We start from the raw sequence: 288,358 nt of genomic DNA on the forward strand, positions 1-288,358 counted from the left end.
TTATAGTGGCCCCACTTATGCTTCAACTTTAAAAGTTGTATAGCCTATAAAGTCGTGAGTGGATTTACTCTTTATGTTCAAAGTTACTATAATTTCATGTAATTCATATCAAATGCTTAATGTTCAGGATGTTTTTTTTGACATAACAATAATTTTACCACTCCACCACGGAGCTTCGTGATACAATTAAAATGGATATCATAATAACACGTTTGTATCTCATAAAAATAACGAGAAACAAACAAGTGGACCACTCAATGGGCGGACGGTTGCGTCACCCAGCTCCGCGCACGCGCACTCCTCTCCCGCTACTGATGCAGCCTCCCGCCACGGCCGGTGACGTCACAGCACCAGGGTGACCAGGCTTTCTAGCCGCTGAGATACGAGTGATCCACTTGTGTCAGACTATATTGCATCATGTTGAGTCTCAGACATTCGTAGATATCATCTGTGCATCCTGTTATATATAGTAATTAGAGAAATGAAATATTGCTACGGAAATGGGTATTTTCACTTTTATTTTTATTGCCATATGAATCACTAACAAACGTTGTATTATGCGTACATGTTCGAATGGTGATATAAGGATAGAATGGAAGGCTAAGATATGCATTATCGATAAAATTAGGAAAGGTGTGTTGATATGTTTTTCATAAGTAAGCTTATATTACATTAAGTATATAAACTAAAAATTACACGTAATTGAACATCATACGTATTTAGATATTCTTACAATAAACATGACTTTTTTTTAATTCATACAAATGAAAGAGTTTCTGCTCAATAAAAGCTTCTTTCATCTCACCATAGATCGGCTGTCCAAACTCAAAACACAGTAAGGGAAATTTTTGTAGTACATTTTTTTGTATTTTTGGACTAAGTAGATTCTACTTAGTCCAAAAATGCCGCCTCGCATTTTGAAAAATGAGCTCGCCTACCGTACCGGAGGTCCCGGGTTCGATTCCCAGGGGGGGTCTCATAAGAATGAAGTGATTTTTTCACTTTAATATTTGTTCAATATTACCCTGGACTGGTACCTGAAGCGGAGGGCTGATCACCTTTCCTTCATGTGTTAACGATCAAGATAAATTTGCATTTATATGATGCAGTGCCCTATGCACCATTGAGGTGCGGATAAGGGTTTGAAGAATATACTGTATATATGTATTATGTTGAAGGCATCAGCCGTTCAATAAATAAATAAAAAAATAATAAAACTCATTATGTGGTTTATTACAAGTCGCTCACTCCTTTCAAGAACGTCATAAATTAAAAAACTTGATTTTTCAGGAGAACGTTTTTAATGTTTAAAAATATAACACAATGTATTAAAAATAAACATCAAGCCACTTATTGAACTTTTTACTGTGCAACAGATCTTTTTAGGTTAAACCTGAAGGTTTTTTCTCCATTTGAAAAATATTCAATACATTAAAAAAATAATTAAACAATACTTTTTCTTCAAAATGCAAAAACAACATTTTCTGCCCTGTAGCTGATAAATATTAAATTATAAATATACCTCTTTTGCTGGGATATAGTACCTGGGCATTCCGAAAACATGCACAACTGAAAATTGACGATTTTTGATTTATGACGTTCTTGAAAGGAGTGAACGAAGTGTTCAATTTTTTTTACAATAATTAATATGTCATTCCAGAAAATGAATGCCGAATGAATAAATAATATGAACATAAAATATTTAGGGATAATTTATGATTAGTGATGCTCTTACTTCAATAGATTCTAATCATACATATGGTACATCAAGTATAGCCCGCGGTCAGGCGAAGCCAGATGAATATTTTCAGCTCTTTTAATGTGACCTTCTTTGTGCTTAGAGATGGAATCAATCATCGGAAGAACGTGAATCAATCACTTGATGATGGCTGCTGGAACCGAGATGAGTTCCGAATCATTACAATCATTTGTCATTGAAGAAGACATATCGCTCACTCCTTTCAACAACGTCATAAATCGAAAATCGTCAATTTTCAGTTGTGCATATTTTCGGAATGTCCAGAAAATGTACTATATCCCAGCAAAAGCGCCATATTTTTAACTTAATATTTACCCGCTACAGAGCAGAAAGTGTTGTTGTTGCATTTTGAAGAAAAGGTATTATTCAATTATTTTTTTTAATGTACCAAATATTTTTCAAGCGGAGAAAAAACATTCAGATATTACCTAAAAAGATCTGTTACACGGTAAACAGTTCAATAAGTGGCTTGATATTAGTTTTAAATACATTTTATTATATTTTTAAACTTTAAAAACAATCTTCATACAAATTCAGTTTTTTGATATATGACGTTGTTGAAAGGGGTTAGTGAAATGTGGAGGTCCTCACAAAAACGGTACATTTCCATTATAAATGATTTTAAGTAATCAGGAATTTTAGCTTGTAAAATTGTTACTTTTTGGTGCAATTTAATGATTTCACATTGGTTTAACACAGGATTGGTCACGATTTGTTGCAACTTTAATTAAGATTTCAAAAGAATACAGTAAACAGAACAGATTTGTATTTAAAGAATTACTCGTGCAATATTGGAAATGTAACTTTTTGGTTAGGACCTCCACATATGCGTTTATTTTTTTATAGTATAATAGGTGAATCATTTTCCGTCACATCCCTTTTTCTCGGACTTGGAAAAACGACGTGATTTGGATTCTTTGAACCGATTCACTAAAAGAGCTACATAGTGAATTATTGAGTGATAACGAACAAAAAGCAAATTAATAGGTGTTTTTTTCACAACGTTTTGAGCGTGTACAAATACCTGTTGACAAATTCGGATCTTGCATACAAATAAAAGAGTCTCTTCTAAATAAAATCTTTTTAAATAAATCATAGATGACTGTTGTGAACTCAAATCATGGAACGTCAAAAGATTGATCATATCTGTTCGACTTCCAAAATTTGAGTAGTATGGTTGTCAATCATGGGTAGAATAGTAAACGGTACACTTGTGTAAAGTGATTAATTAAACTACTCTTTGACAGGTTTTAAGCCCTGTTAATACCCAGAATTCCAAATTCTTCTTCATCTATGTTGAAAACAATAATATAAAACTAACTAACTATCTAACTATCACGCCGCTTCCCCGCAGGGGTAGGCAGAGATAATAGAGCCCCACACCAATCTGTCTTTGCAATCACTCAACAAAGATGAAGAAGAATATGGAAATTCTGGATATTTACAGGGCTTAAAACCTGTCATAGGGTGGTTGAAGTGATAACTTTGTACACTTCTAAAATTTGATACCCATGATTCACAACCCCACCGGTCAAATTTTTCGTCTCGTATCTTTCTTCATCTATGTTAAAATGCCAAAATGTATAGTAAAATACCTTTCTGAGACGCTTGTAGAGATTCATATATTTTTAATGTCACAGAATTCACTTATTACAGTGATATATGTATTTTAAAAAATAAATGCTGTATTCCATATATATAAATAGAGTCTGAACTCCTATATTGACCAATAGAAAAAGCATGCTGGTTTATAATTTATTTTATTAATTGTTGAAAGTTAATGTACCCCTGCTGTTTTATTGCGTAAACCGCGGACATGTTAACTCACTGGTGATATACTTAAACAATGATATATGTTACTTTTATCATAGGGTACTCAATTAATTATCATGAAGTATACCACACACGTAGCAAAGATAAATTCGTCAAATATATGAAAGCTAGATACAGATTTTTGTGAATTGAATTGAAAGAGTAATGGAAATGAAAATAGTTCCATACGCATACTCGTTACAAGCGTTAAAAAGCTACCACGAAGACAATTACCTAAAAGTAAACTTATTACTCTCAGTGTTGTCTCAGTCTTGTTACACTCAATGTTGCATACGCATACTCGTTACAAGCGTTAAAAAGCTACTACGAAGATAATTACCTAAAAAGTAAACATATTAATCATCACCCCGCTTTCCCGCAGGGGTAGGCAGAGAGAATTGAACGTCAAACCAATCTGACTTTGCAAACATCTTTCGTCTCTTCCACATTCACGCATCTCCTCATACGTAATCGCTAATAATTTCGACTCCTAGCCTGAGCACTTTCAAGTATTTAAAATACTTGATCATGCCAAGTTTTCTGTGGTCTTTCTCTGCTTCTATTACAAACCACATTCACATCAAAAAAACATTTTGCTATTCTTTCATTACTCACTCGATTTACGTGCAAAACTATATCAACACACCTTTCTAAATTTTCTCGATAATGCTTATCTCAGCCCTGCATTATTTCATTACATCACTATTCAAATATCTATTATACATCGTTTTGCCAAACATTTGTCTAAAATAACGCATTTCGATTGCGTCCACATTTTACATTCATCCTTCTTTTACAACTCAATTATGTACTTCCATACATTAGGGTTGGAACTAGGGCTACATTGATTGTTTACTGCCAGTTTAGCTTTCGATGATAGGGTTTTATTTAACATTGCTAAATTCAGTGCATTATTCACTCTGTCCCTAGCATTCACTGTTCTTTCTTTGTCATATTATTTCCTATATGTGTCGGGTTGTGGTCCCGTGGGTAGTGTCGCGGACTCTTGAGTCAAAGTTTCTCGGTTCGAACCACAATTTGATACCTTTTTCTAATAATGCGCCGCTTAGCCCCACAGAAATAGTATAAAATTGAAGAATTTTCGTTTATAATAAAAAATACAAATACTTATACATTAAAAAAAAATATTATCAATCTTTATATCCCTAGAAAGCATACTTCTCAAATATACAAAATTTCCCCATTTTCTACTATTTTACATCCAGATCTTCACTTTGCTTATCTGCTCTTCAGAATAATATTAAATTAATAATTAATTACATTATTCAAACAAGAGACTTCTGGCACGGCAGCCAAATGCACTTACTACTGCACTACAGAGGCAGCCAAAATTATCTAATCTAAACATAGGAAATTAAAAATAAAACACGTTTCAAAAGTACATTGAAAAAATAGTATTATGTTCTACTAAATAGTGTACCTCATTAAAAAATTAATAATCACAATACTAAATATTTAATTTTAAAACAGATCATTACCGTCGTGGAAACCACATAAAAACTCGTTTATTTTCAGGATTCGTCACGGTTTAAATCGAAATCACATAATGTTAGGCGATATTAATTTTCTTACAGTAAGTAACCTTTTGACATTTATCACTACAAAGTAATATATCGCGCATGTCAGTCAGTATATTTATTTACTTATTTATTCCTTATTTATTCCTTAAACTTCCTGTATACAATATATCGCTCACTCCTTTCAACGGCGTCATATAATCCACCAAAAATCGTCAATTTTCAGAAGTGCATGTTTTCGGAATGCCCAAAGAATGTACTACATCCCAGCAAAAGCGGCATATCTTAAACTTAACATTTACCCGCTACAGGGCAGAAAGTGTTGTTTTTGCATTTTGAAGAAAAGGTACTGTTCAATTATTTTTTTAATAAACTAAATATTTTTCAAATGAAGCAAAAACCTTCAGGTTTTACCTAAAAAGATCTCGACAGTCCAAACTTAAAACACAGTAAGGGACATTTTTTTGTCGTACTTTTTTTGCATTTTTGGAATAAGTAGAATCTTCTTAGTCCAAAAATGCAAAAAAACGTTTGTCAAAAAAAATGTCCCTTACTGTGTTTTAAGTTTGGACAGCCGATCTGTTGCACAGTAAAAAATTCAATAAGTGGCTTGATATTCTTAACCTTTTAAAACGATCTCCTGAAAAATCAAGTTTTTTTTTATATATATGACGTTGTTGAAACGAGTGAGCGATATGTCATGATGGGTCGCACACAAAATTTATCAATTAAACTGGAAAATGACATGTCGTAAGCCATGTAAAAATCTAAACTATCATATTCTTAGTTGAACAACTTCACCCATTTCAGTATTTATGCACAGACATATTTATAAATAAACAGTATTTAAAAATGAATATCTTCCAACCAACCAAAAAAGCTGACTTGTGATACTAGTAAAACTTTACACTCCATACAGCCGTATAAAGTTAGAATTACTTTTCAATTAAATATTCATTTATTTTTAGAAGAAAATGTTTAAAAAATAAACTTATAAAACTTACGTTAAGTTATAACTTCCAATATTAATTTTTAAAATTGAATTATTATTAAAACTTTGCAACCCGTACAACCGTACAATGTTAGAGGGCAGAAATTGCTTGAAAATAAATCTGGTGGTGTCAAAAGTCTTCATAATCGGAGGCCCGACTATGACTAAATATGGATGTGAAGGAAACTTGGAGTCTATGTCAGAATAGACGAGAGTGGCGTTCCATCCTCTATTCCTACACCCGCAGAGGAACGGCTTGATGGTAGTGGTAGCAGCAGTTATAATAAATATATAATATCATCATACGAATACATATATGTTTGTCGGTAAAAAAAAGTTAACTGAGTGATTTCGCAGTAACAAGGATCTACACAGAATTTAATAATTTAGCACTTAATAATAGATTTGTTACTCAATGAAGATTCTTCCATCTTTATCTCAACGTATCATTTTTGTAGACTATTGGGATCAGCTCTCCTCGTCCTCAAGTTGTAGGTACTTCTATCATATACAATGTCACCTACCATGCCTTCGAATCATGTTACCTTTCTGTAGTCTCCATGAATTTTTAGTCTTCCTTTTAGATGTCTTTTGAGAAAAATACATACATGGCAATCGCCAGATTTACAATCTGTTCAGTTTACAGATTATAGTTTGTTACTCGACGCAGGAGGTGATGAAATTTTAAATTTGAGCTTGACGTCCAAGATAATGTGGGGAAATGTAATGTCATTATAATTACCGGCAACGCGTTAGTCGTCACGGATAGCCATAACACAGCTACGGGCCATTTCAGGAGTGGTTACCGCGTTATCCAAATTCGATAATTGTTTTTTTATTGTAAATTAACGTTGTAATTGCGTGGCTCTAATTAATTGGAAAGGTATAGGCCAGGATTACATAATACAAGAGATAATTGCTCGTTATCGAATGTTATAAATCGAGAAGGGAGTCCCAATTACATATTATTTCCAACATACGTTAAATTGCAATTGAATTTTCTTTTAACCCGAGTGCCGCATCTCCGCAGGGGTAGGCAGAGAGAATAGAACGCCACTCCGCTCTGTATTTGCAAACATTCTTCGCCTCATCCACGTTCATGCATCTCCTCATACATACCCGCCGATTGTTACGACTCTTAACCTGACCACTTTCAAGTATTTGGCATACCTAATCGTGCCATGTTTTACTCTGTCTTCCTCTGCTTCTTTTTCCAATTACATTCGCCTCATAAATTTGTTTTACCGTTCTTTCCTCACTCATTCGTTCTACATGTCCCAACCATCTCAACACTCCCGGGTAACATTTGATTAATTGCTTTTTTAACTTAAAACAACAATAAAACATTTTTAAACAATAAAATACAACTTGGTAGACTCAAAAAATCTGTGTTTGAAAAAATTATAAATATATAATTGTCATATTATTTTTTGACATCTCATCAAAGATGAAGAAGAATATGGAAGACATTTACGGGGCTGACGACCGTCATAGGCTGGTTTAAGAGATCACTTTACACACGTGTAACATTCACCAATTCTACCCAATATTGACAACCGCACTACTCAAAAAGTTGGATATATATGAACCAATTTGATGTCAAAAAGATGTCAAAAATAATAATTTGAAAATAACTCATTTAATTGGAGATAATCCAGATTTTGTGAACAAGTATTTGGACACACTCAAAATGTATTATATGATTTTCAGATACATTTATGAATTTGATCATTACGACAGTTAGTTATATGAATTATGTTTTTGAAAACGAATCAAAATTCCGACATTGACTTCTACCGCTTGCTGTTCACCAGAAATGTTAATTGACCACCGAAATATGGCGTTATAAAAAGTAATGACCAAATCGCGTGAAGAAGTAGGTACTAGTCAATATTCAAGTAATATTTTCTAGGCGTAATGCGATCTTTCATCGAGTTCAATAATCTCATCAAATGAAGACATTAAGTTGCGAGGAGTTTTTTTCGTGGCTAATATATTTTGGTATAATTATACACATGCATACGTAATGTTACGTAACGTGTCATTGAAGTTAAGGAATATATATACATTTATATATATATATATATATATATATATATATATATATATATATATATATATATATATATATATATATATATATATATATATATATATATATATATATATATATATATATATATATATATATATATATATATATATATATATATATATATATATATATATATATATATTTATATTGAAAGCATTAAATTAGTGGATCATCGTGATATTCTATTTTCAGTAATAAAAAGACTTTGTTTTTTGATCCACTCACATTTTTATTAAAAACCAAATAGTTTCGGCAACAACCTGTTGCCCTCTTAAAGGTTTATTTTGACTATTTATGACTATTTATGGTCATAAAATAAACTCTGAATAAAGTCTTTTTATTTCTCAAAATAATATAGAAAATATATACAGCTATTACGATCTATATTTTATCTATTAAAAGCATTGTTAACTTTCTGGTAAACCTGTAAATTAACCTGGGTTTAAAGATAATTAAGTTATTATTATGTTGCGATTTATCGAATACTGGGCTTTAAAGGAAAAGCGTAAGCTTAAAAAAATTTAGTTAAATCAAATTTTACATAAATAATATTTATTTTATCATGACAAAAATGGTCTGCTAAAGTCATGAATAATATTTAAATTTTACTTTAAAAATGTTAACCTTAAAAAATTAAAACCCTCCCTTACTCATCTCTTAAATCATGCCATCTGTCTTTTCCTATTCGAATTTAAATATGTATTGAGCTTTGATAATTCGTCGCTAGGGTCATCCCTTATTTTTGACAATCAGGGTTGTTATGGTTTGAATATATGCTAAAATTTATTTGATTTAAATTTAATATTTTACTTTTTTCTTTCATTCAGCTCTTTGAGAAAACTAACCACATAATATTTAAAATAAATAATTTCGTTAAAATATACAGGAACATATTTGAAATCAATTAATTTTTTACACACAACATTTTTGGGTGTTTCTAAGACCTTGTTTACAAATTTGTGTTTTTCCAATTCCTGGAGCGATTTTTAGTTTAAGATGAAACATCTATCCTTTTTTATTAATATGAAAGATATAGAAGTCTGAGAATTCCAGGGCATATGGCATATTTGGATACCTTAATGATCACTTTATACACATTTTAACCATGGCTATCATTCTGACACTTCAATATCGATACATCATCCATTGGGTGAATAATCCAGCGTCTGATAAAAATTTAAAAAAAAAATTAATATGTTTTAAGTGACACATCCTATGTGGCGATTCAAATATCGATATTTGGATGAGACGAATGGGTCACATTTTCAAGGACGCGTCACGTTTTTAGGTAAATTTCGTTACATTCGAGAGAAGAAAGATATAACTTACATATGAAGCTATTCATTCTGACGCTTTATACATAAGGATGCTTTTTCGATGATTGTATGAATACAAAAATTCTGACGCATATTAGAAGGTGCTTTATAACCTGCCTATTCAAAGAGATTTTTAATGCTTCATTTATTTTCTAAGCGCCAACAATAATGATCCTTTTTGATTGATTCAAACGATCGTCAATCAGTTTCACTCAATTTTGAACAATGAAAATTAACCTTTCCTAACGAAAGAATATTCGCTTTTTTGATAGCGTTTAGCATTAATCATTAAGGTTCAATACATTTTTCCATATAAGCTATAACAAAAGTATTTTTCTTACGTATCCACTTTCATTCTCTTCTCGTACATCTATTCTAGGAATATTAATTGATTCCTTAATCCCATTGTTAATCATTTGTGGATTTCCACAATAAAAACATCTTATTATTATTATTATTATTAAAAGCTATACCCCGCCACGCGTCGCTGTGCCTCAGTCTGATTAAATAAAAAATAAAAATAAAAAAGCACACTTTCTTTTATAATAAGTTTCAAAGCATTTTGAATCTTTAAAACAAAAATTCACCCGAATATTTATAATTATATTTAAAAGTAACAGTAGATGTCATGAAATATACTATTCGCCTTGAAAATATTTAGTGTTGCGGAGTTGCTGATACGTTCAACAGATGACCATTTTAGTAAAAAAAATATACTTTTTCAAAGTATATTTTTTTTCTGTCACCGTTATATGGTATTAAAATACGCGCTTCAAAATTTCAACGGAATCGATGAATAACAATGTAAACATGTTGATATCTTTGTGTGTTTGTCCACCTCTATAGTGTTATTTGTGACACGTGTTTCGGTAAATTCCATATAATTTTCCTAATACTATATGAAAATAATGCGGAACGCATTGAAACACGACAACAGATTTTTAGAAATGGCGGTATTAACCAAGTGAAATTCAAATAAAAACAATGATAAATATTTACATCACCTTGCCTTCATACAATTAACTACAGCTAGTTTTTAAAAGATATGTTTTTTAATGCCATTTTCTTGTGGTCGTTCTCTCGAGATGACCATTGAACTAATGACCTAATTATTATCGAACAACAATAATATTGCACAACAATGGCCGGAGAGTTCAAGCAGTTACGTTTTCAATTTGCCGACATGATCCGCACGTCTTTTATTGATCTCATATAGTCTAGTCTTGCACAACTGATTGACCCAAATACTTATCTACCCGTTTTAATGGCCATCAAGTATGTATATATAAATATATATATATATATATATATATATATATATATATATATATATATATATATATATATATATATATATATATATATATATATATATATATATATATATATATATATATATATATATATATATATATATATATATATATATATATATATATATATATATATATATATGTATATATATATATATATATATATATATATATATATATATATATATATATATATATATATATATATATATATATATATATATATATATATATATATATATATATTTGTATATATATATATATATATATATATATATATATATATATATATATATATATATATATATATATATATACATATATATATATCTGGTGGTGTCAAAAGTCTGCGTAATCGGAGGGTATGTCTAAATGTATGGATGTGAAGAAAGGGAGGAATGTATGTCAGGACAGAAGAGTGTAGCGTTTCATCCTCTCTAAGCAAAGAGAATTGATCACCCCATAATGTCTTATAAAACGAACCTTAAATTGGCGTATTTTAGTATGATCTATTGGTATCTTAATGGCCCATTGTAGCGCCATCAGTTGAGGAATTTCTGGAGTAATTGTTAAATTTGAGCCGTCTCATCCATAGGGTGAAAAATCCGTTTTTTTTAAATAAATAATGGCATTGCATATGTGTAGAATATATTGCTTTTGCCAATATCAAGTTAATTTCAAAATATTATTTAATTGTCAATTATGATAAACTTATTATTCAACTAAAAAAATTATTCTGTTCATTTTTTAAACAAATACTAAAACATTGTTTATAATAGGGTTCCTGCTCGCTAGGGTTGGGTATTTGTAGGGAGGGGAATGAGCGGGGCCAGAGTTTTAAAAATTCTTGGCATTTTGTCATTTATTGGGCAATCATAGAATATATAGTTAAGGTCTTCTTCCAAACGACATTCGCGAAAGGGGAGTCAGAAGACACCAATCTTCGCAAAGTGCTTTCTCGTACAGAAGGGTCCCATCCTCATTCGACAAATGGTGGATGTATCTTTCTTGTTCATCGAAATTTTCGTAAACCAAAGACGGGATGGGACATTAGGGAATAATCCAGTGTCTGATATAATATTAATATTGTTATTTATTTGATTTGCAGCGTACTTATGTCGATTTATATTTACTAAGAAAAGTTAGTATAATTTTGAATATTTTTTGTAAAATAATTTAATAATTTGGAAGATAAATAAAAACATACTTTAGAATGCATATATTAATTTATTTTTTGATATTTTTCACATAAATTACCAAGTGTTTTGTGATTTAATGGCTATGATATAATGACAACCTTACTGATTATATACGAATAGTAACAACATGATATTAATATAATAGTACATCTTAGCTTACCTTACAAATACATTTCAGAAGAAAAAATATCCTATGCAATAATTATTAAATACATTTATTGTGAAAGTTATTATAAATTTTACAATTATTTTAATTGAATCATTTCTTGACGTACATAATTCATTAAAAATACAAATTGTCTAATATAATAAGTACCATATTTGCTTTTTGGAATAAAGTGACAGAAAAATTTCTTATGGAAATGTTTTTTACAGGCCAAAATATCTACATTCGTAAGATTTTTTATAACAACGATGTTTTGATTTAGTTTGATATTTATCTACTTATGTTAAGATCGAAAAAAAGTGATTTATTTACAAAAAAGATCTAATGCTTACACTTTACTGAACCAGACAGTTACATCCCATTTATAAATCTGATGACAGTAAAAATATAATATATTTTTGAATAATTATTGTTCAAATAACACAGATAAACAAATCAATTTTCCAAAACTGATATCTAATTGTACTAACAATTTTTTCAATGTAAGAATCATAAAAATAAGTAATTATCTTACATACGAACATATAAATAATACAGGCCAACAAAATGAAAGAAACTATGGAAGATCTATATCAAGGATGATGGGATATCCATATGATGGCCGACTACTGTTGGAGCCTTCAGCAAAACTAGCCTACTAAACTCTATGCTAGAAAATCATATAAAAGGAAATTTTTAAATGATATGTGATTTATGTATGTAAACTTTGTAATTAATACTGAAATCCATGTGTTTTTTTTTAATTAGCAATAGTTATAATTATAACATGAAATTTACAAAAATTGATTTTTTTATTATTTTAAATTAGCATAATATCTCAAAAAATACGTCTGATCAAATTCTGAGGGATTTTGCACCCAAACATTAACAAGAAACAGTTAAAAAAAACCGTAGGCACCAAAATGTGTGTTGGCCTGTGTAATCATTAAAAAAAAGTAATTTGACATTTTTTATTTCAACATCAAAATAAGTATCTAATTAAATAAATATAATATTAATCAAAACACTAAAATTGTAGGATTTTTTATCATTACTTTAACAGTTATCACAACACGTTAATCCTAAATTTATATGGTACATATATTTCAAAAAAACTGTATTATTTGTTTCTTATATTTAAACAAAATTTCACAAACAATCGAAATGAGATACATTTTATAAAGTTTCAACGACAAAAAAATTTACAATAATTTTACATAACTTTGGTTATAATTGACTATCACAAAAATAATAAAAATCCATCTTATGGTGTTGTTTTCCTTGCTCTTAGAAATAAAATGACTTAATAATTGAATTTACAAATTTATCAGCTAAAATAATAAGTCGTTATCTAAGTGCGATTAGTACACAATTATTCTAATTAAGTACAGTTAAAAAGATACAGATTGAAATAACCATAAATTTTAGTTAAAAACGACTTATCCTAGTCACATTCCATGATTTTTGCTGTCTGCTAACATATACGTCGTACAATTCATTAAGATAACGATTTAGGAACTTTTTTACTTAAACCAAAATCTACCACTTCCCGAAAAATCAGCGGTGTCGAATACTCATTTGTGATTTTATCTTGATCATTTTACATTTATTTCCTAATCACTTTTATCGGATTTAATTTATCTTACAAAGTATTTTTACAAATTTTGCAGAACCCTCTTTTCGAGTTCCGTGGGCTAAGTCGAAACTTCGATAATGGCGTCGTTGTTATTCAAAAGCTCTTCCTTCTCTTGTTTGACTTTAATGCTTTCAAAGCGATTGAGAGATAGATTTCCGCTTCTCCCTAGCACATCTGGATTCAAATCTTCGCTGGCGAAGCTTTCCGAATCTTCGTCGTTATCTTTCTGAGAAAGTTCGTTAACCTGCTGAGGATTGTATAAATGCAGCGGAATCGTGGAGGACAGATAAGGATCTTGGCCGCTGTAAGTTACTTTACCCATGAACGTCCGTATATCGTCGAAATATGCATCTTCTCTTTCGGTTTCATTCGAACTACCTGGAGAATCGGCTATTGGTCCCATTCCTGATTCATCAGCTTCGTGCTTCTTTAGATGGCGATCTAAGTTGGTTTGCTGGCCAAAACACCTGTCGCATAAAGTGCATTTGAAGGGCTTTTCCTTATTATGAATATTCCTTACGTGGCGTTGCAAGTTACTGGAGATAGAAAAAGATCTCTCGCAGTACTTGCACTTGTATGGCTGTTCGCCGGTATGTGTGCGCAGATGTCTGGTAAGATTAGCGCTTCTCGGGAATACTTTACCGCAGAACTTACAAGCGTATCGATCTTTCAATTTCCCGCCGTGATTACCTCCCAATAGTACGTCTTGATACTTATTGGCCCCAAAGTTTGGTAGTGGAGCACGGAGCAAATCAAAGTTATTTCTGTTTGCTCCGTTTGCTCCGAGAAGTGGTCCTAAAAAAGGAAACGATCTTGGAGGTCCGAAGGGGGACGGAGGTGGACCGAGTAACCTGTCTCCTGGTCCTGCATATCCCGCGAAACCCCCAGGTCTATACATTGCCTCCAAAAACATGGGATGAATCGGTCTCGGGTACGCCATCGGAGGAGTTGCTGAAATCTTTTCCAATATCGTGGATTTAGGCGATGCAGGTTGCTTTTCTTCTTCGACATCAATGTCGATCGTCTCGTTTTCTGGACTCTGGACATTGTTAATGTCTTCGTGGCTATGTTTCGGGCTCTCAGGCGTTTCGCACGATCTTATTGAAGGGCTTTTCTCACCATAATTATCGTCAACAGAAAATTCAGATCTCTGGCGTTTACGAGTAACACTCAAATCCAAAGGCTGTTCCCCGTTTGTTTCGGGCCTTTTTTTCAAGTCGATCGACTTTATATTAACAGAGTCGTCTACTTCTTCGTTGATTATCTTTGATTTTGGGGATCTTTTAGCGGTTCTTGAAAAATCTTTTGGAGTGGCTGTAACATCAGTATCACCTTCAATTTGGGTAATTTCGTTTATTGATAATCTGTTTTTTAACTGATTTGATTGAGATCCAATAATTTCCCGAGGGTTTGCAAAAATACTGATGGAACTATTTCGTAGAGGTGGTCGAGCAGGTGACGGACGCAACTGGGAGCTGGCCTCCTCGGCTGTAGGAGGGGATACTTTAGCTAAATAGCTTTGTTGCCTCGGCGGAGTAAAACGATCTGATTTAGGATTGAAAAGTTTTTCTAAATGATTTCGAATGTTCCTATCCTTATTTTCAGAGTTATGCGAAATAATGTCAATGGCATCAGATTGACGTTTCTGGCTCTCGACAGATTCAGACCTTTCACTCATTACGTTATTATGATGAGCTTCCATCTCCAGCTGGCTTCTATTCAAATGAGAGTTGAACAGTAACGGATTAGCGAGGAAACCCGGTGGAGCTGAAGGATGGAAAAGTCCAGGGTATGGGCCAAAGTTTGGTGGAAAGGGAAATGGCAACCCCGCTGGCGGTCGGTACATTGAGAAGGGGTTTTGTCCAGATGGATTATTCACTGGCATGTTTGAGATCTGGGGAAGCTGAGGCAGCGAATTGCCTTGATTGGGGTGACTCTGGGCTTGGCTCGGTCCAGTTGAGTCGCAGAATCTCTTGTGCTTTGAGAGCGAAGTCACTGTAGAGAATGATTGTCCACACTTGCCGCACTTGATCTGCATACGGCAATCAGCATGCATACGCTTGTGACGGCATAGATTCGAGAACTGCGTGTAAGCCTGTAATGAAAAAAATAGAGTTCTTTAATATAGAAAGAGATTTTTGGTAGACTCGTATATGAGATATGGGTATCTACTTTTTTTATTTTGTTTTTTATTTAAAAGTGTTCCGCTGATAAAACAACGTGCGACAGAGAAAAACCAAGACGGTGACGTTACGTCAGTTTTAAAGAGCAACACGAGTTATAAAACCATTTTTTAATATATTTTTAACTTGAAATAAAAGTAATGTTTTCTCTGCTAGTTTGAAACGACTTTCGTTACTGTTTCATAAATATTTTCACTGTTCTTCTTTAGCTCATTTATTCCACACGCCCGAACAATCTCAACGCACCTTTCTTAATCTCAGCCTTGCATTCTTTCCTTATACTATTCTAACATCGACAATGCTTATCTCAGTCTTGCGTTCTTTCTTTGAATCGTCTCTTTTTCTTAGTAAATCTGATTTTTCCTTACTTTAAAGCAGACTTCACACTGGAAGGGCTTGACGCTGGAATGGATGTGCGTGTGTTGCTTCAAGCCACTCGATGTGGCGAAGGTTTTCCCACACTCTGGACAAGCATGTGAACGAGCCCCTACGTGGTGGGTACGTATATGGCGCTGGAGATTGGATGGATCCGTGAAAACCTGTAACGTATAAAAGAAAAATTGTAAAATAAATTTATATTTGAAGCAATAAATTTGCGATTTTCCATTTTATAATTAAAATTTTACTTTGTTTTAAAATCACTGTAAATATTTTATTGTAACTAAATTATAATATTTACCAGTTTAAAAGCTAACGAAGCGAAAAAGATGCGGCTAGCTTCGAAACCAGTAGATATAATAATTAAGTTTTAATAAAATATTTATTGTGATTTTAAAACAATGTTATATTTTAATTATGAATATTTGTAACTTCGTTAGTTTTTTAGAAAGCTTTTGTATAGCAGAGACCCTTTTTATTTAGATGTATGCAAGATCCTAGCTGGATTATTTTTAAAATATCTCTTAAGTGGATGAATCCAAATTTGTGAACAACGGTTTGGTAGCACACAAAATGTTGTGAATTAAATTTTTATTCATCTGGTTGTAATATAAGAACTGTCCGCCTCCGTAGTGTAATGGTCAGCACGCTTAGTTACCGTACTGGAAGTCCCGGATTCGATTCCTAAGATGGGGTCAAATAAGTGATTTTTTCACTCTAACATTTATTCAATATTACCCTGGACTGGTACCTGAAGCAGAGGGCTGATCACATTTCTTTCATGTGTTAACGATCAAGATAACTGCGCTTAAATGATGCAGTGCATTTGAGGGTTTAAAGAATATAAGTGATAACGGAACTATGTTTATTTATCAAACCATACGTCAGAAAGAAGGTTCATAGAAAAATCTTTTAATACCCTGGATTACTGACAAACGCAATATTTTAAAATAATAAACTTATTTTTAATTTTTTTACTATGTTGCGAATTCATTATGCATTCAATAAATAAATAAACAATGTGTATTATAAAAATAAATAAATAAATAAACAATGTACTCGAACGTACCTACCAGAGTAGACGAAAGAGATCATAATATCCAACGAAAGAGAGACATGGTTAAAGATAAACTTATGATTATTCAAACAAAACTTACTTTGTTTTTTTATTGAATATTTACTTGGTAAATACCGCTAATTGTTAAATTATTTTGTGTCACGTGTTTCAATGATCTCAACATCATTATCAAACTGATGGTGTTATTTTTTGACATCTCATCAAAGACAAAGAAGAATATGGAAGTCAGGGCATTTACGGGGCTGACGACCGTCATAGGCTGGTTTAAGTGATCACTTTACACACGTGTAACATTCAACTATTCTACCCATCATTGACAACCAAACTACTCAAATTCTTGGAATATATATAAATGAACCAATTTTGAAACATTGTTCTTGAATCACTAGAACTTTACTAGAGACATCTATTGGTGACATGAAAATGTAAAATGTAATTGGAGATAATCCAGATTTTGTTAACAAGTATTTGGACACGCTCAAAATGTTGTAAACTGATGGTGAGTGCATCGAAACACGATACAAGAAAAATTTTAATAATATAAAGAATTTACTTAGTATATTTAAATCGCACGGAATTTACCAAGCCACCTTGTGTGTCTTTTCAGTGGAGATCTTTTTGTATGCTTTTTTAGTATTTTTTTATATTTTGACATAATATATACACTAAAATAAAATATATTAATTTTTCTAAATATTATCTTTTGATCGTACGTTTTTCCATTTCCTTATTTAGCCTCTTTGGTCCATATTTTTATATACCCTCCTACCTCCGCCGGCAACAAATTAAAAATGCTCGTATTGAAGTGTTATATATACTTCCATAATTGTTATTTACTCTTGGGACCATCAACCCTAGTTGTGTGTGAAGCGTCTATCATAGTCGCGCACTAGAGGATTTATATACTTTTTACTAGTTTGATGCTAAACTATGATATCCATCTAAAATATCCCCGGAAGTATCCAATTGTTTTATTATGGAATATTGCAGATATATTTTTTTTAAATATAACTATAAAAATGCGTATAAATACACATACTGTATAAATTAATTTAAAATTGTATAAACATAACAAACATTTTTTTTGCACGAACCCACCAAGCCACCTTGTGTGTCTTGTCGGTGTAGTTCTTTTTACATACGTTTTTTTTTATCTATTTAACCTAATATACACACAAGAAAATATTTAAAAAATATAAACTATTTTAAAATTTTCATAGAATTAACTCTTGTTCATTTACCCATATCTTTATTTCGCCTTTGTTTTTGGCAGGTAATATAAAGGAAATATGTCAAAAGGAACATACCTTGGAACAATTCTCGCAAGGGTATCTCCTGAGATCTGGGTGCACTGTTGTGCGGTGCCTTATGAGACCCGGCCTGAAGGAGAAAGATCGCGGGCAAGCTTCACAGCGGTGTTGGCCAGCTTGATACCGGTGTGTTGTCACCAAATGGTCATCCAACCTGAAACGAAAAATAATTTGATTAATTATTATCTACAGTATTTGAGACAAAAATATGCGAGATCCAAAACGTCGTTAGGTGGGGAAGACAACGAAGAAGACAGTGGTATACAGATGTGAGGAGAATGGAATCACCCAGACTTCCCCTACATCGCACTGCACGGCCAAACCCAAGGTAAGGTGATTCCCGCGCAGACCACCAAAGAGATAAATTGACAGCTGGAAATTAACATTGCAGGTGACACCCTCTAAAAAACAGGCCTAAAGTCTTACACCAAAAAGAAAAAACGTATTCAATTTCAGAATTAAAGAACATCTGAAGTGCCTTAATAACAATATTTTTTTCCGAATTTGCTAATCACCTTATATCTGAAGACCATTATATTAATAAATCAACGGGTATAGAAATTTTACATGTAAATAAAACTGTTCATTGTTTGGATAGTCTAGAAAAATTCGAAATAAGTAAATAATTTAATAAATAAAAATAAAATATAATTTTAATTAAAAAGGAAATAACTTTAAATTTAGTGATTTTAAAACAAAGGAAAATCACAAAGTAAGTGCTTCAAATTTAAATTATATTAATTATGATTATAATTCATATTATTTTTTTGACATGTCACCAAAAATAATGAAGAATATGGAAGCCTGGGCATTTACGGGGCTGACGACCGTCATAGGCTGGTTTAAGTGATTACTTTACACACGTGTAACATTCACCAATTCTACCCATGATTGACAAACACACTAGTCAAATTCTTGGAACTTCTAGATATATTGATCAATCTCGAAACAGAGTATTTGACTTCACTAGAACTTCACTTGAGACATATATTGGTGAGATGCAGAGGAGCTTTTTATGAAGCAGAATCTCTTATATTAATAATATGAAAAATAACTTCTGTAATTGGAGATAATCCAGATTTGTGAACAAGTATTTGGAGACACTCAGAATGTTGGGATTATAATTAATTCGAAGGCATGGAATAGGTACTGTTGTATATGATAGAAGGTCCCATAACCTGAGAATAAAGAGAGCTGACTCCAACAGTCTACGAAGACGATAAATTTACATGAAGCCAGGAAAAAGAAGAAGAAAAATTATTTTAATTGTCATTAAGTGCTAGAATACGGCCATACAATACATCAACGAAACTCGAAACCAAGTCCTAACAACACTATAACTCATCAAATAGCTTCAAGGCATCGGTCGCAGCAAAACAGATAAACATAATTCAATCATTACTTGATCTTCTTTTTAATTATAATACTAGATTTAATATTAGCCAGTTTGTTGTAAATAACGCCTACGTACAGTCGGGGCCATCGATAACTCGACGCTGAATTCGGTGTACAAAGTAGACAAGTTTAGTTTAGATTCTTTCTACAGCCCGTATTCTTTCGAGCTGGATCCATTAAATTACAAATGTGCACTGGCCATTTGTTGACTTGTATTTAGTAGTTTTAGAATCATTGATACAGTATTCGAGAAGTGATGTCACGCGAGGATATTATGCACTCTAGTAAATATATATCAACATATATGTAAACTTACTAACTTACTCACTCCGATTCCCCCGTAGGGATAGGGAGAGAGAATAAAAACCGCACAAATCTGTCTTTGCAGACAATCTTCCCCTATTCCACATTCATACATCTCTTCAGACATACCCGCGCATTATTTTGACTCCTAACCTAACCAATTCACGATTCACAACTATCTTAAAACACCTTAATTTTATAGATATTTATTTTCTTAATCTTGCATTATTTCCTCTTTTCACCATTCAAATATCTATATACATCGTTTTACCTCACACTAATCTGATAAATCGCATTTCAACAGCATCCAGTCTACGTTCGTTATTTTAATTTGCCAAACATGTAAGCTGTAATTCCATGTAGGAAAAATAGACAAAATCTTAATGATATTACATTTTACTAGTAAAAGACAGTAAAATTACTTGGCATTTTCAAATATTTAAAGTATTTGAAGGTTTAAGGCCAGGGAATCGGAATTATCGGGGGGTATGTATGAGGAGATGCATGAATGTGGAAAAGGTTGATTTGGAGATTGTTTGCAAAGGCAGAGTGGTGTATGGTTTTATTCTCTATCCTTAACCCTGCGGAGAGGCATCTTGATGATCATATTGTGAGTTATATTTGTCTTTTATTAATTTACAAGCGCATGACTTTCGGTGTAACTGTGTATATTATTTGTAAATCTTGTTTCAAATAAATCAAGCAAGTTCTCTTTGAATACAACACGGAAGCGATACTATTCGGTCGCTTCATCTGTCTTCAGTTGTGATGAGGTGGGCTAAATAAATTAGCATTTCGAATAAATTTATTATCACACGAAACAAGACTCCATGTGATTTTCCACACGAACTTCGTACGTTTTAGGTTCCCGTCACTTAAAAAACAGGTTTGTAGAAATTAATGTAGAATTAAGGGGATAGCCCACGCTTGCATCTGTTCTTCTATTTTTTTTTTGACATCTCATCAAAGATGAAGAAGAATATGGAAGTCTGGGCATTTACGGGGCTGACGACCGTCATAGGCTGGTTTAAGTGATCACTTTACACACGTGTAACATTCACCAATTCTACCCATTATTGACAACCACACTACTCAAATCTTGGAAGTTCTATATATATGAACCAATTTAGAAACTTTGTTCTTGAATCACTAGAACTTCACTAGAGACATACTTCCATATTCTTCTTCATCTTTGATGAGATGTCAAAAAATAATATGAAAATAACTCCTGTAATTGGAGGTAATCCAGATTTTGTGAACAAGTGATTTTTTCACTGTCATATTTATTCAATATTACCCTGGACTGGTACCTGAAGCGGAGGGCTGATCACCTTTCCTTCATGTGTAAACGATCAAGATAACACTGTGTTTATATGACGCAATGCCCTATGCACCATTGGGGTGCGGATAAGGGTTTTTTTTATTAATATTATAAAAATAAAAACAAAAAATTGAAAGAGAGAAAGACGACAAATGAATCACATATGGATCCGTACATAGCCACACTTAAGGAGAGATGTTCTTAAACTCTCCTCTTAAATAAATGTCGTTTTCAAATACCATCACGCTGTGCTCCTTAAATGGGTAGCCAAGATCAAGAGTTAATCCATTAATGATCAAACTAATTGATTCCACTGATTATTATTAATTGGCTACATTATATCACATATCTTAGTTTTTGACCGAACATCTATTTCATATCAAACATCGGTTTCCGTACAAAATTCTTTGATAATGAAAAAACAGCTTGTGAAATATTTGATATTTAAAAAGATGAATTCTATTATAAGCTTTTATTTTTATTACAATTTTTTATTTTGTATTGTTTTATTCCATTTATACTAGCTTTAGTCGGCCACGTGTTGCTGTGGTCAATTGTATAAGAAAGAAAAGAAAAATACATATTTCTAATATCGCTCACTCCTTTCAAGAACGTCATAAATCAAAATACTTGATTTTTCAGTAAAAGGTTTTTTAAAACAACACTCTCTGACCTGCAGCGGGTAAATATTTAGTTAAAAATATGCCTCTTTTGCTGGGATATAGTATATTTTCTGGACATTCCGAAAACATGCACAACTGAAAATTGACGATTTTTGATTTATGACGTTCTTGAAAGGAGTGAGCGATATGTTTTCTTTCACAATGCTTTCACAGTTTTCATAATATTATACAATATTTTAGCAGCTTGCAGATGTAGATATTACAACAGATGGCACTACCATTGCATTCAGAAAAACTCATAAATAAAATTACTTCTCAGAGGTATATAAAACGCAATTGGTGAATAAATTTAGAAGATTTAAGATTTTAAACAACAAAAAAACATTACTTTTACAACTCTCCAAAAAACTTGCTTATTAAAATCTACCATAGATGCTGCCGTGAACTCACACATGAGAATTGTATGACTATGTTTGAGTTTCTAAAATTGAGAACTGTGATTGTCAATAATGGGTAGAATTGTAAATGTTATTACACTTTTATAAAGTTATCACTTAAACCAGCCTGTGATGGGTCGCTAGCTCTGTAAATACGCAGACTTTCATATTCTTAATCATCTAAGTAATAAATCATTGAGTATTCGTATTGAGGTATCACTTTATTTCTTACCATTTGATCACGCATTATCTGATCAATCAATTTCCTGTTCACAAGGTCAGTGCTGAATTTGACCTTATTGATGATAGGGTTTGAAAAAAATTAAAAAATCAGTACTAAATCTTGACAGGACTCAGTTATGTCACCTTGAAAACTCTGTAACTGGATCGATGTCAAAATTTAATACATTATTATTTAAATAATTCATGTATATTACGCGTACATTAATATATTAAAATTATGTATCTATTTTCGAGTAAAATATTCAATTAGTGTGGACCTAATGTTACCTCGATTGATTTAAGAGTACAGTCTTCTTTAGCGTAATATGAAACCTCCTCTTACGTTATTTGTGTTTTCGACAGTCGCTTTTATAGCATGACATGGTTAAATTATAAGTAAAACATTTGTTGACATGTCAACATAAATGAATAAGATTATAAAAATCTGTATAAGAACAGTGCTTATGACCTGTAATAGGCTATTAAAGTGATCACTTTATACACGTGCAACATGCACCAACCATTCTACCCATGATTAACCACCACACTACTGAAATTTTTGAAACGCCTAGATATATAATCAATCTCGTGATACAGAATATATATGTTCACAACAGCCATCTTTATTAGATTGAGAAACCGTTATTCAACAGAGACCGTTTTATTTGAATGTATGCAAGTTCCGAACCCCGGATCATTTTTAATTACTGTAAAACGCCTGAAAACATGGTTTTCTATCTACAGGTCCAAATAAAAAATGTTTTACTAGTCCAAATACTTGAACAAATATTTAGACACAAAATGGTGTTAATAAAAATAACGGGTCAAATTACAAGCTTTAAAAAAATTTTAATCATGTTTTCTGAAATTTGAAAAAAATTAAAATGTTTTCAAAAAAACGCTGGCAAAATACTCTTTAAATGTGTTCATTGAATCAAAATGATAAAAATGAAAGATTATAAAAATAAATAAAATTCACAACAACAACATATAAAAACAGAAATGCACTATTTCGGTCATTTATAAGATTTTATCAATCAACAAAAAATACTTAAATTCTTTGAAAAAACTCAATTTATCGTAGTGGTAGTCAATTTAGAAAATTATACTTTAGCAAACTGGCTTCTTAAATCTTTTCATAAATATTCATTGAATTGTCAATTTATCTACACTCATCAAATTTTGTTACCTGTCATACACAAAAGGCTGTTGAAGTAATATATTCACCATGAAAAAGTAAAAGTCCTCAACTACGTTATATAAAAATTAAAATTAAATAAGAGCAGACATATTACAATTTGATAGATAAATATATTATTTCGATAAATAAAAATACTTTGTGTTCTGATCCACTCACATGTGAGTGGATCAGGACACAAAGTATTTTTATTTCTTGAAATAATATATCAATATTATTCACAAAGTTAATGCTTTCAATATTCAAAACATGTTAGATAAATCACCTTTTTTAAGACGTTGTTTATATTGAGAGCGATAAAAACATTTGTCCTAATATATTTTAATAAGGGTGAATAACTTACACACAGGATTATTCGTGATTCGATAGACTTTAAGGATGATGAAGAAGAATTAATGGGGCCACATAATTTTATTCATTAAAAAAAAGGTAAATATTAGTGTTTTATTGTTTTTAAAAAATACTTAAAATTTCATACTATTTATGCAAGCCTAAGCGGCTCATTATTAAAAATAGTTATCAAATAGGTAGAGTGGTTTTGAACCCAGAAACTCTGACTCAAGAGTCCTCGGCACTTACCACAAGACTACAACCAGACACACTTCAATAAATTTAATCCTGTCATATTTGTTTTTTTTTACGAATAAAAGTATTTTTAACTGTTTATGTAATTTTCCATTTTACACTGAATATATTATTTAAATACGAATGATGGATCTACCCAACTCAAGAGAAATTTCTTTATCAAACCCTATCAGCACCCGGTGGTGCATAGGGCACTGCAGAGTATTAAACGCGTGTTATCTCGATCATTACACATAAAGGAAATGTGATCAGCCCTCCACTTCAGGTACCAGTCCAAGGTAATATTGAATAAATATTAGAGTGAAAAAAATCATTCATGTTTATTTGACCCCCCCCCCCCGAGAATCGAACCCGGGACCTCCACTACAGTAGCCGAGCGTGCTGACCATTACACTACAAAGGCGGAGAAAACAAATTTTTATTGACATCTCAACATCGAAGACCGTCTTGAATAAGTCTTTCGAGACAGATCAATTATGAGCGGACAATTTTGAATATCACATATATTATATGTAGATATATAGAGTATAAAGTGATCACTAAATTCATTATCCTTACTTCGAACATCTATTGTACATCGTTTCACCGCACTGCAAAATTAATACTTATAAGTTGAATAATTTGAGAACCTTGCACTATTTAGAGAGTGATGAAAATACTAATCGTGCCCTAGAGACTTCCCACTTGTATTTCATCACCTCAAATTGAATTTCTGGGCTATTTGCCTAACCTCCGGTGGTCAGCGATGTAAATACCTTTATAATGTACGAGTACGTCCATTCTACAGTATGTAAATCGCAAGGCATCATTAGAAATCTTTAATAAAATAACCTCAAGCCGCAATGGAAGATTAATGAGTTTTTAAATTGTTTTGTCCAATGCAGTCCATCAAAGAAATTTTTTTAACGAACCCATTATTTAAAAGTTTCAATGAAAATATTGAAAAAAAATTGAAGCTTTAAATATAGCTAATACTAGCATAAACCTTCTCGCACTGAAATAAAATGGCTTCACAGAATTTTAAGGTGTGTCCAAATATTCGTTCATAAATTTAGGTTTCTCCACATGGGAGTTTTTTATTTATTTATTTAAAATGGTTGCATTTTTGTACAGTTTAATGTAATTTCTATACATTTGTACTTAATATAATCTTATAATTCTGTCATTAATTGATTTGGCAGTCACTTTGTGGTAAAATCTATCGATTTTTAATTAAGGTTTTACTTTGTAAATCCCACTATTTCTTAAAATCTACTGTGACACGTGTTTCGATGCATTCCGCATCATTTTCAAAAATGATGCGGAATGCATCGAAACACGTGTCACAGTAGATTTTAAGAAAAAGTGGTATTTACTAAGTAAAACATTAATTGAAAACTTATAATTATAGTTTCGCTGAGCCTTTCCAAGAAAGAGACTAAACTCTTGTACTTGGAAAGGGACTTTTTTGTACAAATAACTCCACTTCCCCGCAAGGGTAGGTAGAGAGGAAAAAACACCATATCACTCTGTCTTTACAAACATTCTTCGCCTCTTCCACATTTATGCATCTCCTCATACATACCCACCGATTATTTCGACTCCTGACCCGGCCGCTTTCAAGTATTTGACAAACCTGATCCTGCCAAGTTTTTCTCGATTATCTTATGCATTACCGTTGTATTTCTAAGTCGTATTTTTTTTAAATGTTTAGTAACAACGTAACTCGTAGGATAGTTTAGTAAATTAGGGTAAAAGACACAGCAGGAGATCCATTCCGCCATCTTCTGCTTGTCAAAACAAAGTTATTTAAATTACGAAACTATAAACCATTCCCCTTCAGAAGGATTTCCTGTTCTAAATAACAAATGATTTTAATTATCTGCGTTTTTTTACACCGACCAGTACATCATTAACATTTGTTTTCAACACCCATCTTTTTTTTAGAATTTTTGATTCATACCGTTCTATATTCGCCCACTCAGCTTCCATTAGGTCCGAATCAATCAACCCAAATTAGCGTCCAGCGTCTATCAGGCTCATGGTCACCCTACAGCCGAAGATGGATGGTTCGCCATTAAGGAAAGTTAGCCTAGGGCGACCACGGGTTAAACGACCATTTGGTACCGGGTCCGGGATTCTGACTTGAGCGGTATTTTCAAGGTGTTATTATAACAATAGGACCAAGAAACGTAATGTTTTATTTGTTACTAGGTGTAATCTCACGTTGCTGTGACTCAGTCTTATAAAATGTATAAAAAAATGGAAAGGACCTTTAATGTTTCATATCACAATGCTTGTGAAATGATGAAAATATTTCAATCTTACGAAACAACAGTGCAATCGAAAACATTGTTATGTGAGAGCTGCTATCAAGAAGCACGCTGTCCGCCATGTTAGGGCGAGTAGCTGTTACGTTCAACAGATAGGGCTACCGTTGCGGTCGAAAGATATGTTTTTATCTATTACAAACACCTATCCAGGTGTTTTATTGTTGAACAACTTTAGGAGATTTATGATTTTGAACAAACGAACAATTACATTTTTATTTAAATATATGGATACAAATACAATACACTTCTTGAAATTGCAAATTCTCTAATTAATATGGAGCTTACAATACGCGTATTTCGAAGCATTCAGCTCATTGTCAAATTTCGTTGTTTGAAATAATACATGACTAACTAACTAACCATCACGCCGCTTCCCCGCAGGGGTAGGCAGAGAGAATCGAACGCCACACCACTCTGTCTTTGCAAACATTCCTTGCCTCATCTACATTCATGCATCTCCTCATACATACCCGACGATTAGACTCCTGACCTTTTAAAATTACCTATTTTCTTTTTTCTTGTTTAAAATTATTTTGTATCTAAATGCATCGAAACACGTTTTACAATAAATTTTAAGGAACATTGTACATAATAATAATAAATAATAAAACCCTAATCCGCACCCCGATGGTGCATAGGGCACTGCTTCATATGAACACAGTGTTATCTTGATCGTTTACACACGAAGGAAAGGTGATCAGCCCTCCGCTTCAGGTACCAGTCCAGGGTAATATTGAATAAATATTACGGTGAAAAAATCACTTATATTTATTTGACCCCCCTGGGAATCGAACCTGGGACCTCCAGAACGGTAGCCGAGCGTGCTGACCATTACACTAGGGAGGCGGTACATAATAAGCAAGGTAAATAATAAATGTAACTCCCAGTTAAAATAAAATAGATTTTAAGTAATTGTGGTATTTACCGAGTAAAATTTACATTATTACCACAAAGACTGCCGAATGAATTAATAAAATTAATAAAATTAATAAGTTTACTTTTAAAATTAATAAGTTCTCTTCATGTAGGTATCTCTACATGAGAGAGTACGGCTTTTATCCTTGGCTCTACCCGACCCAGTTTTTCCAGGGTATGCTTGGCTACAATAGTTTAGAGACTAGAAGGATGTGTATTTGATTACGCATTTTTATCGATTGTTGCGCGGTATGATCGATAATCCTGAAATTATCCGGAGCGTCGGTCTGTATGTTCCCGATAGTTACCTAAGACAGCGTCGGCGTAGATTGTTTCACATTCCTACACACAGGACCAACCTGCCGATGGTTATGCCCGTAGGAAGAGCTACCGCTATGTTGAACAATATCACATTGGATATTGATCTGTTCCATGTGTCCGAAGGAGTTTTCCGAAGCGGGATTCTTCTACACCCTTAAGTCTTCTTGCTTACTTTTACTTTTAATATATACGCCTTGAATATTGTTTGTTTTGGATATATTATTTTTTTATTGAATAAATTGAATTGAATTGAATTGAAATTGAAATTTTATAATAGATTTATACTATCCACTGACACTTCGTGATGGAATTGCATTTTTAATTTATTATTAGATTAATACCAATATTTTTAGCTTTTCCGCTTTTTTTTTTTATTTGACCAGCGACCGGGTTTCGTCGTTACCGACATCATCAGACTGGTGAGAGGCTATACAAATTGTTATGTTATACATATATAAAAGAATTATATCAAATCATGGTTATCAACTCCTGCCTTCTTTTATATATAACATAACAATTTGTATAGCCTCTCACCAGTCTGATGATGTCGGTAACGACGAAACCCGGTCGCTGGTCAAATAAAAAAAAGTGTAAAAGCTAAAAATATTGGTTTTAATCTAATAATAAATTAAAAATGAAATTTTATAGTGTGTACATATATCGTTATCCGTTTTGTTAAACGCAACATCCCATGTATTGACAGTGATGGAAAGTTTATGTTAATGAGTCACATTAATTAACCTCTCTGAAGTCATTAATTCGTTTTTTGTATATATTTATATTTAATTCCCATCTCTACGCGAACATTAATCAAACAGCTAACACAGAAGCGAGCTCCGAGTCTCAAAACCTGACGCGTTGTTCGTACGCTGAGGAAATAAATCCTTATTCACGTGTTGGAATCAATTTAATGCTTTTCTAATTGGAAACGATGCATCTAATTGTTCTCGATGTACAAGGAGAGGTCAAAAAATCAATCAGTTATTTTAACATGCAGCAGGATCGAGAACACATCAAGGTATTCATGAGGTCACGGGTTCTATTCTCGTCAACACAATAAATTAACCGTAATAGTTTAAAATAATTGGAAACTAGTTTTTTTATTATATTTATATGTAGATTTTGCGTTCAACTTGTAGAACTCCATTTTAATTTATATAAAAATGTTGAAATAAAACACAGTTTTTTGGAGTTTACGTGATTGTTTTTATATTATAATGTCAATTACGTACACTCAAAAAATCAGTGTTTGATTTCAACATTTTTTTAAAAAAAATATTGAAATTATTTATTTTACAAAATTCGTATTTAAATATACAAAATATTTAAAACATAACGTTTCTACCTCTCTAATAAAGTAGATACTTGTGTTTAGAGAGGGAGTTCGTTTTACAATTATTATTTTTTTATAAACAAAGCAAATTATAACAAACTTCAGTATGGAGTTTAGGTATATTTAATATTTAAATTGTTATTTTATTAAGATTATTATTCTTTTTTCCCTAATATCTAATATATATTGACGATAGTAGAGAAGATCTACAGGAGCTGGTGTCAAAGGTGTAAATAATGTCAAGGAAAGAAATTTGATGAAAATTGTCAAATAAAACAAATCCAAAGTCATGGTTTTTGAAAGAGATGAATGCATAGTTGCTTTTGTGTGTAATTTAAATGTGGTTTTTGAATGTATAGATCTGGATGTAAACTAGTACAAAATGGAGAAATTTTAGAGCAGGTTGGTGATTTTCAATATTTGAGATGTTTGTTTTCTAAGGGTTGCAAATCTTTCAACCCTTACTTGATCATTATCAATCTGATAATGATATAGAAAGAAATATAAATACTGGGAAGAAGAATAAATAATGCACTGAATTCAGTTAAAACAAATGAAAATGATCATAAGATTAATCATTTAAGGATTAAAATCCATCTTCTTTCGTATAAAAACAACAGATGTTTCATCTCAAGTTAAGACACTTATAATATTGATATATCATCCGTAGGATGAAAAATCCAGTGCCTGAATATATTTTGTTTAATTAATACATCTTTTTAGTAAGAAAATCACCAACGGATTAAAAAATTAAACACCTTTTGGATAATTTATGTTCATTTTATAAGAGGCGATATTTTAGCGAGAATCACTGTTGAAAAATTACCACTTTTTTTAATACCAACCTTTCGCTATATTTATCATCGACTGAAAATAATTAAGCCATTTATCGCACAGTGGATGTCCTGATTAAGATTTCGGCTAGAAGATCGCAGATCGGATAGTGTTCAAGAAAAAGACAAAGACCAGTAGCGTAAAAAAATATAAAAATACAAATACAAAAGAATGGTTGAATTAAAATAATGGATATTTGTATATTTATAAAGTACATTTTTTTCATACTTTAATGCCGATAGATTACATTCAATTATTAGCAATATCGATTAAAATTAATGCTACTTTTTCTGAATAACTAATGCTACTAAATTTGCTCAATTATCTCAGAATACCCATAGTATTATATTTTTTTTTACACAATTTAGAATAAAGTATTCGCATCGTTCCCACATGATATGAACGATTATTATTATTTTAATAATAATTAAATAAATTTCCCAGCTTGGTGGTCATACGTGCTAATCGCTGCGCTACGATGGCAGGTTTTTTTCAATTCAGGGAAGTATTTAATTTTATTTATCTTTTATAAATTCAAGGAGAACAAGCAAACGAATAAAAATGTATTGTAAATACGATTGAATAGGAATAATACTCCGTTGAGGTATTATTTAAAAGCATCTTATGTAGTGAATAAATTATACCCTGGACTGGTACCTGAAAACAATATTACCCTGGATTGGTACCTGAAGCGGAGGGCTGATCACCTTTCCTTCATGTGTAAACGATCAAGATAACACTACATTCATATGAAGCAGTGCCCTATGCACCATTGGGGTGCGGATAAGGGTTTTATTATTTATTATTATTAAATGTAGTGTATGTTTACAACATTTTTGTCACCATCACGCCGCTTTCCCACAGAATCAGGCAGAGGGAATAGAACGCCACACCTGTTTTTATAAACAATCTCTACATGTATGCATCTCCTCATATATGCCCGCCGATTATTCCAACTTCTGACATGACTACATTCAAATATTTGAAATAATTTATCATGCTAAGTTTTTCTCAAGCTTTCTCTGCTTCTACTCTTGTCTACATTTGCCTCAAAAAAATATTTTACTATTATTCCTCCACTCATTCCTTCCAAAGGCCCAAACCATCCCAACACGCCTTTCTTAATTGTATCGAAAGTACTTATCTTTGCATTCTTACCTTATACCATCATTCGAACATCTATCATGCATTATTTTGCCACACATTTATCTGAGATATTGAATTTTGACTGCATTCAGCCTATTTTCATCCTTCATTTGCCAACTTCATGCTTCAGTTCCTATACATTGAAGTTGATAAATGTAGAAAAATTCAACGTTAGGCAGGCAGGAGGTATACGGGGCAAAAATATTTGGGAATCAGTGGATTAAATAGGCATAAAGTTTATACAAATGTTACAGTTTTGTCGGAAGTTTTAGATTTTAATTAATAAAAAAAACAATTAAAACAGGAAGATGAATTTACGTTTTCTTATTACGATTATAATATTGTTCACTTTGTTGAGAAATACGTTATTTTTCATGAAAATTTAAAAATAAATAGATTTTTTTTAATGACGGCACTGTGATAACAAAGGTGTGAATAATGAATATACTTTAAGTAAGGCAATTTTATTTTTTTTGCAAAGCCTGTGAATTTTTTTAATTAACCAAAAATACCAGTTACTTACTGGTGGTAGATATTACGTAGGTAGGCACAAAAAGGTCTCAAAACCCGTAATCGTGATCTGGTTGCAATCAAGATTAAGGATCTTTTTTTTTCAATTAAAACCCAATCACGCTTGCACGTTCGCTGGTCAATTATATGCTGTTTAAATTTTACAGACAGGGCGATAAAGTTACACCAGACCATCGATTCTTAAAGAAGTAAACTTTAAGTAAATGATCTTTCAAACGAATATGAGACAAAACGATGTACAAAAGGTGTTAAAGATTATGTATGTAAAGAATCCATATAAATTAATCTCGGACTGTGAAAGTTCGTACATTGGTATGACTTCAAAAAATTCAAAACAAGAATCAAAATATAAGCTTAAATAATAAAAATGAAAATGACATTTTTTGGCGTTTCTCACGTGTGTGATTATAACCCAGGATTTGGACCTCACATACTAATAAAGGGTTTCTGATCAATAAAAAGCTTCTTTTCATCTTACAAATAGATGTCTCTGGTGAAGTTCTAGTGATCCAAGAATAAGGTTTCAAAATTGGTTCATATACCATATATATATAGAACTTCCAAGAATTTGAGTGGTGTGGTTGTCAATAATGGGAAGAATTGGTGAATGTTACACGTGTGTAAAGTGATCACTTAAACCAGCCTATGACGGTCTTCAGCCCCGTAAATGCCCAGACTTCCATATTCTTCTTCATATTTGATGAGATGTCAAAAACTAATAGAATTAGGGAACATGAATTATGTTTGAGAAATAATAATTTTTATTTAATATATAATGATCACAAATTTAACCACAATAACGTAGAGATCATAAAAATAATTGATACGAAAAGCCATAAACTGCAACATTTTCAAACAAAAGAAATTCAAAAATAAAAATAAAACCATAATTAACCATATGGCAATGACTAAAGCCTCCCCCCTATTATCTATGTTCCCACTGATAAGAAATTAAAATAAAAAATAATATAAATAAATAAAATATAATAAATAAATAAAAATAAGAAACAGCTCCTACCCCCTCTCCAACCTTCAACGTCCCAACGACCCAACTCAAAATTTTAAAATTATCTTCACATACGTTTGAAAAAGATGTGGAATGCATCAAAACACAAGTCACAGTAGATTTTAAGAAATAGTGGTATTTACTAAGTAATTCTTTAGTTATAAGGAATGCAAGGCTGAGATAAGCATAATCGATAGAAATAAGAAAGGTGTGTTTAGATGGTTTGGGCATATTTTTTTTTTATAAGATGGGAGTTTCATGTCTTATTTACCTGGCTTATTATGTACGAAGTTTATATATAGATCGATATTAATAGAAAGAAAATATAGCTTAACAAATTAATGAGATGAATATAGTTGGTAACAGAGGCAAAAAAAGAGAAAAATTTGGCATGATCAAGTATTTCAAATACTTAAAAGTGGTCAGATTAGGAGTCGGAATAATCGGTGAGTTTTTATGAGATGGCGCATAAAAACTCACCGATTTATATATAAAAAGTATAGAATGTAGAAAGGCGAAGAATGTTTGCAATGACAGATTGGTGTGGGGCTCTATTTTCTCTACCCATATGAAGAAGCGGAAAATGTTTAGTCAGTTTAGTTCCTTTTTTTAAACTATCAGTATCAGGTGAATTGCGTTTATTATTGTAAAACAAAAACTTTTTTTTATAATATACTTTTTATATTATTTATTTTTTATTCAACATTATAAAATATTTGACGATATTCAAGTGTTTGATATACTCGATCGTGCCATGTTTTTCTCGGTTTCCTCTGCTATGTTACCAAACCACATTTACCTCATAAATTTTTTGAACTACTTTCTTCTCTCATTCATTTTTTTTTCAACTCATTATTTAAAAATATCTACGTATTCATACACCATGCGGATGGGTACTAAACTTGATAAAAACGATCCAATGCCTGTATTTATCACGTACCTCATCCTTCCGTGCTTTCTGCAATTATATTTCAAAATCCCTTTCAGCCTCATTATTTCATGCATGTTTAATAAATCAGGTCAAAAAAGCACTCTACTTGCGTGCAGTACTCCACTCTTCATTATCTGTCAATGTGTTTTTTTTTTATCGTAAAAAAATCGATCATAAAATAGATAGGTTTTTCAGAATTCCGGACACAATTTTTCCTTGTAACAACAAGTTCAAATTTGGGTAGTGCGGCTACCAATCATGGGTAAAATGGTGAATATTACACGTGTATAAAGTGATCACTTATGGTAAACTAGCCTATGATAAGTCGTAAAACATACAAGTACACAGTTGCTTAAATAATACAGCAGTAATTTGTAATTTTTGTTTTTTTTTTAATGTTCAAGCACTATCTACCTTCTGATTGCAAACAGCTATATAAGGTATCAAATGTTTTGACAAATATCACTGGTCTGTTTTTGTTTGTTGGGAAGATATAGCTTTTTAGCAATAAGCCCGCCAATGTACATATTTCTTTTCTGTACATGAAGTTTCAATAATTACGTCTTAAATCCTGTAAATATCCTGATTTCTATATTCTTCTTCAACTATGTTTATATCGCTCACTCCTTACAACAACGTCATATGTATATCAAAAACTTGATTTTTCAGGAGATCGTTTTTAAAGTTTAAAAATACAATATAATGTATTAAAAATAAATATCAAGCCACTAATTAAACTTTTTATTTTGCAACAGATCTTTATAGGTAAAACCTGAACTTTTTTCTCCATTTGAAAAATATTAAGTATATTTAAAAAAATAATTAAACAATACCATTTCTTCAAAATGCAAAAATAACACTTTCTGCCCTGTAGTGGGTAAATATTAAGTTAAAATAATGCCGCTTTTGTTAGGATATAGTACATTTTTGGGCATTCCGAAAATATACACAAATGATAATTGACGATTTTTGATATATGACGGTGTTGAAAGGAGTGAGCAATATGTCAAAATGCAAAACTTTTTCTTCCACATCACTCGTTGAATCAAATGGAGCATCATAAACGAGACACGAATTCTTGTACTGAAAGTTGTCTGTTATCAGAAAGTAATCAATTAAGTGATTTATGTATTCCGTATAACGTGCGCTATACATTTTATCGATGTCATCGAAGAACGCTTCCGTTCTTAGAAACAGCGTCTCACTCACTGATAATTATTCATGTTTATTGTCAAATAAATTTTATATCGAATACATCAGAGGTTCTCAACAATTTCTTCTCGCGTACCACTTCGACAAAGACCTCAAACTTAAGGGAATGATAAACAAAACAAAATTTTGACATCTCGACCTAGATGACGTTCATTGTAAGGAATACTAGGATAAGAGCGTGATCCTTTTATTTAGATGTATGGAAGATCCTGACCGGATTATTTTAAATACTAGGAGACAGGATATATATGTACAATGGAACCTATTATAACGAGTAATTCGTATAACGAGCAAAAAAAATGCTCCCTTAACGAGCGACATTTCGCATGAGTTACGGAGAAAGGGCAAGTTTTTTTTTTCACATTAACATGTGAGCTGGAACTTCAGTCACGCCAATCAAAAAATGTTTCGTTCAACGAGAATTTCGCTCAACGAGTAAGATTCTGGAACAAATTATCCTCGTTATGAGAGGTTCCACTAACCGCGTCACGCGTTCGATTCCTGCCAATATCAAAATGAAATTCAATATCAGAACGATTTATTTTCAGTTGATCTGGGTGTTTGTGGTGTATATTTCACATTTACCTTCCCTACCCTTACTATCCTACCTGTAGGACAAACCTCTAAAAGTAGAGACTTAGGCGGATTATTTCTTTAGAAAAAACAACATTTTAATCTCTTGAAAAATAATATAAATTTTAGGCGATCGTCGTTAAAATAAGGAACGTGTCCGAATACTAATTAATTCAATTCAGGATAAGATTTATTACCCGTCTTTTTAAAAGAAGACAAGTTTGACTTTTTGATTGCTATTTTTTTATGATTTTTTGCAGAACAATAAATGTTTTATTTAACGACAGTGATCTGTAAATATGACAATAGTTTCGAGAACTACAGATGCTCTTATCCAGGAGAAAACAATAACTTATTTTGTACTTTAAGTTTGTATTTTCACCTGCTGAAAACATCATCATCTATTTCTCAAAACTAGTCGTGGTTGTTTTAATAAACTCAAAAAATGCTATTATACAAGTGATTTATTTTGATATATTCGAATCATGTTATTTTACAAAGTAAATGCCAAATCCATAAATAATAGTAGCAATCGTACAGCTAGTAGCACAGTTCTATTTTTTTTAAATAAAAACTTTGATATATGGTCTTATGAACAAGAAAATACGGTTTTTCAAAATTTGACCATAGAATTTTGTCGTATTAACTTAAAAATCTTTGTCTTTTAATAAGAATATAAAAATATGGTCTTATTAAATTGAAAAATGTTTTTTTCAATAAGCAAATAAAAATATTCTTCGAACCCTTATCTGCACCCCGATGGTGCATAGGGCACTGCATCATATACACGCAGCGTTATCTTGATCGTTAACACTTGAAGGATAGGTGGTCAGGCCTCAGGCTTCAGGTACCAGTCCAGTAATATTAAATAAATATTAGAGTGAAAAAATCAATTATTTTTATTTGACACCGCCCCTCCCTCGGAATCGAACACGGGTTATTTAAAACGGTAGCCGAGCATGCTGACCATTACACTAGAGAGGCGGACAAAATATATGGTCTTATAAAATTGAAAATGTGGTGTTTCAAAATAAAAATATAAAAATGTGGTTTTATGAACTCAAAAATATGGTTTTTCATAATGAGAACATAAAAATATGGTATTTTGAACTTAATAATATCGTTTTCAAAATAAAAATCTTAAAATATGGTCGGATTTCTTTTGATTTCAGGCGCGTTTATTAAATAAGGTTGTGACAAGGTGAAAAAGTACTTAATTTTATATCTCATTACACCAAATATGTCCAAACAACATTTACTGATGAGAGAAATTCATAAAATTGATGATATTTTAATCCACATAATATCTGACTCCATTTTCGGAACTGGTTTAATAGGTTTGCAAAAAATGAATCAATATAAATCAATGTTTGCAGAATTATTTGCGTTAATCGAGTATAATTTGTTATTATGGATTCCAATTAAATCGTTCCGTAAATGCTACGAATATCTCGTCCGGACGGAATTTGTGCAATACATTACAACTCGTATAAATTGCAATTATCTATGCAAATTTGAAATGTCACAAGTTAGATAATCATAGTGCGTTTCTAAGAAGGTGAACTACTCGCAATTTAACCGGAACATCATTAAAAATAAAATAAAATAAATATCAGTGACTTTTCACTGTAATATTTATTTCAATATGCAACATTTTGAGTGTGCCTAAATACTTATTCACATATCTGGATTATCTCCAATTAAAAGATTTAATTTTTTTTAAATATTTTTTTGACATCTTATCAAAAATAAAGAAGAATATGGATTCGGACCTCACATGCTAATAAAAGAGTTTCTACTCAATAAAAAAGCTTCTTTTCATCTCACCAATAGATGTCTCTAGTGAAGTTCTAGTGATTCAAGAACAGTGTTTCAAAATTGGATCATACATATAGAACTCCCAAGAATTTGAGTATTGTGGTTGTCAATAATGGGTAGTATTGGTGAATGTTACATGTGTGTAAAGCGATCATTTATACCAGCCTATGACGGTCGTCAGTCCCGTAAATGCTTGCACTTCCATATTCTTCTACATCTTTGATGAGATTTAAAAAAAAAAAATGTTTTAATATAAATTAATCATTATTTATTATATATTTATCCTGGACTGGTACTCAAAGCAAAGGATTGAACACCTTGCCTTCGTTAAGTAACGAACAATACATTATCATTTCGATTAAGTGCCGTATGCACCATTGGATGCGGATAAAATTTATTTAAAAAAAAACACTTTCATCCATCTGTTTGAGACGAACCTTTCAGATATTTCCAGAAGAAACGATAAGTCTTGAAAAGCTTATGGTCGTGGAAGTGGTCGAAGAAAGAAGAAGAAGAGGAAGATTCCTACTAGATGAACTGACTAAATCTGGGCTGCCACAAAATCATCAGTGGTTGGAGAAATGCGGATGACTGTTTTTCGGAAGAGATGGAGGACAACTACATGTGTAGAATGTTTTGAGGTCATGTGAGAGGAATATTATGACCCTTAGCAATAAAGACAACAACCCAGAAGAATTTTTAGTCATAGGTACATGGTTGTTTGGTGTTCCTCCTCAAGACTTTGGGTTTGGGGGTGGGTATAGAGTGTGGAAGGTTGGCCAGTCGGTGCAGATGGTTACCTTATGTGTTTGGGGTCCCCTAGTAGGGTTTTTAACTTTCCTGATATAAGAATATGGTGGTGGATTGTACACACTAGTAAGTATTAACTTACATGCCCCGCTGACAGCGATAGGGACTTTGAAATCATAAGTAATCACTTTTGTATCTTTAACCGCGAAAACCATTTCATGATTGATTATGTACCGATATTAGAATGAAAAAGAAAAGAAAGCTTTTTCAATGGATAATAAAAATTATAAAAATATTTTTAATTAATAATAAAAACCAAGAGTTTCTTTACAGGACCTGGGAATATAGTGGGAGCTTTCTGAGTCATAGGTACAAATCTTAAGAAAGCTTACGCATTATACAATGCGAAGGCAATAAATCTCGTCCTGTATAATATCATCGTCCATAAGAAACTAGGATTGGATCAGATTCGATATTGTGTGAATGTTGGCGTTGCCGCTTTCACTCAACAGTATGAACACAGCATAGATCTAACTGTTAATAGATTAATACAATAAATTCGAAATATATATCACATCCCAATTTGATATCAGATTAAAAGGAATCACATGTAATCCGGAAGGAATTAAATGAAAACATCCTACAACAAAAAACAATTGGTATTGTAGGTGTCGGCATAACGTTAGTGTTTATATACAACATACATGCATTATTGGACTTTATGTTTATTCGTTCATACGTTATTTTGTTCGGCTTTATTACCAGGGGCGTGCATTCCATATAGGCAGAAAAGCAGTGCCTATCTTAACTTACCCGCGTGATATACAAAAACGTAACCAGTACCTACCCTACCTTACTAAGTAGTACCTAGCTTCCTTTACTATTTACCTCTACTCCCTACTCTAGTTAGTAGTACCAGCTTACCTTACCTCTAATGTCTACCCTAATTTATTCTCTGTGCACTGTTTATTACATATATATTTTTGTAAGATTTACAAAATGTCGTTTTCTAATGAATATCTTCATTCATCATTGTAAACCCGTCAAAGCTTTTTATCGCGATAATTACTACAACTATGGATTTATATTTTTAAAAAATCACAATTTAAAGCATTTTATAATAAAAGCCGAGTCCATAAAGAGCGTTTTATATATGTTTTCATATTTATTTGACGCTTTTTCACGTCGTGTCTTCAAGTAAGAAAGTTGAGTAAAAATGAGTTGAATCCACAAATAACGCAAGGGAAAAATCGCAGGTGTCACTAATGTGAAAACCGGCACTATGGTAGAACTGTCAATACGCGGATATTGTGTTTCTAAAACATTTATAAATAACATTAAAAATACTCAATAATCCTCTATGTATTATAATTCTTGCTTTTAAATAATGTATGAATATTAATAATAGTCTGGGCATTCATAGATCTTTTCTTACTGAAAAGTGATCCCTTTACATACCGTAAACATTAACCATGCTTCTAACTAAGTAACTAACAAACTAACCATAACACCGCTTTGCCGCAAGGGTAATCAGAGAGAATTGAACACCATATTCACCATGCTTCTTCTAACCTTTATCCGCACTAAATGGTGCATAAGGCTCATAGAATCAGTTAAAGTCGTAGACTTACAAGCCTAAGGTATATGGTTCAGCCTGATTCTGCTACAATTTGAAGTCATTTTATATCACCTGACTATTAAGAACTGTGTAAACAGTACATTTTTTTAATCATCAAAGCGTGTATGAATTTAAAAAAATTCTAAACTAAAAAGTCGAAAACACCTTCGAAATTTATTTCATATTTCTTATTCTAATCCTTATCCGCACCCAGTAGTGCATATGGTACCGCATCGTATTGACGCAGCATTATCTTGATCGTTACTTACATGAAGGCAAGGTGATCAATCCTGTGTCCCGGGTAAAATTAAATATATATTAGAGTGTAAAATCACTAACATTTATTTTTAATCTCCCTGTGAATCGAATCCGGGATCTCCAGCACGGTAGAGAGCACGCTAACCATAACACCACGGAGGCGGATATATTGATAGTTATTTTAAGTGGTTTTTTTATGTGCGGTTTGAGAAGCTTTGGAAATAGATGTTACATTTCGATGATACCATTTTCCGCCCCACAAATAAAATAGTACTAACATTATTGGAAAACAAAACTGATTATCTTTAGTGATGGGTCCGATCAACTTGATAGTTGTAGATTATAGGGTGAATCGTTAAACTTTTCCACCCTTAAGTATTCCTCTTGACGCCACAAAGGCCATTAACAGATAATACAAAAGCTTTTTTTAATGAAAATTCATAACAAACAATATTTAATTTTAAATATTTATATGTAAATATTTATTATGTAAATAAAACAGTAACCGATTCAATACTTAATAAAAATATAATATAAATCTACTAATCCAATTAAAGTATCTTTAAAATTATCCACACCCCGATGGTGCATAGGGCACTGCATCATATAAACGCAGTGTTATCTTGATCGTTAACACATGAAGGAAGAGTAATCAGCCCTCCGCATCAGGTACCAGACCAGGGTAATATTGAATAAATATTAGAGTAAAAAAATCACTAATATTTATTTTCACCCCCCCTGGGAATCGAACACGGGACCTCCAGCACGGTAGCCGAGCGTGCTGACCATTGCACTACGGAAGCGGACAAAGGAATTTAGATATTTTAATAAATCAGTTGATTATGTTAATGTAATTCATAACGTAAAATAATTAAGAAGCATTTTAAAAACATGAAAAGATCACTAGTTTTGTGCAAAGTTAGTTTTTTTTTTTAAAAACTTGTTATATGTTCAAGTCTTTTAGGTCTCGTGTGAAAAAAATAGATTTATGCTAGAATTGAAAATTAATGCAACAGATAAAATAATTAACTGACGACGAGTTCAATCTATGAGTAACCGAAATGAATTAAAGTATATACAAAGGTAAACGCTTCAAGAGTAGTAATTTTGTAAAGATCCTTTGATTTGATAAGGGGTTGTTAATAAATAATGTCATCACTTTGAATAATAAGGGATGTCGCTGATTTTTTAAATGATAGTCATCGGGGTGAGATATCGTGAGGCCAATGTAAGTACCATGACACGAACGCTTTCATTTCAAATATTATGAATACCACTATGAACATAACATGTCTTTATACATACACGTAAGAGTAAGTATGCCATGAAACATAAATATATATATATATATATATATATATATATATATATATATATATATATATATATATATATATATATATATATATATATATATATATATATATATATATATATATATATATATATATATATATATATATATATATATATATATATATATATATATATATATATAATTAAGAAAGGTGTGTTGAGATGGTTTGGACAAGTAGAACGAATGAGTGAGGAAAGAACGATAAAACAAATTTGTGAGGCGAATGTTAGCGGGAAAAGAAGCAGAGGAAGACCGAAAAAAACATGGCACGATCAGTAATGCCAAATACTTGAAAGTGGTCAGGTTAGGAGTCGTAACAATCGGCGGGTATGTATGAGGAGATGCATGAACGTGGAAGAGGCGAAGAATGTTTGCAAGGACAGAGTGATGTGGCGCTCTATTCTCTCCGCCTACCCCTGTGGGGAAGCAGCGTGATGGTTAGTTAGTTAGTTAGGTTTATAAATATAAACATATATATAAATATATATATATTTATATATATATATATATATATATATATATATATATATATATATATATATATATATATATATATATATATATATATATATATATAAATATATATATATGTATATACATATATATATATATATATATATATATATATATATATATATATATATATATATATATATATATATATATATATATATATATATATATATATATATATATATATATATATATATATATATATAAATATATATATAGGTCCATTTCTCCGTACAACGTAGGACGACACCACGTGATATTTGTGGAACAATATTAATATGGATATAGTTTTCGCAATATTTTTTTAAAATTGTTATTAATTAGTTTATTTTTGTACTCGGTTCTTTGAAATAAACTACTTTTTTACTGTCTGACATTTAATTAACAATGTACCAGTGATTTATGGTAATATTTTATTTTTAAATTATTAAACTAATTTAGGCCAGATATGATCAACCTTTTTTAATATATTTTTAAAAAACATTTCTTCGCGTTTATTAATGTATCATGCGAAATATCTGTATTTTACGCTTGTTTTATGTGATTTTGTTATGTTTTTATCGTCGAATCTAAAGATTTATTGTGCGAGAAGGGATTAAGTATTTCTTAAAACGCAAATTAGTTATTAAAATCCTTAACATTGAACGCATGAATTATAAAAGAGGTGTTCTTTCATGACGTTAATTGCACCCTTTCCAAAGGGGAAGAAACTTTGGTATAATTCTTATGAGATGATTAAAGACTGGTGTAATAGTCAAAGGAATACGTTTTTTGACATCTCAACATAGACGAAGAAGAATATGGAAGTCTGGGCATTTACGAGGCTTACGACCGTCATAGGCAATTCTACACATGATTGACAAATAACACTACTCAAATACTATATATATATATGTAAATATATATATATATATACATATATATATATATATATATATATATATATATATATATATATATATATATATATATATATATATATATATATATATATATATATATATATATATATATATATATATATATATATATATATATATATATATATATATATATATATATATATATATATATATATATATATATATATATATATATATATATATATATATATATATATATATATATACATATAACTCAATCTCGAAACGTATTGGTTGAATCACTAGAATTTCACTACAGACATCTACTGGTGAGATGAAAGTATTTTTTTAAGCAGAAATTTTAAGTATTTTTCAATAAATTTTAAATAATAAGCTTTTATTTGTATAAATAATATAAAAAATACCGTCATAGGCTGGTTTACTAGCTTATGACGGTCGTAAGCCCCGTAAATGCCCAGACCTCCATATAGACCTTCATCTATGTTAAGATGTCAAAAATAATGTCATTTTTGATGTTATAATAACTAACAAGAATTTATCACATCACATATATTTTTTAAATCAAATATATACCATGTTTACATAAAAAAAAATAATTTATAGTATTATAACTTACAATAAATGGTCATTTTCATAAGCGAAATGATTGTCTTAAAAAAACTGAAGTTGTTTATATTAGAAAATAAAGTTCCTGATATTGAGATGATTAATTCTTGTTGGCATCAAAATTTCTAAACCAGTTTTTTTTAAATTAATTGCTTCATTTAATAAAAATGATAGATGCTTCATCTCACGTCGAAAAACTTATATATATAAATATGTATTATATATAACACGAAAGAATATTAGTGAACACAATAATATTTTTAATTTTAAATTTCACTTGGTAAATACAACTTTTGATTAATTTATATTGTGACACGTGTTTCGGTGCATCCCTCCCATTTTCAACGTCCAAAGGACATAAATTTATATTTATCTTCACATACGGTGTTTGAAAATGATACGTAATGCGTAGAAACTTGTATCACAATACATTTTAAAAATAGTACTATTTACCAAATGAAATTTTAATATCAAAATATTTTTCAATAAAACTCTTATGAATGCTACGCCTTAAAAATTAAACAGAATAAATCTCAATAAAACGAATACTCTATTGGTTTTTAAATGTATTTGTCACAAAAATACACCGTGATACATCATCATTCGCCATAATTAAAAGCTGAATCACTGTTTTCCTTTTTCCATCGCTAATACGAGGTACCAACGAAAACCTAAAATATTTTGTAATTAAAAGCATTTTTAACTTTGTGTTGTGGTAATATAACACTCTCATTATCATCCATCGTTCACTTTGTGTAATATCACTATTTTAAGGTGGTAGATATTACACGAAGTGTACGATGAATGATAAATAGAGTGTTAGAAAACCTAAGATTCCACACATGTAACCCAATGTCCTTTCCATAAATTTGTTTCCTTAATCATAAAGTGATATATGTGCATATGAATATCAATCGAAGTATGTTGGTACGTGGATATTTGATTGCGCAGTTATCACACAAACATGTCAGGCAATATTTACCATCACGCTCCCATACAAAATGCATCGCATGGCTGACAAATCACAAGTGGACATCACATCCAAGGGAGGCTCTCAGGGAAAATTGCAAACTAACATGTCGCATGACATGACATGACACTATGGTATATATTATTGAATATATATATATATATATATATATATATATATATATATATATATATATATATATATATATATATATATATATATATATATATATATATATATATATATAAATATATATATATATATATATATATATATATATATATATATATATATATATATATATATATACATATATATATATATATACAATATATATATATATATATATATATATATATATATATATATATATATATATATATATATATATATATATATATATTCAATTCAATTCTAACCCTTATCTGCACCCCAATGGTGCTTAGGGCACTGCATTATACAAATACAGTGTTATCTTGATTGTTAGCACACAAAAGAAAAGGTGATCAGTCCTCCGCTGCAGGTGCAGGTCCAGGGTAATATTAAATAAATAATAGAGTGTAAAATCACTACAATACTACAATATTTATTTTCCCCCAACTCCCTGGGAATCGAAACGGTGACCTCCAGCACGATAGCTGCTCACGCTAACCTGCTAAGCTGCTCCACGGAGGCGGACAATTTTTTTGTTCAATAAAAATGGAAAATAAAATAACATATATAAATATGGTGCAATGATGTATGTGAAATTCGGCATTATCGTACGCTCACTCCTCCATGATTTTCAAAAATAAATCTAATTCGCATTATATTTTTATCATCGAATACATCAAACGCGTACCTAAGTTGTTACCCTTCGCCCATGGCTTCAGATTTTGAAATCAAGCACGCAAAGGATTTTTCAAGATTAATTTAATTATTACTTTCACTGGACATGCAAACTTGGGAGGTTTTATGTTATATTTATTATCAAATCGCTCATCGCTCCTACTAGCTAATACAATGCATAAATTCAAAATTCACACACTAGGAGAAAAAATCTAAGCTTTTTGAAAGACACTTTTTCGTTTTGTACCCTCATCTGAACCAAATGGTGAATAATAATAATAATAATAATAAAACCCTGACGTCGCCCACCTTATCAAGCTGATATACCTTGGGAGTATTAGAAGGAGGGGTAGGGAGATGAAAGAAAATTCTGCACAAAAAATATACTTAAATTAATTTAATTAAAAATATCAAAACTATATGAAAGCGACTTTAACTTAAACTAATCTTAAATTGCTATCTTAAATTAGCTTAAAATTAATTAATCCTATCTTAAATTAAACTTATTCTAACCTTTGGTGAAAAAGATGCGCCGTGATGCTGGGGTGAAAAAGCTGCGCCGTTGGATGCTGGGATGAGGTTCTTCTTATGACGGGTCTGCCGTGCGATGATTCTTGCTTCTTATTTTCTTCTTCTCCTAGTAGAGTTTCAGCTCTTAATTTGAAGGCTTATGACCCGGCGTGGGTCTGCTTTTGATACTCCGGATGAGTAACTCCCTTTTTTTTCTACCTTCATCTCTCCCTGCGTAGAGCTCCCGCTCTTCTCCTCACTTAAGTCTTAAAACCTGGTGTAGGTATGCTTCTTCTAACTGTCTTCTCCCGACTGCTCGATCCCCCCTGATCTCTCCCGACTGCTGCTTACAACTCCTCGATCCCACTGATTTCCCGAATGCTCCTTCCAACTCTTCTTCTTCTCTGTGTCTTCTGACTGACCAGCCGTCCGACTGGTCGATCTCCTCTTACGACTTACTCCCTCCAACTGATCCTTCCAATTGTTGGCTTCCAAGAGATGCGATCCCACTGATTTCTTCCCGTTATATTCGGTTTCTCTCCTTGAAGATCACGCCCTCGAAACCATTTTTCATTGGCTGACGGTGCGCTTGTATCCACCCCCAAAATTTTCAACGTCTAGACATCAATTAGCAATAATTTTATTTGCGCTATATCGTAAACAAATGCTTTTACTATAATCATAAAAACCGCCGGCAAATAATCCCTTTACAGGCCAGCGGGTTGGCGACAGTTTTTTTATGATTCAAACCTTTTAAATACATTTTAGTTTTACGACAGGTAAATTATAAAAGGTCGGAGCCATAAAAAATATTTGAGCGCACAGAAAAAAAAAATTTACCTAAGACTAATTAAATTAAACGATTGATAATTGATTATTTTTGCCAGGCTAGAGGAGAAACGTGGTTTCACCACGTCAACCCTTATCCGCACCCCAATGGTGCATAGGGCACTGTGTCTTATAAACGCAGTGTTATCGTGATCGTTTTACACATGAAGGAAAGGTGATCAGCCCTCCGCTTCAGGTACCAGTCCATGGTAATATTGAATAAATATTACAGTGAAAAAATCACTTATATTTATTTTTATCCCCCTTGGGAATCGAACCCGGGACCTCCAGAACGGTAGCCGAGCGTGCTGACCATTACACTACGGAGGCGGACAATGGTGAATAGGAGGGGGGCACAGAATCAATTTGATGCATTTTTTAGTTGATCGTTAGTAAGGATATCAGTATTTCGCTTCTGGTACCTATCTAGGGTAATGTGTAACAAATATAAGAGTTATGTTCTTCTTCTTCCTACCCTTATCTGCACCTTATTCATTATACAGCACCGCTTCAAATTGATTTAATATTAAAAAGATCGTTAATTCTATATACGTAAGGTGATCATTCTAACACGTAAGTTACCAGTCCAGAGTGATATAAATAAATGTTCATATTATTTTTTATGGAAGTCTGGGCATTAATGCCCAGACTTCCATATTTTTCTTCATCTTTGATGAGATGTCAAAAAATAATATGAAAAAAACTCCTGTAATTGGAGATAACCCAGATTTTGTGAACAAGTATTTGGACACACTCAAAATGTTGTAAATAAATGTTAGAGTGAGAAAAGACTCAAAATATTTATTTCGACCCCACTGGGAAATTAACCCGGAACATCCAGCATATTAGCCACATGTGCTATGCAGGCACTATGCAAGCAGACAGATAAAATATTGTTTAACAAAAGTATAATTGTTAGGCTTTCAAAAAAACAGAAAATCTTTATATTAAAAACCCAATTTCTTTTTAAATCATTGTCAAACCCTATTATTTTTTTTTGATCAAATATAAATAGTTGTGGGTAACGTTAGGATGTAATAAGCTTTGAGATTTTATTTTAAAACCATCTTATATATCCCTTAATTAATTTAAAATGTTTGTATCAATTTTGTATTCGTGAGTCAAGGATAGTTAGAATATTTTTTATTATTTTTTATCTAACGTCGACAAGAATTCATTACTTTGGCTAGTCAACGTGATATAGATCCAAAATTATTCATTAGCAATACGTCATTAAATTAATGAGAAAATCCAACATGAAATAAAATAATAAACAATAAATCTGACACGTTATTTTATATACCCGTATATTTACTCTTATAAATCAATCAGTGACTACAATTTACCATAGTTAATGTATAGATATACATAAATAAAGAAATTCTATTTATTTAATATTTAAAAAAATTGTTGTTGATTTATTTAGATATGTACAAGTACCTACTAGTTTTTTTTTTTTTTTTAAATTACTTATAATAATGTTATTCACTCGCAACCATCTTCTTTTTTACTAAGTATTTCCTTGTTTTTCTATTATTCTTATTATTTCCAACAATAACTAACGTTATGTTGATCGTTAATTGTATAATACATTCCGGGGTGAAATAAATATTATTAACATAAATATTGCAATGAAAAAATAATTGTATTTAAAATATAATGCTTAACAAATCGCTCATTCCTTTCAAGAACGTCATAAATAAAAAAAACCTGGTTTTTTCTCCATTTGAAAAATATTTAATATATTTTAAAAAATAATTAAACAATACCTTTTCTTCAAAATGCAAAAACAACACTTTCTGACCTGAAGCGGGTAATATTAGGTTAAAAATATCCCTTTTTTGCCAGGATAAAGTACATTTGCACAACTGAAAATTGACGATTTTTTGATTTATGACGTTCTTGAAAGGAGTGAGCGAAATACGTAAAATATTTATGTTTTGTTAAAATGCTATAAAAATGAAATTAATATGCCTAGTTTACTTCTCACAATACCAGGAGTACATGAACACTAAGAGAGAGTGTGATTAAATCAAAGAAAATATATGAACTTACTGGTCTATGTCTTGGAAGAGGTGATCGCACACAGAACAACGTAGGTCACTGGAATCTTCTGGCTCATCCTCTTCGCGGTCGTCTTCAACAGTACCACTGTGCTGAGATCCTGTTACATGAATAAAAAAATCCATATATAATAATTATTAAAGTAAAATCATAAAAAAATATCAATTATTTTACTAGGTGTAGATAATAAAAAAATTATAAAAAATAAACAAAAAAACGTCCACAAATTTCTTCATAAACATTTTATTCTAACAATATTTTGAGTGTGTCTAATCTCTGTTCACAAATCGGGGTTTTATCCACTTAGAAATTATATTTTTTATAACATTGATGTCACAACGTCACAAGGGAATTATTATGTCAATTAAAGGATACATTTATTTATATATACACTTTAGAAATATGGGCAGTGTGGTGGTTATTCATAGGTTGAATAATAATGTTACACTTTACAAAGTTATCACTAAAACTTTCCTATGACAGGTTGTTAGCCCTGTAAATACCCAGACTAACATATAATAATCTTCTTCATCTGATTTGAGATACCAACATATATAAAAATATTTCACGCATTAAATGGTACGGTTTGCACACAACACAAAAAACATCATAATTTTTTTTTTAAATAATAATAATATCATCAATTTAAATCAACTCTATGCCTTTTCATTTTTTTAATACAACCAAAAAAATAATTTAAAGTAAAATTGATAAAATCATTAATATAAATTAACTTTGTGGCCAATCAAAATGTTTAAAAAAAGGAAAATTATTAAAATTATCAATAAAAATCAACTTAATCCCCAATTTTTCTTTGAAATATATCGCCATGGTTTTTTTATGTTTTTCTCTTAAAATTCAGTATTAAAAAAAATAAATTAAATATTAACCTTAACGTACATTTGAAAGAATATTTTTAAATATTTTTAATTTGAAAATATAAAATGTCAAAAATAGATATTCTTACATTTTTATGATTGATGTAATATGTTATCTGCTCGCGATTGTAAAAAAAATCACTGACACAAAAAAATGACAACAAAAATTCTGATCCACTAAAGAAGTCTTCCTTCCGTCCAACACAAAACTTCAGTGTTTCATAGAGCACAAGTGGCACTCAAAACAAAAGGCGTGTCAAATTGGCATTAACCCCCCACCCTTAACACACACACACGTGTAAAAATCAACCACTACATGTACAGTAAGGTAATGATGACTTACCACCGTGAGCTATTACCGATGATAAAAAACGAGGGAAAATAATATTGGCTTTAAACACCCTCACAGGTGTTCTAGGGTAGTTCAAATGCAGTATTTAAAAAAAAAAACTCTAAAATATTACTGACTTATATTTTTACATAGATTTTTATTATCCACTGACACTTCGTGATGGAATTGCATTTTCAATATATTATTAGATTAAAACCAATATTTTTAGCTTTTCCACTTTATTTTAATTTTAACATAACCAGTCTGATGATGTCGGTAACGACGAAACCCGGTCGCTGGTCAAATTAAAATAAAGTGGAAAAGGTAAAAATATTGGTTTTAATCTAATAATATATTTTTACATAGTTTGGTATTAACATTGTGTAATAACGAGATAATTTAAATTTGAGAATTAAACACTAGTATGAGACAATTTTTTAAATTTATTAATGTTAATAATAAAATACTAATAAGTTTGGGTAATTTATGTAGCGCATTTTTCGTTAAATACTACCTTAAGGGCGCTTCTGACACGACTATGTATATATACTGATATCTACTGATGTTCAGTCAGTATTTTAACATGTTGATGAGAACATCTATAGTTCTTTAAACTATTCATGTTTACATTAATAATCTTGTAATCTTTGACAAGTATTGCATTTTTATAATTAAAATATTAAATAAAGTTCGTTTTAAAAAAATCTATACATAAGTATATATGGTTGGTTTATACGTGTTTCATTGCATTTTTTAAAATCATTATTGTTATCGTTATAATTTTAATATCTGTTATAATTATTTTCTGATATATTATGAAAAGAATATGGAATTTAACAGAGATAACTTAAAAGGACAACCTTAGCAATCAAGATAAAAGAAATCAAAATTTTTTTTTTTAAATGTTTTTTTTTTAACTGAATGAATTGCGTTGAACTACCCCATTTATATTTAATTTACCAAGGGGTGAACCTGACTCAATACCACTATCAATTTGTTAGTGAGTTTTTAATGAATGTAAACTAATCATAAGAATAAACTTATAAACTAAGCATAAGTAAACATTAATTGCCCATTTGCTTATCTTAAATGTTAAAGGTTAACGTTAAGACATTATACGTCATGATAAAATAAGTAATATATTATTGTTGACATGCAATAAAACTACTTAAACTAAATTTAAATTAAATACTAGAAGAAAATATAAATATTATAAACTTTATCATTTTTACACTGTATATGTAAAGGATGAAACTTTTTTCGTATATTTTTTAAATTTAAAAACCAATATTCCATGTCAATTTGATGTTTTAAGTTTTACGTAAACTTTTTCATAAATACCTAATTTAAAACAAATGCTTGCGAAGTTTTTCCACAATTCTTAAATTGTATAAATTACCTGTTTACCCTAACTTTGAGATTTTTTTACCACCCTTATATTTAACCCCAATGTTTGACGTCATTTTTGAGCAGACCTTTGATATACAGAATGATTATTACACCGTTCAAACAAGAACAGATTTGAACTTAAATTTATTTATTTATAAATATTTGGTATAAATATTTGTGTATGTGATAACGTGAGAATAGAATGAGTTGCGAGTAAATATTTTAAGAGCTAGAGATAATTAAAAAGATTAGGAAGAGTTCTTTTAGGTAGTATGGATATGTGGTGCGAATGAATAATGAGAGAATGACTAAGAAAGTAAACTTGGCAAATGTAAGACTTGCGTGATCAGATCAATAAAAAATTAAAATTTGGTGGTGTTAAAAGTCTGCGTAATCGAAGGGCATGTATGACTGTGAAGAGAATTAGGTGTGTACGTAAGGACAGAAGAGTGTGGTGTTCCATCCTCTCTGCCATCTCCCGCGGGGAAACAGCGCGGCGTGATGGTAGAAGTAGTTTTAGTAATAACAAGTACTTTGCATTCGTATTTTTATACATACTCAATTGTTGTCGTATTGTGTTATTTTTGTTTTTTTTTCAATCTTGATTATAATACCTAAAGTGTTACGAAAAAAACAGTTTTAGTCATAGATTTGAAACAGTACGGCTATCCAAACTTAAAACACAGTAAGGGACATTTTTTTAGTACGTTTTTTTGCATTTTTGGACTAAGTAGAATCTACTTAGTCCAAAAATACAAAAAAACGTACTACAAAAAAATGTCCCTTATTGTGTTTTGAGTTTGGACAGCCGAGTAGTTCGACAAGAAATAAGCAATGAAAAATAAAAATATTTGAATTTATTCACGTCAGATAAAATTGATTCAGACCGATTAACAACACTCTGTATATTGTATGTCTAATAAATACCAGTAAGAATATGCAGCGGATTTTAAAGTGCTCCCAAACGGTTATCAACGGTCATATACAGGGTAGCAACCATTTAAATCAATTCAAAATGCTACGATTTTAGTCAGGTCAGACGACAGGTGGTCTAGACGTTACGGTGCATACTTACTGGCCAATATTTCGAGTTCGGTTCGCGGCTCGGACAGGAAGCGATGCGATGGCATGACCTCAGTGCTGTCGCATATAATGGGGGTGAATCTAATCAAAGTTAATATTTAAAAAAAAATACAACGTTTTCACAGTATGGGGTGCTTTTGGTGGTGTATGGTAACTTGCAACATTAATTAACCTTTTTTTTCATTGATCAATCTGAATAATCTAGTTCAGTCTTTATTCTATTTCAGATTTTTTATTTTATTAAATTAACGAGATAATATAATTCAACCAGGTTCATTTTTTCCTCATAGCTCAATCAAGAGTAGAGTATTTTCATTAAAAATTTTATTAAAAAAGACATTTCTCTGTTTTTTTTAACCTACTCTTTTTTCAAATTTCATTAAATTAACGAAATACTACATTGTAGCGAGATAAATTTGTTTATTATCGATTTCAAAAGCTGTGAAAGATAATTTAAAATTCGTACCATCTGACTTTAAATTGGTATTAAGACCTCTTATCCGCACCAAATGGTGCATAGGGCACTGCATCCAATCGACCAGCAGCGTTATATTGTTAATAAGATGCAGGCAATGTGATCAGTGCAGCGCTTCAGGTAACATCGCCCGTATCAAATTGTCGGGTTGTGGTCCCGTGGTTAGTGTCGCGGACTCTTGAGTCAGAGTTTCTCGGTTCGAACTACCTAACTACCATAATTGGATACCTTTTTGCGAATAATGAGCCGCTTAAGTTCACAGAAACAGTTTGAAATTGGAGTATTTGTGTAAATAATAAAAACAATTATATTCTTTCTTTAAAAAAATTAATTTCTTAAACAAACTTCACCAGTACTAATGTTTTAAGATTGTCGGAGACAAACTTTTGTTTTTATTAAAGTGACGTCAGTCTGAGTAAATAATTATTTAAGTTTATTTCTTCTTGCTAACCAAATCAAATATCTAAGCAAATCGCGCTTACCACTGCTATGCGCTAGCGGACAAAATCAATAAATAAGAATAAATTATTATTTACGCAATTTTAATGTTTTTTTTTCCTAAATCGATCCATTAATCCAGGCGTGCCCACATTGCGCGACACGCGCCCATCTCGCACGTCACTAATGATAAGAGAACGAGATGATGGATGACCTCAACCCTTTTCGTCATCCCTTGTGCCATTGCAACCCTTATTGAAAGCCTGGCGACTATTATTGCTAATGGATGGGTGTAAATAATATTTTTGTTGCATCATAAGTCTTTGGCAGAATTTATCGCAAAGGTCCTGACTGAATTCATTAGTCGATCAATAACAATTTTTTTTTATCATTAATTGATTTGGCAGTCACTTTGTGGTAATATCTACACAGTACGGTATTTGAAAATGATTCACAATGCATCGAAACACGTGTCTTAATAGATTATAAGAAATAGTAATATTTACCAACTAAAACTTAAATTAAACATGCTAATATATTTTTTTTTTATTTTAAATGGCCGAATAATAAAAGTTTTTAATAAATATTCGAACATTTTACATTTGATGGACATTATTTTTTACAAAACATTTTGAGTGCGTCCTAATCCTTATTCACAAATCTGGATTTTTTTGGAAGTCTGGCTATTTACAAGGCTTACGTCTTAGCTTTTAGCCTGGTTTAAGTGATCACTTTGCACACGTGTAACATTACAATTCTACCCATAGTTGACAACCACTATGCCGCAATATATAAAATACCATTTTTTGGTATTTTATATATTGCGACATGTGTTTCGATACATTCCGCATAATTTCAATGACCGTATGTGAAGTTTAGTCCTAATTTAAGACTTGTGTCCTTGGGACGTTGAAGAATGAAGATGGGGTAGGAGCCGTTTCTTATTTTTATTTATTTACTAATTTTAATTTTTTATCTGTGAGGACATAGACAATAGGGAAGAGGGTTTAGTCATTGTCATATTGTTAATTATTTATTAATTATTATACATATTTTAATGTATTTCTTAATGAAACTACGATTTTATTATTTATTTTAAGTACTTAATATATTTTTGATAATTATTTAGTTTGTAAGTAAAAATAAGACTTACCACTGGTAGGAATATCTTTTTAGTGAATGACTGCCAAATAAGATTTTTTTTAATAAAAAAAAAATCATTTAAAATTATTTAGATAATTTTTCTTAACCCTACCACACCACGTGACAAACCAAATATTATCCAAGGGTGGCGTAACTAATTACACAATAGAATTAAACATCACCAATAATGTAACAATACGATTCCAATAATAAATTCATCTGTCAACCCCGCCTCTATACGGATGAAAAAAAATACAAATAAATATCTCATTTATTACGAATTATTCACGGTAATATGTGTATATCACATTAGGCAATTATTTGCATAAGAACTAAAATTCTGTATTATTGTAACTTCACTTACGTCGTTTTGTCAGTGAAATATTTCCAGACAGGGTTGGAGCAATGCTGTATTTTTTCATATGTAACTACTAACCGTTGCGCGCGTCGAAGGGTTATGGTATTTACGGTTGTGTTTATTTATCGTACTTTGAAATAGGGGGAGCTTTATTAACACATTCTTGTCGATTATGCAATTTTTCTACGTCAGTAAATGTATGTTACTTATGTGTAAAATAAAACACGTATTTAAGGAATATTGCACTAAAATAGCTTTAAAATAAATAAATTAAAAACATATACAATATTAAATATTTAGGTAAAAGTATTCTGGTAGATGTCATATTTAAAAAAATTAAAACCAAACTTATTTTATATTTTTTTATGTATCTTCTTCTTTTTAAGCTTTATTCGCACCCAGTGGTGCATAGGGCACTATATCTTATCGACGCAGTGTTATTTAGATCGCTTATAGCATGAAGGCAAGACGATCAGTTCTGCGCTTCTTGTACCAGTCCTTGGTGGTTTTAAATAAATATAAGAATAAAAATGGCTTATATTTATTTTGAATCGAACCCAGGATACCCAAGATGGTAGCCAAATGTGCTACTACTACCCAACGGAGGTAAGTAACAATTATTATATCATATCTATTTTATACAACAATTTTTGTGTGTCCAAATCCGTGTTCACGAATCTGTCCACTTAAAAGTAATTTTTATATTTTGACATGTCAACACACATGAAGAAGAATATTGTAGTCTTGATATTTACAGGGCTTATGATCTGTCATTATTACAGATCATAAGCCATATAGATCATACCCAGACTTCCTTATTCTTCTTCATCTTTGTTGAGATGTCAAAACGTATATAAATTGTATTTAAAATCCATTTTTTGCTTTGCGGATATGTACAATATAATGCAGTGCTCCATACAATACCTTAAACACATTGTACGCCATAGGAAAAACATAAGTGTATGTAGGTTTATACTTACATGTGAATAAAAAATATTTAAATTCACAATCAAATTAGATTTTTATCATGAACAAGTCAATTGAAGGGCGAACTATTTGATTAGTTATAAAGACATAATAAATGCAAATCCGATCCTCCTTCGTTCTATGCACGTACACGCTGCACATGAATAAAAATATGGTTCTTACTGCCGGCAAAAAGGGGTCTAAATGGTATAACCATAAAAATTGTGTTACCCAAAAATGAGTACACACCCCTAACGATATGTCATATTTTCTGTTGACAAGTTCTAAAACTTTGCTAGGATTTTTCACCGCGACGTTTCAATAGTTTAAAATTTAATATATTTTTAAAAATATAAATGTTTATATATATATATATATATATATATATATATATATATATATATATATATATATATATATATATATATATATATATATATATATATATATATATATATATAAACATATATATGTAAATAAACATATATATATATATATATATATATATATATATATATATATATATATATATATATATATATACATATATATATTTATATATATAAAATATCTAAGAACATATTTAATTGAATATTGCCGACCATCACAATTGTGACAGTCGGTAAGGCAGATTGCGCAAATCTACCACCAGATGAAAAAAGATGGTGTTTGGTGAGAGTGTAATATTATATGTGAATTATAAAAGACTGTTGTTGTTTTATTACCTTCAGCTGACAATAACTTACTATTCAAAGATAATAAAGAAAATTCCAGAGCTAGATATATTTATAAATAATTTTGACAAAATGACAAATAAAACTATCCATTTTCAGATTGTTTTCAACTAAATTCCACAGTCGGAACTAGAATTTTTGGATTTAAAGGTAGGAAATGGAATATATGTATTTTCTGAAATAACGAAATGCTTTCGGTGCTAGGCCTGGAAGACTTACATAAGACTTACGAAGGCCCAAACACCTTCATGACTTTCTTAAGATTGTGGGCACTTGGTGAAACATCTTTATGGTGTTTTATAACCTTTTTTTACATATTTAATTTATTATTTTGACGTTGGACTATCACCCTATGGATGATAAATGAATATTTTACATGTCTCACCTCAAGATGGGACATTTATTGTTTAATATGGTAGATGTTTCATCTCAAGTTAAGGCACCTATATTAAATGATGTTAAGAAGCTATTTTATTTACTGTTTCAGCATTCACATTGTGGTAAGACATGATGAAATTTTAAAAGAAAAACACTGTAGTACTATTAACTTTATGGAACAGGTGATTATTCAATATGTTTTAGTTTACAATGATTAAAGAAAACACTTGCTTTTTACCACTTGAGTTTTATTATAGACTACATGTTTCAGAAGTTAAACTTCCATCATTCAGGTCTGTATAATAACTGAATGATGGAAGTTTAACTTCTGAAACATGTAGTCTATAATAAAACTCAAGTGGTAAAAAACAAGTGTTTTCTTTAATCATTGTAACATGTCTTACCACAAAGTCAATGCCGAAACAATAAATAAAATGTTTTAGTTTACATTTAGACCTGAAGATGAAAGCTCATAAAATAAAATCATAAAAAATAAAGTGGTAAAAAAACAAGTGTTTTTCATTTATAATGTTTAGAAGCGTTGATTTAATGTTTTTTAAAAAAGCAATATGTCGTCGCTCCTGTCATAATCCTCATATTATTGCGACAAAGCCGTTATTGTGATTTCGGGGTGGGGGGGGTCGCGTGCGGCGTGCGTGGCCCCACGGTGGCGCGCTGCAACAAAGGCTCGGTGTTCGCGTTCACATCCCGGAGAGAAATTTATCACACAACAATATGCATTTTCATATCTCTGACGCGTGAAATGGATTTATCGTTTTGTTGATTCAAATGATGTGCTGATAGCCAAATGCTGGGCGTTGAAATTTGCGGATGATGGAGCTGAATAATATTCACGCTTGTTTCAAAAAATAAAAATAAATATTTTTAAGTAAAAAAAATTCTTACGTTTTGAAAAAAATGTTGTATGTATTTGAGAAATATAATATTATTACTCTTCAATAATAATTATTTGATTTTAACAGGGCTCACTCCAAACAAGTATTTCATAAATATTATAGCTATCCCAACTGAATCCAAGCATAATTTTTTGGTATATAATTAAATTTCTTTTAAAAATTAAAAGTAGTAAAAAATTTATTTTGATATTTCAACATAGATGAAGAATATCGGAGTCTGCGTATTTACTGAGATTACGACCTGTCTAGAGCTGGTTTAAGTGATCACTTTATACACGAGTAACATTTGCTATACTATCACGATTGATAACAACAATACATTTTTTTTAAATATACATATATTTATATATATAAATATATATATATATATGTATATATATATATATATATATATATATATATATATATATATATATATATATATATATATATATATATATATATATATATAAATATATATATATATATATATATATATATATATATATATATATATATATATATATAAATATATATATATATATATATATATATATATATATATATATATATATATATATATATATATATATATATATATATATATATATATTATATATATATATATATATATATATATATATATATATATATATAATTATAATGCCTTGTAAATATCAAGACTTTCATATTCTTCTTCATCTTTGTCGAGATGTCAAAATGTTAAAATAACTCCTGAGTGGAGAAACTTTTATACTTATTATTATTTGTGATCAAGGATCGAGACACACACCCAAAACGTTCAAAATAAATAAATTCATCATAATGTCTTTTGAGTAATCAAAACTTTCTTATTTCTTCTTTATAAGGATTTTACATTCATAATTAATATTTGAACTTTGTGATTTTCTATTTTATAATAAAAATGTAATATTTTTTTTAATCACTACAAATATAGTTATTTTAAAACAAAGTTACATTTTAATTATAATTTACATTCACTTTATTACTAATCCTAAAACCTAATCACTGCACTCTCTGAATATAATGCACCGCCATATTTATTCAAAGTATCTATTTGGGGCATTCATTCGGAACGATGCTAATCATTCGAAATAATTTTTATAATTCTCCGTGATTGACAAATCCTCTTCATCCGAACATGACCGCCATTTTCAATAATTAAAAATATTATAATACTGTACTGTAAAATAATCCCCTGCATTGACGCTTTATGATGTTTCAAATGACAATTGAAAAGGGTTCGGAACTGAGATGGTGGGTTTATAAAACTGTACTGCATTATATCCGTTATTGTATTAATCTTCATATACCATATACGTCCGCCTTCGTAGTGTAATGGTCAGCACGCTTGGCTACCGATCTGGAGGTCCCGGGTTCGATTCCCAAGGGGGGTAAAATAAATATAAGTGATTGTTTCACTGTCATATTTATTCAATATTACCCTGGACTGGTACCTGAAGCAGAGGGCTGATCACCTTTCCTTCATGTGTAAACGATCAAGATAACACTGCGTTTATATGACGCAGTGCCCTATGCACCATTGGGGTGCGGATAAGGGTTTTATTATTATTAACATAAAAGAATACAATTTGTATGTGGGTTAGACTGGCGTTAAATTTTGTACTTTAATTTTAAACATATCACTCACTCCTTTCAACAACGTCATATATCAAAAAACTTGATTTTTTAGGAGATCGTTTTTAAAGTTTAAAAATATAATACAATGTATCAAAAATAAATATCAAGTTACTTATTGAACTTTTTGCTGTGCAACAGATCTTTTTCGGTAAAACCTAAATGTTTTGTCTCCATTTGAAAAATATTTAGTATATTTAAAAAAATAATTGAACAATACCATTTCTTCAAAATGCAAAAAACAACACTTTCTGCCCTGTAGCGGGTAAATATTAAGTTAAAAATATGCCACTTTTGCTGGGATATGGTACATTTTCTGGGCATTCCGAAAACATGCTCAACTGAATATTTTAGATTTTTTTATATATGACGTTGTTGAAAGGAGTGAGCGATATCACGTTAAACATATAAAATAAAGTTAATCTCTTGATATACTATATGTCTTACAAATATCGACTCGGAAATATTGTGAAATTAAAAAATCTTCAATAATTAATTAAATGAATTGCATTTATTTACTTCTAATCAAGTCAAACTTATAAAATCAAAGTACAACTGTTGATATGATATTTTTCATCAAGTAATAAAATGAAAATCGTACTTACGAGGAGAAATTAGTGTACTATCTATTTTTTTTTCATTTGGCCATGAGTACAGCAACGCACGGCCAGGGTACAGCTAATAAAATATGTAATTTAGAAATTTTGCTGAATTATTTAAATTCATTGTGATGTTTTGTCTGTATTACTTAACGAATAATAAAAGTTTTTAATAAATATTCGAACATTTTACATTTGATGGACATTATTTTTTACAAAACATTTTGAGTGCGTCCTAATCCTTATTCACAAATCTGGATTTTTTTGGAAGTCTGGCTATTTACAAGGCTTACGTCTTAGCTTTTAGCCTGGTTTAAGTGATCACTTTGCACACGTGTAACATTACAATTCTACCCATAGTTGACAACCACTATGCCGCAATATATAAAATACCATTTTTTGGTATTTTATATATTGCGACATGTGTTTCGATACATTCCGCATAATTTCAATGACCGTATGTGAAGTTTAGTCCTAATTTAAGACTTGTGTCCTTGGGACGTTGAAGAATGAAGATGGGGTAGGAGCCGTTTCTTATTTTTATTTATTTACTAATTTTAATTTTTTATCTGTGAGGACATAGACAATAGGGAAGAGGGTTTAGTCATTGTCATATTGTTAATTATTTATTAATTATTATACATATTTTAATGTATTTCTTAATGAAACTACGATTTTATTATTTATTTTAAGTACTTAATATATTTTTGATAATTATTTAGTTTGTAAGTAAAAATAAGACTTACCACTGGTAGGAATATCTTTTTAGTGAATGACTGCCAAATAAGATTTTTTTTAATAAAAAAAAAATCATTTAAAATTATTTAGATAATTTTTCTTAACCCTACCACACCACGTGACAAACCAAATATTATCCAAGGGTGGCGTAACTAATTACACAATAGAATTAAACATCACCAATAATGTAACAATACGATTCCAATAATAAATTCATCTGTCAACCCCGCCTCTATACGGATGAAAAAAAATACAAATAAATATCTCATTTATTACGAATTATTCACGGTAATATGTGTATATCACATTAGGCAATTATTTCTATAAGATCTAAAATCCTGTATCATTGTAACTTCACTTACGTCGTTTTGTCAGTGAAATATTTCCAGACAGGGTTGGAGCAATGCTGTATTTTTTCATATGTAACTACTAACCGTTGCGCGCGTCGAAGGGTTATGGTATTTACGGTTGTGTTTATTTATCGTACTTTGAAATAGGGGGAGCTTTATTAACACATTCTTGTCGATTACGCAATTTTTCTACGTCAGTAAATATATGTTACTTATATGTAAAATAAAACTCGTGTTTATGGAATATTTCACTGAAATAGCTTTAAAATAAAGAAATTAAAAACAATTACAATATAAACTTTTAGATAAAAGCACTAAGTATTCTGGTAGATGTCAAATTTTTTAATTTAAATCCAAACATATTTTAAATTTGTTGATGTATCTTCTTCTTTTTAAGCCTTATTCGCACCCAGTGGTGCATAGGGCACTATATCTTATCGACGCAGTGTTATTTAGATCGCTTATAGCATGAAGGCAAGGCGATCAGTTCTGCGCTTCTTGTACCAGTCCTTGGTGGTTTTAAATAAATATAGGAATAAAAATGGCTTATATTTATTTTGAATCAAACCCAGGATACCCAAAATGGTAGCCAAACATGCTACTACTACTCAATGGAGGCAACAATTATTATATCATATCTACATATTTTATACAACAATTTTTGTGTGTCCACATCCGTGATCACGAATCTGTCCACTTAAAAGTTATTTTTACATATCAACACATATGAAGAAGAATATTGTAGTCTTGATATTTACAGGGCTTATGTTCTGTCATAATTACAGATCATAAGCCATATAGATCATACCCAGACTTCCTTATTCTTCTTCATCTTTGTTGAGATGTCAAAACGTATAAAAATTGTATTTAAAATCCATTTTTTGCTCTGCAGATATGTACAGTATAATGCAGTGCTCCATACAATACCTTAAACACATTGTACGCTATAGGAAAAACATAAGTGTGTATAAATACCTACATGTGTATAAAAAATATTAAAATTCATAATCAAATTAGATTTTTATCATGAACAAGTCAATTGAAGGGCGAACTATTTGATCAGTTATAAAGACATAATAAATGCAAATCCGATCCTCCTTCGTTCTATGCACGTACACGCTGCACATGAATAAAAATATGGTTCTTACTGCCGGCAAAAAGGGGTCTAAATGGTATAACCATAAAAATTGTGTTACCCAAAAATGAGTACACACCCCTAACGATATGTCATATTTTCTGTTGACAAGTTCTAAAACTTTGCTAGGATTTTTCACCGCGACGTTTCAATAGTTTAAAATTTATTATATTTTTAAAAATATATGTGTTTATATATATATATATATATATATATATATATATATATATATATATATATATATATATATATATATATATATATATATATATATATATGTATATATATACATATATATATATATTTATATATATATATATATATATATATATATATATATATATATATATATATATATGTATATATATATATATATATATATATATATATATATATACCTAAGAACATATTTAATTGAATATTGCCGACCATCACAATTGTGACAGTCGGTAAGGCAGATCGCGCAAATCTACCACCAGATGAAAAAAGATGGTGTTTGGTGAGAGTGTAATATTATATGTGAATTATAAAAGACTGTTGTTGTTTTATTACCTTCAGCTGACAATAACTTATATATATTTAATAATTTTGACAAAATGACAAATAAAACTATCCATTTTCAGATTGATTTCAACTAAATTCCACAGTCGGAACTAGAATTTATGGATTTTAAGGTAGGAAATGAAATATTTGTATTTTTTAAAATAACGAAATGCTTTCGGTGCTGGGCCTGGAAGACTTACATAAGACTTACGAAGGCCCAAACACCTTCATGACTTTCTTAAGATTGTGGGCACTTGGTGAAACATCTTTATGGTGTTTTATTAACCTTTTTTTTTAAATATATAATTTATTATTTTGACGTTGAACTACCACCCTATGGATGATAAATGAATATTTTACATACAACATTTTGAGTGTGTCCAAATACTTGTTCACAAAATCTGGATTATCTCCAAAATGATATTTGGAGATAATCCAGATTTTGTGAACAAGTATAATTTATTTATAACACTCAAAATGTTGTAAATAAATTATCTGGTCAAATTATAAGCTTAATAATAAAAATGAAAATGGTATTTTCTGGCGTTTCTCATGTGTGTGATTATAATCCGGGATTCGGATCTCACATACTAATATAAGAGTTTCTGCTTAATAAAAAAGCTTCTTTACATCTCACCAATAGATGTCTCTAGTGAAGTTCTAGTGATTCAAGAACAAAGTTTCTAAATTGGTTCATATATATAGAACTTCGAAGAATTTGAGTAGTGTGGTTGTCAATAATGGGTAGAATTGGTGAATGTTACACGTGTGTAAAGTGATCACTCAAACCAGCCTATGACGGTCGTAAGCCCCGTAAATGCCCAGACTTCCATATTCTTCTTCATCTTTGATGAAATGTCAAAAAATAATATTTTACATGTCTTACCTCAAGATGGGACATTTATTGTTTAATATGGTAGATGTTTCATCTCAAGTTAAGGCATCTATATTAAATGATGTTTAGAAGCTATTTTATTTATTGTTTCACCATTCACATTGTGGTAAGACATGATGAAATTATAAAATAAAAACATTATTGAACTATTAACTTTATGGAACAAGTAATTATTTAATATGTTTTAGTTTACATTTAGACCTGAAGATGAAAGCCCAGCTTCCGAAACTAGGCGTCATAAAATAAACTCATAAAATTAAAGTGGTAATAAAACAAGTGTTTTTCATTTATAATGTTTAGAAGCGTTGATTTAATGTTTTTAAAAAAAGCAATATGTCGTCGCTCCTGTCATAATCCTCATATTATTGCGACAAAGCCGTTATTGTGATTTCGGGGTGGGGGGGTCGCGTGCGGCGTGCGTGGCCCCACGGTAGCGCGCTGCAACAAAGGCTCGGTGTTCGCGTTCACATCCCGGAGAGAAATTTATCACACAACAATATGCATTTTCATATCTCTGACGCGTGAAATGGATTTATCGTTTTGTTGATTCAAATGATGTGCTGATAGCCAAATGCTGGGCGTTGAAATTTGCGGGTGATGGAGCTGAAAAATATTCACGCTCGTTTAGAAAAATAAAAAAAATAACTCTTTAAATTTTTTTAAGTAAAAATTTTTCATACGTTTTGAAAAAAATGTACGTATTTGACAAATATAATTACTCTTCAATTACAATTATTTGATTTTAACAGGGCTCACTCCAAACAAGTATTTCATAAATATTATAGCTATCCCAACAGAATCCAAGGATATTATATATATATATATATATATATATATATATATATATATATATATATATATATATATATATATATATATATATATATATATATATATATATATATATATATATATATATATATATATATATATATATATATATATATAATTATAATGCCTTGTAAATATCAAGACTTTCATATTCTTCTTCATCTTTGTCGAGATGTCAAAATGTTAAAATAACTCCTAAGTGGAGAAACTTTTATACTTAATTTGTGATCAAGGATTTAGACACACACCCAAAACGTTCAAAATAAATAAATTCTTCATAATGTCTTTTGAGTAATCAAAACTTTATTATTTCTTCTTTACCTATAAGGATTTTACATTCATAATTTATATTTGAACTTTGTGATTTTCTATTTTATAATAAAAATGTAACTTTTTTTTTAATCACTATAAATATAGTGATTTTAAAACAAAGTTACATTTTAATTATAATTTACATTCACTTTATTACTAATCCTAAAACCTAATCACTGCACTCTCTGAATATAATGCACCGCCATATTTATTCAAAGTATCTGTTTGGGGCATTCATTCGGAACGATGCTAATCATTCGAACTAATTTTTATAATTCTCCGTGATTGACAAATCCTCTTCATCCGAACATGACCGCCATTTTCAATAATTAAAAATATTATAATACTGTACTGTAAAATAATCCCCGGCATTGACGCTTTATGATGTTTCAAATGACAATTGAAAAGGGTTCGGAACTGAGATGGTGGGTTTATAAAACTGTACTGCATTTCATCCGTTATTGTATTAATCTTCATATACCATATACGAGATCTAACATAAAAGAATACAATTTGTATGTGGGTTGGGCTGACGTTAAATTGTGTACTTTAATTTTAAACATATCGCTCACTCCTTTCAACAACGTCATGTATAAAAAAACTTGATTTTTCAGGAGATCGTTTTTAAAGTTTAAAAATATAATACAATGTATCAAAAATAAATATCAAGTTACTTATTGAACTTTTTACTGTGTAACAGATCTTTTTAGGTAAAACCTGAATGTTTTTTCTCCATTTGAAAAATATTAAGTACATTTAAAAAAATAATTAAACAATACCTTTTCTTCAAAACGCAAAAACAACACTTTCTGCCCTGTAGCGGGTAAATATTAACTTAAAAATATGCCACTTTTGCTGGGATATAGAACATTTTCTGGACATTCCGAAAACATGCACAACTGAAAATTGACGATTTTTTAAATATGACGTTGTTGAAAGGAATGAACGATATCACGTTAAACATATAAAATTAAAGTTAATCTCTTGATATACTATATGTCTTACAAATATCGACTCGGAAATATTTTGAAATTAAAAAATCTTCAATAATTAATTAAATGAATTGCATTTATATACTTCTAATCAAGTCAAACTAATAAAATCAAAGTACAACTATTGATATGATATTTTTCATCAAGTAATAAAATGAAAATCGTACTTACGAGGAGAAATTAGTGTACTATCTATTTTTTTTAATTTAGCCATGAGTACAGCAACGCACGGCCAGGGTACAGCTAATAAAATATGTAATTTACAAAATTATGTTGAATCATTTAAATTCATTGTGATGTTTTGTTTGCATTATTTAACACTGTATTACTAGTAATAAATTTTCCAATAAACCCTTTTGTTAATCTTATGTTATTAGCATAAAACGGGGAGGTGTTTCATACATTATTTAATACATCTTTGAAAGAGAAATTAAATGTAAGAAAATCGTTACCAATTCTATTCCTTCGAAATGAAACTGTGATACAATAAAAAGCATCTGTGCTACATCCGAAGTGTGAAACATTCAACCCTTGAAGCGCAGTTACAGCTTTCTTCCCCCGCTAGACCTCCCTCTTTTGGCGATAAACCCGATGGGGTGACAAGTCGCTTCAACGAATGGCCGAAGCAAACTCGAAACGGTTCAAGCAAGATTCGTTAATTAAATTGTAATTACTTGGATTGTGACGTGAAGGAAGGCTATCAACTTGATAGTAGACTCTGTAGATGGAGTCTGTCTGCAGATGTTTGTGATTTGTATAATAGTATCTGTGCTGACTTACGACCTGGCTCCAAGAAATTATCCGGAGCGCAGCGTGTGACGAAGATTAAAATGAGTATTATTAGCCAAGTACGAAAACTTACAACATTAGGAAGTACCTACTACATATTTGAGATCACTTTATTCTGTAATACTCGTATTTACACACGAATTTCGAGCACAATGAATAAATACATTTTATATATATTAAATTCAAAGATAAATATATTGTGATATTGAATATTGGATAACACATTTGACAAACATGCTGGAGCTTCCCGGTTCAATTCCCAGGGCAGTCAAAATAAATATTAGTGACTTTTCACTCTAATATTTACTTTAATGCAATATTATCCTGGACTGGTACCCGTAGCGCAGGATTGATCACCTAGCTTTCATGTAAGCAACAGTCAAGACGATACTGCATCAATACGATGCAGTGCCCTATGCACCATTAAATACGAATAAGAGTTAGAAGAAGAAGAATTTCTTTCGTCAATTTGAGTCGAGTCCTTCAGTTTTTCAGACACATTGCCGAAAGAAACGGTATGAGCGAATTTAAAGCACAATAAAAAAATGCATTTTGAATTGAGGGATTCCATATTATGTTGGATGGCACTATGGTTTTATGCCGGAGGTATCTGGTTCAATTCCCATTATTTTTAATTTAATATTTATTTCTTACTACCCTGAACAACTCAAAACTGAGCTCGCCTTCATATGATAAACGATTAAATTAACATTGAATTAATTCGATGCAGTGACCTATGCACCATTTGGTGCGGATGAGAGTCAGTAGTAGTATACTAAGTTTATTTTGTTTATTATTAATCTTCATTCAAATCGTAACTATATGGTGGGGAAAGAATCATGGAGTTGGAAAAATAAAGATGAAAGTCGACTAAATGCACTGAAAATGCAATAACTCAGATCAATAGGCGAAAAACATTATGATATTGAAGATTTTGAACAAAAGAACATTTATATATGTATATATGCAATATAATTTGATACAACAGCAAGGTTAGGTTAGATTCAATTATTATTTCAGAAGCATAATACGTTCAATAAAGATAATAAAATAAAAACTCATATCCGGATACAATACGAATTGTAAAACCTAATATAAAATTGGATACCGGATCGTAAAAAAGATATGACGGAACTTGAAACTAACCGCATTTGGCTTCTTACTGTACCTATAAATAATTATCCAATAAATGACTTGATAAGACACGAAAAAAATGTCTTTCACTATTTGTCTGCGAAATTGTAAAAGGCTAAAAGGCACGGAGATAACAGGAATAATCTTATAGTTTATTTCTTGAATGTTTTTCGCAGATACTTTGTGGCACATTTTAAAAACTTTATAAAACAAAACTTCTTTGTTTTAACCATTTAAGCTCAATGAAAGCAACATTTAGGAGTTTTTTCCCGTTTTTTTAAACGACATTTTTTTAAATCACATTTTCATATGGTGTACGGAGTGCGTGGAAGTTTTTGGTATCGTAAGGGAAAGGTAATTAACTATAACCTAACCATGAGTATTTCAATGTTTTAGAATTAGTACATAAACCCTGACGATGAGGATGACAAGATGAGGGGGTTTATGTACTAATTCTAAAACATCGAAATACTCATAGTTAGGTTATAGTTAATTACCCTTTCCTTACGATGCCAAAAACTTCCAAATATGGTGTACGGAGTGCGTATAATCTAATTACGATTATTTCAATGTTTTAGAATTAGTACATAAACCCTGATGATGGCAAGATTCTTGTCAAAACCGGTTGGAAAAAGTGTATCAATAAAAAGTGGGTAAAACAAAGTTGTTTTATTTTATAAAGTTTCTAATAGTTTATGAGTCAGTCTGCATCATCATTTCTTTTAATTCCTTTTGCAGTAGTGTCTGCATTAGTATACCAAAGTATCACCTAGTTAAAATATCATTTTATCGCTTATATATGGTCTCACACACACAATGGAAAATGTTTATTGCGTAAATGCATTTTTATATTAACGGGGAACGTGAGTGAAAGTGAAGAATTCTCGACAGTACCTGCTTTGCTTTTCTATGTCAATTTAGATTGTGTACTGTTGGTCAACTGCTACCTACATGGTCGGTATCCAATATACGAATCGTATCGTTATTACATATCATTTGGTCGATTGCACGGTTTAAATTTTGGTCAGAAGCGTTGAAGATTGCCTATACGAGATTCCGTTCCAAATTATACAACATGATTGCTGCAATGAATACATGTTTAGTATTTTGGCATCCCAACATATAAAGATGAAGAAGAATAAGAAAGTCTGAGTATTTACAGGGTTTTTGATATACCATAGGCTGATTAAGTGATCATTTTACCCATGATTGACCCATGATTGACAACCACACCATCATTTTATTGGAGTATTACTCCTACATACGAGAACATCATAAATCTATTTACGTGAGTGTTCACTGGAGGTTTCCATGGTTTATTTCAGACCCTTTTATTTGGATCTTTCTTCAAACCGACATCTTCTTAAAACCCTCATCCACAGCCGATGGTGCATAGGGCACTGCATCATTTAAACGCAGAGTTATCTTGATCTTTAACACATCAAGGATGAGTGATCAGCTCTCCGATTCAGGTACCAGTCCCAGATAATATTGAATAAATATTAGAGTGAAAAAACAGTCGTATGAACCGACATATGTACGAAAATTCGAGATGATATTTAATTGCCTAGACATTCGCTCTACCAATTTTTAATACCTAACCCCTTTGTTTAAATAGCTTCAAACGCAATATTACTTAGGAATACTGTCCGTTATTGTAATGCATTATTTTTAATTTTATACAGCAGGACATTGGCCACCAGATGACGTCGTCACGCTTTGATTGCCTCATATTATTTGATCGGTATCTCATCGACGCCATTCCACCCATCTACGCGAGGGAGTAATAGGGTTGCTATACATCGAAAAAAAAACTTAAAAAAATATAAAAACTCATATTTAAAGACAATCAAACAGTCTTCAATGCCCATCAATAATTTTGAATGCCTGAATTAATTATAGATCACATTTCATTGTTTCATTAATTGATTCGGGAATCACTTTGTGGTTAAATCTTTCCATTTTTAATTTTAGTTTTACTTAGTAAACACCACTATTTCTTAAAATCTATTATGACACTTCGATGTATTTCGCATCATTTTCAAACATCAAATTTGAAGCTAATTCTAAATTTTAGAGTTGGGTCCTTCGAATATTGAATGTTGAAGAGGGGTAGGAACTATTTCTTATTATTATTTTACTTTTTAAAACTTGAATAAAAATGGAATTATTTTACCACAAAGTGACCACCGAATCAATTTATTAAATTATTATAATTAAGTTTACAGTCCCTTTTTTAAATTACGTTTTTCGTAGTTTTTTTTACTATAATCATAATAATTATTTATTAAAGTTTTAAACAAAAATTTTCATGAACATAGTGCTAGAAATAAGGATAAAATAAGACTACTATTAAAAACCAAGTCGCAAAATTGTATTTTGTACAAAGGTTTGAAAATATATACATATTTTGATAAGATGCCAGAATCTATGAAAAATGAGTCTGAAAGAATTTAAAAATAAATATTTTGTATGCTGTAATAAGATGTAAATATACATATATCTATTTGATATGTGATATAAATTAAGTGTAAAAAATAGTTTGTATTAAATTTAATATAAACTAACCAAAGAAATAAATAAAAACAAATTAAAAAATTAAAAAATACAATTATCATAAGTAATATCAAATATATTGTTTCATTTTCATCCCTTAGTTCATTTATATCAATCATTTCCATCAGCAGTGCTTTATGGAATAGGGCAAAAGCCAAACGGTTCCTTCAACCCTCCGATGACTCCCTCGCCCCCGTATTACCATGTTATGTGTGTTATTATTGGGGCAGGCATGCTATAATAACATCTAAGGGATGTGATTGTTCAAATGTAACCTGAGCTGGAAGATTTCATAATATTGTAATTACTTGAAGCATTCCATGGTTTTCTATTTCAAAACTTTTCATGTAATTATTTATTTTGTTATGGATTTTAAAAAGAAATTGATTAAACTTACACAAAAACCAGAAATGAATATTAAAAAGTAAACTGGATTCAACTTAAATACAAAATAGATTTTTAGATTTATTTTAAATGCACTCGTTTTGACTTAAACTAGATTTGAACCAGATATATTAAATAAATGTAGATATATATATTTCTTGAAATAACTCGTTTCTTATAAACATGAATAAGGAAGACTTCAGATTTTAATATGCTTCTTCATCTATGTTGAGATGTCAAAATGTAAAAATAACTCCTGAGTGAAGAAAATTAGATTTGTGAACAAGGATTTTAAAATACTCAAAAATGCTGTGAATACTTTTTGCTGATACTTTGTGACACATTTTATAAATTTTACAAAATAAACCTAAAACATTGTTTTCAACCAAACTTATTTTTGTTACTTCTCTCCAACCAGTTTCGACAAGCAACTTGTCATTTTCAGGGATGGATATATGCATATCCATTTCTAAAGATGACGAAGTGCTTTTCGAAACCGAAAACTTTTTTTTTAAATAAAAATAAAAGCGATTTAAAACAAAGTAGGAGTTTATTTGCATATGATATAAAAATAACTAAATTTACATGCATATTTGAAAGCGAATATACCAATAATTTCTAATGAATATACATAACTCTTCAAACATTGTTCATGGCCGACAGGATGCTTCTTGACAGCAGCTGTCACATAAGCAATATTTTTTAGTGCATTATTGTTTCATAGATTTTTTTATATTTCCTTTGCTTCACAAGCAGTGTGAAGTCAAACTTATGCTTTTTGTGAAATGTGTAATTTTTATTTTGCATTTAACAAATAGTAAATATACGCAAATATACTTGCGCGTATGCTGATTTAGATAAATTGCATAAGTCCAAATGCAAAACCGGATAACTCCATTTGATTAATCTTTTGTTATTTCATCTACCGCAATAAGCACCTATAATATTTACATTCAGGTTTGACTTACCTACTCACTTGAAAAATAATCCCCATTCGCCCAATTTAATAATAATAACCCTTTATAGCGCGTGACTCGCTGTACCTACTGTTATTGCGATTTTCTTATCTTCGTCGAATCTAAAGGGTTAACTGAATGGCCTACTACCCTTATCACACATGATATTTTATATTAAATGATTTACATCGCTCTTGTAAACCGCTTATTAACCAAAACCCGCTGAGACAGATGCTTGATTTGAGTAATACAATGACGCAAGTTTTTTTTAAATAATTATTATTATTTAATAAAATTTACTTGAGGAAAAAATATTGTTATTCAAATGAATTTACATACAAACGCATTATTGTTATTTTTTTGTAAAGATCATCTCACTTACACGGTTTCTGCTTTAACATTTTGGTTGTGTCAAAATTTTCAAATATACAAATATGGGTTTGAATTATTTTGACATTTTTAATTTAAGTTTTACTAGATAAATACCACTTTTTGCTTAAAATCTAGTGTGACACGTATTTCAATGCATTCCGCATCATGCATTGAAACATTATTATCCATTTCGCATCATTTTCAAACACCCTACGATATTTGAAAATTATGCGAAATGCATCGAGCCGTGTGTCACAATCGATATTTAAAAAAAAAACAAATGTACCATGTAAAACTTTAATTAAAAATAGATGGATTACCACAAAGTGACTGCCGAAAAAAATATTAAAATTATTTTAACATTTTGTCATCTTCACATAGGCGAGTAAAAATGTGGATGTTTGGGTATTTACAGGGCTTACGACCTATTGGAGGTTGGATAAAGTGATCACTTCGTATAACATTCACCATTCTACCCATGATTGACTTCCAAACTACTCAAATTTTTGGAACTCATACATACTGGGAGAGGCATAAAACATGAATTTCAATTTGTGTAACGCTTATTATTTGACCAGTTATTTTAATCACACACTTTGTGTTTTTGCAAATCCAATAGACATCTAGGTAGGTACAAATGAAATACATTTTACCACTCTACCTATGACTGACAACCACACAACTCAATTTTTTGGAATTCATTTATACTGGGAGAGGCCTGAAAACATGAATTAATTTTGTTATGACGTATTTTATTTAACCAGTTATTTTATTCACACATTTTGGGTGTATGCAAATCCAAAAGACATCTAGGTAGGTAAAAATGATATACATTTTACCATTCTACCTATGACTGACAACCACAAAACTCAATTTTTTGGAACTCATGCATACTGGGAGAGGCCTGAAAACATTAATTAATTTTTTTATGACGGTTTTTATTTAACCAGTTATTTTATTCACACATTTTGGGTGTATGCAAATCCAATAGACATCTGGGTAGGTACGAATGATATTCAAGAAATAACGAATAATAATTTTGAATTTTAAATCAGGGTTCAAATGCCAGGTGACTGTCCCAATTATGAACTCATTCCACCCTCACCTTTGCTCCCCCCCGTGACTTTTGAATTTGATTTTCGACATCCAAAATCAAAACGACAAAACAACAAAATCCCTCTTTAAACGGTCACGTAATGTTTCGGCCGGCGCACAAGTTTCGCGGGCCGGCTTCGCGCGATCGCACGTGAACTCGGGCAAAACTTGTGCGCGTCAGGAAAAGGCGCACGCGTCGACCGGAAGTGGAACGGCCGACGCTGCGGAAGTTGCCATCGGATGGATAAAAATCCCCTTTTTTATTTTTAAGTACCTACCTACTTAGCTAAGGGTTGAAACCATACGGTTTGCATTATTTCGCGTTACTTTATATATCTATATGTGTATATTATAATAATTCAAATTTATTTTTTAAGTGAACGACTTGAGTAAATCACCGTATGAAAGGATTAATAATATAAAATAAAAAATTGTTTTTAATTTCCATGGATGTAAATGAGGAATGTATCCACCAAAGCATTTTTATTAAAAATAATTATAGATGTCTCACAGAGACGAAGTAATTTCTAGAGATATATTAAGAAAATGATAATCGTATAATTCATATTTTTGTTTGGTCTAAATAAATGTAGAAAATTTTTACTATAATATTTATTTCTTATATCTCTAAACTTTGGTACCTAAAGCGGAGAGCTGATCACCTTACCTTCACGTATTTAACGATAGCGATAGTGCCCTTTGCACCATTCCTTGAGGACATGGGTTAGAAGAAGAAAAATATATATGTATCTTAATTTTTTTGTATTTTAAATACTTTTTCCTATGTATTTTAGGTTACCATGGCTATTTATAACATTTAAAATCGAGTTTTGATTATTGATATTTAATAATGTTTTTTTTATGTATTAATTTTAAATCAAACACAGATTTTTTGAGTCTACTAAGTTGACAACTTAGTAGACTCAATAAACCTGCATTTGATTTAAAATTAATACATTAAATTAAACGGAGTTCTACAAATTAAACGCCAAATCAATAAATAATGTTTTATGTTATATGAAAATATCCGTCTTCGTGATATTCTGTGGATCGTTCTTATTTTATTTTAATATATTTAGTCTATACCTGCAGTTTTTTTAACACCCTGTAATACTTGTAAAATAATTCTAGCAGATGGGGAATCGGATCACCCCTGTACAGTCACATTATAACGATCTCATGCGGTGGGAACAGCTTATTATCACTGAGTTGTCCAAAGGTGACTTGACACACTGCCCACCCGATACTACGTATACGCGACCCACCCTAACGACTAGAAAAGTTGTATGAACAACTGTATGAATATATAATTTATTCAAATGCAGAGCGGACACCGCAGTAACAAAAAATACGCTAGGAGTGTCAGAAATGAAGACTATAAGGGGCAGATCTGGCAAGAGTCTACGAGATAGAATAAGGAACACCAGGCACGAGATATATGCGAGATCAAAGATGTCATTAGGTGGAATGGCAACGAAGAAGACAATGGTATGCGCAAGTGAGGAGAATAGAACCATCCAGACAACCCCACATTGCACCGCATGACCAACCAAAGGTAGACCACCAAAAAAAAGGATTAACAGATGGGAATCGACATCGCAGGAGGCTAATATCTCTTAAAAACAGGCCACAAGGCCTACACCAAGAAGATGAAGATAATTCATTCTACGTTATTTTTCGACATCTCAACATAGACGAAGGAGAATATGGAAGTCTGAGCATTTACAGAGCGTACGACCGTCATAGGCATGGTTAAGTGATCACTTTACACACGTGTAACATTCACCAATTCTATCCACGATTGACAACTGATCTATGTGCACAACAAATATTCATAAACAAATATCCATTCTTCTGCCTTTTTACAACATTCATACTGTTAATCAACTACTAAATTAATGAATTGATTCGAGAACAAGCAAAAAACCAAATTAACAGATTTAACGCGATAAGTTAGAGTAAGAGTTACATTTTTTACAATAATTTGTATGTGTCCAAATCCTCGTTCACACATCTGGGTTTCTACACTTGGGAGTCATTTTTACATGTTGACATCTCAACATAGATGAACAAGAATATGGAAGAAATATACAGAATTTTGAAGTTGATGTGTTGACTTACCAGCATCTCTATCCTGGCGATCGTCCTGGGTAGCTTGGAGTAACTCCTGCAGCAGCAGAGGATCCCTGGGACCCAGCACCAGCTCAGTTCCAACCGGAATATCCCGAGAAACGGAATACCATAACTGTGAATGAAAAATCGATTTATTCATTTACCAAGAATTTTTAAAAAATATATGCATACATATATTAAATCTATCTCTAAAATCCTAACTGCTCATCATTTCATCTCTTCCTTGGGTTCCCTCTACATCTACCCACCAACTCCTTACCTGATTTACAGATTTATAAATAAACCATTTTTTTCAAAAATAAATAATTGACATAACCATCGATAAATAAAGGTAAGTTGATCCTTTTATTTTTAAATTATTAAAAAAGGAGAAAATAAGATTTTTTTAAATAAAAAAAAATTAAGAATTTAAAAAAAGAAAACAAGTCAGTAGTAAGCTAATATTTTGTAAATAAGAAAATAAAGAAGTATAAAAAATGTCAATGAGGTATCTGCGATTGTATCATTTATTTTTAAACTGTAATGAGTTGGTTGTGAAATTTCCAAGCTACCTATATATTATCGTACTAAGCGCATTTATTCATTACATCTTTTTTTTTTAAACCCTTATCCGCACCCCAATGGTGCATAGGGCACTGCGTCATATAAACCCAGTGTTATCTTGATCGTTTACACATGAAGGAAAGGTGATCAGCCCTCCGCTTCAGGTACCAGTCCAGGGTAATATTGAATAAATATGACAGTGAAAAAATCACTTATAATTATTTTACCCCCCTTGGGAATCGAACCCGGGACCTCCAGAACGGTAGCCGAGCGTGCTGACCATTACACTACGGAGGCGGACATTACATCTTTAGAACATTAAAACTTTTTTAAATCTTAAAATCCATTTTTGAAGGTAAGATATTATGAAAAGTTTTTTTTTTCATTTCGTAAACAAACATGAAACAGTTAATTCATTGATAAGTCCTTTTTAATATGTGGTTGAAAATTGTTCGTTTTAGATTTTTTGATTCGGACGTCGTATTCTAAACACTGTTTTTTTATAATATGCTTTTTGAAATTGCTTGTGTTAGATTATTTGACTCGGACGCCGCATTCTGAATTCTGAATACAATTTTCTAATTTATGTCCTCATTTAATATGTATTTTAAAATTGCTTGTGTTGGATTATTTGATTCGGACGCCGTATTCTGAATACAATTTTCTAATTTCGCTCACTCCTTTCAAGAACGTCATAAATCAAAAATCGTCAACTTTCAGTTGTGCATGTTTTCGGAATGCCCAGAAAATGTACTATATCCCAGCAAAAGAGGCATATTTTTAACTTTATATTTACCCACTACAGGGCAAAAAGTGTTGTTTTTGCATTTTGAAGAAAAGGTTTGTTTCATTATTTTTTTAATATATTAAATATTTTTCAAATGGAGAAAAAACCTTCAGGTTTTACCTAAAAAGATCTGCTGCACAGTAAAAACTTCAATAAGTGGCTTGGTATTTATTTTTAATACATTGTATTATATTTTCAAACTTTAAAAACGTTCTCCTGAAAAATCAAGTTTTTTGATTTATGACGTTCTTGAAAGGAGTGAGCGATTTATGTCCTTACTTAATATGTGTTTAAAATTGCTTATGTTAGATTATTTGATTCGGATGCCGTGTTCTAAATTCTGAATTCTAATTTTAAATATCTCTCCTTTTTTAATATGTTGTTTGAAATTACTCGCGTAAGATTATTTGATTCGGACGCCGTATTCTGAATTCTAAATTCAAATTTCTAATTTATGTTCTTATTTCAAATGTGGTTTGAAATTGCTTGTGTTAAATTGTTTGATTCGGACGCCGTATTCCAATTTTTGAATTCTAATTTCAAATATCTCACCTGTCCGGCCAATAAGATGTGCTGAAGATTGACCTCGTGGTTGTGATTGGATGAGCGGACGAACTTCAGCCAATTAGATGGCTCGTGCGATGCGTCCAGCCAACCACGAACTCCCGTTCCGGCAATTACCTGTCAACATAATGATGATTCAATTAATAAAATTAATGACCGTTTTCTTATTCATTATTCTGCAGACTTGCAACTTGACGCAGAGAGATGAGAGGGATTTATCAAACACATCAAATATATGTGTCGCCTACTTTCAAAATCCGCCAGATCCAATTTCATAAGATTTCAAAATTAATACTCTATCGGAATGCCAATTGTGGGTTTTATTATTTTAAATATTAATTTAGTTGAAAACTTAAAAATAGCGTTGTATTTCAAATTCCGCTTTATGCATGGAACTTGCCTTCTGACCCATATCGGCCAATCACAGAGCTGGGAAAGGTCAATCATTATGATGACGTCATTATCGGTTTGTCAAAATCTAAAAATCGACGTACATGGATCTGGCGGATTTTGAAAGTAGGCGACACATATAAGGATACTAACTTGAACACGTATGTTTAAAAACTCCGTATAAAAGTTTTTGATGCGTCTGTCAGTATGTTCATTACAAATTTGACTTCCCCTGGTATACCTACATACAATTGTAACAATTTTAATAAATATTATCCAAACAGTAAAACAAATTTATTAGGCGAATGTAGTTAGAAATAGAAACAGAGGAAAGCCGAGGTAAACTTGGCACAATGAAGTTTTTTTATATGTCCTTGAAAGTGGTCAAGTCAGACGTCGTGTATGAGGAGATACATACATGAACGTGGAAGAGTCAAAAATTGTTGGCAAAGTCTGATTCGTGTGGCGTTATATTCTCTCTGCCTACCCCTTCGGATACTATTATCACTGAAGGAATCATCTGCAAAACTATATATGATTTTAAACACTGTAAGATTAGAACAAATTTATAAAAAAAATACTCTTACTTTTTATAAATATCTTTACATACAATACTCGGCCTGCCATCTGTGTATCGTTGTAGAAACTAAAAGGCTCTACTCAGTTTTTACCTGAGGCGGATATTTAAAAAGTGGTTTGGATCCTAGATATCCCGTATAATAATATTTTTCAACAACAGGTGGCAATACTGTAGAGTTGTTTAATATCAATCTTAGTGTAAATAAAAAAAATGTGTTATAGAATTCTAAAAATATCCCCGAAAAATAATTATTTAACCTTGAATAATCTGAAAACCTGATGCTTACAAAATCACGAGTGTTTACTTCAAGGGTAGGCAGAGAGGAAGGAACCCCACATTCGTGTGTACTGACATACACGCTAAACTTCCTCTACATCCGTATAGATAGTCATACATGCCCCCCGGTTACGCAGATTTTAAATACAACCAGAAATAAGGGCTTATTGATTTGGTCATAATAATTATTTTCTGACCATCCACGTTTTGTTCTCCCATTCACAATAGTCAAATATATTTTAATAATCTTAATTTTTTGTCGTCCATTCGTTCCACATATCCAAACTAACTGAAATACCTTTTTTTATTATTTTCAATAATCAACTCCCGTGTCAGGAGATTTGTAATATATGTATGCGTTCCAAAAAATTAATAGTATGGTTGTCGATCATGGGTAGAATGGTGAATGTTACACCTGTGTGTAAAGTGATCACTTAACCAGTTCATAACATATTCTTCTTCATCTATGTTGAGATGACAAGCGCCGTGGCTTAGTCGGGTAGACGCTCGACTGCGAAACTGGCGTTGTGGGTTCGATTCCCGCCAGTTGCAAAATGAATTCAAGAAATGTTAATTTTCAATAGGTCTGGGTGTTTGTAATGTATTTTTTTACATATACCTTCCCTTTCCTAACTATCGTACCTCTTAAATAGAGGCTTTGCGAATTATACCTTAAAAATCAAAATAAAAAATATTATTTTTGATTCGCATTGTATAAAAAATTATGCTATACGCAGTTGGGACACTATGATATTAATCAAATACTCTTGTTTGGAGTGAGCACTGCTGAAATCAAATAATTGTCACCGAAGAGTAATAGTTAATACTAAAAATAATACGAAAAACATGTTTTGCCCATATGAAGGAGGTGAATTGCAAATAAAGACGAACAGAACATATTTTCCCGAATAAATATTAACAGACAATTTTTAAGTAAAAATTTGAAAAATACCGTATTTTGTAAATATTAGCGAAGATGATCAATATTACCTTTTCGTATGGCTCGTGTAATAATTTGGTAATAAATCAACAAAATATCTAATATGGGTAGATAATAAAACATACATATTGGTAGTTACACGTGCTACATATTTGGAAAATAAGTCGTGGTTTCAAAAAAAAATTTAAAAAGTGTGTTATATTTTTACATCCCAACAAAGATGAAGAAGAAAAAGGAAGCCTGGGTATTTATGCTATGCTGGATATTTATGCTGAGCTTTGCAATATCACGCTGGATATTGATCTCTCCCATGTGTCTGAGGGGGTATTCCGAAGTATTATTCATTATATATTAAAATCTATCGTAAGACGTGTTTAGGTATATACAGCATCAAAATCATCATTGGATAATGACGCAATATGCATCATGACACATGTTACAATAGATTTATATCAATTGCAGTATTTAAAAAGTGAAAAGTCGGGTTGTGGTCCCGTGGTTAGTGTCGTGGACTCTTTAGTCAGAGTTTCTCGGTTCGAGCCCACTCTATTTGATACTTAACTCTAATAATGAGCCGCTTAGGCTCACAGAAATAGTACGAAATTAAAATATTTGTGTGAATAATAAAAACACAAATATTTCTCTTTTTCATAAAAAAAAATTATGTTGGTACCTACACACTTAAAATAATCACCATATAGTTTTTCAAATAAATATTGTGAAAAAAAGATATAAATTGCTATTCTTAAAATGCAGTTCCACCAAGAAATGTCAGTTCAAAATTTAAATCTCAATGAAATTTAAATTAAAACAAAACAAAAAATTGTTTGGTTTTGTTTTTAATCGAAAAAATATTTGTAATATAAGAATATAGTTATTATATAGTAAAAATATCTAATGTAACAACAAAGTTAATGCTTTAAATAGTAATAATGTTCAGAATATTGCATGTAATTTATATTATTTTCTAGTAAATTTTACCACATTATGGTCGTTTATTTAAACATCACTATTGTGCTTAAAATTATAAAAGAACTCTTACAAGTGCAAAGCTTTATATCATATGTCGAAAAAAATACATCAAAGACACCAATTTCCTGCTATCTCAATATCGACCATTCATTCATCGCATTGCAACCTGAGATGTCTTGAACCATCTTTCTATGGGCACCAGGTCAGTGTCTACATACTGAAGTTGTTGAATTACAAATACACTTAACCGACAGATACCACAATGGGTATTCCGATATTTAACTGATAGTTATCTGTTAAACTTGTTTTTTATACAGTGATAAATAGAACACGTTATGCAGAAACCATCCAGCCTACAAATTGACAACCTAAGATTTGTTTTTTTTTTTTAATAAATAAATAAAGCATCACTATGTTGAATTGTAGAAGTTAGGTTTGTTTTAAAATTGCCAAAAAAGAAACAATGTTTTCTTTGTGTCTTGTTCAAAATTTTTATTATTTTGTAAACAAGATCATGGCTCGGTACTTCAATTGGTTGGATGGTTTCAGCAAAATCAAAAAGTTATAATAATAATAATAATAATTTGGATAATTTATATAGCGCCAGTTTCATAAATGACTACTTCAAGGGCGCTTATAAAGACTTAGATAAAGATAATATTAGGACGATAATGCTAATTATGATAATGATAAAATGAATGCATCCAACCATCATGGATAATTTCAGTGAAATTGTTTTTTTTCTTCTACATAGTTCAAAGTCGAACACATCCATACCACATCCATTTTTCTGAAATATTTTTATTTATGTAAATAGTTTTAGCCTGAAAAACGCTATAAACTAGCGACCCACATGGATGTTTCTAACATTTTTATCCATGGATTTATTCGATGGTTAGAAAAAAAATCTCCAAAAAATATTGCGTTGATATTTTGGGATGGGTATCTTCAGCAAAGAAAAATTATACTATTGATGAAGTCAGCTACGTGATGTAATAGGCAGTGTGTTTGGCTACCGTACTGGAGGTCCCGGGTTCGATTCCCAGGGGGGGTGAAAATAAATATTGTTGATTTTGCACTCAATATTCATTTAAAATTACCCTGGACTTGAACCTGAAGCCCAGGAGTGATCCCCTTCAAGTAAGTGACAATCAAGATTGCACTGCGTCAATACGATGCAGTGCCCTATGCACTATTGGGTGCGGATAAGGGTAAGACGAAGAATTGCTGAAGTAGCATTTATCAAAAGTTTTTTTTCCATATTTTGGGTTGGATGTTTTCTGCACAACACGGTCGATATAAATGTTAGGGTAAGAGTAATAGCCGCTCGTACCGGAAGCATTTCGCACCCACACAATGGGACGTGTCCCTTTCGCGGGCACACATCCGAATGCACATTGAATTACGCTAATATAATGGAGGACATCCTTAAACCCAACATTCGATATTTTCGCGAGGCTGAAAGAAACCGGCGAACTGCGAAAATAAAATTGAAAAAAAAACAAACCACGTTGTCAAAAGGCGAAAAAAACGGAAATGTAAATGGTTGCCTAGTTGTATTGATTTTGAACATTTGGTACATTTGCCAAACCAGGTGATTTCTTCTTTTTTGTCTTTGTTATTTAAATGATAATTTATTCTTATAGATATGAAAGTCTCGATAAATGTCATCAGTTTTTTTATTTTATATAAATCAAGGTAACATTTTACGTAATCGATATTTTTCTTAAAACACCGTTTTTGTATTGAAAAAAATAATTACATATATGGTTTTGAAAAGAAAGAAGTTATTGAGATGTTAAGGAGTAGAAGAAAAATTATTAAAATGTTTTTTTCTTTATATTCTTTAAAAAAAATAAATATCCAAAGAAACATTATTTTTAAAAAATCGGGCCTGGAAAGACATGTTACCTCTTCGGATTGGCCGGCGAATGAGTTCACTCTTTGCGAATATCCCCTCAATAAACATAAAAAGCGTCTTGTACAAGTGTTTTATTTTAATTTTTAGGTTATTTAATGTTTAATCAGTTCTAATTTGAATTACAGATAAAAATATATACAGATATATGTTTTTCTTCGTCACCTAATTTTTAAGGATTTGGTGATATTTCAGAAACCACAGAAACACTTTATGCCACCTGTTATATCATGTAAGTTATCTATATCTACATAACATATGTGTTTGCATGTGTGTGTGTGCAATATGGTGAAAGAATTTGAGGCTTCACCGAGTTTTGTTCAACCGAGAAATTTAATATTTCTTGGTAACTTGAAAGGAGGCGACTAGTGGTCTGAGGACCAACAAATACTTGACCAGACTTTAACGGTCGATGACGTCAAAAAAGAGACAGAAAAAATGCGTCCTAGAAAAAATACTGTAAATCTCATCGTTGAATGCAGTAGGAAGTCTGTTTATCATCTAGTGACGTATTGAATTTAAATAATGTTTTTTATTTTATTTTTTGTTTTTGTTTAAAACAAATATAAATCTACTTAGTAGTAAATAAAACATATTTTCAATATTATTTAAAGGCATCCATTTATTGTGTTTCCACGTTAATTTGTTTTTATCGCGTATCAGTGGTTTCTACAATAATTTCATTAATTGATTCAGTAGTCAGTGTGTGGTAATATCTACTCATTAAAATCATTTACTTGGTAAATACCACCATTTCTTAAAATTTACTGTCACACGTGTTTGTTTATTACTATTATTGAAAAAGGTGTCATAATAAATTTTATGAAATAGTGGTATTTACCAAGTAAAACTTTAATGAAAAATGGTTTCTTCAATGATTATTATATCAGTGAACTAATGCACTATTATGCTTTTCCAGATACTTATTAAAATTTATAGGTTAGAAATTTTGTCTTATAAATATAACATCTTATCGTTGAGAGAAAAATTAGGACGGTGATTGATAGCTAACTGTAAAATTTAAAAAGTACAATTTTTTAATACTTTTAATATCCTGATATTGATTTTAAGACTCTTGACCTTAAAAAATCTCACAAAAAGGGTTAGTTTATTTGCCAATTACCTCTGTTAAGTTAAAACGCACAAATTTCTACAAAAAAAATGTCTTAGTCTTCTCATTCTATTTTACAATACGTCATAATAAGTGTTGGTATGTGATTGAGCTTGTGAATGAAGCATTTGAGCTTTAGTAACTTTGTGTTACAATGTGATGTCCCAACAACTGGCGATGTGCGGCTCCCACTACCGCGCTCAGTTGAGCGGAGCTTTGTCGAGCTTTCGGGACTTATCAATGCTCCCAGCGGGGTGCGGCTTTCGCTCAATAGAGGTGTCAAACGATGCCGTGTCAACTGTAGGTACGCTAAATGAAGCCTAGGGCTGTCGAACCATGAAAATTAAACAACTAAATGATAATATTCACTCGTTCTGGTGATTAATAATTATTATAATAATATGATGATTAATCAATTTATACCGCGCACTCTTTTCAAGAACGTCATACATAAAAAAAACTTGATTTTTCAAGAGAACGTTTTTAATGTTTAAAAATATAATACAATTTATCAAAAATAAATATCAAGCCACTTATTGAACTTTTTACTGTGCAACAGATCTTTTTAAGTAAAACCTGAAGGTTTTTTCTCCATTTGAGAAATATTTAGAATGTTTAAAAAAAATAATTAAACAATACCTTTTCTTCAAAATGCAAGAACAACACTTTCTGCCCTGTTGCAGGTAAATATTAAGTTAAAAATATGCCTCTTTTGCTGGGATATAGTACATTTTTTGAGCATTCCGAAAACATGCAGAACTGAAAATTGTCGATTTTTGATTTCTGACGTTCTTGAAAGGAGTGAGCGATATATGAAGCTATTTTTTTGTTAATGCTATCACAAGGTGAAAAAGAGATTGTGGAAATGATTTATAGTTTTTAATATTTTTCTAAAGATCATCTCAGTCTTACTGTTTTTTATTACTGTTGGAAGAGGATTCCACGCTATTGGGTCGCAACAGCAAAGGCACGCTTGCCAAATTTTTATATTTTAATGATATATTTAAAATATATGTAAAAATTGTTTATATGAAAATAAGAATAGTTTTGGATAATTTATGTAGCGCAATTTTCGTAAAATACTACCTCAAAGGGACTTATACAGGATTATGATATGACAATGATAATGAATGGTAAAAAAAGAGGGGAAAGTGGAGCTGCCGTATGATTGCGCCTTCTTCTCGATTTTCTTGAGCATGGCTAAGATGTTTGAAAAAAAATCAACTCCTTACCTTTCAGTAACTCCTTTGTTTTCAAAACCGTATTTTTATTTCGAAGCAAAACTTATTTTTTCATAAATTCTTAATATTATTAATATTTAAAGCATTTACCATAATTTGTGGTTAGTCATTTTTACTTATTATTTTTTTACAAAAATAAATAAGAAACTTATTTCGTGTTTTAAGCAAAAATTAAATTACGTTAAATTAGAGTAAATAAATTGAAACAACGACAAATGAAAAACCAAAATAAGTATTTGGCTAATGCAATTTTATAAATGCTAATACATTCCTATTATGACTTTTATTATTGTACATACTTTCAGAGAGTGTTATTTAAAAATATTGCAGGATAATAAATTACCGCACGGTCTCTTTGAAAGATAATAAATTTGTCACGTCATAGTGACAACAGATCGATCACATCCCTTAACGCCCCCAACCCTTACTTCACCTTATTCACAGTCTTTGTGCTATAATAGGAATCCTAGGGGTCTATTCAATCCCTGAAAGGTATCCATACAATATATGCACACATTACTTTCATGTACGCATGTATCCATACAAAATAGACATGGTTTAAAATTGCAATAAATATTCTTTAAAAAATTCAGCGCCGAGAGACGTCTAGCCCCTAGTGCAACCGAACGCGTTCTAAATTGAACATTTAAGATCTCAGCGTTAAGGTAATATTTTGCGAACGTGGCGCTATACATATACAAGTTTTATTTATATTAATGGTAAATTTGATGTATTAAAAAAAGAAAGCTAATTTCACCAATATTGGATATTAAAGGAAACACATTGTAGGTAAAATGCATTTTAGATTGCATCTCGTAAACAATAGCGCACGTACTCTTAAGAACAATAATAAATATATATACACGAGATTCCATTCGTTCTACGAGAAATTTCTATCAAACATTTTAATGACTAAGATTTCATAGTGCGATGCATAGATTTTAATTCCTATTAAAATTTATATCTTGACTCACACTTCTCCCTCGAAAAACATCTAGAGGAAGACCAAAGAATTCATGTATACTGCAGAAAGAAAACATGATTCCAAGGCATGACCAAGGTGACGTGGTCCACGATAGAGGGACCTACAACCTAAGGAAGAGGAGAGCTAGCCTCATCAGTCTACAAAGACGATAAATTGGGATAGAGCTAGGAAGAAGGTATAAGTTAAAATTACTGTAATTCTTGAAACGCCTTTGACGCGATTTTCCCAAAAATGGTGCTATATTAATTGGTCATTATTGTTGTTTTTATTCAGTGATTAATTAACATTTTATTGATGTAAAGTAAATAATTTCTCCAAGTTTATCATGTTCAAAAGGATAGAAGTTAATATTTCATTGCATAGTATGGACCATAACTTAAACGGATATGAATTTATTTCGATATCATTCATATCTTATTTATCTGCCACCTTTCCAAAAGAAAGCCTTCTACGACGCTCAGTTGTAAATTAACGAGTAACTTAACCTGTCATGGGTGGATGTGAAGGCTGTGATTGGAGGAAGCAGGAAACGGAAATGGAGATAAGATGCGAGGATAGATCCGAACGGATTTGTTAGCACAGCGCCGGAAATCGTGTGTCACGCTTGAGGAAAAATGTAGATAACGACTTACACGGCTTTTCTTTCCGAAACGGGGTAGAAATGATAAGGTTTTTTCCTAAATAAATAACGCAGAAACTAAAAAGTAATTTGTGGCATTATTATATTTGTTTTAATAAATGTTGTCTTGAAGAACATATTTCAACTGCAAAAAATATATTATATTTTAAATAATTCAAAATTTCAGTATAACCTTTTATTTCATATTAAAATTAGTAATTATTTTACAATACCATGCTGTTATTATGAAGCATATGTTTAATTTAGGACTGTATATTTAAAAACACAAGAGATCTTATAAACATGTCTCTGGAGAAAAGCATTGTTCCAAGGGCCATGAAAAAGGCAAACGTTACACCACTAATAAAAAATTCTCAGATGGACTCCGAGGACCTTTCAAGCTACCGCCCAATTTCCAACCTTCCTGTCATATCAAAAATAATAGAGAAAATTGTTGCCCATAGACTGACAACGTATGTTGAAAACAGCAAGTTGTTTTCAGAGAGGCAATCGGCATACAGGCGATACCACTCTACAGAGACAGGCGTAGTGAGAGTACTGTCTGATATAATAACTGCTGTGGATGCTGGTGACCTAGTTTTGGTTTCCTTTTTGGATATGAGTGCTGCTTTCGACACGGTTGATCACAATATTCTGCTGGAACGCTTGAGGAAGACATACGGCATCTGTGATGAAGCACTTGCATGGTTTTGCTCATACCTTCGAGAACGTGAATATTCAGTCATTTTTCAAAAAGTTAAATCCCCTTATCATTCCGTCTCTACTGGTGTACCCCAGGGATCAGTCCTAGGTCCTCTTCTATACCTTCTATATACGAAAGACATAGAAAATATTATAAAGTCACACGGATTGTGGTCTCACTGCTATGCGGATGACACTCAAATTTATTTTTATTGTAGGCCGGAGGAAAAATATAAACTTGTTGACTCTATTAATAAGTGCATTGAGAGAATAGGAGAATGGATGGCTGAAAACAGATTGACGTTAAACCCGTCCAAAACGGAACATCTCTGGATAGCCATACCTAAACGACAGAATTTGATTGATAACACGACACCACTCAATCCAAAGAGTACAACTACACCGGCCGTCAAACTGCTCGGCGTGTTCTTAGATTCTGATCTCTCCCTTGAGACTCAAATTAGCAAAACAACAAGTGCATGTTTTTATCAGCTAAGGCAAATTAAAAGCATTCGCAAGAATCTGCCAGTTGATGCTGCCCGTCAATTAATAAATGCGTTTGTAATATCGAGAGTAGATTATTGTAACGGTATATACACGGGTCTACCAAACAATAAAATGACTCGACTGCAATCAGTGTTAAACGCAGCAGCGAGACTAATTTTTGGAATTTCTAAATTCAGTCACATCACCCCACTACTTCACAAACTCCACTGGTTACGCTTTCCCGAAAGGGTTGAGTATAAACTCTGCCTACTCATGTATAAATCAATACACAATATGGCTCCAGAGTATCTTAAGGAGCTGTGTATTCCAGATGAATTGGTTGATAGACGTCTCACGCTTCGATCGGCTACAACATCTGCAATGGGCAAAGTTATCTTACCAGCTCGCAACCAACGCACTAAATTTGGCGAGCGTGCCTTTGCTGTTGCAGGACCGACGGCGTGGAATGCTCTTCCACCAATGGTTAGAAATAGTGAGAGTGAGATGATCTTTAGAAAAAGACTAAAAACACATTTGTTTGCTAAATCATTTCCACCATAATATTTTCCCCAATTCATTCACAGTGAAGCGCCCTTGAGGTATTTTTTTACGAAAATGGCGCTATATAAGTTATCCAATTTTATTATTATTATTATTATTATATAATTATTATGATATAAATAACCCACTCGAAACTTAAACTAACATATATACATGTGTAATTAGTTGCCGAAATAATGATGCACCAAATATGTGCGGATACGAGGATGACAGAAAAGATCGAGTATTCACATACGTGAAAGAAAATTTTTGGCATTTTATTATTTTAATATCATTATCTGCACCCAATGGTGCATAGGTAACTACATCATTTAGAATATGTCTTATCTTGCTCTTTAAATATTATACAAGGACGGCAATTAGCCCTGCGATTCAGGTACCAGTCCAGGTATATATCAAGTGAATATTAGAGCAAAAATCACTTGCATTATTTTTTACCCTTCTTAGGATCAAACTCGAGGCCTCCAGCAAAGAAACTAATCGTGCTAACCACTACATATGAAGCCAAATAATTTAAATCAATACATAGCAAAAGATAAAATGAAAATTGTAAGTTGTTTAAACATTGTACAATGTACAAGAAAAAAACAACCCTTTTTACAATGAAAATTTATGGTCCAATTAGAGGCACGAAAATACCCTTCAATTGAATTCGAAATAGAATAGAAAACGACAATTTGAGTCATCCACAACACTCACCCCGAAGGAAGTTGTAACGGAAATGATACCTCCAGTCGGAACGCCGCCATCGTGTCTATGATAGCTTCCGGTCAGGAAAACATTCGTTCCTTATGCTAACAATTCAAGCAACGACACAACCCTTTATTTAACAATTTTCACGAGATTTCGATACACAAGTAACTTTATCATATGTTTATGTATATATATATATAACTAAGTTCAGGGGGTTAATGAAAATCATATTTATATGAAGTGGGGTGAAGGAAAATAAAGACATATTTCCTTATTTCACCGTTCTAACATCTATCATGCATCGTTTTGGAACACATTTTTCTGAGGGGTCGCATTTTTTACAGCATTATGTTCCCCATCAATTAGTAAAAATATTAAAATATATATATATATATATATATATATGAATATAATATATATATATAATATATATATATATATATATATATATATATATATATATATATATATATATATATATATATATATATATATATATATATATATATATATTGGCATCTCAACTAAGATGAAGAAGAAAATGGAAGCTTGGGTATTTTCAGGACTTAAGACCTGTCATTGGCAAGTTAAGTGGTCACTTAAAGCACGTGTAACATTCATCATTCTACCCATGATCAACAACCATTGTATAGCTACATAAGGACCGTCAGTCCATTTAATCTTCACATTCGTTTAAAAATGCCATAACTAGGCGAAACAATTGTCACAAGATTAATTTTTATGTGTTTTTTTAAATAAAATACAACTTTGTAGACTCAAAAAATGTGTGTTTGATTTAATAATTAATACGCAAAACAACCACACTACCTGCTCAATTTTAACTTGGTCACTTAACCAGCCTATGACAAGTTATATAAATCCTGTAAATACCCAGACTTCCATATTCTTCTTCATCTTTGTTAAGTTGTCTAAATGTCAAACGTTAAAAGTAACTCCAAGTGGAGAACTCCAAAAAGTGCTGTGAATGCCTTAAATAGGTTTTGAATTAGTTTAATCATATTTATAATCTGTGTAAAAAAAATGCCAAAAAACGAGATAAATCTGTTGAAGGGGCCTTGGTTGTAATTGAGATATAGATCATCCACGCCACAGGCGCAGTGTGATGACATAATGGATTATGCTCGTTATTGTGATGTCACGAGTCTATCTCACTAGGCAGTGACCCCTCGCAGAGTCCATGATACTTCACACCCCAATAATGTACTATCTGTGTTGATACGTCTAGTGGTGGGTGGAGTTGAATAGAGTAGTCACTGAATGTCATGGTGGAACCATACCGTGAATGTTGTTTTATGCAATAATGACCGTAAACTGTATTCCTTTATGATAATTATATATATATATATATATATATATATATATATATATATATATATATATATATATATATATATATATATATATATATGTATGTCAGCTGTCAACTTGTCATGAAAATGTATGTAAACGCTAAATCATTTCATAAAATACGTTCGACCTTTGTACGTACTAATACATACAAATATAGACGTTGCATACGTGTATGGTATATGGTATATACACATACTTTTAGATACATATAGACTTGTACAAATATGCTTTTAGTAAAAATAAAGGTGCGTATGTAGATAGCCACCTAATGAAAACCACGAGATATACCAGGGTTGGAGCGAGAATTTATGTTTTTTAGAAATAATAAGCCATAAAAATTAGTATCAAGATCAAAGTGGCAATGAGCAAGACACGTTGCAAGACAAGACTCCACCATATGGACCCATTTAATTTTAATAGAGAGACTTGAGAGAATATTTATTAAATAATGTTTAATGAAAAAATTACCGAATCCACCCCTACGATGGATGCGATCCTCTAGCGCGGAAAACCATCTCGTTTTCTCTCGCTTGGTAGAAGCGCTCGCAAACTTTTTTCGCTGAGCGAAAGCGCTCCAATATTTACCGCCAGAAAATTTTCCCTGCAATTTTTAGATAGGTACTAAAACGAACAGGGGCGTGCATTCCATATAGGCAGAAAATCAGTGCCTATCCTAACTTTCCTGCGTACCATATAAAAACGTAACCAGTACCTACCCTACCTTACTAAGCAGTACCTAGCTTACCTTACTACCTACCCCTACTGCCAATCCTAATTATTTAACGAGTACCTACCTATCTGCACAGTTAAGGTGAATATCTACTATATATAGAGCTCCCTTTTTTTGGTAAAGCACCCAAAATATATGTAGCATTACCCAGATCGATCCTAAAATTCAATTAATAAAATTAGTTTTTCTATTGAATAATTAATATAAGTTACTTTTTTAACTTAAATTTACTTGGTAAATACCACTATTTCTTAAAATCTATCGGGAAATGTATTTCGATGCATTCCGCATCATTTTCAAACGCCGTATGTGAAGACAAGTCTAAATTATAGAGTTTTGTCTTTGGGACGCATGGAAACACGTGTCACAATTTTTTTTAAAGTGGTATTTACCAAGCAAAACTTCATTTGAAAATTTATGGATATTTTACACCACAAAGTTTGGCCACAAAGTGAGTGCGGAATCAATTAATGAAAATATACTCGTAAATAACGCCTAAGTGGACAAACTCGGATTTGTGTATAAGAATTTGGACACAATCAAAATATTGTGAAATATTTACATGTTTTTTTTTTACTAAAACAAAAAAAAATATTAAAAAAAACAGTTTTTTAATGAAATAAATATATGATTTTGAAAGGAACAGAATCATTGAAAGGTGTGGAGTCAAACAAATGATAAAAATATTTTGCAATAATATATTGTAAAAAAAATGTGCGCAGAGACAAGTTTGGCTCCTCGCGCAGCTGGTCGCTTGCTGAATTGTATGTTTGCGAGTGCCCTCTTAAAGGACCATGACACTCATGACACCTACTAGACGACTAAGAATGGAAAAATAACTTTTTTCTCATAATAAATTCCTTATTTTACTTTCTCATATATTTCGTTTGCTATAAATTATTTTTATTGTATTGACCCAGCTGGAGATTAGGACTTCGTGCACGTCTGAACAACCAACGTGATGATAATGTAACAACTGTTTGATACCTTACATAATATGAAAAATATATTATACATATATATCATATATAAAGTCATATATGAAATCAAAATTGTATCCAGATTTGTGAACAAGCATTCACATACACTCAAATGATATGAATAAAAATAACTGTTCGAAGTATGTATAAGCCGCATAAAAAAAATTATTCATGTTTGCAGGCATTTTCCAGTATGTTAAAATAACCCGGGGTTCGGATATTGCATATATCCAAATGAAAGGGTCTCTGCTCAATAAAAGCTTTCTAAATCCAATCATAGATATTTTGTAACTAACACTCTCTTTATCATTCATCGTTCACTTTCTGTAATAACACTTTGATAAACTCTCATTTATGACTACCGGTTTCGGAATAATCATTCCATCATCAGGTCATTAAAATAAAATTGTTACGGTCTGGTTATATAAAAAATAAATTTTGAAAATAAGAAATAAGACAAAATAAATGCATGTGCACTCGATCATAGAAAGTAATGAGATTGATCATATAATTACATTAAAAACCCTTATCCGCACCCAATGGTGCATAGGGCACTGCGTCATATAAACGCAGTGTTATCTTGATCGTTTACACATGAAGGAAAGGTGATCAGCCTTCCGCTTCAGGTCCAGGGTAATATTGAATAAATATTACAGTGAAAAAAATCACTTATATTTATTTTACCCCCCTTGGGAATCGAACCCGAGACCTCCAGAACGGTAGCCGAGCGTGCTGACCATTACACTACGCAGGCAAACAATCAATCAATCAATATTGATCATATATGTATACCTTTTTCAAAATTTGAGTATTGTGGTTGTCAATCATAGTTAGAATGGTGAAGGTTACGCGTCGGTAACGTGATCACTTAACCAGCCTATGACAGGTCGTAAGCCCTGTAAATATCATGACTTCTATGTTCTTTATAATAAATTAATTCCTAAGTGAAGAAACCCAGACTTGTGAACACGTATTTGATCACACTCAAAATGTTATGAAATCAGAATGTGTTTTAAATTAGCATTTTTATTTTTCATATTATCAATACAAATTGGTATGTTTACCATGTTCTTTAATATCTACCATGAAAGTCACTAAATAACAATTTAGCAGTGAAGAAAGCTACCCTATAACACCCTCTGAACAGAACCCTGTAAACTACCCCTCTTTAAATGGGGAAGATTTTATCGTGCATATTTTTGATGCAATAAAAAATCTAACATTTTTATTAATATAAACTACAATATATTAATACTATTGGTAAATTCAATTAATTTGATACATCTAATTTCATATACTTTTTTCTGAGTGTGTCAAAAATTCTAGTTACAGATGTTTCTGAATGCCCGTGAAAATTTACAAAATTAAAAATAATAATAAAATAAAAATATTTTATTCTACGAAACCAAGAATCAAGCTATGTAAAAAAAATATTGGAGAAACATGGAGTTTAGTGATATTCAGTTGAAAATTTTGTTTTTTACTTTTGGAGAACCCTGTATAAAAATCCATCCCCTTTTACGTAGAGATTATACTCCCCCTTGTAAACGGTATAACAAGTTGTTATATCAGTTTAGTTCAATCATGAGCATGATTCTCTCAAGAAACCACGCGGAATCTAAGATAAATGATTGATGCTCAATTATTAAATACGAAACTAATTGTATGTAAGTGCACCTGACTTAAAAATTCAATAATAATGTTTTTTATGTTTTATCAAGATTTCACTTATGTTATCAATTAGGACTGCGTTAGATTCCGAATATATTTTTGAAATATCGACCTTAAATTCCGTTAAAAACATTTTACATGTCTGAAGATTTTGCAATTTTTTTACATTGTATTTTTTCAATACAAAATCCCGCAGTGCACATACATCTTTTCAAAAATTAATACAATATTTATGTTTAATGATAGTTATGATTATATTGATATATTTATGTTTAATGATTGAGGCAGAATTGTAAACGTAACACAAGTGTATAAAGCATTTTTCAAGTCAGCTAAATGCAAGGTCGTAAGCCATGGAATGCTCAAAATTCCGTATTCTTCCGTATAAACAACCATAGATGCTTCGTCTTAGTACTACATACATATAATATATTTTAAAAAATATGTACACTAATATTTTCATCTCTTTTGCTAATTATAGTAAAAATGTTTATATATTTTTAAAGAAAAGAGATATATTTGTGTTTTTATTATTTACACAACTATTTCAATTTCATACTATTTTTATGAACTTAAGTAACTCATTATAAGAAATAGGTACAAATTGCGGTAGAGGGGTTCGAACCAAAAAAACTCTGACTTCTGAGTCCACGACACTAACCAAGGGACCACAATCCGATACAAACACTATTTAACACACTAGTTAAACCACGTTTTCTACGATTTATGTATAATCTTTTTAAATAATAAATATCTTTGCAAATAAAAGTTTAGGTAGAACGAGAAAAACTGGACATGATCAAACGTTTCAAATACTTCAAAGTGGTCAGGTCAGGAGTCGGAATAATCGACAGGTATGTACAAGGAGATGCATGAACGTGGAAGACGCGAAAATTATTTGCAAAGACAGAGAACTGCGGCTTTCTCTCGGATACCCGTACGTGATGATGGTTAGTTTGTTAGTTAATAAGATAAATAAATAAATATTAAAGATTCGCTGTTACCAGACAGTCGCAGGCATCACTCAAATTGGAATAGAACAAATAAGTGCGATTATTGCGCAATAGAATCATTGTTTGCAAAAGCTTGAATAAATCAAATAGTCGTACGAATAAATGTACACAGCGTTCCGCCAATTCGTCTGTGCAAATGGACCAAGAAATTCATATTTAATTGATTTCCATCACAAAGATGTTTTGAAAAAATAAATGGGTCAGTGTGGCAATGCAACGAAGGCCATCGGGCTATTTTTGTCGTTGCAGCTTGTATTGTAAGATAAAGTGTGTATTTTAAAGATTGCATTTATTTATTTTAAGATATTTAACTTTCAAAGACACAAATATTGAAATGTCAGAGAAAATCGTTCAAAAAGAAAAACACCACTAATTTTCAACTGATGAAGCTACAATCAATTGTTCCTTAATGAATCGAAAATTGTACGGACATGTGAAGGACCTGAGACCATTACATGTATGTACAAAGGTTTCAAGAATTAATGCAATTTGGTGAACGTTACACAAGTGTAATAAGTGATCGCTTAAGCCAGCAAAAAGACAAGTCGTAAGACCTCAGATGCTTAGACATCTATCTTCATTCATATAAAGAGGAACGATAGATGTTTCATATCAAGTTGAGATACCTACAAAAGATAAAAGTATGTTTCAAGATTCTCACATGCATCGCTTTTAGACTTAACCAAAAGAAAAAAAAAAAAAACAACAAATATAACTCTCCACAGTACTATTTTACATCATTTTGGGATCCTCTCTGTCTTCCCTTTTAATTTCTTACCTAATCCTTCTCACTATACTTTCCTTTCTTTCTTTAAGGCTATCAATATTAAAATTCCAGTATCTAAATCCTTTCTTCTTCAATTTCTCATGAGTAAGTAGTTCATATTTTATTAACTTTTATATTTCTGCCCACTAATTTCAAACAGCCCTTTAAGGCCCAATAGAACACCAGGATTAGAAAAATATGCGAGATCAAATATGTCGTCAGGAGGGAAAGACATCGAAGAAGACATCCAGAAGACATCTGAATGGAACCACCCAGACTCCCTCACATTGCACTGTAATTTACACCCAAGGTAGACCATCAAAGTAATGGATTGACACCTAAGAATCGACATCGTAGGAGGCTAATCTCTCTTAAAAACAGGCCACAAGGCCTACCTACACCAAGAAGAAAATGAAGAAAAAGATATTCATATTTGTAGAAACACTGGATATATCCACTGCATTTTCTAAACTTGTTTTTCGTATTATTCAATATTTCCTTAAAATTTCGATTCTTCGACTATTTGAGAAACGCATTTTCGATGCACCAATGTCATAAATATCATATGTCATCAAATGCAAATATGAAGAACACTTTTTTCGCTGACATCATCATAAATTAAACATTCATTTTTATTTTGTGCGCATATGGGTATTATCTACAAACGTCAAGGACAAATACAATATATATAAAAGATAATATCTTGAGTTACATATTTCTTTTACTTGAAAGATGTAACAATCAGTATGTTATTATCTGTTTTTTTTATTATTTTAGTTTTACTTGATAAATACCACTATTTCTTATAATCTAAGTCATAAACTGCAACATTTAAAAAAATATGAATTCATAAAAATATGAATAATAATCTCATAATTAACAATTTGAAAATGACTAAAGCCCCCCACTATTGTCCATGTTCCCATTGATAAATAAGAAACAGCTTCTACCCCATATACAACCTTCAACGTCCCATGGACACAATTCACGTCCCATCTCAAAAATTCAGTCTTAGCTTCACAAACGGTATTTGAAAATGAAGCGGAATACATTGAAACACGTGTCACGTGAGATTTTAAGAAATAGTGGTATTTACCAATTAAAGTCAAATAATTTAAAACTCAACATTCGAGAACTCACATCGCTCACTCCTTTCAAGAACATCAAAAATAAAATAAAAACTTGATTTTTCAGGAAAACGTTTTTAAAGTTTAAAAATATAATACAATATATTAAAAATAAATATCAAGCCACTTTTTGATTTTTTTACAGTGCAACAGATTTTTTTAAAATTAAAACTTGAAGATTTTTTCACCATTTGAAAAATATTTAGTATATCTAACAAAATAATTAAACAATACATTTTCTTCAAAATGCAAAAACAACACTTTCTGCCCCGTAGAGGGTAAATATTAAGTTTAAAATAAGCCTCTTTTGCTGGGATATAGTAGGGTAGACTGGGTACGGTTGAAACAAAGGACGGTTGAAACAGAGCAAATATCTTGCAAACCGTATGCGGTAGGGTGAAGGGTCCAAGGGACGAACAAAGCGGACAACAAGTTCAAACACGAATATCAGTGTTGCATCGCTCACCACACGGTGCAGTTGCTTGTAGGAGGTCTTATTGTATTTTGATTACCAAAAGTAAGTATTTTTGTTCTGAGAATTTTCCTTTATTACGGTTTCTATTGAAACGATATTATTGAGTATGATTTCGTGTTTGAAATGAAGCTTGTAGAACACGATATAGTGATTAGTTTTAATGTGCCATTATTGTTAACATTACTATTTTCTGTTTTCCACCTAAAGGAGGGGTTGGGGACGGTTGAAACATTTTTTGTGGGTACGGTTGAAACAGCATATTTTTTCAGTTTTCCTGTTTTCTAGATGCCGAGAGTACGCGCAAGAAAGACTTCGAGAGGGGAGGTCGACTTGTCGAGGTATACATACGCTTATGAGGAGGTTAAAGAAGGAGATTCACTGCGAAAAGCGGCGGAGAAGCATGGATTAAACCACTGTTCGCTCATTAGATATATACGAAAGCGAGATGCATCTGGTGAAGAAGAAAATGGGATATGAACCCCACAACGAAGTTTTTAATAAAGAGCAGGAGCAGGAGCTTGCAAAATACTTGCTACTAAAAAAAACAGAGAAAGAAGAGATAAGAAAGGAACATGAAATAAGGTTGAAACGGATGAAAACTAAGTAAGTCAAGAAAAGATTGGATGGAGGAAAAAGTAGAAGGATCGTTAAAGGAAAAATAATCATAATACGCAACAGGAATCATCATCAGAAGAGGACGAGTGCTATTGTCTTGTTTGTCTGTCACTGTATTCAGAGAGCAAATCCGGTGAAAAGTGGATACAGTGCTCCACTTGTAAACTGTGGACTCAAGAAGACTGCACAAAAGGTGGTCTTAGCTATGTTTGCCACAATTGCGACTCGGAATGATCCCAAAGCTAGATTTTCGCTTGATTTATGACTAATCAAAATGAAAGAAGTGTTTCCTTTTAGTTTATTCACAGATTATTTTCGTTCAATTTGTTTTTTTTTAAATGCCATTGTTTTTGTTGTTTTCGTTCATTACATATCTATAGACTGATTAATATTGTCATGCGGTGCCATAATTATTTATAAAACAAACATAAATAATGAATAAAACGTCTTACAATATAAAATATTGATTTATTTGCGTGTGCTTCAACTGACCCCAATCACTGTTTCAACTGCCCCTGGTATGGGGACGGTTGAAACAAATCGGATATATTTTTTAAATTTGATCTGCCACTAAAAATAACACACCGGGTACTGAAATAATACTTCCCATTAGTAGACAGAAACACACTCTTGTATTTAATGCATCTTCATCATCGCTTGACTTGTTAAGAACAATTCTATGGACAATATAAGCAAAATTGTTTCAACCGTACCCAGTCTACCCTACATTTTCTAGGCATTCCGAAAACATTTATAACTGAAAATTGACGATTTTTGATTTATGACGTTCATGAAAGGAGTGAGCGATATGTAAATCGAAAAATGAATTCATTCAATAAATAATCGCTGTAATCATAATTTCCCATAAGACGTTGCTGTCCGAAATATTATATAATTTCAATTAATTTAGTTTGAAAGTTTTAACGTTAACCTGTCATAGCCATCTGTCGGATCATCGCTCATCCAATAATTCCATGTTCTCCTAATAGTTCGGGCCTCGCTACTTTACCCTGCATTCTGCAACTTATGTGATGTGCGATGGATCGAATGTAAGGGAAAATAATATGAAAAATGCTTAAAGGAAATTTCACGAGGTCTGAATCATTTTTTTTTAATAAATCGCTAAAACATAACATATTACACTATATATATACAGATATATGTATATTTATATATATATATATGTATATATATATATATATATATATATATATATATATATATATATATATATATATATATATATATATATATATATATATATATATATATATATGTATATATACATATATATATATATATATATATATATATATATATATATATATATGTATGTATATATATATATATATATATATATATATATATATATATATATATATATATATATATATATATATATATATATATGTTTATATATATATATATATATATATATAAATAGATATACATATTTTCCTTACCCTCGTCCGGACCTATAAGTGCATAAAGCACTGCATCAAATTGATGGATTGATACGAAATAATGCATTGTAAAGTTGGTCGTTAATTATACGAAAGCAGGGTGATCACTTTTAAGCTTCAGATACTAGTTCAGAGTAATATTAAATCAATAAACCTATTCTTTTTTAACCCTTGTTTGCAACCAATGGTGCATAGGGCACTGCATCGTTTATAACCGGTGTCATCTTGATCGTTGAATACATGAAGGAAAGGTGATCAGCCAATCACTTTTGGTACCAGTCTTGAGATATTGAATTAATATTATAGTTGAAAAAATTTTTTTTATTTATTTTGACCCCTCTGCGAATCAAACCCGGGACCTTAATCATGGTAGACAAACGCTTTTACTATTTACTATGAAATTAACATGGACTTAAAAGTGTCATACATAAATTTTAAATGTATCTTGAATTTTAAATTATTTATTATTTATTATTATTATTTGATTCAACTTCATACTATTTACGTAAGCCAAAGCGCTTCGTTATAAGAAACAGGTATCGAATTGCGGTAGAGTGGGTTCGAACCGAGAAACCCTGACTCGAGAGTCCTTGACACTAACCATGGGACCACAACACAGAATCTATATTTTATATCTTCAATATTTAGATTGTTTATTACATAGGTACAAATATTACATAGGTATCTCATCTTTTGACGAAGCATCCATAGTTTTTAAATAAAAATTATGAAATCAATATTGTCATATCGTCGATAGGGTGAATAAATTATTTTTAAAATATGAATAGGGTGTTTATGGTAAAATTGATTTATTTTTCTTGTTTTCTGTAATCACGAAGAACGATGCAATATCTGGTTGAAATAATGTTCCTTATAGTTAAAGGTAATGGAGCATGTAGAGCTGCAGTAGACAAGACAAATGGATGGAATAGAAATATGAAAGATGAAGAAAGAAGAAAGTTTCCCTTGTTCACTCCTCGTTACTCCCCCAATTATTAAACCCCTATTGCTTAACTGCTTATTTGTTTAATCACAACCTCAAAGCAATTTCAGTTTAAAAATTGACTGTTAAAAAAATTACAATACCTTAATAATTCTCCTTCCTGCTAAATCTATTATTTTATACCATACCCTTTTTCAATCTCTGAATGTTTTTTAATAGTTTTATAACATAAATGTGGGATTGTTTAATTAGCTTTTTTTAACGTAACTATTTTTGTTAATGTAAAGTAATGTTTATAATTGTTCATGTAACTACTGTTTATTATATAATTTTGCATATCGCTCACTCCTTTCAAGAACGTCATAAATCAAAGATCGTCAATTTTCAGGTTTGCATGTTTTCGGAATGCCCAGAAAATGTACTATATCCCAGCAAAAGCGGCATATTTTAAACTTAACATTTACCCGCTACAGAGCAGAAAGTGTTGTTTTTGCATTTTGAAGAAAAGGTATTGTTTAATTATTTTTTTAAGAATACTAAATATTTTTCAAATGGAGAAAAAACCTTCAGATTGTAACTAAAAAGATCTGTTGCACAGTAAAAAGTTCAATAACTGGCTTGATATTTTTTTTTAATACATTGTATTATATTTTTTAACTTTAAAAACGTTCTCCTGAAAAATCAAGTATTTTGATTTATGACGTTCTTGAAAGGAGCGAGCGATATGTAAACTGTACTATTCCCGAACAAATAAAATAAAATAAAAATCTAATAATATTATAAAACGTAGTTTTAACCAAAATAATTGTACCAGTAAAAAAATTCAATGTCGTTGGAAATTCACATAACGTTATGTGGAATTGATTTGCTAATCAATTAAAGTTGTTCATTTGTTAAACTTTGTTCATCATATTATTACAATAATATACCTTCACTGAGTTTTCCCGTATCAATTTTCCTATTTATAGTTTTTTTTTAAACTATAAGAAATAAAATTGTTTATGACATGCGATCAAATACGACATGGCCGAACGAAACGATCTATTTTAGATCTAACTTCTTCTATTTTCCATTTATGAATAGGTCATTTATATTTAGTTTCTATTCTTAATGATTTTTAGGATACTGGAAACAGGTTGAACAAATTTATTACAAAAAAATTTAAGTTATTTTGACCAGAAGAGGTATGTGTTTTTGTCTATTGAATAAGATCTTTTGGATTTCTTTACTTACTTTTTTACTTGCTGACCCTTTTCTGCGTTCAATGGTGCATAGGACACTGTATCAAAATTGATGTTATGTTAATTTAATCGCTTTTTATGTAGGCAAAATGATCAATTTTGTGCATCAGTTATCAATCCAGGGTAATATTTATTAATACATGAGTTTAAAAACCGCTTATATTTATTGAGCCCAGTAGGAATTGAACCAGGAATCTCCAAAACGGTTAGCAAATGTGCTAACTGCTACACACGGAGCGGGTCAAGTAACTATGATTTAGTAGTGACTTATTTTTAGAAAAATGATCACGTAATTCGGTTTATTAATTCGTCAGTTAGTTAGTCATCTCCAGACCTTTAATGAAAATAATAGGTAAGTATATAAAAAAATTATCTTTAATGTAAAAAAAAAATATAATGATTTGTTATACTGTAATGAATTCCCAAGTAAACATAATGAAAAGTCGAATATTTTAGTGGAGTTCAAAACAGGGTAGCGTTATGCGGTAGACCATGTTATCAATATTTGTCTTGTTGCAACAAAATGCGGCGACTGCAGCGGCAGTGTGTGCCTGACTGGGGATATATTAGTTTAGTGCAATTGTGGAATATGATATTCGCGTCCCTGATAATGTGGTAAAATCACAGCGGTCAAATATTTCAAGCACCAATGCATAAATATAGAATTCATAAATATCCAAAATAAAGAATTTGTATATGGATACCCCTTCACATCTCACTATTTCTGCTATCCTGGTAATATCTTCATTTTATTTATCACACTCCTGTACTTACAGGTACATAATTATTATCATATTAACTTAACTAACTAACTGACCATCACACCGCCCTCCCGCAGGGGTAGGCAGAGAGAACAGAACGCCACATCAATCTGTCTTTGCAAACAATCTTCGCCTCTTTTACACTCATGCATCTCTTCATACATACCCGCCGATTATTCTGACCGCTTTCAAGTAGTTGAAATACTTGATCCTGTCAAGTTTTCATCGGTCTTCCTCTGCTTCTGTTGCCTTTATTGGGTTGGTCTAAAGATCACCTAACCCTCATTGATTTCATCTACTGGTGGAAGAGCATTCCACGCCATCTTACCCGCAACAGCAAAGTCACCCTCGCCCAATTAAGTGCGCTAGTTGCGAGCTGGTAAGATCACTTTATCTATAGCAGTTTTGTAACCGATCTAAGTCTACCAACTAATTCGTCTGGAATGCACAGCTCTTCGATACTTGGGATCATATTATGTATTGATTTACACATGAATGGACCCTGTTTATACTCTACACTTTCGGGAAAGTAGTTATTGTAGCCGAATCGAAGTTTGAGAATATATTTGCAATGTTTTTAGTTTCCTTTCATATGCTAGTTCTTATTTGATAGATTGATAGAATAAATATTAATAATATACTTATCAAGATTCTTTTATCCATATCACAATATGGATGAAGAAGTGTCGTAGAATATAATTTAACCTACTAACCCAAATATTGTTAATTCAAGTACCATAATTAATTTAAATAATGGGTATGAATTACCTAGATGGGATCGTATGACTTCAATTATTTTATATATTATAATATAGTAAAATGTCTTCTCATTGCATAATAACAGTAATGTGAATGTCGCACACGTTTTTTTTAAATATTTTTATGGTCCCCATCGCTTCAGTCTCAAGATACGGTGGCGCCTGAAATATAAGTCCTACAGTCTGAATATAACCATAAAAAAGTCTGGATACATCTCAGCTGATCGTCTGCTAGTCACTTGAATTCTGTAATTGCATTATCTTAACGTTACCATTTAATTAATGTAGAATAAGACAGTAATGTTCAAAGTTACAAGAGGTTTTAATTACTAAAAATAAAAATACAGATAGTAAAATGATAAAAGTTTTGTTATTTATTGCTTCTGTTTTCAATTTGCGGTGTGACATGGTTAAATTATAAATTAAACACTTGTTTTTTTACCACTTGAGTGTTACATTTTTATATTATTTTTTGACATCTCATCAAAGATGAAGAAGAAAATGGAAGTCAGGGGATTTACGGGGCTGACGACCATCATAGGCTGGTTTAAGTGATCACTTTAAACACGTGTAACATTCATCAATTAAAAAAATAATATGAAAAATAAGACCCTATAAATTATGAACCACTTTCGAAACGTTGTTCTTGAATTATTAGAACTTCACTAGAGACATCTATTGGTGAGATGAAAAGAACCTTTTTATTGAGCAGAAACTCTTTTATTAGTATGTGAGATCCGAATCCTGGATTAAAATCACATACATGAGAAACGACAGAAAATATCATTTTCATTTTTATTATTTTAGCTTATAACCACTAAATTTATTTACAACATTTTGTATGTGAACAAGTATTTCCGAATCCTGGATTATAATCACATACATGAGAAACGACAGAAAATATCATTTTCATTTTTATTATTTTAGCTTATAACCACTAAATTTATTTACAACATTTTGTATGTGTCCAAATACTTGTTCACAAAATCTGGATTATCTCCTATTATTTATTATTAATTGGAGATAATCCAGATTTTGTGAACAAGTATTTCGACACACTCAAAATGGTGTTATATTTTTGGTTACGACTAGTTTCAGAAGCTTTAAATGCTTCCATCTACATGTTTTAATATAAACCGTTAAAAAATTATATTTATATCTGTAGATGGAAGCTTCTGTAGCTTGTAAAACTAGTCGTTATAAAATATAATACTGAGGTAGTAAAAAATAAATTTATTTTATTCTATTTATTTTTAATTAATGTTTTACTTAGTAAATACCACTATTTCTTAAAATCTACTGTGACACGTGTTTCGATGCATTCCGCATCATTTTCAAACACCGTATGTGAAGCTAATTCTAAACTTTAGAGTTGGGTCCTTGACCTTTAAGAAATAGTGGTATTTACTAAGTAAAACATTAATTAAAAATGGATAGATTTTACCACAAAGTGACTGCCGAATCAATTAATGAAATTATTCTATTTATTTAAAGCATTTTCAATTTCACTTTTATTCGTACTAGAATGAAATAGAACCCTAGTCGATTATTCATTTACAGGGTAACATACCTTATTATCCAAAATATAAGCCATGAATATAAGTACATGAAGTTTAAGCATATAAATAATCAATAAACTTTTGGATAAAAATTAATTGAACATTTATCTAACGCATTTTCATTTGTTTGAACCAATTTCAATTTCATGAATTGATTCGGCAGTCACTTTGTGGTACCTACAATCCATCGATTTTTTTATCTATAAATCTATTATGGCACGTTTTTCAATGCATTCCGCACCATTTTACGGTGATTTTTTGCTCTCTAAATGTATTATCTTGGTGAAGTCACAAAAGATGCATAGGAACTGCTTACTTTCAAACACCGTATAAGGTTTACAACATTTTGAGTGTGTCCAAATACTTGTTCACAAAATCTTGGTAAGTACCGTATAAGGTGTTTAAAAATGATATGGAATGCATCGAAATACGTGTCACACCAGACTTTAAGAAATAGTGGTATTTAGCAAGTAAAACTTGAATTAAAATTGGTGTTTCCAAATGTGGCGTTAAACACACATTTCAGATTTTTGCCAATCTGATAGTTTGTAATGCGCAGTGTCATAAAACACATCTATCAGATTGATCAGTGTACCCAGAGCACCAGCTTGTGTCTGCAGCCACGTGACTAATGTGATCCCCCCACCACTCCCCCAGTCTCCCCTCCTCCCGACCCTCATGTAGCATCTGATGCCCTTATGATTTTTTCACATGAATTACGATTTCAGCTAAGAATATTAGGGCTAGCACAACTTGCGAAAATATTGCAAGACCTTATTTTTAATTCGCGATCAATATTTCTCTGGTTAATTTTTTCACATCTCAACATAGATGAAGAAGAATACGGAAGTGTGGGCGTTTACGGGGCTTACGACCGTCATAGGCTGGTTGAAGTGATCACTTTAAACACGTGTAACATTCACTAATTCTACCCATGATTGACAACCACACTACTCAAATTCGTGGAACTTCTATATATGGTTCAATTTCAAAACATAGTGCTTGAATCACTAGAATTTCACCAGAGACATCTATTGGTGAGATGAAAAAAGCTTTTTATTGAGCAGAAACTCTCTCATTTGTACATGAGGTCCGAATTCTATATTATAATCACATACATTAAAAACGCTGGAAAATATCCTTTTCATTTGATTATTTTAGCTTATAATTTAACCAGTTAATTTATTTACAACATTTTGAGTGTGTCCACATATCTGGATTATCCCCAATTAAAGGAGCTATTTTTTATATTATTTAAATGCCCAGTCATCCATATTCTTATTCATTTTTGTTGACATGTCAAAAAATAATACAGTTTGAATTGATGAAAATAGAAGATTAGTTTTACTCAAAGAATTAGGATAAAATCAAATTCAATTTAAAGATATTTGAAAATTATTTCTCTTTTAAGGATTATGCTCTTTATATCTTTGATCTAATTAATGTAATTTTTGTAATTTAATTTTAATATATATACATAGTTTTACCTTGCAGTTCATCCCTGGCACTGTCCAACTATCTGTGACAAATATCCAGCAATTACAAACAGTCGCCGTTTCTCTGAGTTATGAATTACCTTCCAACGGCCGAACGGGGTCCCTCCATTCCTCCACCCACTCGGTCAGCAGTGACCATGCCTCGGACAAAACTTGTGACTGATCGGATACATTCTCCCCAAACATGCTGCCCTGGTAATAATTAAAATTGATGTGGGATTGCATAAGAATTAACATATTTTATCTGCCTTTGGCTTCCCAGCAGCTTACCTTTAGCTTACTTTTTGTAGATTAAGATAGAAATGATCGTTTTTGAAGTGAAACTATTTTAGACGCGGTAGGTCTAATTGGTGAAGTGAGTGTTTTGCCCAAAATTTTCACTCGTGAATTACATACATGAAGTATAACTCCATTCACAAGAAGATAAGCTATAAAACTTATAAAGTTGAAGCCTAAGTAGGGCCATGATAAGCGGTGTTGCATAAGCCGAAGTTAGATTGTAGAGTCATATGGATGTTACGTAATTCAAAAAAGCAAATTGACGAAAATCAGACGAAAAAGTCAAACCCTTTTTCTTCTCAGAATTATAATATGGCTAGTAGACGTCTCATCTTCAATCAGTTAGAGCCACTGACATATATATGTTAGATAAAACGAACTGACTCCAACACAACCAAAGCACTAGATTAAGGTAGCGTAACTTTGCCGCTGCGGGCCGTTGGCATGAAAAAAATTGTTTTTTTACTTTTAAGATTATTCTGCAGAGTTCTTTTAAGGCGGTAACATACCATACGAAAATGGCGCTGTGCAAATTATTCTAATTTATAATTATTTCAAAACATCCGTAAAATTATGCAATACCCTCTGCAGAATTTATGATTGAATTTGCAATATCGGCATATCCACTTGACATTTAAAAATGCATTACCGAAACATCATTTAGTCCGGGACCCTTATTAATGCAAAAAAAATGTCCTGAATTATTAACTATCGAATATCGGTTAGTTAGGGTAGTGTCGTATCTGTCTTACAAAGCGATCAATATCATTGAATGTACTCATTCAAATTCAAACTGTCAGATGTCAATCAAAGATCTCCGAAGCAGACCCAATTTAAAAATTATACTAACCCAATCAAAAATTCATTCGTATAAATATTGTATAAATCGATGGGCATTTTTTAATAACTGCTTATGAATAAAGGGGAATTATTATTTACTAAATTATTCGGGGATAGTTGTAATATTAACTGGATGGAATTGCTAGAATGACAAAACAGGCCCCGACGAATTTGTGAGTAACTCGTTTAAACATAAAAGATACATGTTATGATATGGTTACATATAAATTTATGACGATGATCTCATTTTGAATAATTATGTTAATAAATCAATCTATTGAGATGGATTACATACTTCACACGGAAAAAAACGTTAAAAGTAAAGGACCTAAATTTATTTAATCTATTTTTGTTTGATTGGAAGAAAGATGTTGCTTCTTACTAAAAAACACGCAAATTTAAATATATTTTGTTCAATATATTAAATGAATTATGTTAATATTATATATTGAATTATGTTATAAGAAATAAAAACTGTAAATTGACAATTTTTCAAATGACAATCAAATAAATGTATAGTTGTTATTTTTAACTAAAATTTAGACTTAGTAAATACCACTTTTTCTTAAAATCTACTGTGACACGTGTTTCGATGCATTCCGCATCATTTTCAAACACAAACAAATACCCTACTCTAAAATTTAGAATTAACTTCACATATGGTGTTTGAAAATGATGCGGAATGCATCAAAACACGTGTCAAGATAGATGTAGATTTTAAGAAATAATGGTATTTACTAACTAAAAAAAATAATCAAAAATGGATAGGTTTTACCACTAAGCGACTGCCTAAATAATTTATGTAATTATTATAACATAATGAGGTATCTACATATATACCCTCGTATATTTCGAGGATGCTACAATGCGAGTAAAATTAAAGGACAGTGAAATTAAATAAATCATAATTATTGAAATAAAAGAATTTAATGAACTAAGATGTGCCAATATAAACGAAAGTGACCGCAATAAAACGTTTTTAAAGTTATTAAAATCATTTTGAAAATGCACACCTAGATTGACATATCCATAAAACATGAATATTTTCTGACGGGAACAGACATACGTTACATGCTAAAGCACTAAGGAATCAGTTACATATTGTGTCAAATTGAATTGTCTGTCGGCTCGAAAGACACCCTTGTTTGACACCATTGTCCGCGATTCTCAGAGGTCGGTCAAGCTGGGGATACAGAAATAATAAAAATATGATAAACAAGTTGATATGCTCTGACACAATGGTCTTCTGACACTCCTATTATCGTTCCGTGACTCCAAACTGGACGCATTGTTGCTAGGAACAGGTAGTTACGTATAACGATATTATAACGCGTACAAAAGGCATAATAATATGGAAGACCATTGTCGAATTACATCGTATATGATATTATAATACGTGTGATTCGTTATTATTCGAAATTTGATCGAGTTTCTCAATCACAAAATGTTTAAAAATATATATATTTTATTCTTAATATTATTCATATTTAAAGGATTTACTTTGTGGTAAGTTATTTTCACTTATTTATTTTTTTTACACAAATATTAAAAAAAATTAGTATACAATCACTCACCGTTTATACCGTCTCACCGCTCACCATATTTTTTAAAAAAATTATAATTTTTATAAAAAAAATTGACCACTTTTAATTTTTAGTACTTTTTTCAACCGGTTTTCGACAAGCACCTTGTCGTCTTCAGAGATGGATATATACTCCATATCTATCCCTGAAGATGAATAGGTGCTTGTCGAAACCGGTTGGAAAAAAGAATCATCATTAAAAGTGGTTAAAAATTAGGTTTTGTGTCTTATTTTATGAAGTTTAAAAAGTGTGCCACAAGGTATCCATAAAAAAGATTGATGAAATCGAATTATAATTAGTATAGAAACCAATCTAATATTTTTAATTTTATCAATTTTGTGATGATATCTGTGTGTTTTACTTAGTAGTAAAAATAAACTTAGATAATTTATATAGCGCCATTTTCGTACAATACTACCTCAATAGCGCTTAATTCCACATTTTTATTGTTCATTTTTATTTTTAATATGTATTTTAGTATTAATGAGTATTTAGAGACACGGGATTTTACTAACAAATCCGAAATGATGTTTGAATTTATTTATATAATAAAACAACAAAAATTTTATTTTTCTTCACTTTTATCTCACGAGACTGGTGAAGTCGGTAACGACGAAACCCGGTCACAGGTAAAATAAAATTGTTCCACAAAGAAATATCAGTACAAAACATAAATAAAATAATTATTTCGAAAAATAAATAGTAATGTAAAAAGCTGTATCGATTATTTCGTCTTTTCCATAAGAACGCATTTTCAGAATCGTCATGTTTCTGATATAAATATGAAGTCACAGGTCAAATAAAATTGTTCCACAAAGAAATATCAGTACAAAACATAAATAAAGTAATTATTTCGAATGAATAGTAATGTAAAAAGCTGTATCGATTATTTCGTCTTTTCCATAAGAACGCATTTTCAGAATCGTCATGTTTCTGATATAAATATGAAGTGATGTATGTATGTATAATTCTGTTTCCAGGTATGTATGTATGTTTCCTAAGCCGAGATAAATGTGTCTCCTTTTGAATTCAATACAAAATGAAGATTTTACGAAAAGGAGTGTGGTCCCCCAAGGACCAATGTTGGACCCAAAATGGGATTATCGCCTTTTTAGGAGGATTATGTGTTATTTGATGTCCTGCTACCACATTCCGGAAAGATCACCGACAGTAACATTGATATCTCTATTTTTTAGTCAAATAACGGAACGGATTGCCATCTTCATTCATTGATTATGTGTAGATAAAATCATCGAACTTGTATAGAGATCAGACAATTTAAAAATAAATAATTACATTTATTAATTCAGCGGTTACTTTGTGGTAATATTTTTAAATTTTTAGTTTAAATTTTACTTGGTAAATACCACTATTTCTTTAAATATATTGTGACATATCTTTGAAGCATTTTATATCATTTTCAAACACCGTATATGAAGCTAAGTGTAAATTTTAGAGTCATATCCTTTGGATGGTGAAGGATGAAGAGGGCGGTAGGAGCTGTTTCTTATTTTTAAAGTTTATAAAATAAAACTTATAATCCTAAAAAGCTTATTTCCCTTGAAAAATAAATAAATGATAAGCTAAGGAACATTTTATTTAAGGTATCTTTCACACTCTTTGTTCGTACACGATGTAAAAACGGGCAAATCCACTTACAATGTTCAAAATTTCAACATGTCACAAACACCCTCGAGTTGAATGAATTCTGCAATTGAATTCTATTGATTTCAAAAAGGGGTGTGAATTTAACCTGAACCCTGTGAATTATTATACATGACATACCTACCTACCTACGTACCTAGATTATTATAATATTACCTACATACTTATATTAAATTACAAAAAATATATTTCACGTTTCGACCGTTAATTTTTAGTTTTTTAGAGTAAAAACCAGATTTCATATAGGCATCAAGGAATATACATATTATTAATATATTTTTTAAATTAAACACATTATTTTGACGTTAGAAATATGGATAATATTTAAACTACTGCCCTAATTAAATTTTGAATATTTTATTTATTTATTTTAGTTTTACTTGGTAAAAACCACTATCAAATTAGTGCGGAATGCATCGAAACACGTGTCACAATAGATTTAAAGAAGTAGTGGTATTTACCAAGTAAAATATAAATTAAAAATCGATACACATTACCACAAAGCGACTGCCAAATTAACTAATGAAATTGCAAGATTTTCTTGAATTGTTTACTTTAAAAGTTCAAAAATAAAGAACGGTCTAAATGCTTGACAAATTGTGACATCATGTATGTATATGGCATCCATGATAAATGACAATGTTAAAATTTTCATTGAATTATTGCAAAAAAATAACCAGCCACAAAACCTATGTAAAGCAAAAATAATCGTAATATGTTGTTACATTAAAAATTAATATTCTCGTATCTATCCATGTATGAATAATATTTTTATATGTGTATCTCCAAAATCTATCGGCTCGGGACTGATACCAAAGGCAATTGAAAGTCCTGTAAACGTTTAAGGACTAGCCCGATTCCTTACAATAATACGGTGAATGGCTGTCAATCATATCGACACCTGGAAACCAGGACGACTCGTCCTATATCCCTGAGTCCTTTATTTTCCCTTCATAGATGCATTTGTTGTCATATCTATGATTCCTGTATTATGTTTATAGGTAGATATTTTGCTACTGAATGCACATACATACAATATCATGTCACGTAATTTTAATGGTGTTATTTTTTTTATTATTTTACGTCGGATGATTTTGATACTAAAACTAAAATACTTTTTTTGGATAACTCTACATAGATGAAGAAGTCTATTGAAATGACAATATGGAAGACTGAATTTACTATCTTAGAACATATCATAGGCTAATTTTAGTGATTACTTTATTCTCTGTATAATTTTTACCATTCTATCCTTATACCAGAAGGTCCTATGCCCTGTCCAGACTTCCATATTCTTTTCCCAATAGACTTTTTCGTTTATGTAGACTTTTCACTGAAATTATGATTTTAATGGGTAGAGTAAAGTGGGTAGAGTAAAGTGGGTAGAGTAAGGAAATTTGGAAATACTCAAAAATATTCGTAATCCATTTATTGATTTGGCGTTTAATTTTTAGAACTCCATTTTAATTTATGTATTAATTTTAAATCAAACAGAGTCTACTAATATTCGTAATTAATTAATTGTAAATTTTAAACAAACTTCAAACACTTGCAATATAAGTGATATTAATGATAATAATTTTAGATAATTTGTAAAGCGCTATTTTCGTAAATACAACCTCAAGGGCGCTTCAATATGATTTAATTAAGGAAAAGGAGATTTAGCAAACAAATTCGTTTTTTGTTTTGTAAAAATCATTTTACCCTCACTGCTTCTAACTACTAGTGGAAGAGCATTCCACGCCATCGCACTTTCTCTTAATAGGTGCACCGGTAAGATCAATTCACCCATATCAGTTTTAGTCGATCGAAGCGTAAGACGTCTATCAACCAATAAGTCTGGAATACACAGCTCTTTTAGATGCTCCCGAGCCATATTATTTATTCAATTATTTTAAAGTACCGTATCAAAATTTCATGCAAAATTCATGTTTTATCAGTTAATTTAATGATTTGAAAATTTATAGCTACACTTATTTTTATCGTCGTTTTATGGTTGCGAAACTAGGCCATTTATTTCTATAGTACAGTATACATTCACATAATCGAGTTTACAAGTTGTTTTTATGTGATGCTGCACAATGGACCCCTCGTCAAACACTCCTCAAAAAGATAGAGCCAATAATAATATTCCTGTGAAAAATTGACGAAATGTCAGAAAAAAACTGTTGACAATTGTATTCTTGCTCACCGTGTAACCACCTTCGAGTTCATGCCCTAATTCTGCCATTTATGTGACCCCCCGTCTAATTATTTTCAATTATTTGTGCAACGATTTTTATTTGTCACCATTCCTTATTCCGAGAAATCTCTAAAAAGTGGTAAATCCAGTTTTTATACCAGGTTTTTATCGTCATGAAATTGGTAACCGACATTTCAACATTTCTCGATTGTGTTTTTTTTTATTTGAAAAAAAATTGAAGATTTAACTATAAAGATGCTACCTTGGCTCAAGATTCAATGAAAATAATTAATTTATTGTTTCGGCATTAACTTTGTGGTAAGACATGTTACAATGATTAAAGAAAACACTTCGTTTTTTACCACTTGAATTTTATTATAGACTTCATGTTTCAGAAGTTAAACTTCCATCATTCAGGTCTGTATAATAACTGAATGATGGAAGTTTAACTTCTGAAACATGTAGTCTATAATAAAACACAAGTGGTAAAAAACGAAGTGTTTTCTTTAATCATTGAAAATAATTAACATGTTCGGAAGTGAGTTTCTGCAAACAAAACTGTATCTGGGGAGAGAGTTTTTTGTTTTTATTATTTTTTTATTGATTCTACATCGTAGTCAATGGCTATAAGCAACACATTTTCTTGAAAAAAAAATTTTACAACAATCAACAAGATTTATATCAAAATCATCAATGTTTTTTTTTCATGTATTTTCTTTGAAAGCGTCATTACGATTACGTCACACAAACATTGTTTTAAATATTATAGTATGTCGTGAGTAAAACAGAAAAATAATGTGATTTTAGTGTTTCAATATAACCACAAATGGCAGTACACGTGCTATTTTGGAAATAAATGTCACCGATTTAGTTATTATCGTGGACGTTCATGTACGTCCGTACTCCTTTGTAGAAAGTTTTGTTTGGACGACCATGTACTGACATACTCCCGGACAGATTAAAATACCTTCGTACCTGTTCATAGAAGCATAACGATATATAGGAGACTTGATATAGAAAATTATACTCAGCAAATTCTCGGTTTTGATGAAATGACTTTAAAAAAATTCAATAGATTTATTTATTATGAAAAAAACGTGGAATTATTTATTCAAACAAAATGTATCGAATTTCATTATATTTCAATTTCACCCTCACTGCCTTCCCCCGCGGGGAAAGGGTGTGATGGTAGTTATAGCAGTAGTCAATATCCATAGACTAAAACACAGTTATTCCAAACACCAAACTAACAATCTCGCATAAAAGGATTTTCTAGTCGAGTGGATTTTGAGAGTGGCATCATTTAGGAAACGTTTGCTTCCAGCTTTTGATCTTGAGGGTTCGGCAAGTTAACACGATCATCAAAGCCCTCATCCAATTATTTGGGGATCAAACTAATACCGTAAACTCTTGACGAGATTAAAGAGTATGTACAATACTATAGGTGTCCCAACTTGAAACAAGGCATCTATCGTTTTTAGATGATAGATTTAGAGATCAGCACCGATAGCCGAAATTCAACTTGTATCAAAATTACAATTAACATACAACAGTGCATATAGATATCTTTCAAACATTAATGCAATATGGATGTTCAAGAATGGGTGGAATGGTGAAAGTTACACAAGTGTATAAATTGATCATTTGACAGCCAACTGCCAGATCGTAAGTCTTGGAATGCTTAGACTTCCATCTTCTATCGTATGTATAAGAATGATAGATGCGTCGTCTTGAAACATCTAAATACATATTGATATACTATGTCATCGGTAATGCGAATAATCTAATGTCTGATAAAAATTTAAATTGAAAATAATCAATTTGTAATTACTATGTAATTAATTTTGCAAGACAAGTTGGACTCCTAAAATGTTGATATGAAGACCTTAGAAGAATAAAAGAGGCACCGAAAGACCTCCAAAAAGATGGTCCGACGTCATAGCCGCTGTGGGGGTTAAAAACTGGCAGCAAACAGCAACAGACCGAAAAAAATGGAAGGATATGGAAGAGACCTATATCCAGCAGTGGAGATAGAGGTGAAAGAAGAAGAAGAAAGTCGTAATTAATAAATACAAAAAAGCACCAATTTGAACATATTTGTGGTATAAATACTTCACTTACCTCCCAAGCATATCGAGGATCAGCCGGTAAAGAAGCCCACTTCCCAGCATAAGGTCCATATTTGACTCCTCGTACAACTGTTCCTCTCGCCCAAACTCCTTCGATCCCATCTCTACCGCTTCTCACCAGCAACTCTGCTGGAACTGCTAGATCTTGGCTCTTGACTCTAATGTCCTTCAAACTGGCTTCTGCAAAGTTGTCCTGACCACGTAGGAGTGCTTCCGCAGATTTGACCCTCAAATTGTCTACTCTCCTCCTTTTGGTTTCAGCTTCTTCTATCCCTTGTTCGAGAGATCTCTTCCTGAGCGCTTCGTTGAACGAATGATCTCTCGGACTGTACCTAGATTCCTCAGAACTGGAAACTGCCACTCTTGGTGGACTGTATTGTGATCTGATTTGTTTGGCAGTATCTGATTCATCGCTTTCGTGGATGCCAGTTTGGTAGAAAGAGTTTTCTATTATTTGCTGAGGGGTATTCTTTCTCCTGTGGTAATTTTCTTGGTTAAGTAATGGCGGACTGTTTTCCGTGGTGATGTGTATTATTTCTAAAGCACTTTGGTTCCGGGGAGTTTTAGGAGACAGCTCTCCAGAATCCATAGAATCTGGATCTTCTTCTTCGCCTGTTGTCACTCCAGATACTTCCAACTCGTCACCGCTACTCCCTGTAATTAAAATAATCTATATGAATAAAAATGTAAATGTCAATATGTTGAAAATCCCAAATCTCCCCAAGATATTCACCGCTTGCTTTGAAATGAACACAACGTTGCATTCGAATAAGCGCGTGTTTTTATGTAATACACCTTTGAAGGGCGTTTTTACCTGGGACAAATAGAATTGTATTTTTTACTGTAATGGCAGTGCCATCTGTTAAATGAAACAGCAACACACGTAATACTAAACATTGCTTATGCGGACAGCGTGCTTTTTAACAAATTTTGTCATTTAGTATTTTCTATGTTTTGTAACACATTTTTCTTTTACAGACTTTAATATTTTCATTTCTTCACAGCAATGTGAATTTTACATACATAACAAAAATATGTGACTTATTTTCTTTCTTCCTTTTCTTTTTAATCAAACTGAGCCAAAGAAACGCGTGGCTAGGTGTGTTGATAGTTAACTATACTTTTCAATATATTTTTATAAAAGCAAAGATTAATCGATAAACAACGATGTCTGGGGGCTATTTTTTCATCGACCTAGACCCTTTAAGTAATATTGCAAATCAAATATAACAAATTCGTATGCATTGCATGTATATCTACAATATTTACTTAGGAATACAGGAATACAGGATGGTGTTTACTTATTCGACTGTAGATAATCACCTCACGACGAGTGTCCCTGATAATAACAATTCTACATTCACCACCGCGGTCATATACAGGTGTGATGTTCCCCTACCGTTATCCATATTAACTCCTTGTGGATACTTGGATACTATTAAAATGCCATGAAATCAAACACTTGAGTATATTAGGGAAGTATGTTTTCTAGAGATGGAAAGATTGATAATAATATGAAAAGGAGAGTCAATGGTGCACTGAAATCAGTTATGGCAAATAAAAAATTTCAGCGAAAGCTAAACTGGCAGTATACAGTGATGTCCTGGTTGCAACCCTAATGTATGGAAGTGACGCATGAAATAGCAAAAGAGAGATGAAAGTAGATTAAATGCAGTGAACTGCGATCTCTCAGACGAATGTGGGGCAAAAAATTTATGATAGATGCTCGAATGGTGATATATGGAACGAATGCATGGCTGAGATAAAGTGTTTGAGCTTGTAAATCGAATGAGTAAAGAAAGTTTTTTTTTAATGTAAGGCGAATGTGGTAAGTAATATAAGCAGAAGAAGACCGAGGAAAACTTGGCACGATTAAGTATTTCAAATACGTAGAGTGCGTATGAGCATCGTGATGGTTATTTAGTTAAGTATTTTATTTAAAATCAGTTATTATTTACATCAAAATGCTTTTAAAAAATTATATTTTCTGATTTCAATTCAAATATACACGTATTCTTTTTTTCGTATATACAGAATATCCTACCTACCTGGCATTAAAAAAAACCGCTTACACTTCTGACATTTATGATAATAATCAAACAAAGAGGGTACAGGTGAAATGCAGGTGCAATTTTTATCGTTGTTATCAATTATTTCAATTTGCAAATTACCCCAATAATATTTTCACGAGTCAGGCGAAAAAGATAAAAATGTGTGTCAACAATATTATTCAATATTATAATAGTTTCGATCTAGTTAATTTAAAAACTTAAGTATAATTAGAAAACATGAATTTTTGAGAAAAAATATTTTCACATCCAACGATGGTGTAGACTTATGAACAATGAATTTTGCGAAAAGCAAGAAGCAATTTATAAAAAGAGAATATGGAAGTCGAATTATTTAGAGAGATTACGTTAAAAATTCTGCCCATGATCAGAGACAGGACGAAAATAAGGAGTATTTCTGATTAATTCAAATAATGCGGAAAAAAACATTATTATATAAAACACAGTTTCACCAAGAAACGTCAGTTCAAAACAAAAATCTGATTACTTTATTAAAAATCGATCATATATATTTATCCAGAATATACAGAAGAGGGCATGTATGACTAGATATATGGATGTGAAGGAAACTAGGAGTGTATGTCAGGACTGCAGAGTGTGGCGTTCCATCCTCTCTGCCTACCCCTGCAGAAAACGACTTGACGATAGTAGTAATAATAGATGTAATAGTAGTAGTACGGCTGTCCAAATTTAAAACACAGTAAGTAGTAGTTTTTTGTTTTGCATTTTTGGACTAAGTAGAGTCTACTTAGTCCATAAATGCAAAAAAAAACTACTACAAAAAAATGTCCCTTACTGTGTTTTAAATTTGGACAGCCGAGTAGTAGTAGAAGTAATATTACAAAATAAAAATCCTTCTTTGAAATTGTTAGAAATGCCGTAGTTCTTAAAATTTAGAATTTTAAAAATATATTGGACGTATTGAATTGTAATTTTTACACGTTTTACTCGTAGTAGATTCAATACTGGATCTAATGATAACAATAACAAAAATGTTTAATTTTGCAGAAACTGTTGGATTGGATATACTGAATTGTTATTTTAACACGTTAAGGGAGATTCACTACTGAATCCGATTAAAAGCAATGAATCTGAATAAAAGCAATGAAAATAAATACATAATTTTTGTAGATACTGCATTTTTATGAACCTAGAATACATACGAGTATCAAAGCCAGTCAGTAATACGAAATGCCTCTTCTGAGAAGACATTTGTATTTAAATGAATAACCCAAACGTGCCTTCGAGTCCAGACTGTCGGGCGACGATGACCACCGATTCTCCACAGCTCGTACCACCTGTTCTGCACAGATGCAAAACAAAGGGTCTGTTTTCCAAATGCTCCATTCTTGTACCGAATCTGCATCTGAATGGACGTTACTTTCGTATCGCCCTTTGGGATTCAATGAGTCCCGAGATATCTTCGGACCATAACTTGAAGCTTTGTCAAGCCTCACGTGAGCGAGCTAAATTAGCGAGTATGAAAATAAGGATGGATAACAATGATCAAGTGTTGAAGATGCTGTCGTGTTTTTTTAAAGGCCCTATAGACAGGATCAGTCATTTTTCGGTTTTGAAAGATAAGCTTAAACACACACAGCGATACATTTTTATGAAAATTTTATTTCATTATAAAGTTCGGACTTAACCATTAAATGTGAAAAACAATATCATTCAAATGGTACCTCGGGAAGATTTGATGCATGCGATTCTTTTGAGGCAATTTTTAACCACTTTTTCGCACATTTCGGGCGGTATCTCGGCCATAACTTGAGTAATGTTGGTTTCGAATGCGTCTAGAGCTCACACGATCTTTTGTGTAGCCTCACAGAACAAATTCAAACGGTGTCAAATCGCATGATCTTGGTGGCCAATTGACGTCGCCAAAAGTGAAATTACGCGACCAGGAAACTTTTCACGCAATAAAGCCTTAATTGGTCGTGTTGTGTGGCTTGTTGCCCCGTTTTGTTGGAACCACATATCGTCCAAGGCATGATCTTCAATCACCGGCCAAAAAAATCGGTTATCACTCTACCATATTGCTTAATTTAATTATTCCCTTAAAACATCGTTTTCGTATTGACAACATTAGTTTTTCTTCGAAATAAAAGTTGGTTTGGAAAGAAAATAGTTACTGATGGGCAAGCAGTTAAAAAAATATGTAAAATTGTTTTTTCAATGTATAATTGAAAAAACTCATAACGCTAATTTCGCTCGTTAAATAACGAAACTACGTACAAAAGAGTTATTCCTAATTGGATAATGGAGGTGGATAGATTTGAAATACATCGCATTCTTCAACCATGTCTTACTTATGACATATGTATGTAGACAAATTACTATTAATATTCAAAAAATCTAACACATATCTCCTTTGGTCAAAAGAACTTTGATTATTATGTAATAAAGTTTTACAACCTGCTTCCGTTATTTACAAAGTCATTAAACACATATGTACATTAAAAATAAAAGAGCTATTACTTAATGGATACTGAGATCGTGTAGATCTGAAACAGATCGCATCATTCGGCCATGTCGTATTTGATTGCATAAAAAAATCATAATTTTATAAATGAAATTTTATTTTTAAATATGACCTTGGTACCGGAAAACTTAATTAAAATAATAAACCCTTATCCGCACCCCAATGGTGCATAGGGCACTATGTCATATAAACGCAGTGTTATCTTGATCGTTTACACATGAAGGAAAGGTGATCAGCCCTCCGCTTCAGGTACCAGTCCATGGTAATATTGAATAAATATTACAGTGAAAAAATCACTTATATTTATTTTACCCCTTTGGGAATCGAACCCGGGACCTCCAGAACGGTAGCCGAGCGTGCTGACCATTACACTACGGAGGCGTATAAAACCGGAAAACTTAGTGAGGGTTAGTTATTTTAATAAGTATTTATGTATATGATGAAATAAAAATAAATAAGTAAATGAAATAATGTTTTACAATGTACAATTAAAATATATAAAGTGGTTTTATTATAAATATTTCATTATAACTTAATTATAATGTCTACCGGTTTAAAAGCTAACCACTTATTTTTCAAGATTGTCACGTTAGTAGTTGATACGTTAGTTTTTAAAAAGAAGCGGTTAGCATTGAAACCGGTAGATATTATAATTAAGTTATAATAAAATATTTAGAGCCATTTTAAAACAAAGTTATGTATTTTAATTATTAAATGGAAAATCACAAAGTTATTGCTTCAAATTTAAATTACATAATAAATAAGTGCTGTAAAATATGCCCTCGGCACGGGGAAACCCAGTGAGGGCACATTATTTTAAATTTTAATTATGTATATGATGAAAATATAAATATCAGTGGATCTTGATCGTATATCATCACTTTGTTGACTTTATAAAGTTTAGTTAAACGTATGCAGAAATTGTCGTGATGATGACATGATGCATCTTTAAACAGCTGAATAAAATCCATCAGACGAACACGTGTAGACATACATACATTTATTATTTGTTCAACGGTATGAAGCAGACATTAAAAAAATTCAGAATCGTCGCAAATTATGTAATTTAAGCATTCGTTACATATTGCTTGTATACATAAGAGCGAAAATATATTAGTGGCTATAATTAAAATACTCATTTTAAAAGTTTTCAGTTATATTTTAGAGCATTAGTCTACCGCGCTGGAGTTCTCGGGTTCGATTCCTAATAAAGGTCAGAATAAGTTATAGATTTTTCACTGTAATATTTATTTAATATTACCCATGACTAGTAGGTACCCGAAGTGCACATCTTATCACCTTTCCATCGCATAGTAAACGACGATCTAACCATTGCATTAATTTGATGCAGTGCCCTATGTACCATTAGGTGTTTATCCTCAGCCTTGCATTATTTTCTTATATCACCATTCGAACATCTATCGTACAACGTTTTGCCGCACATATGCGCGTATGCAAATATGTGCATGTGCATATGCAAAGACATATAGCATTGAAAAATTGTCTAATTTAAATATCACAAAAACTTGATAGCTGTTTCGCCTGCGATGATATTATCAACAAACCAATTTGGATGATTTTTTTTATATTTTTCTCACAGTCAAGATCTACCGTATTCTGGGAACCTCAATATTGACAGACCATAACGTCTTCCTGATACCGAATGGCGGAGAGAGCCGAAAAGTGACGGGCAAATGCCGAAATGTGCCGGGCAAACAGAAATCTGTTTTATCTCCTCGGGAAGACCGACAATACCGGGAACACGAAATCGCCGGAACAAATCAAATCAGCTTTTTGCGTCAAGAGGGTTAGTCAACACGGCGTAAAACTTAGACCCTAATTTGGAATAATGCCCCTTTCACCAAATGTTCTCAAACTTCTCGATTTATTCTGTCAACATTTTTTTTTATTTAAGATAGTTACAAAAGTTTTTTTAAATAATTTTAATTCATTTTCTAAACATTTCTACTTACAATCATAAAATTAAAAACGCAGGTCTCTGCAATAAAGAGACTGAGCTCTAATGCTTTTATTACTTTTTTTTGTTTTATTCATTATTTCTTAAATTTCTCATTCTTATTCATTCTTTGATAACATATAAGTAATCCATAAATTTTGCTTAAAAAAGGATGAAGGTAGACTGGATGTAGTCGAAACGCGTTCCCACAGACGAATGTGCGGTAAAACGGTGTATGATTGTTATTCGAAAGGTGATATAATATGGCGACACCATTTTCCTCCTCTAGACTCAAATTGACGACGTTTTTCTTAAAAATAATAAATATATTTTTATCTTTCATTATTATTTTCATATCACAGTCCATACCAGTATAAGCGCCCTTGAGGTAGTATTTTACAAAAATGGCGCTATTTAAATTATCCAAAATAATTTTTATTACTATTATTATAAGGATAAATGCAATTTAAGTTTAGTATTGACATTTCTTGGTGGAATTGCATTTTATATAAAAAAAATTGTGTTCAAAATTAGTTTTCACATTTATTTTATTTGACTAGTGACCGGGTTTAGACGTTACGGACATCATCAGAGGTCGAATTAAAATAAAATTTGAAAAATAAAATAAAGTCATTTTACAATATGAAAGAATGAAAGACTGAGATAGGCATTATTATCGATTAAATTAAACATGGTATGTGAATCGTATACTTTTCTAGCGTTCCTAGTACCTAGGAATTCATAAAAGTATTTAATAAAATGAATGAAAGAGAGGCAGGTGAAAGGATGAAAGATATTTTTTAAATTCTTTAAAAAAAAAGTTCATATATATATATATATATACATATATATATATATATATATATATATATATATATATATATATATATATATATATATATATATATATATATATATATATATATATATATATATATATATATATATATATATATATATATATATATATATATATATATATATATATATTTACATATACATATATATATATATATATATATATATATATATATATATATATATATATATATATATATATATATATATATATATATATATATATATATATATATATATATATATATATATATATATATATATATATATATATATATATATATATATATATATATATATATATATATATATATATATATATATATATATATATATATATATATATATATATTTACATATACATATATATATATATATATATATATATATATATATATATATATATATATATATATATATATATATATATATATATATATATATATATATATATATATATATATATATATATATATATATATATCCACATGCTAGCTCTATGTGCATAAATCTTTATAGTTTGGGTACCATAAGTAAACAAAACCTTTTTTCTCGAAACGGGTGCTAACGAGATAGAAAACATAACAGAATGAAGGAGATGTGTTTACTAGAGATAAGACTATTGTAGCGGGGTTCAAATTCGCAGATAAACACGAAGAAGCAATAAAAAATATTGGGTAATAAGGTAACGAATCCAGTTATCGACCCATGTAAAGCTTGCTTCCGAAAAACCCTTAAACATCGTGACTTTCACATACCTAAAATGAAAATAAATCCTTTGAACATAATACTTTTTGACATACAGTGAAACTTCTTAAAAACAATGAATAATAGAGATTTAATGTCAGGGAAAGCGAATGAGAGAGAAAATCTAAAAAGAAATACAATAATATAAATTTTGGATAAAAATATTTTATTTATTAAATATTTACATTGTCATTGATTTAAGTTTCAATTAGTAATACTGATATTGATGGTTCGTGATAGCTAAAATATGAAACATATTTCCATGATTCGAAATATTCGAGATAACGAGAAAAAATTACATACAAATATTGTAGTTCCAGATTTATTTATTGATTTTCTTGAATGTTTTTCGCAGATACTTTGTGGCACATTTTATAAACGTTATAAAATAAAACAACTTTGTTTTAACCAATTTTTATTGGTTCACTTTATCCAACCGGTTTCGACAAGAACCTTGTCATCAACAGGGTTTATGTACTAAATTCTAAAACATTGAAATACTCATAGTTCATTACCTTTCCCTTACCAAAAACTTCCACGCATTCCGTACACCATTTGAAAATATGATTCAAAAAGTTTATTTATCGATTCTTCGGTTAAATTGGGTGAGCGTGCCTTTGCTGTTGCAGGACCGATTGCGTGGAATGCTCTTCCACCAGTAGTTAGAAATAAAGAAAGCGAGACGAACTTTAGAAAAAAAACAAAAACACATTAGTTTGCTAAATCACTTCCACCACCCTCTTTTCCCAAATTAATTCACAGCGAAGCGCTCTTGAGATAGTATTTATTATTAGTACAAATTTATTATTCTTACATAATGTCTGTCTCCGTTGTGTAATGGTCAGCACGCTCGGCTACCGTACTGAATGTCCCGGGTTCGATTTCCAAGGGGGTGGGTCAAATAAATATAGTGATTTTTTTCACTCTAATATTTATTCAATATTATCCTGGACTGGTACCTGAAGCGGAGGGCTGATTACCCTTCCTTCACGTTTTAACGATCAAGATATATGATGCGTTTATATGATGCAGTGCCCTATACGCCATTGGGGCGAGGATAAGGGTTTGAATAAAAAAATATTTGTCCGCCAACGTGGTGTAATGGTCAGCGTGTTTAGCTACCGTGCTGGAGGTCCCGGGTTTGGATTCCCAGGGGGGGAGGTGAAAATAAATATTAGTGATTTAACACTGTAATATTCATTTAATATTACCCTGGACTGGTTCCTGAAGCGCAAGAGTGATCACCTTGCCTTCGTATAAGTAATGATCAAGATAACACTGCGTCAATTTGATGCAGGGCCCTATGCACCATTAGGTGCGGATAAGGGTTATAAATAATAATGAATTACCTATTGTATATACGTACCTACATGATAAATATGTAACACTTTATTAGGATCCCGTACCATATAAAAACATGAAAAAATTCCAGTATAGTATCCATAACGTATTTATTACAATGGAGTAAATAATAAACCCCTAGTTATGGATTTGCGTTAATCTCGAGTTACGATCTGATTTTTTTTCATACGTTTTAAGTGGGGAGAAATATAATAGGGTGTTGAGGTTCTACCAATTGTTTTATTTGTCTACTTCTACATAAATATACGCATATTCCATCCTATGTTGATATCTCTATTGATCAATTAGCTATGGCATTGTAACGATCAAGATAACACTGCGTTTATATGATGCAGTGCCCTATGCACCATGCGGGGTTTAATAATGATGATGAAAAAAATAGGTGAATAATCAATATGCATAACCAATTAGGATTTTAAACTTTAAAAAAATAACCATCACGCATCTTCGCCGCAAGGGTAGGTAGAGACAATAGAACGCCACACCAATCTATTTATGTGAATGAATAAATTGATGAAAATATTCAGTTACTACTTCTACCATCACCCCGTTTCCCCGCAGGGGTAGGCAAAAAGGATGGAACGCCACACTCCTCTGTCCTGACATACACTCGTCGCCTCCTTCACATCCATACATCTAGTCATACATGCCCTCCGATTACGCAGACTTTTGACACCACCTGATTTTAGGTTCTGATTGATCTGATCGTGCCAAGTCCTTTTCGGCCTTCCTCGTTCTATTTTCTCGCTCACATTCGCCACATAGATTTTCTTAGTCATTCTCTCATTAGCCATTTGCTTTGCATATCCATACCGCCTTAAAGAAACTATTCTATTAAATTCCCAAAAAAAACATCTCAACAAAGATGAAGAAAAATATGGAAGTCTGGGCATTTACGATCCTTTATAATCCAGGATTCGGACCTCACATACAAATAATAGAGTTCCTGCTCAGTAAAAAGCTTCTTTTCATCTCACCAATAGATGTCTCTAGTGAAGTACTAGTGATTCAAGAACAACGTTTCAAAATTGGTTCAAATGTATAGAACTTCCAAGATTTTGAGAAGTGTGGTTGTTAATAATGGGTTGAATTTTTGAATGTTACACGTGTGTAAAGTGATCACTTTTACCAGCCTATGACGGTCGTCAGCCCCTAAATGCCCAGACTTCCATATCCTTCTTTATCTTTGGTGAGATTTCAAAAACCTAATGTGAAAATAACTCCTGTAATTGGAGATAATCCAGATTTTGTGAACAAGTATTTGGGCAGACTAAAAATTTATTTTTTTATATATAACTCATTTGATTTTAGTTGATATCTTGCGATAACGTTGCGCATTTTTTAATGTCCTCTAGGTAGGTACCCTAACGGATAAGTGTTACGCGTTCCGCCCATAGGATGCGTACGAGTTCATATCTTTGTACCTATGGGCACACTCACCGCAAATACCGCACAACGTAAAAACGCTCTCTAATTGGACAGAAACGTTCAACTCAAGGCCCCAATAAAATATAAATACCGAAATTAATTACGCGATTAGATTGGTCCGATAAAACCCCAGAAGCCGTTATGTAACGTGAAACTATTTTCCGAAATACATCCGGAATATTATCATTGTTTAATTTACTTGTAAATATATTAAGATTGGGCAATTAACATAAGTAGGGACCTACTCGAATCGTAGCTGAAAACCGCACGTTGTACACCCATTATTCGGTTAAGTTAAGTACCTAATTACGCGGTACCTATCTACTATAGGTTTATGATTGATTGAAAAGTATATTTTTGTCTATGGCGAATAGATGACGTCATTATTTTGAATTTGGAAAAAAGTATGTTTACATCGTTTCGAGTTTGATTTTTCAACACCAACATCAATATACTAATGTGCAAAGGCAAATAGCCGCATGTTAAAAACGATAGTTTTGAGATAAACTAGTTTATAGTTAACGTAAAATTATGATTTTTGCCAAGACATGTCGCTCACTCCTATCAACAACGTCATATATCAAAAATCGTAAATTTTCAGTTGTTTTCGGAATGCCCAGAAAATGTACTATTTCCCAGAAAAAGCGGCATATTTTTGACTTAATATTTACCCGCTGCAGGACAGAATGTGTGGTTTTTGCATTTTGAAGAAAAGGTATTGTTTGATTATGTTTTTAAATATACTAAATATTTTTCAAATAGAAAAAACATTCAGGTTTTACCTAAAAAGATCTATTGCACAGTAAAAATTTCAATAAGTGGCTTGATATTTATTTTAATACATTTCATTATATTTTTAAACTTTAAAAACGATCTCCTGAAAAATCAAGTTTTGACGTTGTTGAAAGAGAGATGTGACATCTTTCGATTGATTACTTAACAATCTAGGCTTTCTGACCAGACCTCTCATGCTTAGCAAATTCATTGTATGAACTTAATTGGGAAAATGATTAGAAAATCTTAAACTAAATTGTATCCTGTGAATTTATATTTAAAAGCTTTCAATGTCCCTGTCACTGCCAATTTAGATAAAAATATGTTTCTAAAACCACCACCAAGTTTCTAGAAGTGCCCCAGTGTAGGCAATGAAAGGGATTAGTAGTCACTTAGTTCAGTTGGTAAGCTAGATCTGATTCTAGTCCGACGCTGGCCGGTATTTTGACGCCTCTCCGAACAGTACACCAAACAGACTAAGGTGAATAATAGGACTACGATGGAATTATTTTATTTATTAAAGTATTTAATGACATATGTTTTGATGCATTCACCATCAAGTTTCTAGAAGTGCAAGAGATAAGCAGTCAGCTAGATCTGATTCGAGCCCGACGCTGGCCGGTATTTCGACGCCGATCGGCACGGCGGACAGACACGGAGCAGTCCTACAATTATTATCGGTTCGTCCTTTGGGACACGGAATTAAAAATTAAATTTCTCTGCGATCAGGATGACCGTTATCGTTTGGCAGATAAGCCCCGCGACCGCCGGCGGCTGTGGTTGGCTAATTAACACTGCTGGCGGTTGTCATACATCTCGCTACTATTACTAAATAAATGGTTGTGACCAAAAAGAGCTTAGTATGTACACAATATATACAAAACTGTACATGGTATTTACCTAACGATTGCGGCTCACGATAGCTTACTTTGTATCTTGCGATGCTTGATCTCCTAAATTTGAAATCCTTCTCGAAATTTAGATGAAATGTGTGCCTTCATTTTTTATAAATTTCATAAGTATTCCGCTGATAAAACAGAGGGCGATAGGGAAAAACCAAGATGACGAAATAACGTCAAATTTGAGAGAGGCCTAATAAACTTAAAATTTCGTTTCAAGGTTTTTCAAAGCAACATGAGCATTTTGAGTCTTATATTATTTTCTTTGAGTTGTATATGTATATATATATATATATATATATATATATATATATATATATATATATATATATATATATATATATATATATATATATATATATATATATATATATATATATATATATATATATATATATATATATATATATATATATATATATATATATATATATATATATATATAAACAATATATCCGAAATATTTCATAAATCCCCGCTGATTATTTCTTCTTTCCACATGTCCAAACCATGTCATGTTAATGTATTTTATATAATATTAGACTCAAAATATATGTTATATTATTTGTTTTGACTCTTATTCGCGCCAAAAGGTTGAAGCTTCATTAATTTTAACCCTATGTACTATTTAATTGAAAAGATAACTTGTAGGTACTTATATGTTGACCACCAAGATATCAAATCAAGGACCTTATGCACGCTAGCCAAGAACGTTTATCACTACACTACAGACCCGCACGATATGAATAATTAAAATCTCTAAATATATTTTGCAACAAAAATAATAGCCACAGCAACCCCGTGTTAAGTTGTCCGTTTTTTTGTGTGATGTCATCTTCATGTTTTTTCCAGATTACCGTTTATATTCATTTTTGTGTCCATGTTTTTAGTCTACGCTTGATAATTCTAATCAAAATACTAATTTAATTAATCTCTAATTTATGTTGTATATTTCAACGAAAAAATTAAATTACCGGTTCTAAAGATCATCGCAAATTTCCCGTTAGTATATTTTCCGTCTAGAATCTCACAAGAATTTTTTTGAAAAGAGGTTTTTGAATTAACTTTAAGACAAATTTATACCTCTATTTATTTAGTATTTCCGTTAAAGAATAATACAAATATTATTATCATATCTTAGTGAATCATTTCATGAATAAATACACCCCGAAAACCCTACAATTCAAAATATTAATAAATGTAATCAAATAAACCGTATGAAAGCTTTTAAAAGTACCTAAACTATAATGTTTTATTAAACTGTTTTATACTGAGGTAGGTAGGTAGGTACTTAAAATATAAATAGTGCATATTATACACCATTTTTACAGGATATGATAAGGAAAAGCATTCCGATAAATTATAATGATAAGACATTATGAATATGTCATAAAAATGCTTTTCTAACTTCAATATTATCATTTATCATAATAATTAATACCTTTATTATATTTTAATTAATTTAATATTATTACATAAATCAGCATATATGTAAAATGAGAGAAAAACCTTTAAATGGTGATCATTTGAACCACATGCTTTTAAATTTTAAATTTTAGTTACAAATTTTAAATATTCAATATTTTGTAAATGATTTATCAGAATATTAGCACTGTATGTACGATTTGTTTTTCTATTTGAATAATACGAATCTCAGTAGTAAATTTGACTTTTAAAACGCCAATCTATTTTTCCGTTCATTATTTTTATTGTGCTTTTTAAAATTAAATTATATAACGTGTAAATATGGTTAATTTTTTATTTGCACCACAACACACCAATTTGCAATACGGACCCCCCTATTAAGGTACATACTAGTTCAAATATGAAATTTTTATAACTTCTTGTTTTATTTTTTAATGGATACCTACTTATAAAACGAACACTTGTATTATTATTTTTAAATCGTTTATACACTGAAATTAATGATAAAAATAAAATAACATACCTGACATCCTATAACGAGCGTCAACCATTGAACCAAAATATTACACTGATACCTATGTTTAAGTCATAACACAGTCTTTGAAAATGTCACAACAATTAGTGGAAAATTGTAAAAACCAAAATTTGAAAAATAACGTAAATTAAACTGATATTTTAAAAGAAAATATTTAAATTATAAATTTGGTGAAGATTTTGTATTTGATTTTAATTGCGTTTAAAAATTGATATCACAGTCTAATCACAATACACTCTGAATTGGATTAAATCGCGGCAGTGTTTGAAATTCGAATTCGATGTCACAGTCTATTCAAAATTCAAATTAAAAATCACAATACACTCTGAATTATATTAGACCGCAGCCGTGTTCGAAATTCGAATTCGATGTCAGTCTATTCAAAATTCAAAATAAAAATCACAATACACTCAATTTATATTAGACCGCAGCCGTGTTTGAAATTCGAATTCGACGTCGCAGTCCGTTTCAAATTCGAATTCACGTCACAGTCCACTCCGAATTTGCATTTGACGGATACGTGACGACCCAGTCAGAGTTCACGTAACGTTCGCTGTTGCAGTGCGCTTCCGACTGTCACCGTGTCACCACTATGCGCCGCATGTACTGCAGAGGTCGCGTGCGGCCTTGTGTTCCGCACACGAATAAACCATCACGCCGCGAGATTTCTCTTCTCTCCCCCCACTGGGTATCCGAACCCTTCCCCCCTCCCGTTTATCCGAGCTCTTCCCCCTCCCCTGCGAGGGATGCTCCCCCCACCCCGCCGCACCCCCCGGCCTGACCACGCCTAGAGCAAAGACAGCAACCCTTAGTACGAAATGATCTGCACAAATGGCATTTTGAGACAATGAGCTTTTGGAAAATATATATAATATCTAAATATATAGGTATTCGGGATCATTTTTCAATTAAATACATACCATTCTGGAAAAAACAATTATTTTCTGTTTTAATGAAGATTTTTAACTACTACTATTACTAGTACCATCACGCCTTTTTCCCACCGGGGTAGGCACAGAGGATGGAACGCCACACTCTTCTCCTTGTCCTGGCGTACACTCCTGGCTTCCTTCTTATTCATACATCTATTCATACATGCCCTCCAATTACGCAGACTTTTGACACCAACAAATTTTAGGTTCTGATTGATCTGATCGTGCCACGTCATTTTTGGTCGTCCTCGTTCGGTTCTCGCGCTCACATTCGCTAAATATACTTTCTTACTCATTCTCTCGTTATCCACGGCTCCACGATTTTTAAAATAGTTCAAAATTAATACACACACTCATAAAAATTACAATACACGAAAAGAGTAATATAAGTGTTTATTTACCTATTTAGCGCTAAAATCTTTAGTAAAAACTTTAAATAAGTACGTTCAAATAAATCGTTCCTGTAAACGTCTTTTTTATTAGTAGAATGTATAATATGATAATACATTACTGAGGATTTACCCTTATATTTATACGAAGGTACCAATTTATATATTTATCCTGCAAAATCAGAAAGTACAGGGTTTACTAAACGAGCTTTTTAAGTTTTAACTGAGATTTTATACACAAAGTAAAAGAGAAAAATCGGAAAAATTTTCCCAAATGGTTTTTTAATAAAATTTACCTGTTGATTATTACCGCCTGGAAAATTCTTTTTCTTTCGTGTAACAGTAATATTATTTACAAAAACAACAAAACTATTTGTTTGTGTTTTTCAAGTTTTTTTACAGTAAATTATTTTAGCCCGTGCATATTTGGTTGGTTGGAAGACATTGCTTTTTAGCAATAAGCCCGCCAACGTACTTATTTATTTTCTGTACATGAAGTTTAAATAAACACATAAATAAATTTACATAGTCATGACCAAGTCTTCTCCTTCCTCTTAATAGAAGTCAAATTAAACAAAGGTCAATATGTAGCGTTATCTTGATGGTTAATAAAATACAGGCTAAATTGTTTGCCTGGAGCTTGAAGTCCTGGATAGCATGTTTAAAAATAAGAATAAAATAAAAAGCATGAAATATTTATAATAACTGTAATATTGTTTTACTCCTTGATTGGGATTTATTTTTTTTACTTTTGCATTTATATATATAAATAAATATGAGCACGTTTTGATTAGGTACCTTGAAATGGAAATTAAAACTGTTAAGTTATTCGATTAATCGAATAATTGACTTATTAGTAGTTAAAAAAACAAGTTAATTATAATAATCGAGATAAATGTCCGAATTAAAAAAATAATCTAATTTCTTAAATCAAAAACCACATCACTAAACTGTAGACTGTTACGTATACAATATTTCGAAAAAATCTGTTTAAATTGTTAGTTGACTGTAAAACCAGCCAATGACAGATCGGAAGTCTAGATATTCATATTATTTACCACCAAGGATATATCTTTAAAATTTTGATTACAATTAAATTTAGATCGATGAATACAATTTTTGTAAAATCTGGGCTTTTAAGCCAATGTTTGACTCGGGACTTCGTGGATTCGTATAACCTAGGAGAGTCCCGTTTTAGAACTGGGATACGTGGCAACCCTCCTGGATACATTAAAATTAATTAAAAATGTATCTTTAAAACTGAAACCCTGATCATGTTTCGAGAAAAATATTCATCGTCCATACTTGCACGTTATTCATATTACATATATGGATGTACAATTTTTTTCAATTTTTGGAACTCCTTGATATATTTATCAAACTCGTGACACAGAACATGCGAGTTCCCAGCAGCCATCTATGTTGGAATAGGGAAAGCTTTTATTAAGCAAAGACTCTTTCTATGTGTATGCAAGGTACGAATCTGGGATTATATTCACATAATTGAGACACACATGAAAACATGATTTTCTATTTTTTTTGTGTAGCTTATAATTTCACCGGTTATTTTATTTTCAATTTATTTTGAGTGTGTCCAAATACTTGTATACAAATCTGGATTAGTTTGATTGAAGAAATAGTAAAAGTCTATACTTTATCAGAAATATAAAAATATCCCTTAACCTTAACAGGATGTACGTTATAAGAACTCACAACTATGTAAGAGCGAATTCTCTCCAAAGCTTTATGTTTTCTGCACAACAAGATCTCAAATAGAAGCTTTTTTCTATTCAAATACATTTAATTGCGTACATTTGATCAATAAGTAATGTTATAACATAGAAACCTACATAAAAAGCAAGGAATTCAATGTAATAACCAAACAGCAAAAAAGTCTAATTCATTTAAATGGGTATTTCTACACCACAAGCTGAATAGATCGATTTTATTATGTCGTCGTCTTATTTTACTTCCCGAAATACTACATTAAGACTTCAAAATCGGATTTCTTTCATGGGCAAGTAAATAATAAAGGTACATCGAGACTGTTTTGTATTGTTGCGTTTTTGTATTATTGATTCGAATGGAAATTCGATACTTTGTGTTTTCGTTCATTTAATTTGGACACTGGAAATTCAAACCGATAAAAATATCGTTTGTGGGTATGTACATCGATCGGTTTTAAGCTGAGGACTCAATTAGCACAGCTGTTGAATGGAAATATAATCACAATAGTAGTTAAATAATAAATATGTTTAAAATATCCATGTTGCCATTTATCCATGGTGACAGGAGACATAACTGCTCTATTTATTTTAATTTATATACCTTGTTAAAGAGGAAAAAAATACTCGTATAATACAATATAAAGTGATCTAAATATTGAAATATTTATGTAGTTGCGTTTCAAAACAAATTTTATTAGAAATCACAATTTCTTAAATGTTTTTTTCTCAGATATTTTGTAACGCATTTTATAAAATTTATAAGACAAAATAAGAAATTTGTTTATGACCACTTTTATTTTTCGTGCTTTTCTCCAACCGGTTTCGACAAGAATCTTGTCATCTTCAGGTACTGTAGGTATATATCCGTCCCTAAAGTGAATATATTCCTTTCTTCAATATGTGATATTATTTTATGACAAAAATAATGGAAAAAACTGAAAGACCGAAAGCCCAGATATTCAAATTATATTTTAAAGATTCTTTGTCTCGTAATATCTGAGCTACTTATGCGTATCTTTTAATTAATTAATTTAAATAAGATCCATGGGTACAGTTTTTGAAAAATCTGGATTTTCAAGGGCAATGTTTAACTCAGGATTAGGTCCTAATAGTCCCTAAGAGTCCCGTTCAAAAATTCACACGAAAATATTAAAACATATCTCATAGATATATTTAAATTATAATTTTTTTTATAATGGAGAAAATTATACAATACATTTACTAATAATTTTGTGAATAAATGTAGGTAAATGCAGGTAGGTACCTACCTGAATATATAGAAGAGATGTATTTCGATTTAAAAAAATAAAACAATTCAATTTTTAAACGTGGCAACTTTCTTACGAATTTCAAATACAGAACTCCCGGAAAATTCAAACTCCGGATTCAAAACGCGAACAATACAGTCACAAGACACTCGAGATGTCACTCGAGTCACTGTCTCCTTTGGTGGGCGGGGCGTGAGTGGGCGGGAGCGCGGCGGGGGCGGGGGCGTGGTCTCCGGTGATGACACGAGCGAGATGACGCGCACAGACAGAGCGCGTCCTCGCGGGAGTGGGGGTGAGATGACTATACGTGTCTGTGCGTGAGGGATGAACGAGTGAGGGTGAGAGATTCGCGGTGAGATTTGGTCTGATAGACCAACGAAATGATCTGATTGATCGTCTAAGGCAACGCATATATGAAAATTTTAAGTATTCAAATATCAGAAGAAAGATAATCTAACAGATGATTTAAAGAAAAAAAACTAAATGCTCATTTGTTTGCTAAATTATTTACACTATCTCCTTTTGAACAAATCAATCACAGTGAAGCACTCTTGAGGTACAGTCTGTTCACAGTTATTTTACCTCTATTTTTTTTTATTATTTATACTGCCGAATAAATCATTTAAAAATGTTCACAGTTTTAGTTGTTTGGTAAAAAAATTTCACCTCTAGTTTTTTGTACAGATTGTAGTAGGTAATTTATGAAAATAGTACTATGTAAATTATGAAGAAAAAATAATTTTATTGTAATTATGAAATACTTAGGTACTGGACAATGGTCATTACTTATGGAGTTTAGGTACATAAAAATATGAAAATCTACAATATTTTTAACGTTCATACGTAGGTACATTTGTACCTACCTACTAGATTTGTATAGGTTCATATTTATTTATAATTTATTATTTGATGAATATATTTATATATTTATTGGTAGAAAACGATATCAAAATCAAGTTCGACGTCGAGTAGGTACCTATAGAATAATACCTTAGACATGTTCTCAACTCATAAAACACAAATTCAAAATAAATTTGCAAAATAAAGATATAAATTCAAAAGTGGGTGTGTATACTGAATAATCAAAGCTTAAAGGGTTTTGCCTAGGCCAGTGACGTAGGGTTAATAATATACACTTATTAACAGAATATTTGAGATTTCGCTCACTCCTTTCAACAAATATATCAAAAATCGTCAATTTTCAGTTGTACGTGTTTTCGAAATGCCCAGAAAATGTACTATATCCCACCAAAAGCGGCATATTTTTAACTTAATATGCGGGTAAATATTAAGTTTAAAATATGCCGCTTTTGCTGGAGTATAGTACAATTTCTCAATATTCAAGAACTCATTTCGCTCACTCCTTTCGTCATAAAAGAACGTCATAAATCAAAAATCATCAAATTTCAGTTGTGCATGTTTTAGGAATGCCCAAAAAAAATACGATATCCCAGCAAAAGTGGCATATTTTTAACTTAATATCTACCCGCTACAAGGCAGAAAGTGTTGTTTTTGCATTTTGAAGAAAAGATATTGTTTAATTATTTTTTTAAATATACCTACTAAATATTTTTGACATGGAGAAAAAATATTCAGGTTTTACCTAAAAAGATCTGTTGCATAGTAAAAAGTTCAATAAGTGGCTTGATATTTATTTTTCATACATTTTATTATATTTTTTAACGTTAAAAACGATCTCCTGAAAAACCTAGTTTTTTGAAATATGACGTTGTTGAAAGAAGTGAGCGATTTGTTGATGCAGCTCTTCAGGATTTTTCATTGATTAATAACAAAAGTTCTGTTTACTAACATAACCACCCAGATGAAAATGTACCTCGTCGCTCATCATCATTTTTTTTTAATCTGCACTGCATCGTATATAGCAATTTTATCTTGATCGTTAAATGCATGAAAAAAAACCTTATTGGCCCTGCGTTTCTAAGGTAATATTAAATATTCTTCTTCAAACCCTTATCCGCACCCCAATGGTACATAGGGCACTGCATCATATAAACGCAGTGTCATCTTGATAGTTGTTAACGCACGAAGGAAAGGTGATCAGCCCTCCGCTTTAAGCACCAGTCCAGAGTAATATTGAATAAATATTAGAATAAAAAAAAACACTTATATTTATTTGATCTCCCCTGGGATTCGAACCCGGGACCTCCAGAACGGTAGCCGAGCGTGCATTACACTACGGAGGCGGACTAAATAGACGTGTTAAATATTAGAGTAAGAAATACTAATATTTATATAAACCTCCTCGGCATCGAATCCCAGACTTCCGGCATTGTAGCCAAATACAATTTGATCAGTTCGCCTTTCAAAGCATATTCTTCTTCTTCTTCTTCCTGTGGCGTTCCACGGTAGAAGATAGGCAATCGTCATAACAAAGTCAACAACAAAAAAAAAACAAACAGACGCTCTAAACATTGCCAAGTAAAAAATCAAAATCATTTTATAATACGGATCAGTAAAAATCTACGCCAATGGTCATAAATGAAATAAAAAGTTTTACGCGTTAAAGGGATGAGTCACCCTTATTGAGGAATCCTAATATATTTTAAAGGGTTCTACTATCCTTCCGCGTCAAATCACACCAATGGAAGATGATACTAGCAGCAATTGAATTAGCATAATGTGAAAGGGTGACACTAGTTAAGGAACATTTAAAATCTTAAGTGAAGATCTAATGGCTGATAAATACACCATTTTAATTTAATGGTTTCGTAGGGAAGCTACAATATATATTTTTTTACTTGTAGCTGAGATAAAAATCGGTTGGTACGGAGGTTCCTACCCTACAAACATCTTTGTACTGTACATTTGAATTTATTTATTTTTTTAAAACTTACAGACAACCTTTGACAATATGAATAATACATATCAGATGACAAAAAATTAAACTGCTCGCTAAAAAACCCATGTACATAAATTAGTTAATCAATTTTATACGATGAAATGATTATATTTTAAAATATTTTAAATATAAACAAAAATAAAATATTAAAAATATAAACAGATTAACGATTTTATTTTAAATGTGATATGAGTTATGTATTTGTTGTTTCGGCATTATGTTTGTGATAAGATATGATTATCAGATTTAAAAATTTAAATAAACAAATATGTTTTTATTTACAAAGATACCATAGAGAATATCAAATTAGAAATAAAACACTTGTTTTTTTTTACCATATGTGTGAGTTGAAATATCGTAGTAATACAGGAGAAAGTGACGAAAAACGTGATCATTGACTATTTGATATCTTACTAGCTTAATATGCCCTGAAAAATCCCAAAGGATTTTAAACTTTTCCTTTTGTGAGTTGGTTACTTTCTCCTGTACGACTACGATATAACTGTTTATATTTAAACCCATTGCAGCATCTGTACCTTCCAAAACTAACATATCGTGACAAAATATATTTTTCATGTGGTAAAAACAATTTTTTTACTTATAATTTAATATTCTCTATGGTATCCATGTAAAAAACTTTTTTTTTTTTATTTTTAAATCTCCTAATTATTTTCAATTACTGCTTTTGAATTTAACACAAATGTTAAAATACAACGCAGGTCGTGGTCCCGTGGTTCGTGTCGCGGACTGTTAAGTCAGAGTTTCACGTTTCTAACCCACTCTACCACAATTTGATACATATTTCTAATAATGAGCCGCTTAGGCTCACAGAAATAGTATGAAATAGAAATATTTGTGAAAATAATAAAAACATAAATATTAAAAAAAAACAACAAAAATAAATAAAAAAACATTGTGATTTTCCATTTTATAATTAAAAATTTTTAGTTATAATTTTTTTCAAATCACCACGTTTAAATGAAACGAATACGTTGTTTTAAACTGAACCCAAATAGTTTTCTTATTATCTTATTATTTAAAAAATTGCATTTGAAAATCTGAATAAATTGAAATGTATGAGCTTTCCTCTTTGTATCGCGTTAAAAAAACTGTCGGTTTTTCTTACATTTTTTACTCGTTTTTCCTACAAGCGAATGTCACGATTATTGATATATATTTGTACAAAATCTACGTCATATATAATAAACATAATGCAATCATCCAGTTCCACATATCTGTGCCTAAAGCTGAGAATACATTATTTGATAGGATAAATCTCACCATAAATCTACAAAAATTGTCTCGACAACGAAAGCGTCACGCATATAAAATCCGATCTCCATCAAGAGAAAACTCCCCAAGCATGTACAAAACAAATCAACCCAGTAAAAAAGTCTTGTTTATCCTCGCAGAAATCATTTTTCAGGGTAGAAATATTTCACCCTTTGTATATATGGCCTGGGGACTTCCTTTATTTCTCTTTCGTATTGGATGGAGTCTAATTCAAACACATTGCTCTAATATGAAACGCGATGTATTTCACACCGCAGTACCGAAAGGAAAAAGGCTACCAACAAAAATAATAAAAAAATGTTTGAAATGAAGAAATAATGTCTGACGTCATATTACATTTTCGGAAGAAACAAAAGACAAAATTCGTATTTTATGTAAATGTATAAGTATAGTCACATCACCCCACTACTTTACCAACCGCACTGGTTACACTTTCCCGAAATAGTTGAGTATAAACTACATATCGCTCACTCCTTTCAAGAACGTCATAAATCAAAAATTGTCAATTTTCAGTTGTGCGTGTTTTCGGAATGCCCAGAAAATGTACTATATCGCAGCAAAAGAGGCATATTTTCAACTTAATATTTACCCGCTACAGGGCAGAAAATGTTGTTTTTGCATTTTGAAGAAAAGGTATTGTTTAATTTTTTTTTAAATAAACTAGTTATTTTTGAAATGGAGAAAAAACATAAAACTTGCACAGTAAAAAGTTCAGTAAGAGGCTTGATATTTATTTTTAATACATTCAATTATATTTTTAAACTTTAAAAACGATTTTTTTTATATATATGACGTTGTTGAAAGGAGTGAGCGATATGTAAAAAATTACATACACCCAAACCAATTGAAAATAAATCTTTCTCTAATTGATATTGCAATTGGCGGGAATAAAAACCGCGACGCCAGTTTCGTAGCCAAGCTTCTACGTAACTACACCACATCGCCTGTTACTACTACTGCTACTACTACCACTATTTTTATTTATTTAACAGAATATTTATAAAAAATAAAAATAATAAAATAAAAAATAATAATATTTCCAATTACAGGTTTTCACTTAAAAGTAATCTAAAAAAAACTGTCATGTACATGAGTATAACAATATAATATAATCTTTTACATTTTTTAATCAAATCATCTTTTTAGGTAAAACCTGAATGTTTTTTCTCCATTTGAAAAATATTAAGTATATTTAAAAAAATAATTAAACAATACCTTTTCTTCAATATGCAAAAAGAATACTTTCTGCCTTGTAGTGGGTAAATATTAAGTTAAAAATATGCCGCTTTTGCTGAGATATAGTACATTTTGTGGACATCCCGAAAACACGCACAACTGAGAATTGACGATTGTTTATATATGACGTTGTTGAAAGGAGTGACCGATAAACCTCCCCTATCCTTACTATCCTATAAGCAGAGAAGCCTCTAAAACAGAGGTTCCCAAACTCTTTTATCTCGTAGACCCCTTGCCTTACCTGATATTGATTTTTATCAAATTTAATCAAAATTCATTAACTTCAAATGTATTTTTGACAGCCGGTATATGCAGTGTTACTCACTTTGAACCACACATGTTAGGTTTTATACATTTATATTTTAAATTCAAATTAAAACATAGACCCCTTGCAAGTTGTCATAGACCCCTGGGGGTCGATATAGACCACTTTGGGAACCACTGCTCTAAAAGCAGAGGTTTTGCGGGTTATTCTATGTATTTATAAAAAAAAGGTGGTCACAAACATATCATCTTGAAGTACATAGGTACTTGGTTTGTTACGACCATGAAGGCACGTGATCAATATGTAATTTTGAGGGTTTTTCAATTTTAAAAGTGGGCAGATACCCTCTGGACGTGACATTTGTATCAGAAATGGCTTTGGTAGCCTTTCCTTTATTCCCAAAGGCTGCTGACATTCCGTTTCCGTGCCCGAAGTAGGGGCGGGTCCAGGGGGTAGCTAGGTGTTAGCAGTGGCTTGATAGCCGCAGGGGTTGGGGTGACAAAACCCAACGGTCAGTTGTGCGTGTCAATTTACCACGTTTTTGAAGATTTTTATTCAAAACTGTAACTTTGAAGATGCAAAATACATTTCTTAGTAAGAAAAATAATATGCAGGGAAATAAATAATAAATACTTGAGATGAAACGTCTATAGTTTATATATAAAAGAAGATGAATGTCAGAGCATCAAAATATTGATAACAATTTTAAAAAGTGATAACATTAAAACATTTTGAGTGCGTCCAAATACTTGTTCACAAATCTGGATTATCTCCAATTTTAGAAGTTATTATTTATATAATTTTTTGACATCTCAACACAGATGAAGAAGAATATAAAAGTCTGGGCATTTACAGGGCTTACAACGGTCATAGGCTGGTTTAAGTGACACGTGTAACATGCACCAATTCCACCCATGATGGACAACCACACTATTCAGATTCTTGGAAGACCTATATGTGTATATGATCCAATTTCTAAACATTGTGCTTGAATCACTTGTTTAACTTCTCTAATCGGTTTCAACAAGGACCTTGTAATCTTCAGGGATATACTATTTATATTATACACACATTTATAAACATTCCTGTTGAGGTGTTATCAATGTAATAAATTAAATTCGAATGAAATAAATTGAATGAAAATAACATCTCACCCCAAAGTGTCAGCGAGGAGGCGAGATTTATGTCTCTAGTGAGTGGGGATGTTGTCTTGGAGTGGCGGTTTGTTGGGGAATGTAAGACAAGGGTAATTACACACCCCTCTCTTCTGGAACACCACCCTCTGCTTTCTACTCCTAAAGACCCCCCACAATAGGTGAGAATTGTCAACGACGTCTTTAACCCTTCTGCGACCAGCGTCTTCGTAAAGGGAAAGAATAATCCATCTCCACGAAATTTTCAAAATTTGCAAAAATCTTTCTCAAATAAATACTTTTTTTTACTTTAATGTTTTTTGCAGATACTTTGTGGCATATTTTATAATCTTTATAAAATAAAACGTCTTTGTTTTTAACCACTTTCTTTTATTGGTAGGTACCTACATTTTTTCTCACGTACTGTAACCCTGATGATAACGTTCTTGTCGAAACCGTCTAAAGAAAAAATGTACCAATAAAAAGTGGTTAATAAAAAGCTGTCTTATTTTATAAAAAAATATATAAAAAGCCTATTTAATTTGAATTTCATTATTGTTTCTGCAAATCTAATGTGACACGTGTTCCGATGCATTCTTTGGCCAACTCCATTCTTCACTTCCATACATTACTTTAAATACCTACTTCATATATGTACCTACCTTTAATACATGTGTGCATTTTTTTATAACAAGATGGTTGTAATTTGGTTGAACTAGCAATGAAATCGTACCTATTATCAATTTGAAAATAGCATTAAAAAAAAGAATAAAAATCGTTTACAAGTATGTAAGCACAAGTTTATTTCGTATTTGTATCAACTTTATCAGTTTTATAAATATAAGAAAAACGTATTAAAAAATAATGAATATAAATAGATTATTCGAAAGAAGGAGGTTGGAACACTTGTCACCGTACGGAAACTCAAGATTCCTTCCCTTACCGCTCCTACTCCCAGAGGATTCAAACACACCCAATCTCGTTTCGTGCGCCGAAATTGAAAAACAACCTTTTTAATGTCACGATTAAAAAACGATAATTATTTTGGAAATATATTAATAATCTAACCCTACCTAACCAACACGAATAATTATTAATTTAAAATTAATAGATTTATATTATCCACTGACACTTCGTGATGGAATCGCATTTTTAATATATAAGTTTTTTATATTTTTATAATATATTTTAATATATTTTAAATATATTTTAATAAAAATATTGGTTTTAATCTAATAATATATTAATTTAAAATTTATTACTTGACTAAATTTAGAATCTAACCTAACCTTACCTAGCCTAACAAATACGAAACTTTTTTGATTCGAAACTTAGAACCTAACTAAAACGAAACAACCCTTATTTTAAATTGAGAGCCTTGCCTAACCTAACCTAGCCTAACCAATTTGAAACATTCTTGATTCGAAATAATCTAAATTCTAAATTTAAAACCTAACCTAACCTAACCTACCCTAATCAATACGAATCATTCAAAATTTCGTAAAAAAACATTAAAAAATTTAATAAATAACGGGGATTATATTACAAAAATAAAAATAAAAACTTATGGTACAATAAAACTTATGGTTTAAAGGGTGGAAAATGAACAATTCCATATTATCGAGATATTCAGAAAAATACAACCATATTTTGAATGAAAACGTAGGTTTTGAATGTTGTTGTAATATTAAATGTTTTTAAAGAGTAGGCAAAAAGGTTTTTTACAACATTCTAAGTGTGTCCAAATACTTGTTCACAAATCTGGATTACCTCCAATTATATGAGTCATTTATTATATTATTTTTTGACATCTCAACATAGATGAAGAAGAATATGGAAGTCTGGGCATTCATTCGGTCGTAAGCCCCGTAAATGTTCAGACTTCCATATTCTTTTATTGATTGTTTTTCGCAGATACTTTGTGGCACATTTTATAAACTTTATAAAATAAAACAACTTTGTTTTGACCACTTTGTATTGGTACACCTTATACAACCGGTTTCCACAAGAACCTTGTCATCAACACGGTTTATGTACTAAACTCTAAAACATTGAAATACCCCTTCCCTCGCCAAAAACTTCCACGCACTCCTTACACCATATGAAAATACGATTTAAAAAACATGATTAAAAAATATGATTTCAAAAACATCTAAATGTTGTTTTTTTTATGCATTGCAATAAAAAGTGGTTAAAACAAAGGTGTTTTATTTTATAAAGTCCATAATCTTCTTTATCTTTATTTAAATGTCAAAAAATAATATGGTAAAAAGGTTTTAATTTGCTGCAACTGAATTCAGTGAACCATTCAGTCATGTTCCTAGCATTCATTGCCCTTTCTATATATTTTTCAATCTTTCCATCCCCGGAGAACATAAGCGTAAGTTTGCGAAAAGGTTCGGTATCCCTGAACACAGAACAAACTCTATTGACAGTCCATTCTTATACCGGTGTGTTCCGTACCAACCTTTACAGGCACTCCCTGCGAAAGACTCCTGAACAACGGCAGAAGCCATGTCGTTCACTCCTATCAAGAAAGTCATAAATCAAAAATCGACAATTTTCAGTTGTGCATGTTTTCAGAATGCCCAGAAAATGTACTATATCCCAGCAAAGGCGGCATATTTTTAACTTAATATTTTCCCGCTACAGGGCACAAAGTGTTGTTTTTGCATTTTGAACAAAAAGTATAGTTTAATTATTTTTTTTAAATACTATAAATACTTTTCAAATGGAGAAAAAACCTTCAGGTTTTACCTAAAAAGATCTGTTGCACAGTAAAAAGTTCAATAAAAGGCTTGATATTTATTTTTAAAACATTGTATTATATTTTTAAACTTTAAAAACGTTCTCCTGAAAAATCAAGTTTTTTTATTTATGACGTTCTTGAAAGGAGTGAGCGATTTGAACGCAACAGTAACCTTTTCTCTTCCTCACAATGAAACGCGACGTCACATTTCTTCCATGTTTTGTTATCGGCCAACAAAGGCGCTACAAGTTAAACACTGTTATTATCTTCCCATTTCGTCGAGAAAGGCCCGGGTCAAATATCGCATTGAATTAAAACAGACTTTACCTATTGTTGCTCTATCTCTAATGATATTTTGCTACTTGAATCAGAATTGTCAATAGACGGTGTAATTAGGTGCCCACTGTGATTCCGTTATTATGAAAATTAAAATATCTTTGTAAAAAATGTTTCTTTTCAAACTAACAACGAAGTTTCAGATTTGTTTTTGTGTGTCAGTGAAATATTTTTATTCATAGATTTGGCGTTCAATTTGTAGAACTGCATTTTTATTTTTGTACCATATATTAAAATCAAACACTGATATTTAGAGTCTACTCAATTGTGTTATATTATTAAAAACACATAAAAATAAAATTTGTGACAATTGTTTCGCCTTGTATTGGTATTTTCAAACTACTGTCAGTAACTTGAAAAAGCCATAAAAAGGAGAAACAATTGAGAATTAAGAAAGGATAATTGGTCTGGATCAGACGAAAAAGTGAAACGCTTAAATGTGCGCTTATAGTATTCTGGTATCAGACTCTGATAAATCATATCCTAATGCAATGTTTTATATCTCAACACTTATGTTTTAGTACCTACTATTCTCTCGATATTTAGAAAACCTTCAGTCTAAATAAGGTTGAAATATTAAAAAAAAAAAAAAAAAAAAACAATCTACCATAGATAGTGCCGAGAACTCATATACAAAAGGAGGTGTCAATTCAAGGATATATAAAACTTTTGGAAATTGAGTTGTGTGATCATTTAATCTGGCCTATGGCAGGTCGTAAGCCATGTGAATACCTAAGCTCCCACATTCTTTTCTTGGTAACATCTCCATTTTTAAATTGAGTTTTACTTGTTAAACACTATTTGTTCAAATTCAATGTGACACGTGTTTCGATGCATTCCGCATCATTTTCAAACACCATATGTGAAGTTATGTCTTAATTGTGTAACTATATCGTTGGAACGTTGATTTATTTTATGGTGTTTGAAAATGATGCGGAATTTATCGAATCACGTATGACAATACATTTTAAGAAAAAGCGGTGTTTACTAAGTAAACTAGTTAGTTAGTTTTGGTATTTACCAAGTAAAACTAAAATTAAAAATCCCATATTCTTCTTTATCCATGTTGAGATATCAACATGAATAACTCCTATGTGGATAACTCATAAGTAACAAACTCAGACTTGCGGACAAACATTTGGACACACTCAAAATATTGTAAAAAAAATAAGCGATCGGTAGTGCTTAACAAAATGTGCAGAAAATAATATGTTTGACAATTTTTATCCTTTCAGTAAAACCGTTGAGGTCATATTTATTTATCAAACGTTTGCATTTTCTCACACACCTGCTGTGGTCTGAGAACAATTTCAACCCTCTATACATTTCTTTCTCCTTTTTCATCCCCTTAGTTCTCTCGTACGAACTCCGCTGTGAAGATATTTGTAAGTGAAAGAATTTATTCTTTGAAGAGAAGGAACTCTTATTCATGCTGTTTTACTACCCAACATTGCTCATTATTTGGTTTCTTGAATATTTTACGAAAACAGTGTGAAAAAGAATCATTTTTTGACATCTCAACATAGATGAAGAAGAATAAGGAAAATACGGAGGCATGGTTAAGTTATCACTTTATACACGTGTAACAGCCACCAATTCTACCCATGATTGATAACCACATTAGTCTATATTTTTTTGAATTACCTAACGTCCAAGTGGCTCTTAAATCCAGCTACGGCTTATGCAACACCGCTTATCATGACTCAACTCAGGCTTCAACTTTTTAAGTTTCATAGCCTATGCTTACTCGTGAGTAGATTTACTCTTTATGTTTAAATTTACTATAATTTCATGTAATTCATGGGTTAAAATTCTAGGCAAAAACACTCGCTTTGGAAGTTCTATATATTTATATATATATATATATATATATATATATATATATATATATATATATATATATATATATATATATATATATATATATATATATATATATATATATATATATATATATATATATATGATTCAATTTTCAAACATTGTACTTGAATCACTTTAATTTTCACTAGAGACATCTTTTGGTGAGATATTCCATATTCATCTTCATCTGTGTTGAGATGTCAAAAAATATGAAAAATAACTCCTATTTAATACAGATAATCCAGATTTGTGTTTGGACACACTCAAAATGTTGTATATAATGATCTTAACGGAACAACATAATAGACTTGGTACGACCAGATCAATCAGAAACTAAAATCTGATCGTGTTAAAAGACACATCCATACATTAGGTCATTCAAGTCGACGGCTTATATGGCTAAATGAATGGATGTGAAGGAAGCTAGGAGTGTATCGTTCAGGACAGACGTTCCAGACAGAGTGTGGCGTTCCATTCTCTCTGCCTTCACCTTCAAGAATACAGCGTGAGTGTAATATTTGTAAAAAAAAAACATAGGTACCAATCAATCATCAGATATTTAAAAATCGTTTGAAGAAAATGCAATTTTGGTATTTATCGTATTTAAGACATATGGCTAATTATTATTTTTTTTTTTTTTAATAAACGGTAAGTATGCTTCAATCATATAAAAACGCATATTTTTTTAAATAAAAAATCGTCTTAAATCTCCCACTAACGAACGATATTGATATTATCCACGTTTAAAATAACTGTACAAATAAAAAGGTACAAAGCATATTGTACGATGCATGAAATCGACCTTGGTTTTTATGATTCACTTTCTACAAGTGTTCTTTACTGAACTCTACAACAATGTAAATACAGACAAATATTGTTGTTGACAAAAAGAGAAAGGTATCTAGTCCAATGAGACCATATTGATTAATCGTGACGTCATCGATAAGAACTGGGTCAATTGTAGGTACAGATGGAGATTTTAGTCGCCTTCTCTCACCGGGGGCGTAGCTCAGATGGTAGAGCGCTCGCTTAGCATGTGAGAGGTACCGGGATCGATACCCGGCGCCTCCAATTTCTTTTTATTTTATTTTTGTAAAACCAGTTAATATTTTACATTTCTAATTGTTTCAAATTTATTATCGTCCCAAATTTTCACAGAAAAAAATAAACAAAAATTTACTGACGCATTATATCTATAATAAACTAGCTGTACCAGGCCACGCGTTGCTGTGGCTCAATCTGTTTAAAAAAAAAAATAGCACATATTTCTAATATGTATAATTTCAAATGCTTGTAAGGAAAAAAAAAAATCTTTTAAACAACGATGCAATCGAAAAAATTGAAAATGCTTTGACGACAGCTGTCAATTAGCGAGCTATCCGCTATGAACAATTTTTCAGTATAGAGAGTATTGCTGTTGCATTGAACAGATGGCGCTGCCATTGAGGTAAAAAAATCATGTTAAAAAACTTAATTGTATCTGTCCCAGATAAAAATAATTATCACATGTATACATGTCATGCTTATATAAAAACGTTGTGTCGAAATTTCAAAGCAATTGGTGTATAACTTAAACTTAAGGAGTTTATAGATGATTTAAATTAAATAAAAATTTACATGTTTATTTATACACATTACCACGTTTATTTCGTGGTAATAATATAATTTTGTTTATTTATATTATTACCACGAAATTTAGAATGGAATTGAAAAAGATAACAAAAGATAAAAAGATTCTGTTAAGATTTATATCATTTGAATTTAATAGAACAGTTACTTTAAATTATATATATAATAAATAAAACCCTTATCCGCACCCCAATGGTGCATAGGGCACTGCGTCATATAAATGCAGTGTTATCTTGATCGTTTACACATGAAGGAAAGGTGATCAGCCCTCCGCTTCAGGTACCAGTCCAGGGTAATATTGAATAAATATGACAGTGAAAAAATCACTTATATTTATTTTACCCCCCTTGGGAATCGAACCCGGGACCTCCAGAACGGTAGCCGAGCGTGCTGACCATTACACTACGGAGGCGGACATACTTATACGAGTATTACATAACAAGTGTTTGTACTAATCTCATTTCAATAAGATAAGATAAAAATATTATTGTTTCTATGTATTTTTGTGACGTCCGTCAAAATTAATTTCTACACGTTTTATTAAACTTCATATCAAAGATTTCCCGGAATCCACCAAAACACAACTGCTTTAATCTTGGTCAACAAATTGATAATTTATCTTTTTTTTTATTTGGCATATTTAACGCGGTTGTGAATTCCGACTATTCTTTTCAAAACCATCATTTTATTTTTCTTTGATAGTACATTAAAATATATTCCTCGTATTTTCCCACGGGATTGCCTGGTTTAGCCACAAAAAAATCTAATCAAATTCATAATATGTAACATATCATTTTTATATCGCGACACAAGCTATTTAGGTAGGTACTTAATATTATGTAATAGTACATACAGTGTGTATAATAAAATATCAACCATATAGTTTTTTTTACAAATTTATTGTGGATTATAAGTGGAAAATTTAAAAAGTTGTTATTTTATTGTATAAAAAACAGTACCACCAAGAAATGTCAGTAAAAAACTTTAATCATACAGTGTGTAAGTAAAAAAAAATATCTATAAGTGTAAAAGCACTGTTTCCCGTTTTTTTCTTACTTTCTTAATTATTTCATTAATTGATTCGAAAGTCACTGTGTGGAAATATCGAATCATTTTAATTTAAGATTTACTTGGGAAATACCACTATTTCTTAAAATGTATTGTGACACGAGTTTCGATGCATTCTGCATCATTTTCGAACACCGTATATATGAAATAGAGGTATTTTTCACCTAAAACTTAAATTAAAAATGAAATTAATTAAACTCGTATAAAGGTTTATACCTACAAAGGGTATAAAGGGTTGTAACTAGAGTTTTGTCCGCCTCCGTGGACGTCCCGGGTTCGATTCCCAGAGGGGAGTGTAAATAAATATTAGTGATTTTACACTCTAATGGTTATTTAATATAACCAATGATCACCTTACCTTCACATATGTAACAATCAAGATAACACTGCATCAGTATGAAGCAGTGCTCTATGCACCATTGGGTGCGGATAAGGGTTAGAAGAAGTACCTAGCTTAGGATCATTGCGATGCTTATTATCATAAGGAAATAAGATACCATTTCATTTTTTGACATCTCATCAAAGATGAAGAAGAATATAGAGGTCTGGGCATTTACGGGTCTGACGACCGTCATAGGCAGATTTGAGTGATCACTTTACACACGTGTAACATTCACCAATTCTACCCATTATTGACAACCACACTACTCAAATTCTCGGAAGATCTGTATACATGAACCAATTTTGAAACATTGTTCATGAATCACTAGAACTTCACTACAGACATCTATTGGTGAGATGAAAAAGACTTCCATATTCTTCTTCACCTTTGATGAGATGTCAAAAAATAATATGAAAAATACTCCTTTAATTGGAGATACTCCAGATTTGCGAACAAGTATTTGGACACACTCAAAATGTTGTAAATAAGATAGCCTTTATTATTTCCTAAATTTGAATTGTAGACACTTGTGTGAATCTCGTAGTACCTACTAGTTTTATTATCACGCATTTTGTCGGAAGTCGTATTTATCGCACAATTAATACACGATGTGTGACATAAAAGAGACCTCTGTTTGAGATTTTATCTAAAGTTTTTTATCGTTCCGTTGACATTTTGCGGTTTCACTTACCGACGCTAATAAATTTATCTGGGAATAGATATCACGAATTCCGTTCACATCATTTGGGATTCGCCTCATTATTTCCCAGATATAAAACCCAAAGTTATCTAAATTAGGTAATACACCAGAAGTACATATATCTACATTTGTATATTTCGCTCACTCCTTTCAAGAACGTCATAAATCAAAAATCGTCAATTTTCAGTTGTGCATGTTTTATGAATGATCAGAAAATGTACTATATCCCAGCAAAAGCGGCATATTTTTAACTTAATATTTACCTGCTACAGGGCAGAAAAATTGTGTTTTTGCATTTTGAAGAAAAGGTATTGTTTAATTATTTTTTTGAATACCTATACTAAATATTTTTCAAATGGAGAAAAAACCTTCAGGTTTTACCTAAAAAGATCTGTTGCACAGTAAAAAGTTCAATAAGTGGCTTGATATTTATTTTTAATACATTGTGTTATATTTTTAAACTTTAAAAATGTTCTTCTGAAAAATCAAGTTTTTTGATTTAAGACGTTCTTGAAAGGAGTGAGCGATTTGCTTAATATTGTTACAAAAAATATTACAATTTAATATGTAATATTAACTAGATATTTCTACAATACTTATAAAATACTTCATACTCGTTACGCTGTGCCTCTCCAAAAAAAAAGACTAAGCTCTTGTGCTTGGAGAGGGGCTTACACCTAATATTTATTTTTTGTCCTTAGGTATTTAAGGATACAACAGATACAGTATTTTTTCTTTGTATCTTTTTTTTTTTTTTTTTTTTTTTTTATATGTATAAGAGACATTTTTTATATTATTTTTTGACATTTCATCAAAGATGAAGAAGAATATGGAAGTCTGGGCATTTACGGGGCTTACGACCGTCATAGGCTGGTTTAAGTGATCACTTTACACACGTGTAACATTCACCAATTCTACCCATTATTGACAACCACACTACTCAAATTCTTGGAAGTTCTATATATATGAACCAATTTAGAAACTTTGTTCTTGAATCACTAGAACTTCACTAGAGACATCTATTGGTGAGATGTAAAGAGGCTTTTTTACTAAACAGAAACTCTTATATAAGTATGTGAGATCCGAATCCCGGATTATAATCACACACATGAGAAACGCCAGAAAATACCATTTTCATTTTTATTATTAAGCTTATAATTTGACCAGATAATTTATTTACAACATTTTGAGTGTGTACAAATACTTGTTCACAAAATCTGGATTATCTCCAATTACAGGAGTTATTTTCATATTATTTTTTGACATTTCATCAAAGATGAAGAAGAATATGGAAGTCTGGGCATTTACGGGGCTTACGACCGTCATAGGCTGGTTTAAGTGATCACTTTACACACGTGTAACATTCACCAATTCTACCCATTATTGACAACCACACTACTCAAATTCTTGGAAGTTCTATATATATGAACCAATTTAGAAACTTTGTTCTTGAATCACTAGAACTTCACTAGAGACATCTATTGGTGAGATGTAAAGAAGCTTTTTTACTAAGCAGAAACTCTTATATTAGTATGTGAGATCCGAATCCCGGATTATACATTATCACACACATGAGAAACGCCAATACCATTTTCATTTTTATTATTAAGCTTATAATTTGACCAGATAATTTATTTACAACATTTTGAGTGTGTACAAATACTTGTTCACAAAATCTGGATTATCTCCAATTACAGGAGTTATTTTCATATTATTTTTAATTGGAGATAATCCAGATTTTGTGAACAAGTATTTGTACACACTCAAAATGTTGTAAATAAATTATCTGGTCAAATTATAAGCTTAATAATAAAAATGAAAATGGTATTTTCTGGCGTTTCTCATGTGTGTGATTACAATCCGGGATTCGGATCTCACATACTAATATAAGAGTTTCTGCTTAGTAAAAAAGCTTCTTTACATCTCACCAATAGATGTCTCTAGTGAAGTTCTAGTGATTCAAGAACAAAGTTTCTAAATTGGTTCATATATATAGAACTTCCAAGAATTTGAGTAGTGTGGTTGTCAATAATGGGTAGAATTGGTGAATGTTACACGTGTGTAAAGTGATCACTTAAACCAGCCTATGACGGTCGTAAGCCCCGTAAATGCCCAGACTTCCATATTCTTCTTCATCTTTGATGAAATGTCAAAAAATAATATGAAAATAACTCCTGTAATTGGAGATAATCCAGATTTTGTGAACAAGTATTTGTACACACTCAAAATGTTGTAGACATTTTTTAAACGAATTTATTATCTCTTCTTTTTTTTTATATCAGTAGTGAACTATTTTTTTTAAATAATAGTTATACCACTTGAAAGATTTATTTAAATACACTTTTTTTTCAAACCACCAAAAAAATATTTTACATTTTCTCTGCCTTTTTTTCAGGTTCACCCAGAAGAAAAATATATAGTTATTTAATTCAACTTTGTTTTTTTTTTAGTTTCTTTTAAAATTTACGAGGTCGTTCTTTCCTGCCGATAGAAGACTGGAGCGACAAGACGCCCGTGAAATAAGCTCAGAAATATGTCATATATTTTTCCTTATTCTTTAAAAAAGTGTTCATTAAATATATGTTTACATGCCTCACAATTCAATTGCTTCATTTCTCTCATTAAAAAAATTACAAAAAAGTGCTGTTTTACAACGTTCTGATTCAGGACACTCCCTTCAGTAATAGAGATGAATTAAACCGTACTTTACATTTCGTAGTCGTACAGGAGAAAGTGACCAACTACCAAAAAGTAAAATGTTCAGGAGGGCCATTTAAGTCACTTTTGCTTGGCAAGAAAATAAACACCAATGCAGTTAGTCATTTTTAACTAGGCAATATATTATGCTTCCAAGTTTAAAATCCTTTGGGATTTTTTCAGGGCAATATTAAGCTAGTAAGATATCAAATGATCACGTTTTTGTTAAACAATGCACTTGGTCACTTTCTCCTGTATGACCACGATTTATCAGATGTATCAATGCAGAAAATGGCGCAACGATTTCAAAAATACGTACAATATTGCGAGATTTTTCTCCTGGCAGCTTTTCGCTATCTTTTCCTTTGTAGCTGTAAAGTCAAGCCCTTTCTTCCAGGGCGAGGCAGCAGCAGCACAAATCAACCCGATCCATTTGAGATACCATCCCAAATACACTTTAAATTCACTCGGCGTACATTCCGAAATACTCAAATAAAACTCTATTGGCTCTAGATCCAATACTTTTTGCAAGAACGCTCCTTTGTCCATTGCACGGCATGAGACTTACTACCTACGTACCTATGGTGGGACCACCGTTATAGGCAGGATTCACAAACCGTTTCGGTTTTTAACAAAAAAAAAATAAAAATAAAATTCATTTCTTCTGAGAACATCTCGGCTCTCCAAATTTAAAACACAGTAAGGGACATTTTTTTGTAGTACGTTTTTTTTGCATTTATGGACTAAGACTCTACTTAGTCCATAAATGCAAAAAAACGTACTACAAAAAAAATTGTCCCTTACTGTTTTTTAAATTTGGACAGCCGATCTATTGCATTATTATTATTATTTTATTATATTTTCTATATTTTTTAACAAAATACGTATTTCAATAATACAAAATAGTTGGTAAATATACAATACATTTCAAATATAACGTTTCTACCTCTCTGATAAAGTAGATACTTGTGTTAAGAGGGAGTTCGTTTTACAATTATTATTTTTTTTTATAAACAAAGTAAATTAAAATTAAAATTAAAAATAAACAAACTAAATAAAAAATAAATAAAAATATTCATTGGTATGGAGTCTAGGTAGGGGTGAGTCTTATGTGTTTTTTTTTTATTTTAGTTTTAAAGATTTGATAATTTTGTATGGATTTTAAGTTTTCCGGAAGTTTTTTTTTTTAATTACCTGCGTACGTATAATGGTTTAACCATGAATATATATTTTTATCTATGAATGTGGATATTTGTGTCAGATTGGTGTGGCGTCTTATTCTGTATGCTGAACCCTGTGGAGAAGCGGTGAGATGATTAGGTAGTTAGATGATCACTGACACAATGATAGATGTTTCATCTCAAGTAGAGACGCCTATCTTCTCTTCTGTGCTTGTCATGTCAGACCCCCCTGACGTCAACTAACACTTAAGAGTAATTGTCCTTGTCTTGGGCATCTCTGGACAGCGCCTCGGCGGTCCTGATCCCCGTCCAATCTTGTATATTCCGGAGCCAGGAGATCTGTCTTCTACCCACACCTCGTTGGTCTTATATTTTGCCTTTAATGATTGGGTGCAATAGCTCATACTTCTCTTCTCTACTCTATCACATGCCCCAGATAGGACACCTTCCGGACCTTGATATCAATCAGCAACTGTCTCCCTGCTTTTGCTCTTTGGAGCACATTTGCGTTGTTGACCGTTTCGATCCATAGAATACGATGTAGCCACATTTCGAATGCATTTAATCGGTTCATAGGGCTGAGCTTGAGGGTCCACGATTCAACCCGTATAGAAGCACTGATCACATAACACCTAACCATTCTTTGACGAAGTCTCTATTCTGCGTTTTTACTTTAGACGCCTGATATATCATCCGTGAGTTAATTAAATCTTCAAACCCTTATCCACATCCCAATGGTGCATAGGGCACTGCATCAAATAAACGCAATGTTATCCTGATCGTTAACACATGAAAAAAGGTGATCAACCCTCCGCTTCAGGTACCAGTCCAGGGTAATATTGAATAAATATTAGAGTGGAAAAATCACTTATATTTGCTTGACCTCCCCCCCCTGGGAATCGTTATTCGAATAATTAGTTTTATTTTTTCTTGAATGTTTTTTGCAGATTTTTTGTGGCACATTATTAATATGCTTTATAAAATTAAACTAGAACTTTATTTTTAACCAATTTTATTGGTACTCTTCTTCAACCGGTTTCGACAAGAACCTTATGATCATCAGTAAATGTTTAACCCTGATGATGAAAAAGGTTCTTGTCGAAACCGTTTGAAGAAAAATTACCAGTAAAAAAGTGGTAAAAAAAAACAGTTCTAGTTTTATTTTATACTTATTATTTTTTGACATCTCATCAAATATGAAGATGAATATGAAAGTCTGGTCATTTACGGGGCTGACGACTGTCATAGTCTGTTTTAAGTGATCACTTAAACCAGATTAAGCTTAACTTCTTCTTCATCTTTGATTATATGTCAAAAAATAATTTGAAAAATACTCCTATAATTGGAGATAATCCAGATTTGTGAACAAGTATTTGGACACACTCAAAATGTTGTAAATTATTTTATACAGTTTAATTGGAAAATGTTAAATGTAGTTTTTTTATGTCTTAACCCTTAGAGTGCGAACCGTCGCGACGCGTCGATAGATTGACTCTCTATTAATGAGTATAAAGTGCGGAGCGTCGGAATACCTACTATTGCGCAATTTGATTTAGGTAACGACCTGTACGGACGTAAATTAGCACGCGCATGTATAACGTTTTTAATAAGTTAATAACATTTTTAAATAACCATTTAAAATTATGTTGCTGTGAATTTAACATTGATTTTTGTATTTTTTTAAGTAAAAGTTTTTTTATTTCTACCTACAAAATATCAAATTCGTCAAGTAGTGATGATTAAAGCAATTAGCAATTTATGCAAAATATGTGAAAATAAGCTCAGCACTATAAGGGTTAATATCATCTAAAGTTTTATTATTTCTGTTGTGAAGCAGGCTTAACGTAACGATCGGTGATAGAATGGCCGAGTTACAATACCTTGTAGTTTACAATAGAACTGAAGGGGCTCCTACACTGAATGGGAGGCGATTTAAAAACTAAAGTGGCGCTATCTGACCGGAGTCCGACAATGGAGGCGCTATAAATTTACACCCAACCGGGAATCGAATGGGATTTAAAATTCATTTAAAGTTTCGCTCTGAAATCTTTCAGGACATCTATCCGTGATGGGATTGGAAACGCCAAGGGGACAATGCAAGACGAAATGTGGATGTCGCAACAATGCGAAATATTCGATCTTATCTCGGAATTACCGCTTTCACTGATGGACCAATTTTTCCTTTTATTAGATGCAATCTCTCGGATGAACTTGTACCAAAACTGATGTGTGATCTTGTTAGAATGATGGTGCAAGGAAAAATTGCAAGGCTGAGGTAAGGATTATTGATAAAATTAAGAAAGGTGTGATGAGATGAAAAGAACAACCAAATAAATTTATGAGGCGAAAATGGTGATAGAACCAGTAAAAGACAGAGGAAAACTTGACATGATTTAGTTTTTCAAATACTTGAAAGACTTTAGGTCTGGAGTCCCTGAATAATCAGCGTGTATGTATGAGGAGGTGCATGAACAGGCGAAGATTGTTCCCAAAAACAGATTAGCGTGGCTAAGGAGAAGTGGCGTGATGGTAAGATAGTTTTTTTTTAAATTTCATTTATACTTATATTTCTCATGTTACCTATTTAGGTAATTAGGTAATCCTATTTAGGACTTACATTTTTTTTTACTTACAATATAGTTTCGAATAATTTTTTAATCGATAGATCACATACAACCAGATAAAAAAAGGCTTTCATCTCTTCCTACTATAGATGGCTCCAGTGAACTAACACGTACAGTGTCATGAGATTAATTATATATGTAGGAGTTTAAAAAAATACTAGTGTAATTGTCAATCATAGGTAGATTAGTGAATGTTGCACTATGTAGCCAATGACAGGTCATAAGCCTTGTAAATACGCAGTCTTCAATATTCTTCTTCATCTATATTGACAAGTCAAAAATGGTAAGATTACTTTTATTTTGGATTCAGGAAAAAAACTAGTAAAAAAATAAAAATAATTAACCAACTTACTAACTAACCATCACGCTGCTTCTCCGCAGGGATAGGCAGAGAGAATTGAACGCCATACCACCCTGTTTCTGCAAACATTCTCATCACGCATCTCCTCATACATCATCATATCAGCCCGTTGAGGTCCACTGCTGGACATTCTCATCACGCATCTCCTCATACATCATCATATCAGCCCGTTGAGGTCCACTGCTGGACAAAGGCCTCCCCCTTCCGCCTCCACTCCTCCCGATCCTGCGCCGTCCCCATCCACTGTCGTCCACCCATCTCATCATACATACCCGTCGATTATTTCGACTCCTGTTTGACATACCTGATTGTGCCGAGTTTTCCTCTAAAATAAATATACGATTGAGTAAATAATGTAACGTTGTCCCTACTATCGTTTTATCTGTATCTCATGAGTCGAATCATCAATTATCACGTGTGTCGCTCGTCCCTAGAGACGAAGGACGACAATCAGTTATCCTTCTTGGTATTTATCTTGTCAATGTACATAGATGATTGAATTCTCGAACTGGACACTGGTCGATTTATCTTCTTTACCCCTACCATTGTTGGTGCTGTGAAAAGAAACAGGAATGTGAAAAATGAAGGAATCACAAACGGACGAAAATGTACGAAGATAAATGCATTCAGAATCAAAGTAATTTCATTTCATTTCAGCAATGGATTCTGCAGTCACTTTGTGGTAATCTGTCAATTTATTATTTTTTTTATTTTTTAATTAACGATAAACACTTGTATCTATATATGTATAATACCACTTATTCAGTTTTATTACATTACATATTACATGTTTCACTAATCAACTGTCAATGTAAACAACTGTAGTTTTCGAAACAAGTCGTGTAATGAAATAATACTTAATAAGTGGTATTATACAAGTTTTTTTTTAAATAGTCATGTCACTCCACAAAGTTGATGCCAAATTAAAAAATTATTTAATTTTAATTTTACTCGGTAAACACCACTTTACCTTAAAATCTAATTGTGATACGTTATTCGATGCATTTCGCATCATTTTCATGCATCGACCGTGTCACAATAGGATCTTAAGAAATAGTGGTATTTTTCAAGTAAAATTTCAATTTAAGAAATAATTTACGTACGTAAAAACCGACGGCACCTACGTAAAGTACTCTATCTGCAAATCTGTTACTTAACAGGAGAGAGCTTAGAAGATTTTTTCAACGTATTTTTTTTATTAAGTAATGGTCTTATCTGAAATTCTAAACTAGTACGAAGCATTAAAAAACACGATAAAATAATGAATTAAATCGTTTAAAAACTTTGTGCTTTGTCAAAAGTAGTTAGCGTTTTAAGAGTTCAGTTCATTTCGAAAATTCTATGTAGATAGCGTCTTACACGCCTGAAAACTAGGCGTGATTTATTTTATATATATATATTTTTTATTTATTTATATTTGTAGATAACGGTCTGTTGATAAAGTACACCAAATATTTCAAAATTGACAAAAATGTAGTTAGGGCACTTTGCGTAGGGCACGTCGAACCATAAAGTTTTAGTGGAGAGCTCGATAGTACCTACTGATGGTAATGTCAAAATATATAATTTTTACAATTCGTTACAGGTGTTTCGATGCAGTTTATGATAGTTTAGCTTAAATGAATACTTTGAGGAAAAAATCACCAATATTCCTCCCAGGAATCGAACTTGGAATCTCCAGCACGGTAGCCAAACACAATGACCACTACGTATGCGAAGACAGACAGAGGCACAGAGATCAATTTACATTTACATAATTTGAGAAATTAACAATGTTTTTTTTTATTATTTGTATACATTTATTTAAATCACAATTTATACATATTTAGAACTTTTTTTGCAGAGACCCATCAAGCCACTATGTGTGTCTTGTCGGTGGAGTTCTTTTTTAATACATTTTTTATTGTTTTTAACGATTTTAACGTAATTATAACCTAATCAACAACATTGAATTATAATTTAATGTAGATACAGTCGATTTTACAAGGTGATATAAATTTTATTAAAAATAATACAAAAGTTGTGGTATTTATACACAAAGTGACATTCAAATCGAATATTGTAATTTAATTGAACTCAATTTCATTAATATTGTCTCTTTGATGTTTGTACACCTTTTTCCTCACTCCTTTCATAAATTAACCTTCAAAGCGTCAGCAATAATGGTTTTCATTTATCGCCATCAACAATGACACCTCGCCCTCATCAAATTCCAAACAACACAGCCAAATAATGTTAAATCTCCGAACACGGAATATGTCCGTAGTGTGGAAATCCCGCAAGGGGGGGCGACGCTTCATTTATCAATATAATAGAGTGTAAAATTGTCGTAACATATGTTCGTCGGCCTCGGCTACACCCCTGGCGTGACGTCACAGCTAGTGGGAGTCGAAGGGGAAGAGATCAAAGGGGTGTAACGTGGAAAAGACAAGATGAAAATATAGAGCTGATAATTTTGACGAAACGGGCGTCAAAACAAGGGTGCTGAGGACAAATTAAATTACACACCTACAAAATGTTTGCAAATATATACTAGCGCGAATGCAAATATAAACGAAGAAATAATAAATACATGGGTTATTCATTCAAAACGTATCACTTGTATACATTTGTATACTAGTATACATATGTATATCGGATAATTGTATACGTATACAATTATCCGATGCGCCTGTGTGAGTGCTGTGTTCATTGCTACTCCTATCGCACCTGATATACCTTTATATTATCTATTGACATATTACTTTTACTAGGATTTTCTTTTTACCCTCATCTGCACCAAATGGTGCATATGGCACTGCACCAAACTGTTGCAATTTTAAGATCGTCGTAAATTATAGAAAAGATGATCAGCCCTCCCTTTGGTTTTCAGTGCAATAAATTCATTTTTAATTTTCATATATTTTTAAATATTAATTTAATTTTGTAAGGGCAGTATTTCTTAAAATCTGTTATGACACGGGTTTCGATGCATTTCGAATTAATTGTAATTGTTACTTTTTTGCTACTTTTTTTACAAAAAAATAGTAATGTTAGTATATAAACCACTCACCGAGATTTTTGTCATCCGTTTTCGAGACGTACTCGTCTCTTCGTTAGGACAATCACTACAACAGCATTCAACACGTAACTACCATAGTACTATTTACACACTTACAACTAAACAAAATAATTAATCACATTTTGAGGAAATTATTTTTTAATTAACATTTTTTCATTTCCTGACTAATATACCACGTTTTACTCTTGTAATCTATCTTCCTTTCATATAATTTGAAAAAAATTATTTGAGTTTTACATGTTAATAAATTGTTTAATGTGCTTGTATATATGTTTAGAACAACATTTAATGTTGTGCTTTCAGAAATTCACTGTATTATTGTATTTGAAAATGATGCGGAATGCATCGAAACACGTCCTTTCAACAACTTCATATTTCAAAAAACATGATTTTTCAGAAGATCGTTTTTAAAATTTTAAAATATTATAAAACGTTTTAAAAATAAATATCAAGACAGTTTTGAACTATTTACTGTGCAACAGATCTTTTTAGTTAAAATCTGAATATTTCGTATTAATTTGAAATGTATTTAGCATAAAAAAATTAAACACTACCTTTTATTCAAAATGCAAAAACAACACTTTCTGCCCTGAAGTGGGAATATATTAAGTAAAAATATGCCGCCTTAGCTGGGATATACAATAGAACATTTTCTGGGCATTCCGAAAACATGGACAACTAAAAATTGATGGTTTTTGGGATACGATGTTGTTGAAAGGAGTGAGCGACGTGTGAAAATAGATTTTAAGAAATAGTGGTAAGTAATAAATGAAATTTATTCTATAAAAACATATTATTATTTGCAACTGATGTCTTCTAAAACCATACCTTTCTTAAAAAGAAATAATAATGATAATAATTTGAAGAGTATTTTTAATTCAAATTCAATTCGAAAGCTCGGAGCTCAAAGTTTGAAAGTTTCAAATTCTAAAAACAGAAAGAAAATAAACCATCAAATTGTAAGTCAAGACCCCCTGGCGATTGAACATTGGAACCCCCCCGCTAATATAACCGACAACTTTTCATACAATCGCGACTCGGGAGGGAAGAGGCAACTGTTACTGTCACCTTAATTTACGAGATTCAATTATAAATTTTATATCCCACAGTGTTATTTGGCGCACTCGCCAAGAAAGGCATATGCGCCTCAACCCTCACACTTGCAAAATCACCCCTTTGTCAAAAAAATACCTCGGGCTTCCTTCAGTGAATTTTGTACTTATTTTGATTATTATTTCAAAAGCTTTAAAAATTAAACGCTATTTTTACTCGTATCGTTTAATAATTGACCTTTACTTTAGAGTTAGAGAATGTTTGATATTTACTTTTGTAAGGAATATATGGTCATCAATTGAAAAAAATATATAAAATATTTTGAGTGTTTCCACATGTTCGTTCAGTAAATCTGGGTGTCGTCCACTTAGGAATCATATTTATTTTTATATTAATATCTCAACATAAATGAAGAAGAATATAGAAGTCTGGGGATAATATATACTTGGTATATCTGAGAAGAATCTTACGTACGTACATTTTAAGAGGGTCTCTAATAAATCAAATTTAAAAAAAATTAAAACTCATTCAACTCAACCGAGAACTTGCATATGAAAGGTGTCACTTGAAAGATAAATACAAGTTCCAAAATTTGAGTAGTGTAGTTGTCAATCTTAGGTAGAATGGTGAATGTCACACGTGTATAAAGTGATAGTCGTAAGTCCTGTAAATACCCAGTCTTCTATGTTTCGAAGTCTATGTTGAAATGTCAATATATTTTTTAAATAGGTAAATAAATAAAACAAACTATTATTATTCAATTAAATATTTCAATAAACTACATATCTTAAGAAATTTAAAAAATAGAAGATATAAAAATTCTTAAGAAAAAAATTAATGCCCATTACATATAAATCTTGAAAAAATATATAAAAAATACTATTATACCATTAATTATATAAAACATTAAACCATGAGTGTAAGTCCCTCTCCAAAACAAGAGCTCAGTCTCACACTCTCTGGAGAGGCACCGCGAATCTAAAACTAAAAGTTTGCCATGTGTATAAATGTTTAGAAAATGTATTATGTTGTACTTAAAAAATGTAACTATATTATTCTATTCTACAACATTGAGTGCTTTTTCCAACAAAATACAAAACCAAATTGTATATTTCCCTTTTTTCACAAGCAATTCCTTACAATTCTTCCAATTCACTCCTTCAAACTTCCATTATCACCTCTTAGATCAACGGGATTGATATCAGGCATTTCCCAGCCAATACCAAAGTGCCAGGGAGGCAGATGGGGGAGGAGGTAGCTGGGGTGACTGCCGAAAGCAAAGGGATGTCAGGGCCGCGTGCCGTCATGGGGAATAAGCAGAGACGATGGGAATCGCAATGCGACTGCCAGTCAAGGAAGAATTGATGTCTTAATCCCGGCCGGAGGAAAGAGAGTCACTCCATTTTTCAATGAGACACTTCCTTTATAATTCTGCGCCCCCGATAACCGCATTTTTACGTCCTTCATCTTGATACAATCGCCTTAATGGCATTTGAAACTTGGATTTTATGAAAGCTACTTAGGGGCGTCGTAAGAAATATACATAATATTGATTTCTAAAAAAATAAACACACCTTCATTGACATCTTCATATAAAGTATTGCAAATACCTTAATAATATACTCGTATATTACCAAAAATTTATGCTGAAAAAATTAATTCCAAATAATGTTTTCAACCAGCAAGCAATCATTTATGCTTCTAAAATACCATGTCAAAGAATACCCTGGAATGCTCATACTTCCATCTTTTTTCGTTTAAAAACGATAGATTATTTGATTCATTTGAGATATCGAAAATATAACGAACATACGTATGTTATATTTTTATGTTTAATATGTGTGAAACTGAACTAAAATACTAAAACATAACATTAGTATGCTAAACATCTACAAATTGAATATAATATTCATATTGTAAATAAAAAAAAAAACAAAATTTATGTGTATGAGTACATGTGCATATGTATTATATTCATAGTTGTTTCGTATAGTAACATAAGTATACCCTATTTATTCAATGAACTACGTAACTTACGATATACGAGATATAAACATAAGTATATGCGAGTATATAAACAGCATACTCGATTTGATTATCATTATTACATATTTTAGGTTTACCACCTTTAATACCCTTAGGTTTGACGTAGCTTTACGTATATGATAGTAAATATTTAGCAGTGTGATTAATCTGTCTGAGACAAAAACGAGGGCTCTTTGGGGGAGAGGAGAAGGATTATGGGGATCATTACGATCAAGAAATCCTGACAGATACACAGGGGATTAGCAGGTTAACACTTCATAACGCCAAAGTAAATCAAATTACTTCTAAGTACCTATCTTTATCTAGGAATAAAGGGTAAAGTACTTTTTATTTTGTACAAAGCATTGTTAACTTTGTGGTTTGGTAATATTACACTCTCCTTATCATTCGTCGTTCGTTTTGTGTTTTGACGTCGTCAAAACGTGAAATTACGCGACCAGGAAACTTTTCAAGCAATAAAGCCATAATTGGTTATGTTGTGTGGCTTGGTGCCCCGTTTTTTTGGAATCACATATCGTCTAAGTCATGATCTTCAATCACCGGCCAAAAAAATCGGTTATCATTCGACCATATCGCTCCGAATTGTCTGTAAACGTCTGCCCATTCGCATTTTCGAAAAAATACGGGCCAATGACACCTTTCGACCATAGAGCACACCAAACATCAGTAACGACATTACGACAACCTTACGACATCGGTAACGCTGCCACTCTCTTAAAAAATCTTCATAATTTTACCGATTATTTGCGTAGTTGGTCGATTATGACGACCATAATCAGCGCGTATAATGTGCAAAAAGTGACTAGGTTTAAATCACCACTTTTGCAGAAAGTTTTAATCATTTCAACTCGTTGTTTGTTAGTTGAACGATGCATTATCGTAAATGGCAAACATTTAACTAATATTATGACACTTCAGATGACAGCTGAGTTTGACAAACGTCAAATGCTAGCGCTTTCATCTTAAAATCACGAAACGAATGACCCTGTATATTTAATTTTAGTGGTTAAGTAAAGGAAGATCGAGGAAATATAATAAAAGCATACATAAATGTAATAAAAGGTAATAAATGGCAAAATCAAGTATTTCAAATGCTTGATAGCGATCACGTCAAGAGTCCGAATAATCGGCGAGTATTATGAGAGATGCATAAATGTGGAAGAGGCGAAGATTACTTGCAAAGACAGATTGGTAAGGTATTCTATCCTCTCTGCCTACCCCTGGCGAAGAGGTGTGATGGTTTACTAGTTATTCAAATTCGATATTCATGGAACATATATTATTTATCTAATATCATACTAGTACAAACGATAATTTTTATCCAGGCACCCTTGGGGAGGTCTAATAAAGAGAAAGAAAATTGGCAGACATTAATCAAAGAAAGTTATTTGTAAAGTTCTATCCGAAATCTATACTCGGGGCGTTGCATCCCCTATATTGGGGTTGGTATTGTAGAGATGAGCACACTTGGCGCATCCATAAATCAAGTGACACTTATTTAACAATTTTTATCCAATTTGCCCCTTTGTCTGCTGCGTTTGAAGATGGGGAATTGATTGGGGAGTTTGTAAGCAGCGCAGGGTTAAGAGAAAACCTTATTTTCATCCTGAAATTCAATAACTCGTTGATAAGAACATTGAGAAAAAAATTGCAGAAAATATTATTTAATTAATACAAATTCATAATACATAAAAATATTTCTATATTTTTATTTGTTTACAACATTTTGAGTGTGTCCAAATACTTGTTCACAAAATCTGGATTATCTCCAATTACAGGAGTTATTTTCATATTATTTTTTGACATCTCATCAAAGATGAAGAAGAATATGGAAGTCTGGGCATTTACGGGGCTGACGACCGTCATCGGCTGGTTTAAGTGATCACTTTACACACGTGTAACATTCACCAATTCTACCCATTATTGACAACCACACTACTCAAATTCTTGGAAGTTCTTTATATATGAACCAATTTAGAAACCTTGTTCTTGAATCACTAGAACTTCACCAGAGACATCTATTGGTGAGATGTAAAGAAGCTTTTTATTAAGCTTTTTATTATTTATGACGGTCGTCAGCCCCGTAAATGCCCAGACTTCCATATTCTTCTTCATCTTTGATGAGATGTCAAAAAATAATATTTTTATTTGTAGTATAAATCGTAGGTCATCAAAATACACTTTTTTGGTTAAAATTCATATAAATAATTCGATCGCAATTAGCATGATAATACTTGAATCAATATTGTGCTTGTTGAAAATAAATTATTCTATGACTAAACAAAAAAATATGTATTGATTTTTGAAAAACAAAATATTATTCCACTTATATATTTTTGGGATGTAATTCTTTTTCTAATAATATTTAAACTTCGGCAATGTTTGCAAGTAGGTGCTTAACTAAAAGTTTAGTGAATTTTGATTTTTCAAAATAATGAATGTTACGTGTTTAAAAATTTTTAGTTAAAAATTCTATAACCGCATTGAAAAATAGTGTTTTAATATAGAAAAATATATTTTTAGTGCAATTAAGATAAAAATATAAAAAAATATTCTTTGTTAAAATGCACTATAAGAGAGATTGAAATTTCACTTAAGATTTGTAAAAAAATAATTGTTAACTTCAAAGTGTTAACAACATTTTGAGTGTGTCCAAATACTTGTTCACAAAATCTGGATTATATCCAATTACAGGAGTTATTTTCATTTGAAAATTTATAATAATAATATTTTGAAAATAACTCCTGTAATTGGAGACAATCCAGATTTTTTGAACAAGTATTTGGACACACTCAAAATGTTGTAAATAAATTATCTGGTCAAATTATAAGCTTAAATAATAAAAATGAAAATGGTATTTTCTGGCGTTTCTCATGTGTGTGATAATCCAGGATTTGGACCTCACATACTAATATAAGAGTTTCTGCTTAGTAAAAAGCTTCTTTACATCTCACCAATAGATGTCTCTAGTGAAGTTCTAGTGATTCATGAACAATGTTTCTAAATTGGTTCATATATATAGAACTTCCAAGAATTTGAGTAGCGTGGTTGTCAATAATGGGTAGAATTGGTGAATGTTACACGTGTGTAAAGTGATCACTTAAACCAGCCTATGACGGTCGTAAGCCCCGTAAATGCCCAGACTTCCATATTTTTCTTCATCTTTGATGAGATGTCAAAAAATAATATTTATATTTTACTTTATCAATGTTAAGATATCAATAATATTAAAAAGCTGTATCTATTTATATATTTCTACTTATTTTTATTTAATTAAATAAATAAAACGGATAAAAGCCAAGATCGCAGGTGTAAAAAATCACATGTCTAACATGCATCAACCCGTAATATATTATCTTCATTTGAATTCTTTTAGTAGCACAATACATGCTTCCGCATAAAATAATCAGCGACATATCATCAATGAAAGATAGGGGTTTGCAATAAAATGTGTTTATTATTTATCAAAAAAGTGCCCCACTCACGTAAAATTGAAAATACAATTGCGATTTTTTTTTAATTCAAGCAACGACAGGTAATAGACCCTTTGCGAGTTTTTGGATTTGTTGAAATTAGGCATTTTCGCACGGTTGGCTATTTTTTGTGAAAAGCCACTAATTTCTACCAAAGATAGCTCAACCCTCTTGAATCCCTTTTCACACTTTACCCTTTGACGCGAGGTATCTTTTTAAAAAGATATAACAAAATCAATTGCCTTATTGATTAATTTTGTACAGTGCGCCATAGATTTAACCCCGTGACCTTCGGCGAAGAAGGGTTGGAAGGTTCTAACCTTTTTATTCCTCCCTATTCAAAAATCATTTCGAGTACAAAGGATGCACGACACATTGACACGTTGGCCTCATTTGATGACAATTTAAGGTTTACCTTAAAATGGTGAGAAATTCGTAACGGTATTTGTGGATATATATACCTGTTAAAATTACTCGAGGAACCGTCCTAAAAATACAAAATTGTAAACACATAATATGTACAACTTAACTTGGCATTAACTTTATGAAGTAACATCATGTTTTGAATATAAAATTAAAATACTTGTGTGAGACCACTGTTGAGTTGATTAATGTAAACACGACTAGTTTCGTTAATTATAGATTAAACAAGAACTCAAAAGTGGTCGTAAACTTTTTTTCGTTTACTTAAATCATAAAATATGCGATGTAACCATATTCTTTATGTGCAGATATTGCATGTTAGATACATTTCATAGATTCAACAATTATATTGAAATTTCTAGCCAAATATCATTTTAAGATATCATTTTATCAAAAATATTTTCTCAACATTTTAATTGGTATTCCTAGGCAACCTTACTAACAGATGCGAGATAACATGTATGAGGGCGTTTCAAATATAAAATTGAAACACTTGTATAAGACCGCTTTTGAGTTTAAGTAAACACACCTAGTTTCAAAAACTACAGATGTTCTCATGAATACATGAAATTCAATCTGTTTTCATTTATTACTTGTAAAAAATATAATGAACTCAAATGTGGTCTAAAATAATTGTTTTATTTTTTTTATATTTGAATCATAAAGGAATAACACAAGGCTAATACCAAATCAGTCAATAATACGAAGGTATTTTATACTAACTATATTTTGTACACATAGCATACGTATGTAGTATGAACATATGTATGTACCATGTACCCACGTTTGATGATTTTCACTCTACTTCAATACATTTTTTCTTCTTCTATATATATTAACAATAATAATAATAATAAATTTGGATCATTTATGTAGCGCCATTTTCTCAAAAAGACTACCTCATATGATCCAAGCTAAGCCAATTGTATTTTACCTGTATTATTTACTACTAACATCTTTATACTGGGGAATATTTCTTTGTTCCGTCTTCATTACATATCCCGTTTTATAAGCATTGATAATGGACCATATACTTTTCGAGTATGTAATTGCTTTCATGCGTCTTTTTCAATATCAAGAATTGACTTCAACATCAAGAAGTTTGTAAGTAACCCATTAGCTTAGTACAGGGTACCCGAAAAGTAACTCAACGTTCTCGCAAAATATCAAAGTTGTACAGAAATGTTTTTAAATTTTAAGTAAATTACTAAATTTCAGCCGATATTTGAGTAATTATTCTTTTCCGTTTATCGATTTGATATGTCTCGTCTATAATATATGTTTAGTAATTTTTAATTTATCTTCATTCCAAACCTTGAGGTAAAGAGCGCAAGCTTCTAAAGTTCATATGGAGTATACATTTTATAAAATTAAAATGAAGAAAAAAAAATAAGAAAAAAGAACTATAGAATATATAGAACTTCCAAGAATTTGAGTAGTGTGGTTGTCAATAATGGGTAGAATTGGTGAATGTTACACGTGTGTAAAGTGATCACTCAAACCAGCCTATGACGGTCGTAAGCCCCGTAAATGCCCAGACTTCCATATTCTTCTTCATCTTTGATGAGATGTCAAAATATAATAAGAAAAAAGAACATGATATAAATCATAAAAATAAATAACAGTATACTAAAATTAAAATTATTTATATAAAGAAATATAAATGTAAACACATAAATGAACATACTCGTATACACACGTACATACATCACACAAAATAAATATATACGTTATCTAGAAAAAATCATAGATTTTGAAGTGACCCAGAGAAACTCTAACTTAATCTTCTTAACCTTATGTTTTCCCGTGAAATATATAAATTTTAGTATGACGTGAATGAATAATCATTAATTTTCCAAGCACCTTTATTTATTTATTTTAGATTTCATTAAAGAATTGTATTCACATTCTAATAATTTTCAACAAAAAAAATATAAATAATTTTAAAATAAAATAAAATCGCTGTTATTTTAAGGGCACCCTATGTCAATCCAGTAGCACTCCAAAGATGTCGCTTTATATATTCACTTCCTTCCCGGGGGGCGAGTGTTGTCAGATCTGTATTCAAAATTCAAAAGCTTGGAATATTTTTCAAACGGACCCCGCTGATTGGTTTACAACAATGAGTCTGTTACGCCACAGGGTGTTCCCTCCGTACACTGGAACTTTTGTTGCAGACAGGACATTCGGGACAAATTGTTGAATTGGAATTTTACATTCCAGTTGCCATCGGTATGGAATAATTGGTGCCAATATGAACGGGACTTATATTCAAAGGGTAGATATTTATTTTTAGACACGTTGGCATCCGACAGTTTAAATGGATGTGTATACATTTGTACTCGTAGATACTGTTTTTCTTCTTCTTCTTCTTCTTCTTCTTCTTCTTCTTCTTCTTCCTCTTCGTCTTCTTCTTCTTCTCCTTCTTCTTCTTCTTCTCCTTCTTCTTAGTCTTATTCTTCTTCTTCTTCTTCTCCTTCTTCTTCTTCTTCTCCGCCTTCTTCGTCTTCTTCTTCTTCTTCTCTTTCTTCTTCTTCTCCGCCTTCTTCTTCTTCTTCTTCTTTTTCTTCGTCTTCTTCTTCTTCTCCTTCTTCTTCTTCTTCTTCTTCTCCTTCTTCTTCTTCTTCTTCCTATCGTAGGCTTTGTGGCCTGTTTTGAGGGGGGATTAGCCTCCTGCGATATCGATTTCCAGCTGTCAATAGCTGGAAATTTTCAGCTGTTCTTAGGTGTTCTGCCTGGGAGTCGTCTATCTTAGGGTTGGCCGTGAAATGCAATATGAGGGAGTCTGGATGGTTCCATTATCCTCACATGCGCATACCGTTGCCTTCTTTGTTGCCTTTCCACCTAACGACATCTTCAATCTCGCAATTATCTCTTATCCTGGCGTTCCTTATTCTATCTCGTAGACTCTTGCGAGATATGCTCCCTAGAGTCTTAATTTCTGACACTCTTAGCGTGTTTTTTGTTACTGCGGTATCTGTTTTGCATTACGTAGGTAAAAAAAAAATATGCAATTTAAAATTGGCAAATTATTCTGGTTAACATATAAATCCTTGTCATTTGCAATTTCTAAAAATTGAGTGTTAGTTAAGTATGCGAAAAACGTCTTACTAGCGTATGTACGTGGAGATTTATCTCTGGAAATGTGCAGAACATTACGTCACTTACCTCCTTCTGAAACAGAAAGCATTTTTTAACAATTAGATTTTATTTAAATAATTACTAAATTTTGAAGAAAACAAAGTATTTTTTTCAGTTTCAGCTTGACTGAAAAAAAACAGTTGATTGTTGAAACTGAGTGGTAAGGTAGGAGTCGGAATAATCTGCAGGTGGGAATAAATGTATAAATGAGGAAGAAGCGAAGGTTGTTTGCAAATACAGAGTGGTGTGGCGTTCTATTCTCTCCGCCTACCCCTACAGTAAAGCGGTATAATGGTAAGTTAGTTTAGTCATATTATGAAACTAGTCTGTGTTTGTCCATTTTTGGATAATTTAATAAGTAATCCTACTTTAGCCTTCTTTGGTGGCATCAGAAGGGTAAGACTGGTCAACAATCTTTCTTTTAAACCTTATCTGCACCGGATGATGCATAGGTTACTTCGTTGTATTGCCTTAGAATTATTATATTTGTGTGTGTGTGTGTATATATATATATATATATATGTAATAAAATACCTAGGTACCTACCTATACATTTTATTAAGTACTTACAAATAGTACCTACATAAAACAGTTCTACCACCAGATGTCGCATGCGTCGCACTTAATAAAACAAAAGACAAAAGATAGAAAAAATATAATATTGTTAACTGTCAGAATCAGATAGATAGAAAATTATTGTAAAGATTGATTAAGAATAAACTTTTATTGTCGTTTCTTTAATTACATAGCAACACATTGTTTATTTTATTATTATACACCCACTTTACATATTATTTACACCCAATTTACGAAGGAAAATATTACCACGTTATATATGTATATCCACTTACATAGATTTCTAAAATTCTCGGTGATTTAAATGTTCCGTTAATATTTTTTAAAATAATATATTGTTGTAATTTTTAATATCATGGTTTATCCACTAAGTATTTATTTAAATAAAAAAATAGATTTCCATAATTCTCGGTGATTTAATTTTGAATTCAGAAACCAAGCAAAATACTATTTCTTCCACCCGTTCACTAGTACATATTTCAGTAAGTGATTGAAATCGCAATGAATAATAACTCAAGATCTTAAAGATATGAATTTCAAAACTCGGAATATTCTCGTTGAGTTCTCGTCGAGTCTGAAGTCAATACAATAAACAATAAATAGTGAACGTTCCCCCTGCACACGAGAACGATGATCGTTAAATTATAAATCGAAAACAATAAACATCTTATGCTGCTCGAGACGGCCCTAAAACTGAGAGCTATTGTGAAACAGGGCTGCCTTATTTTTGCTCTTATTTTTAAGTAATCCTACAGCTTAAAGACCTAACTCGCAAACACAGAATTCAAGAGAGAGATCACACGTATCTTCACGTCCGATTTTTTTAAAGAATGTATGTTAGGTATTTTTTGTTATTTAGGATTGATATTGAATAAATATTTTTATATATTTTTCAATTCCTTAACTTTCAATAACCCTTTTTTTTCAAAACCATGTATTTACAATATTTCTAAGAAAAAAATATTTTTTCAATACAATAACGATGTTTTAAAAAAATTAGGTACGTCAAATGTTACTTGGGTTAAGAGAACATTAATTTGCGATTTTACGAATACTGGGCCTTAAGTATTCCTACAACTTTAATCCTTACCGGTCTGACGTCAAATGATTTTTGTCTTTTGAAATCTGTAACTATCTACCTGGATTTTTTTTATCAAATTTTTGATGTCTTGAAAAATTACTAGATCAATCTGTTGCTTAATATTCTCGCTTGCCCTTTATCCGAACAAGAATGATAATGAACAAATCTAAATAACACTTGTTAATTATATTAAAACGAAATTAATGAAACCATTGAATACAATATAGTATACTTATTAAAAAAAGGATTTGTCATTCATTTTTCATGTGCTTTTGTGGAAAACATCGAAAAACTGCAAAATTTAAAGTAATAATATTTTTTTAGCTTTTTCTTCAACATTTACTTTAAATTATTCTTTAAATTTAACTTAAAAACAATTATTATGAATATTGAGGTATGAATTTACAATCATAGTGACTGAAATTTGTATAAATTACTCTTCTACGATTTTTATACGGCACACAACAGTTTTAAATTTTCAACATCACTATGGTACTATATGGAAAAGATTTCCATTTAATTTACATGGAATAATAATAAACATGAGTTCGCTGGATCAATTCAGTATTTCTACAAATAATTGAAAAATCAAATTAATTTACATTTATAAACGTACCAATACAATTTATTGAGTTGTAATAGTAAAAAATCAGGCGCAAGAGACCAATATCACAACGTTCATAAACAACCGACACGTACCAATATATAAAAATATACGTACCATATTGATATTTATTTTTAAAAAAAAATTGTCAATTTGGACAGCCCTGCGTCGAACGGTTTTTAGATCAATTGTTCTGATCTCAGCTCATTATCTGAGCGCTAACATTGAAATCTTTTTGAAATTACTCAGCATGAGTTCCCAACTGCATAGAATTTGCCAACTTCAATTCCAATTGAATTCACTTACACAACTATACACAAATATCTCCGCTTATAAAAACCTTTGTTTGGCTTTTATGTAATACGAATTGAAGAGTACACGAGTAAGATGAAATAATTGACTTGGGAATATGAAAAAAAAGTATATATATACAAGCAAGTAAGCACCTATCGATTTCCTAACTTATCGAGAGTAGGTATTACTAATTTGTACTTGTATGAACTAGAAAAAAATATACTAGAAAGATATTGGTCAGCTAGCGCCCACTAATATACTCGTACTCTACATATGTATATCGTAGTCTTAAAGGAGAATGTGACCAACTAACAAAACGTAGAATGTTCAGGAAGGCCATTTAAGTCGCTTTTGCTTGGCAAGAAAATAAACATCAATGCAGTTAGACATTTTTAAAGTCAATATATTATACTTATATTTTTTCAGGGCAATATTAAGCTAGTAAGATATCAAATAGTCAACGATCACGTTTCTGTTTGAAAATGCGCTTGGTCACTTTCTCCTGTATGACTACGATATATATATATATATATATATATATAAATATATATATATATATATATATATATATATATATATATATATATATATATATATATAAATATATATATAGATATATATATATATATATATATAGATATATATATATATATATATGTATATATATATACATATATATATATATATATATATATATATATATATATATATATATATATATATATATATATATATATATATATATATATATATATATATATAAAGATATTTAAATGTCTTCTTCGTCTTCAAACCTTTATCCGTACCCGATGGTGCATAGGGCGCTGCATCATATAACAGTTTTATTGAATAAATATCAGAGTGAAAAAACACTAATATTTATTTGACCCCCCTCCCCCAGGGAATCGATTCCGGGACCACCAGTACGGTAGCCAAGCGTCCTGACATTACACTACGGAGACGGACCCTATTCTCACACATACCCGCCGATTATTCAGACTCGTTTGAAAATGCGATTTATTTTAAATACTTGATCATAGCAAGTTTTCCTCGGTCTTTCTCCGCTATTACCAACGACATTCGCCTCATAAATTTGTTTTACTATTCTTTATTCACTCATTCAATTTACATGCCGAAACCGTCTCAACATACCTTTCTCAACTTTATATATATATATAAAAAAAAATACATCTAAATATGAACGCGATACGAAGTTAATTTTCTGGTTTCCCTCCATATTTTTTATATAATTTTTTTATTTTTGTGCTGCGGAAAGGGGTTGGTACAAGTAAGGAACACATTCATACATTATGCATCGGTACCATCCTATAGCTGACTGTATTCTCTATAGGCAATGTTGTGAGCATACAAAATTGTTAAATTAATTTCCAATGGCCCACGGCTATCAATTCTACCCTCCCTGCAATGCAGGGGTTTTCAATAACGGATTGGGTAACTTTTACCGTGGTTGGCGTGTTTAGTTACCGTGCTGGACGTCCCGGTTTCGATTCCAAGGGGGTGATGATAAATATAAATGATTTTACACTGTAATATATATTTAATATTACTCTGGACTGTTTCCTGATGCGCATGAGTAATCACCTTGCTTTATGAACATACTGATCAAGATAACATTGCATTAATACGATGCAGTGCCCTGTGCACCATTGGGTGCGGGTAAGGGTAAGAAGAAGTAAGTAGGGATTAGAAAATAAATATGTTACTTACGGAGGCGGACTCTTGTCCGCCTCCTTAGTGTAATGGTCAGCACGTTCGGCTACCGTACTGGAGGTCCCGGGTTCGATTCCCATGAGGGATTAAATAAATATAAGTGATTTTTTCACTATTACACTTATTCAATATTACCCTGGACTGGTACCGGAAGCGGAGGGCTGATCTCCTTTCCTTCATATGTTAATTATCAAGATAAAACTGCGATTATATGATGCAGTGCCCTATGCATCATCGGGTACGAATAAATATATATATATATATATATATATATATATATATATATATATATATATATATGTATATATATATATATATAAATATATAAATATATATATATATATATATATATATATATATATATATATATATATATATATATATATATATATATATATATATATATATATGTATATATAATATATATATATATATATATATATATATATATATATATATATATATATATATATATATATATATATATATATATATATATATGTATATATACATATATATACATATGTAGAGTACGAGTATATAAGTGGGCGCTAGCTGACTAATATCTTCTAGTATAATATATATATATATATATATATATATATATATATATATATATATATATATATATATATTTATATGTATCTATAAATATATATATATATATATATATATATATATACATGTAATAAAATAACTAGGTACCTACCCATACATTTTATTAAGTACCTACAAATAGTACCTACATAAAACAGTTCTACCAACAGATGTCGCATGCGTCACTCAGAAGAAAACAAAAGACTTCCGATAATATTATTAACTGTCAGAATCATATAGATATAAAAATTATTGTAAAGATTAATTAAGAATAAACTTTTATTGTCGTTTCTTTAATTACAAAGCAACACATTGTTTATTTTATTATTATACACCCACTTTACATATTATTTACACTTAATTTTCAAAAGGAAAATATTACCACGTTATAAAACGACAATTTTGTTAATCAAAAATAAAGAAACAAAATAAAAATAAAAATGGATACTGCTCCTCAAACATTACAAAACTTACTAGAAAAATTAATACAAAATGCTCAGGTAAGCAAACATCAAAATTTAAAAGATATTTCAGAGAAGTTCATCATTGAAAAATTTACAAGCAAAAATCCTAATGCAAACCAGTGGATGGATATTTTTGAAAAAGAATGTATACGTTTTGAGGTGACAACGGATGAGAAAAAAATTGAAATATTAAGATTGTTTATGGATAAAAGTTGTGAAGATTGGTACAGTTCGATGATGATAAAATTTTCCATGAACTCAGAATGGATAGTATGGAAAAACAACTTTTGTAAAACATTTACAAACAAGGGATGGAACCATGTAATGTTTGCATTATCTTTTAAATATAACGACGGTTCCTTGTTAGACTATGCCATAAGGAAGGAAAAACTTTTGTTGGAGATGAGAAGAACGATCGACATGGGTACCTTAGTAGATCTTATTGTGGCTGGTTTACCAGAATTTATAATTAATATGATTGATAGAGAAAAATTAGAAGATACAGTCGATTTATTCAATGAAGTAAAAAAACACGAAAACATTGTAAATAAAAAAAGGTTTTCGGATCAAAGAAGATATGGAAATCTAAGAACTAGTGGTAAAATTAAAGATAAAAGTCCATGTAAGATTTGTGAAAAATTAAATAAGGGAACTCGATATCACCCTGAAGTAACGTGCTGGTTTAGAACAAAGGAGGATGATAAGTTTAATAATAAAAATACTATCAGACATGTAAACAATTCAGTTATAGAAGCTAAGTTAAACGAAACCGATCAAAAAAACGAATAGTAACACCATTAATAAATGTCAAACTATTACTAAATGATCAAATTGAAATATTTGGAATTTACGATTCAGGTTCAAATGTTTCTCTAATAAATTCTAAGTTATTAAAACTAAAAGGAAAAGGAAACAATATGAATGAAGCAGATTTAGTAACAATTAATGGTGTTAAAAAGACAAACGGTTTGACGACTTTGAAAATAAAAATATTTGAATTGGAAAAAAACGTTGATGTATATATTATTGATGAAGAAAATTTCAAATATGATTTTTTGATAGGATTAGATATGATAAAAAAATTTAAACTAATCCAAAATGAAGACTTAAAAATAACACAAAGACAATGCTTGAAAAATGAAAATAAAAAGAAAGTAGAAAAAATTTCTACAAAATATAAAATTAAAAATAGTGAATTTAAAAATACAGAAAATAACAACAGCAAGGAATGCAAAATAAATTATAATGAACATGTAAAAGAAGAAGATTTTGAAATAAAAATAAATCATTTAAATCAATTTCAAAAATCTAAAATAAATGAACTGATTTGCAAATATAAATCCGTTTTTGCAAAAGACAAATATGATATTGGCACTGTTAGTGGATACGAAGCGAGGATAGACTTACTAGTAGACAGATATTGCAGTAAGAGGCCTTACAGATGTACTGTAGAAGATAAAAAGGAGATAGAAAAACAAATTGCAAAATTACTGGATAATAAGCTAATAGAAGAATCCTACAGTCCATTTGCTGCACCTGTTACATTGGCATTTAAAAAAGAGGAAAACAAAAAATCCAGACTGTGTATAGATTTCAGAGACTTGAATAAAATAGTAGTGCCTCAAGCTCAACCATTTCCTTTAATTGAAGACCTAATGATAAAGACCAGGAATTGCAAATTTTTTTCAACACTAGATATAAACTCAGCGTTTTGGTCTATTCCTTTACGAATCGAAGACAGAAAAAAGACGGGATTTGTTACACAAGAAGGACATTTCCAATGGACTTGCCTACCATTTGGATTGAAGACCTCACCAGCAATTTTTCAAAGGATACTAGGTAACATATTAAGAAAGTATAAACTTACTGATTTCACCGTTAATTACATAGATGATATTCTTATATTTTCTAAAACTTTTGCTGAGCACATTAAACATCTAACACAGTTGCTGGAAGCGATCGAAACGGAAGGTTTCAGGTTAAAATTTACAAAATGCGCATTTGCGTCAGACTTGGTAAAATATCTAGGTCATATAATTCAAAATAATTCAATAAAACCAGTAAAGGATAATTTGATTTCAATAAAGAATTTTCCTGTTCCAAAAACGATAAAAAATGTAAGACAATTTCTGGGGAAAATAAACTTTTACCACGAATACATACCAAAGAGTGCAATATTACTAGATCCATTGCATAACTTACTAAGGAAAAATCAAAAATTTATTTGGTGTGATAAATGCCAAAAAGCATTTGAAATAACAAAAAGCATGCTTTGCTCACAGCCCGTTCTAGAAATTTTTGATCAGGATTTACCAATCAACATTTATACCGATGCTTCTTTAGAAGGTGTTGGGGCCATTTTGAAACAAAAGCAGCCCGATGGTAGAGAAAAACCAGTGGCATACTTTTCAAAAAAACTAAATGAAGCCCAGAAGAAAAAAAAAGCAATATATTTAGAATGTTTAGCAATTAAGGAAGCAGTAAGATACTGGCAATACTGGTTAATAGGTAAATCATTTACGGTTTATTCAGATCACAAACCTTTGGAAAATATGAATCTGAAATCTAGGACCGATGAAGAGTTAGGTGATTTAACATATTATTTATCGCAATATGAATTTGAAATAAAATATAATCCAGGAAAGAAGAATTTAGAAGCAGATTGTCTAAGCAGGAATCCAGTATTAGAATCGAGTGAAAATGCAGATGAACAATTAAAAGTTGTAAATTTGGTTAAATTAGAAGATATTTTAAGAGATCAGAATAAAAATGAAAGAATTCAACAGAAAAAAAACAAATGGATTGAAAAAAACAATGTCTATTTTAAAAAGGTCAAGAAAAAAGAAAAAATAATTCTTTCAGAACCGTTTAGCATCGAAATCATAAAAGACATACATGAAAACCTATGCCATATTGGAATTGGACAAATGCAAAAGACTATTAGTCCACATTACACAGCCAAAAATTTGACGAAAAACATAAAAACAATTTGTAGAAATTGTGAAATTTGTATTAAAAATAAATCAAGAGGACAAAAGAAATTTGGATTTATGTCTCATCTAGGCCCGGCCACAAAGCCTTTTGAAATAATATCTTTAGACACAATTGGAGGTTTAGGAGGTTCAAGATCAACAAAAAAATATCTACATCTCTTAGTGGATCACTTTACAAGATACGCATTTATTTTAACCTCGAAAACTCAGAATGCAAATGATTTTATAAAACTAATCAAAATAACAGAAACCGAGGATATTGGTATGCTTCTCACCGACCAATACCCAGGAATAAACTCGAAAGAATTCAAGGAATTCTTAAATGACAAGCAGATCCCAATAATCTTCACTGCAGTAAATGCACCATTCTCAAATGGCCTAAATGAAAGGCTGAATCAAACATTGGTGAACAAAATCAGATGCAAAATAAATGAAAAAGGAAAAAGAAGAGCATGGACCACAATAGCTCAAGAATGTGTTAATAAATATAATAATACTAATCACTCAGTCACTGACTTTTCCCCAAGTTATCTTTTATATGGTACAGATGTAAATATTTTACCCAACGAATTAAAACAAGGAAAATCTAATAATGACTGGATTAGAGACAGGAAAATAGCGCTTGAAAATACAATAAAATCACATAATTACAATAAAACATTATTTGACAAAAATAGAATAGGCTGCGAATTCAACGTAGGAGACATGGTGTATGTGGAAAATGGAAACAAGCTAAACAGAAAAAAATTGGATGAACTAAAAATTGGACCTTATAAAATTATTGAAAAAATTTCTAACTCAATATACAGAATTGATACAGGTCACAAAAAAATAAAATCAAACCTTTATCATATCACTAAACTTATACCAGTCCCTTCACTACAAGAAGATGATCCGGAGGACGAGTGAAAATTTTACTATGAATTTTCATCCCCAAGGGGGGAGATGTAATAAAATAACTAGGTACCTACCCATACATTTTATTAAGTACCTACAAATAGTACCTACATAAAACAGTTCTACCAACAGATGTCGCATGCGTCACTCAGAAGAAAACAAAAGACTTCCGATAATATTATTAACTGTCAGAATCATATAGATATAAAAATTATTGTAAAGATTAATTAAGAATAAACTTTTATTGTCGTTTCTTTAATTACAAAGCAACACATTGTTTATTTTATTATTATACACCCACTTTACATATTATTTACACTTAATTTTCAAAAGGAAAATATTACCACGTTATATACATATGTAGAGTACGAGTATATAAGTGGGCGCTAGCTGACTAATATCTTCTAGTATATTTTTTTCCTAGTTCACTACTACTACTACTAAGGGTTTGAATGAAAAAATGAATGTAGACTTAAATTTAAAATGTTATTTTTTTTATTACCTAAATAGGGCGCAGAACTTTTAACCCCTGCCTCTCCCCTCACAGACAAGTGAGGGCCGGTGAAACAATTGGCCGGTATCACAACACCGCTACCGTGTTTGCCTTCCGCGGTCTCGATACAATGTTACTCCGATAACACAAATTACAAAGTTGTAAAGCCCACAGCCAGGAGCCTCCGGCCAGCCCGGATTAATAAATAAGCTGCGTGGCGTTTCAATATTTGACATGATCAATTCTCGCGTGCGCCGCCGCGGGCTTATCCGGGCTACACCCCTGGGTTCTGGAACGACCGGGAAGGGAAATTGGCGAATCCGGGATGTGAATAGACACAGCCGAAACCCAATATAGATTAGCCGCTGTAAGCCTATTCCAATCTCTTTGCGGTTCACGCGATTCGCGGAAAGGTTGGCGATTTGTTTTGTGGGGTGTATTGTGGTAACCCATTCCAAATGCGAAATATTTAGTTTATTTGTAGTAAGTACATGGTAATATTTATTCAATATTACCATGGACTGGTACCTGAAACGGAGGGCTGATCACCTTTCCTTCATGTGTAAACGATCTAGATAACACTGCGTTTATATGACACAGTGCCCTATGCACCATTGGGTTGCGGATAAGGGTTTTATGATTTATTTTATTATGTAGTAAGTTACAAATAAACAAAATAACTGTGATATTTAAACAGAAAATTTAATTCATGACATTTTGGAAGTGTCCAAAACCTTGTTTACAAAAATTTGGGTTTCTCTACTGGGAGTCATGTTTACATTTCGACTTTTATCGAGTTATATGTGATCAAATCCAAAAACCGAGTCAATTGACAACTTATTTTAAAGAAGTCGTTACTTATTGTTTTTCTTTTCATGTTGACATCTCAACATACCTGTAGTTGAAAAAGAATATGGATGTTTGAATATTTACAGGGTTTACATAGACAGTTTTTTTTATCACTTTATGTAGTGTAATATTCACCATCTTGTCCGCCTCCGTAGTGTAATGGTCAGCACGCTCGGCTACCGTTCTGGAGGTCCCGGGTTCGATTCCCAAGGGGGGTAAAATAAATATAAGTGATTTTTTCACTGTAATATTTGGACTGGTACCTGAAGCGGAGGGCTGATCACCTTTCCTTCATGTGTAAACGATCAAGATAACACTGAGTTAATTTGACACAGTGCCCTATGCACCATTGGGGTGCGGATAAGGGTTTTATTATATATTTATAATATTCACCATTCTACATGATTGACAACCACACTACTAAAAATTTTGGAACTTCTACATATATAATAAATCTCATGACGAGATAATAAATCATAAATCACATTGGATTGAGCAAGCTTTTATTAAGCGTAAACCAACCATAGATGGCTCCAGCGAACTCATATATAAAACGTCCTAAGATTTATGATATATAGGAGTTCCGAAAATTTCAGTAAGGCCATGGTAATATGGCTATAAATACCATATTCTTCTTCATCTAAATAACCCCTAAGTGGAGAAACCCAGACTTATGCGCAAGTGTTTGGACACACTCAAAATATTGTAAATAAGATAGACTCAATTTCATCAATTGATTCGGCAGTCACTTTGTGGTAAAATCTATCCATTTTTAATCCATTTTTTTAAATAATGATTTCGTTGGAAAATCTTTAAATTTTCATGCAATCATCTTCGATGTATTTTATAATTATTTCTTTTGATAAATTATTTTATCAAATTAATATCAAATTTAAGTTTTAAATAATGAATAAAGATTGTTCAAAGATATGTATTTTATAAATAAACACAAGTACAAGATGTATAATTATTATATTAACATAACTTGAGTATGAAAAACAGAACAATACGAAATATTTCTAACGCCGAACGCCACATCTTCGAGTAGACTCGTTGCTCAATACCTTCACCCTATTCCCGAGTCATTGGCTTCACATTACCGAGGTGACGAATGCGTTATAAGTGCAAGAAACAAAGGAAGGTTCGCTGCAATAAAGCATCTCGACTAATCTCTACCCACGCCGCGCAAAGCGCACAGCATCCTGGGATGTAAATCATCCGCATTGCTTTTCCCGACCGTGTCGAGAAAGACGTCCAATCGTTCCAGGGATTCATTATGGTATCCAGCGAGACCGACATCGCCCAGCCATCCAATAAAAACACGACTTTACGACCATTTATTAAGATGGCGGCCTGTTCCGGCCGCTGCGCGCGGGAATCGAGTCTCTGGCACGTTCGCTTCGGAATTCAAATATCGAAATTAATTTATTTTCTCGGTGCCGTGTCATCGTTTGGAGATGTTTATTTCGATGCGATTGGTGCGTGAGTCGCGATTCGAATTTAGAACTTAGTTTATTTTCTCGGTGCCATATCATCATTCGGAGATGTTTACTTTGATGCGATTGGTCCGCGATTAGCAATTCGAATTTAGAACATAATTTATTTTCTCGGTGCCATATCATCATTATTTGCACATATTTACTTTGATGCGATTGGTCCGCGATTCGCAATTCGTATTTCGAAATTAATTTATTTTCTTGTTGCCATATCATCATTTGCACATATTTATTTCGATTTTATTGGTGCGTGAGTCGCGAATACTGAGCGAATAATTGGCTGCACGGATTTTCCACTTAAAATGTAATTTCATAATGTAGCAATCGCAAACATAGAGTGAGTACGTATGTAGGTACATAATATTATTTTTACAAATATTTTACGTCATTGCTTGCGTTATAAAAGAATCACTTACAAAAAGTAAAGATTACATGTAGGTATTTATTGCATTGTAAAATTTACAAATACAATTTACAGTTTACAACTACAATTTACAATTTTAAATATTGTGTCTTTAGTAGGTTTTTCCGTCTTGAGGGTACGATTTTGAATATTTTTTTAATAAAATTATTTGATCAGTAATTTGTCTATCATCAGTCATGCAATCATGTATGCCCAAATATTTCAAATACTTGAAAGTGATCCTGATGGTCAGGAATAATCGGCGCGTATGTATGAGGAGATCATGAATGTGGACGAGTTAAAGATTGTTTGCAAAGACAGATTGATGTGCCGTCCTATTTTCTCTGCCCACCACCCCAGCGGAGAAGCGACGTGATGGTCAGTTAAGTTAATATGATAATAAATAATATGTACCTACCTACAAGTGTACAGGGGTGGGAAATTAAATATTACAGTTTAAATGAAATGTAGATTACCAGGAGAGCAGAATTAGTGAGATGTGAAGGGGCTGTCATATACAAATTCTTGTGCAGCAATTAAAATTCAAGCAGACTGTATTTAGCGCGGAGGAATAAAACCTGACACCCCTCTGCACCCACACCGAGACTACATCGCAAAATGATATAGGCCAACATATTTAAGCTCTCATAGTTTACATTTTAATTACATCTGGAAACTGGAACGCGAATTAGAGTTTTTTGTATACAGTACCTACCTACCTGTGACATTACTTTTAATCATTTAACTAGGGGAACAGGACGGCATGAGAGTCGACGGGTAAAAAGAACCACGACAAATTGAGTACTTATAACTCTCAAATCTATTCGAATCAAATTGGACGTCTTTATTTTCGTTTCGTATATAAATTCATTTCTCTCAGAAGAATGTGCTACAAAACGATGTATGATAGATGTGCGAATAGTGAAATAAGGAAGGAATGCAAAGCTGAGATAAGCATTATCAATAAAATTAAGAAAGGTGTGTTGAGATGGTTTGGACATGTAGATCGAATGAGTGAGGAAAGAACGGTAAAACAAATTTATGAGGCGAATGTTATTGGGAAAAAAAGCAGAGGAAGACCGAGAAAAACATGGCACGATCAGGTATGCCAAATACTTGAATGTGGTCAGGTTAGGAGTCGTAACAATCGGCGGGTATGTATGAGGAGATGCATGAACGTGAAATAGGCGAAGAATGTTTGCAAGGACAGAGTGGTGTGGTGCTCTATTCTCTCTGCCTACCCCTGCGGAGAAGCGGCGTAATGGTTAGTTAGTTAGTTTGTTATATGAATTCATTATTTCATTAATTGATTCGGCGGTCACTTTGTGGTAGTTTCATCTATCTATTTTTAATTTAAGTTTTACTTGATAATAACCGCTATTCTAACGTGCAAAGGCAAATAGCCGCAAGTTAAAAATAGTAGTTTTGAGATAAACGAGTTTATACTTGACTTAAAATTATGCTTTTTACCAAAACATGTATCAAATTGATACCATTTTGCAGCTATTTGGATAATGAATATCTCAGTAAAAGTAAGAGACGGAGCAAAATCTGTGATTGTATATGACAGGCGCCAGTTATAAGAATGCTTTAAGCCGCGTTAAGCCAAACAGCCGCTACTTGAGTTACGGCTAGTTGCCTTTACACATTAGTATTTCTTAAAATCTAGTTTGGCACGTGTTTCGAAGCATTTCGCATCATTTTCAAACACCGTATATGAAGAAAAGTCTAAATTCTAGATTTTTTTTCTCGGGATGGTGAAGAATGAAGACGGGATAGGATGATTATTTAAATGCTTTCGAATGTGAAGAGGAAATTGTGTTTTGCGTTCGGTACTAGGAAGTTGAACAAATACGACGATAGAAAGCTCGATAAGAGTATACAAGGTATTATAGATTTCTTCACGTGAGATGACACATCTATTGTTTTGATATATTATACAAAAGATGATGAGAGTCTCAACATTCCAGAGATATTGTGCCATTTAATGAACATCCATATTGCATAATTCTTTAAACTTGTATCCATGCAATTATGGTGAATCCCTTTCATATGCTAGTTCTTGTTTCGTTAATTTAGAAGTATGGCCGATACTGGCGCCATCAGTTGAAAATTTTGTACAGTATTTGTATTTTCATATTATGTTTTGACATCTCATCAACGATAAAGAAAAATATGATAATCAAACACTGATTAATTTTAGTCTACTAAGTTTTATATGACTGTATTTTTTAAACAATAAAATACTTAGTTGACAAAAAAAATCAGCATTATTTTTTTGACATCTCATCAAAGATGAAGAAGAATATGGAAGTCTGGGCATTTACGGGTCTGACGACCGATATAGGCTGGTTTAAGTGACCACTCTGCACACGTGTAACATTCACCAATTCTACCCATTATTGACAACAACACTACTCAAATTCTCGGAAGTTCTATATATATGAACCAATTTTGAAACATTATTCTTGAATCACTAGAACATCACTAGCGACATCTATTAGTGAGATGAAAAGATGCTTTTATATATTTTACTTTAATTAAATATATATGTACCTACATAGGTGAGATTCATTCCGAATTTGTTCACACATATTGTTTCTCTTTTATTAGGATAGAGAGCCTGAAATAAAGTTAAAAATTTTAGATACTACTATTTGACCAGTTAATTACTAAAAAAAAATTTCATGAAGACACTAGATTATTCATTTTACGAATGATATATCAATATTATAGGTTACTAAACTTGAGAGGAAACATCCATTATTTTATAAACGAAAACATCATATTTCACATAACAAAAATTAGTATCTAGTTGGTTTTATTTCTCTCAATATTTCATCTACCAGGCTTCTTTTCCCCCTGTTCCAATTCACTATTTATTCTCCCTATTTTAAATGAGACATTCATAATTTTAACTATACATATATACCCATTTTGAATGTACATGGTCGATGCTGCCGAATAGGTCCACTGGTTAATTGGGAGAGCCGATTATTTGGGTCAAATTTCAAGGAACGGAAACCAAACTAAGGATATAATAGTGATAATATGATCGCTTGATTGGGACAATATCTCTCTACCAATTGAAACAGTAAATTCAATATCACATTGCATACAATTTCAATTACACATATTATAATTTCAATGCTCACCAGTGTTGCATTCTTCATCATTTTCAAACAGAAGCGGTATGTGAAAATGTTGTCACGATAGATTTTAAGAAATATAGGTATTTACTTTTTATGTTTCTCTTTTTTGTCTTAATTATTTTTTTAATTTTCTATATTTATTTAAGGCGTAGAAATTTTTTATTTACTTATATACCACTTGACGCTCTTACACCGATTAACGACGTTTTCTTTATCGATCATTTCCATTATTATATTACCATCCACGTCTCCATAAACGCCTTTGAGGTAGTATTTTAGTAAAATGGCGTCGTATGCATTTTGCAACATTATTATTAATACTGCGTGCATGCCTTTATTATTTTATTATTATTGTAACTTTATTATATTTTGTATTTAAATTATTTTCATATATTTGTAAAAATTTGCCACATTATGAATATTTTTAAAAAAAAAATTAAAAAGAAATTTCATTACTTTTCTAGTATCAAAAACCCAAAGCTCTTTTTATAGAATTATTTTTAAATAAATAAAATTATAGGGATACAATAGTAAAGCGTTTATATGTATTATTTGCGATTATCAAAATTTATGGAAGAAAAAATGGGTCTGTTTTTTTTTTTAAATACCAATTCGTAAGTACCTACATATGTATGAAAATATGTACGTATAAAATCATTCAATCTTTTGTAATATAATTTACACACATACAACGAAGATTTCATCGTTACATTTTCCATATTATTATGATTTATCAGTACATTAAGGAGGATTATAACGCACATAAAAATACATATAAATTAATATCTCTATACTTTGAATTTGAATTTCAAAGCCTAACCTGTGAAATATAACAAAAGCCCTCTAATTTTTCAAGTCTGTGGCCTGAAATTAAATCATCAACATGATAAATCGTAAACGAAAACTCAAACGAAACCCCAACCCCTAAACTGATCGCTTATCAAGATGGCACGATGGAAAAATTGAATACTTAAGTGAGAATAAAACACGACTCGGCTTTTATAGGCTTAGGGGAGGGCAACTCACCCCCTCGCTACCTCACTTAGGGTGCCGAGGACTTCTGGTCACAATTCTATTTTATAAACTAAACGTCAGGGGGTGATTTCGGTGTAAACTACTCAAACCATTTGAGGAGAAAGCTGCAAAGACATTTGAACAGAGAGAAGCTTTAGAAATACGTTTTTGTTTATCTGGTATATGTATTTTTGTTCAGAATTGAATCGCAGAATTAGGGTTGATTTTATGTTTGTTTTGTAAGGTACGAAATATTACATGAAATTAAATTGTAATCAATAAAGTTTCAACAAAATAAAACCATAAATATCAAAAAGCAATGTGAATTAATTTTAACGCACCTGCCTACAAAAAAAACCTAAAGAGTTTCACGATGTTTCGATACAGGGGTAGGCAGAGAATCTTCTGTCCTGACATACACTTCTAGCTTCCTTCACATCCATACATCCCTTCGATTACATAGATTTTTGACACTAAAAGATTTTAAGCTCTGATTGATCTGGTCCTGCCAAGTCTCTTGGGCGTACTCGTTCTGTTCTACCGTTCACATTTGCCAAATATACTATCTTAGTCATACTCTCATTATCCATTCTCTCCACATGTCCATACCAACTGTAGGGTTTTAAATAATGTGTGTAATGGAGAAGTGATCATTTAAGATGAAATAATCAATAGCCCGCACCTTATTTTTTTTAAAACCTAGGTAACATATAACGTAATTGCGTTCCTTACTTTGAACACTTTTTGTATTGAAAAAATAAGTTTTTCTTCGAAAAAATGTATGGATTTGAAAAGAAAGGAGTTATTGAAAGGAGTTAAAAAAATATTCGCTAAATTTCAATATGTATTCTAAAAAAACATTGTACGACGACGGTCGTGTACTGACTTTGCATATATGAGAGTAGACCCTTAAGCCAGGTCTTATTCCATATTTTCGTCTTAAAATTTGTTTCTTTCATGATATTAAATACATCTGTATAATTCAGAATTACCGGCAAGCAGGAATCGACCACACCACTCAAAAAATACAACAAACGTGAACTGTTCATTAGGGATTACCCCCCGATAGTTATTAGGGTAACATGGGACATGGAGAGGCTTCGTACTTCGGCTGTGATGCCCTAATGGCTCTAAACAATAAATCGTTTTGCGATGAGAGGGACACTCGAAAGTATGAATGCGCTTTTCCTCTTCTTTGAGTATTCCCTTCAAGCTCTACTCGCCAGGCACTTGCATTCGGTCGCGTTAGCAATAAATGTTGGTTTTTAATGATTATATTTTTGAGGGAGGATCACTTTCGATTCGGACTCCAAATGTCTTTGTGATCGCAGTTCGAGAGGGGCCAAGGGAGAGCGATATTCACGCATAATGGCAACCGATTCAAAAAGTATAATACTTTAAATAAAACCATTATTTTAGTCTATGCGGATACGACTCGGTTCGACTGTGACGATTCAATAACTCGAGTGGATGTATAGTATAATATATAGGATGAGAATGTGTACAGATTTGTATTGAAACGTTATGTGAATAGCTGAAAAGTATACAATTGTGGGCTTTCAACGTGAGAAATATGAATTCACGCTATATTTTAAGTATAGTTTATGTTTGAAGCACTAACTTTGTGATTTTCCATTTTATAATTAAAATGTTACTTCGTTTTAAAATCACTATAAATATTTTATTATAAATTAATTATAATAACTACCGGTTTCGAATCTAACCGCTTCTTTATCAAGACTGATTAATACTATTATTATATTAATCAGTCTTGATAAAGAAGCGGTTAGCTACGAAACCGGTAGACATTATAATTTAGTTATAATAAAATATTTATAGTAATTTTAAAACAAAGTTAAATTTTAACTATATATTTTAAGTATTTATTTTACTATTGTATACTTCCCGGACTAATTTCTATCAGATTTCTCTAAAATAAAAATGAATGCACACGTAAAATTCTATAAGTTATGAAACTTTACTTTAAACATGATGTATATATGAGTTTAAAAATCCCGAAATGGTTAGGTGCAATTTTTACTTCAGGGAATTTTTGCTTCAAACACAGAATTCATTCCACTGGAGATCAGCGGAGAGGTCACATGTCTGTTCACGCCCGATTTTTTTAAATAATGTATGGAGAATACATATAGGAAAAATATTTTTATAATTCATTTTTTAACTCCTTACTTTCTAATAACTGATTTCTTTTCAAAATCGTGTATGTGATTATTTCGTAGAAAAACTTATTTTGTTTATTGCAAAATCGGTGTTTTAAGAAAAAAATCAATTACTAGTACTACTACTACTACCATCACGCCATTTCCCCGCAGGGGTAGACAGAGAGGATGAAACGCCACACTCTTCTGTCCTGACATACACTCCTCGCCTCCTTCACATCCATACATCTAGTCATACATGCCCTCCGATTACGCAGACTTTTGACACCGCCAGATTTTAGGTTCTGATTGATCTGATCGTGCCAAGTCTTTTTCGGTCGTCCACGTTCTGGTTTCCCTCTCACATTCGCCACATATATTTTCTTAGTCATTCTCTCGCTATCCATTCGCTCCACATGTCCATACCACCGCAAAGAACTCTTCCTAATATTTTCAATTATTCCTCGTTCAGCCTTACATTCCTTTCTTATATCGTCGTTTTTAATTCTGTCATACAATGATTTTCCACACATTCGTCTGAGAGAGCGCATTTCAACAGCATTCACTCTGCTTTCATCCTTCAAAATCAATTACGTAAAAATGTTACCTGGATTTAGAGAAAATTAAGGTGCGATTTGACTAATACTGGACCTACAGTGCACAATTTGAGAGATTTTTTTCAACACAGTTTCATTATTTTATAGAATGTTTATTTTTTATTCGTATAAAATATATAATATATAAAGTAATAAAATAAAATAAAAAGTTATTCAAACAAACCAAATGTTATTAAACGATGAATAATAATATGGAAGACTGGGCATTTACGGGGCTGACGACCGTCATAGGCTAGTTTAAGTGATCACTTTACACACGTGTAACGTGTGTAAAGCGATCACTTAAATGCCTAGACTTCCATATTCTTCTTCATCTTTGATGAGATGTCAAAAATAATATGGAAATAACTCCTGCAATTGGAGATAATCCAGATTTTGTGAACAAGTACTAACAAACATGAAAACAAAACGTTTTTTACAAGTAAACCATTATTTAGTTTTTTATCAATTCAGTATATAAAAACAAACTGGTCAATTTTGAAACTCAATCAGCCAACAAATAAGTTACATAAAACAAATTATTTATAATTTTAAAAAGGGATTTATATCCTGTGAATGTCGTGAATATATTATGAGTATCAACACAGATAAACGCTTTAGGATGAACAAGGATGAGAGAGATATGAAATAATAAACAAAGGAAGTTGATAACTAGGACTCGAATGTCATCATGTCCTGGATCCACTGCTTTGCTGTGCCGCTGATAAAAAAAACAAGGAGACAATAATTAAAAACAGACATCATATCTACATACTCATGTGTATATAACTAAAAAGGAAATTTTTGGTTTGTTCAAAATCTCAATTCTCCTAAAGAAATTCACCGATCGATTTAAAATTTTGACAGACCTTTGCGTTTAAATACAATGATTTTTTCCAATAGGTATTTTACCGCATTGGCAGCGCTATCTGTTGGACGTAACACCAACACACTCAATACGAAACATTACTCATGGCGGACAGTGTGCCTATGGACAGCTGATAGAATATTTCATACCTACATGCATATTTTTACAGGGGGAAATACATGAATGTAAATGAGGCGAAGAGTTTTTTGCAAAGACAGAGTAGTGTAGCTATATTCTCTCTGCATACCCCTACGGGGAAGCGTCGTGGTGGATCGTTAGTGAGATTGGAAGAGAAAAATGGCTGCAATAATCTACATATTTTACATAAAATGTGAATGTTCGGTTGTTCAAAATCTTAATTGTCCTACAGCTATTCACCGATTGCTTTTTTTGTCACAATGTTGCATTTGAATTGGCGCACGTTTTTTTTCCATTATTTTACATTTCATAACGATTAAAAAAAAATAATAATAATAATTACTTACATTATCTTTCAAATGATCAAGAATTATAAGATTAACTTAATGATCATAAAGCTTTCTTACGTGTTTATATATTAATGATAGAAAATGAAAATAAACTGCAAAATAAAAATTTTTAAATTGAAAATACGTCTGCCTCCGTAGTGTAATGGTCAGCACGCTCGGCTACCGTTCTGGAGGTCCCGGGTTCGATTCCCAAGGGGGGTAAAATAAATATAAGTGATTTTTTCACTGTCATATTTATTCAATATTATCCTGGACTGGTACCTGAATCGGAGGGCTGATCACCTTTCCTTCATGTGTAAATGATCAAGATAACACTGCGTTTATATGACGTAGTGCCCTATGCACCATTGGGGTGCGGATAAGGGTTTTATTTATATTTTTTTTTCCACATATGCATTCCACATCATTTATGTGGAGAACATATCCAGTTGTAATTTTATTCTGTAATATGCAGTCCACCGAGAAATATCAATAAAAACGTAAATCTAACAAAATATTTAATATATGACCAAATAAATCTCAAATGAATGGATGTTTGGATGAAAAAAATATTTTAGTATTTCTTTTTTTTCAGACTTGTAACGATGTTCTCATTTGATGACGATATGACAGCTGCTGTGTTATATCATTATCATTATCACAATATTTGAATGATACCGAAGAAGTCAATGTCCTGAGATAAATAGCCACAAACTGACAGTGTCCTATCTTGTTTCCAGGATATGTAGTAATAATGCAATGAAGTATAGGACATTTTTTGTGACCACCTATAAAACAAAAATATATTATTCAGGGTGGCGCAAAATAATTCTCCATATCGGAAGATATGATGATTACTAAAAAGCTTCTTTTCATCTCACCAATAGATGTCTCTAGTGAAATTCTAGTGATTCAAGAACAATGTTTCGAAATTGGATCATATATACCAGTGTTCCGCAAAGTGTGTGCCGCGGTACACTGCTGTACCGTTGTGATTAGTTGGTATGGTGCAGTCGGAAAAAGTAGTTTATTGAAGGTAACATCCTTAAAAACAATTACCCCCCATTTTGATCGCTTCCGCTCAGTTAAACAGGCTCACATTTCGCATTAAACATAATATGTAATATATGTTCTCGCTTTTTATTATTTGTTATAATAAATCAATATTAAATAAACGTTGTTTTTATCTTTGGTGTATCTCAAAAAGTTATTGATTTGGCAGGTGTACCTTGAACAGAAAAAGTTTGCGGAACACTGATATTTACCATATAGAACTTCCAAGAATTTGAGTAGTGTGGTTGTCAATCATGGGTAGAATTGGTGAATATTACACGTGTGTAAAATGATCACTTAAACCAGCTTATTACGGTCGTAAGCCCCGTAAATGCCCTTCTGTATTCTTCTTCATCTATGTTGAGATGTCAAAAAACAGAATAGAAATCATCTTTCTAACATAAATATAATAATTATCCACTTTCCCTCGTCCGTGTTTGCTAACAGGTTTCGTTTCGTGCGGAAAACCGTTTTCCTTGGGGAAGTTACCAAGACTCGGGTACTTCCGCTCTCCGGGGCGGAAGTGAAGGCGGCAGCAGACACCGGAACGCCGGATACGAGCTGCCATCTTGCCGGATGTGACGAAACGTGCGGCGCTTGATCGATTGTCATGTTATCTAGCCTGGCTTTATCGTTCAAGCTTATGGAAACATGAGTTGAAGATACATTCATTATAAAAATATACAGACATATTAATAAATACCCTTCATTCGTGGGATTTTTTGTAAAAATATATTTTTTAAGTTATAATTAAATAATTGTAGTGATTTTAAAATAAAGTCGTATTTTATTTATAAGGTTATTTCTCTTTTGTGTGCGTTAATCCTATGTAGTTAATTTTTGCACAAGTTTGTGTTATATGTTCTAGCTGTACTCGGCCACGCATTCCTGCGGCTGAGTCTGGATAAATAAAAAAGAAAGAAAAGAGAATATGAATACATGAGCGTATTCTAATGCAAAACTGTGTCAAACTATCAAAGTTATCGCTGAATAACATGAGATGTTTAAAATTTAAAATTAAAACGAAAGAATTATATGATTTTGTATGTTTTTTGACATTTCAACGTAGATGAAAAAGAAAGTGGAAATCTGGGTATTTACAAGGCGTATGATCTGTCATAGTCTTGTTAAGTGATCACTTTACACACGTGCAACATTCATTCTACCCATGGTGGACAACCACAAAGTGATAAGTTGTATTATATTATTTGAATAGCACCATATAATTTGACCAGTTATTTTATTCATAACATTTTTGGTGTGTCCAAATCGTCATTGAAAAATCAGGGTTTCCACTCTGGGACCCAGACTTATGTATTCTTCTCCATCTATGCTGAGATATCAAAATGTTAAAATAACTCCTAAGTGGAAAACCCTGATTCTGGGTATTCGTCTTCATCTATGTTGAGTTGAAGACGAATATATAGTTCAAAATGTAAAAATAACTAATGAGTGGATAAACCCTAATTTCTGTATTTGGGCATACTTAAAATAATGAGCGAAATGCGATCCCTCAGACGAATGTGTGGCAAAACGATGTTTGATAGATGTTCGAATGATGAAATAAGGAAAGAATGCAAGGCTGAGATAAGCATTATCGATAAAATTAAGAAAGGTGTGTCGAGATGGTTTGGACGTGTGGAACGTATGAGTGAGAAAAGAACGGTGAAACAAATTTATGAGGCGAATGTATTTGGAAAAAGAAGCAGAAGTACACCGAGTAAAACTTGGCACAATCAGGTATGTCAAATACTTGAAAGCGGCCGGGTCAGGAATCGTAATAATCGTCGGGTATGTATGAGGAGATGCATGAATGTAGAAGAGGCGAAGAATGTTTGCGAAGACAGAGTGGTGTGGCGTTCGATTATCTCTGCCTACCCCTGCGGGGAAGCGGCGTGATGGTTAGTTAGTAAGTTATTTAAAAACCATTACGGAAGTAATGTGGATAGTTTTGGCCATTTTTATTCAGTTAACCAGGTGTAAGAACAACATGTTATATCAACTTCATACAAATATCATTTCCATCACCTGGAGATTGAATACAGCTGAAGGAGCATCGAATGACATGTCATTAGTCAGAGGAAGAGGTGTGTTACGCGCGTGGCATGTATGTACTATTAAGACGCATGCATGAACCACGCGTTTAGACACGCCTACATAATATTAAGATAGCACGCGTGGCCTCGTAAGATGATAAAAGAACATTTGTGATTTTTATTTTACTAAAAATACCCAGACACGTTTTACTGTGGCTTAGTCTAATTACATAGAATAAAATAAAAGAAAAAAACTTACAATTTAATTTATATTTGAAGCACTAACTTTGTGATTTTTTCATTTTATAATTCAAATGTAACTTACAACATTTTGAGTGTGTTCAAATTCTTGTCCACAGATCTGGATTATCTCCAATTATAGGAGTTATTTTTTAATAATAGAGTTTCGGCTCAGTAAAAAGCTTCGTTTCATCTCACCAATAGATGTCTCTAGTGAAGTTCTAGTGATTCAAGAACAATGTTTCGAAATTGGATCATATATATAATATATATATATATATATATATATATATATATATATATATATATATATATATATATATATATATATATATATATATATATATATATATATATATATATATATATATATACTTTCAAGTATTTGAGTAGTGTGGTTGTCAATAATGACAACCACACTACTCAATTCTTCTTCTATTCTTAGAACAATATATATAGAAGTTCTCAAAGAACTTCTTTATTTATTGTTCAAATTCGAAACAAGCGAATGAATTCACTAAAATTTCACTAGAGACATCTATAGTGACATGAAAGAAAAGACTTAATTATGACTAAACTTAATCCCGGTTCAATAAAAAAGGATTAATATTATTATGTAATACGGCATTATTTTTCAATCATCTGTTATTGCATCTTTACATCGACCGTCAAATTCTAAAACTAGGCGATATTGACCTACGATCTATCGCTTTAAAATCAGTTGTTGTAGTATAAAATAATTAGTCTTAATATTTTAATGTATTGCTTTTATTTGTGGTTTGCATACCTAAAAAATGCATGTTTATTTAAATGTGTATATGCCCTTTATAGGATCCTTTAATATACTATTTAAATGTTTCTCACTAAAAAATATAAATTTATGACATGTCGCTCACTCCTTTCAAGAACGTCATAAATCAAAAATCGCAAATTTTCAGTTGAGCATATTTTCGGAATGCCCAGCAAATGTGCTATATCCCAGAAAAAAGGCATATTTTTAACATAATATTTACCCGCTACAGGGCAGAAAGTGTTGTTTTTGCATTTTGAAGAAAAGGTATTGTTCAATTATTTTTTTAAATAAACTAAATATTTTTCAAATGGAGAAAAAATCTTCAGGTTTTACCTAAAAAGATCTGTTGCGTAGTGAAAATTTCAATAAGTGGCTAGATATTTATTTTTAAAACATTGTTTTATATTTTTAAACTTTAAAAACGGTCTCCTGAAAAATCAAATTTTTTGATTTATGAAGTTCTTGAAAGGAGTAGGCGATGTGTCTTATTAAAATGACACAATGTAGTCGCACATTTGTAAGGCAGAGTAATAATATTGCTAGCAAGCTGCATAAAGTAAGATAATACGGCAGCATGACAATTATCCATACAAATAGAGTTCTTCGCGTCTATGGATTGGGATTTGATTCAGCGGCTTCCCCGCCCCGCTAACGGTTTTATTATGAAGTGCTGCGCTTTGTGTCCGTCCATTATTTCAGGAATGGAACTGGTTTCCATTGAGGAGTCGCTTCCTGCCGCAGCGAGGGGAGGAAGTGGCACGCGCCAGCTGCCTCAGATCTCTTATCGTCTTCTGCTGCCCTGGTACCTGAGACTTGTTAATTCCTCGTTCCTTGATCTCATTATTTCTCACTGGCAATTTTTTTATTGTAACTGATTCACTTTTATTTTTGACCAGCTATGGCTGTGGTTCACTCTTAATAACTATACTATACTAATATACTACTGATTTTTACCTATTACTAATGATCAAACAACCCGACCTTAATATTCCGTACTACTGAGGTAGGAACTTAATGATGTATTTATTAAATGTTTAATCAAACACTGATTAATTTTATTGTACTAAGTTGTATATAACTGTATTTTTTTAAAACAATAAAATACTAAGTATACTAAAAAAAACAGTGTTTGATTTTAGCATTTAATACATAAATTAAAATGGAGTTCTACAAATCAAACGCCAAATCTATAAATAAATACTTTGTAATAGGTAGGTACTTTAACAACAGTGACTCTGATTTTTAAATTTTCTTCAAGACTTTTTCTATGACAGCACAAATTAAAACAGCGAATGCCTTACGTTGAGAAATATCTATGTAAAATTTTGCTTTGAGGTTTGGGAATTGGATTTTTTAAAATTTTATGTATACAGTTATCTTCTTCGAGTTTTTAAGGTCAAGTTTGCAAATTTTGACAGTTATCAGGTGAGTGGTATAGGATCCTATAAAGGACATATACACATACAAATAAACATTGATTTTTCAAGTATGCAAACCACAAATTAAAGCAATACATCAAATAGTATATTAAAAGCATTATTGACTTTGTGGTATAGTACAATAAACGTGAAAGTGAACGATGAATGATAAGGAGAGAACGATGAATGGTAAGATGAATCTAATGAAAATGATGCGGAATGCATCGAAACACGTGTCACATTAGATTGTAAGAAATACTGGTTTTTACTAAGTAAAACTTAAATTAAAAATGGATAGATTTTACTACAAAGTGACTGCCGAATCAATTAATGAGATAAGGAGAGTGTTAGAAATATTTGTGTCCATTTATCTTTTTTTTCTTTATACACGATCTTTCGAGTTTGAGACAAAATTTCACTTCTTATTTTATTTTATTTTCATTTCATTACTTTTTAATTTTCATTGTTATTACTCTTTTTTACAATCACATTTCAACTCTTTCTTCATAAATGTATTTAACCTGTGCTTTTACTTGTTTCTGTAAGTTTGTTGTGTTATCATCTACGACTCCAGTAGTACAAATATTTAAAGTAAATGTTGTTGGAAATAGAAACAGAGAAGATCGAGGAAAACTTGGCCATGATCAAGTATTTCAAATACTTGAATGTGATCAGGTCATAAGTCGAAATAATCAGCGAGTATGCATCAGGAGATAATAAATCTGGAAGAGGCGAAGATTGTTTGCAAAGACTTGGTGTGGGGTTTTGTTCTTTCTACGTACCCCTGCTAGTTAGTTTGTTTTACTGTCGAGACCTAGATATAAAATTAATTTAAAGTTCTTTATAGAGCGCCTCTGGGGAGATAATTCACAAAAAGGTGATTAAAAAATCAGCCATTATTATGATCGGATGTTTATAAAAGCTGCATAATGATTACACCAAAAAAATAGTCTTTACGTAGCACGCGTCCGACTCACTTCCTTTGTCTATGCCCTATCGACCCAGTGGAGTACCGGAACAAGACAATAAACTTGAATTTGAACTTGCATTATATTATTACTATTTATATTATGTGCCCTTTCGTCTTGAGTTTCTTTGAGGGGAATGATAAGAGACAGGCATTCAGGAGGCGGGAAGAGACTATGACGCGCGCGCACAAAGTCCAGGAAGCGGGCGGTATAGGGCCAGCTGCTACTACCAGATGTATAATAGTAGTCAGTACTAGGAGACTCCCCACACCTCTTCGTTACTTATACTCTCCTGATCATTTTGGCGAATTTTAATAGCTTTGCTTCATAGAAAATATTAATGTTGCTGCATTTTTTTTCTAATAAAGATAAGGCAAATATTTGATATGAATTCTTCACTAACATTAAAATTGCTGCCCTTCGAAGAGTAATATTACCAACTTATAACCATACAATAAAATTCATTCTACAATTTTTGCACACAAAATTGACGTTAATATTCTATGTATCGCTACGTTTTATAATTTTGTTTTTATATTTTTGTAGAAAATTAATAAATTTACAGCATTTTGAGTGTGTCCAAATACTTATTCACAATCTACAGTGTCATGTGATTAATGTAGCAATTCCAAAAATTTGAGAATTTTATATTGGGTTATCGATCATGGGAAGAATTGTGAATGTTACACGTGTGTAAAGTTATCATGTAACCAGCGAATGACAGGTTATGAGCCCTTCCATTTTTTTTTTTCTTTTAAACTTTCATATTTTTCTTCATCTATGTTGAGATGTGAAAAATGAATCAAATATTTTTTTAGAAGCAGGACTGCTTCAAGGTGTGGGGTAAATGTGTCGCTCTAACTGTCCTCTAACGCTGTCCAACCGTAGATACTATAACTCCACAGTCAACGTTAAAATGTTAATTGTATTCTGGAAATAGTCACTTTCAATCAGGTATGAAAGTAAGATGGTACATATATCGCTCACTCCTTTCAAGAACGTCATAAATCAAAAATCGTCAATTTTTAGTTGTGCATGTTTTCGGAATGCCCAGAAAATGTACTATTTCCCAGCAAAAGAGGCATATTTTTAACTTGATATTTACTCGATACAGGGCAGAAAGTGTTGTTTTTGCATTTTGAAGAAAAGAAATTATTTAGTATTTTTTTTAAATATACTTAATATTTTTTTAATGTACAAAAAACCTTCAGGTTTTACCTAAAAAGATCTGTTGCATATTAAAAAGTTTAATAAGTGGCTTGATATTTATTTTTAATACATTGTATTATATTTTTAAACTTTAAAAACGTTCTCCTGAAAAATCAAGTATTTTGATTTATGACGTTCTTGAAAGGAGTGAGCGATATATACTTTAAACGTCATACGACAAAAAACTCTCATACTGGCGTCAATCGATAGTATTGTATTTGTATTATATATTGACATCTCATCAAAGATGAAGAAGAATATGGAACTCTGGGCATTTACGGGGCTGACGACCGTCATAGGCTGGTTTCAGTGATCACTTTACACACGTGTAACATTTACCAATTCTACCCATTATTGACAACCACACTACTCAAATTCTTGGAAGTTCTATTTATATGAACCAATTTTGAAACATTGTTCTCAAATCACTAGAACTTCACTAAAGACTGGTGAGATGAAAAGTAGCTTTTTATTGAGCAGAAACTCTTTTAGTAGTATGTGAGGTCCGAATGCTGGATTATTGAGAATACTGGATTACACATGAGAAACCAGAAAATATCGTTTTCGTTTTATCATTAAAGGTTATAATTTCACCAGATAATTTATTTACAACATTTTGAGTAGTGTCCAAATTTTTGTTCACAAATCTGGATTATCTCCAATTACAGGAGTTATTTTCATATTATTTTTTGACATCTCATCTGGGCTGACGATAATTCTTAGAAGTTATATTTATATGAACCAATTTATATAAGTTCTATATACTGTATATGATATTGTATTTGGACACACTCGAAATTTTGTGAGTATTGTATTTGATTATCTTGTCGTCCAAGGTCAATGATGATGCTTGAAATTTTAACGAAATAAAATGAAAAATGACAAATTGTTATCTGTGAAACATATTAGTCAAAATATCACTTCCAAACAGATTGCTGCAAAAATAACAAATCAGGACATTGATGCATGGCTTCAGGATCAAAATTCAAAGGGCGACCACGTGTTGACGAACCTTCTGAGAAACATCCAAGCTTTGAGGATTATCTAAGGTCTTAATTATCTCAGAATAATATATTATGTTATCTTCTCATGCCATCATAAATTCATTGAAACATCACTATTACCCAATACCATGACAAATTTCATTGTATCAAGATGTTCGTAAAAAGGCCAAACTCGCATAAAAAAAAAGATTGACGCTTATACTGCTGGCTCTTATCTGCACCAAATGGTGCATAGGGCACTATATCAAACTGATTTATTGTTAATTTGATCGTTACTATATGAAGGCATTATATTTATGCATTACAGTTATCAGTCCACGGTTATATTAAATAAATATTATAGTGAAAACTTATGTACATTTATTTTCATCTTACTGGGAATTGAACCCGGGATCTCCAGTGAGGTAGCCAAACATGTTGACTACTACACTACGCAGGCAGAAAAAACACTAATATAACGATATTGTTATATTAGCGTTTACTTTAATTATAACACAAAGATAAATAATCGTAATTTTTACGAGAATTTTAAGGAAAAAGAGGTTAAAATATTTAAAAAAATAATTCTAAAATGTGAATCAATTATGTAATATAGAAAAATAATTCTCAGCCTAAGTTACTCACCAAAAAAATCGGCAGTTAGATTAAATGTCCAATTTGTTAATTAATAATCATTATAATAATTTAAGAAAAATTATATATCGCCCTTTTCGTAAAATACGAGTATTATCTCAAAAAAATCTGTTTTTAGATTTTTTGTTTATTTTTTCACATCTAGAGTAAATTCGTAGCAAAGTATTTTTAGGCAAAAGAAGGATGAAAGCAGACTGAATGCAGTCGAAATGCGATCCCTCAGACGAATGTGTGGCAAAACGATGTTTGATAGATGTTCGAATGATGAAATAAGGAAAGAATGTAAGGCTGAGATAAGCATTATCGATAAAATTAAGAAAGGTGTGTTGAGATGGTTTGGACATATGGAGCGTATGAGTGAAGAAAGAACGGTTAAACAAATTTATGGAGCGAATGTAGTTGGAAAAAGAAGCAGAGGACGACCGAGGAAAACTTGGCACAATCAGGTATGTCAAATACTTGAAAGCGGCCGGGTCAGGAGTCGTAATAATCGTCGGGTATGTATGAGGAGATGCATGAATGTAGAAGAGGCAAAGAATGTTTGCAAAGACAGAGTGGTGTGGCGTTCGATTCTCTCTGCCTACCCCTGCGGGGAAGCGGCGTGATGGTTAGTTAGTTAGTTAGTTAGTTAGTTAGTATTTTTAGGTACCTACTTAAAGGAATTCGTAAAAATAAAAGGAACGTAAAATTCTAGGAACGTTCTAATATGAAATATTTTATAATTTTCAGTAAATAATACATAATTCAGCATGTTTCAAATTCCTTACAGAGATTTCTAGAATACATATAGGTTTTGGCGTTGAACTTTTACAGAATATCTCCATGAACAGGTTTATCTATCGTGAAGGAAGGCCCTTGAAATGACATGTTGTTTTATAGGATATTGAAAGATAATAAGGCAGAGGAAGAGATGATACTTTATCTTTGTGACACAAACATGTTTATGTTGGAGCCGATATCACGAGCCAAGTTGAGTTTTGTTGTGAATATTCGATATTTTGTTTTACTAATGTGGAGAAATTTAGAATATAATAATAATAATAATAAAACCCTTATCCGCACCCCAATGGTGCATAGGGCACTGCGTCATATAAACGCAGTGTTATCTTGATCGTTTACACATTAAGGAAAGGTGATCAGCCCTCCGCTTCAGGTACCAGTCCAGGGTAATATTGAATAAATACGACAGTGAAAAAATCACTTATATTTATTTTACCCCCCTTGGGAATCGAACCCGGGACCTCCAGAACGGTAGCCGAGCTTGCTGACCATTACACTACGGAGGCGGACATAATTATTATTTAGAATATAAAAAATGTTTAATTCTTTTACACAATTTTTTAACAGTTTCCGTACAAAATCCGAAATTACTTCCATACAACATTATATTCAAATAAACAAGGGCTCAATAGGAATTTTAATATTAATTCACTATTTTTACATTCAACAATAACTTTTATTGGATTAACCTATAATCCATGTGATTTTGAATTCTAATTACGGCTCATGTAACACCGCATATCATGTTTCTACTTAAGGTCCAAGTTTTATAGGCTATACTTATGCGTGATTCGGTTTATTATTTACAACTAAATTACAATTTCATGTAATTTATTTAAGTGAAAAAATCTAGACAAAAATATTTGCTTAACCCTAGATGACGGAAGTTGCTTCAATGTACCTTAATACTGGAGTATCGTAGGTAAAATGTATGACGATAGTAAAAAGTCTCATTTTACCAAAAACGTGACCGAATTTTTTTTTTTTAAAAGTGCATTTTTTAAAAAACTTTATATAAAAATGCGAATATACGCTATGCAGGTTGTTACTACATTCTTAACATGTATTGTTTCGCTGCTCCCCATAGATTGTGGGTGATGTTCGTAATTTAGGGTTAAATAATAATTATTTCGTTAAGCTGTATTTAAGGCATAATTCGTTATGTCGCAACTTAATTTTCTCAAAATCTAGCTAACATTTTACATTGAAAAAATGATTTTTTCTTAGACATAATTACATGGTTTTAAAAATGAAAGGAGTTTAAAAATGGCAAGGAGCTTAAAAAAATTATATAAAAATATATTTTCCATATACATATATGTATTCTTAAAAACAAAAAATATTCTTTTTGTTTTCAAATTGAGCGTAGCACACGACCAGCCCTGAGCGTGGCTGAACGCATTCTAATGTGAACTTTTTTTTAAAATTACCTAACCTCCAAGTGACTCTGAAATCTAGCTACAGCTTATGCAACACCGTTTATCATGTCCCTACTCAGGCTTCAACTTAATAAGTTTCATAGCCTATGCCTACTTGTGAGTGGATCTACTCTTTATACTTGCTTGAGAACGATGCTTATCTGTATATCGGATTACTATATTAGGGCGAAGACTGGCCGAAGCATTTCGTCGTAGCGTAACATGTTACGATGCGAGCATTCGTATGGTCAGTACAGCGAGCCGAGCGCTCCGCCGAGCGCTCCATCCATAGTTTCGGATGCTCGGTGATGCTCGCCGCGAGCGATGTTACGACGAAATGCTCCGGTCAGTCTCCACCTTTATAGTTATCTCAACTTGAGGCAAAGCTTCTATCATTTTTATACGGAAGAAGATGGCAGTCTGAGCCTTCCAGCGCTTTTGACCAATTTATAAAAAAATTAAAGGATAAATCTTTTAGAGGCTTTTTTTTCATAAGTAATTTTATTTATTGCTTCATTAAATTTTATATCACCTTTCGTTGTATTCGAGTAACTACGGTCCTATGGTACTTACAGTACAAGGTATAAAAACACTATTTTTGCCGCAGACTTGCACAGGTTATATTCCCCTCAGAATTGCGATTACGACCCCATCACCCCTTAGTTCAGAAGCATTTACGCCACCCACTGAGCAGAGCTTTGATCTTTTGCTTCGCAATTCCAGACACTGGTAAATTTAGGCATGAAATGTGTATAAACGCTCAAAGAATCGTATCATTTTAAATAACATATTTACCGCATATTTCAATTTTAATATATTAACTAATAAAATTGGCTAATGAAAATAAATAACTGTAAAATGATTGTCCGCCTTCGTAGTGTAATGATCAGCACGCTCGGCTATCATTCTGGATGTCCCGGGTTCGATTCTCAGGGGGGGCTCAAATAAAAATGAGTGATTTTTTCACTCTAATATTTATTCAATATTACCCTGAACTGGTACCTGAAGTGGAGGGTTGATCACCTTTCCTTCACGTGATGACGATCAAGATAACACTGCGTTTATATTATGCAGTGCCTTATGCACCATATTGGTGCGGATAAGGGTTTGAAGGAGAAGAAGAATAATAATAGTTTTGGTAATCGATTGAAGTCTCACTCCTTAAATTGATGATGAAAATAGATGTGTTAAATTTTAGGTAATAATTCGATATGACTGTCGTAAGTTTAGAAATTGATTGATAAAGAGTTATTTCCAGCACGCACTATTTAAATTTGGTTTAAATTAATAAATCTAAAATAAAATGGCTATATATCATCACCTTCTCGCACTGAACGAAAATAGGCTCGAAACATTTTGAGTGCATCCAAATCCATGTACATAAATCTTGGTTTCTTCAGTTAGGATTTATTTTAATATTTTGGCATCTCAACATAGATAAAGAAGAATACATAGATTTCCATATGCTTCTTCATCTATTTTGAGCTGCTAACACGAGAAAATAACTCCAAAGTGGAGAAACCAAAATTTATGAACAAGGATTTGGACAAAGCCAAAATGTTGTGAATAAAATAACTGGTCTAATTACCATTTCGCTCACTCCTTTCAAGAACGTCATAAATCAAAAAACGTGATTTTTCACGAAAACTTTTTAAAGTTTAAAAATATAATTAAAAACAATTTATTACTAATAAATATCAAGCCACTTATTGAACTTTTCACTATGCAACAGATCTTTTTAGGTTAAACCTGAAGGTTTTTTTCTCCATTTGAATAATAACTAGTTAATTTTTTTTTTAAATAATCAAAACCTTTTCCACAAAATGCAAAAACAATACTTTAATACTTTCTGCCCTCTAGCGGGTAAATGTTAAGTTAAAAATTTGCCTCTTTTGCTGGGATATAGTACATTTTCTAGGCATTCCGAAAACATGCATAACTGAAAATTGTCGATTTTTTATTTATGACGTTCTTGAAAGGAGTGAGCGATATATGCTGCTAATATAATAACATAATACAAAAATTTTGGTGTTCCCAAATCCTAGTTCATAGATCTGGGTTTCTCTAAATAACTGGTCAAAGTATAAGCTGTATAAAACTTTAAAATTAAGTTTTCAGGCGTCTCCCAGTATGTAATGTTGTTCCCAGGATGCAAGGAAAAGGAGAGCTGACAGAAGAGGTATTATGGATAAGTAGTTGTAGTGGAGGAAACAATGTAATTTTATTTATGTATGAATTTTACATCAAACAGATTTTTTGGGTCTACTAAGTTGTATTTTATTTTTTAACATCTCATCAAAGATGAAGAAGAATATGGAAGTCAGGACTTCCATATTCTTCTTCATCTTTGATGAGATGTTAAAAAATAATATGAAAATAACTCCTGTAATTGGAGATAATCCAGGTTTTATGAACAAGTATTTGGACACACTCAAAATGTTGTGAGTTGTATTTTATCAACAAAAACACATTTGAAAAAAATTAAATAAAAAATGTAATTTTATTTTTAAATTAATTTCGATTTCATTCGTAATTTTGTCCAATGAGTCGAAAGGGAGTAACAATAAAATACATATATTTATTTCATATTTGCGGAGGAGTGACAACTGACAGCCGTAATATTTTTAACCCCATTCCATATTAAGTAAACAGCAATAAAAAGCGATCGGGACATGTGTTAAGCGCGTCTAATGTTCTTCACGCGTTTTTACAATTGTGTAAGCTAAGCCGACGAATAATATAGGGATAATAAAATCCCTCGTATTAGGATCATATTGTAAAAAAAAAAACACAAAAAACCGTGTTAATACACGTTTAATAAAGACATTCTCTTCCGACGTGGATGCGAGCCGTGTCCCATTGTGTGTGATTCACCCTAATGTCATCCGCGTCATTTTCTGCGCTCCTGGTGTATAAATAAATTCAAACCATAAAACTAAATATGATTTATGTTGGCAATTTGCATATATTTATATGTATTGCGGTTATATTAATATGTAGCAATGTAATACTATAAAAGCCTATACAGATATTATTCTGCCTTTCAGATATTTTTAAAACGATGCGAAGAAATTTCGTAAAGATGATTTTTTTAAATAGAACCAAAAAAGTGAGATTGTGTGGTCCAGTATTAATTTGTTTTATTTAAAAATAAAAATAAAAGAAATATTTGTGTTTTTATTATTTACACAAATATTTCAATTTCATACTATTTCTGTGAGCCTGAGCGGCTCATTATTAGAAATGGGTATCAATTTGTGGTAGAGTGGATTCGAACCAAGAAACTCTGACTTAAGAGTCTGCGACACTAACCACGGGACCACAACCTGACACAAACTTTTTACATACTTTTTAAACTTTTTAAATAAAATTTAACATGGTAAATACCACAGAGGAATGACATTTGAGATGGTATGGGCACATAGGACGTAGAGAACCTGAACTTGTAAATAATGCGTTTGTCATGGATATTCCTCGAAAAACATCTAGAGGAAGACCAAAAAAATTGTGGATGCTACAGAAAGATAACACGATTCGAAGACATGGCCAAAGCGACTTTATATGTGATAAAAGGATCTACAAGCTAAGGACGAGGAGAGCTGACCCCAACAGTCAGACATACAAAGATGATAAGTCGGGATGGAGAAAGGAAGAAGAAGAAATATTACAATTTGTTACAATCTATTGTGACACGTGTTTCAATGCATTCCGCATCATTTTCAAACACCATGTTTAAAAATGATATTCACAAGCCCTACCCAGACTTCCATATTTTTTACAACATTTTGAGTGTGTCCAAAAAAACAATTAAAAAAAGAACAAAAAAATAATAATATGAAAATAACTCCTGTTATTGGAGATAATCCAGATTTAGTGAACAAGTATTTGGGCACACTCAAAATGTTGTAAATAAATAATCTGGTCAAATTATAAGCTTAAATAATCCAGGATTCGGACCCCACATACTAATAAAAGAGTTTCTGCTCAATAAAAAGCTTCTTTTCACCTCACCAATAGATGTCTCTAGTAAAGTTCTAGTGATTCACGAATAATGTTTCAAAGTTGGTTCATATATATAGAAATTCCAAGAATTTGAGTAGTGTGGTTGTTAATAATGGGTAGAATTGGTGAATGTTACACGTGTGTAAAGTGATCACTTAAACCAGCCTATATAAATGCCCAGACTTCCATATTCTTCTTCATCTTTGATGAGATGTTAAAAAATAATATTCCATATTTTTCTTCATCCTTGTCATTAAAAAATGTAATTAATTAATTTATCAAGGGTGACACATCCCTTTGTATCTTTTAATGACAAATTGAATGATTTATCACCTCATCGGCGTTGAACACAGGTGTCAAATATTTGTCTTTATACAGGGTGAGGTAATTTTTCAAATTACCGAGCACGAAGCTCACGCCTGCGAACTGCGTCTCTCACAAGCAAAATTGGACACAAAGGCATTCATTATATATACCTTCCCCATAACGACAAATGTATTGGGGATGTTTTTTGTCTAACGGGGAGGGAGAAATTATACATTTTTAAACGGTTAAATTTGAGCACATCAAGCAAAGTTTAAAAAATAAACACGAATTGGAGTTGATAGCGTTACATCATAACCATTTTTTAAGTTTTGCTTGATAAATTAAAACTATGGAACATCAAAAATGATGCAAAATGCATCGAAACAAGTTTTTCAATGGATTTGAAGAAAAAATGGTATTTACCGTGTAAAGCTTCAATTAAAAATGGATAGATATTACCACAAAGTGACTGCCGAATCAATTCATGAAATTACATAAAAACAATAATAATAATTTTGGATTAAAAAAAAACAAAAGCCTAACAGGGAAAGCCAAACTGGCAGTACACAATGCAGTCCTAGTACTTACCCTAATGTACGAAAGTGAAGCATAGAGTTGGCAAAACAAGGATGAATGTAAGAACGATGATGCGATCTCGCAGACGAATGCGCGGTAAAACGATATATGATAGACATTCGAATGGAGAAACAAGGAAATAACGCAAGGCTGAGATTTGTATATGATATGCTATGGTAGTGACATGTAGTATTGTTTGCATGCTGGTGTGGTGATTGTCCTGACGAAGAGACAAGTACATCTCGAAACTGGTAGACTGAATCCTCGGTAAGTCGTTCTGTACTGACATTACCAACATTTTTGTAAAAAGTATATTTCAGCTTTTTCAGTTAAATATAGTTGTTCAATAAATATTTTCTCAGTATCATTTTGAGTACTGTTAGTATGTAATTACTTTAAAGTTAGCCGTCATTTAAAAATTCACACGATTGAGGAGCGCTCAAAGCGATTTCCTCCCGGCGCCCATTTAAATAAACAGATTCGTGTCTAAGCGATTTACCGTTCTACAAATATATTAAAGTCATCAATCGAACAGTAACTGACACGAACACGCGTCGCAGCTACAATTCCGTATCATAAACGAACATAAAAGTGTATAACAGACACACAACCCTCGATAATTCGTAACTACACAATATTCCACCTTCAATAAATACATATTCTAGCAGGGGTCATCTTGTTACCCTGTCGCATTTTACGTTTTGATGTTATTTACTGCTACAATGGGGGTAATGGCAAAGGTCGTTATGATAAATAATGCTATCGATTTGTTTATTACACAAATTTAAATCTTCTTCTTCTTTTTGTAGATCCTAAGGATCTGTTTGTGCCTCATTTGCAACATTTTCTTTTCTCTAATTCATTCACAGTGTCGCGCCCTTGAGGTAGTGCCTACTTAAAAATGGCGCTATTTAAACTATCCATATTTATTATTATTATTTTACTCGTCGTATGGAGTAGGCAGATATACATATATATATACACACACACACACATATATATATATATATATATATATATATATATATATATATATATATATATATATATATATATATATATATATATATATATATATATATATATATATATATATATATATATATATATATATATATATATATATATATATATATATATATATATATATATATATATATATATATATATATATATATATATATATATATATATATATATATATATATATATATATATATATATATATATAACGTGGTAATATTTTCCTTTTGAAAATTAAGTGTAAATAATATGTAAAGTGGGTGTATAATAATAAAATAAACAATGTGTTGCTTTGTAATTAAAGTTTATTCTTAATTAATCTTTATAATAATTTTTATATCTATCTATCTATCTATCTGATTCTGACAGTTAATAATATTATCGGAAGTCTTTTGTTTTATTCTGAGCGACGCATGCGGCATCTGGTGGTAGAACTGTTTTATGTAGGTACTTTTTGTAAGTACTTAATAAAATGTATAGGTAGGTACCTAGTTATTTTATTACATCTCCCCCCTTGGAGAAGAAAATTCACAGTAAAATTTTCACTCCTCCTTCTCCGGATCATCTCCTTGTAGTGAAGAAACTGGTATAAGTTTAGTGATGTGATAAAGTTTTTTTTTTCTTTCTTTTTTTTTTCTTCTTGACCCTTTTGAAGTAGACACAGTTTTTTTTCAATCCATTTGTTTTTTTCTTTTGAGTTCCTTCATTTTTATTCTTATCTCTTAAAGTATCTTCTAATTTAACCAAATTTATAACTTTTAATTGTTCATCTGCATTTTCATTCGAGTTTAATACTGGATTCCTGCTTAGACAATCTACTTCTAAATTCTTCTTTCCTGGAGAATATTTTATTTTATCTTTCGTAGAAGTTTTTTCTACTTTATTTTTATTTTCATTTTTCAAGCACTGTTTATGTGTTATTTGTATGTCTTTATTTTTATTCTGATCTTTTAAATTATCTTCTAATTTAACCAAATTTACAACTTTTAATTGTTCATCTGCATTTTCATTCGATTTTAATACTGGATTCCTGCTTAGACAATCTACTTCTAAATTCTTCTTTCCTGGAGTATATTTTATTTTATCTTTCTTAGAAGTTTTTTCTACTTTATTTTTATTTTCATTTTTCAAGCACTGTTTCTGTGTTATTTGTATGTCTTCATTTTTATTCTGATCTTTTAAAATATCTTTTAATTTAACCAAATTTACAACTTTTAATTGTTCATTTGCATTTTCCTTCGATTCTAATACTGGATTCCTGCTCACACAATCTGCTTCGAAATTCTTCTTTTCTTGAGTATATTTTATTTTATATTTTGTAGAAATTTTTTTCACATGATTTTTATTTTTAATTTTATCACTAGTTCTTAAATTTCCACGTCTTCTTTGATTATCTTCTAATCGTTTTCTTTGATCATCTTCTGATTTTTCTCTCTCACTCCGAACATATTGTAGTAATTGTTTTAATACATCTAATGTTTCATAATCCATTTCCAATTAACAAAATTGTCGTTTTATAACGTGGTAATATTTTCCTTTTGAAAATTAAGTGTAAATAATATGTAAAGTGGGTGTATAATAATAAAATAAACAATGTGTTGCTTTGTAATTAAAGTTTATTCTTAATTAATCTTTATAATAATTTTTATATCTATCTATCTATCTATCTGATTCTGACAGTTAATAATATTATCGGAAGTCTTTTGTTTTATTCTGAGCGACGCATGCGGCATCTGGTGGTAGAACTGTTTTATGTAGGTACTTTTTGTAAGTACTTAATAAAATGTATAGGTAGGTACCTAGTTATTTTATTACATATATATATATATATATATATATATATATATATATATATATATATATATATATATATATATATATATATATATATATATATATATATGTACTAATGACGCCAAAAGAAATTCACTAATATTTTTAGGTTATGCTCCCGTACGTCTTATTTAGCACTGACGACTTATTTAGCACTATCTTCCTCCCACACCTATATCCCTACACCACACCTACACAGTATACACTACACGTGCTGTGAGACGGCTTAATTGGTGCATTCTGGAATATAATCCCGAGGGACACGTGGCAGGACTATTAGACATAGTATTCCCATCGATGCACAATAGTGCGCCTTTCCTTAAACACGCAAATATAACAGGAAGCGCACTGCACATAAACCGTTAGGAGAAATATAGCGAATTAATTATACGGAAATACTTCCGAGTCTGTTCTAAGGATCGTGATCATCATGACGTATTATCCTAACTACCCATATTTATTATCCTTTGTAGATCACCATGGATTTTCAAACCCTGCAAATTAGGTATTCCGTAATCCTTGATCCTGTTATTTCATCGTAACACCGGATTTTAGAATAATAAAAATTGTCCCTCCATTCCGAATTCTTGTTCTCCTTTCTACCCTCATCAGCACACAATGATGCCTAGGGCACTCAAATTCATGTAATGTTTAGTGGATCGTTATTTCTATGAAAGCAAGGTTTTCCAGGGTAATATTAAATAAATATGAGAGTAAAAATACTCAATTTTCCCTGAATGCTATATTTTTACATTTTTTTTTAATATTTGTTAAAAAATAAATATCGCCAAGAAGACTTTAATTGCAAATTTATTTTTGGCAGTCAGATAACTGAATAATAAAAAAATACAACAAATGAAACAGCCATGATAATTTATCTATAAATATTGCCGTTTTATTTTTCTCAAGTGTTAAAAATATGTATATTCATTATTTATAGCTGGTTACAAAATATAAATATGTTTTTAAAAATCAATTTTTGTAAAATTGAAGTTGTAAGAAGACTGAATGCAGTCGAAATCCGATCTCTCAGATGAATGTGTGGCCAGGAATGCAAGGCTGAGATAAGCATTATCGATCAAATTAAGAAAGGTGTGTTGAGATGATTTAGACAAGTGGAACGAATGAGTTAAGAAAGAACAGTAAAACAAATTTATCAGGCGAATTTGGTTGGTAATAGAAGTATTGGAAAACCGGGGAAAACTTGGCTAGATTTCAACGTATTTCAAATACTTGAAAGCGCTGATGTCAAGAGTCAAAATAATCGGGTTGTTTGTATAAGGAGATGCATGAATGTGGAAAAGGCGAATAATGTTTGCAAAGACATATTGGTATGGTGTTATATTCTCCTTGCCTACCCCTGCTTAAAAGCGGCGTGATAGTAAGTTACCATAAAATCATTAAAATTGTATCCGTTGTACTGTGTACTTATTTCAACCCATTGATTTATTTTTGAAGAACAATTTTTTTCTTCGCTGTGAATATTTTCTCGACATTTGTCTCAAAGCCCGGGTTTGAATATAATATAAAATAATAATAAAATGATGTATCCAACATTCATTCATGAACACATTTAAACTAATTGATCCGTGGTTTATGGTGTCTTGGAACCCAATACTTGACACTTCTTGGTAATAAAATTAACACTTTATGAGACACCATTACATTGATCTGTATCTATATTTGAAATTTAAACAATGCTAACAAATAAAAAATATTACTATTCGTAGCCCTACCCAAAATTTGATTTCATCTCATTCTTCTAACTTCTATCCAATGGTGCATAGGACATTTCATATATTTTTTTAAAAATATATAGCTCTGTTTAATTGGTATTATTAAAGATTACACCGCATGTTCAAAAAACTTTTTTTTTAAATAATATTAGTAAATATATGATTTTGTATATTTGAGAAAATGTTTTTTAGGGATGGAAAGATTGATAAAGGTATAAAAAGGAGAGTAGATGCTGGGAATAGAGTGAATGTTGTACTGAAATCAATTATAGCAAATGAAAACCTTCCAGCGAGCTAAACCGGCAGTACACTATGGAGTCCTGGTTCAAACCCTAATATGCAAGTAACGCATGTATTTGGCAAAAGGAGGATAAAAGTCAGACGAATGTGCGACAAAACGATGTATGATAGATGTTCAATTGGTGATATAAGAAAAAATGTAAGGCTGAGATAAGCATTATCGATGAAATTAAGAAAGGTGTGTTGAGATGGTTTGGACATATGGAACGGATGTGTGAAGAAAGACAATGAAACAAATTTATGATGCGAATGCAGTTAGCAATAAAAGCATAGGAAGACAGTATGTCATATGTTTTTTCACATCTCAACATAGATGAAGAAGAATATGGAAGGGCATTTACGAACCTAACGACGGTCAAAAGCTGGTTTAAGTGGTCACTTTATACAGAGTAACTTCCACCAATTCTACTCATGTTGGACAACTACGCCACTCAAATTCTTGAATTATTATCCTGTAATATCCAGACGTCTGATGCAAAACGGGACACTAGACTTGGAACACGGGAACGACGAAAATAACAACAATAAACTGACAGAGGACAAAGCCATCTCGATTATTGTCCGGCGTTGCGCGTGGTAGGTACTCCATTGAAGGAAATCCGCGAGACGGACACCCACTAAATCGGAGAATATGTAACTGCCTGGCCCGAAAGCATTGACTCTATTTGTACAGGTCCTCACCAAAACGTTACATTTCCATTTTAAATAATTTTAAGTAATCAGGAATTCCAACTTGTGAAATTGTAACGTTTTGGTACGATTTAATAATTTCATATTGGAATTGTAAAAGAAAAACGCTTGTTTTTTACCACATGTGTTATTCACCACATTATTATGACGACTAGTTTTGGAAGCTATGCTTCCATCTTCAGGTCTAAGTATAAATGTGTATATTTAGACCAAAAGATGGAAGCATAACATTCGAAACTAGTCGTCATGATAAAATAAACTCATGTGGTTAAAAAACAAGTGTTTATCTTTTACAATTTCATTATGTCTTACCACAAAGTGAATGCCGAAACAATAAATAAAATTTCATTTTGATTTTACACAGGATTGGTCAAGTTTTGTTGCAATTTTAATTAAGATTTCGATAGAATACAGTAAACAGAACAGATTTTCATTTAAAGGATTTTTGTGCAATATTGGAAATGTAACTTTTTGGTGGGGACCTCCAGATTTTATTATACAGACATTGAGTTTTGGATTTATTTTTCCGGGGGTACATTAAAAACATTGCGAACGCAGAAAAGATTCGGGAATTGGATCAACTGCGGGAACGAGTTTCTGCCTCTATCTTAACATTTTTACACGAGAAATTTTTGCATGTAAACTAACTAACTAACTAACCATCACGCCGCTTCCCCGCAGGGGTAGGCAGAGAGAATCGAACGCCACACCACTCTGTCTTTGCAAACATTCTTTGCTTCTTCTACATTCATGCATCTCCTCATACATACCCGACGATTATTACGACTCCTGACCCGGCCGCTTTCAAGTATTTGACATACCTGATTGTGCCAAGTTTTCCTCGGTCGTCCTCTGCTTCTTTTTCCAACTCTATTCGCCCCATAAATTTGTTTAACCGTTCTTTCTTCACTCATACGCTCCACATGTCCAAACCATCTCAACACACATTTCTTAATTTTTGCATGTACGTGGCAAAAATCGGTTACAGACTAGACATTTGTAAATAAAAAAATTAAAAGAGTATTTTTTCCGCACATTTTAAGATCAAAACCATTAAATCACTTTTAACGTTTTTTTATAATAGTTATTTTAAATATTGGCGTTATTATTCGATGATCCTTTGGTGAAATTTTCACTTGAAGCGCGTGTAAAGAAAAAAAAAGAAAAAAAAATTAATTAGTTCTACAAATATAACTTATAAATGGTGTTATGTAAATAATCCAAAATAATTTTATTTCATGATTATTATCGCGTCATCCACGTCTTAATAAGTACTACTGAGGTAGTATTTTACGAAAATGGCGCTGTTTAAATGATCCAAAATTATTATTATTAAAATTGCGCTACATAAATTATCCCAAATTTATTATTATTATTATAATCATCAACATCCTTGTCTCAAAAAGAGCTCTTGAGATAGCAATTTACGAAAATGGTGTTATCGTAAATAAAATATCCAAAATTACTTTAATCATTATTTAATCACCATCATTTACGCCTTATAAGCGCCCTTTGGAGAGTTTTTATTATTTTTACTATCCACGCCTAAGTAAGTATTCTAAAATTATTATTATTAACCTAATATTTCTGAAACATCCACTACTCGGCGATTCTCCGGCGAAGCTAAGCTACCACGAAGCGAGCCGAATGAGATAGAACAAAATAAAGCTCTTCTTTGTGAAGCCACGCAGCGAGGTTCAAGGTCCGCCAGACATAAAGTCTCTATGCAAATTACATACGGGGCCATATCGTCCCGGCGGTGACGGTCATTAAAGTCTCGCTGTCATTAAGAGACTTAACTTCGGGCAGTTAAACATCGCTTTTCCACCATAAACTAATGAGTTCAAAAACTTTTAAGACAATAAGAGCTTCAAAGAACGACGCTGAGAGTGATTCAAATAAAACACTCTCCTTATCTATAATTTATATTTGAAGCACTAACTTTGTGATTTTCCATTTTATAATTAAAATGTAACTTTGTTTTAAAATCACTCTAAATATATTATTATAACTTAATTATAATATATACTGGTTTCGAAGCTAACCACTTATTTATCAAGACTGATTAATTCTAAAACACTACATACTAAACAATATTCATAATATTTTGACGGTTAGGGAAAGAAGCTTAGGTATATCTCAAGTGGCTTTATTTTTTTGTGTTGATTGGCAGTCACAGTCAAAAGAGATCAGGGATGATGAGTGATTGGAAACATATTTAATAATGGACTTTTAGCAAAATCATTTACTTGTGTATTTATTACTTGTAAATTATTATTAATTGCCTTTTTAATTTCTAATATTTCTAAGTAATCTAATTTAAGTCCTCTACTGCATGTGTGTAGTATATCGCTCACTCCTTTCAAGAACGTCATAAATCAAAAATCGACAATTTTCAGTTGTACATGTTTTCGGAATGCCCAGAAAATGTACTATATCCCAGCAAAAGCGGCATATGTTTAACTTAATATTTACCCGTTACAGGGCAGAAAGTGTTGTTTTTGCATTTCGAAGAAAAGGTATTGTTTAATTGTTTTTTCAAATTTACTAAATATTTTTCAAATGGAGAAAAAACCTTCAGCTTTTACCTAAAAAGATATGTTGCACAGTAAAAAGTTCAAAAAGTGGCTTCATATTTATTTTTAATATATTGTATTATAATATTTAACATTGAAAACGCTCTCCTGAAAAATCTAGTATTTTGATTTATGACGTTCTTGAAAGGAGTGAGCGATATGTAGACTTTCGTTTTTATCTCCTTATCAATCATTGTTCACTTTATGTAATTCCACTTTTACAAACACTTATTCGTGACTACCGGTTTGGGAATAATCATCACCATCGTCAGGTCGTTGAAATAAAATTATTACGATTTGACATTTGTATAAAAAAATGTGAAACCGGTAGTCACGAATAAGAACGCTTGTGCACTGCACGGAATTTTACCGTCCGTTTTTGCAGTCCGGTTTTTTTTAATAAAAGCATCTACGAACGTGATCGAATTTACGCGTACCGTGATCACGCACCGATCAAGCGCACCGATCCGAAGAAAGACAGACAAAAGCACAATCCAATCCAAGCCAATCATCCGTTTTATCATACTGACCAGACTGCCGGACAGTAAAATTCCGTGTATTGCTCAAGCATATTGTTCGTTCCGACGATTATTGTGTAATCCGGGAAATCTCGAGTTTTTCTGAGGAATCCGGAATATATTCAATATTTTACAGAAAAATTTTCTATTCTTACATGATAAATTAAAAATAGGTAAATAGGCACATACCTATTCATGTTTATAAAAGTGGTAATAGATACACAAAATGAACAATAAATGATAGGGAGAATGTTTTATAATCATACCACAAAGTTATCAATGCTCTTAATATACAAAATATGATTCAAATAAGACCATTATTGGAATAAAATGATAATGAAAAATACTCCAGTCGGATTCAATGAAGTAATACAAGTTATTCAATTCAAATAAGACGTAAAACCAGTAAAATTGGACGCCTCACTAATCAAATTGGACGTTTGACAAATAAAATCAGACGTCTTACGAAACAAATTGTGTCGGGTTGTGATCCCGTGTCTTGAGTCAGAGTTTCTCGGTTCGAATCCACTCTTATAATATTTAATACCTATTTCCAATAATGAGCTGCATAGGCTCACAGATATAGCATAAAATTAAACTATTTTTATGGATAGTAAAAACACAATATTTCTCTTTTTTAAATTAAAAAATTGGACGTTATATTTTATTTCATAACAAATTTTAGATTCAGAGTTATACTGAAAATCTTGTCTGAAAACTTCAATACACATCACAATAGATTTTAAGAAACAGTTGTATTTTTCAAGTATAATTTTATTGAAAATGGATAGATATTACTGTGGTAATTATTATTGTGGTAATATCTGTCCAATTGTTACTGATTTTTATTTGGTTTTTACTTCTATTTCTTAAAATCTATTATGAAACATTCATACTGTGTTTGAAAACATTCATACTGTGTCATACATTTAAGCAGGTGCCACAATAGATTTTAAGAAAAAGTGGTATTTACCAAGTAAAACAGAAATTAAAAGTGGATACACACTACCACAAAATAACTGACGAATCAATTAATGAAAAATTATCGTCTCATTATTTGATTTGACTGTCACTTTGTGGTAATATCTGTCCCATTTTTTATTTAATTTTCTTTGGTTTTACCACTATTTCTTAAAATCTACTGTGATTCATTCATACTGTGTTTGAAAATGATGCAAAATGGTATTTATCAAGAAGAAAAAAATTAAAATTGTGCTGAATTTCAGCGCTGTACCCAGACTGTGCGGAATCGGTAGTTTTATCGTTCCTAATTATGATTTCCTAATTACGGCGCACTGCAGTATGCCATAAAGCACATTTCATCCGAGTCTCTAATTGCAGCGAGAATTTATAGAATTTATCATAAAGACCATCCCCTTAGCTGTTCCCGATTATCGGGAGCAGCCGACCAGGAGCGCAGCGCCCGCAGCGGGTCTTGGGACTTAATTAAAAATATAAAAATGCGAATAAATTGTGAGTGAGATTGTAAAACGCATCTGTCCTCGGTAATTAAAAGGCGCATTAAGAAGTCCCAGGGAATCATGGCCGGCTGTAATGAGAAAGTCTCGGGAGTTATGTCTCGGAGCAGAATCGGCGATCCGCTTCCGCTGAACGAACATGACTCCCTGGTACTTGTTGTGACTAATCGCTCTATGGTAGGACGACCATGATTTCTTAAGATGACAATCAATTCGAGATGAAATTGTGTTTTGATGATAATAATTGTGGAGGTCCTCACCAAAACGTTACATTTCCATAATAAATGATATGAAAAAGTAATCAGGATTTCTAGCTTGTAAAATTATTACGTTTTGGTACGATTTAATGATTTCATACTGGTTTAACATAGGATTGGTCAAGTTTTTGTCGAAACTTCAATGAAGATTTCGATATAATACAGTTGACAGAACAGATTTGCATTTAAAGGATTTTTGTGCAATATTGGAATTGTTACTTTTTGGTGAGGACCTATACAATTATTTCATTTATTGAGTCGGCAGTCATTTTGTGGTAGAGTTCATGTAAAATTTAATTTAAGTTTTACCTAGTAAATACCACTATTTGTTAAAATCTATTTTTATAAAATTATTAAATAAATTAATTAAAATAAGAAATAGCTCCTACCCCCCCCCTTGTACTCTAAAATTTAGAATTAGCTCCATATACGATGATTGAAAATTATGCGGAATGCATCGAAATATGTGTGAGAATAGATTTTTTGATATAGTGGTATTTGCTAGGTAAAACTTAAAAAATGAAAAGAAACGTGTCTTGAGACGGAAATACAGTTTTCGCATAGAAAAAATAACTTTTGCTTAGAAATAAAAATATATGAGCTTGAAAAAAAAATTTTATTGAATGTTAAGGAGTTTAAAAAAATGGATTTACATATTTTTTTCAATAATATTTTTATATGTCTTAAAACCTAAAGAAGAAAAAAATTATTTTTTAGAAGGACAAAAATATCGACCAAGTCGAAAACAAAACGTATGGTCAACCTGCTCGATAGCGGTGATTATACTTAATCTCAAGCTCTCCAGTTTTCTCTTCTCTCAGCAAAATTCTAATGCATAATGGCGAGATTTCACACCGTAAAATCAGTGTAAGGAAACTTTTTAGATGTTTTTATGTGTAACAAAACAACATAAGTTTTACAAAATCTCACATTTGTAATTCTAACATCATTCCTGTGTCCATTTTTTTTTCCTTTTTATCCCTATAATCGTCGAAATAGATGAATATGGAAGACATCATTTTGTAACTTCTTTTTTTTGTACGTGTCATGTCAGGTCATATATATATATACATATATATATATATATATATATATATATATATATATATATATATATATATATATATATATATATATATATATATATATATATATATATATATATATATATATATATTATATTTACATCCATATTTCGGATTTTTTTTAGAACACATATTGAAAATCAACAATGTATTTAAATATATTTTTATCATATTTTTGCTCATTTAAAACAAACTCTTATATTTTCTTACCATATATTTATTTCGAAAAAACACTCATTTTTCCAATACAAAACTGTTTTAAGCAAAAAAACTCAATAACGTTCAATGTTACCTGGGTTTGAAGAAAATTAAGTTGCGGACTAATGATTATCCCGCTTTAAGAAAAAATTATAGAAAAAGGTAATATTAAATTTATATTGTTTAATGTTGAATATTTTTAGAAATATGCTTACTAATTAAATTATATTAATTTGGTTTCTAATAAGAAACGTTTTAAGTTTTATGTTATTACCGAACTCGTGGCGTCTTATAATCTCGGCAATTAGTTAGCATCTGACGCCCGACTCACTTTATAGTGTTATGAAGACACACAATCCTGAACGATAATTATTACTTCCCCCACCCGCATCCCCTTCGCATCAACCCCCAATAAGAATCTTGCCCTGCTACCCTCTTAACAGCGATATTACAAAATCATCCCTTTTAAAACGACTGTCAGCTGTATTGTTCCGCAAAAGTCAAGTAAAGGCGCTGAAATGTAAAATACAACATAGATTTTTCTGACTTTTTACTCGTTAATAATTGACATTCCAAATTTTAAATAGCTCACAATCAGTTCTGGTAGTAAAAAAGATTAAACCATAAAAGGTTTTTGATACTAACTGTTTTACATATTTGAAAACGGGATAATTAATTGACCCCAACTAAGTTTTCATTAAACACAGATAACATTTGACGTGATTGGTTTTTTTAACACCGTTTTTAAATTGAAAAAAATTGTTTTTCTTCGAAATAAATACAGTATGTATATGGTTTATGAAAGGTGTTATAAAGTGAATGAAAAAATATAAAATTTTAATAGGTACATGTTTAACAAATCACATTATATATATATATATATATATATATATATATATATATATATATATATATATATATATATATATATATATATATATATATATATATATATATTTAAAAAAAATACGCGGACAATACGTCTGGCTTCTCACGCAGGTGATCGTGTAATTAATTATTTATTTGAGAGTATACCCTTAATCGTTTCTCACATTCCGCGGTCTATTATTTTACGAATCAATCAGAACTTAAAATTTGTTGATGTCATAACTCTGCGTAATCGGAAGACGTGGAGGAATCAAGGAGTATGTATCAGGACAGAAGTGTAGCGTTCGGCATGGTAATAATAATAATAATAATATTGGAAGATTGATATAGCGCCATTTTCTTAAAATACTATCTCAACGGCGACGTAGTAGTAGTAGAAGTACCTACTGATTCATGTAATTATAAGGGTGTTCACCAAATTAGGACTTGGTTCCTTTCGCAATTCGAGTCACTCGAGGAGCGCGGCGTCGCTAGTCGCTAGTCGCTGCGGGCTGGAGCGATAATGGCCGAGACCCAAACCATAAATTCAAAGTAAAGTGACAATCTGTCAAACAAAAGGCGATCGGGAGTGGTGAGAAACCCCACAAAGGCGAATATTGTTTCTGCGAACAAGTGGAGAGGCCCGACACTGCGACCTGAGACTGCCTGCCGGCACAAAGGCAAAGGGAGGAGGCGAGGCGCTTGCACCCTCGCGGTCTCGCAAACCCCTTTTTAATATTTATTGTAACTGCAAACAGTTGGTAGAATACCATATTGAATTGAATACTAAATAAAACAAGGTTTGTTGGATGCGATTCCACATTTATTTATGTATATGTTAATACGTGACGCGTTTCGCCTTCTTAGGACATTATCAAACACTAATGTTTGGTAATGTCCTAAGAACATAAAACGCGCCACGTGTTAACATATACACAAATAAATATAGAATTTAATCCAACAAACCTTGTTTATTTTGGATATATTACCCAACAATTCCTGTTTTATTATTTTGGCATGTATAAGAATTGGTTATTTTTTCTAAATATTTTTTGTAACTTTATTATTTGTGTTCCAGTCTTATTAACCTTAATCCCATGTCCCAAAATGAGAAATAGAAATTACTCATCGGGAATATTATTAATATGACTTATGTATGTAATATGTTTTGAGAAATAAACAAATTATAATTAAATTACAAGAAATATTTTATTTAGTGTTGGGTCTTTTTTTACCTAACGTCCAAGTGACTCTGAAATCTAGCTACGGCTTATGCAACACCGCTTAGTATGACCCTACTCAGGCTTCAACTTTTTAAGTTTTATGGCCTATGCCTACTCGTGAGTGGATTTACTCTTTATGTTTAAAATTACTATAATTTCATGTAATTCATGAGTGAAAATTCTTGTGGTCCCGTGGTTAGTGTCACGGACTATGAGTCAGAGTTTATCGGTTTGAATCCACTCTACCACAATTTGATACCTATTTCTAATAATGAGCCGCTCAGGCTCACAGAAATGATATAAAATTGAAGTATTTTTAAAAATAATAAAAAACACTAATATTTCTCCCACTTTCCTACTTTTATAAACACTTATTCGTGACTACCGTTTTCGGAAAATCATTCCATCATCAGGTCATTTTAATAAAATTATTACGATTTGACAATTGAAACAAAAATTTATAAAGATTATTTTACTTTAATAGTGGGTAGAATTGGCGAATGTAACACGTGTGTAAAGTGATCACTTAAACCAGCCTATGACGGTCGTAAGCCCCGTAAATGCCCAGACTTATATATTCTTCTTCATCTTTGTCGAGATTTCAAAATATAATATGAAAAATAACTCCTATAATCGGAGATGATCCAGATTTGTGAACTAGTATTTGACACCCTCAAAATGTTGAGAATGAATTTATCTTAACCATATGGGCTTTGAGTTAATTCTGCTACAAGTTCTTCGATGAATGCGGAGGCAGCTAGCTCCACAATGTGACAACTACACAAATTAATTTTGTTTTGTTAGATCGGGAAGTTTGTCTCGTAGAAGGAAGCGAATCCATTTGTGCTATGTTTGTTTACGTTTTCATACAATTTCCCTTCATTTGAAGCTCTTTTGTTGAAACAACTTTGAGGGGAACAGGTTTTCAATCACATAAAAAATTAGACTGATAATTAATTTGACTTAATACTACAGGAAACTTTATTTTTTTTAAGAAATTAATATATGCGAACAAATTATAAAAAGAAACAAGGTAAAATAAGTAAAACGTTTTTGAAATAAATAAATAATTATATCAATCATCCTGTCGTGTAAAAAGGTTCAAAATTGAAAATTACTGCGCAACCAGTAATACAATATGAGTCACAGCAAAAACATGCGTTGCTGTCACTTAATCTGGTCAAAGGGAAAAGAAATAAAGCTAAAAGCACAAATTTGTCATTTATTTCATTTTACATTTCAATGGTTATGAGGCAATGAATATATTAAAATAGAATGAAACGGAAACGCATCCGAAAACATTGAAAATGCCAAGTGACAGCGCTTGTCAAGAAGCACCCTTTCCACTATGAGCAATGTTTAATATTGCATGTATTGCTGTTAGAATCTACAGATGGCGCTGCCATTGTATATGTATTGCCATAATATTTGTGTGAAATTTACAAAACAATTAGTGAATTACATTTTAAGAGATTTTAGATTTTGACCAAGCGAATATTTTTATTTATATACATAGGTATATAGTAAAAACACAATTATTCATATTTAAATAAATATATATCTCATAAAAATGACATAATACACTCGTATAAAATTTCATTTTTTACGAAAGAAGTTCGTGCATCAGAAAGACTGGGGTCAGAGTGATAGAATAATCGATAACATTTTCTTTTTTTTTTCAACATTTTGAGAGGGTCCAAATACTTGTTCACAAAACTGTATTATCTAGGATTCGGACCTCACATTCTAATAAAAGAGTTTCTGCTCAATAAAAAGCTTCTTTTCATCTCACCAATAGGTGTCTCTAGTGAAGTTCTAGTGATTCAAGAACAATGTTTCAAAAATTGGTTCAAATATATAGAACTTCCAAGAATTTGAGTAGTGTGGTTGTCAATAATGGGTAGAATTGGTGAATTTTGCACGTAGAGTGATCACTTAAACCAGCCTATGACGGTCGTCAGCCCCTTAAATGCTCAGACTTCCATATTCTTCTTCATCTTTGATGAGATGTCAAAAAATAATATGAAAAATAACATTTTCTTTTAGCATACTGATTTTCGCCATAATATTCATTTTTTATTAATTAAATAAGAACTTAGGTACTTGCTAACATAAAACGCGGAAAATTATAACAACCTAATACTGTAAATATCAATTTGTTTCATGTTAATAAAACATAAAAATCGCTATCGATAATTCAGTAATAAATGCAGCCAACCATATTTTATAACTTTTTAATGATGATGCATTCTAATGAGTAAAGTGACATTATGTCGTAATATTTTTATGTGTGTCTTTGTGCTTCGACACTTGTGCAGGCTTCTGTTGGAGATGATACAAGATGCTTCTGTACACTTTGCACTTAACTACTTCTAAGTATTTGGTGGCTCTGGCCTCTTAAACATTAATAACGAACGATTAAGAGCGATTTTTTCTCACGATTTAAAAAACACGCGTCTTGTCCCAATGTCTATGTAAAATAGTTTATTTGAACATTTGTGTAAAATTATTTTAAAAAAATATCTTCTTAATTTTATGCATATAATACTTCCTTCCAATCATAATAAGTAGGTATTTAAAAAAATCAATAGTTTATTTTTACATAGATATTTTTATAGCGATTTTTTCTCACGATTTAAAAAACACTCGTCTTGTCCCAATGTCTATGTGAAATAGTTTATTTGAACATTTGTGTAAAATTATAAAAAAAATATGTTCTTGATTGTGTATTTTATACATATTATACTTCGTTCTAGTCGTAATAAGTAGGTATTTAAAAAATCAATAGTTTATTTTTACAAATATATTCAAGTTGTGCATTTATTGAACTATTTTAACAATTTATAAAATTTGATACTAAACAAGAAAAATCCAACACTCTCTTTATTATTCCTCGTTCACTTTGTGTAATACCACATTTAAAAACACCACTTCATGACTACCGGTTTCGGAATAATCATTCCATCATCAGGTCAAATGTAGACCAAAGTGAAATTATTACGGTCTGACATACTTACATACAAAACTAAAATTTGATGGAGAGAGAAAGAAGACAAATGGTCACAATCGAAATATTTTAAGAAGTTGACTAATAGTTGAATTGCATTGGTTATTTATTATGGGTGAGTCAAAATTTGATGTACAAAATAAGAAAAATCCAGGTACACTGGTATAGAAAAAAATCTAAATTATTAAAATATAATGTAGAAAAGTTAAAAATTGATGAATGCAACGGGTCCAATTTTACACTTTTGCTGACTAGAACGATAAAATATTATCTATCAGTTTTATTTATGAATGAATAAAGTTGTTTTCACCTATTTATTGAGATTTCTTTCAGTTTAAAAACAGACGACTTTATTTACACCTTTGTACTGCAGATTTAATTTTATTTCTTAAAACAATATTTACATATTTGAAAACATTCCTTAATATGTTCCACTTATTATTTTTAAGAAATACTAAATATATTTTTTGATGATTCTCATGATCCACGCGGTTCTTGTGGGAACCCTCATGCAAAATGAATGAGGGAATAAAAAATCCTTTTATGAAACGCATCCTCGGGACTTCATTATCTTTATTTTCTCACAGGTTTCTTACAGGATTCGAAAAGGATGCTCTTTCATGGGACGTCTTATTATGGGAACATGACCATAACGAACAAGGAGCTGATTTTCATTTCATTGACTTAGCTTACCGTGTGAACTTATGAAACCGCAAATCTGTCGCATCTTTTGTTTTCAGATATGAATGATTGGCTCTAATCATCAAATCAATGAACTATTCAATTCCAAAATAAATTTTAAAAAATACTATTGCATGTTTAACCTCGGCTCGTAACGCATGTCTGTGTTGAAAACATTAGTGCATGTTGGTCTTCGGGTCGACCAAAAATCGTATGTGTTAAACATTTTGTGTAGTTTTGAGTGTGTAGATGGTGCTATGGTGGTGAGGGGTGGTATTGTTTGCATGCTGTGTTAATGATTGTCCTGACGAAGAGACTGGTACGTCTCGAGACTGGTGAGTGGTTATACACTAATATTATTAACAATTTTGTAAAAAAATAAATAATCAAAAGAAAAAAATTAACATTTCAGTATTTTATTGAAATCATTACAATTTGTTATGCTTCGGTACGAATTTTTTATTTACTGTTTCGGCATTCACTTTGTAGTAGGATAGGGTGAAATTGTATATGAGAACACTTGTTTTTTACAACTTGAATTATATTTATTTTAACGACTAGTTTTGACTCGGTATGAACAATTGTATTTTGCAAATGACTAGCTACGACTAAGTAGGAACCACTGTATGTTGCAAATGACTAGTTACGACTAGGTATGAACAATTTTATTTTGAAAATGACTAGTTACGACTAGGTGTGAACAATTGTATTATGGAAATTACTAAATAGTTACGACTAGGTGTGGAAAACTGTATTTTTCAAATGGCTAGTTACGACTTGGTATGAACAATTGAATTTTACAAATGACTTTGCAAGTTACGCTTTGCCGAAATTATTGAATAGAAACTCTGTCTACTCTTATATAAATTAATACATATATGCCTCCAGAGTATCTAAATGAGCTGTGTATCCCAGACGAATAGGTTGATAGACATCTCACGCTTCGATTGGCTACAACAACTGCTATAGGTAAAGCGATCTTACCAGCTCGAAAACTAAATTTGGCAAGCATGCCTTTGCTGTTGTGGAACCCATGGCTTAGAATGTTCTTCCACCAGTAGTTAGAAATAATGAGATGAAACGATGACTAAAGCCTCCCCTCTATTGTCTATGTTTCCACTGATAAGAAATAATAAATAATAAATAATAAATAATAAATAATAAATAATAAATAATAAATAATAAATAATAAATAATAAATAATAAATAATTATAAATTAATAATTAATAATAAATAACAAATAATAAATAATAAATAATAAATAATAAATAATAAATAATAAATAATAAATAATAAATAATAAATAATAAATAAATAAATAAATAAAATAAGAATCAGTTCGTACCCCCTCTTCAACCTTCAACGCCCTTAGGACACAAAACTATAATTTACAATTCGCTTCACATACGGTGTTTGAAAATTCGATGAGGAATGCATCGAAACACGTGTCATAATAGATTATAAGAAATTGTGGTATTTACTAAGTAAAACTTAAATTAATAGCAGGTGAAACGATCTTTCAAAAAAAAACAAAAACGCTGTTGTTTGCTATTTAGCTACCGTGCTGGAGGTCTCGGGTTCGATTTCCAGGAGGGGGGGGGTAAAATAAATATTAGTGATATTACACTCTAATATTTATTTAATATTACCCTGGACTGGTCCCTGAAGCGCAGGAGTGATCACCCTGCCTTCATGTAAGTAACGATCGAGAAAAAACTGCATCAATACGATGCAGTTGCCCTATGCACAATTGGGTGCGGATAAGGGGTAAAAAAAACATTTGTTTCATAAGAAAAAAATTAATCCCCATTACATATAAATCTTAAAAAATATAAAAAAGACTATTATACCATCAATATAAAACATTCACAAGTCCCTCTCCAAGCACAAGACCTCAGTCTCTTTTTTGGAAAGGCACAGTGAATCTAAAACATTATGTTTGATATATGTATAAATGTTTAGTAATTACATTATGTTGTACTTAAAAATGTAACTATTTTAAATAAATCAAATAAAATAAAATAAAAAAATTCAATCTAATTTTCCCTTATTCTATCACAGTGAAGCGCTCTTGAGGTAGTATTATAGGAAAATGGCCCTTTTTAAATTATCCAAAAATTTTCTTATTATAATTTTTACAACCGTAAGATAATGACGAGTATATGGTATTGTAATTTATCAGGGGTGAGAGTCCCAACACTCACCCCCAATAACAATGTTACAAGTTTTCGATTGCAGTGAATGGAAACTGTCTTCAATACCGAGTGGAGTCGAGTTCATGGCGCCTTCTCACGCAAGCCACGTGACTCTAATAATAATTGCTCCTCCACTGTTCTCAGAGTCAATTTCATGGAAATCCACAATAGCCAGATACTCCATATTACAATACTCGTACACCTACCTACCCACACATTACTTCGTAGTACCTGACTCGATAAGGGAACGAAGAGTAATGGGTGAATTGAATCAAGTACTGAAAGGCTAATTTAATGCGTGAAATTGAAAATTACATATCGGCGCGTGTTTTTCAATAACACGTACATATATGCATTATTTATTATTCTTCGTGAATAAACGAGATCGACAAATTGTGATAATAAATAATAAATAATAATAAAACCCTTATCCGCACCCCAATGGTGCATAGGGCACTGCGTCATATAAACGCAGTGTTATCTTGATCGTTTACACATGAAGGAAAGGTAATCAGCCCTCCGCTCCAGGGTAATATTGAATAAATATTACAGTGAAAAAATCACATATATTTATTTTACCCCCCCTGGGAATCGAACCCGGGACCTTCAGAACGGTAGACGAGCGTGCTGACCATTACACTACGGAGGCAGACTATACGGTGGGACTATAAAGTAGGAGAAGATCCAAAGAAAACCGTAGTATTTTGTTAGCTCTTGATCTAAATTTTAATCAACAGCCAATCATATACATAACTAAAGGATCCAAAAAACAGAAGCACATTAAACTTAACCCAACACAAACCTCTTTTAGTCAAAAGAGCTTTGATTATTATGTAATCGATACAGAATGCATCAAAATACGTGTTTTAGTAGATTTTTTAAAAAGTGGTATTTACCAAGTACAACTTAAATTAAAAATGGACAGATATAACCACAAAGTGATTGCAATTACTCGTACACAATTATTTATTTCAATCATTTAAGTTATCATCGTTGTCTTTGTAAAGAAATTCAAACATTTTTTGACATCTCACATAGATGAAGAAGAACTTGCAAGTTTTCTTTATCCATATTGAGATGTAAAAAAGTAAAAATAGCTCTTAAAAGGAGAAAACCAGATTTGGACACACTCAAATTTTGTGAAATATTAAGGGTTTTTTAAAAGGAATAACCGACAGTCTCGACTTTTAGAGGTTTGTCTACAGGTAAATAGTAAAAATAGGGAAGGAGATGTGAAAAATACATATCAAACACAGTATGAAAATACCGTACACATAATATTTTTAATTGAGGGGAAGGTAGATGTGAAAAATACATATGAAAAACTGTATTAATACACTTTATACATTACATACTATGTATTATATAAATTACTATGTATATGTCTATAAATGCATACATTTTATTATTTATTGATTCGGCATTAACTTTGTGGAGTGACATGATTATTTTATTAAAATTAAACACTTTAAAACTGACTGCGATAAAAAATATAGTGGCCAAACTTCGAGAAGTCTAAGAATTAGAATAAGAGAACATCGCCGTGGACTAACAAGTAATTATTTTTCGGAATTCGCAAATCACATCATGGAAACTAACCACTCATTTGACTTTCATACACTTAAATTATTACACTCTGTTACAAATAAAGGTCAAGTCATTAATAATTTAGAAAATTTAGAAATACATAAAAATCTAAATTCAGATAAACCATTAATTAATAATATACTGTTTCAAAATACGTCACCATTATTATGAATGTTTCCTTTTACAAAAAAATCTTGTTCCTTAACCCCCCTGCCTATATTTATTAACCTATATATTCACCTAAGTATATTATTTTTTGACATCTCATCAAAGATGAAGAAGAATATGGAATCTGGGCATTTACGGGGCTGACGACCGTCATAGGCTGGTTTAAGTGATCACTTTACACACGTGTAACATTCACCAATTCTACCCATTATTGACAACCACATTACTCAAATTCTTGGAAGCTCTATATATATGAACCAATTTAGAAACCTTGTTCTTGAATCACTAGAACTTCACTAGAGACATCTATTGGTGAGATGTAAAGAAGCTTTTTTACTAAGCAGAAACTCTTATATTAGTATGTGAGGTCCGAATCCTGGATTATAATCAAACACATGAGAAACGCCAGAAAAAAATATTCTTCATCTTTGATGAGATGTCAAAAAATAATATGAAAATAACTCCTGTAATTGGAGATAATCCAGATTTTGTGAACAAGTATTTGGACACACTCAAAATGTTGTCAACTAAATATATTTTTGTTCGTTAGTTTTAATTTGTACCAGAAGATGAAAACATCTGTCGTTTTCGAAACTAGTCGTAAATAAAAATAAAACTCATTAAAGTATATTCAAGTGTTTAATTTTAATAAAGTATACATTATATGTATTTTCTTATTGAGTTTTACCAAGTAACTCAATAAAAACTCAATAAAAAAGTACTAACAATAAAATGAAGTGAAATTATGAATTAAATATATATTTAAAAAAGGATCCGCTTTTATACAAAAACTTAGTAACGGTTTAATATTTTTAAATAACGTAGTACGTTGCAAAAACATGTGGTATTCGTATATGTGAAAATATTCGTATACAGATAGAAACGTTAAATATTGTAAAACCCTTTTCCCCTTCTGTTTTACAGCCCTCGCTTCCTGGAGCCTATCATTTAACTAGCAGTTAGATTCCACAAGAATAGGAATATAATCAGACTTTTGATTTGTTGTGGAAGTTCCACGATTGGATGGCTCTTCCGTGACAGGCCGCCGATAGTATCTGGCGTATAATGTTACGATGTTCTGATTACTAGGTCTGATACCAAATTGGAGGGATGGTCGTTTGATGTTTGCCTAACACAGCCTATTTCGACTTTATGGGGTTACCTTGGCATTGTTTCAAGAATTATTACGAAGAAATTTGAATGCAGAATCGATACAAGAAAAGAATGATCCAATTCAAGGTATAAAAATGTTTTAAGAAAACTTGTTAGTTTCAGAGTGAGACATTATTGGTGCCAGGAATATTAATAATGCTGGCATTGTTTCAAGAATAATTTTAGAAGAAATAAGAATGTAGAATCAATACAAAGAAACGAATGATCCAATTCAAGGTATAAGAATGAGTAAAAAAAAAAATTAGTTTCAGAGTTAGACATCATTGGTGCCAGGAATATTAATAATGCTGGCATGGTTTCAAGATTTATAATGAAAAATATTGGAATGCGGAATCGATAAAGAAAAGAATGATCTAATTCAAGGTATAAGAATGTTTAAAAAAAACTTGTTAGTTTCAGAGTTAGACATTATTGGTGCCAGGAATATTAATAATGCTGGCATTGTTTCAAGAATAATTTTAGAAGAAATAAGAATGTAGAATCAATAAAAAGAATCGAATGATCCAATTCAAGGTATAATAATGAGTAAAAAAAACTTGTTAGTTTCAGAGTTAGACATTATTGGTGCCAGGAATATTAATAATGCTGGCATTGTTTCAAGAATAATTTTAGAAGAAATAAGAATGTAGAATCAATAAAAAGAATCGAATGATCCAATTCAAGGTATAATAATGAGTAAAAAAAACTTTTTAGTTTCAGAGTTAGACATCGTTGGTGCCAGGAATATTAATAATGCTGGCATTGTTTCAAGAATTATTATGAAGAAATTTGAATGCAGAATCGATACAAAGAAACGAATGATCCAATTCAAGGTATAAGAATGTTTAAAAAACTTGTTAGTTTCAGAGTGAGACATCATTGGTGCAAGGAATATAATTAATGCTGGCATTGTTTCAACAATTATTATGAAGAAATTAGAATGTAGAATCAATACAAAGAAACAAATGAACCAATTCAAGGTATAAGAATGTTTAAAAAAACTTGTTAGTTTCAGAGTTAGACATCATCGGTGCCAGAAATATTAATAATACTGGCCAATGCCAGCATTATTAATATTCAAATTTCATATATTTAAATTTATTCTTAATAATTCTTGAATCAATTTTCATGAATTATTACGAATAAATTTGAATGCAGAATCGATATTAAGAAAAGAATGATCCAATTCGAGAAATAGGAAAGTTTTGAAAAAAAAATCTTGTTACATTTTCTTATACATATATATATATATATATATATATTTTATAATCCCTTTCCGCACCCCAATGGTGCATAGGGCACTGCTTCATATGAAGGCAGTGTTATCTCGATCGATTACACATGAAGGAAAGGTGATCAGCCCTCCACTTCAGGTACCAGTCCAGTGTAATATTGAATAAATATTAGAGTGAAAAAATCACTTATATTTATTGAACCCCCCTGGGAATCGAACCCGGGACCTCCAGAACGGTAGGCGAGCATGCTGACCATTACACTACGGAGGCGGACTTGTTACATTTTCACTATGTCCAAATTCTTGTTCGCACATCTGGGTTTCTCCACTTAGGAGTTATTTTTACATTTTGACATCTCAACTAGATGAATATATTTCAAAAGGCTTTCCGCTGAATAAAAGCTTTCTGAAATCAGCCATTGATACTGAATAAAATGTTAGAAAAAACCCTTCTTTATATGATACAAAAACAACATTAAGAACAATTGTTAACACAGTTGGTAAAAAAATATGCCACAGATTACGTAAAAATACCACATTACTTATGCATCAACTTAAAAAAAATATCTGTTAAAAGTTACTTTAGGCATTTCATTTATTTTACTTTCTGTCATTCCCAGATGCATTTTCAAATATACGAATATTATCAATATTTTGTTGTAAGTTTGAGATTTGCTATCATCAAACATTCATCAAAAAATAAGAACAACTAACTTATTCACATTACACCTTTTACTTGTAAATTCATCAATAACTCAGTAAAGCAATATACAGCATAGGGTTGAAGTGTTAAACACTATACTCATTTTGGTAAAACATCCCTTTATCGAATAATGCACTTGACATGTACTCGGTGGCAGACAACACCGTGCGCAGGGGTAAGTTAATCAAGGAGTATTGTATACACACAGATAGGGGAGAGGCAAACATCATCTGTTCAAAAGACTACTCCGTTCAGTAACACATTCCCAATTTATTTTCATATTTTTTTAAATCTTGTTTTATTTCTTGATTTAATTAATTTAGTTAAGTGTTTAGTGGTTCCTTAAATATTTTCATAAAAAAAATTGTACGTGCTGTGCAGTCAGTACACGTGATAAAAGTGAAACTTGTCAAAAAAAATAAAGATCAAGAGAGATTTAGTGTGAGAGACGGTGAGAGAGAATCATAAAAAAGTACCAAACATATTGTATAGTAAATTTTTAAAAAACCTGACTTATCCTAACCAAACCTAACATTACCCGGCCAGTGTTGGGTAGACCTAGGTAAACATACATAGGTAAACTGCAAATTCCTTTTTTTCGTCAGTTAAACATTACCCAACAGGATTGAGTAATTCTAAGTTAATCCTGAGTAACCTGGGTTTACTCCGTATTCTAGCACTACCCGTAACATATCGTAGTCGTACAGGAGAAAGTGACCAACTAACAAAACGTAAAATGTTCTGGAGGGCCATTTAACCGTTTTTACACTTTTGTCATCAATGCAGTTAGTTAGTATTTTTAACAAGTCAACATATTATTCTTCCAAGATTAAAATTGCTTTGGGATTCCCATTAAAATGTCAAATAGTCAATAATTACGTTTTTGTAAAAAATGCATTTGGTCATTTTCTCCTGTATGAGGACGATTTAAACATTTTAAAGATCTGGCGGTGTCAAAAGTCTGCGTAATCGGAGGGCATGTATGACTAGATATATGGATGTGAAGGAGGCGAGGAGTGTATGTCAGGACAAAAGAGTGTGGCGTTCCATCCTCTCTGCTTACCCCTGCGGAGAAATGGCGTGATGGTAGTAGTAGTAAAGATTTGAAGATGAATGAGAACAAAAAAAAACATGAAATTGTAATGCCTAGTGATAACGTATATTTTACTAATAATTTTTCGTTTTTTTTTTAAATATTGGATAAAGAACGGAATAGTCACATGTCACCGAGCATGTTATTATTTCACTTTGAGTGCAGAGGTCACGAGTTCGACTCCCACGGCACTACGCCCCGTGTCACCCCCTCAACACACTGCACCGTTCTAACGTCTAATGACCGATATTTATATCACCCCTCTTAATAAAATAATACGAAAATATCTCAGTTATCTCCTCGCGCGACATATCAAACGTATGAGGAATTTATCAATAATATAATAATGATATTTGTCTGATTTATATACCGCCATTTTTACAAAATGTCTTCTCAAATGTGCTTTATGTTTTTTTTTATTTACTCTTCAATTCAATTCAATTGATTAAATAATCAATATATCGCAGTCACCAATGCTCCGCATAATTTAAGGATTATCGACCATAATCGATTAAAATGTGTTATCTTAAATATATGTGGCGAATGTGAGAGAGAAACCAGAACGAGGAAGACCGAAAAAAGGCACAATCAGATCAATCAGACCCTAAAATCTGGCACTGTCAAAAGTCTGCGTAATCAGAGGGCATGTATGACTAGATGTATGGATGTGAAGGAGGCGATGAGGAGTGTATTGACGGACAGAAGAGTGTGGCGTTCCATCCTCTCTGCCTACCCCTGCGGGGAACGGCGTGATGGTAGTAGTAGTAGTAGTAGTAAATACATATTCCTTCTAGTCTTCGAACTATATTTGTAGCCAAGCATACCCTGGAGAAAACTCTGTCAGAGCCAAGGATAATAATACCCTAAGTCAGGTCAAGTCTCCCTGACGTCGACTATCACTTGAAAGTAAATGTCATTGTCTTGGGCACTTAACTCTTAACCGCACCTCGATGGTCCTGATCCCCGTCCTATCTCGTATATTTTGGAGCCAGGAGATCTGTCTTCTGCTCATACCTCGTTGACCTTCTATTTTGCCTTTTATGATAAGGTGCAATAGCTCGTACTTCTATCCTCTTAGCACATGCTCCAGATAGGACACCTTGCGGACCTTGATACCAGTCAGCAACTGTCTCCCTGCTCCTGCTCTTTGGAGCACATTTGAATTGCTGACAATATCGGTCCATGGAATGCGTAGCATTCTACAATGTAGCCACATTTTGAGTTGATTTTTATCTGATTTCGATAGTCCACTATTCAACTCCGCGTAGAAATACTGACCACAAATAACACCTAAAACTAACTAACTAACTAACCATCCCGCAGGGGTAGGCAGAGAGAATCGAACGCCCCACCACTCTGTCTTTGTAAACTTTCTTCGCCTCTTCTACATTCATGCATCTCCTCATACATACCCGACGATTATTACGACTCCTGACCCGGCCGCTTTCAAGTATTTGGTGTGTGGCGCTCTATTCTCTCTGCCTACCCCTGCGGGGAAGCGGCGTGATGGTTAGTTAGTTAGTTAGTTAAAACGCCTATATAAATTACAGATAATGAATCTTTAATCGACGTATTTATTATCAATTAGAAAGGATAGAACACAATTGTTCGGTTAATTGTTGAATAAATTAAATCTAAAACAACGACTAGCCCCCTGTTGCGTGCTGCTACCCTAGCATTACCAGGGCAGCAGCGAGCGAGGGGGGTGTGGGTGCGATGTCTAATTTAGATACTCTAATGTAAAAATCAGAATCCGTGTTGTGCGATAAACAGACCCTTTTACCAAGTCAAGTGGTCTCCTCGGAACAGATAGGAGATAAGGACTAAATAAAAATGACACATGGGCGAAATAGGGGTGAGCGGCGAATGTATACCTACATTTTTGTACACATAATTTTTTTATAATTTTGTTCATATCAATTTACTTTGTGTTGTGGTGTACTGCTTGTATTATTTGGATATACATTTTTTCTTATATTTTTTAAAATAATGTAAATGAACGTCTCGTCACGGGCTATGCTCAGTGAGGCGTTCATCAAAAAAATATGGTATTGTAAAAAATTATATTACAGTATTGTAAAAAAAATGATAAATTTTAAATAAATAAAAAAATAAAAGTAAGTTGCTATTTTATTTTCTCCCAATCCTTGTTCACAAATCCAGGCTACCCCAGTTAGGAGTTTTTTTTTTCTTTTATTGGTTTTTTTATTTGGAGGCACCCAAAATATTTCGAATAAAATAGCTGCTCAAATTTTGAGCCACAAAACAAATGAAAATCATATTTTCAGGCGTCTCCCAGTATGTAAAATAATTCAGTAAAGATCTTGCATACGTTCAAGTAAAAGTCAAGTTAGTCATTTGAAATAAAAGCCTTTTTAAATTAAGAAAAGATACAGCCGCTAACTCACACATGAAGCGACGTGAGAACTATTTTAATATGTATGAGTTCTAAAAAAAATGAGAAATGTGGTTGTCAACCTTGGGAAGAATGTGGTGAATTTTAGACGTACATATATAAAGTAATCCATTAAACCAGCCTATAAAAGGTCGTAAGGCCTGCAAATGCCCAGACAGTAAAAGTTTTATTTTTCTATCTTTCTATCCTTTGTTTACGATTATGATCTCATGTTGTGGTAAACCCATCTTTGGAATAATCGGCGGGTATGTATGTATTAGGAAATGCATGAATGTTTAAGAGGCAAAAACTGTTTGGGAAGATAGGGTAGTATGGCGTTCTATTTTTTCTGCCCACAAAGAGCGGCGTGGTGATTGTTTATTTGCATAGTTATTTTTTGTAACATAAATCTTCAATTCAAACGAAAATCTAAGAAAAAACGCTGATCTAAAATACAAGGCTATAAAATAATCGAAAAAGGTTCAATCGATGTTACGGAAAAATCGGTACCTACTTTTGTTAAGTTAACAAAAAATGAACAAAAAGGAATACATATAACGACACCCTTTTTAAAAATGTGTAATTCTTACCAAATAAACATCTTTGATAACAATTTTTTTTATAATCACATACAAATGACTTCACAAAATCTGATTTCTTTTACTCTATTTTCTCTTTTATTGTTCATTTCATGCAAATAATAATACGAAAAAAACGAGAATGAAATTTCCATTGTAAAATATACGTTGAAACCATATTATCTTGGCAACCACCAAAATGCTACAAAACGAGTTTCGCCTTTATACCTGCGACAGTATAATGTGTTCTACGCATGTCACATAACAAAAAATATCTTAAAATACAAAGAAATTATATCTATGCCCTGTATTATGCCATGGTCGTGTGTTTTAGTGATTTCCTTCCCCTAAAATTAGGGGAAAATAAAGAGAAAACTCTCCACTTTGAAAATCGTGTCGTATCGTATGATAATTTGATCGCTTGTTTCTTTTTGTCCTCTTGTCCTCAAAGCATTCATTAAGTTTAATGTCTGACGATGATTGCGGTCAAAGTGTTCCCCATTGCTGCACTGAAACAACCCCCAGCGATGACGAAATGAGATTATAAAGAAATAAATACAGCGGTAAGATCGTAGTTAAACGCTTTTTATTTTTGATTGATCTAATCTAAGGTAAGGCAAAGACATTTTAGAATGAAAAAGCGTTTTGTAAGTGTTTATTGTTATTTGCGTATATGTATTTGCATAATTTTATATATTTTTTTCTATGCACCTTTTGCATTTCTACGTACTTATACCTTATACATACATATTACTCGTATATACAAGGTTTATAGATTAATTGGTTGATTTTTGTTTCTTCTACCTGAATACATGGTTTGTTTTAATTTGTGTTGGAAACAGGAAGGATAAACTATTGTTTGCCAATCAGGAACTCAGCGTTTCCTCATTGCTGGGAGAAAACCACGTAAAACTCCTCAGGAGAAGCCGGACTGTTGACTGTGGTTAACAAGCCTTCCATTTCACTAGAAGAGGGTTCGGCATTCTGTCCTAGTTTGGTTCATAGTACCAATGTCTTTCACTTTTTTATCATGTATGATACCATATGTCTTATACAGGGTATCATACATGATTATACAGGGTTTTACTGATAAGGGACGTTGAAGATAGAGAGGAGTGTAGGAAGATATGCTGAGCTTCACTGCTAATCAATTTCCAGGATAATAACTAAAGAAGATGACGAACACATTTGAAAATAAAACTGTTTTTTTTGTACTTTAAGTACCGGGGAGGTAAGGAGGAAACCAAAGAAATGTGGAACCTCTCGTAAAGAGAATAATTCGTTACAGAATCTTAGTCGTTATGTGAAACAGTCGTTAAGCGAATCAACTTTACCCATATTAATCAAAGTTAAATACAATAATGCGTTATTCGCCTGAATGTACACACATAAAAATAAAACACACATTTTTAATATGCGTAATTTCATAATGCGAGTACTTGTAAGGCAATGAGTATAATAAAAATCTATGAAACACTGCTATCAAAAAGATTGAATTTTTCGAATTACTGTTTCTAATTATTTCTTAAAATCTACTCTATTCCGCATCATTTTCAAACACTGTATGTGAAACAAATTCTAAATTTTAGAGTTGGGTCCTTGGAACGTTAAAGGTTGAAGAGGGGTTAGGAGATGTTTCATATTTTTATTTATTTGTTTAAAAAAAAATCTTATCAGTGGGAAGAAAGACAAAAGGGGGGAGGCTTTAGTCATTGTCATTTGCTAAGTAAAACGTTAATTAAAAATGGATGGATTTAACCACAAAGTGACTGCCAAATCAATTAATGAAAGATTGAAAATGTTAAGTGACAGGATATGTCAAGAAGCACGTTGTCCGCCACGAATAATATTTAGCATTGCATATGTTGTTGTAACGTTCTACAGATGACACTGCCGTTGATTGTCAAAAAAGTTTTTTCAAATATTTTTGTAACTAACACAGGTGTAGATAAAAAGACGCGCGTATTCAAATGCTACATTGTGTCTGAATTTCAAAGCAATCTGTTACATGCAATCATGTCCCTTAGTCATATCTGCGATGACTGCGGTATACTTTTAGTGATAAAATCTAAAGATGGAATCGTTTTCAAAAAAAATAATTTACGCTTTTCAAATAATACCGGCTTGAGCCATAAATATATTCATAATGTTCTCAACCACACGTGCGTACAACACACTCGTGATACGATCTTTATGAAGGCGCTTGAATCATAAAGAGAATATATTAAAACAATAATTACTGTATCTAATTTGATAGAACATGCAAATAGGATACAAACAAAATAAAATACTAAGAGACTATGTTAACTAACCATCACGCTGCTCCAAAAAGGTTAGGCAGTGAGAATAAATCGTCATACCACTCTTCTTCTTCTTCTTCTTCTTTTTCTAGATCTGTTCCTAAGGATCTGTTTGTGCCTCCACTTGTAGCTCTTGGGATGATGACTCCCAGCTGTCTTTCCACCTTTTTGGAGGTCTGCCTGGGGGTCTGCGCTCCACTCATACTACTCTGACTTTGCAAATATCTTTGCCATAAAAATAATTAAAATGATCATTTTTTTCAAATATTTGAGAGTGGTCAGGTCGGAAGAGGGAATAATCGGCGGGTATGTATGAAGCGATGCATGAATATGGAAGATGCGAAGATAGTTTGCAAAGGAAGATTGGTGTGGCCTTCTATTCTCTCTGTCTACTCCTTCGGGAAAGCGGCGTGATGGTAAGTTAGTTAGTAATTATAGAAAAAAATATATAAACATCTTCTCATACATACTTGCCAATTATTTTGACTTCTGACATGACCACTTTCAAGTATTTTAAAATATTTGATTATGCCAAATTTTCCACGGTATTCTTCTCCTTCTATTACCTACCACATTCGCCTAATAAAATTTTACCAAACTTACCATATTTAACTAAAAATCAGTGTTGTTAATAAAATAATTTGACCACCTATACGAGTATTTGGACACTCAATATTTCTCCAAATCTTTCATATTCTTCCTCATCTATGTTGAGATGTCAACACGAATAATTCCTGATTTATGATTTATGACAACCCCAGATTTATGAACAATGGTTTGAACACACTCAAAATATTGTTTACTATTATAAGATACACCTTTGCGAACGGATTTTCCAGATAACGCGAGGCTATTATCACCGCCATTCTCGAGTATAAATAACGCAATAATTTATAGTAAGCGCGTGAGCTCTATGTTAGTTTAAGGATTATGTAAACCCCTAATATAAGGCTCAGTGGGATACTAAGGGCTGGGGCTTGAACAGACTACCCTATGTTGAGTACGAGTAGAGGCATATTATACAATATTAACAGCAATACATAGTTCACCCTTAACAATGAAATCTTCGAGAAATAAATTGGTAATATATGTTTTCAAATTTTAGCGTTGTCGTTAATGAATCCATTTATTTTTTGACATCGCAACAAATGATGAAGAAGAATATGTAAGTCTGGGCATTTACGGGGCTTACGAACGTCATAGGCTGGTTTTAATTGATCACTTTACACACGCGTGTAACGTGTAGCATTCACCAATTCTACCCATGATCGACACAATACTAGAATTCTTGGAACTTCTATATATATATATATATATATATATATATATATATATATATATATATATATATATATATATATATATATATATATATATATATATATATATATATATATATATATATATATATATATATATATATATATATATATATATATATATATATATATATATATATATATATATTTATATATATATATATATAGATTTATATTATCCACTGACACTTCGTGATGGAATTGCATTTTTAATTTATTATTAGATTAAAACCAATATTTTTAGCCCAGTCTGATGATGTCGGTAACGACGAAACCCGGTCGCTGGTCAAATAAAAAAGTGGAAAAGCTAAAAATATTGGTTTTAATCTAATAATAAAATATATATATATATATATATATATATATATATATATATATATATATATATATATATTATTTATATACACTGTTCAAATTCGAAACATATTGCTTAAATTGACTAGAAATTCACTAGAGACATCTGTAGTGAGATAAAAGATGCTTATTTATTGAGCAGAATCTCTTTCATTTTTATGTGAAGTCCGAATCTTGGATTATAATCACATACATGAGAAACACTGGAAAATGTCGTTTTCATTTTATTTTTTTTAGCTTTATCACTTGACCACTTAATTTATTTTGAGTGTGTCTAAACACTTCTTAAAAAATCTGGATTAGCTCCATTTTAAGACAATTTTGGCATTTCAACATAGATGAAGAAATGATAAAAATATAACACTGTTTTTTGCTTTGGATATATCCGTTTATATATGTACATTTTAAAAGCTCAGAACTAGGGTATTTTATGCATATTTTTTTGGGGTAAAAACATCATTACGCAATTTTAGCACAACAGTTAGATAATGGTCGGTTTCACATAAAATTACAGTGTCACATTACGCCGGGAGATAGGGGAGGATGGGGTGATACGAGATTACCGACTAATGCCGCAACCTTGGGAGCCGCGAACCGCGAACCGGGAGCCGGGAGCCGAACGTGTTGATGGAAGCTTTTCGGCGATCACCGATCACTGAATGTCGAACTAATAATGGAAACCCCACCGTGGCCAAGTGGGAAAAAAACTACTCAAAATATATTTTCGTTATTTTTGGTCAAATATGACAGTAGCTAGTATAAACTTTACATTATGTTCAACTAAGATATTAAGTTATGTTTGATTTTTAGAATACTTATGATGACTTCAAAAACGACATATTTTTATCACTCGTTTACCATCTTGTCCGCCTCCGTAGTGTAATGGTCAGCACTCTCAGCTGCCGTACTTGTAGTACCGGGTTCGATTACAAAGAGGGGGTTCAAATTAAATATAAGTAATTTGTTCACTCTAATATTTATTTAATATTTCCCTGAAGCGCAGGGGTGATCACCTTGGATTTGTGTCAAGTATCAAGATAACACTGTTTTGAAATGATGCAGTGCCCTATGCACCATCGGGTGCGGACGAGGGTTTGGAGAATAAGTATCTGAAGGGCAAGGCTTATCACCTTTCATTCGTGTATTTAACGATCAAGATAACACTACTTTCATACGTCACAGAACCCTATACTCTATTGGCTGCCAATAAGGGTGAAAAGAAAACGGAGATTTTATAATTTTATAACCATTCACCAAATATATCACATAAAAATCATAAGAGATGACTTCTGTGCAATCGAAGTATTTTATAGCTATAAGTATATGTAATATTTTATTTGCAACGTAATAAAGTAAATATCATACTAATAGATTTATATTATCCACTGACACTTCGTGATGGAATTGCATTTTTAATTTATTATTAGATTAAAACCAATATTTTTAGCTTTTCCACTTTTTTATTTGACCAGCGACCGGGTTTCGTCGTTACTGACATCATCAGACCAGTCTGATGATGTCGGTAACGACGAAACCCGGTCGCTGGTCAAATAAAAAAGTGGAAAAGCTAAAAATATTGGTTTTAATCTAATAATAAATTAAATATCATACTACCAGAATCATATTCATATGGACAAACTAATATTATAATCATATTTTTCTTACACTTTATAAAATTAATCAACTTTGTTTTAACCACTTTTTTATATAAACCAATAATAAAAATTTAAAATTTAAAAAAATAATTATAAAAAATACAAAAATAATAAAAAATATTACTAAAATAAAATTTTAAAAAGTGGTTAGAACAACAAAAAAAAAAACAAAAAAAATGGTAATAATAAAAAATAAGATAAAAAAAGTAGTTAAAACAAAGTTGTTTAATTTTATAAAGTTCATAAAATGTGCCACAAAGTATCTGCGAAAAACAGTCAAGAAAATATTTTTCTTAGTTTTTCAAAGTTCAACATCTATTATTGGTTCATCGGGTTGGTTTAATCACTGAAGCATAATTAGTGGAGTCGTTCAAAATATGATTTAAATCTTATTTTTTAACGATTTCGACAAGAACAAAATGCTTTAAAAATTAAATAAAATTGCGTAAAGCTCCGCCAGCAAAATCGTACAGTTAAATAGCGCAAATAATAAATGAATACAAAGCGTCAGTGGGACACTAATGGGGACATCTGCTTACAGAATGGCTTCCCATTATCCTATTGTCACCCGGTCTCCCCTATGAGCGAAAAAGACACCGCTATACAAAAAGTCCACACCAAAAAGAGACAGCGACATTTTATAGGTATGAAATATAGACGTCAGAGTAGCGTTGGGCAAATAATATTTTGTTTTTTTTTTCATTCACAGATTGCACATTTTGGGTGTGAATTTGATTAATTCATCTTATTTTACACCCCATTACAGGGGATGAACGTGAATGGCGGAGGAGAATGGGTTTAGTGTGAGGTTGTGGAATTGTGTTTTATTTGTTGTCGAAGATACGTGTCTGACACACTGACCCTAGAGATGATGCCACGAGCGTGACTCGATAACAAATGGATGTAATCGTTTTATGATGCACGAATTCGTATTTTTACTGCGTGTTATCGATGCAGAATCAATGTACAACAGATGACACATTATTTGCAGGGAATATTGCCTTAAATAACATATATGCATTCATTATATCAGATAGTAAAGAAGTACCTGTACCTACTACCCGTTGAATTTTACTTATGATATAAAATTATGATATTATTTTTTGACATCTCATCAAAGAAGAATATGGAAATCTGGGCATATAGGGGGCTGACGACCGTCATAGGCTGGTTAAGTGATCACTTTACACACGTGTAACATATACCAATTCTACCCATTATTGACAACCACACTACTCAAATTCTTGGTTCTATTTATATGAACCAATTTTGAAACATTGTTCTTAAATCACTAGAACTTCACTAAAGACATCTATTGGTGAGATGAAAAGAAGCTTTTTATTGAGCAGAAACTCTTTTAGTAGTATGTGAGGTCCGAATCCTGGATTGTAATCACACACATGAGAAACCAGAAAATATCGTTTTCATTTTTATCATTAAAGGCTATAATTTGACCAGATAATTTATTTACAACATTTTGAGTGTGTCTAAATTTTTGTTCACAAATCTGGATTATCTCCAATTATAGGAGTTATTTTCATATTATTTTTTGACATCTCATCTGGACTGACGACCAATAATGCAAATGACGACCGTAAATGCCCAGACTTCCATATTCTTCTTCATCTTTGATGAGATGTCAAAAAATAAAATGTGCTCAATCAAAATAAATTAATAGGATTGAATTCTCGGTGGTTTTAAGTTTGCACTCCGTTAGCTTTCTGCACTGCGTATCTGCAGTGTTTACTCATTCCCAGATGAGTTATTAAGCTTGAGTGAAGCAAGGAGGTACCCTTTACTCCATACTCCATAATGTGCGGCTTGCTAAATGCAGTTAAGTCGTAACTCGCTAACTCGCGATATAGGCTTACGTATGGACTTTCAGCGCGATGCACAATGGAGCCTTTGTGTGCATATTGGGAATCAGAATAGGGTGGCAAATTATTGCCTTATTAATGCTAGGTGGGCAAGCCGAGATTCGCGTGACGTGTGAAGCAGTGCTAAGTAATAAGAACCATCTTTGAAAAATACATCACAAATAAATTTTAAAAAAATTGACATCTCAATATAGATGAGGAAGAATATCTATATTGTCTGGGCATTTACGGTGCTTACAACTACCATTGGCTGATTTAAGTGATCACTTTACTCACGTGTAACATTCACTTATTCTACCCATGATTGACAACTACACTACTCAAATCCTTGGAACTTTTATATTTATAATATATTCGAAACATAGTCCTTGAATTCACTATAATTTCACTAGAGACATCTATAATGAGATGAAAGAAGCTTTTTATTGAGCAGAAACTCTTTAATTTTTATGTATTTCTGAATCCTGAATTATAATCACATATTTGAGAAACGCTAAAAAATATATTTAGATGTCAAAAAAATAATACTTATTAAAAAAATAGCTCCTAATTGGAGATAATACAGATTTGTGAACAAGTATTTGGACACATTTTAAAATGTTGTAAATAAATTAACTAATCAAATTAAAGCTGAAATTAAATTAATCAAAAGGATATTTTAATGGTAAGATAGTTTAAAGTCATATTTTTAATAAATATAATTCATTCAAACCCTTATCCGCACTCCAATGGTGCATAGGGCACTGCATCATATAAACGCAGTGTTATCATGATCTTTAACACATGAACGAAAGGTGATCAGCCCTTCGCTTCCGGTACCAGTCCAAGATAATATTGAATAAATATAAGAGTGAAAAAATCACTTATATTTATTTGACCCCCCCTGGGAATCGAACCCGGGACCTCTAGTACGGTAGCCGAGCGTGCTGACCATTACGCTACAGAGGCGGACATGAATATAATAGACTTATTAAATACATTTGAAGCACATTAATCCCTCAATAGCATTATTAAGCATGTGAGGGTAGTTTGGAGTGTAAGTTATACCGAGAAAGTAGCTCAAGCTGTCGTGTCGGGAAAAGTGGAAAGAACGCCGACAAAAGACATGCGAACTGTCCATTTCAATCTAGGGGACCGCGGGAAAATATAAAAAAACCCCGCCGAGATTAGATAAACGCCGTCCATTGTGCGGCCACCCACCCTTCACCCATTTAGCCCCGACTTCCCCACGTCTTAACCCAAACACTCCCCTGCGTTGGGCAGGGAGTTATACACGTGAGATATATGTATGATGGTGAAAAAATGACAACTGAAAAATGCTGTTTATTTGAAAGTTTTTAAAAACAGTTAAATTATTGATTTGAAACATTAAATATACCATACATGTACAAGAGAAGAAATAAAATATAATATAAAAGAATATATATATATATATATATATATATATATATATATATATATATATATATATATATATATATATATATATATATATATATATATATATATATATATATATATATATATATTTATATATATATATATATATATATATATATATATATATATATATATATATATATATATATATATATATATATATATAAATATATATGTTTATATATATATATATATATATATATATATATATTATATATATATATATATATATATATATATATATATATATATATATATATATATATATATATATATATATATATATATATATATATATATATATATATATATATATATATATATATATATATATATATATATATATATACTAACTAACTAACTAACAAACTAACCATCACGTACATACCCGACGATTATTACGACTCCTGACCCGGCCGCTATCAAGTATTTGACATACCTGATCGTGCCAAGTTTTCCTCGGTCTTCCTCTGCTTCTTTTTCCAACTACATTCCTATTTGTTTAATTTTTCTATATAATACATATATATATATATATATATATATATATATATATATATATATATATATATATATATATATATATATATATATATATATATATATATATATATATATATATATATATATATATATATATATATATATATATATATATATATATATATATATATATATATATATATATATATATATATATATATATATATATATATATATATATATATATATATATATATATATATATATATATATATATATATGTATTATATAGAAAAATTAAACAAATAGGAAAAATTCAATATATCAGTAATTAATGTTAATAAAACAAATTTATCAGGCGAATGTAGTCAGGTTAGTCAAATGCTTGAAAATGGCCGGGTCAGGAGTCAGGAGCGGGTATGTATGAGGAGATGCATAAATGTGGAAGAAGCGAAGAATGTTTCCAAAGACAGAGTGGTATGGCGTTCTATTCTTTCTACCTACCCCTGCGGGGAGAGGCGTCATGATTAATTAATTAGTTAATTAGTAATAAATATAAATATAATATACAAGGATTGAGTGAGGAAAGAACGGTAAAGAAAATATGACACGAATGTAGTTCAAAATAGAATAAGAAAATGGTCAGGAAAAATTGTCACGGTCAAGTTTTTCAAATAATAATTTTTAAAAAAATTTTAGTACACGTCCATCCCTGAAGATGACAAGAAAGTACCAAAAATAAAAGTGGTTAAAAACAATGTGTTAGCTTTATTGATAAAAAGTTTTTTTAAGGTGGGATGAGATGGTTTCAGCATGTGAATCGAGCGAGTAAAGAGAGAACAGTTAACAAATTTGTGTGGAAAATTATGAGGAACACCAAGGAAAATTTGCCATGACCAAGTATTACTTGGGCTTGGTCAAGTCAGGGGTCGAAATTATCGGCGGTTATGTATGTATGAGGAAATGCATGAACGTGGAAGAGACAAGAAATACTCATATACAAGTGATACCATGATACCTTCATGTTTCAAGGATAGATAAAAACACACGGGTAATGGTAATTTAAATAACTTTCTTTTATTTCCTGAATGTTTTTCTTTGAAACTTTCTTTTAATATTTAATCGTTCTAATAAAAAATAACATAGCGTTTCTTTCATTACCCAAAAATTTATGACACTCTAAAAATATTTGTTTGGACATATTTAACCCTTTGAGAACAACCGTAAAATATAAATGTATGTAAGTATATGATTAAAAATAATGGTATTGAATAATTAATAGAGGTTTTTGAGGAAGAAATTTTCAAACAGGATGGTGTCTTTAACATCAAGTCATCTTTTTTAATTTGTATATTAAATCAAATACTGATTTTTAGAATCGGCTAAATTGTATATTATTGTTAAAAACATTTAAACATTTAAAAAAATTCAGTTGTTTCGCCTTGTTATGGCATTTACATACTAATGTTAGACTGACATTATTTTGGAAATGCAAAACAATTGTCATTAAAAAAAACAATGAAAAAAAATTAAGTAGAATCTAAAGATCTGATTTTAAAATTTAATATGTAAATTAAAATGGAGGTCTACAAATTAAACGCCAAATTTATAAATGCATTTATCATATTTTTAATTTAAAAAAAAACTTAGCATCTAATAATCACGTACCAATAAATATAAATAAATAATGAATCAGATTTTTTATACATATTTTTTTTAAATTTTTTTTTCAGTATAAAATTATTAATTTTTGTACTGAGTTGAAAGGGTTGAAAATTGTAATCAATGATCTTAAGCTTTGGTTCATAGAAATAAACACGCATTTTAGCATTGAATCAAACTAACCACTAATTTTAAAAATTGATTAAGCACCTAATTGGGTGTGTCTGTTTAACTTTATTTCCCTTGCGTAAACTTTGTACCGTTACAAGTACAAAGGTGAATTTAATATAAGTACCTCCTAATACAATATCTGTCCAATCTCTTGATATTTATGTAGTGAAGGCAATTCTATAGCACGATATTGATAACTTGGCCTACGACGATGATAAGCGTTATACAGGGCGAATCAGACCACCTACTCAACCCTTTTTAAATAAATGAGAATTGACAAGCTAAAAATTGTAGGTAAAATCAGCATTGAGAATTTCATGGCTATGTTTAGGTCAGTGGCGGTACTTCCATAGAAGCCCATAAGCCTGGCTTGCCGAACAACTACGAATAAAAATTACTAAATCTGCATCAAACTATTAAAAATCCATAATTAAGATATGGTTGTTTTTAAATTATCGCGCGCTTGTTCGTGGTACTGGAATCATCTAGCCGAGAATAGCCGAGATTACAATGCATTGTTTTTCTTTATAATGTTTTTTGGGGGCTTACTGTACTGGGAATGGTATGAATAGAAGCAATTATAGGTATGTCATGTATTCATGAAAGTGAAAAATAAGGTCTTGCCTTACTAAACCCCCTAGGCACGCCACTGGTTTAGGTAATCTAGATCAAATATGAGGACAGCATTAACATATCAAATATACATATTATATAATATTAAAATTGGTCAAGTGGAGATTATTTTCTTATTAACAAAAATTGTCTCATCATTTTGAAATAATTTTTCCTTTGCTACAGGAATGAAAAGTGAGAATCAAAAAATAATATTTGAAGCAACATTTTTGGGCGAGTCCAAATCTGGGTTTCTCCACTTATGATTATTTTACATGTTTTCGTCTCAACATAAATGAAGAAGAATATAGAGGTGTGGGTATTTACAGGACTTACGATCTGTCATAGGCTGGTGAAGTGATAACTTTACACACGTGTAACATTACCCGTTCAACCCATGATTGACAAACACACAACACAATTTTTTGGAGCTCCTACATATATCATCAATCCCATAACACTATATGTGAGTTCACTAGAGCCATCTAGGTTGGATTGAGAAAGCTTTTAAATAGCAAAGACTTTTTAATTTGGATGTATGTATTTCACGTATGTAAAGTAATCACTTAAACCGCCTACGATAGGTTGTAAGCCCTGCATATACCCAGACTTCCATATTCGTCTTAATCTACATTGAGATGTACATAAAAATATTTGTTTTTTATCAAATAAAAGTGGTGTTATTTACAGAACGCGTTAATTTCCGTATGGAATCACAGCGCACGTCTACAGCGTGATAACACACCATATCGGAAACGTGTCCATATATCCCTGAACAAATCCACTAGAGCGTGGGCAATCGGTAATAAGAGTACCTGAACCCCATGATACCAACAATTCTGAACAGACAGGGCACTTCGACAAACATTTGATTTTGTAGTTCGCCAAATAAAAGTCACAAAAGAAACACATGACCATTTTCTGTGAAAAGCCCTTAATTTAATTACATCAAAAATATTATTTGTTTGCAACGGTTGATATTTAAAGGGTTTGAATGCTCGTTTGGAACATACTATAAACTCATGCTTTTCACCAGATAGCGAGTCTTTTTGCCTATAATTTTTCACTGGAGCATTACATGAAATTGTCTTTGATTATGAAGAGGAAACTTACTCACAAGTAGGAATTGGCTTTAAAACTTATGAAGTTGAAGCCTAAGGAGGAACAAGCGGTGATGAATAAGCCGTAGGTTGATTTTAGAGTCACTTGGACGAGCGGTATGACGACATCTTTGAACATATACAATTTTAATGTTTTGTAATTGTGCTACTACTACAACTGCTACCATCACGCCAGGCAGAGAGGATAAAAAGCCACACTCATTTGTCCTGACATACACTATACACTCTTAACTTCCTTAGCATCCATACACATAGTCATACATGCCCTCCAATTACGTAGACATTTGACGTCACTAGATTTGAGGTCCTGATTTGATCTCTTCACCATCCTCGTTCTGTTCTGTTCCCTAGTTCCCGTTCACACTTGCCAAATAATTTATTTTCTTACTCAACCGGATCGACAAATACCTTGTCTTTTTCAGGGATGGATAGTACGTATGAGTGCCTGAAGAAGACAACATGTTGGAATAATGGTATTGTTTTTTTTATTATTTTTTATAAAGAGAAATCTTTGTATTTGAATTATTTAGACAAATATTTCAATTTCATACTATTTCTGTGAGCCTAAGAGCCTCATTATTAGAAATAGGTATCAAATTGTGGTAGAGTGGGTTCGAACCGAGAAACTCTGACTTAAGAATCCGCGACACTAATCACGGGACCACAACCTGATAATTTTATAAGCTTACAAAATGTGACACAATGTATAAGCCAATAAAATAATATGTATATACCATTTTTTAATTTGTCACGTAAAAATAGAGATAAACGATAAGATACGGTAAAATAATGTCTAAAATATTCCGGATTCCCATGAAACTACGAGATTTCTCCTGATTGTACAACAATCGTCGGAACGAACAATAGGTACCTATTTGATTAATCTCTAATGCATGTCAGGCCATTTTTATGACACATGGACTTTATCTGAGCCAATCTAATTAAGTGTAACCACTAAGATTTAGTCGTAGGGTGAACAGTGTTTTATGACAGTGCATTAAGCTGGAGTCGAAATTTCCCCTGTCATATTTCGTGAAAACCGCGGGAACTATAAAAACGCTAAGGTTATTATATTATATATCCCTCGGCCACTCCAATCTTATCACCTGACATTATCACGGCTATTACGACAGCCGTCCACTCACCCCTTCTAACCTCCTGCTCCCCCGGCTTATATGACCTAAAATATCTAACCCGACACATTCTCTCTCCCTCTCGCGGACAACAGTCACACACTTTACACATATCTCTATCTCTTTTGTATCAATTTGTTTACCTCTCTGTTCGCGATGGCTCTCGGCCTATGTCCGTCCCGTTTTCTCTCGGCGCGGTCGGGAGATGGCCACCCCTCGCGGCGTCCCCCTCCCACTCGCGAGGTGTCCGATATGAGTTATGGCGACGGAAAGGGATGGCGTGCACGTCCGCAGAGCGTGTGTGATGACGAAATTGCATGTCACTCCTTTCCTTTAAGATTCATGTGACCTGTTTGGAAGCCTGAGCAGCCGCGAATGCCCGAGGTAAAAAGATTATCAGCAACTTGAAGGAGGTCTGTAGAAAGTTGCAAAGTAATCGCCTGATGGAAAATGTATGTATTTTCCTTATTACGCACTTTTTTACGTTGTGTTTCCTTAATAATACGCAGGTCGTAATTTCATGTCAATCTATGATCGGCTTTTTTAAATTCTCTCATGTGAAAGAACACTGATAGCATTCGTGCATGAAAATGGCAATGATTCATAAATCAAACCTTTTCGTTGGAGGGAATAAATTTTCCGAAAGATTTCTTGTCTCGCAGAAACCATGTGTGTAGTATAAGGCTTCCTTCGTGACAGCGACTGGCCGCAGCCCTTGTATGGGTATGTAATTTATTACCAATTATATCAACTGTTTACTGTGAGCCTTTATACAGTTTGACACACCTCTATAGTCCCCGCAGTATATACTTTGAGGCGATTCAGGTAAGGACATTGTTCTTTAATTGGTGCGATGGTCGTAAAGATTGAACTCCAAGCACGGAAAACGATTTCCTAATATAAGCGTAAAAATACCATTTTCGACTTCGAAAATAATGAAAATTTTACTTTTTACGTATATTTTTAACATAAATAACAGCATAATTAGCATTCATTTATATCAAAGTTATCAATTTAATATTATAGCTGCCTTAAATTAGATATACTATCCGTAGGGTGACTAATCCAGTATCTGACAAAATAAATAATAAAAAAAATTGTTATTGATTTAGTTCAGTGTCTAAAATAAGCATTTACTAAAGTAAAAATTACAATAAGTTCTGTTTGCAACAGTAAAGAAAAAAAAAGTTTATTTCACTGGTATTTCCCAACTAAAACTTAAATTGAAAATCAAAATAATTATTGAAACTAGAGGATAACGGTCAGGGTTACTCGCATATATACATAAATATACGTACATATATATATATATATATATATATATATATATATATATATATATATATATATATATATATATATATATATATACATATATATATATATATATATATATATATATATATATATATATATATATATATATATATATATATATATATATATATATATATATATATATATATATATATATATATATATATATATATATATATATATATATATATATATATATATATATAACGTGGTAATATTTTCCTTTTGAAAATTAAGTGTAAATAATATGTAAAGTGGGTGTATAATAATAAAATAAACAATGTGTTGCTTTGTAATTAAAGTTTATTCTTAATTTATCTTTATAATAACTTTATATCTATCTATCTATCTATATATCTGATTCTGACAGTTTATAATATTATCGGAAGTCTTTTGTTTTATTCTGAGCGACGCATGCGGCATCTGGTGGTAGAACTGTTTTATGTAGGTACTTTTTGTAAGTACTTAATAAAATGTATAGGTAGGTACCTAGGTATTTTATTACATATATATATATATATATATATATATATATATATATATATATATATATATATTTATATATATATATATATATATATATATATATATACATATATATCTATATATATATATATATATATATATATATATATATATATATATATATATATATATATATATATATATATATATATATATATATATATATATGTATATATGTATATATATATATATATATATATATATATATGTATATATATATATATATGTATATATATATATATATATATATATATATATATATATATATATATATATATATATGTATATATATACATATATATATATATATATATATATATATATATATATATATATATATATATATATATATATATATTTATATATATATATATATATATATATATATATATATATATATATATATATATATATATATATATACTCGCAGGTTTACTCGCATATCCTAATGATTTTCTACTCCCAAAAACTCTTCGCAAAACAATTAACGACAGACCATGCAAATGTTTAAAAATACGTAAAAAAGTTGGCATTATTATAAGTTTAACTTTAATTTTAACTTTAAGTTTAAATTTAAATCCTTTTTTATTCGCACCATATCAGATTGTGAGCTGTTTTAAATTTGGAATTTCAATTTTTAATAAGTTGAAAGTAAGTAAGATAAAGGTACAAGTTAAAGGAAGCAATCTACATTAAAACCTTTGTATGTTACATTTCACCGACTAGATGTTTGGGGAATGGATGACAATCGTCTTTGAGTAAAACATTAATTGAAAATATGTTATTTTTCTTTAACTATTTTCTGCGGTCCATAGTTATGAATCATCTCGGTCGGTTGCGAAAAAGTATTATTTTAAGAAAACAGTCCTCTTTGAGCGAAATAATAATAAGAATGCATTGTTTGTTATATCCAAGCATTTCTTCGCTTCACTGCAGCGCTCGTGCCGTAGCGAGACGCTTTAAAAGTTGATATTCTTTGTTGAACATTGTTTTACGCAAACACATTGCACCCTTTCATTTATATTTCTAAAAATAACACTGATCTATAGGATTTGCAATGTACAGTCGTGAACAAAAACTTTTTCACTTTTCTTATGGTTCACATAATAAGTATAAATATATATATTTTTATATTTCGTAGTCGTACAGGAGAAAGTGACCAACTGACAAAACGTAAAATGTTCAGGAGGGCCATTTAAACGTTTTTACACTTTTGTTATCAATTAAAAACAAAGAAATAATGTATTCACGATTGTGATTATTTTTGTGTGAAAAGAGATGTTTACCAATATTGAAATGAGTAAAAAATATTTTTGAAAATTTACATCCTAAAGTTTTTAAAATTACTTAAAACAGTTGGTCACTTTTTCCTGGCAAAAATTTAGGAAAAAATGCAGATAGTCACTTTTGATTCTTAGAATGAGAACGGAAACGTTAGTTACAGATACAAAAGTTTAATTCAAAGCATTTTGTTTTATTAATTTAAATTAAGAAAGAAACTTTTTTTGGAAAATAAACTAGCTGGTAACATAACATTAAATTACATAACTTTTTTTTAATAAATATACAAAAAGTAAAGAAGTATTATTCTGACTCAGATTCAGAATCTAAGTTTGGTTCTGGTGCTCTGTCCTCCAGCCCGGGTTCGATTCCCAGGGGGGGTTGAATATAAATATTAGTGATTTTACACTGCAATATTTATTTCATATTACCCTGGACTGGTCCCTGAAGCGCAGAAGTGATCATCCTGCCTCCATGTAAGTAACGATCAAGATAACACTGCATCAATACGATGCAGTGCCCTATGCACCATTAGTTGCGGATAAGGGTCAGAAGAAGATTTGAGATCTAACATATCGTCAAATCTTAATTCATGTACATTATATGGATCACTCTTTCTTGATTTTTACATATTTTCATCAATAATTTACCTCTACTGGCCATTTGACTTTGAATTTAGTCACTTTGTTTCTCTAGAAACATTTAAATGTCAAATGTTTCATACAGAACTATAAATAACTTCATGGCGTTGAAAATTGTTACAACAGGCAATAATGTCCAAGTGTCACTTGGTCACTTTTGCTTGTAAAGAAAATGAACATCAATGCAGTTAGTCATTTTTAACAAGTCAAAATATTATACTTCCAAGTTAAAAATCGCTCTGGGAATCGAAATTTTTTTCAGGGCAGTATTAAGCTAGTAAGATGTCAAACAGTTAAAAATCACGTTTTTGTAAAAACTGCAGTTGGTCACTTTCTCCTGTATGACTACGATTTATATAAATATATATATATATATATATATATATATATATATATATATATATATATATATATATATATATATATATATATATATATATATATATATATATATATATATATATATATATATATAAATATATATATATATATATATATATATATATATATATATATATATATATATATATATATATATATATATATATATATATATATATATATATATATATATATATATATATATATATATATTTATATATATATATATATATATATATAAATATTTATATGTATGTATATATATATATATATATATATATATATATATATATATATATATATATATATATATATATATATATATATGTGTGTGTGTGTGTATGTGTATATTTCGAAACATTGCACTTGAATTAGTAGAATTTCAGTAGAGACTTTTTTAGTCGTAAGCCCCAAAAATGCCCAGACTTCCAAATACTTCATCGTCTATGTTGAGATGTCAAAAAATTATATGAAATAATTTTCATAGTTGAAATATGTATATATAAAATCAGTTAAGAACGTTGCTCTATAAAAATATGACAGACCCTGCAGAGAGGTTACGAGAAATAGTACAGTCAGAAGTCAACAGTAATCCGTTGCATTTTGCAGAACTCTCTGGAATTTCAAACAGAATAGCCGAGAACACGACTGTTTGTCGAGGCGGAGCTGTGATGAACGTTGTGTATGTAGAGGTGAGATGCAGAGGGTCACCGAAGTGCTTGACCTCCGTTGTATGCAGATGTTGAACTCAGAATAAGGAATTTCACCGAAACATTTCAAAAATACTCTAAAGATGGTTTGTTCTCGAACAAGCTATACTGTATATGGTATATTGTAAAACTATGCATACGTAAGAGCAACACACTCATACTTTATGGTACTCATAGCCGACAGCGTGCTTCTTGACAGATATTGACGCTTAGCATTTTCTATGTTTTTTAATGTATTGTTATTTTATAGGTTATTACTATTTTCATTCCTTCACAAGCATTGTAAAATGAATCGTAATATACTCGTATATTACGATTAAGATAATCGTAATATACCGGGTACAGCTAGTATATATATATATATATATATATATATATATATATATATATATATATATATATATATATATATATATATATATATATATATATATATATGTATATATATATATATATATATATATATATATATATATATATATATTTAAATATATATATATATATATATATATATATATATATATATATATATATATATATATATATATATATATATATATATATATATATATATACACGTCCATCACGCCGTTTCACTGCAGGGATAGGCAGCGAGGATGGAACGCCATACTCTTCTGTCCTGACATATACTCCTAGCTTCCTTCACGTTCATACAAACATCTAGTCATACATACTCTCCGATTACGTAGACTTTTGACGCCACCCAATTTAAGGTTCTGATATGTCTGTTCATGTCAAATATTTTATGGCCGTCTTCGTTCTGGTGTCCCTTTCGCATTTGCCGAATCTTTCCTTTTTAATTCTGTCGTACAAGGATTTTTCCACACATTCGTCTGAAGGAACGCATTTTAACATAATTCACTCCGCCTTCATCCTTCCTTTGCCAATTCCATATTTCGCGTCTATACACCAGTGTCGGTACCAGCACTACATGGACATATTTTTATCTGCAATCACTCTTTTTAAACCATAATTCATTAAATTCCCTGCATTCGCCCTTATTAGGTTTTTTTCATAATGTGTATAAATATTATTACCTTCTATATTAATTTTAGGTATTTTTCACAAAAATTGTACGGTTATAAATAAAATAAAAAACAATTTATGTGAAAACGTGAAATAAGCAAGTATCTAAGTATAATTTTAATTAATTGATGTCCCTCCACGGGTTGATAAATTATCCAAAATATAAAAACAGAAACTCAAATATTCGCCTATTTTTATCACCCTTAATTTGATAAAAATAAACGCGTAATTAAGAAAATTTATATCTTTCGAACTGCTAGTAAAAAGATGAGAGCGTGATTTTTTAAGATAAACTAAGTATTTTTATTTAAAATCTGTTAAGTTACATAACAAAACTTTTTTTCATTTAATTTTAACCAATTACTAAGATTTTTTTAATAAATACAATTTTTTGGTCATAGATTTTGTTTTATAAACTAAAATATATTAATAGAAATAACTAGGAGAAATAAAAAAAATCTTACTTTTTTTTTACTTTTAAATGTTTTTAAAATTAAATTTTATCCTAAAAAAGTGAAATTTCTTTTTATTATTTTATTTCGGAATTATATTTTCAGAACCTGTATGTATATGAAAACCTGTGATGTGAAAGGAATCCAAGACCCATGTATAGGTACGAGAAATCTGTCATTAAAATTTTCAATAGAAAATACAAAAAAATATTAAGATAAAAATGCTGCATATATTTTTTTTTATTTATCAGATTAAATATTCCAGGAATTTGTATCGCTATGTTTTCCCTGTATGTTAAAAAATGTCGTTTTGACAGAATCAAGTCGAACCCAACGATGTTTGGAGTAATTGTTTTTATGTTTTGTTCTGCCAATGTTTTGTTCCTTCGGGACAAAACTCAAAAGAATATAGAAAATAACATCGGTGACGGAGGGTGAAGATTCTCAAACGCTGCATCGTATTATTAACCTTTATAAACCTAAGCGAATATTCGAATATATTATTTAAATATTCTAAATCTTTTTCTAAATATTTTCTACTCAAAGATTTTCAAATTAATAATTTACTTCAAGAAATATTAATATAAATAATCTTTATGTAATTTGAAAGTAAAAAACTGTATAATTATAAATAATAAAAACTGATAATTAAAATGAAACTTTGTTTTAAAATCACTATAAATATTTTATTTTAACTTAATTATAATGTCTACCGGTTTCGAAGGAAACCGCTCCTTTATCAAGACTGATTATAATAAAATATTTACAGTGATTTTAAAACAAAGTTGCAGTTTAATTAAAAAATGGAAAATCACAAAGTGAGTGCTTCAAATATAAATTATAATAAAAAATGACTTATGCAAATATTAAAACATTAAGTAACTAACTAACTATCATGTCGCTTTTTTGCAAGAGCAGGTAGAGAGGATAAAATGACACACTAATCTGTATTTCCAAGCAATATTCGCCTTTTCCAAATTCATACATCTCCTAATTCATACCCGTAATTTATGGACTCCTGACCGAACCACTTTAAAGTATTTGAAAAACTTGATCATGCCAAGTTTTCCTCTGTCTTTATTTGTTTCTATTTCCAACTACATTCGCCTTTGTTCAACTGTTTTAATGTTCACTCATTCGATCTACATGACCAAACCATCTCAACACATCTTTCTTAATTTTATCTGTAATGCTTACCTCAATCTTGCATTCTTTACTCATATCAGGATTCTAACATCTTTCAAACATTTATCTTAGAACATCCTACTTATGTACATATTTACCATACACATAAGTTTCTAGAGTTTAGTTTACAAATATCTTGTTTAAATAATTTATGAAAGAAGATTTCTTACAATCTTGTGACCCTAAGCCATACTCAGTGGTGCAAAGGGTACTACATAAAATCAATACAATGTTACTTTTACCAAACCATCTGAACGCATCATTCTTAATGTTCGATAACGCTTATTTTAGTCTTGCATTATTTCCTTATATTACCTTTCTTACAGCTATCATATATCGTTTTGACAGTAAATAAATATTTGTTGAATTTTCTTTGCATTGGTGAGAATTTAAGTAATGATTCCATTTCGCATCAAAAATTCCAGCCAACGGAATTCATTTTAGCGTTCTTTACCTCTTTCCAGAAAAGCTTAATGTTTTCTTAAAAGTGGGTGGACATTTTCATACCTTCTTCTCTCTTTAGACGATCTTTCCGTTCTTTTACTCCCATTTTTACTGTTCTCATACATTCTTTAAACCGATCTTTCATTATTTTAAAAAGTTCACTCTTAACATCGTTAACTATTAACATATTTAGTCAAGCATTTCAGAGACAAGTTCTTTCATGCCATCATCCCACCATGCATCTCCTTTTTTCTACCTTGGATTGCAACTCCACACACACTCTTTATCGACTCAAACGCGTGGTGGTAGTAGCAGTGTGTAGTAGTGAATTCAAAAATCAAAATAGAAAACCACGTTTATTAAGGCGACGCCGACGCCCCACAGATTGATGTGCGCAGGCATTTCGCGGAACCGAGCAAGATTCAATAAAAATGGCCGAGAATCAAGAACGCCGCTTTTTGCGTCATTTGACTCCGTATATTATGACTTGCGTGGAATACTCGAAGCGCAAAACGAAGCGAAGTAAAGTAGTTCTTAACGGTTGATTCTCCCCCTGAAATGTCAAGTCAGACTTATTGTCTTAGAGAGTCCACACAAACAGGCACTTATACGGGCTTTTTTTTAAAGATAGGTAGGTCTTTTTTGTGTTCACTATCGGAACTTCAGCTGAGGGGAGATTTATGACTGTGGTCTATTAAATAAACAGCAAAGCTTTGTTTTCTTTGCTTAAATTTAAATCCGAGTTTTATTTCTTGCCACCGCTATAAATTACACGTTCTATAAATAAGCTCACGTTTCAGATGGGTAACATATTAAATATTATTTATCCGCAGCATGGTGCATAGGGCACTGCATCTTATACAAGTATTGTTATCTTGATCATTAAATACACGAGGGAAAGATGATAAGCATTGCTCTTCAGGTACCTACCAGTCTTATGAAATAATTTTCGTAGTGAAAAATCACTTATATTATTTTCATCACCCTGGAAATTGAACCCAGGATAACAAACGCAGAAAACATTTACGTAAGAGAGAATCAAAATTAAGGTAATCTCAAACAATTATTAACGTAAAGGAGTTACGTTATTCACTGTACATAATATGTATATGTAGTTAGAGTATGAAGGAGGAAAAGACCAAGAAATAGGGGTTTAACATAATAAAAAGCGCTTAATAAAGCTGACAAATAACAATCTAACATTTATTGAAGAAAATTGGCAGTGTTGTATAAATAAACATGGTCCCCAAACATTAATTACGAAACTCACGTTAGAAAATTAGCCATTTGTTTGGAAATGCGCGTTAACTATTATAATAACCGCCGTATCGGAAAATCGTACGAATAAATTTCTACGATTTTTAATACACAGAGAATGAGTAACGATTTAAAATGTTCTAATCAAGATAAATTACGATTGATATTTGTATTAAAAACGCGACATATTTGAAAACATTCCCTCTAAGGCATAATAAATAATTTGAGTACAGTAAAACCTCGGTATAACGGACTAATCAGGGAGTGTCCGAAAGTTCGTCATATAAAAATAGATTTATTTTTTTTTTTCAATATAAACACTATTCATATATGAATTAAACAATACAAAACACAAACAAAATAATTTTTATTGTCTTGTCTGAAGAGACGTTGCTGTTGTTTTTCAAAGCAGGATTGTCGAAGCTCTTGCTTTCAGTAATCCTGCTTTGAAAAAAGAATCAAATATTGTATTTTACTTTTGAAGTCTGCTGTTTTTTTATAATTAACGAAAATGCGTATAATATCGTTGCAACTCATTATCAAACGAATAGTCAATAAATGTTATAAGATCTTCGAGAAATAAAAAAAAAGGTGTGTTGAAAGGGTTCGGACATGTAGAACGAATGATTGAGGAATATGAGGCAAATGTAATTGGAAAAAGAAGCAGAGGAAGAACGAGAAAAACTTGGAACGATCAGGTATGCCAAATACTTGAAAGCGGTCAGGTTAGAAGTCGAAGTAATCGGCGGGTATAAATGAGGAGATGCATGAACGTGGAATAGGCGAAGAATGTTTGCAATGATAGAGTGGTGTAACGTTCTATTATCTCTGCCTACCCCTGCGGGGAAGCGGCGTTATGGATAGTTAGTTAGTTAGTTGGTTTAGATCTTCGAGATATGATCTAACCACTTCATTTTTGGCAGCCTTGTTTCTTCTTCGCTATCTTCACTTTCATCCTCATTTTTTAGGTTCATACATTCATCTGCTATTACACTTTCAGTCATGATATTATTTATACCCTGGGTCACCTTCATCTACTTGGATTTTCGTCCGTTATGTCCGAAGTTCCTTAAATCGGTAGTGTAAAGGCAAAGAGGTATATCTGTCTCAGACCAAATTTTACAGGAGAGCAAAAACAAACTTGTAAAATTAAATAACTCATTTGTTTTATGTATTTTTATATGTACATATCTCAAAAAAAAACTAAATAAGTATTGCAACTACAGCTTTTTCCTTTTGCTGGATTATGGAATACACTATTTTAGACATTTTGTTCAACAAACTTGACCCTTTGCCATTACACTACCGAAATAGAGGTCCATTATATCGAAGTTTTACTGTATAAACTAAACAGCAGGGTATTTAATTTTTCGGTAGAGTAAGAAATATAAAACCAGAGCTTATTACCCCGTTTTGTCGAGTTACTAGGTTGATTGATTTACATGTAAACGTTTGCTAATGATTTCTTCAGAATATGGTTATTCCAGCTATTATTGCTCAATGTACTAGAAAATATTTCCAATTGTAGATTTAACGAATGGCGTTAAATTGCTTTTTTTACTTTCCACCCAACGACTTACAATGCGATTATTTTCTCTGTTGGTTTACTTCCAATTTGTAGATTCTTTTAACAACATAATTTTTAATAAGACAATAAAATACCTTTACGTGGTCTTGATTCATTGTATGAAATGTTTTTATTTGTGTTACATAAAAAATTATTTATAGATTTGGCGTTTAATTTGTAGAACTCCATTTTAATTTATGTATTAAGTGATATGGAGTCGAAACAATCAGCGGGTATGTATGAGGATATGCATGAATGTGGAAGAGTCGAAGAATGTTTACAAAGCAGAGTGGTGTGGCGTTCTATTCTCTCTGCCTTCCCCTGCGGGGAAGCGGCGCCATGGTTAGTTTTTTTTAATGATAAAAACAAACATTGATTTTTTTAGTCCACTAAGTTGTATTTTATTGTTAAAAAACACCAAAAAATCAATTTTGTGACAATTGATTCGCCTTGTCATGGCATTTTTAAACGAATTTTTAAACGAAACAATCGGCGGGTATGTATGAGGAGATGTTTGCAAGGACAGAGTGGTGTGGCGTTCTATTCTCTCTGCCTACCCCTGCGGGGAATAATACGTTGGGTGAGGATTAGGGTTAGAAGATACATTTTATTTATTTATTTATTTATTTAAACTTTATGTACAGAAAATAAAAAGTACATTGGCGGGCTTATTGCTAAAAAGCAATATCTTCCAACCGACCAAAGACGGACTAGTGATATTGATCAAAACGTTTGATACCATATTTAGCCGTTTGCAATCAGTGGGCAGATAGTACCTGAACATTTAAAAAAACATAAATTACAAATTGACATTTAAAAAGAAACATAAATTAACAAAAGACGATAATAAGGAGGGCAAAGGAAGAAGGGAGTTTAGGGAAGGAGGTAAAGGGAGGAGGTTTGATCGACAGTTAGGATTCTAATGACAGATAGTAATGTCTCAGACGTTTTTTAAAAGTTAATACATATTATTGTCTGATGTAATAGATTTTATCAAAAAACTAAAAAAAAATTATTAACAATTAGACAAAAAAGTATTCTAGGATTCTAATGATAAATAGGTAGAATCAAGTAGCAAGTTTAAGAAAGAGAGGAGGGGTCAGGGGAGGAGGAGATGGACAGTTAGGGTTCTAAGGTAAGATAATGATGTTTCAGGCGTTTTTTGAAGGTTAAAATAGAAGGTGCATTTTTTACGTGTAGAGGTAGTTCATTCCAGAGTCTAGCCGCTTGGACAGTAAAGGAATTACTGAGAAATGTTGTGTTGTGGCAAGGAATGGAGAGTGTTCTCTCTTGGGAAGAGCGAAGCGATCATGATCAGAAAGGTAAACGAAGTTTTCTACAAGATAAATTGGTGCACTGGGGTCATGAAGAATGTTATATAGTAGGGCGAGAGATTGTGAATTTATGCGTTGTTTAAAATGAAGCCATTTTAATTCAGTGCGACAGGGTGAAACATGGTCATATTTCCTTAAGTTAAAAATAAAGCGAATACCATGATTCTGAAGACGCTCCAGACGATTAATAAGTTCCGTGCTAGCGTTAAGGTAATATATATTAGCATAACACAGAGAAGATAGGAGGACAGATTGTGACAGATTTATTTTAGCAGTGGGCGGAATAAAATTTACATATATATATATATATATATATATATATATATATATATATATATATATATATATATATATATATATATATATATATATATATATATATATATATATATAGATATATATATATATTTATATTTATATATATATATATATATATATATATATATATATATATATATATATATATATATATATATATATATATATATATATATTTATATATATATATATACATATATATATATATATATTTTTATAAATGTATATATATATATAAATATATATATATATATATATATATATATATATATATATATATATATATATATATATATATATATATATATATATATATATATATATATATATATATATATATATATATTTTTTTTTTTTTTTTTTTTTATTTATTTACGGAATTAATGCAATAACTACGCGGACTTGATCCGCGGAAATGCGGAAATGGAAATTGCCATTATTCAGGCGTATACTCAAAAATCGTATGAAGACAAAAACGATCGACACATAAATAACGACTTCTTTAATAGAAGAGGCTACTTAGTTTGGTTTTTAGATTAGATAATTGAAAACTAATTACCACAATAGATTCACAAATAAAATATTTTGAAATTAAAACAGGAATAACGTTTACTTTTCGGGTACCTGAAGCGCAGGACTGAATTAACCTTATATTCATGTAATTAACAATTAAATCGTGTATCAAAACGTTTTAAATAAATAAAATATATGTAGATACATGTACAAATAAATAATACCTTCTGCGTTTTTATTTCACTTTTTTAATCATAATCACAATCATCTAATTATCAACGATAAATTTCAATTATTTTAAATTGATTTCAACAAACCAAGTAACGAAAGAAAGGGAGAAATTAATTATAAGTTTTATATTATCTACTATTATATATATATATATTATATATATATATATATATATATATATATATATAGATATATATATATATATATATATATATATATATATATATATATATATATATATATAAATATATATATATATATATATATATATATATATATATATATATATATATATATATATTTATATATATATATATATATACATATATATATATATATTTATAAATATATATATATATATATATATATATATATATATATATATATATATATATATATATATATATATATATATATATATATATATATATATATATATATATATATATATATTTATATATATATATATATATATATATATATATATATATATATATATATATATATATATATATATATATATATATATATATATATATTTATTATTTTTTTTTTTATTTATTTACGGAATTAATGCAATAACTACGCGGACTTGATCCTGCAATAATAATTTAGAACACACCGCTGTGGTCACAAAGACAAACAAATTAAGTGAATTCCTTCCCCTCTATTCAAGCATCCCTCCATCCGCCCTCCATTCAGTGGAGCAGTTCTGAAAGGAGCCTGGACGATTGTTCCCGATTGTTCCTTATTATCTGGCAGGAAGAAGGTCGAGGATGCCGAGGAGTATCTGTCGGTAAATCTGCGAATATTTTTTCATCCTCATTATCTTTCCAGGACTTGAATAAATGAGATCCCGATGAAGGACGAGACAGGATAATAGAACACCGAAAACTGGCGCGGGTACGGAGGTATCACGTTATATCACTATATCCTAATTCAGTGGTCGACAAACTTATTCATATTATTTTTTATATACCAACAAAGATGAAGAAGAATATGGAAGTCTGAGCATTTAAGGGGCTTACGACCGTCGTAAGATGTCTCTAGTGAAATTCTAGTGATTCAAGCACAATGTTTTGAGATTGGATCATATATATAGAACTTCCAAGAATTTCAAAGTTTTCAATCAAGGGTTGAATTGTGAATCAATGTAACATGTGTGTAACGTATAATTTGAATAAAAATGGATTGATATTGTAACAAGATGACTGCTATCAAATTATCAAATTATCAAATTATGAAATTAATTTTTAAAAATATTGACTGACGATTTTGTTTGCAATTTAAGTATCTACTATTTTAATGTATTTGTAAAACTTGATTTCACTCTTAATGAAGATTTTATTCATTGATAAAAAATCTTTTGTCAGTATTTGGGTTTGTATGTTATTATTCATTGCATGTTTCCAGGTTCTCATCAATAAGACAATTCCTCAGTTTGCTTTTGATCACGCTTGAAAAATATTGCTCGCTTAGATGCGTACATTGAGTCGAAGAGCCTTGCCGCAGATATTTGTGCCGTAGCCGCACTTACGGTCAAAGAGCCATATTCGGCTCCCAAGCCACAAATTGCCGACCCATGTCCTTTATGAACAGTTGACGAGTTATGCTTTTTTAAGCATTTTTTGTTGATGTTGATAATATTGTACATATGGGGCGATTTGCGAAAATTATTCACTATTTTTTATCATTATCGAACTAGTTTTTTGTCGATGTTTTTTTTATATATTATTTTTAAAGGTATATAGATAATGCACAGCTATGGAACACTTCCTGAATATTCTATTTCTTAATATTTATATCAAATTTCATTTCAAAATGTTTTAAGATCTTAAAATAGCTAACAAGCTCATAAAACTTTATCTAAAGTGCAAGCTAAACAATCACAAATACACAAGCAAATAATTTTTTTGTAGACATTAAATAATTGAACGTTGTATTATTATATTCAATTATTTCAGTTTTTAGTTTCTAGTCAGTTTGAGTTATTAATTAAATTTTTACTTAGTAAATACTACCACTTCATATTTTTTATTGGGACACATATTTCGATCCATTCAGCATCACTATCAAACAAAATACAATTTTAATAATAATAAAACACGTATACGGTATGCAATATTTGTTGGGATTTTTAATGTTTCAACAACACTGGGATAAATAATTTCTGCATCTGAGGTGCAGTTGACAAACTTTTTATATGCGGAGAACAATCGGTCGTAAATTATATCTGAAAACATAAACTGCGGGCATGTCACGTTTTTACTTTAAACATCGTTATCGTTGTATGAGTGGAGCAAGTAATAATCGTTAAGTTGAAACGTCGATATGATATACATACGAGTAAATTCAGTGCCGGATTTACGTCAGATTAGGCAAATCTATTCATGCTGCAAAATTGGTAATTAAGTTTTACTCGGTAAATACCACTTAATCTTAAAATCAATTGTGGAACTTGTTTCAATGCATTCCGCATCGTTTTCAAACACCGTATGTGAACCTAGCTTAATTTTAGAGTTGTGTCCTTGGGACTTTAAGAATGAAGAGGGGCTGGATACTATTATTTATTATTTATTTATTTATTTTTTAACAGTGGGAATATAGACAATATTTACTGTAATAAATATTTATCAAGGAAAACTTGAATTTAAAATATGAAAATAGTCTATTTAATCTTCACAGTAGTTTGAAAATTCCATAACAAGGTGAAACGTTTGTCACGAATTTTATTTTTATGTGTTTTTAATAATAAAATACAATTTAGTAGACTCTAAAAATCGGTGTTTGATTATAATTTTTAATATATAAATTAAAATGGAGTTCTACAAATTAAACGCGAAATCTTTAAATATGTGAAAATAGTATTCAGTCAAACACAAATGTGGAGGTCCTCACCAAAACGTTACATTTCCATAGTAAATTATTTTAGTAATCAGGAATTCTAGCTTGTAAAATTGTTACGTTTTGGTGCGATTTAATGATTTCAAATTGGTTTAACATAGGATTGGTCACGTTTTAACGCAACTTTAAATAAAATTTCGATAGAATAGAGTAACAGATTCGCATTTAAAGAATATTTTGTGCAATATTGGAAGCGTAACTTTTTGGTGAGGACTTCCACAAATGATGTTCACATTCTTGTAATAAGATCTCAAATATTTTTGCATATCAAAATAAGTAGGTCGGTACACAGCGTGTCACGTTCAGACGTCGCGTCGCCGTAAGTGCCGAACAATGCCATTATTTCAAGTCTTTATGCTCTAACTCCCGAATGATAGCCATTTGGTTGGAATCACGTCTTGAATCGGTCATTTTATGTGGTGTGTATTGTTCATTCCTACGCTTAATCATCACAGCCGTAATAAATAAGGTGCCAGGGCGCCTGGGAGAGTCGAATAAAAACGCAGTTATTATCCAGACGGACTGCATTAATACCTGTCATTTGATTTAAGAGTACGAGATATTGTGTCTCAAGATCTGGCGCCAGAGTCCATGTGCATACTCGAATGCTGACGCCAGATTAAATTGCATTAATATAATTAATTATACTACCTCAAGGGCGCTTATACAGAAATGGATTATGATATGAAAATTATAATGAGAGATAATGATAGTCGTCAATCAGCTGAATCTGGGGGGAAAGGGGAGCCTCCGTATTATTACGCCTTAGTCTTGGTCTTCTTGTGCTGTAGTATGGCCAAGATGTTGATATATGAATTTTCATTCGATAACTTTAGTATTAGAAGAGAAAGAAGCCCCTATGACGGTCGTAATGCCCAGACTTCCATATGCTTCTTCATCTATGTTGAGACGTCAAAAAATAACACACATTTGTACATATATTAGCAATAGAAGCAGAGAAAGACCGAGGAAAAATTGTCATGATCAATAATTTCAAATACTTGAATGTGGTCTGATCAGAGGTCAGAAAAATCGACGGGTATGTATGAAGAGATGCATGAATGTGGAAAAAGCGACGATTGTCTGCAAAGACAGATTAGTGTGCTCTCTGCCTACCCCTGCGGAGAGTTGCATGATCTCTAGGTGGTTAAATGTTTTTATTATCATAATAGCTGACCCAATAATAATTTTTATGTAATTTAACGATTTGCCAATCTAATAATATTGTAATTTTGCTTATAACACCGACAGGAATAATAACAGTAATAAAATTGAACCATTTATTTTCCATTTCATAAAAAACCTTTTGAGATTTGTGTTAGAAGGTACAAGTGATTGCGATACCTTTAGATCTTTAATAGGAGTCATTACCCAAAGCAGTTAACTATTGTTTATAAAATTCTAATCGAATTTGTTATTTAATTGGTTTTGGTCGTTCTTATTAATCGATGATTGGAAACGGAAAAAGTCTAATTGATTTAAAAATAATCTATTTAAATTAAAAGGTTCGTTTGTTCAGCATCATAAATCTCCTGAAAAAATACGCCGATTGCTTTAAAATTTTGACACAACGCTGCTTTCAAATACGCACATGTTTTTAATATACTTGTCTAATGTGCAAAGGCAAATAGCCGCAAGTTAAAAACAGTAGTTTTGAGATAAACGGGTAACTATATAGTTAAGGTAAAATGATGCTTTTTGCCAAAACATATATCAAATGAATAAAATTCTGCGGCTATTTGGATAATGAATATCTCGGTAAAGGAAAGTGATAGAGCAAAATCTCTGATTCTATATGATGGAGGCCAATTATAAGAATGCTTTAGGCCGTGTTACGCCAAACAGCCGCAACTTGAGTTACGCCTAGTTGCCTTTACTCATTGGTTTTGAAAAACACTACACTTCTACGCCCAAAACACCCTTGAGATAGTATTTTACCAAGAAGATGTTATTTTAAATTAATCGTTTTTCTTCATAGTTATGACACAGTAAATGGTGTACTGAAATCAGTTATGGGATGGGCTGCCAATTTTTTAACAAGGGGCTCGCGGGTGGTGGGGGAAGATTTTCATTTAAAAATCCGTTGAATAGGTAGGTACTTAACCACTGTTAGGTTAAAAAATTCTGAAACTATTAAAAAGTTATGTATTCCTAGCGAGACGGATTAATTAGCACATATATTTTTCAGCCTTTGTAGAATTGTATCGGTTTAAGTCAGTTCGTATAGTTGCTAGTCTGCAATACACACTCGTAGTATTGTTCCCATTCCTACATTTCCTAGTTTCTTTCCGAGCGCAGAAACACTCATAATTCTTCGGAAACATGACTAGGATGATAGGTTCTGTAGCCCGGGGAGATGTGGGTGGGTAGGATGGGTGGAATGAGGTAGCAAGGGGTGGTATTGGGTGGAGACTAGGGTGAGATGGTGGGCCGGATGCGGCGCGCCTGCGCCGGCTATATCGAGCAGTCGGGACGCGCCGCTGACAGATCTATCTCCCACACACTGATACACACCTGATTCTACACACGGATAGGCCCTTAAACTCTCGGATCGAGAGCTGAGAATCTCCGCTGAAAGTAAATGAAATGCTAACTAACACTCTCTTATTATTTTTTCACATCTCAACATAGATGAAGAAGAAAATGGAGGTCTGGGTATTAACGGGGCATTACGATCACTTTTCACACTTTTAATTTTTTTTATGTCTTTAGCTTATATTACATTTAATACAAACTAATTTTTTTTCACTTAATTTACATCATATATATATTTACATCTTCTTACAGTCAACAAAACATTTATTTTTAAATTCTTTCAGACTCTTTTCATTGTTCATACATTCAAGCATCTCATCATACATATATCATTATATAAACAGGAATAATAACTCCCATAATTGGAGATAATCCAGATTTGTGAACAAGTATTTGGACACACTCGAAGTATTGTAAATCCATAAAATTGTAAAATGTTGTATATTTTAGTTATTATTCAAACCTGACGATGGAAGTTTAGCTTCCTAAACTAGTATTAATAAATAAACTCAAGTGGTATGAAAACAAGTGTTTCCTTAATCATTTTAACATGTCTTACCACAAAGTACCTAAATGCCGGAACAATACATAAAAAATCCATAAAGTCATTGAATAACAAAACTAAGTATAAAAGAGCTATTCATAAATGGATAACGGAGGTGGGTAGATCTGAAACAGATCGCATCACTCGGCCATGTCTTATTTGATTGTGTATCATAAATAATTTATTTTTCGTATAATTTTACAATTAATTATTGTAAAATATGCCCTCGGCACGAAAAAACCGGTAAAGCCACATTATTTTTAATTGTGATTAAGAATTATGTAAGTATATGTTGAAAAATAAATAAATAAAATTCATCTCTCCCATATTTTAAATGTGTATTAAATTGACAAAAAGTATAATTTCAAACAATAAATCAATTATAGTATGAATCAATTGTGGAGGCCTTCACCAAATGGTTACGTTTTCATTATAAATTATTTTAAGTAATCAAAAATTCTAGCTTGTAAAATTGTTACGTTTTGGTGCGATTTAATTATATCATATTGGTTTAACACAAGATTGATCACGTTATGTTGCAACTTTAATTAAGATTTCGATAGAATACAGTAAACAGAAGAACAGATTTGCATTTTAATGATTTTTTGTGCAATATTGGAAATGTAACTTTTTGGTGAGGACCTCCACAATTCGGTAGTGTAAAGGCAAGGGGGTATATCTGTCCCAGACCAAATTTTACAGGAGAACAAAAACAAACCTGTGAAATTAAATAACCATTTGTTTTATGTATTTTTATATGTATATATCTCAAAAAAACTAACTAAGTATTACAACTACAGCTATATCCTTTTGCCAGATTATGGAATACACTATTTTAGACATTTTGTGGAACAAACTTAGAAAATGAAAAATTAGACAGATATACCCCTTTGCCATTACACTACCGAATTATGGTATGCAACAAACCTCAAACAATTTTTCAAATACTTAATACAATAATAAAAGCTAACTGAATTCTGGTTAGAAACCAATTTGACGCATTTTCCCATCCATTCGTCGAAGCGATATAATACATTTCGATTCTAAAAGGAAAATCTCTCTATATATTTACCGAGGGATCTTCAAGTATCATCTATTTATCTCATAAAACAAGCCAAAACCAACCGTATTCCCATCGCACAAAAGTGGACTTTAGCCTGACGAACTATAAGCTTGGGGGATCCCTCGAATCTTCTTCCATACGCCGAACGCACTAAAAGGGAAAAGCGGCTCAATATACAGAGACCGTAAGGTTTATTTTGGCGTGGGTCTTGACTATCTGTTCACTGTCCGGATATCTTGTCATTGGCGTGGGCGTATTTTGAACCGACCAATAGCAGTGAAGCAGATGCGCAAAGATGAACGTTTTATAATGCATTGTGTTAGATATATCATAGTAACCTGCAATCGAAGTAAGCAGCACTTTTTGTTCGAAAATGGTGCTGTAACCAGTAAATTTTTTTTGTACTTAATTTAAATTTTACGAAAACTCAATCAACGCTTAATTACATTAATAGAAATTATAATATCCGTAAAGTCTATAAAAAAAACTAATTATAAAAAACTATTATTTTTGACATCTCATCAAAGATGAAGAAGAATATGGAAGTCTGGGCATTTACGGGGCTGACGACCGTCATAGGCTGGTTTAAGTGATCACTTTACACACGTGTAACATTCACCAATTCTACCCATTATTGACAACCACACTACTCAAATTCTTTGAAGTTCTATATATATGTGAACCAATTTAGAAAACTTGTTCTTGAATCACTAGAACATCAGTAGAGACATCTATTGGTGAGATGTAAAGAAGCTTTTTACTAAGCAGAAACTCTTATAAAAGAGCTATTCATAAATGGATAATGTAGGTAGATCTGATCATGATCTTTCGGTCATGTCTTATCTGATTGCTTGTCACAAACAATTTTCTATGATAAAGTTTTTTAAATAAGTATTGTAAAATATGCCCTCTGCATAGAAAAACTGAGTAAGGGCACATAATTGTAATTTGTAATTACATGTATCATATGTATAATTCATTATGATGTCCCCTAACGTAGTTTTGATGTGCCGAGGGCACATATTATATATGATAGAAAATAGAAGATCAATGAGGAGAGTCAATGAAAGGAGAGTGAATGCTGGGAACAAAGTGAATGGTACACTGAAATCAGTTATACCAAATAAAAACCAATCAGCGGAAGCTAAACTGGTAGTGCACAACGGAGTCCTGGTTCCAACTCTAATGTATGGAAGTGAAACATGGAGTTGGCAAAAGAAGGATGAAAGTAGACTGAATGCAGTCGAAATGCGATCTCTCAGAAGAATGTGCGACAAAACGATATATGATAGATGTGCAAATAGTGAAATAAGGAAGGAATGCAAAGCTGAGATAAGCATTATCGATAAAATTGAGAAAGGTGTGTTGAGATGGTTTGGACATGTGGAACGAATGAGTGAGGAAAGAACGGTAAAACAAATTTATGAGGCGAATGTTAGTGGGAAAAGAAGCAGAGGAAGACCGAGAAAAACATGGCACGATCAGGTATCCCAAATACTTGAAAGTGGTCAGGTTAGGAGTCGTAACAATCGTCGGGTATGTATGAGGAGATGCATGAACGTGGAAGAGGCGAAGAATGTTTGCAAGGACAGAGTGGTGTGGCGTTCTATTCTCTCTGCCTACCCCTGCGGGGAAGCGGCGTGATGGTTAGTTAGTTAGTTAGTTAGAAGATCATAGAAAAAAAATTATGATATGCAATCATATACGACATGGTCGAATGATACGATCTGTTAAAGATATACCTACCTTCATTATCCATTTATGAGTAGCTCCTTTATGTATGATTAGTTTTTTTTTAAACATGCATTTACTGAATATTTTCCGTTTTGTTAGTTGATCACTTTCTCCTGTACGACTGCGATATGTATATAAATGGTACGGGGATATAGGACGTAGATAACCTGTTCATATTGTGAACCAGGCAATCGCCATTGATCTTCCTCAAAAGGCATCTAGGGGCTAAAAGAATATTTTTTTTTAATTCGTGGATGCTGCTGAAAGATAACATGATTCGAAGGCATGGCCTAGTTGACGTTGTATATGATAGAAGGACCTAAAACCTGAGGACGAGGAGAGCTGACCCCAACAGTCTACAAAGACAATAAGTTAAGATGGAGCCAGGAAAAAAGATCTACATCCATATACCATGCATAAGTAGACGAGAAAGATAAGAAATAAAAATAATGTGATAAAAAATATAAAGTTACCATAAAAATTGGTTAATCTTTTAAACAATGAAATAATAACAAAACAAATTTTTTTAAGAAAATGTTTTCTACTAAGAACACATATTGTAAATCGTATAATAAAGGTATCTATATATAATACAATATATATTTAAATACGTACGTATGTATTTGTATTTTGATAAAGATTATATAAATCTTATAAACGCATTTAAAAAATCGGTAAATTGAGCTCCTACATGCTGAAGTTATTATCTAATGAGTTTTGGGGTTGTAAGTGGAGGTCATTTAGTCAACCATATTCGCCCCTTGTACAACTTAAACTACCCTCTCTAAAGCTAGATGTGTTTTTCACACAGCGCTCCCTTCTCAAACTTAAACGTTAGGGCTGTTTAATTCGATCAACGAAAATTGGATGAACTAATCTTACCTCAATACTTCGAAGATATAAAATCAAAAAATAAATAAAAATGTAAACGTTCGTTTGTCAAAATCTTAAACTTTCTAAAGTTATTCACTGATTGCTTTGAAATTTTGACACAACGTTTGACAACATTAAAATACGCGTTTTTTTTTGTTTTTTAACCTGTGATAGTAAAAACCTTTTTATTTAAACAGCCTTTTTTGCCGCAATACCAGGGTCATCAGATGAACGTAATAGATATAATACAATACAAAACATTACTCATGGCGAATAGCATGCTTCTTGATGGCAGAAATGTTTACGCGCTTTTTCCTAATTGATCCGAACTTCATATAAGTACATTATTTATGTGAAAAAAAGAACCTCACAATATATGGAAAAATCTAATTAAACGCACAAAACATCTGCAGATTGGAATGAAAGTACAATATTATGATAAAAAATATGACCATATAAAATAAATTAAATTGGGTGGAAGAAATTTCGTAAAATAAAACAAATTGTACCTATGTGTATGCGTATGATACGTGTATATAGGTTACATCTTTACGCATACAAAATGACTCGAAAATATATTCTGTAATAAATACAATATATAAGTACCTATCTATACTTTTTGTAAGTTAATAAAACAAATAATAATATCAGTAATATGGTTATTATAAATTTACTTTTGATTTTTCGTTAATCTTGCAAATATTATTTCTTTATTTCTTTTTTTTTTAATTAATGTTTTACTTAGTAAATACCACTATAAATATAATTTCTGCAGATAAAATCCGGATTCTGATTTTTTGGCCTTTAACTTCAATTTGTGCAAACCCTGTTTGCAATCAGCGTATGACATGGCTAGAGGGCGATTTAGCTTTAAAGGCGATAGTTGGGTGGCAGGGGTGTGCCAACCGCCTACCGTTTCGATGCCCCACGTACCTACCCTGTGTGAATGATTGCCTCTGTAGTTAACCCTGTAGTCGATTTAATTAACGTGTAAACACACGTCACTATCTACGAAGGTATTTAAAGTTTTAGTCCCGCATTTTATTCCGTGTTTATTGAACGCAACCGGATTCGATTTAAAAAATTTAAAATGCGTTTTGTTACAAGAATTAAATGAAAAAAAATGTTTCTTGACAACTATAAAACGATAATATATTATTTATTGATTCGGCATTAATTTTGTGGAATGACATGTTGATTATTTTAAAAATTAAACTCTTATATAAGGCAATAAGTGGTATCAATACAAGTGTTTAATTTTTAAAATAATTAATGACGAAATATCATTAAGGCTTCAAATATTTTTTTAAATTTTGTTCTGCCATTGTAATTTTTGAACGAAGGTTGTTTTTAAAGGTTAAAGGCATACTACTAAAATTTTAAATACATTCCTATTGGACAGCAAACTATATGAGCCGTACATTATTTCTTGTGAAAAAATATATATGTTTTAAAATCATAATTCAATACCATAAATTTTCCAAACAAATAAGAAAAATTCAGAAAAATCGTGTTGAAAAGGGCGTTCAGAGAAAACTGATATAATTTTTTACAATATTGTAATATTTCTTATGTATTATATTCTAAGAATTTACCAAGGAATATCTGTTGTTTGTAAATATGTAATATGTTAAGAAAATGAGTTGGAAAATGAAAAATTACATTCACATTAATATTTATGATTTTACGTAAAACTCTGACTTATTTCATGACGATTACACAAGTATTCTAAGTAACGATAAAAGTTGTGAACGTACCTTAAAACGATGTAGATATGATACAATTTACTTAAATACACGATTAAAAATAACGTTTTTCAATATTTATTTATATTTTAATAAAAAATTAGTCCAGCTTTTCCAGATTCCTTTTTTACATTAAAAAACTTTTAAAAAATGTTAAATAAAATACCACTGACCTTGTGTTGGTAGCCTCCGATAGGCTACAGGCTTCGATCTCATCTTCCACTGCTGCTTATTCTTCTGGGATGCCACCCCTGTTCTTCACAGCTTTCCACTCATTCAAAATGTTCACAAAGTTTAATATTTTACTTTACAAAGATATTTAGAAAAACGCGAAGATAATTACTGTGAAAGTTTTTCGAAACGTAAAAAAAGTAATTCAATTGTTACTACACTGTGAAATATTATGGAAAACGAAATTCTGAAATTAGATGAAAATTTAAAGGCTTTAACGGAGAGTAATAAAACTTTTGAAGGTTAGGTTCGACAAGTGACAGCTGTCAAAATCGGATTTAAACGAGTATGTCCTGACAGGACACTCGCACGGTACTGAATGAACTGGTAAGCATATTAACACCCTCTCCCTTAGTATATTATGCTTTTCCTTGTTTATTATTCAATATTCAAGTTTGGCGTAAGCCGTCACGTTTAAATAATTACAAAAAAGTATTGTCACAAATTTGGTAGATTCAAAAGTTATTTATTGCGCATAATTTTGTAATGAAATTAATTGTTTTTTTTACGAACCAGAATATCCGATAAAAATAAGTTCTCAACTCGACGCACTTTAAGTACCAAAACAAAACAATTTTTCAGTTTGATGAGCGGAAAATTGTCGGCAGTATGTTCCAGTCAGCGGCCGACGGGGAGATCTCTCTCCAACTGATGGACGAAGGTAGCGAGCGGACACGACGACCAATCAGAGCGCTTCCTGCTGTCATGTGATGTCACTCCGTCAAACCTTCCTCCGCCGCAAGCTCGCCGCGATTGTTTTCCCGATTGAAAATTTACCTTTGTATACGGCAACACCGTAAAATTAATCATTCCTTATTTGGAAGGCGCACGCGATTGTGACCCTTAAAGCCATTGGACGCAAAGCCCGAGTCGGCGTGTCGGCCTCCTCTGTAAACACGCACATTTGCATACTCACCTTGCAGACTTTCATGATGTTAGTAAGACACGATCTTTCCCTCGAGAAATGTAGCCGTCCCTTTTACGCAAACGTATGACAAGTATCGAAATGCATCAATCAAACAAAAATAAAGTGAAAAAATCCTGCAGTCATCTTAAATATAAAGAAACAAACACATTTTTGATCTCTCAAATAAATAAATGAAATCCACGCTTTTTTCGAAGTTCGGCTCGATTCGGAAAAAGCGGGATAATATTTGAAAAGTATCCCCGTCTCTTTTACCCCGCGACAGATTCTTAGAAGAGCGGCTCGGTACATTTTTTAAACTCAATACTTTACCTTTGACAATGCTCCCGGCTGATTCCGCAGTTGAAATCTTTAAATATATATCTGTTCCGCTCTCTCTTCGACGGATTACCGCGGGGAAAAGAGGAAAAATGAACGGAGGACAATTTGTCACCTGTCCCTTTCTTCGATTTGCGACTGGCGTAACCTCAGAAAAGTCTAAAAACAATACGAAAGTGAAAGAGATGGATGATAGAAACTTGTGTTTTATAGACGCGGGGGATTTTTATAAGTCACGACGTACGTTACCGAAGGAAAAGGCATTTTTCGGTGTGATAAATGAAAGGGATAGTAATAGGGGTGTGTTGTTCGTTGGGTGTGAGCAGGTATGATAGATATGACACGCCCAACCACAGCAATACGAATGTGTTATCATTTTCAGTGATATTATTTAAGTTCGCATTTTCATTGACCTTGCAAAACTTTTAGAAAGGGTTAAAAATAGGCACCTGTATTTGATTTATTCAAATCAAATGCCTACCTCTGATGTCATCATTTAATTTAAAGTATGTAGATACTATATGGCTCTAAATAACTAAATAAAAATTTCGATTTTATTTTCCTCTCTGAACACAGACCAAAACTTGATACATTTCGTAGTCGTACAAGAGAAAGTGACCAACTACCAAAGCGTAAAATGTTCAGGAGGGCCATTTAACTGACTTGCTTGCCGAGGAAATAAACACCAATGCAGTTAGTCATTTTAAACAAGTCAATATATTATGCTTCCAAGTTTAAAATCCTTTGACTTTATTTCAGGGCAATATTAAGCTAGTAAGATATCAAATCGTCAATGATCACGTTTTTGTAAAACAATGCACTTGGTCACTTTCTCCTGTATGACTACGATTTATCTCTAAAATTATGTTCATACATACAAAGCATATGAATTTATTTACAACATTTTGAGTGTGTCCAAATACTTGTTTTTGAATTTGAACAAAATCATATAGAAGTCCCAAGAATTTGAATAGTGTGGTTGTCAATCATGGGTAGAATTGGTGAATGTTACTCGTGTGTAAAGTGATCACTTAAACCAAATAAACCAGCCAGTAAACCCCGTAAATGCCCAGACTTTCATATTCTTCTTCATCTATGTTGAGATGTCAAAAAATAATACATAAAAGTGCTATTCATAAATGGATAACGGAAGTGGGCAGATTTGAAATAGATCGCATCATTCAGATTGCATAAACAATTTTCTTACATAATGATTTTTAAACAAATTATTGTAATTTTTATTTGTAATTATGTGTATCATGAAATAAATAAGTACCAATTTATAATAAAAAAATTGGATAATTTATCTATCGCCATTTTCGTAAAATACTACCTCAAGGGCGCTGATTTCCTTTGTTGAATAAAAATAATCAACATTTCAAAGTTGATTCGTTAAAACTTTTCTTTGATATCTGAAATTTAGAGAAATAACATTTAATTTTATAGATGCTTTTGTAAATATAACAATTAAAGGGTGATAAGTAATAAACTTTCCTCAATTTAATTCATTGTTAAATATTATTGACATTTTGATAATTACTTCATAATACCGTCGATTAGTGTTTTAATAAAATAACCACAATTCACTCACTCCTTTCAAGAACGTCATAAATCAAAAATCGACAATTTTCAGTTGCGCATGTTTTCGGAATGCCCAGAAAATGTACTATATCCCAGCAAAAGAGGCATATTTTTAACTTAATATTTACCCGCTATAGGGCAAAAAGTGTTGTTTTTGCATTTTGAAGAAAAGGTATTGTTTAATTATTTTTTTTAATATCCTAAATATTTTTCAAATGGAGAAAAAACTTTTAGGTTTTACCTAAAAAGATCTGTTAAACAGTAAAAAGTTCAATAACTGGCTTGATATTTATTTTTAATGCATTGTATTATATTTTTAAACTTTAAAAACGTCCTCCTGAAAAATATAGTTTTTTTTATTTATGACGTTCTTGAAATGAGTGAGCGAATTGTGTAATAATTGGAAAAAGTGTAGGATTCCACTGAACTGATGAGATTCAATACAGTAATATGGTTATTAACATATATAAAACATGATTACTTTTTACTACTTACAGTATTAAAATCAGTTCGTTTTTTACTCTTCCATTGGCATTATTTCATAGATTTGGGTTCTTTTGATAAATTGTTACTTATAAACATCGAACCACTGTGTAGCCATTCCGAAAAATATGTATTTCTATCATTTACATTTACATTTTCATTTATTACACTATTTTAAATTGCAGTCAAAAGGTTTTTTATCTCCAGAATGACAAAAAAATTACGTTTTTATATTAAAATACACTTACATTAAAATACGTACTACTTTAAAATACAGTTAAATTCATAAACTACTAAATGATATATGGTGTCTATCTTTTTCATGGCATACGAGTTTTTCGTTCATAGATTGATGAAAAAAAAAGTTTTTTTAGCATGTTAAATTTAACATTTATAATAATTCTATTCTATTATTTCAGGTAAGCCAAAAAAACTAGTGTCTGGAAATACCAATCAAATTTTGGCAGAGCGGATTCGAACCTAAAACCTCTGATATAACAACACTAACGGAACTTCGTCGAAAACTTCCCGAAAAGTGTCGGGTTGTGGTCCCGTAGTTAGTGTCGCGGACTTTTAAGTCAGAGTTTCTCGGTTCGAACCCCCCACTCTACCACAATTTGATACCTTTTTCTAATAATGAGCTGAATAGGTTCACAAAAATAGTATGAAATTGAAATATTTGTGTAAATAATAAAATCACAAATATTTCTCTTTAAAAAAACTACCTAATGCTCGACAAAAAGACTTGAATGTTTACTAAAATTCTAAGGAAACAATTCTCTGCGATAAAAATATATGTAAGGGGCATTTCTTAAAATAACATGTTTTTTATTAATATTTTATAAATCACATAGTTTCTCAAATCTATTGTATATTTTTCAGACAAAAGAGGTTACGTCCATTAAAAATACCGTCTAATTAGCAAGAGAAGCCCAAATAAGTGATCAATTTTCTGATTCGTTTAATTTAAGTGCATGTTTAACCTCGGCTCGTAACGCATGTCTGTTGCTGAAACCTTTAGTGCATGTTGGTCTTCGGGTCGACCAAAAATCGCATGTGTTAGACATTTTGTGTAGCTTTTAGTGTGTAAATGGTGCTATGTTGGTGAAGGGTGGTATTGTTTGCATGCTGAGGTAGTGATTGTCCTGACGAAGAGACGGGTACGTCTCGAAACCGGTAGACATAAAAATCTCGGTGACTGGTTATATACTAATATTATCAACATTTTTGTTAAAAAAATAAATAAGATTCATAATTATTTAATGATTGTTGAAATTGTTATATTATGGAATGTCACATTTATGGTCGAACTCCACCCCTGCTATTGATATTAGGTTTATGTCGTGTCCGAAGAGAATGGGAGAGGGCGGAAGCATATTCCGGAAGAGGGTATGTTGAGGCCTCATTAAGTGACCATAAGGAAGTGGAATAGAAAGGGTAATTAACCCCCCGCCGCTAGCACCCTTCCTTGTGAGAACGCGAGGGGACAATTCGAAGATTCACAAATCTTTTATAACCCAAAACTGAAAGATTTATATTATCCACTGACACTTCGTGATGGAATTGCATTTTTAATTTATTATTAGATTAAAACCAATATTTTTAGCTTTTCCACTTTTTTATTTGACCAGCGACCGGGTTTCGTCGTTACCGACATCATCAGACTGGTCTGATGATGTCGGTAACGACGAAACCCGGTCGCTGGTCAAATAAAAAAGTGGAAAAGCTAAAAATATTGGTTTTAATCTAATAATAAATCAAAACTGAAAGAACTGAAAATTATAACCTGGTTTAAGTGATCACTTTACACACGTGTAACATTCACCAATTCTACCCATTATTGACAACCACATTACTCAGATTCTTAGAAGTTCTATATGTATAAACCAATTCAGAAACATTGTTATTGATTCACTAGAACTTCACTAGAGACATCTATTGATGAGATTAAAAGAAGCCCTTTTATTGAAGCTCTTTTATTATTTATGATTTTGGTGAAGCTCCTGAAGCAGTAACATAAGGGATGCAAGATCCCAAGACAAGATGCAAGATGTCGTATTACTCACTTTACATACGTATAACATTCACAAATTCTCCCTATGATTGACAACCACACTACTCAAATTCTTGTATTTGGACACGCTCAAAATGTTGCCTTTGGTAAAATAGGTAAAATCCAAAAGTTCCTTTTGAATTTTACCTATTTTAATTTTTTTTTATCAAGTAATTTTCACTCATTGATCTGACCGTACCTACCGTGGATAATGGGTGTTGTTCGTTCCCGCACGACAATCTTTGAGCGTCCGAGGATCACCCCCTTCCTCCCTTCCCCCAATCTACCCCCCACCACCACTTTCCCACCCCCATCGGAACACCCTTACTTCCCTCCCTCTCACCCCACGAACCCATAATCCCGCGACACACGAGACATTACAAAACTGATTTCTATTTTGAGATTTATGTACGGCTTTTCATTTATTTATTTACCTGCCGAATAAATTTTATTAATATCCCTAATTTTATGTTTTTCTGATACTTATACTTATTGCTATTCTTTGTTTACAAAAAGAGTACAAAACAACGTAGCAAACAATTTTCGTTTATTTTTAACTAACTATCATGGCGCTTTCCCGTAAGGATAAGCAGAGAGAACAGAACGTCATACCAATCTGTCTTTGTAAACAATCAACTCTCCTTATTCTTCACTTTTTATGATACCATTAAAAATACTTTTAAGTGGTATTACATAAAGTGATAAATAAAACTGGAACTGTGGCGTAGTTAGATAGCCGCTCGACTGCGAAAATGACGTGGCGGGCTCGATTTCCGACAATCACAAAAATAATTCATGAAAGATTTATTTTAAATTGGTCCGAGTATTTGTGATGTGTTTTTCATATTTACCTCCCCTAATGCTTACTATCCTACCTACGGAAAAACCCCTATAACCTTTGCGGGCTATTCCTTACAAAAAATTGCTATCCATTTCTTCTTTTAATATGTATAATCTTAATACTAGTTACGCTGTTGTCTCCAATAAAGAGACTTATCTCTTATGCTTGGAGAGGAACTTTCACTCATTGTTTATTTTTTATACATATGAATGATACAAAAGTTTTTTTATTCCTTTTTATAATTTACTTTGTGTGTTTTATTACTTCAGATATAACCGCAAAGTCGCTGCCGAATCAATTTACAAAAAATATAAGTGTGTAAAACTAAATAGTAGTTATTTTGTGTGTTAAAAGCATTGTTAACTTTGTGGTATGGTAATGAAAAAAATAGTTGCATTAAACAAATAAATAAATAGTTAAATACATAGTTGTTTTCATGTTATTTTTTGACATCTCATCAAAGATGAAGAAGAATATGGAAGTCTGGGCATTTACGGGGCTGACGACCGTCATAGGCTGGTTTGAGTGATCACTTAAGAAGTGTGATCATATTCACCAATTCTACCCATTATCGATAACCACGCTACTCAAATTCTTGGAAGTTTTATATATATATGAACCAATTTTGAAACATTATTCTTGAATCACTAGAACTTCACTATAGAGATCTATTGGTGAGATGAAAAGAAGCTTTTTATTGAGCAAAAACTCTTTTATTAGTATGTGAGGTCCGAATTCTGGATTATAATCACACACTTGAAAAACGCCAGAAAATATCATTTTCATTTTTATTACTTAAGCTTGTAATTTGATTAGATAATTTATATTTACATAGTTGTTGTTTTTTATACATTGTCAGATTACTCGGTTCAAACAACTCCCATGTACGGATATGTTTATCACTCGATCCGAATGATCTAGAGCCCGAATTAAAATTTGAAGTGCACGAAGCGAGCACTTAATAATTTAATATCACATAAAATAATCAGCAGTAAATGGAAGCCATTTTGTGATCACTTCGCTGGAAATATCTGCTGTATAAATCTGGCGTGTCTCGTATAATGGGCGCAAAGCCCTGGAGAATGTATCGATTGTTTCTGTATTTTGAAGTCAGGTCGTAAAATCTGAAATATCATACACGACAGGCCTGCGGGCGTGGGGAGGGGGGGGGCTGCACGCGACAGGGGGGGGTATGAATTATGTCGTGGTCAGCTATCGTCTTGGACAGAGCTTGGCGACTTCAAAGCTTAAAGCACACATTCGATTGTACACCGGGCGCAGGAAGTACGAACAATCATTTTCCCTCTCATCGAATTAAATCAGAAAATACCATTTATGAGAGGGCCTCAAAAATTTATTTATTTAAAATATAAATAAGAATGAGCAACAAACTAGCACAAAATATAAAAAAAACTTTTAGTTTGAACAAAATAACCACAATTGAGAAATTTAAACAAACGTGGGTTTCATTTATTGTTTTTAATTAAAGTTTTACTTAGTAAATACCACTATTTCTTAAGATCTACTGTGACACGTGTTTCGATGCATTCTGCATCATTCAAATGATTCAGTCTACTTCCATCTTTATTTTTCCAACTCCATACTTTACTTAAAGATATATATATATATATATATATATATATATATATATATATATATATATATATATATATATATATATATATATATATATATATATATATATATATATATATATATATATATATATATATATATATATATATATATATATATATATATATATATATATATACTTATAACCCTTATCCACACCCAATGGTGCATAGGGCACTGCATCGAATTGACGCAGTGTTATCTTGATCATAACTTATATGAAGGCAAGATGATCACTCTTGCGCATCAGGAACCAGTCCAGGGTAATATTAAATAAATATTACAATGTAAAATCACTAATATTTATTTTCAAAATCACTAATATATATATATATATATATATATATATATATATATATATATAAATATATATATAAATATATATATTTATATATAAATATACAATATATATATATAAATATATATGTATATATATATATATATATATATATATATATATATATATATATATATATATATATATATAAATATATATATATATATATTTAATATATATGTACATATACATACATATACGATTATATAATGATTTATGAATTCATGAACATAGTTAACATATTATTTATTAAATAGACTCACCAAGCCACCTAATATGTCTTATCGGTAAAGTGTATAAAGAGATCAATTAAATCAGACCATGACGTAACCACCGTAACTATACTTTTTATTAATTATATTCTTCATCTATACTGAGATATCAAAACATAATTTACTTGTTTATTTTACTAGGTAAATTGACTAGTATTAGCCTTGTAAACGTGTCTCAAAGAAATTAAAAACATAAATATTAGCATTATTTAATACCGTGGAAATAGCGGTCGCTTTATGAAAAATCCCGACAGGCTCTGAATGAAAAAAATGATTAAAAAATCCGCGTTCATAAGTTTCCCAAAACACTTTCTCGAAGTTGGTCACGCCAAGGCAACAAGGTGAGGCGAGGCAAATATAATATACAATACACTCCCGATTTTCAGTGCTCGGGTTAGCCGGGAAGCGGATTATCCGCGACACTTGAGTCTTGAATTCATATTATATATTGATTTGGCATTAACTTTGTGGAATGACATGTTGATTATTAAACATCACTTGTATTATACCACTAATTGAGTTTTATATACACGACTGGTTTCGAAAACTACAGATGTTTATATCGACAATTATTGGTCTAATGCAAATGTTTCATTTTAATAGTGTATAATAATAATTATACAGACCTGAATGATGGAAGTTTAACTTCTGAAACATGTAGTCTATAATGAAACTCAAGTGGTAAAAAACGAAGTGTTTTCTTTAATCATTTTAATAAACACCAAAAAATATTTCACAATACTAGTTACTTATAATTTTCCGTAGAGATGAAATAACAGTATCTCATTATATGTCATGTTAAATTATAAATAAAATACTTGTTTTTTCCCACTTTAGTATTACATTGTAACAATTTTTTTTCGGAAGCTACAGATGCTTCCATCAACGGATTCAAATATGATTTTTTTAATGGAGGAAGCATCTGTAACTTCGGAAACTAGTCATAACAATATGAGATAATTTTAATTTTATTTATTTATTTATAATTAAGTCATGTCTTACCATGAAGTGAATACCGGAGTAATAAATAACATATGTCACGTTTATGGCTTAAAATATTTTTTAAATACCTTGATGGTTTTAATTTTTTTGAGATCATAATATTTGTAATAAAAAAATCGATCTTATCGATTCGATTTTTCCGACGCAAGATCCATTGTTTCAGTATTAAAGTAAGGATTCATTATTGCTGATCTTCCAAATCTTACCCACCTCTAATCGAAACTATACTTTGTGGTATCAAATATTGAGAGAAAAAAGTCACTTTCAAGTGCAAAATATTCCTTTTTAAGGTGTTTGATAATAGTAAAAATATTTATGATGATTTGCATAGCGCCATTTTCGTAAAATACCACCTCAAGGGCGCTTATAAAGACATGGATAATAATAATAATAATAATAATAGCATGATGATTGTGTCTAGTCGTGTCTTACTAAACAAGTAAGTTTACATAAGCCCAGTTTTAAAAAAAAAACAAGTTTTCTGATTGACCGGGAAATCGATTATACGGGATTTTTTTCAGCGTCCATCTCGGAAAATCGGGAGTGTACTGCGTTAGAGTTATTTGACTTTATTTTGGGATCTTCACGACTTCATCACGCTCGCTGAATGTGGTGGAAGGAAAGGCTAATGAGATCGCCCATTCGCGTTCCTCCAGGAATTACCCAACCCTTCGCCCTAGGATTTGGTCGTGCCGTGACCACTAAGCTAAGAGGGCATTGCACGAAATGGAGTAACTCCGATCTCCACATTCGACAACAACTTATTTTTTACGATTAATATATTTTTAATATCCATAGCATTTACTTTGCGGCTAGTCACGTTCGTCATTTATTTAAAAAGAGAAATACATGTTTGTGTTTTTATTATTTACAAAAATTCTTCAATTTCATACTTTTTCTGTGAGCCTAAGCGGCTCATTATTAGAAATAGGTATCGAATTGCGGTAGAGTGGGTTTGAACAAAAAATTTCTTACTCAAGAGTACGCGACACTAACAACGGGACCACAACCCAACACAATTGCATAATATATGCAATTATGTAATACTGTTTACATCGTTTTTTTAGGCCCTTATCCGCACCCGATGGTGCATAGGAAACTGCATCATATAAACGCTGTGTTATCTTGATCGTTAAAGGTGATCAGCCCTCCGCTTCAGTCCACGGTAATATTGAATGAATATTAGAGTGAAAAAAACACATATATTTATTTGACCCCCCATGGGAATCGAACACGGGACATCCAGCAAGGTAGCCCAGCGTGCTGACCATTTTACTACGGAGGCGGACAAAACTTTGCTTCAGCCTTCTTCTTGTGTCCAGCATTGAACAAAAGCCTCCCTCGTGGATTTCCACAGTTCTCTGTTAGACGCGACTCTCTTCCAGTGCTGGCCTACCACTTTTCTTTTATATCATCGGACCATCTTGCTTGTGGCCTATCCATGCTTCTGCTTCCTGTTCTAGGTGTCCAGTCAAGCATCTTTTTCTTTCATCTATCCTCAGACATACGTGCCACATGACTTGCCCAATTACACTTTTGTTCCACGATTCTTTGGGCCACATCTGTGGTTTTATTATTATTTATTCTATCAGCTACTACTGCTCTACTTCCCCGTCGGAGTAGTCAGGGAGAAAAGAACTCCACATCAATGTATTTTTGACAAAAAAATTGCCTCTTCCACATTGATGTATCTTCTCACACATGCACGCCAATTATTTACTCTCTACTCCTGACGTAATCACTTTAATCAAGTATTTGAAATACTAGATTTTGCCTCAAGTTTTTCTCAGTCTTCCACTGTTTTCATAACCAACCACATTGGCCTCATAAATTTGTTTTACTACCCTTTCTTCACTCATTCGATTCACATGTTAGACCGTCTCAACACATCTTTCTTAATTTTATCGAAAGCGCTTGTCGCAGCCTTGCATTCTTTCCTTATATCACCATCTATCGTACAACATTATATTCGTCTGAAATAACGGATTTCGACTTTTTGCAGTCATCTTTCAGTCAACTCTTTGGGGATGTGGTGACGAGGAAGGAGACGGTCGTGTTGAATAGATATTTATTTAACCATAAATGTTACACAAGACGGTACGGCGTAGCGGTGGCGTAGATGTACGGTCGGGCTGACTGGAGTAGCTCCTTGATGCTGACGAGGGTGATGGACTGGAGGTCGTAGCGAGGTCTTGATGCGGCGGTCTCGTGACGGTGGGACTGGAGATCGTAGCGAGGTCTTGATGCGGCGGTCTCGTGACGGCGACGGTGTTACTTGGCGGATTCCCGGCGGAGGAGTGAGAGGTCTGTCGTAGTAGCTGCGTTCCCGGCGGAGGAATGAGATGGTACTCGACGAGCTCCCGGTGGAGGAGTGAGATGGTGAGGCAGAAGCTGTTCCCCTTTTATATCGTTTGGGAACTCTTTGTTCCTTTGTCTCGGTTGAGGATCAAAGTCTGTTCACATGTTAGTCAAAACAAATCCAGGTTGCCTTTCACTAGACGTTGCACTTCTTTTGTTCTCGGTCACTGCCTCCTTTTATCTACTTAGTTGCAGTTTTTGGATTCTGAGAATTTGCTATTGTTTAGCGGTTTATTGGCCGCTACAACTCTATGCTTCATAACCATTCATTATTTGTAAATATTTCCCATATTATGTAGTTTTCGATTCCAAAACATACTGAAATATGAATAGGTCTCGGGTAGAGAACGGAACTGTCGCGAGATGTCTAACCAATTCCTTAATTTTGATGTATCACCAATGTCCACTGAAATCTGGGCCTATTAAATTAAATATATTAAATCTCTGAATAGATAAGGTATATTTTTCCTGAAGGCTGTCATGGAAACTCATAATTAAATAATTTGGGTTAAATTTAACCCTTCACAAATATTCCGTTTTACCTTTAGCATTTAGATAACATGAAATCTAAACAGTTATTTTTACATTAAATTTCTGTAGGTAACATTGAACTACTAAATAGGTACAACATTTTGAGTGTGTCCACTCAGGAATTGTTTAACTTTTGGACATCTTAACATGGATAAAGAATAATATAGAAGTCTGGGTATTTACAGGGCCTACGACTCACAGGGTGTAACATTCACCATTATACCCATGATTGACAACCACACAACTAAAAAAATTAGAAATCATACATCGCTCACTCCTTTCAACAACTTCAAATATCAAAAAACTTGATTTTTCAGGGGATCGTTTTTAAAATTTTAGAATAAAATAAAATGTATTAAAAACAAATGTCAAGCCACTTTGTGAACTTTTTACTGTGCAACAGATATTTTTAGGTAAAACCTGAAGCTCCTTTCTCCTTTTGAAAAATATTTAGTAAATTTAAAAAAATAATTAAACAATACCTTTTCTTCAAAATGGAAAAACAATACTTTCTGCCCTGTGGCGGGTAAATATAATGTTTTGGATATACAGTACATTTTCTGGGCATTCCGAAAACATGCACAACTGAAAATTGTCGATTTTTCATATATGACGTTGTTGAAAGGAGTGAGTGACATTTACTATCCATCACTTGACGTTCCATGATTGAGTTCATAATAGTCATGATTACTATTTTTTTATTTTTTTTATTTGTTATTTGTAATTTGTTTTTTGTAATTTGTAATTTGAAATTTGTAATTTGTAATTAACTAACTAACTAACTAACCATCACGCCGCTTCCCCGCAGGGGTAGGCAGAGAGAATCGAACGCCACACCACTCTGTCTTTGCAAACATTCTTTGCCTCTTCTACATTCATGCATCTCCTCATACATACCCGACGATTATTACGACTCCTGACCCGGCCGCTTTCAAGTATTTGACATACCTGATTGTGCCAAGTTTACCTCGGTCGTCCTCTGCTTCTTTTTCCAACTACATTTGCTCCATAAATTTGTTTAACCGTTCTTTCTTCACTCATACGCTCCACATGTCCAAACCATCTCAACACACCTTTCTTAATTTTATCGATAATGCTTATCTCAGCCTTACATTTTTTCCTTATTTCATCATTCGAACATCTATCAAACATCGTTTTGCCACACATTCGTCTGAGAGATCGCATTTCGACTGCATTCAGTCTGCTTTCATCCTTCTTTTGCCAACTCCATGCTTCGCTTCCATACATAAGGGTTGGAACCAGAACTCCATTGTGTACTGCCAGTTTAGCTTCCGCTGATAGATTTTTATTTGCTAAAACTGATTTTAGTGCACCATTCACTCTGTTCCCAGCATTCACTCTCCTTTCTATGTCATTATCAATCTTTCCATCCCTAGAAAACATACTACCCAAATATATGAAATCATCTACCTGTTCCAAAATCTCCCCATTTACCAATATTTTACACTCAGATCTACATTCATCTCTTTCAAAAACCATGATTTTGGATTTGCTAACATTCATCAATAAATCACTTTCCTTGCACACATTATACACTTTTGTCACCAACGTTTGCAGGTCTTCTTTGCTATCGGCAAGAAGAACAGCGTCGTCAGCATATAAAAGGCAACAAACGGTCAAATTATTCATTCTTGCTCCAATATTTAAACCTTTCAGCTCTTTCATGCAGTTATCCATGTATAGATTAAACAGCCAAGGCGACATTACACATCCCTGTTTTACACCTTTAGAGATGTCAAACCAGGATGAAAAAGAGCCATTTACCCTAATGCATGCAGTGCTATCCTCGTACAAGGATGCAATGCCTTGGATGAGTTTACTGCTTACTCCATACTCAGATAACACCTTCCATAACTTCATTCTATCAACTCGGTCATACGCTTTTTGCAAATCCACAAATGCGCAGAAAAGCTTTTGGTTCTTTCCCAAAAACTTTTCTGTTATATCGCGCAAGGCAAAAATTTGATCCGTACATCCTCTCCCATTCATAAATCCACTCTGAACATCCCACACTTTATCCTTAGTTATGGTTCTTACCCTTTCTATGAGGATTCGTCCATACATTTTACCAACAGCACTCAATAGACTGATTGCTCTATAGTTTCCACATTCCACCCTAGATCCTTTTCCCTTGTAAAGAGGCATTATAACTGCCCTTCTCCAATCGACGGGAGTATAATTTTCCTCTAGACACCGGTTAAAGAGCCTATGTAACCACGTAAGAACTATTTTGCCACCATTCTTGATGTATTCTGCAGCAAAATTATCGAATCCTACAGCTTTTCCATTTTTTAGGGACTTTGAGGCATTCACAATTTCTTCCATACCTATCTCTCCTGAATCATCATCCACA

General features: G+C 31.5%; 1 protein-coding gene and 1 non-coding gene across 2 annotated transcripts; one reads left to right on the forward strand and one right to left on the reverse strand.

The window, feature by feature from the left end:
* Window positions 1-12,927: 12,927 nt before the first annotated feature.
* On the reverse strand, window positions 12,928-129,697 carry LOC148313978 (transcription factor hamlet-like). Its single transcript, XM_088262328.1, has 8 exons — window positions 129,040-129,697; window positions 114,505-115,166; window positions 77,380-77,508; window positions 75,486-75,609; window positions 48,947-49,055; window positions 18,751-18,907; window positions 16,356-16,526; window positions 12,928-15,899 (listed from the first exon to the last, which is right to left on the reverse strand). Exons 1-8 carry the CDS (start codon window positions 129,065-129,067, stop codon window positions 13,863-13,865), a joined length of 3,417 nt encoding a protein of 1,138 aa, XP_088118454.1. The 5' UTR covers window positions 129,068-129,697; the 3' UTR covers window positions 12,928-13,862.
* A 16,403-nt stretch (window positions 129,698-146,100) lies between these two features.
* TRNAA-AGC (transfer RNA alanine (anticodon AGC)) lies at window positions 146,101-146,173 on the forward strand. The gene has a single exon. It is a non-coding gene; the product is annotated as a tRNA-Ala (tRNA).
* The last annotated feature ends 142,185 nt before the right edge of the window (window positions 146,174-288,358 follow it).

Source organism: Brachycentrus maculatus, unplaced genomic scaffold (genome assembly GCF_059751285.1).
Source record: "Brachycentrus maculatus isolate JH-2025_06_01 unplaced genomic scaffold, ASM5975128v1 h1tg000003l, whole genome shotgun sequence".
NCBI classification, from domain to species: domain Eukaryota; kingdom Metazoa; phylum Arthropoda; class Insecta; order Trichoptera; family Brachycentridae; genus Brachycentrus; species Brachycentrus maculatus.

Coding starts and splice junctions, on each gene's coding strand:
- LOC148313978 (XM_088262328.1), bottom strand. CDS start 129,067: ATGGTTGACGCTCGTTATAGGATGTCAG. Junction 75,610..77,379: donor ACATCTTATTGGCCGGACAG/GTGAGATATTTG, acceptor TTTCATTCACAG/TTATGGTATTCCGTTTCTCG. Junction 15,900..16,355: donor AGTGTGAAGTCTGCTTTAAA/GTAAGGAAAAAT, acceptor TTTTCATTACAG/GCTTACACGCAGTTCTCGAA.